This window comes from Numida meleagris, chromosome 2, assembly GCF_002078875.1.
Source record: "Numida meleagris isolate 19003 breed g44 Domestic line chromosome 2, NumMel1.0, whole genome shotgun sequence".
Classification (NCBI taxonomy): Eukaryota; Metazoa; Chordata; class Aves; order Galliformes; family Numididae; genus Numida; species Numida meleagris.
The window spans coordinates 11981062-12257298 of record NC_034410.1 but is presented as its reverse complement, the minus strand read 5'-3'; the positions used below and the strand labels follow the sequence as shown (position 1 = coordinate 12257298).

General features: G+C 38.4%; 1 protein-coding gene and 1 long non-coding RNA gene across 3 annotated transcripts in view; one reads left to right on the top strand and one right to left on the bottom strand.

The window, feature by feature from the left end:
- Positions 1-1931, bottom strand: part of FZD8 (frizzled class receptor 8) — a 3629-nt gene extending 1698 nt beyond the window's left edge. Inside the window, exon 1 of the mRNA XM_021389202.1 lies at positions 4-1931. Coding sequence (XP_021244877.1) covers positions 4-963 — 960 coding nt within the window. The 5' untranslated portion in view covers positions 964-1931. The remainder of the gene's footprint in view (positions 1-3) is intronic.
- On the top strand, positions 39430-199734 carry LOC110393427. 2 transcript variants are annotated; one of them, XR_002435008.1, is made up of 9 exons: positions 39430-42890; positions 44158-44215; positions 45799-46022; positions 84479-84714; positions 106437-106530; positions 170475-170656; positions 182533-182692; positions 185547-185646; positions 199116-199734. It is a non-coding gene; the product is annotated as an uncharacterized LOC110393427 (long non-coding RNA). The 2 variants fall into 2 exon arrangements; XR_002435009.1 differs by lacking the exons at positions 39430-42890; positions 44158-44215; positions 45799-46022 and adding an exon at positions 62988-73183.

The following is a 276237-nucleotide window of genomic DNA, read 5'->3' as shown; positions in this document are numbered from 1 at the left end:
CACCTTCTCGTGGCCGGCCACCAGGCGCACCAGGTAGCCCAGCGAGACGAAGAGGTAGCAGGCGGCCAGGAAGATGATGGGCCGCTCGGGGTACTTGAAGCGCTCCATGTCGATGAGGAAGGTGGAGACGGTGGCGAAGGTGGAGAGGAAGCAGAGCACGGACCAGAGGCCGATCCAGAAGGCGGTGAAGGCGCGCTCGTCGGGGCTGAAGTAGGGGTTGTGGCAGGGCAGCGCGCAGTTGGCGATCTGCCCCGTCTTCACGCGGTTGTACAGCGGGTGCCGCTCGCTGGACACCGACACCATGGGCGCGCGGCACTGGCAGCCCGGCTCGCAGGGCGGCGGCGGGCGCGGGGCCTCGGCCGGGGGCGCGGCGGCGGCGGGGGGGGGCGCCCTGGCGGGGCCGCCGGGCCGGGCGCCGCGCAGGGGGGGCTTGGCGGGCGGCGGCGCGGCCGTGGTGAGGTCCGTGCGGTTGTAGTCCATGCAGAGCGTGTCGGGGCTGCCCTGCTCCGGCAGCCGGTCGCAGCGCATCCTATCGGGCCAGGCGAAGCCGTACTGGCGCATGAGCGGCGCGCAGCCCGCCTTGGCCCGCTCGCAGACGCTGCGGCAGGGCGGCAGCGGCTTCTTGTAGTCCTCCAGGCAGATGGGGGTGTACATGCTGCAGAGGAAGAAGCGCAGGTCGCTGGAGCACTGGATCTCCACCAGCGGCCAGAACTGGTGCACCTCCAAGCCGGCCTCGTCCTGCGTGTCGTGGTTGAACTGGTTGGGCATGTAGGTGTAGTTGTAGCCGATGCCCTTGCAGAGCGGCACGGTGATCTCCTGGCACGACAGCTCCTTGGCCGACGACGACGACGAGGACGACGACGAGGCGGCGGCGGCGGCCGAGGCGGCGGCACAGCCGGCGCGCTGCAGCAGGGCCAGGGCGGCGAGCAGCGGGGTGACGGCCAACAGGTAGCTCCACTCCATGCTGGGCGGCGGGCGGCGGCGGCGAGCCCGGCCGCCTCCCCTCCTCCCGTCCCGCTCCGCGGCCCCGGCAGGTGAGGGGGCGGCCCCGCGGGCGCTGTGCCCGGCGGAGGGGGCTCCGCTCAGGGGAGGCCGCTCAGCCGGCCTCGCATGTCTCCGGGCTGCGGGAGGGCTCTTGCGACTGCCGAGAGAAGTTTTCGCTCTCGGCCCCCGCGCGGCGCGGTCAATATGGCCGAGGCGGCCCCGGGACGAGGCGCTGCCCCGCTCCCACCGCCCCGAGCAGGGCAACGGCGGAGACGGACCAGCGGCGGCGGCCGGAGCGACTCGTCCCGCCGCCCGCACGAGCGCCGCGCTCCGCGGACGGCCTCCAGCCGGGCCGGGCCGCTGCTCGCTCCGCTCCGGCCGCGGGCTCACCGGCCGCGATCGCCACCTGAGCCGCGGGCTGAGCGCGGCAGCGCCTCCGCGCAACTTCTCACTTCTCGGCCCCGGCAGCGCCAGTCCGGGTGCCGTGCTCTCATGAATATTTATAGCGAGCGCCGCCGGGCCCCGCCTCCATCGCCCCGGCCGCCAATCGCGCCAGTCTGGGCGGCGAGCGCGGAGCCGACCCCGGCCCTCCTTAAGGTGGAGCGGCCGGTGGGCTCCGGTGCGGCGTGCGCTGCTCGGCCCTTCTGCTGCGGGAACGTTGTGCTTTTTGCGGGGTATCTCCTCTGAGTGGCAAACCGCGGTTCTGCTCCGTGAGGTGGTTCCTGCTCGCTGCGGGCACTTTGCTTCGCGGGAGTTCCCGGAGTAGCCGGGGATCGGCAGCGCGGGGCTCTGAGGCGGCGGCCGCTCTCGGACCTCCGCGCTCTGCACGTGCCCCGGGCCGGGCTCATCGCCCGCGAGTTTCCTGTGCGTGGCTCGGCGGAAGGGCAGCGTGGCTGCTGCCGGGGTGTGAGGGAAAAGTACACAGCAGTGACACGGAGGTGGCGGAGTTTGAAATGCAAGTGCGCTGCCACCTCTTCACTGAAATGCCACAGAGGCGCGTGCCCTGGATCCCCTCCCGCAGAAGTGCCTGCCACGCGGGCGCACCGTCGCGTCCCAGCAGGTGAACCACCGCTGGGAGCCCGCCCCGCGGCTGCCACAGCGCTCCCGCACGGCGCGAGCAGCCCCCGGCTCAGCCGCTCCCCGCCGCTGGGGCTCAGGGGGCTGAGGCGCCGCGCGGGGCCAGCAGTCGCTCCAGTTCCGCCGCGTCCGGGCTGAGGGGGCGGCCCCGAGAGACGAAGCCGTCTCCTTTCCCTCTTCTTCCCCCCCCCCCCCCCCTCCCCTCACTCCGTCGCGTCGCGTCGCTCCCAGCCAGACCACCTTAAGGGCCGGTGCGCGGCGGGGCCGTCCCGGGGGGTTGCCGTCCGCCCAGGCCGGGGCGTTTGTTTGTTAATTGCGGCGCTGTTGCGCTTCGCGCTCGCGTGGAGCTCCCGCTGCGGCCGCAATGACTGCGAGCGCGGGAACGCGCGGCGCTGGGGCCGGAGGCGTGGGGCGGGGTGGAAAGCGCAGCCCGAAGTTCGCTGCCTCTGCTGACAGCATCCTCCACGGCCCCATTCTCCTCCCCATGTAAACGGACGCACAGATCTCCCGGCGAGGAGGAAATGGGCAATAACGAAGCGATAAGCGCGTTCGCTGTGTAATCAATGCGGTAATTTGCAGAACTCTTCTCTTCGCCCCCGGCCCACCTGAGGGGAGCGATTTTGCTCAGTCGTGACACAGAAGTGCTGAGGACGTGGCAGCGCGCCGCTGCGTTTTGCAGTTCCAGGCTATGAAATCAATCGTATACGCATATTTGGTCAGAACTTACCCCAAGGCAGGGCACGGTTCTCTTAGTGCTCATTTAGAGCGGTCAGTTCCCTGCTGTAAGGTGTTAGGAGACCGAACAGCGCCCGGCGAATGGAAAACGTGTCTTCCGCTTGGGACACGGAGAGCCGCGGGCGGGACAGTGTTCTGAGCCGTGCTTCAGTTCAAAATCTCTGCAGAACGGAACGGTGAGCGAGTCTGGTGAGGAGAGCCGGGCGAGCCTGTAAATTACCTCTGTCAGGCTCCTATTGCCTGTTACAAAGTACCTTTTTACGCTGAACTTAAGCTCTGCACTGGAGACAGCAGATGTGAGGTGATGCTTTCCAAGAGCAACACAGATGCTGTGCAATTTCCATCGCAATATTTCAGCAAGGAAGCTCAGGAGACATGCCGAATGCTGCAGTTTAGAATTACACTGTAACTCTCCCAGAAATAAGAGAATACCAAGTTTCTCAATAGTGCACTTGGCTTCAGTTTTGCTGTCGTTCATATATGCTCTTGTTTTCTTACAGTGGGAGAAGAGATGCGGCACGAAGATGCTGAGTGTCTTGAAACTGTTCAGTAACAAAATTGGAACTGTGGAACTTCATAGCAGTTTAATAATGATGACATATCCAAATTTCCTTGCAAGACCGTGACAATTTCTCAAATTGTCTTTCAGATATATAAAACAGCGCAGCCGTGGGGAGGGTGCTCTGCTTTATTTGACTGAAAAGCAGCCTGGATAGCTTACAGCTGAGGAATCACAGCCATTGTGTGTTCCTGCAGTACTGAGTCTTCACTGAAGTCACTGGAAGTGCTGAGATGGAGGAACCAAGGGTCAAGTCTTAAAAGCGGGTTGTGTGTTTTTTCCAGAAAATACAGCAGCTGCCTTTTCTGAAGAACTATGCTTTGCTATAGCCATACAGATTACTTTAGAACACTTTGTAGCGGTTTCCAAACAAATGTCCAGTCATCAAATCATGCAGAAATAGAAAACCAGCTGATGAATGCAAAAATGTTACAGATGCTGCAACTCTTTGCAAACCTGTAGATTTGACAACAAGCAGTTAATGTTTGGGCAAGTCTTTATTGCCACAGATGTTCAGACCACTTTGGTTCCAGCATTTCGGCTTCTTAAGCCTAATTTTTGTCTGCATCTTGCTTGTTTGATTGTATGGATCACATCAAACCAGGTAATGGCAACTACAGAGCTTTTTAGTTTGAAGGGTTGGTAAATTGGCTCATTTTTTTTTACACGAAGGTAAAAGACCACATAAAATGTTTTAAATGGCACTTTATTAAGAAATACAGATCTTTAGTTCATAATGGAAAAAAATGCTTTTTAATTTCCACCTGGTGTTCCCCAGTAAGTTGTGGCGGGTCACTGTCTGTGTTGGATAGGTCAGTGAATGGTGCTTTTATAAAAAAATATTTGAAGGGGACATTTTGCTCAATGGAAATTGTTCAAGTAATCTTGTTAGCATGAAGCCTTTTCTGAAGGCAGACCTGCCCATGCAGGGGATTGGAACTGGATGATCTCTAAGGTTCCTCCCAGCCCCAGCTATTCTATGATTCTATGATTCTAAAGCAACTTTCATGGGTTAAATCCAGAAAGGACTGTCTAGGCTGATCTCCTTCCTATCACAGGCCAGAGAGCATTGTCCAGAGACTGTTTCTGCAAACAGTGGTTACCTACAAGACACAGGATTTTGCATGGGCAGCATGTTGAACGACACCATGAAATGAGAAAGTGGAATTTTGTGAGAGCAGAGTACAGGGCAAGTAGAGGAAAGAGTATCTTTGCAGGTAGGTACAGTAGTGTAAGATGGAGTTGTGGCATCATGCTATGTTCAGTTTTTCCCTAAAATGTACCACCCAAGTGTGAGATAAACTTCTTTTTTCCAGTTCAAACTTTTCTTCCACGTGCTTTGTGTGGTCCTGAACTGGGCAGTGTGATGAACAGTCCAAGTATGGGAAGGAATGCATTGATATGCACTTCTGGAAGCTGGCAAAGCAGAAATTATGAGTAAAAATCCAGCTCTATAAACTTGCAAAAAACAGGAATTGGAGAGTACAAGTATACACATATATTCTATATTTTTATAGGTATTTTTCCTTTCACAGAGGAGTTAAATAACACTGAAACAGCTTCTGAGGCAGCCTATATTTTATTGTGATTCTTGAGAACTCCATGTAGACAAGAAGAATGTTTTGTTTATAACTTTTCAGGGTTGTCAAATATGATTGTGAATGGGCCCACTACTGTGATGGTCATACAGGAGAGAGAGGGAAAAAGAAAATACACTGTGCACTATCTACTGTGTTCACTACTTCTAGGTGCAGTGAGCAGGTGACAGAGGAGGAGGAGAAACTGCTGGAAGATTGCTTTGCTATCCCTTTACCGTAAAGGAGGATGACAAAGTGATTGATCAGTGCTGTGTTCTGAGGATTGCTCCAACAGTGCAGCAGTGAAGCTGCAGGTTGTGGCTGGAGGATTTTCTGCAGAACAGAAGAGTAGACCTTGATTAGACTCCTTCCTGAGGCTGCTTTGGATGTGTTGGCTTAGCGAGAAGCAGCATGAGCCGCAGAATCAGCATAGGAGGTTAGTGGCTGCAGCGGTTTAGCATGAGGACAACATAAGGTCAAGGTGTATCAAAAGGTTTACCTTTATTCCCTCACACCATGTAGTCAGGGATTGGGCTGCAATGTCAGTGTAAACATATAATGCCTCATTTCCCTTTGGTGAAACAACGGAGGAGGAAGGAATGCACGAAAACATTTTGTGAGGATTTTTGTGAGGTTTGTGAGGATTATGAATGAAAATAAATGTTCTGAGGGCAATCTCTTTTTTTTTTTTTGTTTTCCATAATGTTATTTTTCAGTTTTGCCCATTATTTAGCAAGCTTTACTTATATTTTGCCTGTGCTACAGGTTGTAATACCTCATGGTGTGATGTTTCGCACATTATAAGTTATGTGACTTTTAAAGACAAGCTTTTAATTTTCCTGCATTAAACAGTCCATTTTTTTTTCATTTTTACCATACATGAAGAATAATACAAATATCATGCAGTTCAGTATGTACACGTGAGGTACGTGTGGATGTAGTGAGAAATGGTGTCTTTCTCTGATTGCCTAGGTAATCAGTCACTTACTTTCAAGCAACGGCTAGATTATTATTAGTGTGTAAGTGTACTCTTTAACTGAGGTAAGGTTATGTGGATCCAGGCTGGCAAGAAGTTTGGTCTCTGGTGATAGTATGAGAGTATACATACTCAGCATTCACTCTTAAAAGTCAAAGCTTGTCCCAGTGTGAGTACTGAAGGTCTCCAGCATGCCAGTGACATTGGTGGTGATGTGATTCTCTCCTTCGTCAAAATGTTGTTAATGCTCAAACATGCTCAAATGGCACATGCACCATCGTTACTCCCAGCATGGGCTGTGAAGCCCATTTGATGAATCTTAATTTTTGGGAGTTTCAGTTTCAACAATTTGGGTATAAACCCCTGTAAATTTTCTCATAAATATTCATTGCCATCTGGCTTACCTGACTGAGCTGTAGCCACCTGAGGTGAATGGCATACAAATAAGAATTACCATCTTAAGATGGTATGGCATGCATTTATCTGGTTTTCAGTGTCAGAATCTACTGGAGGAATGAAGAAGGGCTCTGTTTTTTTAACTTGATTTCTGTTCACTTCAAGGTATCTATGTTTGGGTTACATGGTAACAGACTGATAACACAAGTTACTCTTATTTCTGAGTACTGAATTTGACAGGTTATATGGAAGAACCACAATGGAGAAGCTGGGGAATGCAGAGTTCTTTCTCATATGCTATAAATCAATTTTGGAATGGCTCAGTTGCTACATTGTGAGCAAGCATGTGACTCCTGCCAAGAAATTTAGCCCAGCCCATGGACTACAGTATACTAGCTGATCCAGCCTGGTGGAAGAAGACTTGAAAATCAGGCTTTGAGCTAAGGATGCCCCATCTGCCAGCAGGTTAGTCTGGGCAATCTGAGTTGCTGCAGAGACAAGATTAGGCAGTGCAGTCCAATTTGACTCACCAGCTTTTGCATTGTATAATTATATGGGGACATTAGCTTATGTGTATGCCCTCCCTCATTCTGTTAATTAAATGAAAAATTAATGGAGACATGCACTTATGAGGAAGAAGTGAACTGAACAAAAGACACTTGGTGTTGGAATGCAGGGATAAAAAATCCAGATGTAATGAAAACCGAAACTTTATGTAGCTGATTTGAAGAGGAACTTGTTTTGTGAAATCCTGGAACAATACAGGATTGTTCAGAAATTCTGACACGACCTTTTGCAACTTACAAGTGTATAATAGCATAACTTAAAGGAATAACATTTCTCATGCATATTTGAAATGGAGATTTTTTAAGTTTCACAGTTTCTAGTCTGCCTTCTGATGGAGGATGCACAACAGTCATTTTTAAAATGCTGAATGATAAAAGTCACACTTAGAAATTCTTGCAGAAATTATTAATTGCCCTGGAGTTAAAATGGAAATAACAAACATATCTCTCATCACTCATTATGAATATTTATTCTTTGTGTTTCACTTACTCTAAACAAAATTTTTATCTCTCGGGTTAGATCCTGAATAATCCTTCACCGTACTAATTTTGCTGGGACAATACATAAGTGGCTGGTGATTCCAAATATGAATAAAGACAGCAGGCTTGGGCTTGTGTTAATTTTGATGAATAAATTGGCCTCAAGAATGACAAGTTGTGTTAGCACTTTTCACTTTATAACATTACACAGCCAAAGATGTTAACTCTGTGCAGTGAATTAGCAATAAGCAGTGCTTGGAACTGCTTGTATGGAACACTCAGGTGCCGTCTCAGAAGAAACTCACTCTTAAAAACCTTTCTCTATTTTTATTTTAGTGGAAGAATGGTGTGATTGAAAAGCAAAGCGTTGAGGGGAATTTCACTGTAATAGCAAAATGTCCTTCCTTTCATTTTACCCATTGAGTTTTTAATATGGATATTTCTTTGCCAGTTCCTTTGAGTTGTCTTGGTTCTTAGTTGGTGCTAATGATGGCAATAATAGTCCAGTGTGTGTGTGTGGTGGGGAAAAAGAAAATAGTACTGTATTGGTAGGAGATTTTTTGCAGTTGTCTTTTGTGGGCTCACAGCTGTGTTACAAAAGATGCAGTCTTGATTGATTTGTTTTATTTCTTTTATATGTTCATTTGTTGTACATTTGGGGCAGGGTCACAGTGGGGGAGTTGTGTAATGTGAAACAACCACAAGGAAGGAGATGGATAACAGGCATTTAAGCCTAACATTCAAGTATAAATTTTGTCCCTTGTGGCATTAGTTGGGTGCTTCTCTGTCTGGTTGGGGTGCTTTCTGCATGAGATGTTGTCAGTTATTCTAATGGATGTTGGGGTCCCAAGAAAAAGAGTGATAACATCCAGAATTGGATAACTCACTCTTTATTGTACTCACCTTGTCAAATTAATTCCTTCTGGTTAAATCACTGAATTGGAGACCCTTGAAAGGGACTGATAAGCGGAATATTTTATTTTCTTGCTACTTTGCCAATTCTGGTATTTATTTATTTTTTTTTTTTTGTATTACAGATTTATTATCTAGTAAGCATGGACATTTTTGGAAGCTTTCTTTATTCTTTACTGATCTGAGCTGTTAGGCTGGTTAGTCTTTTGTAACTTTGGACTCGTACACTAAGTTATCCCACCTAAGAGGGCAGTGAGGCACTGGCACGGGTTGCGCAGAGAAGCTGTGGAAGCCCCATCCCTGGAGGCATTCAAATACAGTTGGGCGGGGCCCTGGGCAGTCTGATCTGGATGACTTAGTGAGGGAATCCTGCTGGCAGCAGGAGGGTTGAAACTAGATGATCTTTTAGGTCCTTTCCAAGGTAAGCCATTATATGAACCTATGAATCTATGTTTCTACGACTTGCACACTAAGTTATCCCATCCAAGGAAGCCTTACTGTTTTTATTTGGTTTTATCTACTTAGCCTTTGAACAATCCCACTAACCTGTTATGGAATACCTGAAACATTGTACCTCTGTTTAAAGCGTTTCTGATTCTTGTATTGACAAATCCAGATGTTAGTCTGGAATCTGCAGGTTAACAAATAAGACCTTACTTGACCTACGAAACTCCTGCATGAACATCTGATAAAAAATAAAAAGCTTTTTTGAATGTTTGTCTTTATTTTCCACGAAAAATATGACATGCTCTGACAGAATTCAGAGGACTAGAAAACTTTGTCTGAGAACCAAAACTTCTTGATTTGAAAAATGTTACTGTTCTTCTCGTTTAACATTATAATCTGGTAGCCTGGTGGTCTTATTCTGGAAGGTTGAGGGTGCCTACCATCTGTGACACTGCACCATGATCTTTGCTCTTTGAAGGAAGTAGGGAATCCTTCAAAGTGACCGGTTATTGGAGTTGACTTTTAAATGGTGAGTCCAGTTGATAGAGGAGATCTGCTACATAGAGCAGGTAAGACAGAGATTAATACAGTTTTCAGTCAAAATATTTTGGTTCTAAGTATGGCTTTTTGGAAAAGTATATTTGCAGAAGCACATACTTCAGGCATGCAAAAAAAAAAAAAAAAAAATCCAACCCAAAAGTGTTTAGCTGAAAGCCCCATTTCCCATCAAAAATAGATACAGTGGAAAATTTTCTAACAGCCCTATATTTAACTTCCTTGGATCAAAATTCACTTGTTGGACTGAGGGAAGCTGATGGATGTTTTTTGCTGCTTTTGTTAAGGTGTCTGTTTTTTCACTCATGACATCTGCCTGATTTTCCAGCTATATTCAACCTTGTTGCAGTTCTTGCTAATGCAGCATTTTTCGGTGTTTAGAATGCTAGTTCCCACTGGACTCAGCTGCCTGGTGATATTTGCAAACTCAAAGTTTCAAGGGGTGTGTTAATCTTGCTAGTTTTGTTTTGGTGGGCTTCTAATAAGCAAACGTGAATAGCTATATCCATTGAATAGTGAATAGCCACAAAACACAGCATCACTGCAGTATGGTTCTCAGTTCTGCGCCCAAGGTGGATTTACTTTGGGATGTTGTGGATGCGAGCAGAATATGTGGATTTGAGGGAGAATGGGCTAAGTGCTTGAAAGGTAAGACCCACTGGGAGAAGCTGAATGGATGTCATATCAGGCTGAGGAATTCCCATGAGTGAAAGGCAGTTGAAGGCTGGGGGTTATTTGGAGAAAATATTCTATTTTATTTCTGTGATTATACTCTATGCTCTTGGCTCTGACTTGTGGCCACTTTTGGAACCAGAGTAATGAGCTAAACAGACCTTTGATCTGAATTGGTGTAGCCATCCTTGTGTAAGGAGAAGTACACTTATGAATCACTAAATCTGGCCCTTGGTAACCTGGAATGCAGCAAAATTTATCAGAAATGAAACTTATTGTCCAGAAAAGGTGTAAGCCAGTCACAAATAATGCAAACATCAGGTTATTGAATTTCATGTGAATAGATTGTGATTTTGGGTATCTCAAGCTTTGTGCTGAATTTTTTTTTTTGCTTTTGCAGCTTCCATTTCATTCATTTCCTCTTGTAGCAGTAAGAATTTACTATAACTGTGCCTTAAATTGTGCCCTAAACTGTGACCCTTTCTGGGAGTTCTTCCAGAGGCAGTGGATAGAATGTTGGTGTAAGATTTCTGCAGTACTTGAAATAGATTATCTAGTTTTACTCCTGTGTACTTTGGTTTACTTGACAGTTATATTGACCAAAATAAATTTTATATCTTTTCCTTATAAGGTATACAAATTTTCCTTCAAATTTCTGTCAGCAGAATTTGATTATAGTACATTTTCAGGAGATGGCTAGTAATTTCCCTTTAGAAGTCTTATAAGTAAGTAATCTTAAGAAGAGATAATAGCCAGGCAAAGTTTGAAAGGAAGAAATGGTTTGAGTAATGGTTAGAAAGAAATTTGTCATTCTGCTACCAAAACTGTGGTGAGAGAGAGGATGGAGATAAGGTAGCACATTAGTGAAGGAGTAAGCTCCTATGGTACCATGTTCCATTTGTTTATGTGTGGAATCCAAATACTGTTTGAATTATAGTGCTATGTGGTTGATTATCTTTACCTGAAGTAATTGTTTTTTAAGGAAGAAATGAGAGTACATTAGAATTCATGCATTACAAGAATAATGAAAAAAGAAATCCTGTGTTTTCCTAAAAATGCAACAAATATACATACATTTATTTAAAAGTGACTTAGAAATCTGTGAAGTGAAAGAAGAGATTGTAATCCAGTCTCTAAATGTATGTCAAGAATAGTGAGAATAGTGCAAACTCTCTTACATCAGTAGTATGTCTTAAGCTGAATCTTAATTGTAGTGTCAAGAAGTGAGACACATGTAGAGTTGCCAAATTTGTCCACTCTTTTGAAACTGGAATTATTGTGGGAAGTAATTGGGTGTGAAACAACTGTGTTAACAAGTAGTTGGATGGAGACCATTAAATTTATTTCATTTAAGTAGTAGGTAATAACTACTGAAACTTCAAGGAAAAGACTACATCCCTCAAAAATTTCTCATGCAAAATAGTCTATACTAATGTCAGTAATCATGGCTATTTCAAAGAGTCTGTGTGCTTGAGAAAAGGTTTGTAAACCTGGGTCTTTAAGTGAGAAAGTGGATGAGGAAACATTTTATAGTGGCAGTTAACTTTTAGGGATGTGGGGCAAAAGATGGACATTAAACATCAATATTTCTTCAGTGTTCAATACTGCCAGAGCTGTCTTACAGATAACTCTTTGTTGGCAGAAAAATTGTGGAAGAGACAATGAAGGAAAATGGGATGGTAAAATGCATGTGGAACCTCATGCCAAAACTAAGAGAGTTAAGTAATGCATCTTCTGAAGACTTAGGAAATGATGAAGGCGAATTGAAAAGGCCTGTCTGTGCTTAAAAAAACACTGCCAATATATGTGTCAATCTCTTGTCTGTTAAATACAGCTGTTTGTGCTGTCTCACTAGTGGTTTTGAAACGCTCGGTATTTTTCCAAGCACCACTGGTTGGACTGGGATGTTAGAAATACCTTATACTTTTTTGGGTAATAAAGTTGAAAAGAATCATTTTCACTTTTAAATATGCTGCTTTGTTCTCTGTAAAACAAAATAAATTAAACATACTTAAATTTGTAATTAACTAATGTAGAGTTCATCAAAACTATCTTCCCTGTTATGTAGCATGCAGATTAGCGTAGACTGTGTTACAGAATAATGTGATTATAATTACTTCCTTAAGAGAGTACAAAAGCAGGATCTATGTTTTAACTGACATTTATTGACACATGGCATCAGTTGGGAGCCCCATCAAGCTTCCCATTCTTTTCTGTTTACCACCTCCTGCTTTTATTTACAGTCAGCATATCTGTTAATTAGCTTCAGGTAGAGCCAGTTCTTCTAAGATCTCTTGTCTTCCTGGTGATGGCCCCTGAGGTGACCATGTACACACAGTCTGTGAGTAAATTCATCTTTAATTTATTAATTTTAGTGCCTGATTCTGAAATGTTTATCTGCTGGCTTGGTTTCCTACCCAGCAGTTCGTATTTGGACAGTTGTAGGTTTTGACTCACGTTGCCTTCAGTGTCATAAACACATCTCAGTGAGCTCTCAGCATCTTGTAGTTACCTCACTGGAAGTCATATTTTCTTGACATTTTCTGGTCTGTTATGACTGGACCAGAATGCCTATGGTATGTTGGTGGCTTCTAGGTAAGCGCTCTATGTAACTGAAATTATTTTCCTAGTTTTCTTCGCACTTTGTAGAATAAAAATATCTGAATGTTTGCAAACAGTGTCTTATGAAGCAATGCAAATCCTGGCACAGTTGTATACCAATTTCTAATTTTTGTGGAAAGGTTGATCTGGGTAAAGTAACCTAGTTTTACAGGAATTAGAAAGACTAATTCCTTTGAATTAAATTCCTAAGACTTCCAGGTGTCCAGGTTGCTGTTAAAACAGAGACAAAAGTCAAAAAAAGAGATGAGTACTTGTTACTGATGGCTAATAGGTTAGCGATGATGATGCTTTGTGACAAAGAATCAATGAAAAAGTATCAGTGAAAGTTTTTTGCCATCTTTAATTGTAAGAAACCCATGCTGACCAGTCTGTTAAAGTTTCATGGGGAAAAGGTGGGTGATGTCTTCAAACCATATTAACTATTTCTGTGTGTTTTGTGGTTGGACAGGGAGATAAAAGTTGCTGGAAATGTTTTCTATAATTCAGTGGCACTTCATCAGTATAATAAAGTGCCATTAGGCCATCTTTGTTAAGGAGAAGGTCCTTTACTTCTCATATGCTCTCATCTTTCAAATCTCATTAAGGCAGCGCTGGCAGTTTTTGCACAGATTTCCTTTCACATACAGCGTCCGTAAGTGTGGAGGTTACAAATTTAATATCATTTCTCTCTGTTTTTTTTTTTTTTTCATTGTCCAAGTTCATTGATTTGCAACTTTTATTTTTTTCTTCATGTTGAAAGACAGATATGCAAATTTTCTAAACAGTGTGCATGGTTAAATTTAGCTATAAATTCTAGTCAGGGATTTCTGCTTTGTTTATTGTCCAAGTCAATATGTCTATGGAGAAAACCTCCCGCTGTGCAAGAATACATAGTCAGCTACTTGGAGAAGTAGAAAGTTTAATTAAGAGAGTGTATTCTGGAGAAAGAAAAAGTAAAGCGAGCTCTGATTTTTGTTGTTGTTTATTTTTTTGTTATTATCATTTCAATTAACAGAAGTACAATATAGATAGCTTATCTTGACATTAACTTGTGTAAGACAAACCGTTTCATTTTTCTTTAATCCCTTCGTCTATGTTACTGAAGAAGTCAGAGAAACAGTAGAGTTCATGAGTAAATAGTACATTTCTTAAACTTGCAGGGGAGGTTGTGAGGTAAATGAAATAAAATCCAAGTCTGAAGGAAAAAAAAGGTGTAAACATATATTGCTGAGAATGTCTTCATTAAAATACAATAAACATTATATACATACTAGTATCAGGTTGCACAGAAGACATAAATTTGCACTGTTGCTTCCTCATAGTGATTTTTGTGTATGTTATGGAATTAAAGTATCTTTAAGTTTCTGAGTAAATTACTGAGAGGAAATAAACTATATACGGATATATTCTCATGCTTAGGACAGAAAGTTCTTCAAGATTATAGTTGCTAGAACATTTCTAATTTCCTTGCTTTTCATGTGTTGTTTACGTAGAATAAATTCTATTTAGTTATGTATATATATATTAAAAAAGAACTATGCGAAGAAGGTGTCTCCTTTGCCTAACTGAAGTAATGTAATTATGTAATGCTGTAACAATCTCCTTGGGTTTCATTGCATATTTCTCCTTTGTAAGTTCATTTGACTAATATAAATAATATGCTTATGATACTTCTACAATGGACAATCATTATGAGATTTATTCTAAGCCAATACAATTTTTAAAAATTGTCTTATGACTAGTAGTTACGTGGGATGACTTTCATCTGTGTGCAGGCATATATTTTTTTTTCTTTAATCTGTGTAGGATTGATCCATGACCTGAGCTTGTGGGTTCTACAGTAGTACAAATAAAACACGATAACTGTGTGTGAAGAAAGGCTGGCAGCTGTACAGAGGAAATAAGAAAGGATTCTTATTTCTGAACGTTTAGGTAGGTTCAGGGTAAACTATTACCTGTAACTTCCCTTTCCCCATACTTTGCATTTCTGCAGTGCAGCTTGTCTTCTAATGCTAATACTTATTCTCATTAAATGGTCCTATGTGTAGGACATTGAATGTATGTATGGCAGAGTGACAATTTTTATTTGAAGTCACTGATGCATCAGGAGTTTTTTCATCATATTCTTCTAGTTGCTTAATAGAGATGGGCACCACAGAGGCATATACACTGATGCTTTATCACAGTGATCCTCGAGTCTGGATCCCATGAGATGTTCAGGTGACTAATTTCCTGCAGATCTGAATGGGAGTTTAAATTCCTAAGTAGGATTTAGGAGCCCAAATATCTTTCCTGCTCTTGGACTTCTCTAAGAATGAGGCTTACTTCTCCAATATAGCCCCTTAATTCTCCACACATCCCTGCCTTCTTCCGTGCATGTTCCTCATTTACTATTTACTGTTAATTGACTATTTGGATGCTTAATTATGCTACTCTTATGGGATATGCTTCTTTCTAGTCTTATTCTGTATTTCTTTGGACTGTCCTTTCAGCTCTTTCCAATGTTACACTTTTGTACCTAACAAAGGCACTAGCACACTTAACTTTTACTGCCTAGCTTATCTTTCTCATTGGGATTTATGAAGTATAAGATTTCATATTAACAGAGCTATGTAACTTGTAAAGATACCATAAAAAGAATCAGTTAGGCTCCAAACTGGCAGAGTTTTTTGACTATTTTGTCCACTCAATCCAATCTATTTTTTGATCAATGTACACCCAATATGGAAGTTGCTTACCAGTAAAATTGTACTTGACTGACAGTAAGGGTGGAGCTGGAGTACATGCCACAAGTAATTAAATACTGAAAAACATAATACTTCTGTCACTGAAATGACTACCGGTTGCTCTTCTGAAGCTAGTAATAGTAATTCAGGGCATAAATCAGTCTTCCTTTGGCTGTGCATGAACTGACTACACCAATTTCTAGTTCATTCCCTATATCATCTGAAACTGAAGTACCTTATGCTTTCTTCCCATTCTAGGCTTATAATTCCTGTAATACATTTTTTTTTCTAAAAATGTAGCAAAAGTGGAAAGGAATGAAAACAGATATAAATAAGGATGGCAGTGTAACAGAATGCTGCTTTAAAATCTACCAGCTTTCAATTGCAGTGTATCTTTTTTTATGTGATCATGAAGCAAATTTTCCTCCTCTGGCACTCTGACTGCCCGTCCTTGTGCTTTGGTTGTGTGCAGGAACACAGCAGTCTTGGGCAAGAAGAATTCCCTGCCTGTCTCGTTAGTTGGATGTGACTGGGAAAAAACAAATAACTTACCTATGCTGACTTCTCCTGCTGCCCAAGTGATGAGCTAGATAAGCATCAGTAGGTGCTGCAGTGGGAATGGTGAGGAAAAGAAGAAGCTTCCAGGCCTCACAAGAGTGAGGGAAGGGTGAATGAGCAAGGTGGTAGGGTTCTGATTCTGTCAGTGCAATTATTTTTTTTTAACCCACTCCTTTTTAAAAAATGAGTAAAGTTATACCAGGGAAGGGAGTCTTGTTGTCTTGTTTGTGTAGCTTATGGACTTTGACACTGAAAGCCTGAGTAAATAGTGCTGAGTGTACACAGACAATGATCCACACAGAAAAGAGGAAATTGCCCTGGCAGGAACTGGTGTCTAACATTATAGGATTTTTGGATGGTGCAACTAAAGGAATGGAAGAATGAGTGCCGGCAGGGCAAAGAATGTGGAAAGAACAGGAGGGGTCATGTGCTTTTTGCTGTGGTTGCCTCTCAGCAAAAATGTTTCCCTCTACAGTTGTTTGGAAGAATAAAGCTGATTTATGAAGGTAAATTGGTTTCTGGAGTAATAGCAGTGTTTTTCTCTGTTAGTGCCACAGCTTTATCTCTGAGTAGTTTTAGTGGATTGTCAAGGATGCTGAAATGGTTAAAAAAAAATTACGAATAGGATACAGATTGCAGTAGTGATTTAGGTTAGTAAATCTCATAGGCTGCTGGTGAAGCTTGTCTCCTCTCTGTGTAGTCACAAAAGGAACGTTTATTAAAGAAGTAAATATGTCTGTTTCTTGTAGCTCACAGATTTATGCTGGTTGCTATCTCCAATACTAAGTACATACAGACTAATCAATGGCCCTGAGTTTTGCATTTGCAGGTAGTTAGTAATAATTTATTTTGTTCATGCTGATTCTCATCACAGAGCATTATCTCTTGTTCTGAGGGGCACCCCAGGTAGACCCTTGCACTACACCTCTGTGAGGGGTGCTTTCAAAGGGCCTTATCTCTTGCTATATCAGTACAAGACTTAAACATATTCCATAAATTATCTCATGGGTTCAGGGGGCAACAGAATGGGAGATGAAAAGAAAAGTAATATGGTAAACTAGGTTAGGAACAGGTACAATCCTGGTGAGCCTTGGGGGATGCTCTGTAATGCTGCCTGCATTGTTATGGTTTCTTCTAATCTGTTTAGCTGTGGGATTGTTGCTGGGTGCCATTTGGTAGTTCTAGGAATGTAATTATGGACCTTGTATTTAAAAGCTATCTAGATTCTCTTAAACCACTATTGTTAACTCTCTACCTAATGGTGTTGATAAAAATGAAAGCATTCGTACCTAGTGATCTTGTTTCATGATCAGATGCATCTGTGAACTCAGTCTACAAAATCTCTTCTTGGAATTATCTGAATCTTTCTGAATGCCAAGTGCAACCGGCTGAAATGTCTAAAGATGAATAGATTTAAAATAATTTTTGGCCTAATCTTAGCATCAAAGCACCTTTTTACATAGAAGTGTTAGTGCTTTCCATTTGCTGCTTTTTGTGGCTTCAGTGTGGCCACACTGTAATAACTGGTGTAAATAAACAGTTTTTAGATGGAAATGCTGAATAAAACTGACTTGTCAACTGATACGGTATTTTTACCTACTCTACATGTGTTTGTACATTATCATATTGGTATCTTGTTAATCAATGCTGGTGGAAAACATGATCATGAGGTTTGACCTCCTTAGAAAATAGGGCTTTTCTGGGTCATGAAAGGTGACATATCCAGCTCATGACTAGCGTAGAACTCTTTTCTCTGTCAGAACTGAAGTACTAACACCTGGTTTGCACTTAAAACTATTGTCAGGAAGGTCTGTCAGGGATGGATATGAATTTTTGCTGACATTACTCTGCCAGAAAAACTCACAGCACAGAAGCTGTGTAAGAAGTTATTTTACCTGTACATTTTACTTCTCTTCATGGATAAGTTGCTTGGAAAGAGTGCTCTTAATATAATTTCAATATTAACCTTTCTAGTGTAAATCAGCTGTAGGCCTCAACCAGCAGGGACTCATATGCAAGTTTATCACTACACACATAGATTATATGTCATAGCCTGTGCCTGCGTCACTCTGAAGAATGACCTCTAGAGCAATTATAAGAATAGTACGTGATCTCTATCTCCTGTTCATTTTCTGTCTGCAGGGTTGTCTTACAGCTGCAAGTTACATGAGTAATGCTTGGCAATGCATGAAATGAACGTTCACATTTAGCTCCTGTACTCTTCGTGATTCTAGTCTTAAAGATAGTTTTGCAACAGTGCTTAGGAGACAGTATGGGCATAGCCATTGGATTAACTGAACTACTTGCAGGAAGAAAGTAGACTCGATACAGGAAGGAGGGGCAGGAAGTGAAGTTTGTGATGTGCAGCACTCAAACTGAAGAATGAGAAGTACAAAAGTGAGAAGCTTCCTTGGTTGAATCCATTCCAGAAGAAAAAATAAGCTCTTGGAAACCCTTGATAGATGAAGATTGTCATTTGCTGATCCTACGTGCAGCACCATAAATCACAGGTAGTTCTAAGGAAGCTGGTAATGGAATAGGACAGTAGAAATTGTGTAAGTGAACTTGGTTTATGTCTTGAAACCTTCCCAGTACCTGCATGCCTCTTTATTTTTCATCAACATGTTCTAACTTAGTTGGAAGTGATGATCAAAAGTGGGCTTTTAGTGCCAGTCCAACTCCCTTTTCTGCTATGTAGAGAGAGACCCAAACTGGAACCTACATCTAGCCTCAAGTGCATGCATATTTGCTGTTTATTCAAGTTATTTCATAACATCAGAAATGAAGGTTGGACTAGATACCAGAAGACATTATTTGCACTAGCAGAAATAATTTTGCATCATACTCTGTGGGAATATGAACTTGTTCTATTTTTGAGTCTGGGAGAGGAATAGCTTGAATGAGCTCAGTAATGTTTTGTTTGAGACAAAGCTTTCCTTTTTCCTCAAAGGATTTTTTTAAGAGATGCTGGAGGCCCATTTCAAATAATGCTACCAGAACCAAAGCTGCATATGTAAGCTCTGCAGTTCTGCAAAGAAGTTGAATCAGCTAAGGTTAATAGAAATTGTTATTTTCACTTCGGGTCCTAGAGACTTACCTTGGAAATGCATAAATTTGTAGGCTTGCAGTCTCTGTCTTAGGTGAATCTAGTCTGGAGGGTGGCAAGTGGAGATATAACTATGGTATTGGATGCAATCATAATCATAAAAGAGATATTTTGAGATACAGCAATTGCAAAATAATCCCTGCTGTTACCAGTCCAGCCACAGGGGCCATTTAACAAAAGATCCCCCAGTTAATGATTGCTGTTCTATGGCAGGGATATAGGACATATTATACAATGAACACAGAGGTCTCTGATCCATATTCGTGCCTTGTTTCCTACTTGGGATTTAGCACCATGTGGTGGGAACAGTCTGCTTCATACAGGAAAGCATTCTGCTGTGATATCAGTGAGCGATAGCATCAGAAGAACATCCATTTTCCATGAATTTGAACTGTTACTGCAGTTAGGTGCAATTATTGAGAATCCCTGTAGAGTCATACAAAAAATGTTGTCGCTGTCCAAAGATGTTGATTCTGGAATGTAGCAGTGCCAGTCTATGACATTCTTAGTCTGGGGTCTCAGTGACTGCTATAAATTGTACCCTGGAAAATGGTTGCTGGGATTATGAAGTATAGTGCTGCAATTCACGCTCTATTTTAAGTACCAGTGGATTTGTCAAACTGTACATATAAATTAAGTTAAATTTATATGGTGAAAATATATTGAAGATGAACCAGTGGAAGAATACAACTTCATGACAAAGAATATTGACTTTGTATATTAACTTCATTAACTTAATGCTGTCTCTTGTGTATTGGAAAATTGTTCAAGTGAGAATAATAGCTTTTGAACTACTTACAAGCTAATAGGTAGAGATTGTAGTCACTAAGACTTTGAATAGCTGTGGCTGTTGATTACACAGATTAAATGTGAGTGCAGTTTTCAATATAGCTGATTTTCCAAAACCTCAGTGTTTTCTGTCTTTTCTTTTGACTTTCATGGCTAATGACACTGACTTCTAATACATTTTAAATTCCAGCAATGGGAAATTAAATCCCTCTTTCTTCATCCCATAATAGAGATATGAGTGTAGAAGCATGCCACATGCTTATTTAAAATTGTTCAAAATTGAAGCTATATTAGTCATATATAAGATTGCAGTAATGGTAATTCCCATACAGCAGGGCTTGCACTGTTTAAACAGCTGATTGGGTTGAGATGTTTGTATTATTCATACACTAATTTTTCATGCACTTCATTCCTTATGGTTTTTCTCCTCATATCTGAACTGTCTCTGCATCTCTTTGCATCCACCACTGTGATTTCTCAGTGAATACTGGTTCCCAAGTTCTTTTTCTTTTCTCTCCTTTTTTTTTTTTTCCTCCAGGGCCTAATTATGAAACAGCTTCAAATAAATACAATTTTTTAACAAAAAACATTCTGCTTCCTGTGAACAATGGGCTGAATTTTTCTCTTTATTCTTGGGGAGTTCTTATTCAGTTGGAGTGCTTTGCAGTTGGCTAGTCCTGAGATTTCTGGGAGCTGTAATTGTGTCTCATTAATTCTTACAGTAATGTAGGGTAACTATAAGGAGCATGCAATTAGTGGTCTGGTCAATGAATAGAGCAGTTAATCAGCAGACAAAGGATGGGGCTCAGGACCTATTAGGCTGAAAGGAAGTGTTACTATTGTCACAGGCAGTAGGAATGCATGCAGACATGCCGTGAAGTTGAACTGTTTAAGGGAACCGAGTATGTCTTTTTGCTAAACCAGTTTTCCTACCCATTCCACTGCTTGAGATATTCATTTAAGGTTGCTTTTTGCAAGTCGGAGACCATATCTGATGTTTCAATAGGCTAAACAGGTTGCTTAGTATAGTCTCTCACCTTAACAGTGGCAGCCCAAGGGTTTATCAAAATAAAAGTGGTCAAAGAGATGTAAGACATCCTTAGCTGCTCCTCCACCGTCAGAAAAATGGCCACTGAATGGAAGAAACCGATAAAGTTTAGATCAGCCATTGTGTTCATTGTCACTCAGTCATACTCTGCATATTTGTCTTCATAATGAACCTTGTTTGTTCTGAATGGCTGTGCTTTCAGTGCATGTAAATGTATGCAAATAGTTTAAAAATGGTAGCTCTTATGGTAACAAATGACCTTTCCTGTTTTTAAGAAGCCCCACACCTACAGTTTAAAATGCAAAAATTACTTCAACTCTAGACAGTTTTTTTTTCTTAGCTCCAGATCAGAAATTCCAATTGTTTCTTCCTTTGAAAAAGTACGAACTTTGTGAATCCTGTGAAATGTTATGACATATGATTATAAAGGAAAAAGCTTTATCAATAAAACACTGCCCTTGAGTAACTCTTATTTCTAGTAGGCGTTGCTTCAAATAGAAAGTAATTTCTTCCCTTAGTAAAACAGACATTTGGCATAAAAAAGCATTAATTAAAGTAAGGGTTTTTTGCGGGGAGAGAAAAAAAAAAAGAGAATTGAACTTTAATTATTAACTGTATCCAGAGCCTAGTGTTTTTCTCAAAACTAAAAGTAATTTTTACTGTCTTCTTTGTATTAGCAGGCCTGTGGATTTATCTCTTCTGATGGTGTTCACATCAGCAATAAGTAACGTTGGAAGAATAAAGTATTTCAGGCTTTATATTAAGGATTCAATTATTCTATATAATTAGCCCTGATTTGTTAAATATTTGAAACATTTTCTACACTTAGGTATGGAATAGCATAGCAGAGTGATCAGAACCACAAATGACTTGTACCTTTACTCAGAAAATGCTTCTTATCAAATAATAAGGAAGATTAAGCCTAAGTCTCTCTTTCTTCTGTTTGGATTTTATTGCCACAAGAAATATCAGTTTTGTACACAATATCTCATGTATTTCTATTTCCTTGAAATACAAAGAGGCAATGGATTCTGGTATAAATTAAGCAGATTTAATGAAATACATGAATGGTAACTTATGCCTTGAATATAAAATAATGGAGTGAAGCATAAGACATTTTGCTGATGCCATCATTGTCACCCTTCTGGTTTTTCATTCTTCTGTGTCTTTTTTTATCTCCTAATGAAACAGTTAGGGGCCGTGGAGTCTTGGGAGTAAGAGTTTTTGTATGCCACATACAGCAAATCTTTCTGAGATTGCATTTTCCTATACTGTATCATCTTTTAAGGAAGCAGGACAGAGTTACCCTGCAAAATGCGGAAATGGTACTTCTGCACTCAGAAACTGGCTCTTCCCTCATATACATTACATGTTTTCCACCAGATTTCTCATCTGGTGTCTGACAGCATCAGAAAAGATGCCTCTCAGTATCACTGGTAAGCACTGTAGGCTATTGATGTGGAAGGTGTCCTGAATAATTCTGAAGTCAGTGAAATATTATTTGGGGAGGTAATGCATTAATTGTGGTCTTGCATAAAAGCATGATGTTACAGCTGGAAAGCATGCTATGATAGAAATGATAAACACTCCTTAATATATAAAGACAGATTGAAGATGTTTAACCTTCTTACAAATGAACAGAATATCCATCTCTGCATCTCTCTTTACATACACATAAGTTTCCACCAAGCAGTAAAAAGTGGTGTTGCTGTCAGATGGCAGATTACACTAATCTAACAACTCTTGCTGCTTTAAGGACTCCTCTTTTTCAGTGTAGTTGCACAAGTCTTGTTTCTGCAAGAATCCCAGAGCAGAAAAGTTTGTAGATGCCAACTAAAGGTGTAATAACACTGCTCTTTAAAGTGCATTAGTTTTAAGGAAATCCTGCTACAGATATCGTGCTACCTAGATGACTAATTAAGAAAATACAGAATTTTAAAAGATGGCTGAAATACTATCTTTTAAGGAATTCCTCAGTCAGTTGAGGAGTTAATTTCTAGAGTGTACTGTACTGCTGAGAGAAATGGACCACTAAAGTTGTCCATTGTCACTCCCTCCTGCCCTCCCACTCCATTTTTTTTGCCTGAATATAAACCTTAAATGAGATTTTAGGCTATTTAAGTAGAAAACAGTGACCGTAAGAGTGTCTCTGCTGCAGTTTGGCCCTGGAGGAACCTAAGCTCCACAAGCAACTTTACTGTTCCACGGTGCCTAGTGTGCTGCTGCAGCTGGGGCTCCAAACAGCTCTGTTTTGGCAGATCTCATTGCCCCTGCTCCTTAGGCTTGGCTGGGACTCAAAAATCAGATTACTGGGATCAGTTACCTGAGAGAGCTGGTCTGGGAACTGTTCTCAGGCATACAATATCCATGGACAGCTTTATCTCCCCATAAAATGCAGTGACAGCTGCTACTGCTGGGAGAAGGATGGTGCAGGTCCCTTTTATATAACGTTTAGTGGCTAGATAGCCATCTAAGAAACATCTGAGTGGGTTTGTATCCATGTTGCTTGGTAAGACTACCTAGCTCCTAGAGCAGAAGCTAGCCTGAACTAGTGAAAGAAAATAGTGCTAGTCCTTTACTCTTTTTGCATATGAAATGTGCTTGTCCGGAATTCGAACCAGAATCAATTCAGTGACCCAGAAGAGAACATGGAGTATTGGTGTGCAGTGTGCTATGTGCAATTTGTCATAGCAAACAAGCTGCTGGACAGATACTTGCTGCAAGTGCTGTGTAACATTCTGAGTGTACGGTTTCTTCAGCAAGCCTGCCTGACTGTAACAAAAGAATGAATTAAAATGGCTAGGAGCAAGAAAAGTAATCTTTCTGATGGCAGTGCTGAAATGACATTTCTTGTGACTATTGCTCCTCAGTTCACTGTAGTCTATACAGGAAACAGGAAATAAAACCCTTCCTAACCCATTATTCCAGCTGTGTTTGGTCTGTGGTGATTTGGTGCATCTCTGTACAACCTAGAAATTGTGGTTGAATTCATGACATTCTTATTATATTGCAAAATGTTTCTGCATATCTGCTTTTGCTATCCAAACCCCTGCTGGAGGGATAATGGATGCTGTATGTAGTGAATATGTTTTGACTTGTGTATAAAAAGGAGTAGTGTCAGTGGGAAGATTTGTTTTCTTCCGAAGACCTGGAAAATGAAGAGCAGAAAATGTCCACATTGACAATAGCATGACAGTTATTAGTTCTCAGAAAGAGAGGAAAGTTGTTTTTTTTTTTTTTTAAATAATGAAATATTTAGCTGAGGGACAAGAGGAGGTTAGAAAAGGTGCCTTATATCCTAAAGCCAAGTCCTGAAATGTATGAGAAGAATTTTGGCCAGCACGAACTTCTCTCAGGAGTAAAGTCCATAGTGACAGGAATTTGCCCAGAGCTGACACACCTCCTTTTGAATCCCCTCACTGTCTGCTATGCCTGCATCACCTTCAAGTTTCACGTGATCCCCCTGAGTTGCACATAACTTTCTTTCTGTCCACATTTATGTCTTACTATCACAAAGTAAGAACAGTCATACAGGATCAGACTAAACATCTGTCTAGCCGGGTATCCTGTTTCTGACAGCAGCCTGGGGGAGAGTATAAGAAAATGTCAAGCATGTACTCATTCTTTCTTGGTATACTCTCCTACCTTCTACTGAATCATGGCTTTGGGACTTCCCGAGCCAGAGATAATACTAACATTTTTCATCCTTCCTCTCAATTCCATTAATAGTGCAAGCCTAGGAAACTTATTTTCTATTTTATTCAAAACCATTTTCTTGTTTTCCTACATACAGCATCTTATGCAAGAACTTTTTCTTGAGTTGAACCATAAAGCTCCTACATTTTTTTCTCCGATTAAATTCCTCTTTGGAACTCATTTCTTCCTTGACATCCACCTGGATAAGTTAGTAGCTAATTTATTTCTTTTACGTACCCTGTTAGTTCGCCACTCATTTATGTGAGGGGAAGGGCGTGGGGGTCTCTAGGGAAGCTGTGGGCTGTACAGGCTCCAGGAGGATGGCTCCATCTGAGCTCTGTGCTAGAGAACAGGGAGGAGTTAAGGCACTCAGTCCAAGACAAAATACTTGAAGGTTAACAGCTCCAGGAGCCTTTCAGCTCCAGAAATCCAGTGTTTCTGCGCAAGACAAACATGCAGACCAGGTCCAGATATGACAAGAAACAATGCACTTGCCACTGACACTGTTTTGGAATGATGTAGATAATCAAATAATAAAATCATTTTTTTGGCTCCTGGTACCCTGCAAGTTGTGGCTGGTTCTCTTCTAAATCAAACTTTGTCTGAAAAAGATAAATGGTGTTAAACTACACACTGCATCCCTCCCCCTTCTTTGCAGCAGGAAGTAAATGCCTCTGTGAAAGTACTGTGGTGTGAGCAAACACAATATTGAGCCAGGAAATGTGTATTCAGGAGCATGTGAAAACCTGAAGGGAAATGTAGACCTAAAAAAAGCCCATACTCAATAACCGTTTCCCCCTTCCTGCCAAGTATAAAGGAAATTAAAATTACTTGCTACTTTAGTGCACATTGATTTTCAGAAAATACATTCTAGTAGTACTGTGATTGTGAATTAGGCCAGTTATTTCCAACTTCAGTACTGACATCTTTGTTTGGAGAACCTGATAAGCTGATGCTGGTATTTTAGGAAGAGTGGATCCACAATCTTTGCAGCTGTAATGTGTAAGTCTCTAGGCTCCTACAGTTGAACTGTTGCCCTTATCACTGAACTGTTATAATTCTGACTACTCAAATTCTTATCTTAATATTAGACAGGAAGAATTAAGGAAGGAGGAGGTGATCTCTAAAAAATTCATACATAGGAAGGAAGCAAGAGACATTACTGAGTCATTCTTTGTCACGTGGTGGCCATCTCCAGCTGTGACAGGGTTTATCATTTTTTCTCTTGCTATTTTTACATGCTGATAGTTTCAACTTAAGTGATTAAGTCACTGGAACACAAGATGAAGTCTGTGTGTCAGCTAATCCAGTGCTGACCCATTCTTTCTTGTCTCTGTGGGAAGGTTCCCTTCTGCTATAGCATCTTCTCAGCTAATTTGGATGATCTTAAACTTAATCATATTTTGTGGTATAAGACAGGTCAAAAATATGTCCTCATCATTCACTCCAGGCAAATTAGAAGATGTTGAAATGGTTTGCCTTCTAGGCAAACCCATGATTGTATTACTCAAATGTTTTACTATGAAAGCAATGTCTTGTTTCTCCTTTCAGTGTCATAGGAAAAATAGCCTGAAATCACCTGCTTTTCCATCTTCCCCTTCACTTCCAGCTCTCAATGATTTTGATGACATGCAGCTGTCTTTATGCATCTCAGTTTTTCAGACCGGTCCTCCTCCTACATCAGTTTCAAATATAGAATCCTCCTGTTCTTGTTGCCACGTTTTCTCTGTTGCTAGCCATTTCTCAAGTCAGTCAAATATTGCTGTACTTGCTAGTGAGAAACAGACACAAGAATCAGGTAAAAAACGTGGCTGCAATAAATGGGGGAGAAAAAGTATCTCTGTCATAAGCAAGTTATGTCCCGCTTTTGCATTCTGTTAGTAAACTTGTATTTGTTGAGATCAATTTTCAAGAGATTGATGATTGGTTAATTTTACATTTTCTGTACCTGAACTACTTTTTTGCAGAACAGGTTGGAGGCCTCTTGTTAGAGACCTAGCAGCAATGCCTATTACTCTGCTCTGTTTTCAGGTTTTCAGTTGTACAGGACTATATACTTGCCAAAAGAAGAGTGCTATTCTAAATTTCAGGGTTGGGATTTTTTGCTAAGTCAAAATAAATATTTCCATGCTTTGGAACAGTAAAACTGGTAGTGGACTAGAAAGAATCATAGAAGCATAGAATTGCTCAGGTTGGAAAGGACCTTCAAGATCATCAAGTCCAACCACAAGGATTGGGAGATGAGAATTTTTCATATGTAAAACTTTTTTTTTATTATTATCCTTTGGAATGGGACTAACGTCACACCAACAAAATAAAGTAGCTGCTGTGCTTGTGTCAGGGTCAGAGCTTTAGTCATAGTTTTATCAGTGTTACTATTTTGGGGAAATAAAGCTAGTCACCTTCTAACTTTTTTGTGCATATCTCTGATTTAAAAATAAACAAAAAGCTACTGCACTCAAGTACAGCACAGTACTATCACAGTACTATTCCTTGTCATCCATTTGTTTTTTTTTTTTTTTTTAATTGGAATGGTGGTGGGTGTTGATCTAGAGGAGACAAACAGACAGTTCATGTGCCAAAACCTCAGTTAAGACTACAGACTGAAAATAATAATAAGTAACTGCATGCAGCTGTGGCTGTTGCCAGTTGGCATGTTTTCTTTGCTGGTCTGCCATGCACATCTGTAAATATTTTATTTTATTAATGATAAAAGTAGCACTGGCCTCCTAGTATTGAATCTTTCCCTGCATTTCTGGTTTGGAAAACTTGCACTGTGCTTCCTCTTCCTCCTATTACAACTACTATTGTTATTATTATTAATTATAGCATAGACATGTTTAAGACAAGAACTATGACCTGCAATGCTAACTGCTACAAAAATATACCAAAGAGATGGTTCTTGCTTCTGGCAAACTTACCCTCTGACACGAGAAAAGACAAGATGCACGGATGGAAAATGCAGTGAAATCGTATTCAGCACAGTGTATGGAAGCTGAACGTGTCATTATCTTTACTACTGCTGAGGTTTTTGAAGGACTAAAGTGAAAGGAGAGGATGAAGATAGGTTTGAATGAGGATAATGAAGTTGCTTTGCTGTTGTTATTGAGGATGTCCTGCCTCTTATGGAGAGCATTGCAGAGAGCATCAGCAGGTACTCAAAAAGAGAAGCAAGTATGCATGGGAGGTATCCTGGGTGAGTTAGGGACTTGAATTAGTCTCTAAATATACAAAGTAGATATGAGTCTCTGAGGAATGGACTATAAATGCAAGTAAAGATGAAAAGAAGTGTCTTATGTTTGAATGTGTGATAAATGATACCCTGATAATAGTGAAGGAATGTCCAGTGAGATGACTAGTCTCCAAAGTGCTAACGGTCTGGGGCTGTGCCTTGCGGACATCCAGATTCTGAATCCACTCTTTCTCTCCTGCTTTATCTTCATCAGGTGGGGTGGCTGTTGGAATCAACTTTGTGTGGATGCTAATTATTACCCGATTCACTATGAAACTTTTTCTGGCCTTTCAGTAGCCCTATCTGAGCTGAGCTGGTCTGGCCCAGCCCAGGACTGTTGTCAAGAATGCACAGTTTGTACACACCCATGGATTTAGCTGTTGCTTGGTACAATGCAGTGTTGTTACTACTTCTACAGTTGTAGTTTTAAGTTCACATTCTGGAGTTGAACTGTGATGTTCATGAGCCCATTAATGGATGCTGCTTATACTCTGGATTATCAATGTATTGATGTTCTGCTGTGCCAGACAGAAATTGAGTAGGCCTGGAGTGCCTATAGGCAGGATGGACAGTGGATACAGAGGCAAGCTGTTGGGAAAGCCTCATGCAGGAATGGCTGAAACTTACCTAACTTACCTCACCAAGATTTAAGAGCACTAGAAACATTTTTAATAGTCGATTTATCTGTTGATGTGCTGCGAATTCACCATACCCTCTGCATTCATTCCTCTGCCAGATTCAGTGTGCTCTAACTCCTTCGCTGACCACATTCCCTACTCTCCAAACCACATCTTTGGTCCTGTGCTCCTACTCTTCCTCACTCTTCTGCAAGGCACTTCACTGCCCGTGACATGCATAGTGAAGGCTTGGAGACAGCTGTCATTTGTGTTGGTTTAGAATGGTGGTAATGAAGGACTGATAATACAACCACTTTTTTTTTTTTTAATTTTTAACTTCAGTAATTATGAATTTTAATATGAATTTTAATTTACATTTATTCACTGAAATTATGTCTCTTGTACTGACTGTGTAGTTTACCATAGGGTTTATTTGATATATTTTTAAAACTCACTGCCTGCTCTCTTATCAATTGTTTTATAGATGCGTTAAGATCTCTGAAAGCAGTTATATAGGGTAAATTAGCAGTACATGGTATATTTTATTAGGCTTAAGAGCTTGTAAATTAATAGAGTAGGTCTGAGAGCTTCAGGATATACCTGCCTGAAAAAATAGCAGTGGTGACTTGATGTGAGATTTGTCTTTGCTTTTAGTTTGCAGAATGCATCTGAGAGACAAGATTCCTGCTAGCCAATTTATTTTTCAGATAACAAGGACTGTCTAGAAGTACATTCAGAAGGAAAACACAGTAATTAATTTGTCACTGAAACCTGAGGGGTCCTCTTCCTCATATAGGTGATAATGAAGGTTTTGCATGTAATTAGCAGGAATAATTAGCACATTTCTGGTAACAAATAGACGGAGCGGTTCTCTGCAAATAAATTAATTGTTGTGCTAACACAGGCAATTGTCTCTTTATTGTCTGACGATGCTCCTTGTTTGCACTAAAGCTTATTTCAGTCCTTAGCAGCTTTACACAAATAGGAAAGAGAATCTATAAAATTGTGCCTCATCCATCTGCTTCTGAGAAACTTCAAGACCACCAAGGGACTTGTTTGTCAAGGCTTGTTAAACAATTTGTAATCTTGAACATGTGTTTCAGTATATTAACAAATGAATTGTTCAAATTAACTTAGTGGGCAAGCCAGCAAAACCACAGTCATCAATCAAATCCTGAGACTGGGCATCTAGGAACAGAAATCTCTGAAAAATAATACCGCAGAAAAATGATAGCAAAGCTGGATGGGAGCTGAACGAATCCCGGAACATTACATATAATCACACAGCAAAGCGGGACTGTTATGTAGTAGACGTTCCTCATAATGCAAAATCACACTGTGATGTATGTGCCCTTTGTGTCACTGCGGTGAGAAGCCCAGGCCCCGCAGCCTCGGGTCAGACAGCCCGTACTGCCTGCGCCTGTTCCTTTGGGAAGGGCTGAAAGGCTGCTGTTGAGCTAAGTCTTCCCTCTCTTTCCCCTCTTTTTCTTGGGTTCCCTCTTCTCAGAGGTAACTGTTATCTCAGCAGTAATCTCATATTAACTTCTGGGTCTTTATCAGTTTGAGAGCTGTTTGCTGCGTTGGAGCCTGCTGCTAAATTTAGTCCCATCTAATGTATCTATGGAAAGAAGAGGGAGAGAAAAGGGGGAAAATGCAGTTTGAAGATGGGATACTGCATGCGTCCTATTGGTCAGGGTGAAATCATACTTTTGTTTTGTGGGAAATATTGGCTCTTGTATTTTTTGCTCTTGCGGCAATAATCCTCCAGCATTTCTCTGGAATGAAACAATGAGGATATAATTGTTGGGTATCATTTTTTTTTTTTGAGGGTAGGGTTACCATATTTTTCCAAAATAATGATTTGTAATTTCATTTTCAAATGAGTATTTATACTGATGTGTGCTTTCATTTTTTCTTCATTGTTTCCTAACTTGTCCCTAGTCACTGTGGCACTGTGCAATGCTTTTGTGAATTGATGTTAAAGTAATAACAGTACAAAAACTCAAAGAAATCCCCAAACATAATGCTGGCCATTTATGGAATGCACTTCTAAGCTAGCCGTTCATTTTTTAAAGACAAATCTTGTTTAATAAATATAACTTATTGAAAAGAAAAAAGAAAATTAGTTTCCTAAACTGATTTTTTCTGCATGAAGTGAAAATGTAACCACTGGATGTACACATCCCCTTTTCTTGCCTTATTGGAGAAATGTTACTCGTTGTACTATATCTGTATTTTTTGTTGTAATTGACTAATATTATGTATGGGAATATTAAACAAAGCATATGACCAAAGAGTGCTTTTGCAAGTGTCTATGCAATTGTGAAATCTGAGGCTCGTCTATACTTGTAGCTGGTTGACTTCAATGCCTTTATACTAGTGTAGTGCATGTCAGCCAGCTAACTTTAGAGTAGGGAAGGTGCCTACGGATGGCCTACCTGAATGCTCAGGTCACCTTTAGGACCTCTGAATTGCTTGGAAGATGTGAGGGCTTCTGGGAGATGTGAAGGCTTCTGTCATTCAGCTTTGCCTGCTATTTCTTCCTCCCGGGTTTTTAGGCTGGCTGCCACCATTTTTCTTGCATTGTCTGGTGCAAATTTTCTCATTTTTCTTTATTCTAAATAAGCTAGGGCATGACCAGCACTTACTCTTTGTGCCAGGTGTCTCTACCTGTACACTCTCTCTCTGTTTGCATGCTCTCAGAACACTCAACTGACCAAGGAGTTAAATAATAGCAACTCCAAAGGAAAACCAGTTTTATGGTAGCTGTAGAGGCAGAAGAGCATTAGAATTATTTTTCTGGCTCACAGGTTCATTGCTGCCACCAGCTTTGAGCCAACATGAGGTATGGTGAGCTAATCTGGCTAAGTTATACTACACAAGACATCTGAAAGTAGAAACATATTTACAGGGATTTAAATATTATTGTTCTTTTTGATCCCTGCAAAATTCTGTTTATGTTGTGCTGTGCTGATTGTTGACAGCTAGGGAAGAGAATTTAAGCCAAAGGATTACTGATATCATGCAGAGGTGGCAATGGTGGTCCTGATACAGGCTGCCTGACTGGTCAACACAGTCTGTGATCCACTCATTACTCCATTTACTCTCCTGTGGGCTCCTCAGCAGTGCAGGGTGCCAATGTACCTATCGCCTGTTCTGAGTGCCTGAACCCCTTCCTTGCTACACTCCTTAATGCTGCTCTGTTAGTGCAGGGCACGTGCAGTAAATCCCAAGGTGACTTTCATATGCCCAGCTATGTAAGAGGAATATATTCAGTCATGTGATGAGATTTACTCTTCTACATAGTTGGTCACTTGTAGGCAGTACGCATGGTTCTAAGAGGGGCAAAGGCTGTGGTGGGTGTCTCCATGTGTGGTGCAGCCTAGACATGCTATTTGTGTTTGAATTGCTGACTACTGCATTGCATACACAGAATTTGGTGGGATGAACTAAGGGTAATTCCTCAGCTTTTGAATAAAGCATTCAAGATTTTTTACTTCTATTGCTTTGGAGACTCCTGTGTCTGATGACAGCATAGTAGTGGTGTCTTCTCTTCACCTGCATTCTTTTTGTAACAAGCTAAATTCTTTATTTTATTTTATTTTTTAAATTTCTGTATGAAATCATTCACAAATCTGTTATTCCAGTACAAATTAAAGTATCAGTTTCTGTTCCTGCATAATCTCAGTACTTTATCTCCACTGAGGTTCCAAGTGGTTAACTCACAAGGTTGAAATACATCAGAATGCGACAGACATATGTTAGCAGCTTTCTGCAGTGATTCTACAAAAAGTTATTAATGCCAGAACCTCTTGGAATCACACACAATATTGCTGTATTTAATAATGAGTAATGAAGACACAAGAATTTGTAGTGTTTGACCCAATCATGTTCTGCAAATTTCTCTAATATGGTCCAAAATCCACTGTAGAGGGGGACTACCTCAGCAAAGGGGTAGATTTTGTGCTAATTTTCTCTGAATGCTCAGCAGTACTGATGACCTTCAAAAACTGTATGGAATTTGCTTTTATCCATTGCTGGTAGCCAAATTTTAGGTGGTAGAATTAACAGAAGGCACTTAGACAAGCTAGAAAAGGTTTTCTTTGGCTGTTGTTTAGATTTTTTTCCTATTGATTTAGTTTTAATCTAATCTCTTCTGGGCACCAAACAGAGCTGAAAAGTGAGTGATTTTTTATCTAAATGGAAGTGATAGCAGTTGATCAGGTTTTCATCATCTGTCTTTGCTGTCTTTGGAGCTTCCTCTGTGATCTGCAGTTGACTGAGGGAAATGAAAACTTACTTGAATTCCTTCGATAGATGTCTGTTTACAGATAGGTATGTTGAAACACAGTGGTATAGGGCACAGTTCTGTTCCTTCCAATGAACAGAACACCTTTATTGATTTGAGAGCAAGAACATATTTGATGTATGTAAAAACACAGGATGAAACATAGCTTTGCACCATCACTTGGGATCTAGTCATTAGACATTGAAACTACTAGTCAGTAGTTCTACTAACAGTGTAAGAGAGAATTGGGTCATCCTAGTAAGGTTTCAGGTAATGCTTATCTCCCACCTTTTCCTTTTGTTACTCAGAAAAAGATTGAGAAGGCCTTAAAAATATATTTTGCAAAAATAAATTGATAAATATCTTATTTCTGCCTTCGTAAGTATTCTAGCATTCTGTTGTTATTTCTGCTTCTCTTTCCCTTATATGCAATTGACACTAATCAACATCTTATTATGCAAGTCTTGCACCATTAGTACACCACCACTGTACATTAAGTAGACAAACAGCAAAGATAAATTCAGCCTTATCAAACGAAAACGAATTTCTTAAGTGCTTGTAGGTAAAAAAACAGGCATGCAAAAAGCATATGAGCAATGATTTATTTTTCTCCACTGCCAGGAGTAACAGTTTAAACTGGAAGACTGGAGACTTCACTTGTGATGTGTTGCCTGTTCACTACAACAGTGTTCTCTGAGGCTTCATTCCAGGTAGATATATTGTCAGTACCAAGTCTTCTAGGCTCTGTACATTCTACTAACACACCGGGAATTCTTTCAGTTCAAGTTATGTATTAATGTAGCTTTCTGCTTGCAAACTGTGCTGATTTTTAACTTTGACAGTAAGACCCTTGACCAAGGATTTGATCATATGGGGGACAACTTCCCCCATCCCCCCCAGTCAATGAAACAATGCTTTGAGCTTTGATTCTCTTTAGAATGGAGTAGGGCATAATTTCAACTTTTTTTTTTTCTTTGAATAATTGTATTTCCAAACGTTTTGGCATTGAAATACATTCAGGATTTGGGGGGTATGTATGATATCTATTGTGATAAATGCCTTTAAATTTTTTTTGCTAATTTACCGTATATTCCAGACTTGCTCTAAGCATTAGAATAAACACTGACAGCTCAGATTATTATGAAACACAAGAGGAAGACCTAAGAACAAGTAAAGGTTGTTGTTTACCATGAACGTAAAAGCTTTTCTGTTTTTGTTTGTTTATTTTTCCTCCCATATTGTGTAGGTGGCTTTTCCCCTGTATTCGAGGGCAGAAAAAATGTTGGCTCAGAGCAAGTCTTTTTTTGTTTGGATCTCTACCCGTTGCTCATTCTTACTGATGCTGACTGAAGCATCAACAAAACACTCTGAAACATTTATTCACTGTCATTGTCTATAAATTACAAGTAGCAACTGAGACATCGTTGGGCCTTTTTAATATTCCAGAGGGGTAAAAAAAAGTCAGCGAGCACTGGAATTTAACATTCCTATTACTAATCAACAGCTTCCAGCAGTCATGTAAACAACTCTTATTGAAGCTTTAGGTAAAACTGCAATATGTTTCATTGTGGCAAGACAGGTTTTAGGGAGCAGTAGCTTCTTCAGACCCTTAGAGTGTTACTAATTCCAACCACTCATCACTGTCATTTAATCTGAATGAGTGTGTGTGGTGTGAAAGTTGCTGTTGATGGCACTGTCCTTTTCTAGTCTTCTGGAGGAGTGTTTATTGCTGTGATAGTAGAAAATGAAATCATGTGCACCAGGCTAATGAAATGCTATAGATGCTGTCACTGTATGCTGAAATCTAAAGATATGTAATGAAATAAACCTGATTGTGTCTGTGAGCATTCAGAGGATATCTGTGGATTACTGTTATTAATTATTTCAGCTGCTTAATGAGAAAACAAGAATGAATAGCCATAAACTTCAGCTGGAAGGAGAAAACTCATTTGAAGAATCAATCAGAAAGCCTTGCAGTCTGCTGGTGAGAAATATCAATAGACAAATTTCTCCTTCCTAGTTTTGAATTCATTGTCAGGTTAAGGATTCAATCACTGAAACTGCTTTTTGTGTGGAGGGCATACAAAGGGAGGACTGGAGTTGAAAAGAGCAAAAAAATGGTCTGCTTTCAGAAAGAAAGGTATTTGGGGAACTGCATAGAGCACAGTAAAAATCTTCCAGATATTCATAATACTAAGTATCAATCTAAGGAAGCTTAATGTTTTCATGTCTGGTGAGTTTCAGTTTTAAGAAAGATGGATCCCAAATTCAGATTAATTTTTTTGACTTTATAAAAAAGGAGGTTGAGTTATTTGCCAAGTTTCAAACTCTACGAAGTCAACTTAGGTCCTTTTTAGGAGCAATTATGCAATAGCAAAGGCTGCCAAAGGCTGTTTTGTAACCAGTATCACTGGAATATGCAAGACTCAACAAGATAGTTATCTGTCAGGGGTGATGTAGGATTAGTGAAATTATGCTGCAGGAAGCTTGGACTCAGATAGCCTTTGAAATCCTACAGACTGAAATTTTTCCTAACGTACATGATTCTAGGAACACATTCTAAGAGCTGTTACATAATGGGATCAGCATTAAAAGGAAAATGTACGTAGATCGCTCCAAAAGTAATGCATATTTATTTCCATGGAAACTACAGCAGATACAAAGAGCACAATAAAACTATTTAATAGAGTGTATTCTCAGCTACAAAATAGTATTTTTCAGCATAGTCACAGTCATTAGCAAAGTCATCACCATTAAAAGGGACCTTTGGCAGTCGCCTAGTCCAAGCACCTGTTCAAGCATTGTGAACATCATAGTTAGACTGTAGTTCATAGAGAGGAACAATTTGACTAGTCCAGAATTTCCACCAAGTCCCAGAAAGGTGAACATACCTTTAAGGATGCAAAATAGATGGATACTCCTCAAATTTACTGAACACCACTTATGTACAATTGTGTTTACATGCAACAGAGACAATTTTACCACTTCTTCCTGGAAACTTGTTATTCTTCTGTCGACAATGCTGTTTTATTCTTCCTCTTCCAATTTCTTTTAAGCCATTTTAATATGATTTTCTTCATTTGTAATCTGTGACAACAATTCTATTCCTATCTTCTTTTTCAGAGGTTGCTGTAGGTTTTGGAAGGGTCAAGGAATCTTTTCCCATGTTCTTTCTCTTTGAGTGAGCCAGCTGAGTGGCTTGTCAGTGCTAGTTTTGGGGTGGACTGTCAAGCACACGTTGAACATCTGCTTTTTCTATTGAAGTGAGAAAATCCTGTGAGCAATAAATTATCTTTGAGATTGCCTCAAATATATAAAAATATTGTCATTATTTGTTCTTTTCCCAATTGCTCCAGAGTTCTGTGGGACTGGTATGACCACAATTTATTTTATATAACTTCATATATTTTGCTGAAGCATAAAAGATCAGAATTAAGTAACTCCTAATGATAGATGAGCACCTCCAGTGGGCAAATCAGCTGACTAAGGCTGATAGTCTGCACTACAGGATTTTTCGGTTGACAACCATGCCCATCTTCCCTTACGGCTCCCTGACCTAGCAAATCATCATAGCTGAAGGCTTGACTACATATTCAGCTAGTCAAGTAGCCACTCCAGGATTATGTGTGCCAGTGCATTTGTTCCAACTAGATCTCCTCACACACTCAATAATTCCTAGTTTTTCCTCAGAGCCTCTTAAAATTCACTTGCTCTTTTAACCCTAGCTGAAGCATTAACAGACTATAAGAGAGTCAGCAATGCTAACAATATTTTCCTGAAGTTACAGTGCTTTCTAATAGGTGTTTTTTGCCAAATGCTATTGCTTGGATTTATCACGCCTAACTCTAACACTAGACTGGGATGTCTCTGCTAAGAATATTGTATTTTATCCTTTCTCTGCAGTTAGATGCCTATGGAGCAGACTTCCTCAGAAAGCCTAACAGCACATCTAATGTAGGAATTGTTTCTGGAGATATTTGTGTTTTTCTCTGTGATAGCAGAAGGATCCTGAGAAAAGAGGGTACTTACTTAAGCACCTCAGTTAACTGCTAGTATTCTGTGGGATGAATCCGGACTGAGGTCACTACGATCTCCATCTGCACAGAAGAAGGTGTTCAGACTTTTGTTCGGATTGATATATTCTTTTCTGCTTTCTGTCTATAAACTAATTATTTAATCTACTGATTTGCCTTATCTGGTCTCAAAATTTTCCTGACAGCTTAAATTTAATATTGTTTGTGCAAATCTATCAAATAAAAAATTCTCAAAGGCTTTCCAAGAGTTTAGATATCTGTTGCTGCTAAGGGTCATGTAAATGGCTATTTCCCTTACAATCTTGAAGTTAATAGGACTACTTTGACATAATTTAGTTCATAAATCAACTGCAAACTAGTTTTATACATCTTTATGCAATTAATGCATCTTTTATGTATTTAACTCCTTTATTAGTGACTTTTTTGTCATTTCAAGGGATGCTGAGACTAAAGTACAGCCCCTGAAGTGGAAAAATTCACCTATTTGAATCTCAATGACTTCTGGAGAACATTATTTTTTTTCCAAAATTTAAATTTACGGCACAGTTATGTAGTAGATTCCATGCAGCAGTATGCTTCCTAACATGTTAGCTGAGATGACAGTTCTTTCCATTTTCCTTCCTTTTTCCTTCCCTTTTCCTTCCTTGCTAGCTATACATCATTTTTTTCATCATTAACCTGATAGATACTCGCAGAGTCTATTAATAGGTATTTTAACGTATAAAAAAGCATGATCTACACAGAGACAAATTGGGAAAAATGTCACTGAAAGCAGTGACTGTTTAAAGCTGGAGAGCAATTGGAATGTGAACCAAGAGAACACACCAAGACACTGTAAGAACCTTAGGAGTGCTAGGTCTAGTAGATACAGTCGCCAAATTAGAAGTGAAGCTAAAAGTGAGGGTATCTGTGCTGTTGTTGTGTTTATATGAGTCCTTTTTCTTTTCTAGGAATGTTAGGTGTGTAAGTTGAGTGCTTTTTAAAAAAAAAATTTTTTTTTTTTGGTAAGTTTTCTATAATCCAGCCGTTCAACAGCCTCGAGAGTCAAGACATCTGCTTTGGAGATGTACTCATGCTTTGACAAGCCTTAAAGCATTGTGATTTTTTGACATAATGCTGAAATGAAATCTTTGATGCCTGACAGCTGCTGGCTGCTTGGAATGCTTTTGTTATTTTCTTTTTTTATTGCATTTTCAGTGTGATGTTTACTACACATAATATGAATGTGCGTCATTTTAAAGAACGGCTTTAATTCCCTTTATCCAACAAGCTTTCTGTAGAAGTGATAAATTCCTAAAAGTTAACATTCTTTTGGTGGAGAATGCTGGCACAGCTCCGTGTATGTGTGCAAGAGTGCAGACTGGGGATAAAAGGCCGCGTGAAGTTCTGTATGTGGTAGCAAAAAGATGCTACCGGATGTAGTGCTGCAACTCACATGATCATTTTGGCACCACTGACCAGTGCTTACTGCACCTGACAGGGGAGCTGCAGCTGGGCAGATGTCAGGCTTCATAAAATGAAAGCACAGTCCCCTGGATGCACAGTTATGGTGCTGCTTATGGAAGCTGTAAAACCAGATGGTGAACTGCTGACTCATATAGGTGAGTGATGCAGGAGCAGGCCCATTGTCACAGAATGACGGTGGCCATGAAGACTTGAAAGAGGTATGATTGTGCAGCATAGGAGCAGACAACTCCTGTTGGCAGTAATGGCTGCTACCTCTAATCTGTGAAGTGATCACAGACCCAGTTACGATGGATGGTTTACACTGATGCTGTGACAGCCCTTAGGGCAGTTTCTGTGCAGCATTTTATTTTCTGTTTATTAAAGGTGGCATCTACCCAGCTGTTCTTCACCAGCAATAATCACTTTTCGTTTAGGCTAAAGGGGAAGAACAGTGACCTCTGTTTATGCAGTAATGGCAGAAATAACATGAGGCCAGTGTCCAAGGCCATGGAAAAGCCAAACAGGAACTTGGGCCTCTGGGATAAGAAGTTTCCGAGGGAATGGTTGCAGGCTCAGCTGATGTGCAGCTGTCTGCGCATGAGGGACAGCAGTGAAGAGAAAGTTAAATGAATAGAGGAGCAGAAATGGCAACTGGGAATGTAAAGATGTTTGCAGAGCTTAAATATACAGTACTTACTGGAAGGGCAGACTTAGATTTCAAAATAATTATATTCATCGTTGGTATTGCTTTTTTTCCCTTTTCTGTTCAGTAAAGCTGGACCTGATGTACATTCTTCCCTTCTCAAATAGGCACAAGTGAGCAGGGCCCCAACTACTGGAAGACTCTCAGTCAAGTGGGAAACAAACTTTCCTTAATTTGATCAAGCTTCAGTACCCATGGCAGATTTGTGACACGTACCAAGGCCTCCCCACTACTTTTGGGGCCGCTCCTGTGAGAAGTTAAAAATTCTGGCCCCAAGCCAGCAGCATGATAGAAGACATGAGGGATTTTGAATGTGCACTTGGCTCCATGACTTCAGTGGGACTACTTATATGCTTAAAGTAAACATGCGCTTAGGTGCTGCACTGCTGCAGAGCCAGAATGCCCAATGGCTTGCAGGATCCAGTCCTTGGAAATCAAACTAATGCATTTTGGTCCTCTGTAAATACGTCCATTAGTTAGGTGTCTACATGTTGATGCTGAGTTTTTCTGAAAATCAAACCTTTAAATATCAATTTAATTGTAATTAAATTAATTTTAACTAATTGTCATTTTAGCAGAAATGTGCAGTAGGTATTTTTATTTAACTCCTAAATGCTTTCTACACATCTCAAGGTGTTTTTTTTTTTTTTTAATATAAACTAAATAACACATGGGCTACCATAGTTTTAGTATATTTTGTGGTTTTAGACACACAGAGGTCTGTTCCAAACAATGTAAGATCAACTAAAAATGAAGTTATGTCTGATTTTTAAAGTCAGTTTTTTCCGGAATGTCATAAAATCAATTTGCAGTAGTAGTTACTGCAGCACAGATTATATCAAGCTTGTTTCATGCACACAAGGCCTCGGATCTGGTAAACTGGTACTATGGTAAACTGGTACTAGCCTGTGTTCTACTGACATTTAGGAGGCCCAATACTGTGCTGTTTTATGGAAGTGACTGAGGCTGTATTTGTCTGTGCAAGGTTTGTTGTTTGCATTATGCTTACAAATTTATATAATTAGGACAGCAAATTCCATAACTATGGCTGCAAATGTGAGCCATTTTACCAGAACTTATTTTGGCTGTTGCATTCATGAAAGAAAAATTTTTTTTTTTTTTTTTTTGGTGATACAGCTTCAGTTATGCCAGGATTTTTATTGGTCTATCATATTCCTTCATCCTTTTAGCAAAACTATGGCAGTAAAAGCTTTAATTATAGGCAACCCTTATGTTTTGTTTAGTTTTGTTGAGATTCTAGTTGCTACCTTGTAAAAAAACTAGCCAATGTCATGGAAGCTGAGTGTGAAGCTGGATTTAACTGGATCTTCCTTACAAACATACTCAAGATATAAGCACAATGAAGTAATCGTTATGGCTATTTTATATTAAAAAAATGAAGAAATTCTAGAATTATGCAGCAAAATCACAATTAAAAGCAATTAGTTCAATTTATAGAAAGAACAATATTGTCCATCATATGAAAGATATTTATGAACTTTATTCATCAGCAATCTTTAATTCATAGTTTGTGATATATTATACTCATGGAGGTTGTCTCTCTGGCTTAGGAATGTCTGTAGTGCATCAGAAGAAGATCAAACTTGCAATTTTTCCATTAAGAAATAGCATATTTAGTATCTTGTAGCAAGTTTTCCTGTTAGCGAGGAGTCAAAAATCCAGGAAAGGGGAAGTGATGTTTGAATAAATCCTTAACATGGCATGCAGTGTATTTCAGGATGTTACTATTTGTCTGGCTGGAGGAAACAGAATAAATTCAAAGTCTGCATCCTCTGGAACGCAAAAAGGAACCACTGTGGTAATATTTGACTTCAAAAAGGGAAGACACATTAACTACTCGACAGGATAGGGTATTTTAGCCTGGTGAAGAGACAGCTTGGATGTCCGCAAGAGAACAACTGATATGAAAACAGCGTATAAACATTGCAGTTGTGGATAAAACATTAAAATATTTGTTGTTTCTTCCAGTGCAGGAATAAGGACCATAACATCAGTCTGGTGGCATCCTGGTTCAGAGCAGTCAAAACAACAAGTGAAACTGAAATGACTGGATGTTTTCTTCATGCATCTTGTAGTTCCAAGAATAGATTCTGATTTCTTCCTGTGTATGAGGGACATTTTTTTTTTTAAATTTTTAAATGATTCCTGTCATTTAAAGACATTCCTACTTATATATTTTCCCAAACAAATAATGATAAAAATGACAATTAGAAACATTTAGATTCAATCATTTAGAACATTAGATTCAGTCCAGCAAACTGTATCTCAGATACTGCAGGCACATGCACTATTGATTCTCCTTTTAAAAACTGCCCATTTGAGTTTAAAGGCCCTGCAGTGTTGCTGAATAAACATCTAACAGTAACAGTATGTTCAGTACATGAGTGCTGCTGCTAACTTAATTCCACTTCAGGATAGCATGAATCACAGACACCTTCTTCCCAGTTAATTGCTGTGTTTAGTTTGTTTGCTCAAGTAACACAATAGTTTGGATTATAATGGAGACCAAAAGGTCTCAAACTCTTCATTCCCAGAACAAGTCAAGAAATGCAGAAGAGGCCCAAACATATTGAATATCCACCATAAAAAGCAGCTACTATTTTTTCGCCATTTTTGATAACAATTTGCTGACATGAAAATTGACTATTATGTAGTGCTTTTGAAAGCCTCGTGTAATGTGAATTCTTTCGTTTGCATGAGGGAAATATCTAATGGTAGCAGACTGCTTATTTTGGACATCTTAAAATGACCTGCTGGAAGCATCTTAAATGAAATGCTGGCTGAATAATCGCAAGCTCAATTATAATTCTGAATTATTTTCTACTGTGTCTGCCACTTCGTTGCTAGCAGCCAGAGCAGACATGATGCCTCATTGGTGACTGGTCTTGTGGCACATGCATGTACATCCTCTGAATATTAGCAAAGTAAACACTCAGTGCGGGAACTCATCAGTAATTTTACCAGGCAAATTCTGATAAGTGTGACTCCTCTGAATAGGATTGCAAAATCCTAGGGTACTGGAACTATTGGAATTGGACATCTATGTAGCTCAATGTCAGCAAGTGCTGGGCTTTTTCCTTTCTGCTTCCATCTGTCCAGGCCAAAACTGATCATATATATCAGCTGTCATGTGCTTTTGCTTCCTAACTGGAAAAATGTATCACTTCATAAGAAAAATATGACTTAAAATTTGTCTTTCAGGTATCCTTCAATATCAGTTACTAATCCTTTAAGGAGATTCTCCTTTAAGAAATCAAAACATAGTTGCCCCAGATGACCAGATTCAAGGAAATAGGTATAACGAAACTACAAGTTCTACAACATATTTTTCCTTGCTGATTGTATTTCTTTGCAATTCTTTGATATCTGCTTTCAAGAATTCTGTTATATCTGGAATAAGCAGTGGATATGATACATAAGGCAATCCTCCATCAGCTCCAGAGAGAAGCCATAATGGCACAGATAATCCTCTTGGTAAGGACTGTGTGTGGTGTATGTAACCAACGGGACCGCACACAGTTTACAGAAGTTACATGGTTTTTTTCTTACAGATGTTGAATGTTTCTACTTTCTGTTCTTTTGGAACAAGCACTAAAATCTCCCTTTTCCCTGGGTTTCATACATGGAATAGATTCATACCTAAATTCTGTTGGTATGAATACCTAAAGAACTCTTTGAAAATGCTTCATTCTCTTTGGTCCTGAAGGTTCCTCTGGAATTCATCATGTTGACTGACTACATGCATTGCCCAGTCACTTGTAAAAATTTAGCTCTCTGTCGTCTCTTCAATTCTGCAACTGAGAATGATACCACACAACTTTGGGAAGTGGCAGCATTAAATTAGAGAGGCAAGCTGCAGACTGCAATATTAAAAATGTGTTCTCCTACTGTGGCCTAATTTGCCTTTTTCTTTTTATGCTGATAATGTATCTGAACCCATGCTGTGAGCAGTGTGTAATAAGTTTCTAGGCTTTTGGCATCTGTTATGGACAAACTGTGGATTCTTTGCAACTTCAAACAGCAAACGAAATGAGAAGATCGATGGTATTCGTGTCTAGATGTGTGACATGGAAATCTGCCTAAACAAATGTAAGTCTGCAGCAGGAGCACTTAAATTGTGTTGAGGCTAAAAAAGCATATCTTGCTTATCACATGAATTAATTAACTGTGAAACATTTCTTTCTCCTGTTTTTACACAAAGTAAAGGGCTGGGAATTTGAATCCAGCATTACAAAACTCTGAGCCTCTGGCTCAGAGGAAGCCCTGAAACCACAGAATGTTGGAAGCATAACTGAGGGGAGGATCACTGTGTGCTTGCCTTGCTGATACTTTTCCTGAGGCATCTGCTACTGGCCACTGTCAGAGGCAGGATATCCAGCTAGATGGACCTTTGGTCTGACTCAGTATGGCCACTCTTATGTAAGAATACATGTGAGCCTGGGTGGTTTTGATCTCCAGCCCCTTCCAGGGCTGGGTCATGACGAAGGATGAATGAAGCTGTGACTAGAGTTAATTTTAAAACTGTTACTCAAGTTTGGAGAAATTTCAAGGAATGTTGTGCTGTCCAAAAATATGAAAATCCAGTGTATATACACTGCTTCTCAGAAGAAGTAAGTTATGTACGTTCAAACATTCAAAAAGGATTTGGAGTAACAAAGAGAAATTGTGACTGTGATTTAGCAATGTAAGATACATTGATGGGTGTAGCAGAAATGCTAAGTCACGGTTTCAAATGGTGATTAAGCACTTGGTGGGAAGACAGGGCCAATCCAGGGGAGCTCAGCTGCATGGAATGCACCTGAGTGACTGGAAGTGGTGGAGCCAGGATCCACCCCTTCCCAGACCTTATTTAAGGGTTGCCAGTGGAGGCAAGGGTATCTTGCTGGAGATCCCTGCTTACTTGAAGCCTTTTAAGTGTAAGCACTTTTTTTTTTCCTTTGTTTCTGTGCCCATGACTGCTGCATTTGGGCTCATCCTCGCTTGCTGCAGTGTAGGGCTTTGCTACCCTGCAATTATTGCTGTGCTTTCCATTGTGTTATAGCGTAACAATGGGTGTTTTGCTTACACCTTTCTAGTGTAGTCTGGTATCAGTTTTACGTTACTAGTCTGGAAACAAATATATAATTATTGTATTCCTTATCTCTGTGTGGTTTTTTTTTTTTAGTAGAGTATTCTTTGTATCAATATTCTGTAGCATTCTTCACCTAAGTACCTAATGAGTCCTCTGTTTGTTTGGCGTCTCCAGATGTTGCAGCTTCACAATATTTTAAGCTGATATGATAGCAGCCGTTTTTTTTTTTTTTTTGTGTGTGTGAGAAATTCTATAATCTTCCTGAGATGCACTTTCCCTTTCCAGATCACAGACACTTACTGAAAGCTGCATTTCAATGACTGGTGATGTTACTTTTAAAAGTGTAAGTTAGAGTTCTGCCAGTAATGGAATAAATAATTAATTCCTTTGTTTAAATGATACACCCTCTTTCCCAAATCTCTGCTGTTAGGAAAGGAGATGTGGCCCTGGATTATTGCCCCTTTTGTGACTATAGAAGATGAGCGGTCTGAGTGTAATGCTGTCAGGTCACCTTCCTCAAGCCCACAGTCAGAGAAAGCCACAAGAGAGTAGGCAAGTGAATTCAATTCAGATTTCACTTCAAGGGAGTTTAGTCAAGTGCTACTTTAACTGCAGCTGTTCAAATTGTAGTGAGTAGAATGTGCAAAAGAGGGTTCATACCGTTGTACTTGAACCAATAGCTAAACTGTTTTCCATCTCTGGTTTTATACTGGCTAGTGTTTGGACAGAAGCAAGATGCATTCAGCAGTTGATGTCAAGTAAGGGAATTTTTTCACTATCAGAATTTATTGATATTTATGTTTCAGATGTCTAAAACAATGTAACAACACAGTAGCTTCTCATGCAGATGACAGAACTGTTCTCTGATTATTGCATGAGAAATACCTACTGTAATTAAAAATGTGAAGAGTCAGCCAGCCTAGTTTACTTGCTGTGGGAAAAGATTCTTACTCCATGCAGATTGATACTACTAGCCTGAACTGATTTGGTGTAGTTCTCCTTCAAATGCCCTTTGGATGATTAGCATGATCTAAAGGTGGAAAATGAATACGGAGCTAAATCTATTCATCAGTACTCAGACAAAAAAAAGAGAGAATGTTGCAAAGGAAGCAGGAAGTCTGAGAAAGTCTTGATCTAATTTCCATAAATGTTTGTTCTAAACATACAGCAAATACCAATATGAAAAAGCTATTAAAATAATCCAGTTTCTCTCCTTTTTCTGCAATTTTGCTGATTACAACTCCTTCTGTAACAGTTTTTTCCTTTGAGCGTTGTTATTCTGCACAGTTGTATGAGTCTGTATTTAAAAGTAATGCAAAGGGAAAAAGAAAATCCTGCAATCTCAGCAGCACATATCTGGAGGGGCCACAGTTTCTGTTGAAATAAAGTTGTTAATGGAATTAGATTCGCAGTGACATACTGCGAAAGATTTCTCTTTATTGCACCCCTAAGATTTATGAAGGAAATGGTCCAGACTCTAACAAATTCTTGTGGAGAGTGAGGAATATACATTTTAGTGTGCCAGATTAGAGCAAATGAAATTTTAGTGTATATTTCAGCTGGGATGGCCTTCTGGAAAAGTTCACTGTCTTCACAGAATCGTAGGGGTTGGAAGGGATCTCTGGAGATCACTGAGTCCAACCCTCCGCTAAAGCAGGTTCCCAACAGTTGATTACACAAGCAAGCACTGAATATCTCCAGAGAAAGAGACTCTGCGGCCTCTCTGGACAGCCTGTTCCAGTGCTCTGTTACTCTCAATGTAAAGAAAATTTTCCTCATGATCATATGGAACTTCCTGTGTTCTAGTTTGTGCCCATTGCTCCTTGTCCCGTTGCTGAGCACTGTTGAAAAGAATGTGTCAGCCCCTCTTCCCAGCTTTGTATCATCACCAAACTTGCTGAGAGTGGACTCTATCCCTTCATCCAGGTCACTGATGAAGATGTTGAACAGGACCGGATCCAGCACTGACTCCTGGGGAACACCGCTAAATACAGGCCTCCAACCAGACTCTGTGCCGCTGATCACTGAGCTCTGCCAGTCAGCCAGTTCTGAACCCACCTCATGGGATAGCTGTCTGCTCATCTATCCCATGCTTTCTAAGCTTCATTACAAGGATGTTGTGGAAGGCCGTGTCAAAAGCCTCACTCAAGGTACACAATTCCTTTTTCCTGAGATGTGCTATCTGAAACAGCCACCAGACTAATATCATAGGATGGCCTGGGTTGAAAGGACCTCAACGATCATCTAGTCTCAACCCTCCTTCCGTGGGCAGGGTTGCCAACCACTAGACCAGGCTAAGATTTGTGCTTAGAAGGAGAGAAAAAAAAAAGGCTTTGGTGGAATTTACTCATGATATTTTAAAAACAGTTAGAAGGGCTTGTATGAGTAGTAGTAAATGATGTGGCTGTGGAGGGAAAGAAAAAGACTGAAGGGAAAAGAAAGAAAGGAAGCTTCAGAGATTAGATAAGCAGCCATAATTTTCAGTACATACTTGCTCCAAACCTCAGAAGACATTATGGTTCATATATCACTGAATTTTGACCTGTGTTGGAAATTCTTTTTAGCAGAACTACTATAATAAATTGGCATAAAGCGTATACATTTTCTTTGAAACCTTCTGTATTTCTGCCAATGTAAGCAAGAGAAATGCTTTTACCATAAGACTTTAGCTTTCTTATAACCCATGGTCTTCGTTTCACTTTTAATACATTTAAGCAGTGGCTTATGTTTTTTTTCTTGCATTGATTTTTTTTTTTGTATTTTCTGCAGTTTTAGTGGGGGTTTGTTGTAATGTGTCATGGAATATTCCACTGGCCAATTTTTTTCTGTACATCTTTGTCTCTCATATTCAATTGTCATAGCATATCAATAGACAACATTGAACATTGAAATGTATGAAGTTAAATTAGACTCTTCTGCCTCACAAATAGTTCCATAGGCAGAATCCTTCCTGAAAGAAGTGCCATTTAGAAAGCAACTAGCAAATAATGTATATTTTAGGCTGAAAATATAGAGGCATTAAAAGTTTGAATTGTAATCATAAATGAGTGGGTATCAAAAACAGTGGTGGAATGAAGCCAAGAATTTATCAGTTTTTCAAAACACCATTTACAAGAAGCATTCTTGATTTTTCTTTAGTTACACATCCATAGATATTATGCAGGCTGCATATTGAATCGCGACAGAAGGATCTTTTGTGTATGAGGTGGTGGGTTTTGCTTCTTAAGTTTTTCCTTTGCTGCTGTTTAATCTGGAATTGGTCCCTATTCCCATTCATTTTAATTGTCTGCTATAAATTTAGAGGTTTTATGTTGGTATACTTGGCATACTTCCATTTTATCCTTCCTTGCCACGCTGGAAATGGGCTCCAGATCAGACACTGCAAAGGATATGCATTTAGAATCATTCTTTTGAAAACAGGCCTATCCCCAGAAGCACACATCTGCTCCTTGATGCTGCTTCACAACTACAAATGTTTGTCATAGGTGCAATCTTTCAGTGTCTAATAATAGTGGGTGAACCAATACAGTGAGAATCTCTCTCTCTTGCTTCTCTTTCACTGATGTTTTCAGGCTATTTATGAAGGCCAAAGGGTTGAAAACTTTGAATCTGGAGCAAGCTGATTCTTTGCCTGACTACCTCTAACCATCAGCAGAAGTATTTGAATATTGCAGATGAAAGAGGGGCTTTTGTCTCCTGAAGTTCTTATTGGTGACCTTTGTGATCAATTAAGCGTCAGTGTCTGCTTTCTTTGCTTCTTGGCTAACATCATTTTTTCTTCACAAATCCCATACAACGTGCCTGGAGACTCACAGTGCTAGGCATGCTGCTGTGAGCTGCTGTTGCACTGGATCGATGATGAGGTTACTTCAGTTCTTCAGTCACACTGAGTTTGGTTGATCCTACTGGCACAGAGAAATACCATGTTTTGTGACATAGGGCTGAGGTTTTCCATGATGGTTCTGAAGATGCATGGCTGTTTTAGTACGATATATTACAGCTGGTGCATTTTGCTACTCTGGGGCTGTAGCTACATAACATGGCCTTCTCCATTTTGTGTTTTTAACATCCTGACAACAATGATATTTTCTCAAGGATGGTTTAATGCTTAGAATAGAGTGTCAGGCACGATCCCTTGCTTCTACATGGACATTCTTTCTTAGGCTGAACAAGTCTTTTAATCTCACTGTTCCTAGTTTTACCTCAAGATAATGGAATTCAGGTATATTAATTGTTCAGAGAGGTGTTCTGAGATGAACCTGAATGAATTGCTTGCAAAGTTTTTGTGTTAAAGATATTGTTTAATGCTAAGGGTCTTTCCAAATTTTTGTGGAGAAGACTGATATGCAGGCTCTGTATTGTAAGCTTGGAACAGAAAACAATGGAAGGGAGGATTCAGGAGTGATAATGCACGTAGTGCATGATCTACTACTATGTGCTGGCCTCTTACACATTTAAGAAATAATCACCAGCTTCAAAAACAAGTCAAACTATTTTTCTGCCACTTTGGTATGACTCTTAGGTATGACCTGATTTTCCTAATGCATGTCTTCCTAAATCCCACTGCACTTTTCTGCCCAAAAAGTGGGCCTCAAAGAGACAGAAAATACATCTGTAAAGTCTCTCTTTTTTTTTTTTTTCCTGCCATGTGAGCACATAAATGGAAGATAATTTGGCTTGTTGAGAGTTTTCCTTGTAATGGTATAGAGTTTATTTTGTTTAAAGTAAACAGAAATTTTCTGCTTGAGTAAATTTCATTTTGCTGATGAAGTCTGTGGTGCTTAAAGTGAAATCCTCTTTGGTAACTGAACAAAGCCACCAGGTATGTTATCTGACTTGACAGTCTGGTGTTTGATTAATCAAACCGTTAATTTGATTTTAAATGACTGACGCTCTTTTAGTATGTCTGACTTAAGTGCCTGTTTATAATTACGGTACTGAATCAAAGGCTTTTCCCAACCATTGTACAGATTAGTTTGGAAAGATGTGTTTTGATTTTAGTAGTCGTAAAAAAATAGCATTGGTGTTTACTTTAAAGCACAAATATGTTCAAAGAAACACATAGTTAAAGTGATAAAGCAGTGCCCTCACACTTTTTATCTGAAAAAGGAATGCAAGGGTGCAATCTTTAATAAGTTGTATAAACAGCACACTTCATCTTCTAAAGAGATAACTGGTTTGGAGGCATTCATAGCAGTTTGATTGGTGGGCACTTAGCTTCGTGTAGTGAACATATATCATGCAAAACTTTTCTAACTGCTGGAGGTAGAGGACTTCATCTTGCATGCAGCTGCTTGTGTCTTGCAATTTGCTGGGAATTTGTAAATTCCCAGTGAACTTGGAAGCTAAGTAATGGTATCCTGTTGTAGATCATAACCTTGTGTGTTGTGGTATTTTCACATGGGTTGTAGTAAATGTTCAGGTGTTAGGATATCTGAATGTTTGACTGCCAGTGAAGATCACACATCATGGGTAAGGTCCTAATATTACAAGGACAATTAAGCACCTACTTCATTGTAGTCACCTGTCTAGTCCCTTTTGCCCCAATCAGCACAAGAACTATTAAAACAAATGCAGATGAGATCTGTTAATTTCCATGGGCTTTTATATATGATTTCTATAACAGCAGGAGAGTGTCTTCATTTGAAGAAAACTCCACTAATTGCTACGAAAACACTCTTACATTTAATTTTTGGCCATTGAAAATCACTAATATGGTAAATTCACTGTCTAGTAAATGTAAAAAAATAGTTCAGAAGTATCAGTCCTGGCATAGCAAAGAAAAATGTCTGGAGGCATTATTTTTGCCTATTTTTAAACTCTACACGTGTCAGATAATGCATTCTCTTCCCTAGTTTTCCTCACGAGCTGCTTGAATATCTCAGGGGAATACTGCAATACTGTAACTGTATAGCAGATAATCTGATCCCTTAACAATTTCATTATTATTTCCAAGTGTGTTTTGGGGCATTGTAGTTAAGTAGGTGTTTAAAAAAGTAATCTAAATATATAAAAAAAAAGTTTTCCATGCCTCCATTATTGGTTTCCCAACTACATAAAGTTTTAAGAAGCCTGATTTTCAGAGGAAGAATACTCATCACTTTTTGGAAATGAATTCCCAAAAAGGTGACTTAGGCATCCTAACAGCCAAAACCATTAGTCATTCTTGAAAATCTTGGCTGAAGGACACTGGACAACACAATCTCCTTCTGTAGGGTTTTCAGTTTTCTGTTCCTTTGTTCTCACATCATAATTTCATAATTTTTTCAGTCACTGCAGCTTTGCAGACTACACAGACCTGAATTTTGACTGTAAAACCAAGCTAAACCATTTTCTTGATTTTTTTTTTCTTTTGTTTTTCCTATATTGTAGAGAGCAGTACGAAAGGATGAGAAATCATTTTATTTCCTAAACAAATCAGCTCTAGGGAAAAAAGATTATTCTGTCAATGAAAAAAGAGTGGGGAGATGCATTTTTTTTTTCTCTCTCCCCACCCGTATCCAAACCCTAGGAAGCTTAAAATTCTAATTTAGCATCCTGAAATGACCCTTACATTGTTGGCATATCATTGCTAACACAGGTATTATTCTACTTAGTTTACTGAAAAACTACTGGACTTGTCTGAGTTCATGAAGGTTGTGCAAGGCTGTGTCCCTTGCTTGTGTTGAAGTACATCCTGAGAAGAAGGTATATCGATACTTGCATCTGATACTTTTTTCTGTTTCTTGGCTTCGTGTTCCTGTTGAATTCACAAGTAGATTACTTCAGGTGTAGAATACATTTGTGAGAGTTGTGCATCCTGGATGTCCTCAGGGCTCCAGCGTAGACTGATTCTGGGTCATGGATACGGAGAGTCATTCTGGGCTCTGATTTACTCTACCCGTCTGTGCTCAAAGCATTGTAGATTTGGGGTGCAGAGCCATGTCAATGTGATCGGTTCATTTTTTTTTCCACTTTAGATTATTGAAACTCCTTCTGGAGGGTTGCAGTGACTTAGAAAAGGAGTAAATTTGAAATTCAAGAAAGCTAGCTAGAAAAGTCTACCAGGAATATTGAACACAGTGTAAGGCAGCAGCAATGGTTATTGCTGTGAAGCCAATAAGAATGATATTTTTCATAGGTTGCCAGCAGCCTGCAGGGCCAAGTGGAAGGTAGGAGCCGCCATCCTATGCATGTCTTGGATTTGTGAGTAGAAATGGTTTTTGAGAATGAAGAAAGAGAAGGAAAATTCTTTTACTGAAAGAACCCTAGGGAGCTGGGCCAGAATGAAATTCAACTAATTGTAATACCCAGCTGAGATTAGAAGTCCTGTTCTGTAGCCCACGAGAAGAGGCAATTTTAGACAGCAGCAACGCTGAATTATCCTTTCAAGTTGCCTGTCTCTTGGCATTGGCTTACATAGGGACCCTTTGTTGATGGGGCTCTTAATTAGGCACCCTAGAGAAATTCCTGAAGTCAGTGAGGTGAATTTGGGTCTCAGTGAGATAACCTTTTCAGTTTGCCCTCCTGTACATAGTAAAAGAAATATACAGAAGAATATAGGAACATTTAAATTCAACAGAAAGTTGTATTTTTAGTCTTGAGAATGGATCACTAAAACTAACTCTGCTAAGCATCTTATCTTGTGAAGCTAAGTGGATGAGTCAAAGCATAGAACTTAAGTATTTTTTCCAGTTGATTTTCATTTGTGCTACTTTTATTACTTTTGAACAAATTTTTATGGTCAGAAGTTAAACTTTTCCATTTATATATCATAGTTGATGAGTGTATCATATTTGATGATGCTGTGCAGAAATATTGTTTGATTTGGATGGCTGTCTTAAAGAGAAACAGAGGTGACAGTACTACTTACCTGTACTGGCAGCTGTAGAGACCTGAAATAAAAGAGGGATATTCATTAAATAATAATAATACATATGAATAAAGATTCTTTTATAAGAAGAAGAATGGATATTTTCTTTTTTCAGCAGCCCAAAGTTTCACTTTAAGTTTGGGATGTACTTCAGTCATTCTCAATCTTGTTCTGTCTAAACTCAAAATCTGGATTGTAATGAGCTTAATTTTTTAATTTTTCCTTTTAATTCACATGTTTTACATGGATCCCCTGATAGATCCTCAGAATGGCAAGAGCTGGATTATTTTCAGAACAGGTAAAATATTACAATGTGGCAGGAAAGTTCTCTATAAGAGATGTGATATTAAAAAAAAAACGTAACTACATTCATTTAAAAACATCTTTGCAAGCTTTCCAGATTAGTTCTTGGAGCATGGAATATGCATCTCCTTGCAGACAGCAATTTCTTTTCTCCTCTTTAGCAGTGACCTCCCAAAGAAATTCCATCATGGAGGAGACATTTCTGTGGGGAAAAGAAGGAATGTGAACTGGTGTATCCTGATAGGTTGCTGCTACAAAATTATTATTAGCGTGATGTCTGAGCCTCTGTGCTGGCAGTTCATGGTCTTGTTCTCCTTCAGAACATCTTTGGCTTAAAGAATAATAATTTTTGACCATGGCAGGAAGGCTAAAAGTGAAGGGAACTGGTGTTTATAATTAAAAAAAAAATCTTGCTAAAAATCTCTCTTGTTTGAGTGTCCTGACTTCATCATAGATAAATGACTGTGTGGTGGTTGTGTTACTATAGCTGTCCTCAGCTCATTATTTTTTTTTCTTTTGCAAAGTGGAAGCTGAGTTTTATAGGTATAATTAGGAAATTGATCCTCTACTGCCTATGGTTTGAAATTAAGGCTGTTAACCTCAAGTATTTAGAGCTTTAAATACAGGGACGCAGAGTATTTAAAGTGAAAAAGAACAGCTATATGGGTTTATTGGTGTGTCTGGAGCAGAGTTACTGGAGCTATCTGAATTTCTTTGGATATCTCTACCCAGCATTTAATTGTGTGGTTAAGGGGATGTCAGCTGCTGGGTGGGTTCCTAAGCACAGTTTTACCCACTCACCAGTTTTGGCTGGGAGCTCGTACTCATTTTAGTACTATGCATTACTGGCTGGGATTTGCCATATCCTGAGTGCCAAAGTGCTGATGTTCAGCTCTGGGCTGGTCGGAGCAAGGGCCGAAAGAATTATTTACAGTGGTATGGAAGGGTAAGCAGCAAGTTCTTTGTCCTTGCCAAACAGATTATGGGAGACCTGGGACAGCATGCACAGTATGGATGGGGAGCCTAGGTAACTAATATGACAAAGGACTTCAGAGAGATTACTCTTAATGGTTTTGTTTGCACCACTGGTCATTCTATTAAAGATCTTCATTTAGAAGAAACAGATGGAGGGGCAACACTGGCCAATTAGTCCCAAAAGTTTCTATGAAACACTTTTTTTCCTAATCCTACCCCACACTGTATTGCTCCCTTACGGCAGAATTGTCTTACAGACTGACTTGCTCCTATCTGCTTGTGCTTCACTTTTTGCTTTCTGTGCAGATAGCTGGTTTCTGCTAATGCTCCTTTGATGTTAATGTACTAACTCAGCTTGAAAAATCTGCAAACTACTCAGGACAGAGTTCTTGCTGTCACTAGTGTACTGGGTAATGTTTTCACGGTTTTCTCCATGGGAATGAACTATAGAGGAGTGAGTGTTGAGGTATCTAAGGTAGTTGTAACTGAGCTAATTTCAGTATAAGTGTTAGTGCAGTCTGGAGCTTTGTGGAGGTTATTGTTTACATTGCCCAGATTAGCTTGCAAGGAGTTCTGTGCTCTGGAATCAGACTGTTCTTGGTATTCACACTGGTCTTAATGCTGCTTTGTTTATTTTCAGTCTGCATGTATGATAGACATACATTTGTCATCCTCCTGTTTCTTCTGTGTGTAGGAGCCCAAAGATGTTCTCTCACTTCTTGCCTAACTTCTAACAATCAGAAGGCATCTCATTTTCCCCATACAAAGTATATCCCTGAGCATACTCATCTATGGATTCCTCCCTTGTGCTCAGATGCCTCACCACAGTGCTACGATTTAGGGCACAAGTCGTTTTCTGTCCTGCACTAATGAAGACTTTGGAAGGTGTACTGATGTCCTGGTGATTCTCGGAGCACAAGGGCAGTAGGGAGGCAAGAAGAAAATGATGTGTATGTTCCACACAGACCCTTATATATTCTCCTCACAGAGAATTCCAGTTTAGTTCTTTTTCCAGGTTTCTATGTTTCCCATGCAAAAAAAAAAAATCAGTTGTCAAGTCTCCAGGCCCCTAGCCTGAATATGATCAGAGCAAAAATGTACGGCTATTATGTTCAGGTATCAGCACTTTGTAATGTTCACCCCCTGCCTTCCAGTAGGTCTTGATTATGTAATTATCTCAATTATACCATGTCTTCTTAAAAAAAAAAATGAAAAACAAAAACTTGTTTTAACCTATGGCTTATACACAAGTTATTTTATCTGGTTTCTTGCTCTTAATTACTTCAGAACAAACACTATTATTCCATCTCCTTCACAAAATAACACTCCTCCATTGATTAGAGAAATTAAGTCAAAGACCACTTAAAATGGCTGTGCAGGAATATTCAGCATTTGTGAAGTGTTTTTGGTAAGTATTCATCAGACTTGGTCTTGCCAAACAGATTATGGGACTTGCTTGCAGCTGAAAGCATGTGAATGATGATAAAAGAGCTGCAGTCCAGCTAGAATGGACCCATTTTGTTGGTAAACAGCCACAGTACTGCTGTGGTATTGTCACATACCTCAACGAAGGATGAGGTGTGCTGAATGTACCGGTATCCTGCAGAGCCAATTTCATCATGCTGTGATCGCATTGTACCGAGATTCTTCATATCTCTGAGGTACATTTGACTTGCTGTGGTGCTAAAAGAATCTTTTCGTTTGCACACACCACTAAGCAAACTGCATTGTTAATTGTAGTTAGAAAGAAGACAATAAGTATTTAAGTGGTGAGTGATCACCACTCTACATTGTTAGATCACTCATAGTGAGTGGTCACTCTTCACTGAGTGCAAGGCTTGTCTGGGTTAACCATAATCTTTTCATTATCTGCTATGTAATGTGGGATTGGATCCTCAAGGAAGGTCTTATGAATGCCAAAACCTAGCGTTTTAAAGCTTTTTTTACCATCTGATAGAAGTTTTTAAACTGTGGCAAGGTGGGAGGGAGAATATTCTATTGTGAGCGCAGTTATGCTGAATATATTTTCTTGACAGATTTGTAGATTAATACAAAGGACTATTATAATTTTCTGATCTGGCCTTATTGAGATGACAAAATTTCACTCAGTAATCTTTTTGGGAAGCCTATTACTTTTCATTCTGCAGTAGTTTACAGTAGAGGATATATTGTAAAGATATGTATATATACACATGTATATATACAAACAGCTTAAACTTAATTTATGATGAGAATTAATTGTGGTTGAATAGAAGATGTGAATTTTGAGAGCGTTTACAATTGCTAAAGGGTAACCCTACCTTGATAATACTTCTATTGCAAAGTTATGAAACAGAACTGGCGTGTTGTTCTCTTTATTGCTTGTTAAAAACCCCTCCTTTTTTGCTTTCGTTCTCCCATGTTGTGCTTACAGCTCCTATTTGATGAGGAATTAAACAATCACATTTGTCTTCCTGAGTCTTTTCTTAAGCTTGTGGACAAAATGAAAGGAAAACAAGGACTGCCTGGAAATTCTGAGGTGATTTCATTTTTTAAATCCTTTCAGGAGATCCTGTGTTTATGAAGTGAACTACATGGGGTTAATTTACTAAAGTGTTCAGAAGGAATTAGCCAGATGAGAAAAGGAGACTTACCTAGAGCTGCTGCTCTTGGCCAGGAACAAAAGTAAAACAAATCAGTGGCAGGATGAGTGGATCCGGTTAAATAATAATGTCTCTGCAGCAGGAAGTCTGTCTGTCAACTGAAAGGTGAGACAGCGACATAATGACAATGCCCTGTGGATCAACTTTGAGGGTATAAAAACCAACAACAACACAGCCCAAGCCCCTTGCTGAAAGAAAATATACAATGACAGTATTCACACCAGCATTTTTTAGTTTTTAAGCTCAGGTATCTGAAAACAAATTTCTGGAGGTTATTCACGTGCAGATTCCTTGTTGCTGGTGGAATACTCAAGGGTAACCAAGAGCAGTTTGGCCCTTTCTGTTTGAGCAGTGATGCTGAGTGCTACTTTCTCAGTGAAGTACCTGTGTAAAGCTGAACAGCTGTGATATGCAAGAGTAGTTTTGGCATTTCCTTTTATTTTTTTTTCCTGGAATAAGAGGTGAGTCCTGCAAATGCTGAAGATTTTTGCATGAAAATGAACTGTGGGAAGGTAAATGTCAGGCACAGGTTGTGACCTGAGAACTGGGGGGGTATGTAGCTGGCTTTGTGTCAGCAATGACAGGAATAAGGCTTGACTGACTATGTATAAAATTATGAAAACACCCACAAAAGCTTTTCAGTCTCTGATGCTCTGTTATTTGTATTTCAGTTCCAGAGGAGTGGAATGCTGCTAGGGCTTGTGCCAATTCCATCAAACTGGGGAATGTTTGTAAATGATCATCCTCTCTGAGAGAGGCTCTGGTTATCTAATGCTCTTAAGGATGGATTTTACAGCTGACAGAAGTTTGAAAACTTTGGTCTCCATTTCTAAGACTGTCAGCATGTTATTTATCAAAATCAGTGTTTTTTAATATTTGTGAAATCTTCTCACACTGCCATCAAGAGATCCCAAATTGACATTTTTTTGTGCTTAAAACATCTAAAGGAAGCAAATGTGTTCAATTGTTTTGAAATGATCAATTCTGTTCTCATTTCCATTTGGTAACTGCAGTGAAAGATTTACCTGCTGTACAGTGGAAACGCCTTTGTTTCTGGACACGGCTGCTTAGCAACAGGCCAGATATTTACTGTCAAACAAATAAAACAAAAGCCTCATCTGCTGCTTGGAGGCCCAACTTCATTGTTACTGAGCTGCTCAACTGGGTCATCTATCTGAGAATCAGCTACAGTGCTGAACTCAGCTCTCCTCTACGTTATAATTTAACTGTAGGAATCTGTTCACTCCTCATGCTACCTAGCGAGATTAAAACTATGTGGGAGTATTCCAATATCACCTGTATTATTCATTTTCAATTATTTTTCTCATCAGAGGGGAAAAGGAAAACCTGCCTCATGAAGTAGTCTGACTTTTTCAAAAGTAGCCTTCTTGGTTACCCTGGGACAATTAGGGATTTTTTTTTAGTAAGTTCCTGCTACGCTTAGAGTTTAGACTTTCTCTTCTATTACTTCCCTTGCTTTGCCCCAAACAAGTATCAGAATAGATTTCTTGGAACCAATCTGAATTTAAAAAAAAAAAAAAAAAACAAACAGAAAGCCCAAGTCCCAGAAGGAGCAGTCAGGCAGAAATGTTCCTGTCAAAGGGAAATTACCATGGAGGCAAGTAGATAATCAATAGTAATCAAGCTGGTGACTAAAATACAGCAGTTTCCCTCAAGACTTGTGTTGTATTCATCTGTAGTGGGTCAGAGGCCAAGGCAGACTGATTGCAATTTAGGAAAGCTTTTCTGAAAGGTCCGGGAATGTGACAAATTTGCAGTTTATTAATAGCTGGAACTTGTCACTAAGGCTGTGGTTGCTTATTGCAGTCTGCACTCAAAGCAAATGCAAGCAGGTGGGTTGCTCCTCCCTGTTTCACTGCATCTGCATTCCTGTTCTTGTCAGCTCAGGAAGCACAAATGACATCTGCCAATTGTATATCTACATACAAGTTATATGGGGAAGGCAGTAAAAAGAATTCTGAAAAGAACTGAAGTATAAACTAAACTGAAGTGTAGGGAATAATTTCAGTGGTTCTGAAGCCCATTGCTAAAGTAGGCATCTAATATCTGTAGCTCCCATGCACTGTGCATATCATTGTACAACAGAGATGTGCAAATATTTACACGTAAGCCATAAATGAATTTTGGCTTTTCCAGGTGGGCACTAGAAGCAATTGCTCCTGGCATTGTGAAAGAAATAGTCAAGGAAACTGTGGCACCAAAATACAGAAATACTCCAGAATTGCTTCTTGCAGTTGCAAGCTTCAGCACTGGAGTGGGAAATAACAAGCAAGGCCTGTAGAATAAAATGCATTAACTGACTTATAGATTTTGAAGTAGTCAGTATCCGTACAAAGTCTGTAGTGTATGGTCTGGAATATTAATTTTCCAGGCTAATCCATCTGGCCATCTGCTCATCTGAAATTCAAACAGGGCTATGTATTACACGTTAATGCCCTATAGCAACCGATAGCTGTAAATGATCAGCAGAATATGTCATTCTGTCTTGCTCTTCCATCAGTGAATGAGAGTGACATGTCATTTATTACATCAGCTACTGATTATTCCTGATGGGAGGGAGGGTGATAAAGCAAATGATTGAGCCAGTAGTGATGTTTGGCATGCGTCTCGTGGATCCATTTTTTTTTTGTTGCTCTCTCCTATGGTCCAATTACTATGGGTTGTGCCAAAGGCTAGAGGAAAGATTGTGTTTAGATCTTCAGATTGGAAGTAACGTGACAAATAATTTCCTCTGAGAATTACTTTCCTGGGGAAAGAATTGGTCTTGACTACTTAGTCAAGACCAATATTTCAAGCTCATGACTAGCCTCTGGAAACCATGAATATATGCAGGTTTTTTCAGACCTAGTGAAAATTTGATTTGACATGGTTGCAACAACCAAACCGATGTTTTCTGTGCAGAATTAAGAAATAGAGTATTTTAATTTGCACCTTACTTTATTAAACATTCATAAAATAGCCAATACTCTGAATTAACATCTGTAAATCACTGGTATTTGTCTATTTTTTTAAAATTTTAACCCGGGTTTATCAGATCCAATAGTTGTCCTTGTCTTTTCTTCTACAACTGAACCATAAATTCTAGTTACCTTGTTTAACAAATGATGCCTTTGAAAAGTATGTAATTTGAGTGCCTGCTCAAGTCTTTGTCACGTCAATGGCACACTTGAAATGTTTAAGGTTTTGGGGGTATTATAATTGTATTCATTTATCTACCTTCTTATGGTATTTGATATGTAAAAGCATGTAATATTCCACTCTAAGCAATAGTTATTCTTTATATTCTTGCTGTGTAACACAGCAAGAGGAGGATTTACAGAAATAAGATGCAAGAAGGAATTTTGCTCCTATGTTCTCCATAACAATCATGTGACCTCTTTTTTTTGTTTTTGGAGGTATTCAACTCTGTAAGATACTTAGAGTCAAAGATTTTTTTTAAAAGATAAACTGGCTTTCTGCTTTTTTGTTGAGTGAAGTTGCTTAAAGTCTGTTTTGTTATTTCCCATTCTACAGAATGCATACAGTGAAAACTGTTTCACAGAATTGGAGAAAAATTGTTGAATCGGGACCTATTTTTTCTCAAACCTAAATACGATTTGCTCTTGGAACTGTTCCTTATATTTTCCCAATCTGTGTGGAGAATGGTGGAAGAATCTGAATCATAATGTTTGGAAGGAACTTTAAAGACCTAGGAAAACTATAAAATATTATTAAGTGTGTAATTATTTGCTTAAATTCTTAGTCTTCCTAATGAGTTTACTTTTTAGTTGTACTAAAAAGAGAAGTTACAGTGCTCTAGGAAACACATTTTTGTAAACTTTGAAACCGCAGCAATTTACATAACCATAATTTAAGCTAAAATGTGTTATGAGTTGTTCCATTACAAAAATTCCATGTAAAACCACTTCATACCATAAGAGGTAAACGCCTTTTATGTAGGTGAATAATAATGATGAGAAATCAAAGGGAGACTAGGAAGAATTCTTTTTTTAGAGAAGAAGTTAAGCTGTATGTAAATCATCACATGAGGTAGATGCTGTTTTTCTTGTCTTCACTGTTAGTAATAGTGAGAGAAAAAAACAACTTGCTTTTCTTTATTGGGTGTGAAGGAGGGGATAGAAAAAAGTCTATTCTCTAAGAGCTCTGAGTTTTGTTTGGCATCGTTTGGTCACCCTAGACCAGAATAACAAAGAAAACTTTCAGTTTCCCTTACTGTTGAGGTTGACTGAGAGCAGAGAGTGAGACTTAAGTAAAAGGTTAGGTAGCGCCTTGGGAGACAATTAAATAATTTATAGTTTTGTTTCCTTTTCAATGGAAGACAACAGAATCTAGAAAAGACACAGGCAAAAATATTGTGCATCTCCCAAGCAAGCGGGTCTCCACTGTTTCCTACTCCATCATGACCTGAAAGGAAGAAGCAAATTGTGATACATTTAAAACCAGTACCAAGATGCTAAGTGCAAATATGAACTTAATTTTGATGAAGCAAATATAATAATTTGAGGAAATAATAATAATAATTATTGGGGTTGTAAAAAATCCCCGACAACTTTAGCCTTTTCTGAAACTATTTTTACAAATGAATGACTTGAAGATGTCTCTGTATATTAGTAAGACGTTTGCTAATCTGATCAACTGATTTCCTGAAGACACATTATTTTCTTTTCTAAATTTACCTGATTTAGCATCTCTTTCTGTGACTTATTTCTTGAGACTTTTCTACATTTTAATGTTTTAATTTAATAATAATTTTCAAATTCAATGTTAGATTCTGGGGTTGAAGTCTTGGCTTAAGTTTGGTCCAAACAAAAAATTAATGTTATTTGGAATGCATTGAAAGTGGATGCGTCATTATGTCTGTGTCCGAAGGAAAAATACAGGAATTCTGCTTGTTACTAACTTATTTTCTATTTTTCTGTTGTTGCTCTGTTTAATGCCTGTTCTGACAACTCAGAATATTGAACAAACAAAGTAAATAAGCACTATGGAAACCATAGATCATAAAATATTCATATCTTTAGAAAAAATACACATTTAAGTTTCTTTTGGTCTCTTCAGGATGACTTCTGTTTCACTGTTTCAGTTTCAATAAAAGAGACAGCATGCACTAAACAGATAAAATTTCCATTTATGGTTGAGGATATGGAGCCAAGTTTTGCTATCAGCTCTACTACTGTAAATGTGTTGTAACTTCCTTGGAGTTTCTGTGGTATTATCTTGTCGGAAGTAGTGATTAGTGAAGAAAACTGTATATTCTAGGAAATCGTCAATAGTGATATCTAACCACAAGGCAGACTTCTCCCTTCACCCTCAAATATAAAACTAACATCAGGTGCATTCTGTAGATGTTCATATATTGCTCTGTGATGTAATGCAAAGCTGTACTAGAGGATTTTGAGTAAGCCTTAATTTTGTGGTTAGGGCACTTTCTTTGAAAACAGGAAATGAACATGTTTTGTCTCAAGAGAACATATTAGCCAAGTCTCCCAAGATCTGATTATATGGTTTAGTTGCTCCACTGTTATTTAAAGGAAGGACACTGGCAATTTTTCCATCAGCATTAAAAGTATGCAATATGTCTGCTTACAGGAGAGACATAGATAACCTACCTCACTGCCCATGTGATGGGAGGACCCTCCACTGGGGAGCAGTGGCCATTTGTCCAGGATTTTGGTGCAGCACAGTGGGGAGCTGTGAAATATTTATACATGACTGATGTTGTCTTCGTCCCTAAACTCTCCCTTGCCAAAAACAGCAGTAGCAGTGGCACAAACTAGCAATTTTTTGATAAAAATATGTATCCCTTCTACAGGTTCTAGGATGGTGGAGGATGTCCTCTTTGTGGGATACATATTAGACATATGGCACAGAACATCAGTGAATTTGGCTGCCAAAGATTGTATTTTTATCAGAATCATTTACCAGTAATTCTGTTTGTGCTGGACATGTGTATGCAGATACTGTAGGTAACAGAGAAACAAAAGACTGAAAAAATGCAGTGATTTTTCAAGGTGCAATTGTACTGGCATTCCCTCCACCAAGAAGAAGGGGGCAAAAGCAGTGTAGAAAGTGAGATGTTGGAAATAAACCTCACTGTATTCCAGCCCTATAGTAAAGAGTTTTTTTTTAATCTGCAGTGCAGTCAGTACTGAGATGTGAAGAATTCTGTCAGAGGAGCTTGCACTGCTGAAACATCATCACATGTTCTACAAAAGCATTTACAGTGTAAAATGTAACAATCCTAGAACTTCAGGTTTTGGGATAACTAATCAAAATAAGCTGATTAAATGTCAAAGCTGCAAACTGAAATGAACCATCAAGATAAACTAAATCAGGGAAGAAGTGTGGAGGGAGGAGGAGGAGGAGGTCAGTAACGTGGCAGCTTCTATTCAGACAGGCGAGCTGCATTTGCAAGTGATGAGGTGGTGTGAATGTGACAAGAGAAATCCAGCCAATAAATTTGATTGATATCTTTCCTCCTTCTCTGCTGCTCCACTGCATGTTAGGAAAGAAAGTATTTTTTAAACTTGAAATGGCACCTTTAGCCACACAGAAATATCCCTCAGCAGAAGGGAATGAATGAAGATTTCTTAAAACATAAATTTAATTAGTCTGTTCTTTCTGTCCAGAGTTGCCATTTCTAAGTTAATTTCATTGTTTTGTTGGGATGGTTCAACATGTTTTCCAAGTGTTATGCCTGTTTACAGAGCTTAGGGAATCTAGTCAGAGAACAGAACTTGTACTGTCTGACTAGATTTTCCAGTCACATGGCTGGAAAAATGACTTCCAAATATTAAGTCCACAACTGAATAGTTATAAAGAACAGTTCATGTGTGTCTGCGTGTATTTACTTTGCTTATAGGCAGTGAATACTAAATGACTGTGAATGATTCACAAAAATTACGTCTTACTTGCAAGCAGCCTAAATGTGCAAATAGAGACAGTTCCTTCTGACTGGACTTGAACTAAATCTAAGAAACAGATGTCCCCTATTTCTATCTATAATTAAATGCATTTTTTTAAGTATACTTTGCTATTGTTCACTAGCAGCCAGGAAATCCTGAGTAAACACTGATGATTGACTGTCTCCACTGTCTTATGCCTTATAAAAAGTCTTCATTTTGCAAAACAAGTGTAAAATGCTACCACATCAATGCATCTGTAAATGACAGTTTGAGAGAGATAGGAACAGAGAATGTATCCCAACACAGTTCTGGTTATAGTAGCAATGTTAGCTCTTAGATAAGCTTCACTATTAGAACTGTGACATACAACCTAAGTTGCTCAGTTACTTGTGAGACTTCTGTTTTAGTTTACACAATAGTTGTAATGAGGTAATGAAATATCAAGACTATCTTCACTAAATCAAATGTTAAACCTTGTTTCTTCTTGAAGAGCTGGAACAAGAAAGTCTGTAGTAGGATGTACAGAAGTTTCTTGGGTGAGAGCTGGGCACAAGAGTTGGAATCTGGCAGTGATCACAAAGCCACATGTAAAAGGATGTACACGTTTGTAGTTGCCAGGCTGGTTTTACAATGTTTGAGAGATGTCTCCAACAGTGTATATTTTGTGTGTGTACGTGAAGAGAGTAAATTTCACTTTGAGTGAATAAGCCTCTGGGCTTATTTTTTCCCAACACTTTTGTGTAATCACTAGAGCGTGCCACCTCCTTTAGCTAATATTTGTAGTAACTTTATATGTTAAAACAAGGCTGTGTAGTAGCTGTTGGTAGTTTAACCATGTGGCTGCAAAATTAACCTTTGACCTTTCTGAGTCTAATCAGGAAATTGACTTTGAGTTATTCCTTAACGTGGGATATGTGGTTAAAGTTAAACATCACTAATAGGAAATCTAGTAACAGGAAATGTGTGAATGCTAATCCATACAAACATAAACAAACCTTTGGCTTACATACAGTTTTATTGGAATTTTCCTCTTGACTCACTTTCCTTCAGTAAGCCAGAAAAAAAAAATTACAAGAGCTTGTTAAAGTCTTTGAAAGACTTCAACTTTTTTTGTGGCTACGAATTTATTAGATTTCTACTTAAGAAACCTTTAAAATGGGGGTAGGATTTTGTCAAGAATCAACTATGGTCAGTTCACCTTCACTACAGTTCTAATTAATGAAGTTATTCACCAGAAATGTCTACTTCCTAAGGCTCAAAACAAGAATGCTCCGCATTAGAGTGCTTTATTTATGTGCGACTCAAAATTGGATAATTTTGAGAAAAAGAATTAATAGAAATGCCTACTTCTGTAAGATTGTTTTGAAGCCTCTTTAGAAACAAGTTTGTCAGAAAAAGCCTGTAATGAATACAATTCCAGTTCAGAAAATTATCCATGAGAATTTGAAAGATTTTGATAGTTCTCATTGGATCCTTTTTACATCTCAGTAGGAAGGTAGGCTAGTGTGACCTGAAGCTATGCATTAATCAGCTAATCACTATAGGTACAAGTACAGACTTCAGCTTGGAAAACCTTTGAATTTTACTGTGGTTTTCATACTAAATCCACAAAATCTTCACATTACTATTGAGCTCCACAGTTCAATGGGATATTGTGTATGTCCACTGACACAGATCAGCTTCCAGGATTAGGGCCAAGGTAATTTTAGTGGGAAGAGCTTCCTTGAAGTCAGGAGAAAAATCCTAGGGGAGCAGAACAATAGTCAGGTCTGAAAAGATTGTTTCTCAAAACAGAAAAGAACAAGATAACTCTAAAACACTATCTTACAGTTTATGTAGTTCCTCTCTTAACCTCTCCTGAATAAATAAATCAGTGCTATTCACCAAAGAAACAGGCCAAGTATTTACTACGCATATTAAAGCAAGGAGCATGTAAGCCATCAGAATAATTTCATAATGACGTGTCTTCTCTTCATGTGTATTTACAACACTATCTAACCCACAAAAGACACAACTCATGGCATTTCTTTGCAGATAATTTTGTTCCTAAGGGAACATTGTCAACAAAGTTCTTAAGATGTGCAAATTATGTTAGCTTCAGTAAAAATGTTATTGGATGTAAAATGAGTATCAGATGATTATCTAAAATGTGTTTAATGATTAAGAACTGCGAAGTAAATTGTATGAGTATTACATCAGTCCAGTCTTGTTAAAAAAAATTTGGGATAAATTCTGTTTACCTTGATATAGTGTCTCCTACAGACCTCATAAAACCTTCTCCTTAGGGCACAGTAAAGTTCCACTCCCCTTTGAGTATTCAGCCTTCTTTCTATTTTCAGACTGCTATTTGCAGACAGCAGCATTGTAGTCATTCACACTACTGTTGTCCAAAAACTTCTCGCCTACAGTACCCAGGCAAACATGAAAAATTGGTTTATATCACAGCCTCATTAAACAAATATTTTACAAAGTGGCAGTGATGATGACTGAGGAATACGCAGCCTGCAGGATCCCTTCCACTAAAATGTAGTCATGTTTTTTAAAAAGTTACTATCTAAAGGTGTGAGTATTTATACAGGCAAATGTTAGGGTCTGGTTCTTTCATTGCTCTCCTGGAGTCATTCCTGAAGTCAATAAATTTAAAAATACTTCAGGATTTCATTTTTAGTTAATGGAATTTAATGAAAAAAAACCAACAAACCTGTAAAGAAGAGGTGGAGTGAGCCTCAGAATAGTATTACGCCACTTTTTGCTAGCTAGAATAAAGACTTTCTTTTCTTCTCTTTTCTTTTTCCCTTCCCTGTTACTGTTTGGCAAGGAACTTCGTTGGTTCCCTTGAACAACAATCTTTTATGGTGAATTTCAGTCATGCAATAAATTTAGTATTTTTGAATACTCGAACCTTGCGATGCTAATCTTTTTCCACAGGAAAAAACTCCTCGCTTTTTCTATGAGTCTACTTTTTTCCTCTTCAAATATTGTTTCTTGTTTTCTTCTAAAAACTGCTGGAGCATTTGGGAAAGAAGTCTGTTCTTATGAGACTTGTTTTGATAGAATAGAAATCACTGTTAACCAGATAGTGCAAATCATAATCCTTCTTTACTTCAGTGCCTTAAGGCTGGCATTCTAATGAGAATTGTAATTTACCTAGTTAAAAGCTTATCTGTGAAATGAAGCTGTCCCTTGTGTTGGGGTGAAAACAGAACTGAGTGGATGTACCTAGTGAGAGTGTATATCACATACATCTCCCAGGAAAGTGAGATCTTGTAAGTTACCCTGAAGACCAGACCTGAGGCCTTGTAGCTGTAAGTTCTGGAACAAATAATGAGGAAACCATCTCAGGTTTCATACTTCACACTCATGTTTATCTTCTGATACACCAGAGGATTGTACTCCCATCCAGTGAGAGCTGAACAAGCTGGAGAAGTTGACGGAAACCTTGTAAAATTCAGCAGAAAGAAGTGCAGAGTCCTGCACCTGGGAAGGAACAAGCCCATGCACCAGTATAAACTGGGAGCTAATCAACTGGAAAGCAGGTTTGCAGAAAGGGACCTCTGGATCCTGGTGTAACCAAGTTGAACATGAGCCAGCAGTGTGTTCTTGTGGCAAAGAAGAATATAAGTATTCTTGTACTGTAAACTTACATCTCATTTAGCCCCAGATGCCATCCTTTCTGGTGTTCTCAGACTAAGATCTAGTATTAAAAAATCTAGAATCATGTTTACCTGTCCTCCATCTTCAATCGCCATTGGAAGAAGCAGGCGCATTTCTTATGTTTTAGTTTGTATATGGGATGTTGCCATCTAGAGTCATCAGTCTGGACCAATACTTTCATAGACAAAAGCAATCCATAATCTTGTTTAGTTGTTCAATTCTTCAAGAGATTTTTATACATCATAAATAACAAAACTGAAGCCTTGCCTCCTACATAGGCAAACCAACACTTTTCAATTTTTGTTGTTAAACTGTGTATCTAAATAAGCAATGGGTTCTAATCAAGCTTTTTCATACCATGAATGTTCCATATCCAGAACTGGTGGCTCAGTCTTCTTTCTATATTGCATGCACACCTGCTTCCTCATCTATAAGGGTTGTTTCTCATTCACAAGTCTCACAGTTATATTCATTCAGAGTTAATGGCAGATAAGGTCCATTAATTTCAAACTGTTATTACGACCATGCAGGCTACACAGTGCATATTTTAAAGTAGTTTGAGTAAATGCTTATACAAAGGATGTGAATGGTGATTGCAGATTTACACATGCTGAAAGAACAGCAGCAGTACGCTGTGTTGTCTTTTATACGGCTAACAAGCTTTATAAAGGAATATTTCTATCACAGTATTATGGTGATAGCCAGCAGTAAATCTGTGTGAAAGCCTTTTTAGCAAAACCAGTGCAACTCAAAGAACTGTCTGTTGGTTCTGGTGCCCTAATGAACTCAGAACTGCTCAGATCTTGTTTAAATCTTGACAAAAAGATGGAAGATGACCTCCTACGGAAAAACAAAAAAAATCCAAAAAAATGGTGAGGGAGGGGAAACCAACCAACTAAACCCCACCTGCATTGTCTGTCTAAGAAAAGAAGAGCGATGGCAAATTCTGTTCAACATGATCCTACAACCCAAATCAATTTGGAGCTCCTTACCTATTCTCGCATTATGGGAGAGACCTATTAAAATCTAGGACTATTTCAGGAACTCTTTAATGAATGGTGTCTACACCTTAGTGAACCTTCCATTTTATCAACCACTCTCTCATGGCTGAGGGTCTGCAGCACATCTTTGGCAGCTCTTTTATAAAATACTTCAAAATCAAAACAATTTAAAGTCAGAAACTGGGAGTGGAAGCTGAAAGTCCCTGCTGATTTTCATTCTGCATCACTCTTAGGAATTTGTTTTTTTTTTAAGAATGGCTGGAAACTTCAATTTTGAAACATGCTATTTAGTCAACCCAAAATATTTTGCTACAGTTCCCTCCACTGAAAAGCCTCCTTGACTTAACTCAAAATGTCTGTGTTTAGCATGTAAGTTTTTTTGTGGTTTCATGCATTTCCTTCTCTTCCTGATACAGCAAAGGCATCTCTGTGTCGAGCTGTCACATCCAAAAGAGGCTGACAGCATATGAAGGCAGAGCAGTATGCTTTGATGAGAAAATGCAAATCCCAAACAAAACATTTGCAGAACTACTAATCACTATATCAGTAAAACTGAACAATTATATTTTTTTTATAGAATGAGGTAAGGCTGACTCCTTATAAGAAATCCAACAAATAACTTCATATACACACATCCCATTTATTTCTGCACCAGAGGCTAATTTTTACCTGATTGAGATTAATGTCAAACTCCCCCTGTGTATTGTGCAACCGAGGTTTGATCTTTTTTGGTCTAAGCACTGCTTTATTAGTAGTTCGAGAACTTGTATGGCGTAGCAGGAAGCTACCAGAGGCAAAATATGCACTTAATGTTAAGACAAAGATCGAAATCAGGTGAGGTTGACTTCTTTTTTTCTTACTTGGTTCTTTACAAAATTAATGCATCATTTTATTCAAACTACTCTGGCAAATACAGGCAAAAGGAGTTTCTAAATCTGGAAGAGGGTTTGGCATTCTGAATCGGGTTTAGAAATTTTGGGCAACACAAGCTGCCATTAGTTTTCATGGTAATGAATGCTGCACTTTGAAATGAGAGGACTGGCTCTTCATAGCCGGTGATGCAAAAGCAAAAGTAGACAAACTCACAGACAATTGGAAAAGTATTGGGCTTATTTTTAATTTTAGTTCTTTGACTTTACTATAATTGTAGCTAATTCATTAATTGCTGTTTGCAATGCTATTGTATTAAGAAAAATGTGTATCTACCAGTCTGTTTGCATGATTTGTATTTTGATATATTTCCCTTATTTAGTTCAACTTTTACCATACCACCTACCGGGAAAAATAATTTAATTTAGCAAAAGCTATTTTCATTCTGAGCAAACCTTGATTTAAAGCTATGGGGATTGTAATTACATTTAATTATAATGAGTTTGGGTTTTGAAAAAACCTCAATAGTCTAGTTTGGGTTTTAAATTCCCACATCAGTTCATGGTGGGCCTAAAGACTGGCAGTTCACTGCATTATGTTTCATACTTTTTTCCACCAGTAGAGCTTGGCTAGGAAATTGAACTTACTCCAAGGTTTAAAATTTTCCAATTTTCTATGTTTAATAGAAACTGGGACTTTGGGTTAAATTTCTAAGTGCACGCTTGCAGGTAAGCAGTACCTGGACTTACATGTTGGCATAGACCTACCCAAGAACATAGTTCACTGGAAAGAAACATTACCTCCCTCTGGACTTTTTTCCCTTCTGACCATCACTAGCCAAAGGGCAAACTTTCTCAAAGGCTTTGAAGCCAGTAAAAGCAAAATGTGTTTATTAGAGACTAAGCTCAAGAAAAGAACTACATGGGGCATGGAGCTGTCCTAAGTTCAAACATTTCTGGTGAAGGATGTTTAACCTGAGAAGCTTTGGTTGTAGTGTTAGAGTGTAGGAAGGGAAGTGACTTTGAAAGGGTGTTACTTTGGATGAGAGGCAGAAGGGGTATCCCCTAGTAGTCGCTTCTGGTAAAGAACTGTTCCTTCAATTACCATGCCAATTATAAGGAGCTCTTTAGGTAGGACAAGTGGCTCTGCATTATTATCCCCAAAGTGGATGTATTTGAAAATAAAGCCAAATGCTAAGAAAATTAACAAACTTAAGGAGTACACATTTTATAAGGAACAGAAAAAAGTTTGTATGAGTCTCTCAATATACCAAAAGGATTATTCTGACTTGTATCTTTGCAGTTTTCTGTTATGCTGATTCATTCCTTTTGACTTTGAATAATCTTTTTACTTCTTACCTTGAATTCTAGCCCAGTTTTTTTTTTAACATAAATCTGTTATCTTACACTATCTCAGAGAAAATAAGCCAAAGTTGTCGTATCTTTTTTCTAGCTTCTTCCTCTTCGTAACTTTATTTTCAGAATTTAACTCAAGATTCCCTAATAATTGACTATGAGTTTGATTTCTGGATCAAAAAACTTTTTAGGCACATTCCGCAGTTTCCTAAGCTTATTGTTGCCTTGACAATATATTATGTAAGGAATTAAGCTGTTTCTTGATATCATCATTGATAACTCCATTGAGTTAGACCTACTAACCTCAGTGTGGCTAGTATTTATCTTTAAAAAGAGTTTTCCATTCATGACCATTTAAACAGTCCCTGAAGCTATGAATGTTCTTTTAATTTTATTCCAGCATTGCTATTAAGTTACTGCAGCATTTCTAGTGAGCTGCTCCTTCAGAAGATCTTGCACAGTAGATGGATCTTTCTTCTTAGCTCTACTGTAATCAAGCTATTTCTTACATTTCCTGTAGATTTGTATCAAAAACATGTAGTTGGTTCCCCTTCTGGTTCTCCTCAAGTGTCTGTTGTCATATATTGGTTGGACTTTAGTAACTTCTGATGTAGATATGTTTGGTTTTGTGATTTGTTTATCAGAAAGCACTGCTTCTCTCTCTCTAAGATTCTGCTGAAGCTCTGCAGAGTTCCCCATCCACGCTTTGATGTTAAGGTACTGCACAACAGGAACAGCTTGTTCTCCAGGCATTTGGGGATTTCTCTCTTTAACTCCCCAAGGTATGGTTCTAATAATCTTATTCTCCGAATCCTTCCCAACGGGTGCTCTTCTGTGTTTCTTATTGACTCCACAGCATGGATCCATTTTGCTTTCCTGTCAAACATTGAGCTGTTCCAGTAGTGCCTCATTCAGTTCTCTGGTTCTTCCTATTAATCTTCTTTTTTTTTTTCAGTCTGCAGGTGGGGAAGAGGTATTACAGTTATTTATACTGATACTTATAAATCTTACTCCTCTCCTGTTTTAATTTGGAGTCTAACTCAAGCAGGAAAAGCATTTTGAACAGGGATGAAATTAAAAGGTTACTCATAGTTTGAAGCTTTCTAAGAAGAACTAGATTTTTTTAAAATTCCTTCAGTGATGGAAGTGTTCATTTTATGGTAAGTACTAATATACTTCAAAGGTAGAGGGAACAGGTGAAAGTCAAACCAGTGCTTCTGCTAAAAATTGAAAGCCAGCCTATCAATGCTCTTTACTTTCAGAGTAAAACTGACAAGTTTCCTGAAATATCTAGTTCAAACGTGTTGTTTGCCAGCAGCTAACAGGCGTTTGTTTCCAAAGCTGGTGGAAGCAGTTTTCATTCTTCCTGCCTCAGTGATTGATTTGTTTCTTTCTTTTTTTTTTTTTCCTTTCAGGGAACTTAATTGCATTATGTTTTTTTCATAAATAAACACATCAAATGTCACGATATTAGCATAATCATAAAAACGTCGAGTATTCGCTGCATTTGCAATATGTCACAGCTTACCATAGAATGTATTTTTTCTTCCAATTAACACAAGTCTCTGGAGCGTGACTCTGAATGGGCAGCTCTTAAAAAGGTGGCAATTGGTTCCAACAGTTTATTCCCCTTAGGGAAAAGAATCGTTTGTCCCTAAAGCAGGATAATGTTGGTCCTCAAAACCAGTAAATCCTGAAGGAATACACAAATATATATGGCCACTTAAGAAGGGGAAATGTTACTGACCCTGTGGTTGCATTCTGTGCAAGCTCATGCTGTGTCTGGCTGACCCCACTGATCTCCTTGCACAAGAACATAGATTACAAATTTCTGTGCCTGTCATAATCCTCATACTATCATTTGTGCCACGGGTAGTATTATTTATTCTTTAATACAGGTGGTTGACTGATGCTATATATTTAAGATGACTAAATAAGTTAAAAAGAAGCATGTACATATTAATACATATTTTTTTGTCATGTATCTAAACTTGTATAGACTGTCGCACTGCCTGCACTAACTGCAATAGCATTGTTTTAGTCAGTAATTTCCTGAAAGAATTTGGGAGCGTGAATTTCAATGGCAAGGATGTAAGTCTGTGAAAGTGGAAGTTTCACATACAGTCAGATTTTTTTGATGGTTAATTTATGATGTAAAGCAAATATTATAAACTTATGTCCAAAGTTTCTTCTTCTTTCTTGGCTGTTATAGAGGGAAATAGCCACAGAATTCAATCCACTTATATACTTTAAAATTTGGAGATGGGAATCCAATTTATTATCCATGCAGTAATTTGCTTCCCAGCTTTGTTTTTGATCATGCCCAGAGCTCTTCCACTTGATTTGTGATTGCTATCTTCATTAAGCTCATGAATGCAAAGGTAAGAGAGACTGCTGCCTTAAAAGGTTCCTTGGCACTGGTTTTTCCATGCATGGAAGGACATCTGGTATGACCATTGGAGAGGAAAGCAAGTGTGCTGTGGGCTGGGTGGCCTCATCCCTACTGCCTTTGAACTGCTTGCTACAGGTTTTGCTGGTGAGTACACTGCTGCATGGCAGCACAGCTCTGTGTTTCTGTCCTTGTTTGGACGGGCAGGAAATTCCCATTTGCACTTGTGGGAAATACAGTGGGCTACAAATAAGGCACACAGCAAAAAGTGCCAAGAAACAGGTAACCTCCTCTCTCTGGATATATTTATGGAAGGTGAGAGCCCCTCCATGTATGCCGAGCAGTCATTATGGACAGCCTCTCCTTTTGGCCTTCCTAATGTGTCTTAGTCCTCATCCTTTAAGAGACAGAAATCACAGCTCTCTTCTGGGTTCTCTGTTCTGTTTTATGGGACAGGCAAAACAGTGCCAGCTGATGGTGATATGCCACTGGTGGATGCCCACTGGACAGGGGCTGCATCAGATGGCTTACTTGATGTGGTGATAAGTGCTGCTGATAGTGCTGGTTAAGAGTTTAAAACAGCTGGATCTGTGTCCTGTGACCACTCTTCTGACCCACTCTGTCCATACAGATTACTTTTGAGACGACTTTTCCTTATTTTTGTACAACTCACTCCTTGAGCACGTCTAGTGTTCGCTGACAGAGACCACATGCAGTTGCTCGTGCCTCCCCATGAGCTGAAGGGAACTGATGATGACTTGGGGTCTGAGAGCTGAAGTGAATGCAGGGAGATGTGCACACACCCACTTATTGCAGCGGGTGGGAAGGACAGATCTGCTCATTCATCCTCCTTCACCTCTCTTTACATTCTTCTCTGGCCTCTGAAATTTGATGACTTCTGTAATTTTCAAACACCTCCACCTTTTTCCTTGTCTGCTAGGTATCGCTTTGTATTCCCTGAAGTGATGATGGGATTATGTCAGAGATATCAAAGGAGATGGCTTTGGCAGCAGTCAGCAGTGATCGTAAAATAGTCGCAAGTCAGATTTTGTAATCCATCTGCTGCACATCCAGGCCCCAAGGATGGATTCAAATATACGTGTGAATGTTTCAGAAAATATTCCACATAACTTTGCCATAGGAATAACATCTTTCAAAATCCAAGCACCAAAGTGTTTGCATTTGCCTAATATATATTTTTCTGATTGTTAAATTTGACTCTGTGCTCTGTTGTTTCAGCAAGTAGGAGCAGGTCCTGCCCTGATCTCGAGGACGTGAGGAGCTAGAAGCAGGGCAGTGTGCCTCTATGGAGCAGTGAGGCCAATGGAAATAAGCAGGAGTCAGGTACTGAAAAGTTTACACAGAAAAGTATTTGTATGCAAGTGAGGAAAAAGAAAGGTGGCTTTCTCGATTATTTGCAGTTTTTTTTTTTAATTCCATTTGTACAGATGAAAACAATGGTATATTCTACCAAAGTCTCTCTTTAAAGTGAAGACAGTTTCCAGATAATGTGTGCTTTTCATACAGCAAGTCACCTCCCACCATGTCAGCATCTCTCCTGCTCCTGGTAAAGACAACTTCAGATTTGACATTGACATCGCAGAGAGAAGAGCAACATATTTTGGCTGTGGTATCCACTGGGGGGGCACTCCGAGGGACTCATGGCTGTCCCAGGCTGCCACAACCTGACTGGGAGATTCCTACCTGTGGGAGACTGCCAGATTTTGTTCCTTATTCATCTCACCCTGTCTACCCTCAGAAAGCATAAATACTTTTGCATTTTGGCCTCGTATGAAGTCAGTCACTTTTGCATGTCAAGTATCAAAAGGAAACGTATAAACAAAATGGGAAGCACGGTAAGATGTCAGGGAAAGGAAAACAAAGGAGTGTCATCCAGAATGTTGCATCTCTTTGGGGGTAATTTCACTGAGATACAGATTGAAGGATTACTACTGCTCCTCAGAACCGAAACATTAAACATGGCTTTGCTGGAGGCCAGTTCTCCCTGTCTGCATCCACATGCAGATGATTTGTTTCAGCGCACAGGGACATAGACTACAATGTTGAAGTTGATGGGAATTTTGCTGCTGAACATAGGAAAAAACTTTGCACTTCTATCTCTGGTAATTGATGTCACCAAGAGCTTGGAGCAGTTCTGCTCTTTTCTTACAGAAATCTCATTTTGTGTTATTCTTGGTGCCTAATGCCTCCACTGTGAGTGGCATTTTGCTGTGCTGATGCCCAGGGTGCCGTCCCTTGTGAATTTAGGGAATAGGCGATGCACTGGAAAGGCATATGATACCAGAACCCATGGGCAAATAAGTCATTAAGACAGGAGGACACATGGAGAAGAAAAAAATTAACAAAGTAGGTGTCTGCGAACAAGAAATAGGATCTGGGAAGGGGGTTTAGGTGAACTCACGGCCCAGAACAGCCACGGCTGGACGGGATCCCGGAGGTGTTGCTCTCTCAGCTGCTCCTTCCTCTCTGGCACCTTTCCAGGGCAGATGGTGCAGTTGAGGCTGCATGGCCTCAGGCAGAGTGCTGCAGCAGCATGCTCTTAGCTAGCCTAGCAAAAAGCATTTTTTCTCATCTTTTTTTTTTTTTTTTTTAAATTATTTTCCTGGCCTTTCAGTATCAGCTGTGCTCTAGCTCCGTTCTCCATGGGTTGAACACAGAGAGGATTCAGACTATAATGCAAACAGAACGCGCCTTTCCTAGTTTCTGGATGTTGGTCTGACAGCAGGTCGACGTTAGTGGTGTTCCAGGAGCAGTAAACATTACCTGCCTCTCATATTTTCTTTTCCTGTTTTTTGCCCCTCCCCAAAATGAACTAACCAGATAGCCTGAACAGAGAAATGGCAGAACAACTTCTTCTGTCTTAAAGCAGTCAGGATTTCTTGCGTTAGGTAACTTGCTGGAGCCTGTGCAAACCTGGACCCTGTTGATCATGTGGAGTAGTCTAGGTTATGCACAGCTGCACTCTTCTGGCATTGTCAGCATTTTCTTTTTTCCCAACATCTGAACCCAAGCAGGCTGACACTATGTTTCTGTGAGGCCATTGTTTCCCCAGTAGTATTTCTGTGCACCAGAAGTTGGTGTGGAATGATCTGAGGACCACTCGCAGGAGCTCTCATTTGGTGGTGGTGGCTGCAAATCCCTGAAGTGGGAAAGAACGTTCCGGGTCTCCTGTCCCAGAGTTGGGCTTTTCTCCTACTTTTAATTTTTTTACATTTATGTGTCACTCTGAGACCTTCACATCTTCTCTTAAGTTGTTTTTACTTAGGTCTTGGGTAAAGAGTCTATTTTAGATATGCAATCACACTCTTTTCTCTTAAGAAACTACTAAACAGAAAATAAATACCTCTGGGGTATTCTTTTAATTTGGATTCCTCCTCTTTTCTCCAGAATAACTTTAGGAGTGTTAACATGATGTCACTGAGTTTGAACAGCAGCAAAGCTGAGACCCAAAGACAGAAATATGCAGTCTGTCTCAGGACGTGCTGAGACATCCCCCTGCAGCTGTGTGGGCTATCCGTACATCTCCGCCCTTTCACCAGAGACAACCTCTGAGAAGTAACTTTGCCTGCAGACTTCAGTCCTATATCATCTGCTCTCAGCTAGTGTCAGAAGGCCCAGAGCTCTCTGCCTGTCTTCTGGGAGCATCGATCCGCTCAGCACTGCTAAGCACAACATATGAAGCTTTTCCTTCCCTTGCACGTGTGTTCTCTCTCTTAAAAAAAAAAAAAAAAAAAAAAGCTGTCAGTATTTCAGAAGCTATGAGCAGCAGATCTTTGTGTACTTTAATCCATAAATAAACATTTCTTCTTTTGAACTTCATTAAAATTGGATGTGTTTTCACTGTAAAACATTCCAGCATCCCTATCATTTAGACATATATAGTGATGCATACTGCAATTAATTTTAGTCTGTAGGAATACTTGTGGTCTAGAAACACTGAATTTATACAAAAAAAAAAAAAGTAAATAAGAGAATAAGAGCTAGACAACAAAATCTGCTGCTTATAACTGCAATTTCAGAGCATGACATAAAACTCTGCTCCTGCTGTTTGGGCCAAATACATTTGTACTTTGATGATCCATCTTGCAGGGAAGCTGAGGAGCGGTGCACTTGGTTTGCTTGCTACAAGATTGTATCTGACTTTCTTTGGTAATACTTGTTGATTGCATCGCATTCACATCTCCAGCTTCTGCTTTTATGCCTTTGACCTGAAGAAAGGAATTCCTGCTTTTAAATGCTCATCAATCAGTGCTGTGTAGTTAAGCTGATATTAGAGCTAAGGCTAAGCCAGTGTTAATTTAGCCAACTGTAACATTACTGACAACATTCGTCAGCAAATGATTTTAATTAAAGCAGCATAATGAGATCAGTAGATTAAGACTTAAGCAAATGACTAAAACTAAAGAGTGATTCTGATGACAAACAAGTCCTGATGAGAATAAGGATGAAATTTTTGCCACTGGTGTTTGAATAGCATGTGGGAAAGGAGAGACGGTTCTAATCTTGTGAGAAATCACTTAAAAATAACACCTTTGCACCAGTGTGCTGTGTTGACCCACCTGATGTCAGGAAGGCTTTGCTGAAGGTGAGCAAGTGCTGCGTGACCTTCCTGCATAGCCCTGCAGGACAGTCACACCACTCCCTTGGCACTGGTGGAGGCTGGTTGTGCGCTTTCCTGATGTGCCATACATGTGGAGTCCTCAGTACAGGAGAGACATGGACCTGTTGGAGCATGTCCAGAGAAGGGCCAAAAAATGATCCAAAGGATGGAACACCTTCCCTATGAGGGCAGGCTGAGGGAGCTGGGGCTGTGCAGCCTGGAGAAAGGAAAGCTCCATGAGACCTGAGAGCAGCCTTTCAGTATCTGCAGAGGAGCTGCAAGAAAGAAGGGGACAGACTGTAGCAGGGTCTGCTGTGACAGGACAAGAGGAAATGGTTTCAAACTAAAATAGAAGAAATTTAGATTGGATATGAGGAAGAATTTTTTTTACAATATATGTGGTGAGGCACTGGCACAGGTTGCCTAGAGAGGTGGTGGATGCCCCATCCCTGAAGACACTCAAGGTCAGGCTGGATGACACTCTGAGCACCTATCTGGTGTAGGTGTCTCTGTTCATTGCAGGGGGATTGGACCAGATGGCCTTTAAGGGTCTCTTCCAACTCAAATGATTCTATGGTTCTGTGAAACCTGAGCTAGGAAGAGCTGCAAAAGGTGGGACCAAAAGGGCAGGGAAGGGGGATGTGGAAGGGCAAGTGGAATAGGAGTTCATAAAGGTTGTGGTTATTATTAGAAACAGGGAGACAAAATACTGAGAGGAGGAGAAAGGGAAATCTGCAGTATTTTAAGAAAGAAATAAGAATAGAAAAGCAAAAAGAAAAGGAACATTAGGTATTTTACAGTGGAAAGGTTTGGGCTGAATATCCCTTTCTCCCTGTACATAGCTGCTTTGTTCTGATTCCTGATGAAGTATTCTGGCCCTGTTTTATTTCCCCGCTCATGGTCTCCCTGAGGCCTGCTGGCAGAAGCAGGTTTTCACAGCCTGCAGTGCTAATTCTGAGAAGCACGAAGGAGGCTGAGCCGCGCTGGGCGGTGTGACTCACCTTGGAGACGTCGGTGCTTTCCAGCTGAGTGAAAGTGGAAAGTTTAAGCCTTGCTTGTCCAGATGTTTTAATGGACATTGCTGCTGCAGGGAAACCCTCATCTGTACATCCTCCTCAGCAAAGAATGGGAAAGCAGCGTTACATGCTATCATAATTGTTTAATGATTTGTTATTAAAAAAAAATCAGATGGTGAGCCAAGTATTGGGTTAATTGATGATGGAGTCCTAAATTCCCCAAAACTGAGCATTCCAGCCAAACGTGGCTGAAATATCAACTGTCATATGATGAATATTTTAAAGAAAATTCTATTATACACCTAGGGGTTCATTCGCTTCTGTAATGAGGACAGTTACCTCTGGGGAAAGGAAGCGATATTATGCTTGCCACTTAACCAGGGCCTGGTTTGACAGGCATCAGCTCAGAACGTATGTGTATATATAGGGAATCACAGTTGCTTGTCTCTAGCTCACTGAGTGGGAAATGTTGTGCTATGCAGTACTTTGGATTTCTGTCTATGGATTTGTGCATGGGACTGAGTGGGATTCAGACTATTTTTATTCCTGAGTCTGATTGTTGAGGTGCAATCTATCACCTACTAAATATTAAATCAGCAGTTTTTTTTAAAGAGCAACACTGTCTCTGCTGACTTGAACATCCTTATGTGGCCCAGAGGAAAAGAGAAACAAAGGCAAGATGAGAAAACTATCATCCTTTGCATTCTTCTTAATATTAATGATTTCTCTAAAGTTTTCAAACTGCTGAAGACAAAAAGTGAGATAGAACTTTCACATGGTTGGGAAATGACCCAGGTGAAAAAAAGTAATAAAGCATTTATTATAAAAACAGCAGTGAAACTTCTGGAGTTGAATTATGAGTTGGAAGAGATGGAAAGAATGAACAGATTTTTTTTAAACTAAGTTTTGTTTAATTGCTTCCAAACAAACATTTCTGGGAATTATTAAGAATGTGTCCATTCAAAATTATTTGGAGAGTTTCATGCAAATTTAATTTCTGACAGATTGTGCATTGAGTATTGCTTCTGAAACTGAACATTTGCAAATGCTGAAGTTTTGAGATATCTGCCCAACTTGCATGGTGCTGTCTCTCTTGCCAGCCAGACGGGAGGTTGACACAGTAGGCAATACTTGAAGGTAGCAACCTGTGAGGTTTAAGAACAAGCGTTTCTAATATACCTGTAGGTTACTATATGAATACTCATCATGCACCACTGCACAAATAAAGACCCAACTCTGTCATGCTTAAAGTGTCTGCAGAAAAAAAATCACTTTTATGATAATGAGCAATGACAATGGCATGATAAATTTTGGAACCTTTTCTGTTTTTACATTCTGCAAATATGAATATCACCCCTTCAGTTCCAGAAACCAAAATGAATAATTGTTATGACAATCTTCTAGATGCAGTAAAGATTCTTATAAATTTCCTGGTTGCTGACTGTTGAGATGGAAGCCAACTGTTACGATGGCAGACCCTATCCCATTCTGTGGTAGAAGAATTCCAATGCTTTGACTAATTTCAAATATTTCTCCTTGTATAGCCAGATGAATTATTTAGGTTTCAGTGTACAAGTGATGTATTCTGATGTCTTTTGTTAGATAAACTGACCCTTAATGAAATAAAGGGACAAAATGAAAATTCTCATTAAGTCAATGCTTTTGCATAATTCACACGCATTTTTTAAGATCATATTACATGTTTATCAGTTTGTATTAGTCACAGAGTTGCTGCTGTGAGTGCTGTGTAAATATGTGAATATCTCAACTGCTTTGTGGAGGCGAGGGGAGGTGAGGAAAAAGGAAAAAAAAAAAGTATGAGAAAGGAGATGGAGTAAGTGAGAGTAGAAATTAGGGAGGAGTCTGAGCATTGGAGTTCCCAGTCTCTGTATGTGAATAATTAGAGCTTACAGAGTTTCCTTCCTAGTATAACTCTTGCTGTATATTGGGAGTTTAGATCTTTTTTGATGCTATTAAAAGGCTTCACATAGGGGTTAAATAATCTTAAATTGGTCAGGGATCATGAAGCTATTTCTAATCCTATCTGAAATCCACTCCTTACATTGTTTCTAATTGTGGATGAAAAATAAAAATGCTTTGTCTTCTGATGAAATTTTTTATTTCTGGATTTTGTTTTAGATTTGTGTCCCACCTCATGCGATGCCTCATATGTTAGGGACGTAAGACTCTAACATAAAGCTATATGAAGATTTGGAAAGTTTTGAGAGAGTTAAATGACTTTCTTTTCCCACTTTGAATAAACCATTGGCTTATTTCTTCAGACTGTGATAAAAAATAGGCGAATATTTCCAGTATCATGTAGATTTTTTCACATCTTGGTAATAGTGAATTGGGAGAAGAGGCGTTTGGAGTAGCAGGCAAATGTCTGCACAAAGCACGTAACTTCATCCCACAAGTCTATAGAAATTATGTTGCATGATGCTTAGTTTAAACAAAGGCTGAGTCCATGGGGTTGGAAAGCCAGTGGTATCTCTAGAAATCCCAGGCCAAAGAAATATCATCTCCTTTTTTTTTTGATATTCCATACTGACCTGTTCTACCAGATTCCTTGGCCCTCTGGCACATCTTAGATTTGGTTTGCTAAGAAGATGTGAGGGAATAATTGTTAGTTGGCATACAGCAGTCAGATACAGGATCTTCCAGGAGGCCTGAAGGTCATCTGCTGCCTGTAGGCAGAGCTCAGCAATGTTACAGCTCTGGTGGTCAAAATAGAAACGTGGAGCTTCTACCAACCCTGTCTATTACGCCATTTTACATATTGTATTGTACCAAGAGCCCTCATATGTGTATTTTATATAGGCACACCTAGGCACGCTAGTAGTTAGCAATCAGTTTAACGCTCAGACTGAGTGATTCTTGCAGTGCAATGGGCAAGAATGAGTGACTCTTGATAATCTTATCTCATCTTTACAAGATCCTGCGGGGGGAAACAAGCAAGTGGTTTGAACATGCTGCTACTAGTCATAATGAAGATTTCTTGAAACAATGAGAGATTTTGGGAGCTGAGCTATTGACATGGCAGTCTATGCTTGAGTGAGCTCTGAAGGTTGAAAGGAAGGTTACTGGGCATAAACTTGTAAGTTGTTCTCCTCCAAAGACCTCAGCATGAACCTTGCACTGCCAGGGTCTTGTGCAGGGGCCGTATGACTGATGTGCTCTCTGCCTGAGATCTCAAGGCTTATTTAATTGCCATGTGCACCTAGCCCCTGTTCTGCTGCTAACTGTCTGCTCATTTTTCTTCCCAACCACTGGGAAGAACAGGAAACTGGTTTTCTGTTACTACTGCTGATTTTAGCCAGGAGCAGTTGGAGTGACAGAAATCTATAAAAGGGGCTCATGGTTGGAACTAGAGCGCTACATGCTGAGTGTTGCCTGCCAGTGTTTTACTGGGATTTCAGCTGAGGGGGGAGGAAAGTAAGAGTCCTCATCTTTGTTTTTAATTAATGCAGACACCATTTTCATTCTGAAGTGTCACACGCTGGAAATCAAAGGAGCCTTGTATAAATAATAAGAAAAAAAGAAAGGTTCTCTTGATTAGTAATGGAAAACATTTTCAAAGATCTACAGAATTACGATAGGGCTGGCACTTCCTCAAGGTGAAAGTCTCTCAAAATCACAACATAAATTATTGATTTGTCCAAGTCTCTTCTCCATAGGAGATTTACAATCTCATTTTCATAGTTGTCTTAAGGAGGGAGGGGGAAGAAATGCTTATCTAGGTCAGAATGAAAGCATCTTATTTCTGCAGAATTATAATAATAAAAATGTACTTAGCTAAAGTGAGCTGCTGTGCTATGCAATTATGGAGCTGACTGGTGTGTCATTTATATAATGTCAGAAATAACTCAATTTAAACAAATTGTGCTAGTGTAATCCGAGTCACAATTGCATCACACCTTAGATTCAAAGAAAAATTATTGTGAGTGGTAAGCAAGATACGTAAAGAAGATGTCTGGCTTTCCATGATTATTTTTGTTCATCAAAATTGGCTTGACCAAAACAGAACTTTAGTAACAAAGAGCCGAAGGTGGAAAATATGAGGATAGTGGCAAATTAGAAGGGAATATGATACAAATCTGTCCCTTTCTTCCTACTGCCTTGGTTCAAAACACAGCAGTGAATAGATCTAGCAAATCAAGAACAAGGAAATTAAGTGTGGCATATCAGAGATTTATAGCTCTTGGAGAGCTTACTATGACAGCGCTTCTCCAGATCCATGAAGAAGGGATCTGGCTGTTGAGGAATCAAAGACTGTGAAAACTAAGCTGAAATTAGTCAGCTCTAATCACCACAGGAAGGAGAAAGGGTACCAGCATACAAAGCAGGAGAGAGTGATGAGCAGAAATGCAGTGAACAAGCAGGTAGGGGTGTTTGTGTGATATTGTCCCATCTTTTCTGATGCAGATCAGCAACAGAATTCAGATGTTTTCCATCTCTGTGTTACATGATGATGGAGAGGGTTAAAATTTAATGTTACAACCAATGAATAGCCAGTTAAGGAAAAAAAAAAGCAAGGCTTGTATGTAAAAGCAAAAGAAGCTGGTAATATCTTGAAACGACTGACAAGTCAAATCTAGTGATTTTAGATGTTTATTGGATGAGGTCTTATCAGGAAACACAATGAAGAATTTGGTTGTCATTTACTGTCCTAGTAACAAAAGACCAGAGTACAGTCCCTACTGAGTACTTTTTTTATAAGAGTTTTTTTTTAATAAAGGAAAATAAAATGAGATATCATAAAAGAACATTTTACTGCTGCACTTAGATATATATGTGTTAAGTGAGTGGAAATATGTGCACTGTGTCATGCACTTCTGAATATTCTTCAGTTGTAAAAAGTGCTACTAATCAGCCAATGTAGAAAAGAACAGTGGGATTTAAGAAAACTCTATTAGATCCTTCAAAACTCATTTCTACTATTTAAAAACAGACTGTGTCTTAAAAAAAGCACTAGAAAATCTCCATGTTGTAGAAAAGAGAACAAAAGTCATGATCTAACTTCATAAACAGAACAGCATTTTCTAATGAAGATGATGATACTGATGAACACAAAGTAGTTTCTTAAAGTTTTAGGAAATTAATGAGAGATGCAAAAATCAGAAAATGAAAAATCAATGATTAGTACTGTTAAGGACTACAAGAAAGTTGGTCATTTTTAAAACAAGAAGAATCCTAAAGAATGCTACTGGCCTGTTAATGCAGGAGATGGTACAGTTATCAATGACAAAAAAGTGGTGCAGGAGAAAAAATTGTTTGTCCATATTGGTGAAAAAGTGGGCTAATGAATTTGTGTCAAGTGGCAGCTAAATCTACTTGCCATTTCCTTAGTAGTTTACCAAACAATTTTTGCTCCAGGACTGGGAGAACACCAACTAAGGAAAATAAATTAGACAGCTCTCAAAATGCTAGAAATTCGCAACATTGTTTGGGAAGAATAGAAAGAGAAAAAAAAAGAAAAAGAAAGAGAAAAAGAATAGAAATCTAATGTACTGGAGGAGAGATTGTCCCAGGAGCAGTCACTTTGGAGACATCTAAGGGAGATTCTGGCTGATAGTACGCTGATACCAACTTCTGAGGTGAGTCCTTGGCAAAGAGGACTAACATGGTCTTCATGTAAGAGAACAGACCCTTTATTAGGCATTTGTATGTTCATTTCAGGGATATTATATTCAGTTGTATTCACAGTTCAGGGAGGATAATGACAAATTGGAAAAGCTTTAAGGAAAGGAAAGAAACAAACAAGTAAACCCAAACTTGCTTTATACCCAAGGGGAATAATGTGGACTTCCCCTTTTCAGATATGCTCCTCAGTTTTCAGACCCTTCGTTTACTGATTATTCCATCTCTGTTTCAGGGTATTTTAGGTGAGCAGCTAATGCACCACACCTAGAATTGTTACATAAGAAAACCCAAAAATGGAGAGGAAAAAGGATTTTCTTTTAAATTAGAGAAAATAACGTAATGGCAAGTAGGGAATCTTATCCTGGTCGTAGTCTGATGGCTCAGTCTCTGCAGTGACACTCCCAGGTTGTTCCTCCCAGCTTTCAGAGGAATCCAAGCCAATGTTGCAGTTGCAATAGGCAGAATTAGGAAATACTTTTCTCTGCCACGTACAGATATTGAGGGAACTACTGTACTGCAGAAGGTGGTATTGTATCCTCTTTAGGATACAACATTTTGTCAGGCATCTGAAATATAGCCTCACCTTGTGCACAGTCTTTGGAGAAGAGTAACTAACCTGTAATAAGTATACTTAAACAGATCTTTGCTGATTAGTATTTGGCTTCACCCCAGATTTCTGATCTGCATTTTGGTTTTGGGTATGTTTGTAGTGTGCACTGAAATCTCAGCCCCAAAACAGAGGTCTGGAGTTCTGGAGCATGAGGCAGATTAGCTGCACGGGGACTCCATTTCTCTCTAGGCGATGCTGTGATGTGAAGCAAGTAGTTACTACAGGTGATATTAAATGAACACTCACATGAAATCAGTGAATTAAATGCCAAGACAGCAGCCATGTCAAAAAACAGGAGTACCTTCAGGAAGCAGCTAGGTCTCTGTGGGCTTTAAGCCTCCTTGCAGTCATTCCCCATTTGGACTTACTGTTCTACACAGCTCCTCAACAGCTTCTCTCCTGCATGGCACTGAGTATTCTTTGAAGCCATCCTAGAAGAAGACAGACATACACAGAACGACCTTTCCATTTGACACATACAGACTGAATTTTTATTCAAGAGCTGCAAGTGCACCTCAGAGTCCAGTCATGTTCCTCACACTTGGGTGTGCTGTGATTCCACTGCAAGTTCTGCAGCTCCTGGGTAGCTTGCAAATGGAGTTTCACCAACAGCATTGCCGGGGATGTAAAAAAAGATTCACCTTATGCTTCAGATTGGGCTCAAAAGAACAATCAGCTTGCAGCTAGCTAATAAAAATCCCTCTCTTGTTGGTAAAATATTGTTAAATGTTGGTAAAATGTTGTTTCAGGCATACAGGAAGTGAATCTGATCAATGAGGAAGGAACAATTGTTTTTACGAGATCACTTTCCTGAGCATGACTGCATACCAATCCCTTTCCAAAGACTGAATTCATATATCCACTGCGGAAAAGAAATGTTCGTATTCATGAGTATGAGGATTCATACTTACCATGCTGCAGTTTTGCCAGAGGACTGGTGATTGTCATACAGCAAGCAGTTCAAACCAGGAATCCCCCTGGGCTGGTGAGTTTGTCTAGCGTGGAGTTCTTTCCTTTTCTTCCCATTCTAAGCATACCCTTAGGGCTCCTGCATGGCTTTGATTCTGGTCTTGTTTATGTTGGTGTAAATCAGGAGTAACTCAGCTCCCATAAGTGCAGTTCAGGTAGATGAGATCACACTCCAGCATATGGTATTCAACCCCTCTAATTCTGTTAAAGGAGCTTCATCTCACTAAGATTTGCATATATCCTCTGTTTTGTGGTTTTACCTATGCAACATTTAATCAGGTGTTCTTCATAATAACTATTTTTTACTTAAAATGAAACAGCTTTCATTTAAGATTCTGAAATGCTTTTTACAAACTTTGGTTAAGTTTCATGACATTCCTATAACAGTGAGCTTCAATTAATCACTTTCATTGCACAACTGCTGCATCCCATCAAATATAATTCCTAGGCCAGAATTAAAAAACCCAAACCAAAAAGCATGCAAAGACAAGATTAAATATGCAGTATTAATTTAAAATACCTTTAGAATTCAAAGCAAGATGTCTTATTTGGTTTATGGGCAACTTTTGAGAGAAAAGAAAAACAGATATATTTCCTCGATATGGAACATACAGAAGAAATTTCAGATAGGAAACAGTCTTTGTGGACAGATTGGAGTGAAACTGAAAACTCAGTCTGTTTAGTTACAGTCCTGTTGTGGAGTTACTGCATTTTACAGTTGTCCCTGAGGCATTTTCTAAGATATTTAGGCAGCTACCGGGAAATCATGGAGCAAAATTTCCTCATTAGCATTGGAAATCTATGTTTAAAGTATACAATAATTCAGTTGAAAGTTGTGTAACATCTCATGATTTTCCTGCTTTCCCCTCTGCAACCTTTCCTCCTGATGAGCAGTGACTCTTGGCATGGTTTGTGCTCTGTGATGACCTGTGGGCTTCTGTGAAGGGTTTGTTCTTTGTAGAAGTACCTGTGTCTTCCAGAAGACATTTCCCATTTTTGGGCAGAGATGCTCTGCCTTGCGGTGTGGGAGTCTCTAGGCACAGGAGATAGTGCAGATAAATCTGCGTAGAGATTCTGGCTCAGCGAAGCAAGTGAGACCACGACATGACCACAAGACAGTAACCAAGCATGTAGAAATTTAGAAATTGAAATAATCCAATTTTCAGTTACAAAAATTGAGCTTTCATACAAGTAGTAGTATTGATGAAATCCTATCGATATATTCCTTTTTTTTTTTTTTGAGGAAAATATTTTCAGGAATCCTGAGTTGCAAGTAAGCATATACCATTAATATGATCTCTACTGCAGCAATAAAGAGAACTTGGGACCAAGCTTTTAATTTTTGATTCCTGCTAGCTCAGCTGGTGGTCCTTGGACCTTATTAAACGCTCCTTAGTTCATATTCATGCTCCTATTCCCTTGAGCTATAGCTTAACTGTGTAACTTCTTTCACTACACATTGATTCTTAATAAAATTTGTTGAACGATAAAGTTCAAGGTTGGTGCATCCCTATGATTAAGTCTTTTTAGCTTTCAGTGCAGTCAGTCATGTTGTGCTTAGCTTGGTTTGCATTGCTTAGGGCTTTGTGAACAATCGGTTTGCACGGTGCTGTTGTAACCTCAGTTCAATCCATGTGATGACCTCTCTCCAGCCCTGATTATTTATGTGTATCCTGCAGTTCACTGGGGAAGTGTGTGTTGGCTTCCAAACAAAGATTGCTGCCTATTATATATAACCTAAAAATACAACAGTGAACATGTGTAGGAGCAAGAAGAATGATTTTTTTTTTCCTGGATTTTATGAACATCCTGTTGTATTTATTTCAAAACCTAATAGTTAGATTTTTTTAGAAGTTTATTGTTCAAAAGATGCTGTAATTACAACTGCTGACAGACCAATAGGTGCAAAATACGATCAATTTCACTCATGGGCTGTGTAAAACAGGTTAAATTATTGCATTTATGTATTGCCATCTTTATCAGAAACCTGGAGTCTTGATGAGAAATGTCTGAGATTTGTTAGTGACCTACATATGCACAGTGGTTGAGAAAATGAGTAGAGATATGAGTGTTGGAAATGCCCTGTTACCCAAAAGCAAGTAGAGTGATGTGTCCCAAACCTATTCATTCAAAAAGCAAACAACCCCCACCCACCCCTTTTGATTACTAAATACAACTTTCTGTTCCAACTTTTTGCTTTCATTTATTTAGCTAGATTTCCCAAGAAGATGATACTTAAGTATTCATCCTCTGTGTGCCTGTGTGTATACACCACATGTGTTCATATCTGGGTGTTTTCCTTCTGTAGCACCTGACGAGGAAAGCTGATTTCACCCAAATTTGACCAGAGAATAAAATTGTCAAAACCAAATATTTTTCTACAATTTTTATTAAACTAAGAGGATAGAGAGAGGAAAGAGACAGCTCGCACTAGTGCCTTGGCACATTGGAAAGTAACCTCACCCCTCGTGGAACACGCGGAAAATAAAAAATAAGAACATTTCTGATTGTCTCCATTGTGCAGAGCTTCAGCTGGAGCTCACACCTACCCCAACACACAATGTCAATCACAGCTGTGATGTTCTAATCTGCCAGACTGCATTAACTGAGGGCTCACAGAACTGCCAGTATTATCTTTTGGCCAATAAAGAGGCAAGTCCACAGATTTAATGTGAGTATTCAGCTACAGTTTCTTTGTTTTTCTTTAAAAAACAGTAACAAAACCCTCAAATAAAAGACTGTAGCACTTCATTGTGTGTTACTGGAACCCACAATATGAGAAAGATGAAGAAACTCTCATGTGCAAGTGCCTTCATTTTGCAGAAGGGCAAGATCCTTCATTCCCCTGCAAGCTAACACATACCACTGCTATTTGGTGCTGCCATACAACAGCAGAGGGACAGCAGAAGGCCAGCTCAGAAAAGATGGTTGATTTGGAAATACAAATAAATCTCACTGCTTTTACTCCATGGACTCTTGCCTGGCCCTGTGAATTCCAGCAGTTTGCACTCACCAAACCCCCTAGATATTCACAGTGCTGTTACAAAGTTCCTGTTACCATATGCTATAATTTTTTTTCACCTCACCCATTCCCATGAGTATCTCAGCACCTGGCTGGATCCAACATCCAAACAGACGAAACAAAACAATGCAGAATGTGGTAGCGGGAATGATAAGTGTGACAGTGGATGTGTGAATCCATAAAAATGCCAGTGCTGGGAGGGAGTGGATGAAGCAGTAGCAGGGTGGAAAAGTGAACTGAAATTAGAGTCCAAGGCCAATTGCACAGGAAGGATGGAGAGAGGTGAGGGGGAGTTCAGAGGGCAGTCAGGCAATGTGAAGGAAAGAACAACTTCCAGATGTAGAAAATTGCAGGGAGGAGACCAAAAGGAAACAATTGTCGCAGACAGTAAAAGGCTATGCTATTATAGTAATTCAAATTAATAAATATTTATATTATGAAGCTGCCCGAAGGACTTGGTCCTCACTGGGCTGCACTCTGAGTAAATATGAATCCATTTCCATTCTGGCTTCCCAGTGAGATTCAGAGTTTGTTGAAAAGCTTCTGACAGCAGAGAAGGCTCCAAGAACACAGGTCTTTTGGACAAACTGCTTTCCTGTCTTCTTTTGTGCCCGTGGTAGACTCTCCTGTGCCCTACACAAACTCCAACAATGTTCAGTGCTATTCAAACACTGCAGAAGAGAGTGGATGTGTGGAAGTGTACTAGCACAGCTGATTCTCCACTTTTTCTGCATGCATCTACTATGCTTTGTGAAGGTGACTGGCTCTTGTGCTTTCAGTTGACGTAAGGATCACAGTAAATCCCTGTACTTTTTAGATGTCTGTACTTACAGGGTTGAGGTTGGGTTAAAGAGACCTAGCAATTCATGGAATCAAAGAATCATTAACATTGGAAGAGATCTCCAGAAGTCATCTAGTCCGACTCAAAAAAAAGCAAAACTTCAGATTTAAATCAGGTTGCTTAGGACTTAGTCCAATCAAGTTTCAAAAATCTTCCAAGATTCCACCACACCCTGGACAACCTCTTCCAGTACTTAATCACTCGCAGTTTGAATATTTTTCCTATTATGCCCAATTAGAGCTTGTCTTGCTGCAACTTGTTTTGACTGTTGTCTCTTGCTGAGCACCTCAGAGAAGAGTTTGGTTCCACCCTCATGATTACTGCTTTTTCTGTACCAGTAGACTGCAATTAGGTTCTCTCCTGCCCTTCTTCTCCTGCCTGAACAAACATGTTTCACTAGCCTTTCCTTGAATGTTGTCTGCTCCAGCCCCCAAATAAGTGGCTTTTCTCAGGACTCTTTTTTGTTTGCTCCAAACTGGATGCACATGCAGCCTCTCAAGTGCTGAATTAAAGCAGTCATTCCCCTTGTCTTTTTGGCTATGCTTTTTTTTTGCTATTGCAGCATAATCTGCAATTATCCTGCACCCTTTGCCCAAGCCCTGTTTGCAGAGTTGTTAGCTAGGCAGTCATTCCCCAGCCTGTGCTGCTGCAAGGAACATTTCCATTCCCAGGGCAGAGCAGAAACTCTTCCCCTCAGCTGGTGTCAGCAATGACCTTTCCTATTCCTTCAACCCTGTTCATTGATGATGAAATTAGTGTAAAGCCATTCATTGCTCCTTCGGGATCACAACCTGTAACTAGAACGCACTTAGAGTTTGAGCTGTGGACCACTACCCTTAGAATGTAGTAGTTCAGCCAAATTTTCATCTGCTGTGCTGTAGGTCACCACCTTGTTAGAGTGTCACGTCAATCCGTTGGGAACCTCTATACCCAGCTGAGAAAAAAAGAGAGGACTGAAAGTAAAAATATTTTAGACATGGATTTCTTCCATCTTTGTGGAAAATTCTCATACAATTGATTGTTGATCACATTAAGGATATGTCACCAAAATTACTCTAGTATCTTGGAATAAAAATAATAAAAAAGGTTAGAATGAAAAGGTGTCGTAAAACAAAGTCTTGAATGAACAGGAATCCTTTGCATGTATCTATTTCTTTCAATCTGTAGGATGCTTCAAAACAACTGAAAGACAGAATGTAGTTAAGAAGAAATTTCCTGCTCTTTATCATAAGTAGTAGCTTCTTTATGTATATATATGTATGTTTCTAAATTGAGGTAAATTAACAAAACACACAGTATGGTTTCATTGATTTTGCCCCTTCACCCCCCTGAAATCTCAAGCAGCCAAAAGCCTGTTGCCTTTCTGCAGTCTCTGGGGTGCAGAGGGCATCAAACTGTTCACACTCTGAAAGTCTTCCAAAGTCACTTCATTTGAAATTCAGCACAGTGTTTTCCCAGTAGGGCAAAAGGAGTAGTTGAACGCTGTGGTCAATTTGTAATTTAGTTCCTTTCTACCTGTGTGAAATGAATGTTTCATAGCCTCAACAGGGGCTGAGGGCTTGAAGGGCCCTTGTCTAAGTGCAGCTCAGAAGAGGGAAGTGCATCCTGGTTCTGTCTGCTGTGAAATATATCTCAGACTTCCATTTCCAGCATTTGTCTCTCTTGTACATTCAAAAATAAATTAGATAAGAGTGATGCTTATTTATGGAGATGCAAACCCTCTGCTTCTGTTGCTGGAGGAATGCTGAGTTTATTAAAAAAAAAAAAGACATGCTAGATTTTCTTAAGAAAATTTGGCAAAATTTTTTTCTTTTTTTTTTTAAAAAAATTTTATTAGAACAACCACATGACAAAATTGTAACCAAAAAGTTTTGCAAGAGCTCAGGGAAAATCAACTTACCTAACCAGCTAGTGGTTTGAGGAATGGGCTGTTGGCATGCAGTGTAGAAATGGTTAGCAGTAACAGCCTCGCCGATCAGTCAGTCTTACATCACAGCTGACACATTCTTATGGCCTTGCAAACCCTCTCACACAAATAGTTTTGTGAATATGAAGATTTCTGCTAACTTTCAGGAGAATGTGAGAGACAGCAGACTACACATGCTTGGATAGTTAGCAGTGAGTAAAGCAGAGCTGTACTTGTTATGTTAAATCAAGTTCTGTTTTCAAATATACTTTGCAGGCTGATGAAGGAAATGACATTCTCATCTTGTTATTGTTCATTAACCCAAGGATGTGAAACTGTGCTGCATATCTGGTCTCTCTTCTCTCCCCAGACATCACCCCCATTCTTGTGTAAATAGTTCATCCATCAGTGGTAATCAGAAGACTGTCAGGATCTACTGACTGCAAAATTTGGGAGTTCTTAGAATTTCATTTGAAATACAGAAAGCTGTATTTGAGAAACTGCTGGAAAGGGAAAAGGAAAAAGATGTATTTCCCAGAGTAACTGTTCTTGTTTTGCACTTGATTTTCCATTAATTTTTCTTAATAATGTGGACTGTTTCTCTTCCGTGCTGTTGTTCACACTTGGCCTGCTGTTAGTGAAGCTTATAAGCAAGGCAATTGCTGTAAATGAAGTCTGGAATACATATACAAATGCATACGTAAAGAAAAAATAATCCTGATGTTATTAATCTCATGAAAATTAATGTAACAGAAGTGGGCCTGGAGTCATAGTGCATTTGAATGTGGGGAATTTATTTAAACTCGTTTCCAAGGCAGTTTTGATAGTTTTAAAAAATAAACATTTTGTTTAAGACAAATCTCTAGAAAGCCTTCTGTCCATTCCAGTGCATGTTAACATTCCTGTGCTCGGGACCTCCCTGAACTCTCTTATTCTGTGATTTTCAGGCTGTTGACTTTGCCTTTTTTGCTGGTAGTGTCAGGCTTGCTTGTCCACTCTCAGCTGTGTGGCTGAGGCACTCATCATTATCCATTGTTTGAACAAAGTCTTGTTGTGTGCTCTGATTGATTACTTATTCTCAATAAACAAAGACTTGCACTCAAGGTCCTTGCAACATTTCTTGCTCATCTAGTCCACTTATATACACAGAAGGCCAACTGTCCCTCTCTGCTATTTGTGTATTCAAATAGATAACTTTTTTTCACAATCAGAATAATTATCTTGGAAAAAAAGAGAGCATTCAGATGGAAGTATTATTTCTCTAGGCCTGTTCGACCTTTCCATTTAACCTACAGTGTTTTTCAGGGTAATTCTTTCATGTAAAGTCACAGTACCAGCTATTACATTCATGAACTCCATTTATTCTGAAGCAGGATGAAGTGAAATCCCAGAGATACTGGAGAAGCACCTTGAAAACCATTGTTTCCCTGTGAAAAAGAAGAGAAGCCCCCAGTTCAGTGGTGGATATCAGTAAGGGGTAATACTCAGCTCACAGCTTCAGCTGGGAACAATATCAGCTGTGATTATAAACTTTTTGCAGGTGATTTCAATAATGGCCTTTGCATATTCTTCCTCCATCACTGACATAACCAATTAACATAAGCAGTTTTAAAATATGACAGTACGACAGGTTCAGACCAACAGTTCAGTGTGCTCTGCAGTCATTAAAAAATTTATATTGCATTAAATTGTTTTCCCATCATCCTTATCACTTAATATCTTGAAAGATAATAGCTAAATAAAACTTTCAATGTCTAGTCCAATGAAAAGATGCAATCTAGTGGTGCAAATCTGTTTTAATTTTACTAGAGAGGGGAAAGAGAAAGCTCACTCAGGCTGCTGATGTTTTGCAAAGGGGTAGTGACTCCACTATGCTGTGCAAACAGAAGACAGCCCAGCAACCTTTTCCTATATGCATTGCTCACTTCTAGAGCATTTCTACGCAAGGAGGAAAATGCTCTTAGAAAGGTAAGATCAGCCAAATTCCTTGTAATAAAATTCATGATGTCACTCTAAAGGAGGACTTTATATATGTTAAATATATGAAACTGACAAGCTTTATGGCAATTCTGTAGTAAGAACCAACAGTATTAAAAACCAATATGTATCCTGATCTATTTGAGTAAGGTCCTCTCTCTGTCCCCTCTTACTCTCTTTATTGGGATTGGATTGGGGTGAGGGGGGAGGAATGATACTTTATTGGCCTTTTTAAAAAAAATTCATGAGAAAATTTTGTTATTTACAGAAATGCACACTTGTAATTCTATATGCATAAAAATACATGTGCAAGTTCCCTCATTTTCCTGCATTTACTGCATAATGGCAAAAAGCCAATTTATCCTTGTGATTATGTTTGTTAAATCATTTATTCTTTTGAATTATGGCATTACGAACATCGTGTAGTCATTTTTGGGGGGAGATTCTGTGTATCATCACTATTTGGAGGAAAATCGTATCTTGAAAAATTAATTGAAGCAGCAAATTGGAGACTTTTCCCACATGTACAGTTAGGTCACACATTGATGCAGTGAGACACTGGACTTACATCAAATCAAAGGCTGTGTAAATAAGAGAGAAGAGTCAAGATCCATCTTTCCTGTCTGAAAATAGTGACTAATACACAAGAGACTAATTTAGTAGGAACATTTAGTCATGTCTTCCTGTAACTGAGCCACTGCGTGAAACATAATTACAGACCAGTAGCTGTAGATAACAATCATGAGGACAATCTAGTAGAAATGGAGCCCCAAACTTTGTAATTTTTAGAAGTGAGCAGTAATTATGCAATCACTTTTCATTTTAAAGGGTAGTTGTTCACTGTTATGTCATCCATCTTCTCCTTCTCCTCCAATATTAAACCTTATTTGATGAATACAAAGGGTTTCTGACTGGTCAGTGATGTTCCATTCCTACTGCAAGTAGCTCTGCAAATGGCAGTTACCTCTTCATCCTTGTCAGAATGTTTCTGAGTTTTCTACATGGGGCTGTTTTTCTTTCTGCATTCTTATACCCTGTCCATTCCCAGTAGATTTTCACCTCAGTAATTCTCAGCATCTGGTAAATAGGTAATTCCAGTTGCTGTGACTGGTACCTTAGGCTCTATCTGCTTCCATGCTGCTTGTTTATTAATATTTGAACAATGCACAGTCTCCCTATGACCCTCATTCCATCTTTTTTTTTCCCCCTTGTCAGAGACTCTGCTCTTTTTGAATAATCATTTTGACTGAATAATCACTTTGCCTCTAGAGACAGACTCTGCTAATCTCATTTCCATTTAGTTTTTGCATCCTGTGCATTCTTATTGCACACAGCATCCTGCCTTCCAGATCCACATTAACCACTATAACTAACATCTTCTGCATCTGGATTCAGGGTTTTTGTTTTTTGTTTTTGTTTTCCTAAAGTGGGATAAGCATGTGCAATACAGAGTTTTGAAATTCTTATTGTGGGAGTGTATGAGCATCCTGGCAACATATGTACAGATATATTGCTAGTTATCTGTGAGAAGACAAGGTAGCAGGAAATAGGATTGTGAGAGTTTTATCTTACAGTCCTGCATTAACTCTCAAAATTTTCCTCTAGACTGGAAATCCCAAGATGTTTGGTGAGTGATAATTTTGGTCATAATCTTAATCCAGAAGTTCTTAACTGGCAAAGAAATGGGTCAATCTGTATCAAATTTTAGTGAGTTGAAATGAAAGGGTTGGAAAAACAACTTTCCAACTGAATTCTTCCTAGTTTTATGATGCCAGTTACAAACAATGAAGTTACTGAAGAGAGATATGATTCCTCCGGATTTTTAACTTAAAATCCTTAAAGGGTTAATGAGTCTGAATAGACCTGATTGGTTAAATAGCATACCAGTACATTTATTACATTCAGTCTTTTCTTGAGAGATAAGAGAACAGCTTCCCCAAGAGAAGGGTTTGAAAATATGGTCTTTTTCAGTATAATTTATTCTTTTCAAAATTAACATTTCTTGGATGATTATCTGATACAGAGGCTAGTTTTGCCAGATGATTGAGTATCCATATATCAGGTGACTAAACTGAGCATCCTCCACTCTTTATAGTGTCAGAGAAGGTTAAGAACTAGTCTTTTTGGCCTAGGGTAAACACTAATTGGCATCATATTTTACTGGAAGGGCTTGGCCTTAGTCACAATGGAAAGATGCATCTTTGTAATCAGTAGTTGCGGCTGTCCTTACTTGGTAAGTCACAGCATTCTCCAGGCAATCTTCTTTCCATCCTGTAAGGCTGTTTTTTTTACTCAGGAGATATTAAAACAGGCTGTCAGTAACTAGAAGATGTGCATTTCCTCAGCTTGTGGAAAAAGATATGCCCCTAAGCTTGAGTAATGAGAATGGATTCAAACCCAACATGGAATTGTTCAGTTGTTCAGAACTGGGGAACTGGCGTGATCAAGGAGAAAAAGGGATATGAATTCAGGTGAATAAGTAGGTAACATGAGAAATAACGTAATAGAAAAAAAAGACTTGTAAATTGCAGAAAACAATTCATGTAATTATGAGTTTTCTATGTGAATATCTTTACATTTTCTGGGAAAAGGGAAATGTGATATAGAAATCAATATTTTTCTCAAATTGAAAAGAATTTTGTTTACACTGACAAGGCTTTCAAAGCTCAGCTGAATGGTCTCTCTCTGACCTCATGAAGCCCTTGATACGTGCACGCAAGTAACATTGGCAGTTGGTGCCAGTGACCAGGCCTGGGCCAAGTGAGTGCATAGTTTTGCAAGTAAGCACACAGAGTTACAATCATATCTCGAATCTTAACTGCTTCATAGAAAATAAACAGTTCTATAAGCTTCCCCATTGTCAGGATAATACAAATCAAGAAGATCTGTGATAAGACCCCACTTTTAACGAAATAAGATTGTTTTTCTCCTTAAGTCCCTCTGAGTCTTTGACTTGATTTGAGGGATAAAGGCAGCTAAATTATATTGCTTGAGAAATAAGAAAATTAAAAGGTCTCCTAGGACCACTGTTAGGGTCAGAGGTTGAGCAGCTTTGAGAGTAAGATGCAAAAATCTTTGCTACAAGGGTAGGCTTGGGCTACTTGGTGATGCCCATACTCTGAGAGATGCTGGGCACCCGCTGACACTCTGAATTTTGGGAATTGTTGCTGAGGTTTAGCCTCCCACAGAGTTCCACCTGGGGAAGCCACACTTGAGCACTGAAAGGTGATGGAGTCACCATCCCTGGAGATGTTCAAGAAACATGCTGATGTACTGCTTAGGGACGTGGTTTAATGGGCAATATTGGTAGTAAGTGGATGGTTAGACTAGGTGATCTTAGAGGTCTTGTCCAACCTTAATGATTCTATGATTCTGCGATTCTTCTGCTATTGGGACATTACAATATGTGACACTATATACGTTTCTGCATTATTAATCTAAAAAAGTACTTACTGTTATCCCAGATAGTTAAGACATGGGAAAGGTTGCATTACAGATGTGGTACAAAGAAGAAAGCCATATCCATGCCTAAGTATTGTGAAAGCTCTTCTCATTCATCTAGACCAAATAACCAACACTTCGTCTTGTGTTATCCACTTCATATCAGTAACTATTTGCAAGCATTCAGAACTGGTTAGACCTATTTTCCACCTCTCTGAAAGACAAAGAGATTGTCTTAAAAATCTAAAGGCTTGAAATAAACAGATTGCTTTTGGGATGACCATTTGCCTTCAAAAAGCAGTGAGGGGAAAGTCTCCAGCTCCAAACCTGAGCATCACCTTTTGATGTGCGAAGCCCAGCTCGCTTAGGGCTCCAATCCCCAGTGCTGTGGTGCCAAGAGGCTCTCAGTCTTATTGCATTCAACCACATGTTGTGAGATCCTTCTGTCCATGGCTCCATGGCTGTGCTGCCTGGTCAGGTAGGAGGGGAATATTGAAGGTGACCGGTCCTGTGAGAGGCGATGCGGGGAGCAGGGGGTGGAGAGAGAAGGGTGGGGAGCTCCCAGGCAAAGACATGTCCTCATTTAGTACACAAAAGTGAAATGCAGAGAAAGATTAAGAACAAAAGGAACAAAACAGTGTGCACTTTGCCTGCATACCTTCTTGTGAAGGTTAATGACATAGTGGCTGAGAGTTTTTATCAGATCTCTGGTAAGCAGGATATTGTAGAAATTACCTTTCTAAATCCACATTTGTTAATAGGTAACACTATGGGCTTGTTATGGCTGTGGCCTTTCAAAGAACTTACAATGTGGCTGCAGTTCAAATAAGGGCATTAATGTAAAATTGTTAAATGATGGTTAACACTGTGCAAAGGGCCTGAGTTTCAAATGCAGAAGCAGGTAGCTACTGCTGCTGTGACTGCAAAAATGAATATTGGGATGTGCTATCCTGCAGGTACTACCTTGCTTTGAGAGTTCCTTTCAAAGATTAACTTCTCGTTATAACCAGAGATCAGTTTGCATCTTCACAGTCATTGAATGCACATATCCAGGCACAGGGGTATTCAAGCCTGACTTCAAAAGATGACATAACTTTAAAAATAGAATCTGAAGTCCAACATATTTAGAATATAGAAAAAAAGAAGATAAAAAAAGACCTTACCAGCTAGAGATGCTATAGCAGACTAAATCCTTCATATAAATAGCATGTGTATACCTGTACAGTCATACACATATTTCAGTGTGTGCTTTCTAGTAATTTCCCTGTGCCTTTTAGTTTGTTATTTGGAAATGCTGTGAAATTCTGTGAATCTTCTTATGGGGTGATGTTACTTTCCCTGTAGGCACCTGTGAGATGTACACTAATTCCAGCTACTGCCTTTCAGTGTCTGTCAGCAGGCAGCTGGCCACAGAACCTATCTTTAGCAAATGTGAATAACTGGAGAAATGTTGTTTGAAAGGCTGACAGACCTGCCTCATTTGCTGAGAACAATAACAGTGTTTCTCCCCTGCTCAGTCCATGTAGCCCAGAGCAACCTCACATTAATAAATGACGAGATCAACCTCTCTCACCTTCCTATCTTTTTCCAACTGCAGGTATAAAGTGGAATGCGATTACTCATTAATAATTATATAAATAAATTAATAAACGGCATTAATTACATTAATAAATGACAAGATCGACCTCTCTCGCCTTCCTATCTTCTTCCAACTACAGATATAAAGTTTGAAAAGTGAGGCATGAGTAATACTTGCTGTAATTTGCTTTAAGGGTTAGAGGAGAGCAGAGAAGGGAAACTGTCTTCCTGTTAATGTGTGTAAAAGCTAAGAGTAAAATGTAGCAAAATACTCATTAGCCAAATATTATTACATTAAGCTTTTTTTTCTGAAAGTACCAGAAATCCAGCTGTCCATTTGCATTTAAGATGTTTGGAAGATAAAGCTGTAATGAAATATTTAATTTGAGAACAACATTGAGGAGAATTTTTTTTCTGCATGAGAATGGAAATTGGGAGCAAATGTGTCTGAAAAGATCTTGTTTCCAAAATGAGTGAAGTCAATTTTATTTCAGCAAATTTACTGACGGTTTGTGATGCTCTGGGAGCAAAAATAGGATCCTAGCTGGTGCTGTGCTCAGGCAAGCCCAGACTAACACCTGCTTTAGGAGGTCTTTATCTTGAGTCTAGGAAATGGTGGGAAAAGACCAAATGAATCCTTGTAGAGTTTGTTTATAATGATTTTACTGTTTTGTTATTCATTTGGAAATTATCAGTTTCTTGCTAGTTCACTGCTGAGTCTTACTTGACTCCTTCTGTATTTGCTGTGGTTAGGTGCACAGTCTCTCCGTAAGGCAAAGCTATAACCAACATCTGTGGGTATAAAGCTTAAAGGACATGAAAACTCCATGTCTATTTTGTGTGCGTCTTCCTCCTACAATCTCTCTAGTATTCAAGTGAATGAAAGGATATGAAGCTTGTATTTTTTTTCTTTTTTAAATAGTGAGTTTAACTCTGATTTTAATAAACATGTACTGCTGGTGTGAAAATGAACATCCTTGTAGAATGCCCATTGGCTCAAAACATTTGCAGTATCTAAAGTATCTTCTGAAAAATGTCAAATTTGACAGAATCACAGGATCATAAGGTTTGGAAAAGACCTCTGGAAATCAAGTCCAGTGCTCCTGCTACAGCAGGGTCCCTTTGTTGGTCATGAAGAAACTCTACACCAGGTGTAGAGAATATGGTTCACTGCAAGTTTGGAGCTGAACCCGAGGATCTTGGGCTTTGGGCTAATGCTTTAACAACAGGGTGTTAAATCTTTTGTTTTGAATACGTGTATTGTTAATAAAATCTTTGCTCTTTATGATATATACTATCATCATGGCGATGTATATAGGGGACTTTAAATCATCTTGAAACAACTGAAATGGAGTAGGAAGGCTTTCTGTTTACTATACCTGGTGGGGGTCCAGCTTTATAGAAATAAATGAATATGAATAATACATCTATACAAGCTGAAGTTTCAAAACTCTATTTCAGTTGTGTTTTTAAGCTGCTTTTAGAAAAGCAAACATTTCATTTCTATGTTGATTTTTACTCTGATACTTCTGTTTCAAACAATGCTCTCTTATTTACAAATATAAACATTATTTTTCTCTAGTGAGTTAATTTGTCACATCCTAGTTATAAGCATTCAAAATCAGGCTTGCTAGCATTTTCACTTCATATGAAGAGGGTTAATTATGAACTACACTATGGATCTCAAATACATCAGCAAGCTAAGTAGCTGGTGACTGCTGCAATCAGTTAACTGCAAGGAAATGAAACAGGACTTATTTACATTTAGAGTGATGCCTGAGTTCTTAATCACCTCAAAGCATTTAAAAATTAACTTTACTACCAACAGCTCAAGAGGCATAATGAACCCCAGGAGGGAGTTTTCTTCTCTTTCATTTTCATTGAAGCCGTCTATTCATTTACATCAGACTACACTCACTTCAGTCTGTTTGCCTGCTAAAGCCTCAAAAGTTTCCTTATTTCATTTTCTTAAATAACTTGTGGTTCATTTGTTATGCTTCATCATAAATTAGTATTAAAACTGTGCAAGAACTCTTGGTAACTACTGAAGTTCAAGCAGTCACAAATTCTGTAAGGGCAAATAAAAGCAAACATCTCAGTATTTCATTGTTATGTTGTAGATGCATATTATCTATGTATAAAAAAAAAAAGGCAACAAAATACCTTTAATTATCATCATCTTGCTTTCCTGTGCTTTTCCACCCACAGAAGCACATTTTATGATTTTATACATGGACACACTGACACTCAAGAAAGAGGGCTACAGTATAATCAAATAAGCAGCTAACAGCCTGACCAGTAATGATATTTGACAATTGGCAATTTAGAAGATGGAAGCAAGTTTCAGTATAGAAACTAGTACAAATTCTCCAGGCTTTCCACCATGGCTTTGTTTTATCTTGACTTTTATTTGCCCTGAATCCTCTAATAGGAGCAATCCTTTCATAAAATACTCAGCCAACCCATTATTTCTATATACTTTTTTTTTTGCATTGCTACAAACATGAAGCATTAACACCTCCAAAAGTGGTCTGTTCCCTTGGGAAAGGTCTCAGCCATGAGGGGAAAAAAATCTTGCCGTTGGAAGTTTCCCGTTAAGGTTTGAACTGTTTTCCTGGGTTATTTACAGCTGAAGTGAAGGTGATATTTTGAGAGACAACAGTAATGAACAGTAACTCAGCAATGCAGCAAAACTTAATAGGGGTGAAACCTAATAGCACAAGCTTTTTTTTCTTTCTAGCAACTATTTAGTGGGCAAATTGAATTTAGGTGTTTATACATCTATTAAGATAAGCAGAAGTGTTAGTAGTACAGATTATTCCATTTTTTAATATGTATAGGAGACAGCATGAGAATTATAGTAAATAGTAGATATCTGGTTACAGTATATATATATTTGTTTATTTAATAAAGCTACATTCATGGCTCTTTTAACATGCTTCCCATTCTCTGCTCCTTCAATGAAATAATAGTTATAGGTTTAATAAACTTATAAATAACTCTGTTGTGACAGCTTTTGTCACAGGTATTTTTACAAAGGAATTAGAGTGTGCCACCATAAATCTCAGTTCTCTAAGTATTTATTTAGGCCTCTTATGGAATAGTGTCATCAAACTGAAATCATAGAGTCATTAAGGTGGAGAAAGACCACTAAGATCATCTAGTCCAACCACCAACCCATTTTCCACCATGCCACTAACCCATGGCCCTCAGTGCTTCATTTACCCTTTTCTTGAACACCGCCGGGGACGGTGACCCCCCCCCCCCCCCCTCCCCCCTGGCAGCCTGTGGCAGTGCGTTACCACTTTCAGAGAAGAAATTTTTCCTAATATCCAACCTGAATCTACCTGTTGCAACTTGAGGCCATTCCCTCTCATCCTATCACTGATACCTGGGAGAAGAGGCCAACACCTGCCTTGCTACAGCCTCCATTCAGAGCTGTAGAGGGTGATAAGGTCTCCCTTGAGCCTTCTGTTTAGCACTTGCACAGCCTGAGCTGGGCACAAGAGCAAATGAAGGATAAGAGAAGATAGGGTCCATTTTTTTTCTAATGACCATGTCACCTTAATACCTATCAGACTGTGGTTACAGTAGAGGAAAAAAGGTATAGCTGCATTTAGGATGAAACACATATTTTCTTTTAGGTAATATAGACATTAGCATTACAATTGTAAGGAAAGACTATTTTTAAGAAACAGCTAACATTCGGGCTTGCAAGACTTTTTTTTATCAGTGGTGTAAGGATAAAAATTCCTCCAACAAAATTTCTTAATCGTTTTACTGAGGTGATAAATACTGTGATGGAGAGATGGATGGGTATTTCCTTGTGCTGTCCTGGGGAAAGAGAGGAATGCTGGGAGCTGTCACCCATGGGAGGCTGGTACAATATCTGCCCAACTTTCTGGTGATGCTTGAGGGAGTGTTTCCTTTTCTTAGCCTGAAGTTGCATAGATAATATTATTCTTTATCTGGGTAGAAAATTAAATGTGACGTGATGAGACTGTGGTCTAACATTGCTTCAGCTCTCTGTTTTGTAAAAGAGCACCGAAGTTCCTTATAATGGCTTAAAACTAATGGGTATTATTGTGCGTATGGCCACTTTAACTTTTACAATCTGCAAAATGATTCTCATGCAACTTCCTCAGGATGGACCATGTTGTCTATTGTATTTGGTGTTCTCCTTCCAAATTAATAGGTCATTTCCTCTTTACATGTTGAATTGTCCTAAACTCCAGGGTTTCTGTAAATAATTTATTTAGAGTACAAAGAGACGCAGTTTGTCATATAAAAAAATAAATTAACGTATGATTGAGAGAAAATGTTAGCCATTTTCTTTCTCATCCATTTTCTTATCCTATTTCTAACCTACCTCTTTTAATTCCAATTTATTTATTTATTTTTATAGCACCATATATATAATATTTCCCATATTATGGACCCTGAGAACTTGTAGAAAAGTCTAAGAATATGCACTTTTTTTTTTTTTTTTAATCCCACAGTTTCAATGCATTTTGCTGGAGATGGCTGTGCAGCAAATCTGACAGGGCTGACGGAGTGAGCAGGCTCCCATCTCGCATTCACTGCTGTGTGGGCAGCTCACTTCCACCTACCCTCCCAGTGAGCACCACACACCTCTGCTAATGGTTGCTGGATTTAAGCTCTGTGGAGACAGATTCTCAATTTTTGTATTCCTCAACTGTTTGTTTTTATCACTTCTTCTCTTCAAAGTTAAATATTTTTTTTCCTTAATGGAAACCATAGCTGTCTCTGGAGTTTACATCAATTCTACTCTATAAGACCATTTATATTTTCTTCCCATGTTTATTTGCTGAGTGAGAGAAACAGGAGATCTGTCTGTCAGTTCAGCCCAACTCCAAACATTTGCCCTGTGAGTGGTTTTGATGCAAACTAATATATTTGAAAAGATTTTACTGGTGTAATAATTTCACGGAGGTTAGTTTTTCTGGCCGGTATCACTTGTAACCCACAGAGCCCGAATCCCTTCTGATTTAGTTTCAAATGACTCCTGATATAAATATCTTCAGGATTCTTGCCAAGCAGTATACAACTACTTTATTGTCCTTTATTTCAGCCAAAAACTTGTAATGTAGCTTGATTGTTTTGACGGGTTGTGATATTGCTTTTGAAGGATTTGTAATATGCAGTATAACATGATACTCATTCAAAACACAAACTTATTCAGTAGACATTTATTTCTAAATATATCCTTTCATTTATATATAGATATAATTTTGCTCTGACTAGTAATGGAAACTGTGTGACCATGTTAGCAAAAATGTCCCTTTCCACATGTTTTACTTATCTAAGGATCCTGCTTTGGACAGAGTTTGGTGTGGTGTATGATATCAGGCCTTCTCACTGAACTCACTAGCAGTTGATCAGAGACTATGCAACAGTTAAAATCCGCAACTTTCATTAACTTTTTGTTTTTTATCTGTTCTCAAAAAATGGGACAGAATGTAAGGTATATTTCCAGTTGGGAGAGTTAGTATCTCCATTGTCTAATACAAAAGCAGCTAGGCTTACTCTTGGAGGATCCAGCAGGAGTTTGGAATGAGGAAGTACTGAAAACATTCAGAACTAGGGAAATTTCTCTCAGTTGTTCATTTCCTATTAGCCCCTGACCTTCCCCAAAATGATTTTATTTGGAACGTGTTCAAATGTCATGGTTTTGTATAAAATTAATGTCAGATAACAAATTGCTAGGAATGAATTATCACCGTGCTAATGGAATTGTTCAGATCCAGGTACTCCTCAGGCGCTGTCAGCAAAAACTGAGCTGAAACTCTAATTTTGAGTGTTCTCCACTATTGCAGATTTAGTGTCCTGCTTTACATTGTTTGTACTGAAGAAGATAGAAGAAGGCTGCTTGGCAGCTGACTCCTTTGGGAATCCCTGCTAAAATGAAATGTATATTTCATAAGGCCATCCCAGGGAGCAAAATTTTACGTAAACATACATTTTAAACGAGTAAGCAATTGTCTACTGGGAAACTGTGTATGGAGCTTTATTTTTGGATATATACGTTCTTCTCTGAGCGTGGGGAATTACACACACAGTCTGCACATGGAGACTAGAACAGGGTGGTTAATCATTAACATTCCTCTAAACACGGGCTTGCAAGCTTAATTAGTAAACCCTATAGAAGGGATATGCTTTGCATAAGGCAATGTCAAAGCTTTGCCACTACCAGAGACTGTTTTATTGAAATGTAAAAAAGGCAATAAATCTGTTTGGGTTTTTCCGGAGAGCACATTTTAACAGGAGTTACCTACAGTTACCTGAAAGCAAGAGTATATTTGGAATATTTCGGTACATTGATGTGTATTTGTGGGACATAGTTCCTATAGACATCATTCAACTGGTGGAGGTTAGTTTGTTTAAGGTTTCTCAGAGATAGGAAAAATGAATTTGTTTAATCTCTTGTGACATTAAATATCTATGGGATAGGGGATAGGTGTGTCTACACCTGAGCTACTTATTCTGGGCTCCCTTTATAGTCAGCAGGAGAAGCAGGCACTCTGGGAATGTATTTGAATGGTTTATTTTAGTTCTTTGCTTAGAGAGAACTCTGATGAGACGTTTCAGTCCCTGGACTCTGTGGTCTACTTTGACTGTGCACAAAGTGTAGAGTAGCTGGTTCAGACCTAGATGTCTGTCTCCAGATGCAGTGATGAAAATCCTAACAATACTGACTAGCAAGATATTTGTTTTCTCTTTGTAATAACACTCTGCAGTTGTATCTTTAATATTAATAATTTGATAGATTAAGTTTAGTTTGATTTGTTTAAGTGGGAGGATTGGACTTGAGTGACAAAGGAAGAAATTGTGATGAATTATTCAATGCTTTTCTCCTTATTCACTTCTATAGTTCAATAGAGCAATAAATAAAGGCATTTATATATGTGTGTATATGTGTATTTGGAAAAAAGTCTTTGGGACAAGGTGAACGGGGTGATTTTTTTGTTGCTCTTTTACACTCCAACTCAAGTTTGCTGCATGATACCTTTTCTGAACTGACTGCATCAGTAAAAAAGAATAGGTTGCAAAATACACCAAAGAGCAGAAATAAAATGAAAAGATTACCTTCAGATCCGGACCCTTCATCCTTTTAAATCCTCCTGTATTTTCAGGGAAACTCAGATCTTACCTGCTCTCTACAAAAAATAGCCACATTAAAATTAGCAGCACTAGAAGACAAAGTAGAGGATGACTGTACACATTTTAACGTACACTGCAGAGCACATCCTGTACTCCCGAGTACATTTAAAATTGATCAGCAAGTCACAGCGTGGGGCAGTTTGATTCTTTGTTAAAAAGAATAAGCAATTGTACCTCTTCTGTACTTGTAAGTGGACTCTATTATTAACAATGAGTCCTCCTTAAAGGCACATAGAGTTTCGGATGTATTAATTCTCTTGGCCTTGCACTGCTCTGGAGTAGAAAAACAGATTACTTGAGAATTCAAAGCTATCAAGAGAGAGCTCGGAAGGGGCAGGGATTAGTCCAGCTTTCATATGGGAAAAGCTGTGAGGAGAGGTTCCTCGTGTGCCAGGTGCTTGTTAACGTGCTGCACTACTGCCTTCTCTGTGAGGCTGTGGTGCAGCAGATCCTCATGCAGATTGGTGGAGGACTGGAAACAAAGGGGGGAATCGGAGGAAGAAGTTGTGGAAAAGGAAAAGGTTTTGCAATACCTCTTACTGGTTTTTCTTACCTCTGTGTCCTGTACTTTTTACATTGCTTCTGTCAATATATGAAATAACATCACTGTCCAGGAAAGAATTAATCCGAAGTGCAACAAATCAGTACAAAACTAGAATATTCAGTGGAAAACTAGGCATCACCTTTATTTTAGGGAGTAAGTATTCACAGTGCATGTAAATGCAAAAAATGTCAGTGCATGCAGTATTTCTAGAATTCAGCCTCCCTGTTCAGTGTGAGGCTGAACAGGCCATTCTACTTTGAGCATGCATGCTTGTCATAGAAACTGCAGTGCAAGAAGATGACAGATGATTCTGGACTGGGCATGAGGAGCAAAATAAACTTTTTTCTTGAGTGGTTTCTATTTTCCTGACACTTCATTTCTTTTTCATTTGCCCTTCTCACCTCCTCATTTTTACTTTGTAATATCACAACTGCCTCTTAGGTGGACAAGGGATGAAGATTAAAAAAAAAATCATTCTTGGTTATACCCTACAATCTGATTTTACAACTCTTTCTTATATTTGTGGTTGTTGTGGTCGATGCACTTGTATAACAGTTTAATAGAGAGATGTGAGGGGTAGTTGTAGGTAAGCATTGATATAGTAATTCTGACTACTACATGTAGTGCAAAATTCATATTGGACTTGATGTATACAATGCATTTTCAGTATTTTCAGTATCTATTTCATTTTTCCCTCATATGGGAACTAAATAAATTTAGCATTTTTTACAGTAAGAAACCCATATAGGTCATCAGATGATAGATCTCCTTCCTTCCCTTGTAACGTCTTTTATTTCTTAGCAACATGGCAATAACATGAGACCATGACAGCCTTTCTAAAGTGTGCACTGTAGTGAACAAAAAAAGAGAGTATGAAATTTCTGATCAGTGCTCTGAGGGACTGTTTTTTACATTGATGGTGTATTACAAATGATAGACTGCATTGTAACCTAACAAAGGCATGTCTGCTCACTTCCAGCTGATGGTGCCAAACAAAACTCAGTGGTAGCATTTTGAATTGTTAATTGTGCTGCTCTGTGCTGAAATCCTTGACCTAAATATTTATGAGGGAGTCGATTCTACAGTGCACTACATTGGTGCGCTGCAATCTGGCCATGTAACAAAGTGTAAACGTGATTATTCACATGCTCCCAGAGACAATGGCAGTGCCCGGGAGTGGGAAGTATCAGCCCCTGCATCCTGGGGCTTGTCTCACTCATTTTCTGTGTTTCATTCACTCTCTGCAGATCAAACATTCCCTAAAGTGTGGTAGAAGGCAGGAAGAATGACACTTGCTAATTTGAATTTCAGAACACACCTAAACCGCATTCTGATCTCCAGGTAAGTGTCTGTGAGCCACTTGGCTTTGACACTTGTTAAATCTTAATCACATATCTTTTTGGTGCCAAGCTCCTGTATGCAGACCAAAGAGCGGCATACACTTGTGCATGTGTTTGTGGGGGAGGGAATACTTTGTACAGAAGATGTGAAGTGAAAACAACATCACTCTGGAAAATATGAGATCAGCTTATGAAAAAGGAGGGAAGATTGACTGACCACTGAAAGCCTTAAACTACAGGTGTCCTGATGCAGTTTCTCTACGTGGGCACTCAAGAAGGAAACATCTGGGAACATATGATTTACTAATTTAGATCAGGCATTATTTTTATGTATTCATTTTCATCCTCCTCCCCCCTGACTGCTTTTAAAAAATACCCTCAGGCATGTCATTGGCTCTATCAAAGTCCTTTCTTAAGCAGTAACTGTCAACTGTAAAGGGGAAGGAAAACAAATAGCATATTCCAAATGTCAGTAGTAACTAAACAAGTTGTCTCTGTGAAGATCTGGGTATCTCTGAACTGATTTGGAATGTATTATCCACGCGGTGAAACATGGTATTGACCACATAATGGGTGTCTATTCTGGCAAGTGGCTCTTCTGCTTTAGATGCCTCGTCATAATTATGGGCATGAAAACTATAAAATATTTCCCATGCTATCACCGACACTTAAAAACAAGTTCATTTAAATTAGGACTTGGAGGTATTTGAGCCAATGATGTTTGTCAACCTGAGCACATCTGGAAGGTTTGTTGTATGTGGTCTTGCTTAAATACTGTATGTGCCAAAAGGGATACAGTGAGCTAACCACCTATGTTGGAGCTGATGTTAGATTATCTCACTGTCTGTTTTAGAGATCAGAGCGCGACACAATCTGGTACAACAAAATTTAGGAGCCTGAGTTCCTCAAAGAGTCAGTGGAAAGGTCTGAGCACCTCTGAAGAGTGGCTTGTGTGAACTGTCACCTGGGACGGTGTGAATGTGCCCCATTGTGTTTGCCTGCAGCCTAAATATATCCAACAAACAGCAGCACTTCTATCAGCATCATGGTGTGCTTACTAATAGCAGTGTCAGTTGGCATGTTTTATGTTCATGTGAATATGGGTTAATGCATGAAATGGAAAGAATTCCCAGGCTTGCTGGCACAGATACTGTGCAGGAGCTGAGGCAGATTTACAGTTAGCGCTGTGCATACAATTAATGAAGGTGGAAGCTGAACAGAGTAGAGGTCTGTGATCCCTTAAACACATCTTCTATTGAATAATTAAATGCACCAGTCCTTCTGCATCCCAATAACCCTCTGGAACAGGATGATCTTGGATGATCTTAGGGATGTGGTTTAGTGGGTATGTGACAGTGGGTTCACAGTTGGACTTTATGATCTTAACGTCTTTTCCAGCCTTAATGATTGTATGATTGTATGATTGTATGAGCTCTTAATAGTCTTGAACTGTGTGAAAACTGTTAGTGGGTATAGCAACCTTGTCTAGCTTCAAAAATAAACCAACAAGTGCACAAAAGAGGATAATTTGTTATTCATATACTTGGTGAGCAGTACAGCAAAACGTGGTATCAGAAGAGCCTTACAAGGAGCACTAGAGGTGTTTGCATGTGGAGGCTGTGAAGCTGCTGTACCTGATAATCTCTAGCATGGAGAACCATGTCTGTGGGACATGCTATGTGGGGCTGAGTTGGAGTGGTGGCTGCTTGCAGAGGGAGGTGGTGGCAGCAGCTGAGAGAGGAGATGGAGTGTGCATCTGAACCACACCAAGGAGGTGGTTTGCTAAAAAGTGCAGTTTGGGCTGTTTTTCTGTAAGGTCAGCACCAAGACTTCTTGGTTTTCTGTGTTACTGGTCTCTGGCTTCCCTGACACAGTGTTGCTTTACCAGCAGGGAGGAGCAGGGGCAGCACTGTCAGCAGGGCAATGCAGGAGTTGTGCTCGCTGCCAATTACTCTGACAGCCTTCAGGAAGGGCTTGTTTACCAGAAGAGTTTTCTTCAGCAATTTCCCACTTCAGAACAGAGCGTGATGCTTTTCACATGTGTGCTGTGCGCTATTTATAGCTGAACAGCAAGAAACAGGCTCCTAGCAGAACTGGCACAGTTATTTGATGCAATATAGGATTTCTCCCCAAACCTAGACTTAATAAACACAATCTATGATATACATTTTTAACATGGTTAATCATGATGATTAATTCACACGAACTCTTAGCACGTTAAGAAAGTGCAGAAATGTTGCTTGACAGGTATAATAATGGAGTGGGGAAGTGCATTCCTGAATCACTGTTTTACATACTGCAGACACTTTCTTTTGCCTCTTTGTGTTCAGTGATGGTCCCAGAGATTACCCTGTCTTCATAAGAGCACTGGATAGAGATTAAGGTCAGGAGGTTCTGGAAATGAGAACGTCACCTGCAGCATGCAACATTAGATACTAGAGCGTGCATAATTAGATACTATTTTCATAATAGTATCTAATGTGCATTCTTCGTGTTTTTGAAGAGGCAATTTGTCAGCTATTTTTCAATCTGTGAATGCATACATAGCATTTTATGGCATTCCTAAAAGTTAGTTTTTGTCTCAGTGCAAAAACTGGGTCTTAAGAAACTTTTGGTGTAAAAGTTGCTTGTTGCCGGAGAAATGCTGTGCTTGTGAAATGCCAGTTGGCAGTGGACGGTGTGGAGCTACTTGAACGGAACTTGGAAAAGGTGTAATACCTTCCCTGCAGCCTTCTGGAAGTGTGTTCTGTGTCCAGAAAAGGGGGAATACCAAATTGTCCTTAGGTCCATGGAGCATCAGTCACATAATATTGTAATCCACACATCAAAACAGAGGCTTGGATGGTAGGAAGCCAGGTTAGACCTTCCCCTTCCTCCTTCCCACTTACCTTTCTTTCTCCCCTTTGGTACGCAGTGTCTGTATCTCCAGTGGGGCAGAAATGGTCATTTTGAGAAGTACTACGCAAGGAAATGGGCAGATAGAAACATAGTGCCTTGCTTGAAGCATGCCATGCAGCTTCAAGCTGCAGATTTACCCTGAAGAATGTTATTGTTGGTGATAAGTGCTTATTTATGCAGGGTGCTGTAACGTTGGGTTACAAATGGGATGACTGAGACAGATGGCAAGATGGCTGAACCTCAAACCCCAGTGCATTTACAGCGCTGTCAAGGACCTGCTCCCAGGTCTTGCAGCACCCTCTGAAACGCTCTGGAAACCCCCTGCACAGGGAAATTATGTTCCTGAGTGCATTTCCCAAGCTTGCCCTGCAGCCCAAAGGGCTGTGTCACTCTGCTCTGCGGACCCTCCTGATGTGCCTGGGCTTGCACTCACTGTCAAGTTTGCAGGTGCTTGATGGAGGGCCTGGTACTGGTGCCATTTCCACAGTTTATCCAGCAAGCAGTCCTCATGCCAAAGAACATCTCCCTACTAACTCATTCTTCCTCCACGTGAAAGATATTTGCATGTTCAATGTTAGCACCTGGAAACAGTGAGGAGGGCTGATAACCACAGGGCCTGCATCTGGCCATGACCCTAATCTCTTCCCCTCCTCCACACCCTTTTACTACAAGACATGGTGTGTTATGAAGGTTTGCATGGTAGGCTCACTACACGTTCATGGTATGGATAAAGAAGAGTAGGCTGAAGTTGCTGCTTGTGCACACTCCCAGGAGGTACAGCCTGGCTATGCTGAGAGTGACCTAAAAGCCTTCAGCATGGAGGCACGCAGGATATTCTGGAAACTCCCAGGAGCTTTCTGTCTGAGCAGTGGAGGTAATCCCTCTCCCACACCCACATCACAATTCTGTTTTTATTTCAATGGCAGAATACAGAATTCAAACTGAACCCAGCTCTGGATGTTCTTTTTCCATCTTTAAAATACATCAGACTAAACTTTCCAGGGCTGAACAAGGCACGTGGAATCTGAAACCAAGACTGAGTTTTCCACATGGAGTCAGGATCTAGTTAGAAAAAAGAACGTATTATGTATAGTAGGAAATGGGTACTTGACAAAAGAGGTGTGGTGTGTATTTGCAGAGGCTTCAGACTGAAAGCTGAGCAGGTTGGTTTTGTGGTCAAGCCAGGGTGCGTTTCAATAGAAAGGCTCCAGGTGCACATTTCTGAGGCAGAGAGCACATATTTCTTAAATCCATTTTCCTACTTGAAATAAACCTGCACTTACAGCTTGAAGGTCTGCCATACACACCTTGCATATAGCAGGATGTATGTGGGATTTGAATGGGATATTATCAATGAATGCACAAAGCAGAGACAAGTTATAAGAGGCTACGTTGAAGGGAAAGGAAATGGCACTCAGGAGGGTAAGGAAGGCAGGGCAGCACAGGAGCATCCTAACAAAGTCACAGAGCAAGAGGCAGCTCCAAAACTTCAACACAATTATTCTTGGACCCTGTCATCATAGCTGCATTGGCATGTGGTCCAGTAACCGGTAACTGGGAATAAAGATCAAAGCAGCAGTAGGTTGTGGTTTTGTACCGCTCACCACAAGGTTTCTCTTTCCTGTCACAAAGTACGTGTATTTGTTTTTAAAAATAACTTTATAACCTCTCTCAAATACTATTTTTGGTGACACTGATTTTGGAGAAAGCTTGTCAATGAAGTGAAGCAACTTTTTAAAATATTCTTTTCTCATTGTGCTAGATGTTATGAAGAGAAAATGAGTCCCTAATAGATCACTTAGAAGAGATGTATATTTATAGATTTGTTCATAGGCAAGTACAGGAATCCATACTGACAAGTGTAATGTTGTGACATCTTTTTCTAGCATAAATTTACCAATGTAAGTGAGATTGGGTTGAATGACTTGTGAGAATTTGAGCACACAGGAACAGGTAAAATATCAGCTGCTTTTAACAACAGGTATGCCTTGTTACTCCCCATTGTTTGCAAGAATAGGAAAAGTTTTTTTAAGAAAGCAGAGGACTTTCAGTCAAAGCTCTTGGTAAACTCAGCACCTTGCCTTCCAACTGTTCATGGATTTCATGGATTTCAGCCTCCTGACAGCTGTGTATGCAGAATTTCTATTGGCCTTGATAATACTTCTCCACAAGATGGAGAAGTCTAACAGCACACTTGTGTCATTAAGATACTATTAAGACCTGGCAACGAAGGACATCACAGACTTAATTAAGCATCTCTATGTTGTTCTTATAAACATTAGAGTAAGAAGTTATAAACCCTTGGATGCTATAACAAAGCAGGGAACGTATGTTGTTAGTTAGGTTAGTGACCTAACTAACCAGGTCCCTAACCAGGGACCACTTTGCCTCTTAATGGCTCAAGATCTCATTTTCATTCAGCTCTCTAAAAACCTTAGAGATGTATTGTGTCCAGTTTGCTTAGAGGATTTACCTTCATATGGTAGGCTGATACGTATATTAAGGCTATAGGTTTGCCCATAACAATGCTGGCATGATGTAAATGTCATCAACAGCGTTATATAAATAATGACCTGAAAAATTCGGAGTGGGAATGAAAGTGAAAATAATTGATGCTTGTGAAATAATGGATGTGCCAGACCTAAGAGCTGCAAGATAGAGAAATGTATTTTATTTTATTTTATTTTTTAATGCGAAGGAACAGAAAACTGTTGAGCATGCAGTAACCTGAGAAGCCAATGCAATATAGACTACTCACAAAGGCACTCACATTTTGTGGGTGTAATTAATAATTAAACTCTGATCTTTTATTTTGGAGCAATGAAATATCTGGACAGAAAGTAGAAGTCTAGAGATCTGTGAAAAGAGTATATATCTTCAGTTTCCATTCCTCTGATGTATTCAGTAACACACTGCCTAGCTAAAGGAATTTTGAATTCTTGCTTATGGCAATCATTTTACTTTCAATTTTCATGTTCGATTTACATTATAATGACCTTAATGGAGGTACATGTTTATCAGCACAGTCTAGGCAATTGAGCAAGCATAAAAAGTTGCATACTGGTTGATAATAATACTTTCTGTGCAATATTTATGAGATCCACTAATTCAAAAGTGTGTCCTAAAGCAGGATCAGTACAGAAAACATATCCAGTTGTTTAGCTAACCCCTTAAACTTTCTCACAAGAAGAAAAATCTCCGTAGGTCTGTTACTCACTGTCTAGTCAGCCTTACACTCAAAAATATTTCTCTCACCTCTAACCTAATTCTTCCTTATTGCACTCTTTTCCCCTTTTCAGGGTTGTGGGAAGCAATTAATTACCTTCTTTCGCAAAGAATATTTCTAGGTTTTGAAAACTCCTGGTTTTCTCCCTCCTGGATTAAGCAAGCTCAGGTCTCATGCTAGATCATCTTTTTTGGAAGTTCCGTCTCATTTCTGTTCTTGGAACTTTCTCTAGATATTTGATATGTTCCTTGACATGCTATAACTCGCAGAAGTCATGTGGCTCAGGGTGAGGGATTACCAGCTCTGAATAGAGTTGAAGGAGTGTTCTGTGTATTTAGCATGCAACATGCTCGTTTTCTCTAATCTAGCATTATTGCTCCTTATGCAATAATACAATTTTATTGTTTGCTTGTTATCCATTCCAACTCTAGATTCTTTTCTGCACTGTGCTTGTCTTGACAGACATTCTCTAACTTCTATTTGTACAGATATTTTTTTATTGTGCATGAGCATGTGAATTCATTTGCTTATTTTAGTTCAGATTTCTCCCGTTCACCAAGGTCATTTCAGATGTGTAGTCTATGCTCCAACGAGTTTGTAGCTTTTTTTTTCAGCTGAATGTCATTTTCAAAAGCAAAAAGCATTTTAATTTATCTACCAGTTCATTAATAAATGTCATGCAGACAAATTCTTGCAGAACCTGGCCTGATGCATCTTGCTCATTGAAATTTGAAAATGAGCAAGATATTAAAACTATACTTTGATTGAGGTTTCCAGTTTGAAGTAACCATCCAAGTACCTGAAATTTGCTTGTCTATTGGAATGTCCTGTGAGACGTCAAAAGCCAAAATCCACATGCATGACAGTATTTATTGTCCTCTATCCTTACATCTTGTTATCTGCCATGGAGAGAAATAAGTTTGTCCTGATGAAATTTATTTATGTAAAATTTATTTTGGCCCTTACTCACATCCTGGTTATAGTCCCGATTCTTTCAAATAAATCTTTTCATTAGTTATTGTGATATTTTCTAGTGATTTGAAATTAGGTTCTTGTGGTTTTCTTTCTTTTTTTTTTTTAACATTTAAAAAATAAGTACATGTTTTCTCTTTGAAGACTTCTGGAATCTGTATTTCTCAAGTTGCTAAACATAACTGTTGATGTCTCTGATACTTTTCTGTGCTTCAGTGCTGAATTACATCAGGCCTAGCCAATATGAATACTAGTATAGAATCTCTGTAGATTCTACTGTTATTCCTTCTATTTCTATTCTGATTTTCACCCTTCTATTTATGATTTTATTGTGATTGTCTATGACATTAAACTTGATCTTTTAAACAAAATTTGAAGGAAAAAAATCATTGAACGTTTTCAAAATACAGGGGTAATACTGTAGCCATGATACCCTTAGTGTGTGAGCAAGGAGAGGCTGTGGGACAAAGCAGTCTCTTTTATTTGTGCAATGGATATAGCTAGGAAATAAAGGCAGGAGCTGGGCTTCTGATCTTGAAGGCTTATCTATTTTTTCCACTATTAAATAAGTCAGTCTTATAAAAGGTGTCTCTTTTCTCCACAAATACTGCCTCAAATTGAACTTTAACTTGCTTTCAATTTGCTATATTTTCTTGTAAGTTATTACCTTCTTCATTTTTTCTCTTGTTAATGATGCACATGAAAATGATTTCTCATGATGCTTTATTTACTTTTCAGATTGTATCATTTTTATGTGCCTGAGCTGACAGGAGTTTTTATTTTTCTCCTGTTTGTCCTATCTTTTTTATATTTGCCTTTAGTAATTTGGGTTTATTTACATAGATCATTTGCTTTTTTATGAGTCCTTCTTGAATATTAGGTCATTGAGGATTGCATGACAGGCCAGACTATTCTCCCCAAACACTTGGTATCTTTCCTTCAGCTGGAGGTATCTGGTGTGGTGCAGATGCTCGTGGCAGGATGAGCTCCTCATCTGAAGCTGAGGGTGAAGTTTTCAAGAAGTACATGTGGTTAAAAAAAAGAACTTGAAGGAAAGCAAATGAGACATGAGGACTGATATTCTGGAAGGAGAAGGAATGATCCCGATTAATTTTATTTTAACATATTTATCTCTGGTTCCCTGTAAAATAATACTAAAATAATAAAATATTGTTAATTACCAGAATTGCCCTTGGGCAACTTATTGATTCACTGTTTTTCTTTTTCCTATGTAAAAGTTGAAGTACTTAAATAATAAAAAAAACCAAAACAAACAAATAAAAAAAAAACATGCTAATATAGTGGACTTCAAGGCATATGTCCAGATGAACCTGATTGCTCCTTTGCCTGTTTGTCTATAGTTATGAATTTAATGATCTTGTAAAAAAAAAAAAAAAAAAAAAGTGTCTTATAGCAATGGACATGAAATTCTCTGTGTAGAAATTAACACGGGTTTGGCTAAAAGCTCTCCGTAAGTATAGAATTACTGAGGATATCATAACTGAATGAGGAGAAATACATGAAGAGTCACAGTATGTCTTGAGCATGCTTCTTTGCTGAAGTGGCTGTGTCTAAGAGCTGTATTTTAAAGATGTCACTTTATTACACACTTGTTTTCCCAAGGGTAACTGGACATGTAAGTACATTGGGCTAGTTTCAAACACCCCTTTTCAATTTTATCAGGGCTAATTGCCGTGGTATTCTGAATACTTATGCATACTACTGGAGCCTCAATAACCCCACAAGTAGTTTGAGAAACTGTGTATTTGTACATATGAATGGAATTTTAAGTATATACACAAACATGTAACCTCTAAAATTTCTCTTAGAAGTAGCAAAATATATCACAAATAGCAATCAAAATGCAAAATATGTATCAAGGGTTATGATTATGAATCCTTGGAAACTTGCTACTAGTGATCATTGTGTTAGATCTCTCCTGCTCCCCTTCCACCTTTTCTTACCTTTAGAGGTGGAAGAGGAAAAAGGATTGTACATCCATTGGTTTGCATATCTAGCTCCGCTCTTCTTTTCCCCTTTCTCTTTGCAAATTTTACCTCCAATTCTTTTCTTGTGGTCATTCAGTGATGATTTCTTTGTGAAGCACTGGGGATCAAGATCACACACGATGCAGATAGGGGATTATAAGAAGTATGATATATTGCAGAATTTATTGTAACATACTAGAGTACGTATTCCTTGAGCTGGGGTTCAGAGCAGAATCATCTGTAACAAACAGGTTGGAAAATGCTCACTGGGCTTTAGAAAGTAAAGCCTGAAGAGATTGGCTCTGAAGAAGCACCGTACTTTGCTCATAACTTAAAGTTGTTGATCCTTGACTTCACACTTGATAAACAAAGTATAAAATATATATTAGAAACAAGAGCATGTCTCAATTCACTGCAAGTATAGATCACTAGAGAGAATAAATCATAACCCAGCCAACTATGTTTTTCTCCTCCTGCTTCCTCTCCAAGCTCAATTAAGACTCCACATGTTTTTTCTTCTCCCCAATTCCCTTTTATCTCCTCTCCTCCTCATGTTTCTGTGCCCTTCCCCCCATCCTCCTTGTGTTTCCATGTCCTTCCCCCCATCCTCCTTTTATCTGATGAGGATAGTGCTGTAGGATAGTGAGATAATTCCTGGTAGTGCTGGAATTCCCAGACACCTGGATGATATGTATATTTTTTAACCCCAGACAGGGTCAGATAAGACCTGATTATGCCTCTGTATTTCAGAGGTATACATTCAGGTTAAGTTAGTCCTTCTGGGACCCAATATGGTTCCTGTGTACTGCAAAATATGTAAATGCTCATCTTTAGGTACAGCAGTTTTGGTCTGGAAATTCAGATCTAGATGAATAGCTAGGAAACAGCTTAGATGTGTAATGAACAGAAGTGTTTTAAGTTTGTCTTCCATCCCATCCAACACTTTACAGATGTCTAACCGCCGGCTTTCTTTCCTGGCATGGATCCAGTTCTGATTTGGCACTGACTCACTCTCCATATGCAGTGAGTGCTCCCAATCTAGTGAATTTTTAAATACAACTACTTTGCATACACTGTGTAAATAAAATATTACCCCCTCAACTCAGACCCTCCCCCAACAAAGTTCTGCACAAAATGCCATTCCCAAAGCTGTTTCAGTGAGTCTAATCTAAATTAGGTCTCTAACAAAATAGTTTCTGTTTTTTTTTTTTTTTAAATTTTGTGTAGCCATTAGAATTGCATTATTATTTCTTAAAACATTGGATTAATTTAGATTCAATAAAGCAATTATATCCAGCAAAGGGATTAACAATTTAACAGACCTCCAAAAAGGCTAATTACAGGGCCTGTAATTTAGCTGACTGTGATGATTCAACTCAGATTCCTATTTCTTAAGCTTTTGTAGACTCACTCTTTTCCCTGGTGCTTTAATAGCAAGCCTGCATGCAAATACTTGCTTCCATGTGACTGAGGACTATGCTGCTTTGGGCCAAAATTGATTGCTGAAGTTACATGACTGAAATGCCTCAGGTTAAAAAAAAAATCACTAAAAAGAAAAATATCCAGTAGACTGCTATGTAAAGTGTGCTGCCTGACTGTCACTAATGCTCCCAGGATGGAAGAGGTTCTGCGAATAAGGTCAATGGAATTAACACTCAATTACCCCTTAAATATCAAAGAGAGTGCCAGGCATAGTTCTGAGAACATTTGAGGATCATCATAATTGCAAGCCACCTGCTACGTGAGCTTATGTAGTTATACGCGTTTTCTTCCTGCTCATCAGTTCATATGAGCTCACTCAGTCATATTTTGTACTATTTAAGAGCAGAGATGGCCATATACTGTGTAAAATCCCTTGTTCTTTTTGTTTCGGGTCTCCCTGCTGATATCAACTGTCATTGCTCTACTGGAGCTGATGGAGTCCTGAGGATTTACAGCAACCGAGGTCACACTTGTTTATGCAGTCAATCAATAAACATAGAGAGAATGTAAATTCATTTGTATGCTGATTAAATAAGTAGTTTAAACATGCTTAATGCATATTGAGATAGATACTGCCATTCTCATTTCTGTAAAACACAGTGTTTTAGGTTCTGATATAAATCCTGTTGAAATCAATGTTCCCAATTAACCTCAGGGAGTTTTAGCTCAGAATGACAGTCCAATCTTTGTGAAATACACAGTTTATTTCTAGCCTTTCTTAAAACCTGTTGTAATAATATTTTCCCTTATTTAGACCCCAAATGTGTTTCATATCCCACATTTTCTCTTTGAAGAAAAAAAATCAAACAAGAGTAAGCAGGAGAGTGAAGTGTCTCTGAAGAAGATGCCACACAGTCACTCAGTCATCCATTTACTAGCTCAGCAGTACAAAAACTGTTTCCCTTTTTCAATTTTCATTGTCCTCTCTACACCCACAGCCCTTGCTATCAGACCCAGTAAGTAACTCATATTAAAGACCTCATTTTGCCTTTCAACAGAGGAAGAAAAATTAGGGTGGATTTTTTTCTCCTTTTTTTGTTGTATGATTGTCCCAGTTAAGTCCCTAAGTCTCAATAGGGTTGTGCAATCTGAAATCTGACCTTTTCAAATCGGGTTTGAAGAACGAAATCACAGCAGAAAACCCTTTCTTCACATTTTTGTTCATATGCTTTGTGGCTTGCAATTCTACAGTATATGAGAGTTCAATTAGGCAGCATGTAATTGACAGGTTCCTGAGTTAAAGAGCTGGGGTGGGATCGTATACTTAAAATAGCTTTAAAAGAAAATCTGTAGACAGGCAATCAGTCAGACAATCTTTTCAGGCAGTTGGAAAGCCCCTATTTTCCTAAGCACTTGCCCTGTAAATGATCTGGGAAGTCTTGCACGTAAAGTAGTTTAATATAAAAGATTGCTTGGAGGCAGTTAACATGCAAACATACCCCTTGATTTAATATCTAGGAAGCATTTTTTGAAGGGTTTTTTTTTTTTTTCAGAAGTATCATTGTTCCTCATTATGAGTGTGACATCACTTCCCCTGACCTACCGATACGTGTACTCCCCGCATGCTGATTTTTACCTTCTCTAAGATCAAAGACTCATTTCTTCTGAATTCAGGCCCACCTTTCCTTTTGCTTGGTTAACTTCCAACATCTAGAGGAAAAAATTTACCAACAAAGCAAAGGAAAAAGAAAGGCTAAAAAATTTCCTGTCTTTCACTGTGGGTAGACTCTGCAATTTGTCAGGTTGGATACAAATCCCCTCTTTTATTGCTGTGAGCTATACAGTGGTAGAAGCCCATGCATGCCATAAAAATCAGGAAGGAATGTCTTGCAACTCTTTACTTGAAAGCGTCATTGGGTAAATGTACAATTGTCCATTTTTTATACTGTATTTACAAAAATTAGGATTTTGAACTGAGAATTTCAGGAGTGAAGAATAACTGTAGAGTATCTCAGCATTAGAACTTAAGATGCCTTATGGAGCACTCATTATTAAAAATAGCCTAGGCTGGGGCTATAGAAATGGAGAAACTGTTTTTGCTTTTGGCTTCCTCTGTCTTTTAAGAAAGCTAGACAGTTTGAACACTCCTTTTCCTTCATACAGCACCCCACCTCTTGGAGCATTTGACCAGCTTGCAGAAAACTGTTCTTCAGTTCTATAAATTTAAATCTGCCTTTCTCGCCTTTGAAGACAGTGCCCTATTACTGCCCTTGTTTGAAAAGAAGACTACTCCTTCTTTTGGAGTTCCTCTGCTTACAAGAAGCCCTTCAAAACTTGCTGAGCCAGAGGCGAGTTGGGTGCTTCCTCTGCCCATCAAGGCATCACCTGGGAGGAGAACCACCTGTAAGTAGTCATCTTCATGAGAGATCCTCTAGAGTCAAGAAGGATGGCTTTAAATCATCACCAGCAGAAAGGGGTAGGTAGAACCAGAGCTCTCCCAGGTCTACTGACTGTGCTGCCTACAAAGTGATACATGCAGTCAGAGGCTGTGGATTGTCTTATGGTTTGTGGTTTGAGTTCCTTAAGAGAAGGTTTTGTATTTTTTATTTATGATCTGGAGATTTTAAAGCCCCAGAGTGGGATGGGATTTAGTGGTGACATCTTGTTCTGAGTACTTCCCATCAGCCAGTCCTGAGCAGATCCTACTGAGTGTGCTGCTTTTGATGATTTCCTACTGTCTTTCTGTAAATCAGTGCTAGACCCACATCTTTAAAACTACCAATAGATTGGGTATCCCCTCTGCAGCATATAAAACTCAAAGTGTTAAGGAGGCCAAAAACATAAGCAGATCTTATATAGATATGGATGTGTTCATATACATTCATATATTCGTAGCTATTATTCATGATTTTCCTGATTCAATCTTCAGCAAAAGAAATTTCTAAACTTCTAGTTGCCAAAAGCTGAGATGACGTATCAAAGGATTACTCCTCTACTTGATCTGTTTCCTATATTCTTCCCCTAAGCTGTTCATTTCCTCTTAGAAGTTCTCCATTCTCCCCTATGTGCTGGGAAGCAATCCGAGTTAGAGAGTAGCAGGTTCCAGATTTGGCGGATTGGGACAGCAGGAGAGGCAGCTAGCTAGCACAGCCTGCACCTACCAGTATTGTGAACAACTGTCTTAGAAAAAACACTGCAAGTCCACAAATTCAGTGGGAACTAAGGAGAACTGAGTTTATAGGGACTGAGGCTGAGCTGAACAGCACTTCTGTTAAGGCACAACAGCTGAAATGAAACTCTTTTAGCAAAGAAACCACAGGAGGCTTTTTTTTCAGGGGAAAAGACTAGGTTTCCAGCCATCTGTGGTAACTGATATAATATAAAAGCCATGGAGGATTCCTATGGAGTGTTACTCTGGAGTATTCTGAAAGGACTTCAGAAATTGAGATCCTTTCAGAGATGCATTTCTGTTTAGAAGCTGACCATTATAAAGCATCGAAGGAACTGGTATACCAATGAAACATTTTTCTCTAACAAGTGGTTGGATAAAGAGCTGATTAGGTGTAAGTCTAATTTATTTAATCAACAGAGCAAAGCACATCATGCTTCAGTCTTTTTTTCTGAAATTAACATTTTTGGAAAAAAAACAAGAGGAAGAGAAACACGGGGTGAGTATCTACAGTATCACTTCATATTTCTCTCTGTAACCTAAGGACTAGCTTAATCTTAGTGAGAAATTATTCCATGTTCTGCAGAGGATTACTTACATGATGTTACAGAGTTCTCAGTTAGCATGAAATACCCAGTTGTCCAACACCAGGACTTGAAAAGTTTCAGGAACGGTTAAGAAAAAGAGCTGAGTAGACCATTATTGATTGGCTTTAATTTGATTTTTTACTTGTTCTGATTAGATGAGGAAATGATAGTATTACAGAAAAATAAGAAGCCTATAAAGATTCTGAGTAGTTTGTTTTCCGTAATTGGCAAGCATTAAGCTATGTCCTAAAATATTTTCCATTTTCTCTTCATGTGTTCCTCAGTGCACTCTTCACTTACTGTTGGTGTTCTTCAGCACAGAGTGATATTTCCTCCAGAGGTCTGTGCCTAAACCACTTAGGCGATTAAAATAACTGTCACAATCAAAAGGCAGCAGAGGAATTAAACTCGAGATTTTTAGGTCTTTTAGAGTCAAGTTTCTGCCATGTCTTTTCTACTTTTGATCCATTAATGTATAATTTCATTGGGGAAATCAAGTCAGTGTAGTGCCCCCAAAGCCAAAAGAGGACAAAACCCCTACTCGCAAAAATTCAACCCCTGAAAAGTAAGATTTTACTTATGTCAGCCTAAAATAAGCAATTACAATTTGTTGAATGAATTATATCCTGAAATGCCCACTTCGTTACAGCTTATTACTAAGAATACCTTTTGGCATCCATCCTCTCTTCTACTTTGCAGACATCTAACTGCAAACGTTGCATCTAGAGTTCATAGACAATGTGAAGTCATAAGTGGGAATCCTGATGAAAGGAAGAGATTATCTTGTTCCATACTGGGGATGCTGATAGAGCCACTTGATTTGTTTGTTCCAGTTTGCTATGCACATCCTATGTACTGTGATAGTAAAAAGAAAAGCTTCTTCGCTATGCTGCCTGCAGCTAGAGGATTTGGGAAGAAAATAAAAATAAAAATTATCCTTTCCTTAATGGGAAGGAAAGAGGTGAAATGTAAATACAGGCTGGGAGACTTCTCAAAGGTGCAGTGGTCTGACCTGAAGCAAAGAGAAAGCAGTAAAACCAATGAATGGGATGACAGAAAAATAGTCTAGGGACCAAATGTTATAGAGACAGTGTAATGCAGAAATCCACTGAAAGCTGCTGGATTGCAAATTGGGAATGCTTCCAAAAAACCCAAAGGAAAACAAACACTTCACAAAAACATCCCTTTCCCCCAGCTAGGAGGGAGCTTATGTGGAAAGTTTTTGTTTTACCTATCACCTGCAGCAAATATGAATAGTCTTCATTTAAGTAATATTTTATTGTTGTGGGACTGAATCTAGCTAAGGGTTACAGGCTGGAGACCAGCTGTTATCTTCCAGCATGTTCTTTTCCAAGGCATAGGGGGAACAGTCCCACAACTGGTCCAACACCTACAATAATATCTAGGTTTCTCTGTCTACAGGACTGTAAAGACTGCACCTGCCACTTTTCTTTTTTTTTTTTTCCATTGCCATTTACCAGATTTTCACATTTCCCTACCATGAGGCAATGTTCTAGTTATTTATTGCTCTTCTATATGCTGGAGATTAAATACATTTCATCTGTATATTCTGCAGATAGGGCGTGATGGTTTTTGGCATGACATGTTATGTACTGGTACTACGTACAATAGGTTGTGAAATTTCTTTCTGTGTTTGAAAGCTTAAATGAATTTTGTAAAACACAAGGTCATTTCTGAACTCCTGAGAAATCTGAGTAGTGCTAGAGCAAGAGACAGCTGTAGACCAGGTGCTCTGCAATGGCAGAGACCTCTGAATGAGAAGTGCCATCACAGTTAGCAGTTAGGGAGGAAGGAGAGAAGCTCCTGCGGAGCAGCTCGAAGGACTGGTCACAAAGAGGAGTGAGATTACTGCATGACTCAGTGCAAAACTCTTGTTCAGATCCATGCTTAGACTCGCCTTCATTTCAGTTATCTTCCTTCAACAAGTCAGTGGCTTTTTAAACTCAGGAGCATGTCTATCTCCTGAGAAATACTATTGCAGAAACAGCTCAGAATCTGTGTAACTGGCTTTTACTCATGCTTTTCTCATTAGAGCTATTGGGTCCCCACCAGCCTGTATGAAACAGGAACAGGAATAGAAGGAAAGGATATTTTATGGTGAACACTATTGCTCAGTAGACCATACAGCTGCACTTTCATACTTTCACGTAAGTCTATTCCTGATTTTACAAAGGTTTCCCCAGGTTCCTCTCATAAATGCTGTGAAGTCAAGTTTCAAGAGAAGAAAAGACCATTTAACTGAAGACTTTGCAGAGGCAATTTAGTCTCTTCTCTCTTGGGACTGAGTGATTAAAGCCTCATTTTGTGCTCTCCTTTGGCTGCTGACCACATCAGTGATGGACTGCTGCTGCTCCAGTGCAAAACTCTCATCTGCATTTAGTGGCATTCAGCACAAATGAAGATCTGATATGTATATCTGCCATGGAAANCATTTAGTGGCATTCAGCACAAATGAAGATCTGATATGTATATCTGCCATGGAAAGAAGTGATTTTATCTTTATTCTTTTTTTTTTTTTTTTTTTGTAGAGAGAGAGAGAGAGAGAAATATCACTGCCAAGCTCCTACCATTGTACACGCTAGAGCACAGAGCAACTGTCAGCCCCTTGAAGTCTGAGCCATTAGAAGGGATACATACGATAGGAAAATACAAGCCCAGCAATCCTTGTTTCTAGATGGGAGGCTCTTCTAGCTGCACAGACCTTTTGAATTAATTTAACTTTCAGACATCAAAAGGTAGACAAAAAATATATAAACAGATGAAATATATGAAGAAAGTAATTGAATTATAAGAATGCATCATATTACAGTATTTCAGTCACATTCCTGCCACGCAGGGAGTCAGTCAGAAAATTCCCCATGTTTTATAACCCATTATGCACTTTACACATCTCACAGTTCAAACTATTCTATGGAACAATCAATATCCTGAAAAACATTCTGAAAATGAGCTGAGGAAGTGAGGTTATGTAGTAGGCTTGTAGCTCTGCAGTGGGAAGTGTGATTGCTCTGCCTCAGGTCAAAGTTATGGAAGAGGTAGAAATAACTTCTAGAGTTGGTCCGGTGTGATTTGTCTATGCCTTTTACGTGATTTCTTTTAATCTATCTCTACAGTATAACTCCCTTTCTCTTTCTTCCTACAATATCACTGCACACATCCCAGCTCCCTGTCCATTTTACCTGCTGCTGTTTTTTAGCTCCACTGGACCTGGTTGGGTTCTTATACCGTATCTCTGTATCTGTCATCCCTTAGATCTTAGCTACTGTGGCATGCAAACTCCTGGCTTGCCACTGTTATACATGCAGTATGAATGAGCTGGTATCACACCTTTTTCCCAAACATCAAGTTGTGTTTTAGGAACAGCTCTATTTTTAAATTCCTCTACACTGTTTAGCCAGTCCTAGTATGTCACTACCATACTGTAATTCCTTCCTGTCAATTAAATACACATATTTTTAAGTTTAGTATGAATATCTGTTGCCTTCTATCTCCTGTTATCTAAAAAGAAAAATATTTCCAGCTCATTGTCACACCTCGAACCTTGTTTTCTATCTGTAATATTGTCTTTGCTATCACTCAATTAAATAACGGCACTGTTCAAGTTGGTACATCATTTGGAATTACGTTGTGCATATAAAGCACAAATCAGAATTCATTTATAAAGTCCAATATGGTATTCTTTTCTTGAGGTTGGATGCTTTCAGAAACAGTAACACGCACCAAAGTGGCTTATGTTATCTTGTTTCTATGGAAACAGTGATGCAGTACTGTTATGGGTGGAGATCTGTGACATTTAAAAGCACAATGTAAAACTGATATACTTCATAGCTCACACTTTTATTCATCCTTAGTTCTGTATAATAGCATAACATCATGGCTGTGATAGTTATTGTGATCACGTGTAAAGGTAAGTAATATGTGGAAGAAGCATGAAAAAAAAAGAAAAGTTAGAAAGACTGAATAAGGGATCAGACCTTCTGCCACTGATTTATTGTATGTCAGGAAATCAGTTTGTGTCTCAGTTCCCCATCTATAACGTATCCTATTTTTCATTCTCTTTATTTTCTTTATTTAGGTGGCAAACCTTTAAATGCAAGAATGATTCTCACTGTGGTTTTAGAGTGCATGGCACAATTTTGGATAAGGTTTCATTAGGCAATAGCAGTGCAGAAATAACATAGTAAGCCCACTGTAACAGAGCTGATAAAGAGACTATTGTGCTCTTAGAAGCAAACTATATTCCATTAATGACATTTTTTACATAGAAGGTGGCATTTATTTCAGGGAGGTGGAATAGTAAATGGGATTAATATTTATGCTCTGGAAGTAATCAAGAGCTCAAGATGATAACGCAGTATGACTTGTAACCGCAAAGAATAACACTGTATTCTGAAGAAGTTGAGGAAAGCTTTGTGCTTTCTTTCTAATTAGAAAAAATAATCTAATGGGAGAATGTCATTTCCCACTCCACAGCTCGCAGTACTTGTATCTGTAGGCCATCCTAGCTTTATCACCACAGTTCCCACTACTGCTTGTGTTTGTTAACATGGAATGAATTTTCTAATTTCATGTGTTGCAAGTATGGATTTGCCAGGTGAAACTTCCTGTGGAGTTGGTTGTTCATTGTTCTTTTTACTTAGGTGATCACAGAAGAATTTGGTGATTTAATCTTCCCTTGTACATTTTTATTTTTATTTTTATTGAAGTTTATAGTCTTAGATGTAGAAAATTTTCCTGAGAGAAAGATCTATTCCATAAGAAGATATTTGCGGAAAGATTACCCCTTTAATGAATGATAGATTTACTATTTATTCATTTTCATTGTGATGGCTAGGAGGTGTAATCACAGGCCAAGCTCTCATTTTGCCATGTGCCAGACAAACACTACTCTAAGGCGAGACCAACTTCTGTGCTCAAATTGTTCAAACATAGGAACTGTAATATCAAAGCAGGGTAGAATGGCATGAAGAAAGTCATTTGAACTTCAGCCTCTCACTTTTCTTTGCTACTGTTAGTTTACACTAGGTCTTTGCCAGATTTCTGTTTTCCATGCTGATAATGCAAATCCTTCATCTTCAATTTCTGGCAGCAATTCTGAAACGACACTCTTTGAAATACTTCACTTGCTTTTTACTGTGGTAGCTAATAATGAATGATGACTGATTGTTAAAACGATTGCCAGGTCCCTAAATAAGGGTTTTTTGTTACCTTGGATTCAGGGGAGACCTTACTATCTATGCTAATCTTTTAATGCAGGCTAATTGTTAGTTTTCATGGAATGTTCCACAAGTAGTAGATCCTTGACCATAACAAAACTCTTCATCTCTAGAATACAACCTTTTTTTCAAAATTCATCTTGTAAAGAAATGTTCTGAAGCGTAGCATGAAAAATGTTCAGCTCTGCTGTTTTAAGTTGTTGTCCCACCTGTTTGATTACTGTGATTGTATCTTTCAATGGCAGCCTCCAAAAAGCTTAGAGAAAGTCCAGCTCTGCCTTTTTAGTATTGAAAGATTATAGATTTCTGATTTAACATCCAGAAATAAGCACTAACCAAAATAAGAGATACTGAGAATGTGTTGCAAAGATACAATATGCAAAAATGATCTTGATAAAGAAGAATTATCATCCTTTGGGGTTGGGATCAATCTATTTCTGAAAGCCTTTTGCTGTCTTCAGTAGCTACAAATTGCCCTTTTTGCTATGCTTAGACATGATAGACCCCAACTTCTAAATTTCATGCACTTGCTTATCTGTTCCAAGAGGAATCAGCACCCTGGAGTTTAATACATGACCTCAAACTAATTACTTCATGAAATGTACAACATGATTTATCCCCCTGTTCCAATTATAATTTGTCTCCTGTGACCAGAGAACTTCATCCTCCATGAAGTACTGACAGAATTGTATCTTCTCTGATCTCTGTAGCAGAAATGGCTTCATACAAATGGTGTTGGTAGTCCCACATGGGCCCAAATTCTTTGCTGCCTTGTTCTGCTCCGAGGTGTTATCATATTATTCATCTTACCTAATTTCAGCCATCTTAATATCAGACATATAGACTAAGACATTTCATATTCATTACCCCGATCACAGACACCTACTATACAATCACAGAATTGTAGAATGGTTTCGGTTGGAATGGTCCTTAAGGATCTTCTAGTGGCTAGCATATGCAGGGAGAAAATCAGAAAGGCTAAACCCCATCATGAGCTCAACCTGGCCACTGTGGTAAAGGACAACAAAAATGTTTTTACAGATATATTAACAGTAAGAGGAGGGCCAATGAGAATCTCCACCCTTTACTGGGCGTGGCTCTGAACATGATCACCAAGGACAAGGAAAATGCTGAGGTTCTCAATGCCATCTTTACTTTTGTCTTTAATAATCAGATCAGTTATCCTCGGTACTCAGCCTCCTGACCTGGAAGTCTGGGGTTGGGAGCAGAATAAACCCCCCACAATTCAGGTGGAAAAATTTAGAGACCTACTAGTCCACCTGAATTGTCACAAGTCCATGTGGCCAGATGGGATCCACACAAGGGTGCTGAGGGAGCTGGTGAACATGATTGCCAAGCTGCTTTCTACCATCTATCAGCATTCCTGGTCAACTGGAGTGGTTCCAGAGGACTGCAGTCTTTCCAGTGTGACTCTGATCTACAAGAAGGATTGTAAGGAGAATCTGGGGAACTACAGGTCTGTCAGCCTGATCTCAATGCCAGGAAAGGTAATGGAACAGATCGTCTTGAGGGTGATCACACTGCATGTGTGGGACAACCAGGGGATCGGGCCCACTCAGAATAGGTTCATGAAAGGCAGGTCCTGCCTTATGTCCTTCTATAACCAGGGGACCCATCTGGTGGATGAGGGAAAGGCTGTTGACGTAGTCTACCTAGACTTCAGCAAAGACTTTGACACTGTCTCCCACACCATTCTCCTGGAGAAGCTGTCTACTCATGGCCTGGACAGGTACACCCTTTTCTGGGTAAAGAACTGGCTGATTGTCCATGCCCAGAGAGTGGTGGTGAATGGAGTTATATCCAGCTGGTGACCAGTCACAAGTGGTGCTCCCCCAGCGGTCAGTATTGGGGCTCCTCCTGTTTAATATACGTATTATTTTGAACAGGGAATTGAGTGTACCCTCACTAAGTTGGGGAGAAGTGTAGATCTGCCTGAGGGTAGGAAGGCCCTACAAAGGGACAGGTTGGATCATTGGGCTGAGGCCTGTGGGGTGAAGCTTAACAAGACCAAGTGTCAGGTCCTACACTTTGGTCACAAAAACCGCATGCAGTGCTACAGGCTTGGGGCAGAGTGGCTGAAAAGCTGCACAGAGGAAAAAGGACCTGTGAGTGTTGTTGACATTTGGCAGAACATGAGCCAGCAGTGTGCCCAGGTGCCCAAGACAGCTAATGGCATCTTGGCTTGCATCACAAATAATGTAGTCAGCAAGAGCAGGGAGGTGATCGTCTCTTCATACTCTGCTCTAGTGAGGCCACACCTTGAGTAATATGTTCAGTTTTTGGCGCCTCACTAAAAGAAAGACACCGAGGCCCTGAAGGATGTCCGGAGAAGGGCAACAAAGTTGTGAAGGGTCTGAAACACAATTATTATGAGGAGCATCTGAGGGAACTGGGATTAATTAGTCTGGAGAAGAGGACTCTCAGGGGACACCTTATTGCTCTCTAGAACGACCTGAAAGAAGGTTGTGGTGAGGTGGGTGTTGGCTGCTTCTCCCAGCTAACTAGTGATAGGACAAGAGGGAATGGCCTCAAGTTCCTTCAGTTAGGAAAAACTGAGGAACATAGATTGCCTTTGTGTGCATTTTTGAGCAATATGTGTTTAGCACCTGGTATACTTGGGTGATGCTTTAGCAGGAAACCTCACCATACGGTCTTCTTTTTCTCCTTTATTGCTAAGAGATGAGTTTCCAATAAAATGTCAGCAATACATTTTGCTGTTGAGCTCCTAAGGTCTGTGTGTGGACGATACTGTGTACTGCATCTGTTTTCAGCTGCAGCAATTGCAACAGAAAATTAGAGGGAGTTCAGTGAACTCAAAGCGGCATTTTCATGTGGCAATGGCTACTCTGCAAGGATCCAAGCTTTGCCTTTGTCTCAGAGAATCCATTCTGCAAGAATTGAGCTGATGTATTTGGTGGTGAATGGTTTCTGGTGCTTAATCCATCTCCATGAATAGGAGCTTGGACCAACATGTATGTTGGTCAACAACATACATGTGGAGCAGTTGCTGCATGTTGTGGAGCAGTTGCTGTCCCTCCCTCTCTGAAGAGCTGTGGAGCTTAAGTGGAGATCTCAGCATGGCAATGAGAGACAGATTGCTGTAACAGGCTCAGAGACTCAGTGTCAGAGGAGGTGTATGCTGAATTCTTCTGCAGCATGTTTCAGTGGAGCTCAGGAAATGCCATATTTATGCATTTATAGTGCTTTCTCCATCCTCTTGAATAGCTTAAAGCCAAAGACATCTGTTCATCCAATCACCTGGAGATGCTGTCATCATTACAGAACTGTTATCAGTGGTCAATGCAAAAATATTTTTAGATAAGACAGAATGTAATTAATTTACCCTCTTGTATAATAGCATAAGCATCACAGCAATTCCTTGCATACATGATAAAATTTACAAAAGGTTTGGAAAAAGGAAGGGTGAAAATAGGCTCATGACTAATTTATACTTAAATCTAAGTATCTGTGAGCACTAAATGGATCAGACTGATGCCAGTTTGTGAACTGTTTGTTTCACCAAATCTGTGCATTTCTCCAAAGACAAGATCCATGCAGCTCAGATGCAAAATTAATCTTTCAAACACAACTGTATAGACAACTATTTGGACTAGGCCAAATGTGAACCAATAGCGTTTTGGGATTTTCTAACATTGCTAGAAAAAGCATCAGAGGAAGACTGGCCTCTGACAGCACCGCTGTGCTAATTTTCCTGTGCTGAGCACTCACCTCATTTTTCTTTCAGGTAATAGATGTAGTGCCTTTTGAGCTTTTGCAAATCCATAGCACTTCATTACCAGAGCAGGGCTTTGGAGATTAATTTGTTGCAGCAATGAGGTGCTGCCTGAAAAAGGGCTTCTGAGGAACAAAACAGCACAAGTGAACAGCATTTGGCTGTGGAAGTTTTCTTTTGTCTTTACAGTATTCTGTTCCTATAGCTGATCTGGCAGGAAATTAAGGAAAATCCAGTGTTAGACATGAAAGATACGAAAAGACTTTTCAAGAGTAAGAGACTTATAAACAAATAATGGCTGCTCTTTATAGCACCTAGAATACTTTTGGATTTGTGTTTATATGGACAAAATCATTCTTAGTACTTGAAATTCCAGCACACTGAGCTGGAAAACAATGGTTTTATATAAATGTGCTCAAAGATCATTAATTTATCTGATAGTATTATATTCAAGATTCTTATTTAAAAAAAAAAGCTATGGCAATTCTGAGACCCTTCTATTCACAGGAAAACTTTGCAAAATACTGAGATTGGTGATTAGTCCGATCAGGCACGGTTGCTGTAGCCCAGCAAAACATAAAGAAAATGAAAAACCGAAGTAGTTCCTGGGCATCAACTGAATTGCGCAAAATGATTTTGTTACGCTTCTCTGTTGAAGTAGGAAACAATGTGGAACAATGTTAAACAAATTGTACTGACCTTACACAGGAACAGCCTTTGAAGGGCAGACTTTGTTCTTTACCCTGCCTGCACTAACCTCTTGAAGAAGTCATTAAATATTCATTCCAATAGTTATTCTGTCTCCAGTTTGGACTGTTTTGCCTTTTTGCTGGTGAGAATTTCTAGTGCAAGGAGTAAACATTTTGTCGTTTTTGTGTATGGTGCTTCCACTGAATAGTAATGAATGCAGAGCACACTGAGTAGCAAGCAACATTTTTTTTTTCCTTGGACCATAGGTTCCTGGGCCTTCATTTATTCTTTGCTGTAATCATGTCCTGTAGTCTTTTTCTGGTTTAACTTTTGTGATATGTGTCATCAGTGTGGCGCGATTTAGTGACTCAAGTTTCTACTACCAGGAAAAAAGACAAGCACAGAATAAATAGAAAAAAAAAAAAAGAAGTGCTGCAGATTTAAAATACAGATTTTACATATGTGACTGCATGCTTGGGCTTCCGCTGTATCTGGAGAAAGAGTTACTGAGATAGAGTGAAAAAAATCTGGCATAAACTAGAAGCAAATGGAAATAAGATGAAAGCATCTTATGAGGTTCTCAGTCTTTTAAACTCAAGATAAAGTATATATAACTTAAATGCTTTCCTGGACCAAACTTTGATGATTGTTTCTTAATTACTGTTGATGGATCACCTGGCAAACTGGACCAAAGCTCTCATCTGTACATCACCTTGCGTATTTACTGATTATGACCTGTGTCAGGTAGTCAGCACAAATTTTATCCCTGTGATGATGGTAAATGGACTTTGGAAAGTATTTTACATTATAAAAGAAAAGCATTCAGTATTCATTATATCACTCCTCAGTAAATTTATCCTGAGAAATAGAGTCTGTACTGCGACACAATCACAGACTGTTCTCCAGAAAGAGACTGAGCAATGGTGGCTTTATGTTTCTGTTTTAAACTTATAGAACAAAGGAATGATGGCGAAGAGTCACATCTCCATAAGAGACAGTCCAGATTTTGTGTTATTTAAACCAGTCCCTACTTCTGTTGACAGCTTCTGCAAATGGCAAAACCAGGGCAGACATGCTCAGTCTTTGTGACAGAGACCTGCAGGAGATGACCCCAGTCCTGAAGGAGTGAGTTGGTTTTATACTTCTGAAGAAAAATGTGTCATAACCTCTTTTGGACACTGGTGGAAGTCAAAGAAGTCTTGTGCTTCAGTGTGCATAAGAGTGAATGTGAAAGCAAAGCTGTCACTGTCCTTCTGATATTGTTTTTGTCAAAGAAAGGTGATGGGGGAATGCCATAAATACTTTAAAGTGACATCTCCAAATCATATATTGAAGATGTGAACTTCATTAATATACCTTAAAACCGGGGCAGTCTTGTGCTTTATACTTAATACTGAATGTTTTAGAACTCTTTCGCAATGTGAGTTGCGGGTTGCATCTCAATACAGACCATGTCCCCCTCCCATCTATGGTCATACAGCCTGATTCCTGCACTCCTGGAGATCAAATAGCAGCTGTAAGGCAAGCTCAGCAATTCTTAGCATGGAAAAGCACTATGTAATAAATAATTAATAAATTAATATTTAATTAAAGCTTCTTTTAATGAAAGTTAGCACCTGAAAGGAGGTGGGGAGACAGACCTATGTGACCAGTTGTCTCTCTGCAGAACAGAAATGACCACTTTGCAGAGACTTACGTCAAAAGGATAAGTTTAAATTATAAAAAAGAAAGACCTCCTGCCTGCTGTTAACTGATCTATGTGGTCAGTGCAGGACTGACACTGCTTGGAATGTAATTATGTGGCCTGAAAGCCTCTTGTGATAGTGCATACTGCAGTCCTGCGGTCCACTGGCCAAAGGTGCCACTCAGAAATGACTGTTTGACTTCAGTCTTTTTCAGTACTACTGTGTAGCTTTTGTTAAATATGGGTCAGGAGGTCATTATGTGAATGACTGCCTGTTGGGACTTGCATTTTCTGTAGGCGGTTGGTTTCTGTCTATTTATGTTTCCATAACATGAAGGCAGTTATGGTAAGGTAAGGGCAGCTGCAAACTGTTCAGCTTTTTGTGACTACTCACTGGTTCATGAAAAGTTGCTGGAACAAAAGTCAGCTATGTAAAGGCTATATGTTCCTTGCTTATTATTATCCAGTTTTGCTCAGGTTCTTCAGTGGATGGAAACAGTATGTAGATTTTTTGGTAGGGGTTCAGGTGTCACAAGTGGTTCAATTAATGTAGGGTCTTCCTTTCTGCTGGTTTGACTTGCTCTGTGCAGGGAGAGGGGTTTAGCTGACTAGTAATGGCTATGCTTTTGAATAGCTATATATCTAAGAGACTGAAAGAACTATCACCTTTTCACATTCAGCTCGGCTCAGCCCATGTATTAATATTCCTTGCATTTTCTTGTGCATTTCCTTAGAGAGAAGATTAAAATTAAAATTCTGCCAAGGTTAGGTATCAGAAAGGATTAGTGAGCTGGGTCTTCACCTCTGGAGAGAAAGGTGACATGCAAATGATTGGACTGGACACATCCTTATTCTGCCAACTATTTGTATGGATAAAAAATCTCCATGCGACTGCCAGTTTGTGCTGAAGAGATATCCAGGACCAAAACAGCAAAGAGGCTGAAGGTCAGGATTGAAGTACAGTACATTGAGAGGGTTATACAGACTTTGCCTGTTTATCTGAAGCTATTAGCATTTCATTTTCAAGATCAGCTCTTTACTGAAAAAAAAACTTTAAAAATTATGGTGCCCAGTCCTCCCCCACAGACATTCCTTCAAAAGCTCTGAACCAGATGAAAAAAATAAATAAAAAAAAAAAACAAAATTGAAAAATGAAATAAAAAAGCCCTGTCTCATAACTACTTTGTAATTTAAAGGCCAAATATAATATCTCATTTTTGTGGAAAAACTTCAATGAGATTTTCTCTTGGATGAGCAGAGAACTATTTGAGCAACAAAAAATGAGCACTGCACTGCTCAATTTCATGCCTGTGTCGGGTTTAGGAATTGAACATTTGGCCTAAATCGTAAGGATGAAGATAACTATTGTAAGGACAGAAAGGGGACCAGTAAATGTAATTGAAGGAATGTCCTTGCCTGCATAATTCACCTTGCAGTTCTTTTACAAAAATGGCAAGAAAATGAGCTTTCAGAACTTGCCCTTGCTTTTTATCACCACACTGTTTAGTGTGTGGTAAAACTAGTATATATATACATAGTATATGCATAATCCATAGAATGTGTGGTTATATAAATATAAAGAAATTATACACAAACATTCCCACAGACCAACATCACCCTTAAACATAAAATCTCCACTGTTTGATTGTTATTAGCAGGAAAACCCCACCAACAGCGCAGTCATCTGTGCTTCTGAAAAATGTAAATGTCAATTTTTGGTCTTTAAAAATTATTAAGCCTAGTAAAAGATGGCAATTTCCAGTGTTTGCTTGGTTGGTAAGATGCAGGAGAGTGAGCATTACTCCTGAGAGCTGCCATTGGTTAGCTGGAGGGAAAATGGATATCAATTATACATAATCTAAGAAGCCTCTGCATAATAATCAGGCCCAGTAGGGGCTTTGGGGCAGCTTCGTTATTCTCTTGTAAACACAAGAGCCTAGATAGACATGTCAGTCAGGAGTAGCGGCTGCAATTCTTCCTTTTTAACACCTTCACATTCTATTGCTTCAATATGCAAACAAGGCTGTTTAGCTGAGGGTTGAGGCTGTGCTAATGAGCTCCCTGCACTAACCCTGAAGTAAAAAGGTTCTGTTTCACAGCTGCTCAGAGACTAGCTCCTCTGGGCATGCTCAGGTATTGGAAAATAATTCCTTTTAAACAGAGAAACGCCAATCAGGATTTCTTGCATACTCTCCTCTCTATTCTCAGTGTGCTAATGCAATTACCTCACAACTTGTGAACTTTTTACAGTGGTGGAAAAATGTTTTGTCTTTGAATTATGTATTTTTTGTCATCAAAAAGAAAAGAGTACTTGGAAAATTCAACAGATGTATAAAATCATAACCTCCCTTAATTCCTGGAGGACCCTAACTCAAGGCTAATTTCCACATTTCCTTCTTAAAGGTGGACAGTTTTTTCATCCTTCCTCTCCATTCATTTCTCCTGATAGCATCATTTCCATTTTCTTATAGTTGGTCAGTGTCACAAGTGTCAGAGGAGGCTCTGAGTGCACTGCTGCCAGTTTCATTCCTGCTTGACTCCAAAGAGGCTAACTTCTGTTGGTCAAGGACCTTGACTTTGACCTAGAGCTAGGTTTCAGGGCATTGCTGAACTCAACCAGCTGCATAATTGCCTTGGTAAAAACACACAGACCCCATGATAATCCTTTACGGATGAGCTGACACTTACAACTCACGATATGAAACATGACGATCTCTCCAATATCCAATTATTCATATGAATAAAGTAGTTTTCTGCTGAAACAGTCAGAAATCCCCGCTGGGTTAATTTAGTGTCTGATAGAAATCATTTGGGTTTTCTGTTTAAAATAGGGCAGTGTATGATTTCTTACACCATGGGATGCTCCCTGTCTTCATTCATTCATTCATTCTTCCCCAGGACCATGCCTTCTAGCAACACAGCACAGGAGAGCAGACCCATAGACAGAGCCACATAAATGTCTGTCAAGTACAAGTTACAACTATCTCAAACCATAACACATTCCTATGAAAAGAGACAGCATATTTTTAACTATTTAGCAGTCAAATATTGTGATCTACTCTTTCGTTTTGTTATCTGTTGGATTTCTAAATGCTGTCTCCATGCATGACAACACATATTACTGAGTCAGTGGGAAAGTCTGAGCTTTGTAATATTTCAGCACTTAAATTATTTATTATGTTAGCTTTATGGCATATTAAAACCCTGCCTAGGCAGGTAGAGCTAACTCCCTTCTGCCTTGCTGAAGCTCATTAAATGGCCATCATAACTGGACAGACTTAATTGTGTTACATCCAAATAATTCTGTCATTTGGATTCAAATCCAAGGCAAATGGCCTACCCAGAATTCCCATTTTTTTTTTGACTCTGATTAGTAAATGATTAAATGACTAAAATATCCTGTAAGCAGTTTACTTATGGCATGTTGGTGTGAATTTACAAGTAAAATTAAGATGCTGAAGTAAGATGTGACTTCATTTGTTTCATATTGTTTTTAAATTATACCACTCCATTTCAGTAGTAGTATCCCCAGCTGGCAGAAAGCTCATTTATTCATCTTTTTTTTTTAAGATATCTTGAAGATAATAGTTGCCAATGGTTACATTTATCTGTAGTTCGGAATTCAATTTCTTTTTTCCAGCTCAGAAAATAAGTGACTGAAAAAATATTTGCTTCCTATTCAGGTCAGCTTTCTATATGTCAGTTTACAATTCTTCAGTTCACTTTGCATGGTCCAAGTTATGAGCTTTTAAGCACTGTTATTATGGAATTATTCTGTTGCCTAATAGCTGTCAGAAAGTAGGAATGCTGAGGAAATTAAAACAAAACATCTTTCTGAAACTCGGAGGGCTTCTTCTTATTGTGTAAAATGTCCCTGTCATTTTAGCGTCTGTGTGATTTTAGACAAGTCAACTTTACATTAATGTTTTACAAAACACCTTTACAAACATCTTTATGAATTTAGGTACTTTTGAAAAAAACTTAGTAGTTGCTTTCTTGTTATGCAATCGTTATGCCTCCTGCTGGTCTCCAAACTGGATGAGTGCTCAGGCTAAGGCAGGGGCCAACTCCAGTGTATGTGGAAAGTTCTGACAATGATGAGCTTCTAAGGAAGGATTTCAGAAGTCAGTCAGCAGAGTGGAAGCCAAGAGTATAGACTTGAAGGGTTAAGTTAAACGGAGTGAGGAGCTTAGGCAGGTAAAGAGCCGACTGAAGCAAATGGATGATGTTCTGGAAAAAAAAGTCATTTGATTCACTTGGGTTTGTCACCTGGAAACAAGCATCCTAACAGGCTCAGCTGTGTGTGTATTCCTCATAGTAGCTGGATCTGGCTTTGTCCCCCAGTCACCTTTGTACTTCTCTTCACATTCTGCATTTCCACACACACCTCTATCTTTTATGGTGTATTTTCCAAATCCTTCCTGCTATTTTCCTAAATGGTCTTCTTGTGGTAATAGTAGACTGGAAAAGGTAGATAGATACCCACATTACACCCATAAGACAGTGGCGGTAAAGGGGATTTACTTTTCCTTCCAGCAGTGAATCCCACTTGAGGGCTCCAGCTGTACAGAACTGACTGGTTCCTGCAGTGTGTGACAGCATGAGAGGAAAGACCTTAACACTTAGAGGCTTGCAAAGGTATGAGTATGTGCTGAGAATGGCTTTGAAAGTGTAAATGAACCCTAACAGAAAGGTCATAGATGCCCAAAGAGGCATCTAAGGATTTGGTCCTCCGTCCTATGGTACATTCAGTTCCTACTGGAAAAAAGAAATAAACGGTTTTAATTCCTTCATTGCTTTGTCTATTCAGGCAACTGGGAACTTTTTTTTTCTTTTTTTCTTTTTTTTTTTTCTTTTTCTTCCTGTCATTTGAATATCTTTTATGAGTAAAAATTCTATTTGGACTATTCATTCTCTACCAGCCATCCAATGGGTAGGGGCTTTTATGCACACTCAGTGATACCTAATATAGGTGAGATTAATCTCTTGTAAGTATGAAGAAAAAACTGTGAAATCCTTTCACTACATTTCATATGCAATTTTTATTGACATTTCAGTTCCTACAAGAGGTGAGAACGTGGCTAAACATGACACTAAACTTGAGAAAATTACCTTAGAAATAGTAAGTGAACTGTACTATATGATTGGAGAAACTGTGTAGTGATCTTATATTTGCTTTTGATATTGAAAAGAAAAAAAAGATTAAACTATGCAAAGAAAGATGGATCTGTACTACTACTCTTTTTACCAACTCTCACAAAAATACCAATATTTATCACTTCATTCCATTTAAAAATACCTTGCATAGTAATTCAAGGGAGTAATGATCAATCAGTCAAATTATAGAATCCTTCCAAACAGTCAACTTTTATAGTCTCACAGAATAATTTTCTAATTCTGTAGGATTTTGCTGAAGTCTTGAAAGATCATGCAAGCTACTTGTTTGAAAGACTAAACATAAAAAATGAAGGACAATAGAATACATTTAATCACTCTTGGGATGCTTTTTCCTTCTTTTTAATCACATATAAAAACATTTTCTACATGTTTATTCGATTTTATGCACGTAGCTGTTAACACACCATGGGCAATCATGACTAGCTGGATACGGATTTTTGATGCTTAATGCATCACTGTATGTATAAAACAATAAAAAAGGTTCTTACACAGATATTATTATAGAAGATACCCTACTTCCCTGAAATGTGAGTATTGGAGGCAAAAAATTTCAAGCAGACGTACCTGCAGCCTGCTAGAAAGTGACAATGTCTGTTGTATATTTTGGGCTGTGATATAGATACTAGATTTGAGACAACTTTGATTTAGAGGGTACAGATTTTTGTAACTCAGAGCTAATAGGCTGTAGGGGAAATGCTAAGTCATGGCTTGAACCAGTGATTGAGCACCTGGTGGGAAGGCAGGGCCAACCTAGGGGAGCTCAGGCGCATGCAATGACTGGAAGGGGTGGAGCCAGGATCCACCCCTTCCCAGCCTTCATTTAAGGGTTAGCAGTAGAAGCAAAGGCATCTTGCTGGAGATCTGTGTGTACCTGAGGCCTTCTGAAGGTAAGCATTTTTTTTTTTTTTTTTTTTTTTTTTTTTTTTTTTTTGTGCCCGTGGCTATTGCATTTGAGGAAGTCCTCACTTGCTGCTGCCTGGGATCTTGTTACTCTGCTGTCATTGCTGTGCTTTCTGTCACATTGCATAGGCTATGGACTGATTTGGGAGGTGAGTATTTATGATATAAGGATTCTGCTCTCTTCTCTTGAATGTGCCTGAAATAGTTGCTCCTGTTCAGCTCTGCTTCAGAGCTGCGCAAGGCTTGTCCACTCTTGATTCAGAAATAATGTGGATCTGTGTTATGCAATTAAAAACAAACTGTTCCGAAAAAGGAAAAATTGATGATCCTCAAGGAAAGAAGAAGAACCCCCACCGGTAAGGCAGTAGCTGGTGATACAGAGTAGTGAAATGGTCTTTAGAGCAAACACAATGGCTGTCCTCAGTTGGAGTGGGATGGAGACGGATTTGGCCTCTGCATGTGCCAGTGTAACTCACCCATTTCATTAGTGAGAGGCAGACAATGTCCTGCTTTAGCTTCTCTGTGGTCTCTCTGAGTCTAATACTGGCTTTGTTATATTACGTACTTTAAGTTTACTTATTAATTTTGTTTTCCTTCCATTGAAGGGAAAGCAATTTGGTTCCTAGTTAGTTCCATTAAATGTCTTCAGTGTATAAATGTTTTCAGATTAAACAGTGATTCCATAAAACTATCCCAGGTACTGTTTTAGCTTCAGGTCATTAATTCTATTTTTTTAGTGCATTAATACATATGGAGGAACTTTGTTCTTTGTCTCTGTCTACCAAAGTGTCTGAAGTAAACTTTGTCCGCTCCTGCTAAATGACTAATTAGTTCTGTGTACCTCAGAGATGAGAGCCTTTGAGATGGATAAAGCTTGTGTTTTCTTCAAAAGTTGAACAGTAGTTGTTGCTCTGGCTGATAGACTTAAGGAGGAAATGAGATATATATATTATATATTCTTTTCTTGAATATTGATGAGCAAAGCAGTTGATTAAAGCAGACACAATGACCCAAAACTGTGCAATATTCTAATTTTACAACTTGAATAGAAACTCTACACCCCATAGAAAAACATTATATATTTTCTCACGGGAGGGTGTTATTGACATACACAGTTTCAGAGTCTGCTGGGAAGTCTTAAGTTTGGGCTGGATGTGTTGTAGCTGTTGGTGCCAAACCCGTGACAGTTTAAGTTGTGTAGGAAAGGTACTCTCCTACTGCCTTGGCTCCTTCCCCACACAGAGAGGAGCAACCAGAAAGCTAGGGCTGAGGCAGTTGCCTCAGAATCCTCATAGTGTTCTTGAAGTTCAGTCTCTCTTTCCTCGGGTAGATTTGCTGAGGGATTAAAGCAATAACTGACAGTGCATGTCTTAAAAGTAGAAATGCTTATTTATGCATTTGGGAAGGGGAAGGTGGAAAAATCATATCTGTACACAACTTGGAGACTGAGCTGATATCCTTGGTGTTAGAATATGTAGTGTCTTTAAGAGAGCAGACTTAAGTGCTGGCTAACATATAGAAGCTACTGTGTTTTCAACTGTGGAAAAGGAGGGAGAGAGACAATTAGGGACAGCATATTCCTGAATATTTAGTAACAAAGTAAACAGTGACCCCAAAAACACATGACCAGAACAGCCAAACTTATCAGTCTTTCAAGTATAAATGTACACAAAATCTTTTTAATTACATGCTTTTGTTTGGACTGAAAGAGATATGAGATATCTCATAACTTTACAATAGAAGTGCAACTTGTACCTGAAACTGGGAATATCAAACAGCTTTTGCAGCACAACAATAAACAAGCAAATTTTTTATAGAGATGAATACTATGATATGTTTTGCTTTTTTTTTTTTTTTCTCAGCAACAATTTTCTTAATGGACAGTAATTCCCAACAGAGTCAGAAAAAAACCTTCAAAAATTCAGGGTGTAAACTACTGGTGATAATGATGACTAAATGGTTAGAGACATTAATGTGTGGAGAATAAGAAACACAAAACCAGCAAAGAATGTATATTGTTACTGTCATGTCACATTTCAGGAGCTCTAACAAAGCAATTAAGTGAATTGTTTAATGTTATATGTTGAGTCGCTGTATATATTGAAGAAGGGCTGAAAGCTAAGGAAGGAAATTCTGACCATGTTGAATATCAGAGATCTGTAAGTTTTTACCTGGAGAAGGCTTTTCCTAGGCTGTACTTCTATATGGTCTGTCTTCTCTTTTAAATCTTGTTTAGTTTAGCTTTGTCAGTAATTTCCTTTGTGCACTAGTGGAATTGGGAAGAATACTAAGAAAACTATTTACTTCATGAGCACAGAATGTATTTCAGATACTGAAACTTCATCCTTTAATATAGTCACTATTGTTTTGAACACCCTGTGGAAGGAAACAATAGTTGTGTTAGAGTGTGTTTTGAGCCCACTGCGAATCAGAATTTTCACACATAGAACAATAACATACATTCCTTAATGGCCATATTCACTTCAGCAGATCATTTAGGAAAGAAAATTTCTCTTCATTTTATTCAACTCTTACCACTCCCTCCTTCCTTATTTTGCTGGAAGATGGTGGTTTCTCAAGCTGTCTCACAATTTTTGGTCCACACTAGAGTCATTTTTTTTGATTTTTCTTTCTATATACTGTCAGATCATTGAAAAGTTAATGCTATAGAAGCAGTGAGCTGAGAAAGGGAAGAGAGGAAAGCTATGGCTGCTTCTTCCTGAGACCCTTCAAACTGCAGGAGTCCCTCCCACATGCACATTCCCATCTACATCATAAAATCCCACTTAAATTCAGAGACTTCTTCCAGAGATCTCAACGTATCTCTGAGGTCATCCTCAGAAGAATTCATTTTACTTATAGTGAAAAATCGTATTTGTGTACAAGGCTTGAGTGCTTTGGTCTAGGTTTAAGTCATAGTAACAGTTACCTCTGAGCACAGGTATGATCGAAGACAGATATCTCTTCAACTGCTATCTCTATTAATGCCATGAGCCATCTGTGACTGCCAATTCTCCAATAAAGTGTGTTGTTTTAAAAAAAAAAAAATGTAGGTTTTAATTTCTTACTAATTTATCCAAGTACAATACTGCTGTTAAATATTCAAGTTAGCTCTAACTCTCTAGTTGTCATTTTACATCTCAAAATTATACACTGTTGAGATGTATCTTTCTACATAAGCTGTCTTACATAGGTTGCTCTGAAAGTAATGCCTCCTGTTTATTTCCGTGGAAAATACAACAGATACAAAAAGCACAATAACATTATTTGATAGAGAAAATTCTCAGCTACAGAACATTATTTTTCAACATAGTCACCACCATTAGCTATGCATTTTTACCAGTGATGAGCAAGGACCTGCATGACATGCTTGTAAAATAAAAATTAAAAAAAAAAAATCTGCATCGGGGGGGTGACGCACTATTTCACAGGTGCTATGATGGTGTTGTTGCTAGGAAAATGTTGCCCATGTGGTTCATCTTTCATTCGTCTGAACAGATGGAAGTCAGAAGGCACCTCATCCAGATTATATGTTAGGACTGTCTACCCAAGATTGGCAGTGCTCTCTTTTAAAACTGGTATGGGGCCTGGTATTATTGTATTGCGAGAGAAAGGTTGTCATCTTCTCTGCTTGACTCTGGAAGTTCAAGCCTTTGGGTCAGTCAGCATCATGATATAATGGTCAGGGTTGATGGTTATTTAGGGTTCCAGGAAATCCAGAAGGATCACTCCATTCCTATTCCCAAAGTCAGTGCACATCACTTTACCCACTGAGGGCTGCATCTGGAATGTTTTCTTCAATGGGGAATTCACATGTCACAACTCCATAGGCTGCTGTTGTGACTCCATTTCATAGTGGTGACACCACATCTCATCACCAGTGATGATGTGATCTAGGATACTCACCTTCAGCCTTGTATTGGTTCAATAGAACACTGTTTGCAAATTTTTTTCTATTCCTGTGTGAACATTTGCGGGACCCACGTGGTGCAAAGTTTGTGATATTCCAACATTGTCACCATTGTTCCCAGTTCGGTCTTCCGAAACATTCAGCAAGCATGAATGAATGTCAGTGGGTGCTGTTGTTTCCACATGGAAGAATTCAATTCTGCACCTCTGCTTCATATGTGCTTCCATGTCAGACACCATTGTGTCAGGATGCCCCTCCACTGCCGTCTGTCACATGGCAACAAAATGTAACAGATTATTGGTGCGGAGTTTCAGCCCATACTGCCATACCACCACCCACCTCTGACACTGTGGGCCAACATCCTAAATTAGAAAGGATTAGTATCACAGCAGCCTTCGCAGTGGTAAGAGAGTTGACTCATTTAATTCAGCCTGTATTCAGAAGAATGTACATCAGACCACCTGGCAGATAGTGGAGCATGAGGGATCTGTAGTTTTTTGCCTCTGAGACATTTGTTATGCTCACTGGAATGATGCTTTCTACCTGTATGAGCTTTGCTTGGAGCTCTGTCTTTCCTTAGGTTCTGTATACTGAGTTCCTGGGAAGAAGAAGGAAGTTGGGTGATTTGAAGAGTAGTCAAATAGAGTGAAGTCATGCAGGAATTAAAATAATCTATGCTCTAAACTGTCTTTATGATGTATGTCTATGCTTGACAGTTTGTTTAATCTCACTGGCATGTCACAATCTAGATCTTAGTGCTGGGACGTGATTCCCAGTAGGGTGATGTTAGTACAGCCACTCATTGCTTTCTCTCTCATTAAATAGTGACACTCAGCCAGTGCCAGAACAAGTTCAGGGCTTTGCACCATCTGGGGCAATGCCCATGACTCTCTGGAATTATGAGCTGTAGGGACATAAATTGTTCTGTACACTCTGTGGGCTGTTTCTTTCACTAGCGTTCTTCTCATGTTTTTCGTTTGGCTCACTTGAGTATTGTTTTTATCTCTTGATGTTGATGTGAGGTTCCTTGATTGGGTGTGGATTTGCTATCATGGTGTGTGGTTGTGTGTGTTTCATTCTGCTTGGAGAAACTAAAAAATCATCTGAATATGGTCTTGGCCAACCTGCTCTTGGTGTCCCTGCTGGAGTAGGAGGGTTGGATGAGATGATCTCCAGAGGTCTCTTCCAGCCTCATTCTGTGAATCTGTGTTATAGCCACACAGTTGAGAACCACTGAGATTGACACCTAAATCTGGTAACACTTTGGAAAGACTTTTCATCAGTAATTGAGCATTACCGCATTTGTAAAAGGAAATGCTTATAGGCTGAAGGCTTTATTTGCTTTAAGTGTTCTGTGTGTGAAGCCTGCAAGTCAATCCCTTAATGATAAGTGACAAGGAGGCATTCCCAAAGACCTCCAAATGCAACAGGTTGAAGGATCATTAATTGCTGCAATCCTTGACCTAAATGCCAGGTGTTCTAAACTCAGATAATCTTGAGTAAGTCAGCCATACACTTTATACCAACCAAAAATATTTTGTAAAACAGCTATGTGCTTGGAAAGCATGACATCTATCTTACATCACAAGAAAAAACAGGTAAGTGAAGCAGAAAGGTGAGACAAACCTGCTTGTGACTCAGTTGATTTGATAATTAAAATCAATTAATGAGTTATATTGTTTCTTATATTGCTAAGGTAGACATAATCAGACACTTTGGAAGCACTGTTTGTCTTCTCTTTCAGTGTTACAGAAAGAGTTTAGGTATTTTGTGTAAAGAATTATCATTTTAATAAATCCTTTCCATAAGCTTGCATAACTCCCACACCTGCAGCTCATTTCTGTAGCCATCAAACAAAACTGTTTCCTAAAAATGAGGGAATAATGCTGGAAGGGTGAAGGTAGCTTTGTTATTACTGATATTTTTTTTCTATAGCCAGATTGAGTCAAGAAGGGCTCTTTCCCTCCCCATCTCTCTTTGTATTTCCTATACAAAGGTCATGTGCAATTACCTTACCAAAATGAAAAGGTTTAGGAGACTCAAAAGACTGAGAAGAAGTCATCAGTGGTGACTAGGGTACTGAATCTAGATGGAAGAGACCTGTGTTAGGCAAATAGTGGGTCTGCACCAAATAATTTTTCCTTCAAATGGATGACTTTGCTCTTGTGGGTCAGAGCTCCAGCAACTACAGAAGAAGTTGCAGTGTGCTCAAATGACCCCTGAAACAGAATGGGTAGATGATATGCTCCAGTGCAGTGATGAGAATGTTGACCTCAGTTTAAGTACTCTGAGAAGTAGCCCATAGTACTCTATAGCGCTCCGGTGAGGGCATGCTCCAGTGATTGCAGTAGTGGCTAGGCGAACGCTGGCTGAGATGCAACAGATTTGTAAACCTTGTCCTTCATGTCCTTGTTTTTTCCTGACAAGTGCTTTTAGTGGATTCATTTTAACTTCTAGAGGGTATTTTGTACAAATAGGAACTTTATGTTTTCATTTTATTTGATTTGGTGTGGAAAATAAAAGTAGTTTCAATTCAGCTATTTTTTTGTTTTGTTGTTGTTTCTCTGTGGATTAGGGTGGAAAGGGGAAAGAATGGATTCAGCAGTCAAATGAAGGATTTAACTGTGTACGGAGCCCTAGTCTCAATTCACATATGCCCTTTTGAAATACCATGCTTTGTCCTCACTAAAAGGAAAAGCTGTTCCTTCATGTGTTCGTTAACAAAGGTTAAGTAAAGCATATTACAATCTGAATTATACAGGGCTGCTGCAGCTTGCTTAAGTGTTAGCAGGTCAAAGAGAACACTGCATCCTTGATAATGTTGTAGTTTGACCTACTAACAAATGTTAATACGTCTGTCTTGTTCAATGCATTTTTGTATGTGAATGTGCATGTATTTAAGGACTAGAAAGGAAATACTATACGCCAGATGAAGGTCCTTCCGAATGCAGCAAATGTCATTTAAATGAACAGCAATAAATCACAGAGTACACCTTGCAAGCCCTGCACAGGACACAGTGTTATGGAAATAAAGACTTCAGCTATGATATTTCTTCATATATTGTTCCAGTTTTTAAAGCATTTTCATACACAAATGCTTTCAAAGCCAGGCAATGCTGTACATTAACAACTGTCTAAATTCAAAATGTTCACAACGAACAGTAATTTTTGATTAAGAGGAACATTAACAAATAAACAACAGCATTATCACTTCTTTAATATCTATTATCAAATATTGAAGATGAATCTTATTATCCTAAGTAACTTTTGTTAATTTTACAGAAGATGACAGGCAATTAGCACTGTATTTATTAGTTTCTTGTGAGCAAATATTAATCTGTTATTTCTTGGCTATATGTTACTATTGCACTTGTGTTGGTCTCTGACCCACTTCTAATATATAATCTGTAAACATTTGGAAGGAAATTCTTCACTGAACAGCAAGACATACATAACAGGTAGGTTCATTGAAACTAAAGGAAGCACAAATAAATGAGTCAATGCAGAGCTTCCATGTGTAGCAGTGATCTCAGGGCACCGGCTGCCTAGCCACTGCCAGGGACTTTAAACGTGAAAATCCTTGTTTGTGAATTTAAGATGTGGGCAACATTTTGCTAGTGCACGAGAGCCAGTAGGAGCGCACTCTTGAAGGCAAAGGTGAGGAGTTCATGGCTGATGAGATAAAAAGTGGGAGTGCTGGAGGTACACAAATAAAGGAGCAAGGTGTTAGAAGGAAATAGTCCAGGAAATGGTTGTAAAGCTGGGTGCATATGAAATATCTCAAGCAGTAATAATGAGATGAGATTAATGAGCATTCTAATCAATATTGTGACTTTGCTCTGTGATGTCTTTCCCATGCCAAATTCATCACCTTTCAGTGCCCTTTCCTCCACAGGGATCATCTTTACAATGCTGAAGATAACAAAGGTCCTCTGAAAGAGGGAACTGCATTGCTCTAGCCACTATAGAATCGCTGCATACTCCCAGAAAATATAGCAAAATGTAGGTGGAAAGAGGAAATTAAAGGTTCAGAGCTATAAACAAAAACAACTCTTTTTTGCAGATTCTTTTCCCTCATACTTTGCCCTGCTTATTTTACAGATTACAAATCTTTTCAACCTGTTATTAGCAGGCAGGGTATCTTACAGTTGTCTGTTACTTGCATAGATTTGTATGTTTAAAAAAAAGTCTGTGTTTGTTAAAGCATGTGGTATTCTCTACTTAACTAAGTAGATGAAAAGTCACAACTGTGCTATGATGTTTTATTAAAATAAAAAATAGCAAGCTATCAGCACAAGCCAATTAAATAATACTTCCCATCTCTGCACAGATTTACCCTACATACACACTTTCATTTGTGATTATGTTTTATTTAGGAAAAAAAGTCATCCTTTACACAATATAATTAGGCTTGAAATTCCAGGAAGATTAGCCATCCACTGTTTCTTGAAGCTCGGTAAAGATTGTAAAGAGAAACAAAGAAGTAACATACATGACATATTTTATAAACCTGCAACACATTAACACAACATGTCAATCTATATGTACTGAATAAGAATTCATGGTTTGGTAAGTCTTTACATTTTCAGTTTTATACCATTAGTTCTGTATTACCAGAGAATGATCTTAAAGCCTGGAGAAAAAGACACAAAAATCATCTTTTCCAAAGACAAAAATTACACTGAATAATATAGCATAATTTGTTGATAGCTCGCATCATCTCATGGATTAATACCTCTGTTTAATTTATGGAGTATGTTAAAATGTTTTATTTTGGTAGTTAATCAACTTTAGCCCCTAGTAGTGAAATACTTTGAAATGTATATTAACAAATTATGTTGAGAACTATATATCTTAAGTAATACCCCATGGTTCAGAACACTTATGCACACAGAAATACATTTAAAAAAAAATCCAGTTCTTAAAAAATTAAGGGCTTTCATTTTTGTTTTGATATCTTTACGTTATAATGTATTTTACAAGCTACTAAAGGTAAATAATAAAAAAAAAACTTAATGTCGTTATGGAGTTGGTACAATTTGATGTTACTGAAACACGTTTGCTTGGATAACTTGCTGAACAAAATTCGACCAGAATTAATATTTCTGAAGGAAGTCTGGATTTAAACAGCAGTGTTTTCTGAAAATATAAATTTTCTCAGGAATCTTTTATGTAAGTTAACTTACTAATTGTGTGCTTATTTAAAAGACCATAAAACTGCTTTCAGTTTTAAAGAGACCTAAATGTTTTGGTAGTAAAGTGAAACCAGTAAGAATGATACATGCAGTAGAAAGGATGCAAGTCAGCGTTTTTGATCAATATGTCTTCACCAGAAGAGAGTACTTTTGCATTTTTCCTACATAATTTCATCTTGATTCACAAACTGGAGAAGTTATTCTGGAAGACTAACACCCTGATTCCTAGCAGCAGTAAATCAATATGGTCCAACTAACTTCTGTGAAATTATATCACTGCAAGCCATCTATGAATCTGGTTCATTTCTTCCATTAAAATTAATGCAAGAAAGATGTGTCCAAATGACCTAGAATACTTCTAATTCATATTTTCTTGAATTGTGTCAAAACAATGCTTTTAATAACATATATCTTTTTGTATGTTGTCTGTGTGTATTAAATGTGCTGAATAGCCTAAATGTAAACTATGATTAATTATTCCCATATGAGCCTAGTCTACTCCTAGTCCATTGGTTAACATATGCTGAAAGGTTATTTTCATCAAGGATTTGGCATTGTCTTGAAAACTGGATTTGGATAATGCAACAAGAGTGAACAGAGTAGAAATAAGGAAGTTAATCAACTTAAGCCAAAAAGTTTGCTATCACTTTTTTTACTGTTTAGTAATTTTGGAGTTCAGAAAGTGAAAATAAAATGATTTAACTTAATAAAGGTAGAACCTACAATCTGTTCTTGTGTTGACTCGTCCCTTACTACATGCACAGCCTGTAAGTAAGGCTGTTAGATCTGATCTAGGCATTTCTGGGGAATTTTCTATTTAATCCTTTTCAGAGAAACCAGAAGTTATCATGATATATTTCTACTCACATGAAATTTCAAAAGGCTGATCTAAAGATTAAATTATTCTTCTTCCAGATTCTATTCAGGGGCTAGACCAAATTAAGAGTATGGCTTACCTAGGTATTAAATAACATCTGGAGTGAAGTCACTCTCTATTATGGGACAATACAGCAGATGTTGAACGAGGTGAGACTATTTTTAGCCATTTTGTTGCAGATAATATTGGCTCTCGTGACAAAAAAAAAATAAGGGAACTGAGATATACCAAATAGCTAGTGGCTCTTGCTTTTCAGAACCTTTCTTTTTAAATGCAGTCTGAACCCTTGCTTGCATCTTTTCTTCCTGTCCATAGTTGTCAGCCTTCTGGCACAATATATTGTGGATTATGTTTGTATAGATATTCCTCTTTTCTCTCAAAAATGCTTTTTGTGTATTGTTTTGGATGGCTTTTAAAGTAAGTTAATTTCCTTTGCTTTTGTTACGTTCATAAGATTTATTGCTCCTCTCTGGATGTGAAACTCCTTTCTGGTGGAGATGGATGGCAACTGTAAAAAGGTTGGGCCCTCTGGAGAGTTATCTTCTAACCTAAATATTGATTTTTTTTTTATTTTTTATTTTTTTCCCCCTCAGACTTTATCACCCCCACATTTTCAGATGTCCATAGTTATAAACCTCCATTAATTTCACTGGAAGCTAGACAGAAGGTCAGAGTTTATCCCATGTGGAGCAGTTTCTGGACTGATGCCTTCTGTGGAATCCATAGCCCTTTCTGTGCAAAGTTCATGAACTGAAAAGTGTGAGTTTGTTCTGAAAGATGGCTCTGATTAGCCTGCAAAAACAAAACAAACAAACAAAAAAACCCCACACTTCAATGCAAAAAATACTGCTGAATACATATGTATTTTCCTTATTTTGTGTTTGGTTTTTTAGATTCACACTTCAAAGAGCATCTTTCTTGACTGTGGAGTACTCACATATGTATGCAAAATTTCACTGCTGAAATATTTTGAGTCTGTCCACCTTATACAATCTGAGAATGATCTCTTACGGCATTTATTGCTGCTCTACGTAATACATTATGCATTACAATTTCTATGATTAGCTTTAGGTTTGCAGTACTTGCTAATCCTGTAGACTTCAGGAAGGCTGATTGTGTAGACTTTATGAAGGCTATGTGTTGCTGAGGTTTGGACCCATGTAGAATATAGCAATACATATGGGTTTTGTATCCACTTGCATGGAGGTTGGTGAGAGAAGCATTATCTGCAGAAGGGTTTGAAGGCATCATCAAGACATCATCCTGTGAGTACACAATGAATTTACAACTTACCTGTACTTTAATCTCTTAATGGAAAAAAAGTCCTGCATGTTTAGAAGTGGGATGTTCACAACAGTTATTTAGCCTTGGGGTTTTTTCTTCCTAAACTCTCACTGTGTTCAGTAGAAAGAGCAGCTCCAGCAGGGGGTATTTCAAAGCAGTAGCCAGGAGACGTTGGAGAAGGAGGTTAGCCCCTGAGGCCAAAGATGGCCTTTGTAAATACCCTCCACTACAGCTTTCATATTTATTACTCAAACCTGTGGTACATGAAACAGCATTCATTTGCTCTGGGAGCTGACTAGACACGTCGCACAAGCCAGAAGTGTGTACCCAATTAACATGTTTGTTTCTGACAGATGGTGTATTATAGTGAAAGACTAAGAGATTGCCATGTATCTCATAATTAAAGAACCAAAAAATAAGCAAATGAAAAGCCAGTCTAGAAGAGTGTCATAATATTTGAATGCTGTTATTTTAAAAATTAAAAATGCAGAAAAATGTTAGGTCTCTTTATTTCTCAGAAAGCATATCTAATTCAAAAGACGACAATTTGGAGGACTAAATAAGTCAACTGTCATCTCAGTAACTGTGCATATTCTTTCTGCTTTGACTGTAGTTTTAGCTGAAAAAGTTGAGAAGTTGAAGCATTCTCTGACATAGATATCTCTGAATCTGTCAGGAATGGCCTGACACTTTTTGCTTCGCAATATCTCCAGGCAATTTAGAGTTTTCCCATTTGCAATGTATGTGTAGTATAAGCTATTATATCCCAGTACTTTAAGGGAATTTCCAGAACCCTACATGCCTGCATTGCATTGAGGCCTGCATGCAGTGGGTATTTACTGAGCTCAGCCACTGGTGAGGTCACTTCCTTGGGAAGGAGGAAATCCTGTCTTCTGCTCCCTGTTCCTAACACTGTGGATTACTTGGTCTTTTGCTTCTTGGCTAGGAAACAATCTTCACTGATCACTGCAAGATACATAAGAGGGACAGTTGTGCAGGGGCAATTGGACAGTTGTGACCTTATGAACTAGGAGGACTTCGTCCTAGCTCTCGTTCGTTGCAGAAGAAGCAGCAGAAGACTTCTGGTAACAGAGGGGCCTCTTGAGTATGGCGTTCCGGGGGCATCTTTAATGAACAGATAGTGTACCACGTAGTCCTACCAAGAAAGACAAAATAAAAGGTAAAGTTGTTTTTATATATCAGGTGATTCTGAAGCTTGATATAACAGATAACTTGACATATATCAGGTGATTTTAAAACTCTGTAAGTAACAATGTTATTAGCTATTTTTAATGGATGAGCAAGGGCTTCTTCTTAAATCTTACCAAGTTCCTTTGATTAATCACAGAATCGTAGAATCATTAAGATAAGAAAAAACCTTTAAGGTCATCAAGACCAACTATCACCTAACACTATGAAGTCCACCACTAAACCACGACCCTAAGTGCCACATTCATATGGTTCTTAATTACCTCCAGCGATAAGGGTTTCACCGCCTCCCTGGCTAGCACGTTCCAGTACCTAACTACCTTTCTGTGAACAAATTCGTCCTGATATCCAGTCTAAACCTCCCTGGTGCAACTTGACTGTTGCCTCTCATCCTATCACTAAACATCGGAAAAAAGAACCAACACCCACTTCACTAGAACCTCCTTTCAGGTATTTGAGAGCAATGAGGTCTCCCCTCTGCTTCCTTTCCTCCGGACTAAACAATCCCAGTTCCCTCAACCACTCCTCATGAGACTTGTGCTCAAGACCCTTCACCATTTTAGTTGCGGTTCTCTGCACACTTTCTGTACACTCAGTGTCCTTCTTGCAGTGAGGGGCCTGAAGCTGAACACAGCATTTGAGGTGTAGTCTCACGAGTTTCCAGTACAGGGGTACAGTCACTTCCCTAGTTCTGCTGGCCACGCTGTTTTATAGTACACATTTGTTTATCTTGAGTACAGTTTCTAAATTGTACATAAATGAATTCTGGCCTTAATCTGGAATATATGTGCTCTTTTCCATTTGCTTGTATTGTCATTTTGGAGCAGTCTGGCTCCGTGTTCTTCCTCACGTTCATTAGATTAGAGATCCCTACATTAAAAGTAGAAATCAGGAGCATTCTTTAGATTTGCTGCAGCAGCTTGGATCTGCCGAGCAACAGAATCTTTGTTCCTGATTTTTTTCCTCAATTATAGAACATACATGAAATCTCCAGTGAAATCAATCCTATTTCACTGATATCATGTTGGATGGAGTTTTCAACCAGTTATTTTCATGCAAATCAGTTTAACCAACTTACAACGCTTGATAGCCTTGTAAATGGTCTTCAGATCTATTTAGTCTGTCGCTGGCAATTCTAGAGGCAAGAAAATCTCTCAGAGTACAAACTATGTGAAATCTGACATCACTAAAACTTCATACCTTTAGAATGTTTAAGGTGGTATTTTTCACACTTATTTTACAGAATTTTTAATTGTGTGTAAATTAGGATAGAAATGATTATGAAAAGGAAAGCAGAGCATCTGTAACTAGATCTATTGTACATACATGTCAAAGAAGGATGACAAATGCATATTTTGGCTATCCCAGTTAGATCCCCGATAACATTATTCTGATATCAAATTTTTGCCATATTTCAGAAAGCAGTTGTATGGCATATGTTTAAAGACCTGTGAAACCACCTTCATTTTAAATACTCATATTTCATAATGTTGCAGTACAACTTAGTACATCTGTGAGTATGCATCCAAGGAACTATGCAGTCTGTAAATGTAATAGGTATATTTGGTATTTTAGAGAAGTGAATCTACACTAAGAAGTTCACATGTATATGAAAGAAATATGTGGAAGTATATTAGATATTTTCTTCAGAAGATACATAAAGTAATATTTTGAAACACTTTGTGTTTCAAAACACTTTTGAATCACTTTATGATTTAGAATTTCAGAATCTTAGAATCATATAATCCTTAAAGTTGGAAGGGACCTTTAATGGTCATCTAGTCCAACTCTTCTGCAATGAATAGGGACACATATACTAGATCAGGTTGCCCAGAGCCTGGTCCAGCCTGGCCTTGAATATCTCCAGTGACGGGACATCCACCACCTCTCTGGGCAACCTGTGCCAGTGCCTCATCACGTATTCAAAGAATTAAAAAATGCAGCTGGTGCCCACCCCAAGCTTGGCTTGTTCCATTGTTCTCACAGAAGGAAATAAAGGAGCTGGAACTTAAATGAAGTTGTTCTATATCAAATATACCAATATGTGAATATTCCATGGACGTTTAGGTAACTTGTGAAAGGTTACACAGAAATCTATAGGAGAAAGAGGAAATTAGCCTAACTTCTGAGCTCTTAAATACTTCACTAATCTCATGGACTACTTGGTCTTGATTTCAGGTTTCTCATGCAAAAATTCTATACCCAGGATGAAATTAGCTCAATTTCATGATGTTAACTTGTCCCTGTAGAATCTCCTACTAGTCTCAAGCGTAAATTAAGTAACACAAACATTAATAAATCAAACTGCATACAAATGCTTCATGTGTTTTATGTCAGTGAGTTGTGGGAATGCAAAATAGCTTAAATGGAGTTATAGATGAGAGGACCATGGCCCATTAACTTTTGGAATTTCCTGGTTTGAGGGCTTGATTGAGCAACATAAATGCTGCATTTGAGGTTAGACTCTTTATTTTACTCTGCTTACAGCTTATACATTTTCACATATCCTACATGAAAAATACGATATGCTTTACTCACACATTGTATCCTGCATGGTGCATCTTCATATTTGACATAGTTTGAAGATATGATTTGTTCAGCAGATGAAAGTTCATAGAGTACAGGTAGAGCGTGCATGCAGTTTGCCAAAATATATTCAACGCTGAAATTCTCAGCAAGGATTTACTTCTGGGATTCCTTACACATGTAAGGCATGTCTGGTTTTCCACTATATAAATGAAACAAAATATCTTGGTCAGTGATGACTTAAAAAAAATTTAGCTCTGATGCCATTGGATGTGTGTGGGTAACCTCCCAGGTAAATGTGGTTGTAGACAAAATCAATGGAGCATTTGTAGCCCATGCTGAGTGTGTGTTAGATATTTCCCACTGAACACACAGAGTGTATGAGTTGACTATGATACATAACTGCATAGACAGATGTATGTCAGAAGTTCTCATGGTCTCAGGTGAAATTTGAGGTAGAGAGCCATCATATATGTAAGTGCACAGGCTCATTCTCTGTGTTGGGCTGGGATCGGGACTTTGAAATTATGTGTTGGGGTAGAATTATGTACAAGTAATCCTAAGAAAGTTAACAGCTTACAGAATATGCTGAAATGTTACAAGCACATCCTCTTCTGAGCTGTGTGAGACTTCAGCGCCCAAGCAGAAATCGCAGGTCAGCTTTTACCCCTGCTTTGGTGGTTCCATCCTCCTGTGCCAGCACTGATTGGTTTTGTGACAGCTGGGAATTATTGTTGGCTGTGGAGCCTCAGGCCTTAACTCTTTCAGCTACACTTCCTTTATGTTTATTCATCTGATGAAATACATTAATATGCTATTTTTCAGTAACTTGGGAAAACAATCATTATTATTACTTTTTAAATGTAGCAGCTTTATGATCTTGGCTATGCTGAGGAGAACTGTTTTAAAGCTTTATTTACCTCTCCTGTATTAATTTATTTCTCTTTATTGTTGTCTGTGTGCTGAGAAGGACTGAATAGAACAGCATCTGGTTTACTGTAGCAGATTAAGTCACTGATTTACCAAGTCTTTTATCCAGACTCTCAAACAACTTTTACAGAGGAAGATGCCACTTTTCCCTCTGTGCTCTTTCTGCATCTGGAAAGTGTGTTATAAACAGCAAAATATTGGTGAGCAGTATAACTCACAAGCAGGAGATCAGATTGCTTTTCATTTATTTCATCCAAAAAAGCAGAAAAAAACCAACAAAAAAAAGTGCATACTTTTCAGCTTATCAGGTTAGGAAGCAATAAAAAAAACCTCATTGTCATGGAATGTAAGGGCTATAGAGGAAGAATCTAGCTACTGAACGTGCACGATTTTGCCAACTTCATGCAAAAATAAATCAGCAGCTGTGTATTGTTGATTCTGCATCCAATTGTGATGGAACAAAAAGGAAAAAAGAGTTTTTAAAGAATGCTGAGAACATGGCCCATAAATTAAGACATTCCTTAGCAGCTTTAAGCATCTCAGCCCAAGGCCTGGTAGCACTTTGGTCATTGTAGCTAAGAGAGCTCTCTTTGGGCTAATTCTTGAATATTTACTTTATATCTTAGGGCTTCCATTTCATAGGCTTTAGTTACCCACGCTGAACTCTGTGCTTCTTGGCCAAATGAACTAATTAGCTTTAAGATACCTGCACGACTTGTGGTATGGACGTCCCTCAGTAACATGCAGGAGGGGCTTTTCTCATGTCATACACATAGAGACTGGAAAAAACATCTGCTCCCTATTTTGTATAATGAGTGGCATATCACCAGCCTGCATCAGGATGTGCTCCAGTTGCGATGAATTAACAGTTGTGAGATGATGGAGCTAGTTTCAGTGTTGTAAAGAAAACCATAATAATTTGGGCAATGCAATGCTTGTAAATATATTTTACTTGAGAAAGATGGTTTGAGGATTTTTGTATCTCACCAAAATGAAGATTTGTTCCCTGATTTGCAGTTCAAAAAGAAGAATCTTCTGATATCATCAGGTGAATGTCCCTGAGCAACTTGGCGAGCACGTGCTTCAGCAGGCAGGGGAGAAGTGGTGAAGGGAACCTTTAGGGAAGAGTTCAGAACTGTTACTTTGCCACTGCCTGTCTCTGATTTCTATGGATGCTGGAATAATTAGATGACTAGGAGAGGGTAGTTCATTTAATGTACTCCACAAAACTGCCTTTAATGAGGAAAAAAAAAAAAAGTTCTAGCAGTTTTTTTTGCAAAGAAAATTCTTCAAGGAAGAACTATACTCTACCCTGGGAAAATTACTTAGGGATAGATGCAGGAAAAATATGTTTAGCTCACAGCAAAATTTGTAAACCTGGAGTGGATGAGAATAACATATTTCTATGCTGTTTGAAATTGGCAAAAATCCAGATTTTTCTGTCCCACTTTATTTTAATCTTTTTTTGCAGCTGTATAAAATACTGCTATATTTATCTTAGGAGAGATACAGCATTGGCATGAAGTTTCATGAAACTGTGCAAGACAGCAGAATGAAGAACAAAATGGACGTGATTTTTCTTGCACTAATTTATTTATTTGAGCAAAGTTAAATTCCACGTATTTACTCCAGGCTCAGTGAACAGAGATTAAAGCAGGAGGCTTTAGCATGGCTGGAATGTGATGTCATGAGAGACTTTTTGAGTTTATTAATTACTTTAAAAGTGCTAGAAATTGTAGTTCTGTAAGGATTCCAAACAAAGGCAAAATAAGAAGTTACATATAACCTTGCCTGAAGTTCTTTTTCAGGAAAGAAAATTCTCAAATGAAATTAATTAGGAAACTGCCATATCTTAAAAATCAAACTTAGATTCTTTAGTAGAAGAATTAAGGAATTAATGCAATTAATTTCTCCTTGCCAACATTAAAGAAAGAATGAAAATTAAGATTGGAAGTGTTCCATGGAAAATGTGGCTGTAATGTATGAATGCTTATGTTTTTTTTCTCCAGTGTTCTGAAAAAAGATAATGTAAATAACTCTCTAGTGTTTATTTTGAAACAGTTAAGCTTAAAGGAAGTCAGTGTATCGAATATGCATTAACACATATTGTAGCTGTTCTGAATTTGCTGCATAACTGTGTTTCAGCAACTTGGACTTCATAGGAGAAGTGGAGTTGAGTGGTATGTTTTCTACCACTGGGGCTCCAATGTGATTTTAAAGAACTCTACAGTTGCTCAGTGCCTCCTGTTTGGGCTATCAGGTAATCCAATGGCAGTGCATTTCATATCAAAGAGATACAAAATATAAAGCCTGATAATATTGCTCTTAAAAGTTTGACATACTGAGCTAGTATCTACATTTCAGCTAGCTTCTACCTAGAGGTCAGGCTAGTGGGCTAAAGCAGTTTTGGTGGGCTGGAAGGGAGCTGAACTGCCACCATGCCACACAGTGAAGGATCTTGGGGAAGGATGATGGGTGCCCGTGCAGTATTGCATGGTGAGGTTTGTCACAAGGACTGTGGCTATGATGTGTGTTCAGTACACACCTTGTGTACTCCTTACAACATGGCTGAAGCGTGTGGGATATATTGCATGGGCTGACTGCTCATTTACAGCTCACTGTTTTTTGTTACTGAATCCTTCTCTCAAATAGTACTAAGTCTAACTCTGATAGCTGTGATCTGAGATTGAGGATCTGGGTCAGAGGCATTAGCTGGGAAAACTCAGGCCTGAGTTGCAAACTGTGTGTGCTCATAGCTTTATGTTGCAAGGACTGATGGAACTTCCTGCATGCCTACTGGCTGAAAGTGCTGAGGTACTGGATCATTTGTGCTGCTGACACTATAGCAGATAAGGGCTTGATTCCTATTTGGAACACTTAGACTTTATAAATTCAATAGTTACTTATTTTAATACAAATATCAGGCTAATGTATTTTGTCACAGATGTCAGATGTGGCACAAGTGTGAAAGGGGAGGTCTTACTCTTCTAAGTTTAAAACCGGTCAGGACTGCTCCTATTTCTGCCAGAAAGCTTCATTTGATTTCAGTTGCCAAGATCACATGCTCCTTAAATCAAGAGTTTCAGCTGCTTCGTATCTCTCTTGACTTTCTGAAACATCCAGACAATTTTTGCATACAAACGTGATTTCCAATACAAGAATGTATAACAAGCAGAAAATATTAAATGACGGTTCCAAGTGATTCATTTTCTTCTGCTGGCTGCAATCATCCATGTGTATGAATTCAGTTTTGAAAAGCTATCACACAAAAGTGAAGATTAAGCATCAGTTGTAATGCTACCTGTGGTTTTTGGACTAGAAATGAAAGAACCACTGAGGATGGTAGGTTGTATCTCTCGTCTGTATTCTGAATAAAAATTTCCTTTGCTTATTACACTGAAGTTTTGTGTCCCCTGATGAAAGAAATTCTTTTATTTAGCAGATGCCACATTATGAGTGTCCAGAGGCTGTATCAGTGAAAAAGAAAGAATTTATTGTACTTAAAAGGCTGATCAGGCAGCTGAATTACATAGGACAGCTATGCTCAACCCAGAGAGGCTTTCACCCTCCAGCTGCTTTTGAACACAAAACATTTGTACAGGTATTTCTTGAATCAAATGGCTGGAGTCATTCTGTAAAGTGAAAATGGTATAAATAGCAGCTGCAATTTTATGAATGTTATTTGTAGTTTAGAGAACTAACACCTCTGGTTTTGATCCCCCCTAATTAGGTAGAATTAGAAAAAGTTGTATGTAATTTGTAGTTGAGTTAAAAATCAGAGTGTGTATTTCAGAACAACATTAAAAAGGTTTAAATTCCCCTCAGAGCTTTTTGCTCCTAAATTAATCCCTGGTGACAACTTTGGAAGTAAGATAGATCATAAAAGTTCACAGGACAAAACCTAGTGACTGCTTTGCTCTGATTAGGTAAACCTTCAGGAAGGAGAAGTGTGTGTACTCTGCTCCTGCTCACTGTGGGCCAGATGAGAGCAGGAGACTGATGACATGCCAGGGAGAAAGCCATTGCCTATGGGAAAATACAGGATCATTCATTATTCTTCGCAGGAGCAGACTGAGGCTGGGTGTATGATAATAGTCATACAGTATTTAAAAACAAAATGGAAGAAAATAATCTTTTTTCCATATCTTTGGTGGCTAAGCAAGAAGAAAAGTTCATCAGGAAAGTTTCAAGTTAGATATGGAGTATTTTTTACTACTGATAAAAGAGGAATGTTGGCTATGTAGACTTTCTGGAAGAAAGCTTGGCTCTCCATAGCTGGAGAGCTTCAAGAGAAGATTAGAAAAATAGGAACATCCTAGGGCAGAAAGAATGACTTGACTAGGAATCAGACTAGAAATTCACCTTTCTCTAGTTTTAGTGATTCTTAAGGTATTAATTAATATAGGGGAGCTTTTGGGTTTGAACCAGGAAGAAACCTGATGGAATAGGTCAAGAAGGTTGTTAATCAAGTGTAAAGTGACTAAAACTGTATTCTTAAGCAAAAATATTTAACTGATGTTGGAAAAATTAGACTTGGAAGGAACGAAGAGCAGGATAGACCTATTGGAGAGTAATTCAATACTGCTTCTTGTCAGAAAACGTTGAATCAATCAAATTTAATAATCTATCAACAAGGGATGCAGAGTTCTTGTGCTCTGGAGTCCTAACCTGAATTAAGAACCATATACTTATGGTACTCTTATATTAACTGTCAGTAGTATGGGGAGAGATAATGCCTTATTTAGTGTTGCAGAGGCTTGGGAATTCCCTTCAAGAAATTATTGTAAAGTGCAAACTGCAGTGCTATTGTAATGTACTAAAACTTAGCAAATTAACAGTAATGAAAAAGCAGGAAAAAACCCCAAAATACTGCTGTATAGTTTCAGAAGGATTACTGCATAAAATGATGGCGGTTCATTAAAAGGGACAGCCACAAAGATAAAAAGTTTGGCTACAACAAGGGGAGCGTTACATATTTAGGGTAAGTGTAGTCCATCTATAAAAAACAATCTTGAAAAGAAACAAAAGCACTATAAATCTGGCTCAGTTTTATAGCAGAAGAAAAACCAGTAGAAATCCAAGTGAGGAAAATTCTTTGAGTTAGTGTTGATTACTGGACAAGGTAAGGAGAATCTTTTACATAAATGGCTCTTTTGTGTTTGCTTACTTGGACGAATCTGTGAAAATTATGAATTAACAGATGAAGTCTCACTATGGAACAATACAGAGTATAGCAGCAAATTGTTGCACTTGTTCACCCACAATCTCTAAAGTAACTCAGAAGAGGAATGCAAACATGACAATGAAATCTGTAATGGATTCCAGCGAGTTATGAATCAGTGTTTTCCTCGCTAGGAAGATTGGTGTAAATAGTAATAAATAACAGAGTGGATACACAGATTCAGTGGGAGAGAGTCATTGTAGCTTTTGAAAAGTAAAGTGTCTCCTCACAAATGCATTGGAGTTCCTTGGAGGAGTAAAGAATCATGCAGATAGGATTGCCCCAGTTGATTGTTCTACATAGATTAAAAAAAATGTTTTATTGGGATTCCTTACTCAAGATTCTTAAATAAATAAGGCTGTCATAGGATGAAATAAATGCATTACAAAAATTGAAAGTTAAGCATAAGCATAAATGATAATTTTTTACGATGGCCTGAGGTTACTGGTTAAGTTCACAAGGACTTGTTCCAGAACATGTGCCTTCTAAGATATTCCTAAGTAATGTGGAAAAAGGGCTGAAGTGGGACTTGACAAAGACTGGCAATGGTACAAAGTTGTTCAGTGGGATAAAAAAAAATTGAAAGGAATTCAAAAAGAAATGGGCAACAATCCTGTGTTACTGAATGCCTGAGCAGACAAAATCTGTGTTGCTAAATGCAAAGTAATGCACGTGGGAGATATACCATCTAATTATACACAGAACGGTGGCTCTGGAAGTCTCTAAATTGCTGACTGCCAGAATCTGGGAGGTTTACAGGGGCACGGCATGCATGCCCTATATTTTACATGTTCTCTCCAGACATCTGCTCCCAGCCTCTGTCAGAAAGACAGGAAGCTGAGCTAGATGGACCTTTAGTCTGACTCGCTGCAGCTGTTCTTATATTCAGGGGAATGCAAGAGAGAGCAAAAATGTAATTTTTTTATTTTATTAGCAGTTGGGATTAGCTAAAAGTGTATGGAATTTCATTAGACAAAGTGGAAAGCACCCCTTTAGACCAAGAGTTATCTCTGTTGAATTTCAAAGGTCTATGGCAAAAGATTCCACTGCGAAAATACTCCGGAAAAGGTCATAATCTTTCATTATCGAAAAGCAACATAAACATTAGGATTGCTTCTATTATTTAATGCTGTTGATCATACCTCAGACAGTGCTTCTCATAATAGCTAAGATTGATTTTTTTTTTTCCTAAGAAAGGTAAATCTGTATTGACTGACCAGATGAAACAATCTGTTGTAAGAGCTGGATTGGTCTGCACTGCAATTTTGGTGCATAGCAGTAGGGAACCACAGCTCTGCTCTGAGGTGAGGAACAATTATTAGTGCTGTTAAGGGACACACAGTTACGAAAGACAAACTAAATAATTGAAAATCACAACCTGATTTTGTAGGTTCTGTAAAGGAATAGAAATGCTTCAAAGGTCAAAGCCTGCAACACTATCTATGACACAGAAGACTCTAAGTTTTGGGGATGCTAATGGTGCCAGTACTGCCCAGAAACCTTCTGGGCTCCTTCTCTGTGCACTGTGAACTTAGAATATTTCATCTTGATTGTAAGGGCAGTGCCTGTTGGCTTCTCTGTATTTCTAGGCACTTGGTAGTAGGCTGCTCTATGTGGCATGGTGGGTGAAGGCTGGTTAATGCATAGTCTGCCAGTGCAATCCAGTAAAAATATGCAACTGTTGTGGTATTGTTCTTTATATTTGCAACGTGATCCAAAAGGTTGAGGCAGTAATTCTGTCAGTTATACAAAGACTATTTTTCCCCTCTCCTAGAATTTTATTGTTTTGCAAGAAAACTCAATTAGCTGAGTAAGTATAATTGTGGGCAAGGCATGTATTTCTTCCTTGATGGGTCTCACTGATGGCACCATCAGATAAGAGGATTAACAGGAACTGTGCTATAGCAATGCAGATCTCGTTTACCTGGAGAAAGCCTTCTGCTGTCTTGACAGCTGTGTAAGATTGTCAGCCGGGGGGGAGAATCCTCGCTTGCACTTAATTTGGTTGAAACTTGAACTCATGGGAGAGTGCGGCTATTACCTCTAGCCAAATAGAAATGAGTCAACGTGTTGATTGTTTGAATGAATAAGCAACTTCTAAAGAAAGAGAAGTAACGTAAGACTCAAATTACCATTCCCACTGTTGCCTGTTACAAACCCCTACTCCCCTTCTCACAGGAGTGTTGTCTTCTCTGAGTCTGTGCGGATTGCTCAAGAGCTGTGTGTGCTTGCAAGGGAGCTATAAAGGAGCTGTATAACTTCCATACCCTCTTATATTCTGAAATCCTTTAATAATCTATGCAACGTGAACAGCAAATACAAAGGCAGGCTCGCATGCTGTCTCATCAGCAGGCTGGGAATGAGACGTTGGCTGTCTGTGCATACATTCAGCCCCACATTTCTCTGCTTGACTGCCATTTTAAAAGCCCACTGCATTGGTTTCTGTGACAATTGTCACCTACTTACTGGGAAAGAGCCAATGACGCCGTTCATGCAGTGTTTGTAACTTGGGCTGTATCTGAATCAGCTGTCATAAGAAAATGGAGTTAAGCTGCATAAATGTACGTTTGCGTGCATAGGGGGAAGGGATTCTTTATCTGCTGTAAGAAAATCATAAAAATTTAAAAGAATCTTTGGAGGTATCTTGACTGCACTGGAGGCACATGCTCAGCATATGAAATACCGGACACTTACGCCGTGCATGTTCCTAATTACAATCTCCTTATCATAAACAATTACCATTAAATGCAGTGCATGGTGGAAGGGGGAGGAGGAAGAAACCCAGGTAGGATTGTTTGGAGCTGCATGAGGCTGTGTTTGCCTCAGGCTTAGTTAGCTGTCAAGAAAAACCCTGGAGCACCCAGAATTCACAGGCTTTACAGACGATATTAATCAATAAAGGCAACAAGCCTAAGCCAGAAAGTGGGCAAACGTGTTGTCCTCTTGACCATTGCAGGCTAAAACTGTGTGCTGCTGAGTAATTGTGAAGAGATATGGGGGTCAGAAACATGTGACGGCTTTAGACATCTGTAAGAGGTGAATGTAGCTCTGATCAAAGTGAGGTACTCACTGTGTGAGGTTGATGTCTGCTCTTCCATAAGCAATGAGTATGTTTTGTTATTTGTGTTCTTTGGGGTCCTGTGATTCTTATGGGTGGGGGTGTGAGCATGGGATGCTCCCTGAAGGAGGGAGAAGGCACAAAAGGTCACGCTGCTGCATGATGAATATCAGCTCGCAGTGTGGATTGGCAGTGCTCTCAGAAGCTCCCAGTGAGGGAGAGCACTGCAGAAAGAGCCATGGCTAATGGTCATGAGTACAAAACCTGCAGCAAATCCAGGTCTGTTTTTAAGATAGCTTTGGAACAGACTTAAAAGTGATTCTGTATTTGGTCAATTTGTGAGCTAAATTCTGCTACACTTTGCTGTCTGTTATATCATGTTCTATGCATTGCCTTAATGAGGCCTGGGGAATATTCACAAAAAGAAATACCTGATTACCATTGTTTAATGTGTCAGAGCAAGGCCTTTATAAGTATGGTATTAAATATTATAAAGGAACACAACCTTCATGATGTGATCCTGACCTGAGGATTTAAGATTCTTGATGAAGTTCATGTGATTTAACAAAGTCTAATGCATCAGTGGAGCCTAAAAATTCTGTATAGTCAAAACCTCCAGCATATATTATGTGATTTGCTTTAACATAACATGGTATGTTACCTATGGTAAACTTCATTATTTCTTTTGTTTTAACAACACTCATCTGGCCAGTCACCATGGAGCAGGTGTTATAACTTGGCCACAGATCCAGGATCTGCATGTTAGAACCACTGAATTAACACGTTCCTTGATACTAATGTCCTCTGTGGTCTTGAATACCTCATGTCTGAACATATGTGCTATTGACAGAGAATTATAAGGAGCCAGCAGTGTTGCAGGTTAGGTTTCAAGAGCAGAAGTGAGAACAACCCCTCCTCACCTCTCCCAGCCACGTGCTGATAACTGATGCTTTGCAGTGCCAGAGGGAGGGTGGATCAGTCCTTGGTGCTGTGGATCTCTGACGGTCATTGGAAGCAGTGTTTAAGATAGCTCCTTCTGTACGTATGAAAAGGTATTGGACACCTTAGGAGAGTAAATCTTTGGATGTCTTGGCAGGTAATCACAATAGCTCTGGTTTTAATAAATGACTTGTCCCTGTGGCTATGAGATTAAAATACACCATGAAACTTTACACTTTTGTATTCTTATGCAGACCAAACATGCTCTGGTGTTCTATATTAATCTGTTTTTAGGGGATTGACATTTAAATATATCTAAACAAGCACAGGATTCTGACACCAACTGAACAAATCCCGCAAACTCAAGTGTCTGCATACTTGCCTGGCTGAGCTTATCTTTATGTCAGATATTCCTGTTCATCACACTGCAAGGCGTGTGTTTGCTTACCATTTCTGCCTCTCACCACCCGGGGAGGTGGGCTTACAGCCAGCTCATTATCTGCCCTCCTGTCACAGTGTCCATCCTCAGAAAGACCAGAGGTATTAAAACCTTTTTACTGTGTAAAGTATGCTTAAAACCAGTTCCTTAGAAGAGATAAGCATGCAAAAATATGAGCTTAGGTGAGGTTTCATTTTTGTACAAGAATGAAAAGGGTAGCATTGGAAATTGTGAGGAAGGGGAAGGAAAGGCTGGTAAAATATGGAGAGGATGCTTGCCAGCTTTAACACTTGATCTTTCCTGATTTAACTGAATAGCAATTTACTGAGTCAGTTTTTTTGGTTTCCTGAGGAGAGAACTTGCAAAAAATCAGTGTTGCAGAATTTGATCCTATGTAGGTAATGTTCATAGACATATATGTGGTTTTCAACATTCAGTATTCCTCATAAGGATAACGGACAACATTTGTCCGGGTTGTCAGATATTTACTCCTGCTTGCAGAAAATAGTCAGCCTTTTTTTCTGGGAGAGATTTGGGAAGGAAAAATGCTCTCCTGAAATCATTATGACCTATTGTATTACATTGGAATGGTGGTCACCAGCCTTGCAGTTGTTCCTGCGGATTCCCTATGGTTTGGGACCCACAGAGACATCAATTACTTCCTTAACTTGTGACAAATACCTTGTTATCAAAAGTGTTTACTATGGAGTTCAGATCTGTTGCCTGGGATGTGATATACTTTCTTTACTTTTTCTCATGATAAAGATGTATTTTTAATACGAGAAGACCATGTGAATAGTTGAAAGTAAAGCCTTTGATAAAACTTGTGTGGATAGTTTATTCAGGATTTATAGGAACAAAATGGCTGCTTTTTGGTAAACGTACTGGAAGAGCAGGGGAGAATAAAAAATCCAACCTGAATATGTGGACAAAACAACTCTATTTTATGAAATTTTTCAAAGTCTAAGATTTTGGTTTTGTTCATTGTGAGGTGAAACAAGCACTTGCAAATTTGTCTCATACAACTGTGTATTAGTATCAGTCCCATCTCCCAGCAATGCAGTGACCAAGGTGCTCCTTCATCAGGGTCACCCAGGTTGAAGCCTTTGGTGTCATATAAAGCACTATTGTTGGAATCTAGTATGAGCTCCTCTGAACTTGCTTCTACTTTATACTGACGTCCTAGTGAAAGACTTCATAGCCTTTTACTCAAAGAACTTGATTTAAATTGCAACAAAATACAAACTTTGGGCTAAATTTTTTGTCTTCATTTATTCAGGGCATTTTTGTCAGCATGATCCATCTTATTTCCCTTTATTTTGCCTCAGTGTTGCCATCTTACTCAGATCCTCAGATGGAATTAAGAGTAATGCAAGCTGTAGGAAATAATTTGCTGTCCATTTTTAAGTTCTTAGTAGTTATCAGAGGACCGCACAGCCTTAACCTTAGTTCACAAGTAATCACACAGAGTCAGGGAGTCTGAGATAGCGCTGTATTTTGATTCAAAACTAAGTAAAATAAACCACTGCATGTTGTTGCAGCCCATGCCAGTTAGCTGCAGTTAGAGGCTGCTATAGGAATGGTTCCCCAAAAAGAATACATGACACTGCAGCTTTTCAGTTTTTTTTTGCAGGGGCTGTATTTGTTTTTTGCTTGTGTCCTGTTGAGGTATAATGATGTAATAAAGAGTAAATATTTCAGTGAAATCCTTTGCATAAACTTTTAAAATATTCCTGCAGAATAGACAAAAACTCTGACTTCAATTTTATAATTAAAAATAAATCCATAATTTTATCTACATGTTAACTCTCTTGAAAAGGCAGAACTAAGTTAATTAAAATACAATTAATTTCACTTGGATATCTTCTGAATTTTTTTACATATGTCCTGGTAGAAATGTGCTATAAAGACTGTTGGCTAACTATAAATGAACATAAAATTTGCCAGTTCCATGACTGTTTTCTCTTCTAGATATAAATATGCGGAGGATTTCTTCATTTAGAGACCAGGATCACCACCAGAAAATTTAAACTTCCTGACATGCAAAACCCATTTTCTAGCTGGAATTTTCCCTAATTGAAGACTTTTCAAAATGTACATTTTTACAATAGTTCTGGAACAGTAAAACCAGCTGGGGTTGTTTGGAATGAATAGCTACTTCAGAAGTTAGCCAAATTCAAGGGTATTCTTATCTGGTTTAGTGTTAGAGCCACAGTTTCACATAGTTCTGTTACTTCATAAAGTTGACATCTCAAGACACTTTTCTGACCACTGTAAGGCAGCTTTTCAAATTCATCCATGAAAACCCCTTAAGTGCAATACATACTTAAGAATACGTAGGTTGCTCCAAAAGTAATGCTTCCTATTTATTTCCATGGAAATATAACAGATACAAAGAATACAGTAACACTGTGTGATAGAGCACATTCTCAGCTACCAAATACTATTTTTTTCAACACAGTCATCACCATGAGCTAAGCATTTTCACCAGCAATGAACAAGAGCCTGCATGCCATGCTCATAAAAATCTACATAAGTGGAGGTGACCCACTGTCAGTGTTGCCACTGCTGAAATGCACCACCCAGCACTTCTCCATGCTCAGATCCACTGTTTGCTCTCCATCAACATTCAGCAAACATCAGTGAATGTCAGTGGGTGCCACACCTTTGCTTCATGTGCAGTTCCAGATGCCATTCTGTCAGACTGCCCCTCTGCTGCCATCTGTCACACGGCAACAAAATAGAATGAAATACTGGTGGAAAGGTTCAACCTCTACTGCCATACCACCAACATCCGCCTCTCACATCATGGGCCAAATGTCATAAAATAGGAGACATTACTTTTGGAGCAGAACTCGTAGTTTTCAGCTGATTTAGTTTTAGTGTGGATGGAATGCAGACTTTCCACCACAGTGGGTTTTACCTTCTTAGCAATTTTACTTTTCTTCTGGGACCTATTCAGGCCTCTTTTCTCAGGCAAAACTCCTACAAGGAGTAGAACTAAGGATTTCCTTAAGTAAGGAGCACTAAATTAAGCAAATATGAGATGAAAGAATTACCACAACTTGTCCAGTAGAGTCATGAATTAGCCATTGCAGAACATGACAGCTCATCCTGCAAGGCATCTGTCTTTTGCTAGTAAAATTTGGAGATGTAACTCTGGCAGGGATGTTAGTATTAGTATCTACAGACTACTTTAAAAATTGTAGAATACTGAGGTAGCTGATGGAAGGAAACTTCACAGAGAGCCCCAATATGTTGCACAACACAGATGGTTTTCCTTCTCCATAAATGAACCTTGGTTTCTTGAAGTTGGCAGAATCAGTGTTAGAAAAATGTCAAAGCTCAGTAGCTGCATTTCTATGTACAGATGTGGCTTGTTTCTGTCAAAGCTTGTATCAAAGCCATGGAGGCAGCTCAAAAGTTACATCAACAGCACAGGACATAAATACTTGGCTACTAATACCCTGGACTTCATAGCTTTTGGCCCACTTTTATGCTGAAGGTAGCATACAGGGCACTGTAATTCTTTCACATGAATCTGTCAACACACTCCATGCGTTATTATTTGTCATTTTATTACTATGGGTGTCAGTCAGGCAAGTTCCTTTCTGGTTTTTCCTCCTCCTATAACCTCTTCATTACTTGTTGCATTGAAATACATCAAGAAAACAGGGGTCTGTGATTGCAGTACTGGGGATTTCAAACTCATTTTAATGAAAGAAGATCTCTTGTTCCAAGCAGCTAGGCTGTTGTCTTTTTCCTTTCTTTGGATACCCAGCCCATGATCTGAGAAATCTAAGCACTTGTACACAGCTTTAATGGATTGTAACCTACAAGTTTGTTTTCCATGTTATGACTTCCTGAAGTTAAGCAATAAATTACTTTGTTAGGCAGTAAAAAAATGGTGCAAGGAGGCTATTAATGTTATCGCATTAATGCTAGCCAAAATGTCTCCACCTGAAGCTGTATATAGAAATGAAAATCAAAGGCTCAGTGAAATATAGCAGACATCACTGAATGATAGATTTACAATGACTGTCTTGGATAGCTTTCTCTGAGATTTAAAGCCAATGAATATATATTATCTGATTGTAACTTTTCCAGGAAAATAAAAGCTATGCATACAGTGTATACTCCTTCAGACTTTACAGAATCAACTGTTTTTGGCATAATTACTAACACAAATGAGTTCTTTTCTCCTACCTGATGAATACCATAGTAATTTCTGTGACCAGAACACTAGGCATTTTGATTATCAGCTAACAGTTATTTCCTGCTACTGAAAGATGCTTGCCAAATAAGTTTTTACAAAGTACATACAGAACTCCTTGTTTTGGAGTTCTCGTGATTGTGCTGAAAGCCTCCAGGAACTGAAGAGGAAGAGATGTTCTAAATCAGTGGGAGGGATCAACATAGCTGTAGTAAAAGGATATTTAAATCGATGGGGGAAGATTTGAATCTAGTGACAATAGTAACTACCTGTTCTTATCCTTAGTTCTTGTTCTTATCTGAAATTTATGAACCAGTGAACTTAAAATGTTTTACCTGAATTTCTGGTCACCAAGTCTTATGTCTCAATAAAAATAATGGCCACAGAGGTTGTATAGTACTTTGTGGTTTTCTTACTAGGGGACGAGATAATACATCTGGAATGTCACTTAAATGCAGCACCTGCAACTTCACTGTGCTCACATCCACTGCTTGGTCTCCATAAATGGTTAGTGAGCGTGCAAAAAAGTCAATGGATGCAATTTTTTTTCTGCATGGAGAAATTCAGTGACACACCTTTGCTTCATATGCACTTTTGTGTCAGACTGCATTTTGTCAGATTGCCCCTTTGCTGCCATTTGTCAGACAGCAATGAAACGTAATGGAATATTGGTGGGAAGGTTCAACCTCTACTGCCATACCACCACCATCTACCTCTGACACTGTGGGCCAGCATTTTAAAATAGGAGGCATTATTATTGGAGCAGCCCTCATATGTTGAAGTGCATATGTACATCGATGCATGAGAACACTGCATTCACTTACACAAAGCCCAAAACACAGTGCAGATCATTTGCAACATTGGCTGTAGGATTTACTCCAGTGTCATCTGGTGTGTCTTTTTTGGAGAAGGAAGATGCTTGGGAGTAGTATTCTTTCAACAGAACTACTACTTTGCATAGTGGATGAATTGTTTTTGTTTCTATATTTTTTTTTTCCCACTGATACTGTAATAAGATTTTGTATTTTTGAAAATCAGTAAGTCTGGGACAGGTTCTCTTTTAGTATCTGAATCAGAGAGAGCTGTCTTGAACTGCTAACCCCTTAGAATGACACAGACATGAAAGGGATGCGTGTATCCTTTCACTGCGCTGAGATACCGGGATAATTATCCAACATACAGTTCCCTCTCAGTGCCTTTCAGTGCATTTTGAATGAAGAGACTGTGAGGACAGCTGATTTTAATCTGAGAATCCACTTTAAAGGGGCTCAGGAGATTCAGTGCTAATAGAGGAGCTAAGTGATACAGAAGTATTACTTACTCCTCAAATGGAAAGATGAAAATGAGAATCTTTAGATAAAACAGGGTGGAAATAGATACCTGCTGATCTTCCCCTAGGCTCAAAAAATGCCTCAGTGATGAGTATGGAAAGAAGCCGATGCCATCCAGGGCCCTCCTTTATCAACTTTTCTTATTCATTTCAGTGGATCAGAACTCCATATGCTAACTCAGGGAATATTTATGGACCAGAAAATATGATACAGGGAAGAGGGGGGCTTTCTGTTGAAACAATTAATGTAATGGACTGGATAATAGACTGGAGAGCTAGTAATGATACATGCATAGACATAATTCATATCTCTCTGACATTCTATGACTTTCTACACCTGTATGTTTTATCACCCAGTTCTAGCCCCTTTTTTTGGGACTTGTGGTTTCACGTGTCTCCATATTGCACCCAAGAGATGGGCCAGATTCATCCTGAGACTCTCAGAGTTTGGCGTAATATAAACAGGAACAATGAGTACTTATCAAAAAGAATAATGCAATCAGAATAGCTTAGCTTTACTACTCTTAACTGTTGTGTTTGTGCAGCAGGTCTACAGTGTTGTTTCTTGTGGTTCAACTCACCTTATGGGTAGGTACTGTGCCAATGGTAGTAGGAAGTACCCAGCACAGTTTAGAAGTGCTCAGCAATCTCTGCGTAGAATGAGATTAATGCAACTGATGTTGCTTTAGAAGCTGAAAAAACATCTCCTGAAGGAAAAAAATAAAAACATTATCTGCTCTCTCATAAACTGCTCTCACATGAATGTGAAGCATTGGATTCAGTCCTGTTTGTTATTTGCAGCATCATCTCCCCAAGAACAGAACCATCTCTTCGCATTAACTTTTATCAGATTACCTTTTGAGAAGCAGGGTCATTGGCAGCAACATTTACACATCCAGTAGAACAACACATCTGGATCACATAGCATAAAATATGTTTTTGCTATGAATCAGACCAGTTGTATTTTAGATCATGATGAGGTGTCTTCTCTGCCATGTCCTTCCTTCTTCCCTCTGAAGAAAAAGAATATTTCCTGCCACAAAGTATGTAGCAGTCATTTCCTTTTTCATATTTGGTGTTCTTTTTTCTCCTTTCTTTTCTCCTTTTAGTTCGTAGTCACTGGTCTCAATGGTGACCAGAAGATTGTGAGGTGGAAGCAGGTTAGATTGATGGAAAAGCTGATACCTCTTGTGGAATGGTCAGAAATGAACATGAAAATGATGAATAGCTATCTCCCTCAGATGTCCTTCCTTCACTGAAGACAGAAAATGGAGATCCAGATTTCCCCAGAGTGAGTATTTTTGTGTGCCAGAGTTGGCTGGGTCCAAGGTTTGACCTAAGCAGTTTAAACTAGAAGGATGGTTTCAAACAGAAAGTTGATATGGTCAGGTAGACAATGATATTTGAGAGAATTTTGTCACAGTGCTTTGGCATAAGCTGTAAGTCAAACACAGGTTTGATGGGAAAATTTGCAGAACGTCAACCATTAGTGTGAATTTATGCTGATTCATACTCACTCAGCCTTTTCCTCTCAATTACCACCTTTTTCTAAGAGAAATTTCAAATCAGGAACTATCTTGTCAAAGACTTTTCCATTCCTTAGACTGGACTGAGTGGACACTATGGCTCCTTCCATCTCACATTTGAAAAGCTGTGATCTGTAGTAGGCGGCGACAGTGATCTTTATTGGAATTTTCATTTGGCACAGATGGATGGATTTGCAAGCATTCCCATGACATTTTAGGCATGTACAGGTATGACTGCCTTCATCAGTCCAGTAGTGCTTTCACAGGCTTGAAGGGGTTGTGCCTCTCCAACAGCTACTGCTGAACACTTGTAAAACATAGGAAATAGTGGAATAAAACAGCTGTGAGACTTCTTTTGTCTGTGTTGTTACAGGAGGTGAAGGAAAAGACAGAATGGTATGGTTTTGTTTCTTTAGAACAGAAAACTGAAGGTAGCTCTGAACATCTAGAAGTAGCTCCTCAGTTGGAAGAAAGGGGCACATTTTTTGTTCCCATCATGAATTCTAACATTTCCCAGATTTTTCCATCAACTGTCTCCTTCCATCTCAAGTCATGAATGAACAGCACCTGCATGCTAATATTCTGCTGTACTGCATATAGTATGGTTCTTATGTTCATTTAACATGTATCTCTGCTTTGCGAAACATGCAATGCAAAAAATACCTATACTCTTTTCTTCAGACAGGAATAGAACTGTTCTAACTAGTACGCATAGATAATAAAATGCGAGTAAGGACCTTCAGCTACCTAATAATGAAAGAATGAGAGAAGTTTTATAAGAACAGAGGGAACCAAAAACCTTTTTTAAAGAAAACATTAAAAACCTTAATGACTGAATCCAAAATAATTTTTTCAGGAAGAGCAATATCAAAGAGACTACTGGAATCAAATGTTCTTTTGCATTTCTTAGTCTATTTTAGTACAAGAATTACTCTAATTTGCTGCCTCAGCTCCCATGTAGTATCAGTGGATCAGATTTTTTAGACTCAGCAGGTCAGGAATCTGACAGTAGCAGTGATCATTAACAGCTTTGTTTTCCCTAAATTACATTTCTGGAGCTGTTTTCCCCTATGGAGCGGGAGTTCTGAGCTAGTGTATTTATTTCCTGTCCTCCTGTGAAGTAGGGAATAAAATGTTTCTTTGAATGTTTGTTCTTTGTTGAGTGCAGCGTGGAGGCGTTTGAGAATCAACAGTCCCTTGTGTTTACAGAAGCAGTCACTTCCCCACTGCATGCTGTCCAGGAATTACCACGCTAGTCAATTTAGGGTAAATTTGCAAAGTGGTGCACAGGGAGTCACACAGTTAAATCCCATTGATGTTAATGGGAGTCGTGCAGCTAAATCCCTGCACATTGCTTTGTAATTTACCCCTTTGTGTTTCTCAAACCTGCTGGAGCGTGACTAATTTGTGTCTCTAATAGAAAAGCTCTAACATGTTTTCGTCATATATGGAATGGCACAGTCTACGTATTATTCACACTATATCTGCCATGTAAAACTGAATTCTGAAGTGAAGACATTCTGTCTGGCAATTGTTGTCTCCATATATTTATATGGTTTTCTTTTAAGTTATAGAATAGTGATAATTAAAGCTAGCATTAGTCACCACAGTCCTCAGAACATCAACTTTTTTTAACTACAATTTTTGAAAGTAAATTTCATTTACAATAAGAGAAAAAGAAAAGATTTGTTTCAGTGAGAGCATAATGTCCTGAAAATTTGCTTGATCATCTCTGACAATGCTTTTAACTTATTTGCTGGTCTCCAGAAAGTTTGAGGTAGACATTCTAAATCCATTCTAGTTTTCTGAAGGGGTTTTCTGTCCATGTGTAGGAATGAGAAGTTGCAAAGTTAGCCAGTCTTTCTAAAAAACAGGTTAAAAGAATGGGGAGGTGGGAGATACCTTTCAAGCCTTTGCCGTTGTGCCTATCTCACCTGGTGTTATGTTGATGACTGTCATTGGGCATATTTACACCACGAGAGTCTGGTGCAAAGCTCCTCCAGCTAGCCATGAGATGGCAAAAATATCCACCATGCACAGCCACGCAAGTATCAAATATACAAAAAGTGATGTTGATACAATACTGCACCCATACTAATTAGCTCTGGCTCCAAGAAAGTTAATTACCTCAGTTGCAGCACCCTGCTGATGTGGCAACAAAGCTTCTGGTTCAAGAGCTGGCTCAGGTAGCATTCTCCGAAGAGTCCTTACACCGCCCTTCATTGTGTGGTGTAGGCATGCCCATAGAAAAGCTGGTAAGATAATGAGTGACTTTATCTTCAGTGAAAAGTTTGGATAGTTCTCCCTCAATGGGGCTTAGAACTGCACTATGACTGTTGAGAAGGGAAAGAAAATATTGCCTCACTTATATTTCTGATTCATTCACGGAATGAAAAACAAGTTATGAAATCATATCATTCAAGACTGTGTCATCAGACATATACGCAGATCAGATAATTGAGGTGGAATAGGCAGCCTGAAATAGAAATTCCATAACTGCTCTGCTGGTCACTGGAAAGTCTGAGACGTACATGTTGGCAACAAAAATCAAACTGATACACCTACTATCATCATCAGGTCTTCTCAGAGTCTGTTATCATTTGGACCCGTACTCAGATGAGTTTGCATGTGATCACTTACCAAAAGTAATATTTTGATTTAGTCTTGGGTTTAATTAAAATCGTTGCAGGCAGCAACATATAGCAATTGTCTTTTTTGAGTAAATCTTCAGTCATTACTCACCACCCTTATGTCTTCTCCTTTCACTCCATTGCTGCCTAATTAACAACAATCCTTCATCTTCATGGTCTTGTTCCCTAGGCTTCTTTGTGTGTACAGAGGATGAAGAGCAGGAGCCTAGGGAAAGACTACTTCCCTACAAAGGCTTGCATCAGCAACAGCAGTTTGAATATCATTTGCAGAAACATCCCTGCTTTTACCTGAAGTCCTAAACTATCTGCCACAGAACTATCTGCCACAGATGACACAGAAAATACATTAGATACTTATACTTTTTTTTTTCTAATGATTTAAAAAAACATTACTGAGTGAGTGACTATTGAATTTTTAGAGAGACTTAGTGTATTCTTACAGGAATGGCTGATTTGTATGCTTGACATTTTGGTCCCTCCACATCTTGCAAAATTTCAGATACTAATTCAAAGCACAAAAGCACAAAAATTTGTCAAAGAATTGCTAGAATGAGAGTTCTGACCTGATAAAAAGTACTTGTTTTTCTCTTACTCTTATTCAAGGAAATTGATATGTAGCTGTGGCTGACTTCTTCCCTTTTCCCTCCTTCCTCCCTTTTTACTCTCTCTCCATTCCACATGCATCAGAATGAATAGTCCTAGTATGGAAAATACTGACTGGTGTGATGAAGTTCAGGAAAGTCATAAGCAGCAAAAGAGAAGAGAAACTGAGACATTTTTAAGCAATATTAGTATCAATACTCATTCAGACATTTTTCTAATCAAATAAAACAGCAAAATAATTACAAAGAAGCTTAGTAAACAAAGTAGTCATAGTAGTTGAGGAAGCACTGCTGGGAGTTTGTATGTGAAACCTAAACAACTCCTGATCTAATACTTCAGAAGGACTTTTTTTTTGTTAAGGAGTGGTTCACCTTTTTGAGGACAGAATGAGGCAAAATACAGACTTTTCTAACAGGACCGAGAAATTACCTCTAGCTCTTTGCTATTTAGAATGGTACAACACTAGTCACTTGCAAACACTAAAACAGATTGCTTGTACAGTGGTTCACAGTTCACACCAATATTGTGATGTAGATGGGAAAATAGTATGTGTGTGTCAAGAACCTCTATTAATAGATCAAATGCTCCGTAATGACCTCCTCCTCTCCATAGTCATGTGCCTGGTAGAACTGATCCAGCCTTGAAGGAGGTTGGATCTGAAGGCAAAAAGGCCTCTAGGAAAGCTGTGGAATGGAAGGGAACCACCTAGAGAAGAAATAGAATGTCAGCTGTATGGCTTTGTTTAGATACATGAGTTATTCAGGGGGTAACAAAGAATATGGCAGAGGAAAGATAGAAGCAAATTGGATAAGAGTTGTGGAAAGCGGAAAAAACAGGGTAAGGTTTGTTTCTGATAATGCTGAATGTGTTTGTCTGTAAATAGATGTGTCTTTCTAAGCAATTGACTCTAAAGTCTGACTTTGTGTACTCATTGGAGTCAAATACGATCTTTGATTTACTTCCATTTTAGGATAAAGAAAATCAACACACTAAAGGTGTCTGTCTCCATTGACTGAAGAAAGTGTGAGCTGTTCACCTCATGGATGTAGAATAATCCTGCACATTTTTCAATTCTTAGGAGATTTTAAATTTCAAAATTCAAGGTGGTTAAAAAATAATACATGTTCATTTTCTCAGCTTTGGAATATGCAAGTCAGACTCGTTTATAGTCCTACACAGAAGAAAGAATGGCAAACTCATTTCTACTTGGATTAGAAAGTGTGCTATAAATCTTGGTACTCTTAGCATTTTCTGGCTTTAGAAAGGCTGCAGGCATATGGAACTAGCTTTTCTCATAGTGTTTTGATTTTTGTGCTTGACAATGTGATATGCTGAGATGTCGAGGATTCTGACATATCTAGATCCCTCCAAACATCTGGACAGAGTAGGCAGAGTTCACTGAAACCTGGCTTCAAGGTGTTATATCCTTCTACTTGGTTCTTGGGATGGCATCATGGGGGTCTGGATTTGTTAATCTCCGCAGGCTTCAAATCTATTCATAACAAGTGGTTTTGATTGACATCTGAGCAGCTGTGATAAACTGAAAAGGAAAAAAACTGTAATGCAGACTATTGACTGGCTGTGATTCTCAGCATTGCAGCAGCTTGTTATGACAGCAAAATCTGCTATAAAAAAAAGCAATAGGAGATTTACAGACTTTTGGCTCAGTGTTCACAGGGGCAAACTTAACCACAAAAGATTTAAGTCAAAAGGGTAACAGAGACTCCAGGCAGTTTGAGTCTCACACAAAATTGCAAAGGAGTGGAGTTATAAGACTTCTCTGTCATTTCTGTGTTTTGGTTGTTCTGCATTATTCTGCTGTCTCATCTGTATTTACGAAGGAGTCCTCAGATTATTACTTCTGTATCCATACAATAAGATGTTCAGATTTAACAGCTCAAAATATTTTAGTTTTAAGGACAAGTTAAGAAAAAAGGTTTAAGCTGATATTAATTGTTGATAAATATCACCTGAAAGACAGACAGCTAATCAGGGAAGCTCAAGTTATCAATGAAAAACTCTGACCACAAGGGTTAAATTCAGTAAAGAATTTCTTAAATGTATATGGAACAAACAGCAGTTCAACAATTGTACCATTTTGACACGAGATAAGGGTAGTAATCACAACACAGAAAAGGAAGCGTTCAACAAATTTTTTTTTGATCTATTCCTGTAGAAAAGCAGGATGGTGTATTCGTACGATAAAGCATTAAGGAAATACTTTCTACTGAGCCAGCAGATAGGGAGGATCATAAATATAAACAGTGGAAGTTAAATATTTTTCTGAAATCAGCAGGACTGGCACCCTTCAGTGCTGAATGGTGGTTTCAATTCTGAACAATTTATTTCAGTGATTTGCAGATCGTGCAACTCTTGGGAGCTTCAAGATTCTTGCAAAAATCTTTAACACATGCTAGTATTGAGAGAGAAGTCACTACAGTCTTTGTTGAAACAGTGATCTGGAAAATAATAAATGCAAGGTTAAATAATGGTAATAAAAATAGTGCAATTAGCAAGATTTTATGAAAAATAGGACATATAAAACTTGAAATCCATTTCATCAGATTGCAGTGTTACCTGATAAAAATAATTGTCTTGTCTAATGTAGGTGTCTCATTTGCACATATGTTTTAGTGAAGTGCTTGTTGAAGACCATGAGTACCTATGTACATTCTCTATGTAATAGCGGACGGGATGGAATTCTTTATAAGACTCTAGCAAGAACTGGCATCCATCAAAGTTTAAGCACCTACATCTGTATTCATCTCTCAACTTTTATAAAAAATTTTGTGTTTAAAACAAGGTAGTCATCTAAGTTTCTACAGAGAGGCATTGATGACTTCAGAAAGCAACTAATCTTGACTGAAATCCAAATTAGGGCATTTAAAATGATCTGAAGGTGTGCATCAATCCTTGCCTAGGGAGCCTGGGTGGCTCTTTTAGTCTTATGTCCAGTTTCAAGACAGAAATCTAGCTCCTGCTTTGGACAGGGTCTCCTTTCCTTCATAGGTACTGTCACTACAATTACTATGAAAACTTTAGAAGCAGTGGTTACTAGACACAAACAGATCTTCTGTTAAGTCGATTGAATATGCCTTATGTTGATAGATATTTCACAACTCTGTCAGGGCTTTCTGATCTATTTTAAATCAGTAAGTTTTGAGAAACTGTTCAAATACATGTTAGATTCTCCAATTCCTCACCCCTTTAAGAAAATAACAAGGTGCGTTGTGTCTTAAAATATTCAGCTACACCACACTCAATTTTCAGACTCATGGCTTTCAAACAGAAGTTATTTATAGGTTTATTCAGCCATGAAAGAAGGTGAAAGTGATGTAGACAGTACACAGAGCTATGGGAACTGTCAGGAAGAAAAGAATGAATAATATAATATAGTACTCTATAAATGAAATAAAAAAATGGCTTGCTGAAAGATCTCCAAGTGTTATATATGGGAATCCTAGGCCAAATATTATTTAACACTTTTGTCAGTGATATGAAAGAAAGCATAAACTAAATACAGGTAAGACAAATGCATCACAAAGACTAGTAGAGAAGATATTAACAGTACGAATAAATAATGCTGATCAGTGTGAATTATTTGGCTAAGAAATACTGAAAATACTTCTTTTGATACTGCTGGATTAAAAGTCACACATCTGGGAATTAAATGCACTGTCTAGATTTACAGTATGGCAGACAATGCTCTGAAAGTAAGAGAGGTCTTCCAGACTTGGTAAAGACCTGTCTGAACGTGAGATTTTGCCGTGATGCAACATGGAAAGAATTATCCTTGGATAAGTCTAAGGAAAGTTAGGCAAGGACAAGGACTGGTTTTCATAGAATCACAGAATCATAGAGTAGCCTGGGTTGAAAAGGACCATAATGATCATTGAGTTTCAACCTCCCTGCTGTGTGCACGGCTGCCAGAGCCACATCCAGCCTTGCCTTGAATGCCTCCAGGGATGGGGTATCCACAACCTGTTCCAGTGCGTCACCACCCTCTGAGTGAAAAACTTCCTCCTAATATCTAATCTAAACCTCTCCTGTCTTAGTTTAAAACCATTCCCCCTTGTCCTATCACTATCCACCCGTGTAAACAGTTGTTCCCCCTCCTGTTTATATGCTCCCTTCAAGTATTGTAATGGCACAATGAGGTCTCCCCAGAGCCTTCTCTTCTCCAAGCTAAACAAGCCCAGTTCCCTCAACCTTTCTTCATAGGAGAGGTGCTCCAGCCCTCTGATCATCTTGGTGGCCCTCCTCTGGACCCATTACAAGAGCTCCACATCTTTCTTGTGCTGGGGAACCCAGGCCTGGATTTGTGTTCTGCAAATGTAATATGTATTATCCCTGTTGTACCACTAAGTCACACTACTGTATCCATGCAAAAGGAGGTTAGCAAGTTGAATAAAATCGGATGAGCTATAATAATGAACCTCTGCCTGATAAGACTTGTGACCCTCATCTCTTTTGCATGAGCAAAGAGATGATTTGTTTGCATCAATCAGTATCTTCATGAGAAAGTTGAAACTGAATTGCAAAAAATGGCCTGACCACATCCCAATTGTGGGATGCTAACAGTTGTGGGATGCTAACAGAAGATTTTGTACAATTTAAAGGCTGATGAAAGAACTAGGAGTGAACTGCAACTGTTTGCAGTGGAACTAAGTAAACATTAGCTAATATTGTGTGAGTTGCAACAGATTATCTATCACTAGGGATGTTTTAAAACTAAGAGTATATGTTTTTTTAATAAATGCTTTAATACAGACAGATAGCATGGAGTTGCTGCAGGACTCACTGGATGAAGATCTGTTCCCTTGATATGCAACTGTTAGATCGGGTAATCACAACTGTTCTTCTAGGCTTCCAATCTAAGAATATTTACAAGCATTTTATGAAGGTAACTCAATTCATATTGAGTTACCTTCTCATTAACCACTCTCTGAGTTCTTTGATTCTCAACCAGTACGGTTCTTTGACGAAGTAAAGTCACCATCTCTATTTTTAGATGAAAAATGTATGTTTTCTTTATATTTGTTATTGCAAGACTTTCATTGTTCATGTCCATTTCTGTGCACTTTGTTCTTCCTAGTGTAATAAAGAACACTGACTTTCTGGAGACCTATTAATGTAGTAATAAAAACTTCTCCAACATAAGTCCCATAATGAATTTCATAATGTTATTTGGGACTAAATTTAAGCACCTCATGCATCCTTTTGCCATTAATTGAACATCAGTTTAGCAAAAAATCAGTCTTACACAGGAAAAGGAAGTATCCAGTGGGCTCTAATATAATTTTTTGTATAATAAATTTAGAGTAGGGAATTTTAAAGAAGCATTTATGTAGCTGCAGAAGAAGGTGCGAGTGACATAAAAAATAAACAGGAGCACAGAGGCTGCTAATCAGAAAAGAAAAAATTAAAAAGTGTCAAAAAGTTGTTTCTGCTCTGAGATACTAAATTAATGAAACTGCACAAGTTAGTCTCCCGAGACTAAGTTGAAATAGCTTCTTTGATGTCTGTCCCCAAAATGAAAACAATGTGAAAATATGATTAAATAAAGTATTCCTTAGTAAGTAAACTATAAAAGTAATAGTAAATACTCCAGCAAAAAAACTTAAGAGTGATAACTCAGATCATTGGATCCGAGGTGGTTGATAAAATTGCTATAATTTTGACAAAGCTGGGCAGGACTTCTTTTTCAAGCATGTAGTGTCTTGTTAGATTCAACAGAGCACTGTCTGTCTCATCTTGATGTTACTGTCAGCCAGCTTTGGAATGAGAGTAAAATATTAGTCCTTACATTAGGCCAAGAAAAGAGTTTCTGTCAAGATTAGTATCATCAGCACAGAAGGATGCTCAGATCATCAGCTCTGTCTTCCGCTCTGCTTTCTTTACATCTTTTGCATCTCCAGGGTTAAGTGCTGATAAATACTGCAGTTGATCACCTTTTGCACAGACAGATTACGGGACGGCAAAGATGAAGAAAATTCCTATCAAAAATGGCGGGCTATGTACTTAATTTGTTTGTAAACTAAAGTAGAAAAGTGGTAATTGAGTTCAACTAGTCTGGCTATCTCTGAAGCTCCATGCATTAATGCCACATGGTATTGTGCATAATTTGTCCCATGAGACAGGCTCTGCTGATGTGTACTCCACTTTGCAGCACAGACTGGGAAAGGGATTGTCACTTCAGGTCTCATCTGCAGCTTTTAAATGATAAAATTTGGCAATTACCATCAAAGATCCTTACTTTGATAGTTTGTGCAGAGGCTAAAAGAGCCACTGAAACAGAGCTGGCTGCATGACTCTTTGCTAGCCCTTAGATTATCAACTCTCTGGATGAGGAGTGTGGAAAGTGTTTCCACATTACCTAGCACAAATGGATGCTCTTCCAGGATTGTGACTTCTAAGTACCACTGCCCCTTATGTGTGGCATGTCCTGGGAGAACCAAGCTAACTCCCAGTAAAGAACTGAATAACATTTTGAAAAGATAGTAAAATATGATAATAATGTTTTTTACTTACTTGTGTATTTATTTTAAGATACAGAAAAGTAATTCATCCTTCTCACAAAATATGATTTTTCCCCCATTTTATTATACATCTGTTTCTCTGGGTTGCAGCCAAGACTGAAAGCAGAAAATACAAGAATATTTACAAGAAAGTCTTACTTGTGATGATTTCCTATTTAAGTGTGCACCCACAACAACAGGAGTCAATTCAGCTCACCCCAGCAGCTCGGAGAGCACTGGTACTGAGCCTCTACATGTTATGAAGGATGTAAACTACCAGGGACACATGGAGATAGGAGGAAAAAATGTGCAGGGTACAAGTTGGAACAGCAACTCAAAGCAGATGAAAAAGAAGACAGCAGTGACTGTGTTTTCTCTATCCTTTTTCTTTGCCTAGACAAAACACCTGTATTCTTAACTAGGCTTGAGGAAGTGGAATTGGACTCAAAAGAAGGAATCATGAGACAAGATTAGACTTGGGAGTCTACCCCAGACTCTGTTAGGAGAAACTCTAAATCTTCTCTGTCACACAGGTACTCTGCAGTACATTTGCATTGCTCAGAGTGGTAAGTAACCACTGGTCAGCAGGGATGTGTGATAGAGGAGCACTGCCATACTGGTGACCTGGAAGTGTTAGGAGTTTCTGTGCCAGCTGACAGAGATACTAAACAAGCTGATTACACTGATCTCATGGACTGGCAAGGACCTGTGTATGGGTGAGTATTGGTAACCAGGCAAAATGAAGTAGGAGAATTAGTATTATAAAAACAGAGCTGGGAGCCATGGCTGTGAAAGGGAAGATGAGTTTCAGTGGCAGTGATCAAGAGAAATAAACTAAAACTTGGGCACCTGTCCCCTGCATCGTTGAAAAATTCTCAGCAGCTGTGTGTTGTTTGAATGGCAGTGTAAGCACCTGGGGATGGTGAACTCTACCTTGCCATGGATAGAGCTGTGAGTGATGTGCAGGCACTGCAAAACACCTGAGTTTTGCCTTTATTCAATTGTCTGTGTGAAGTGGGAAGACACAGTCAGCTCCTGTTCGCCTTCAGGGAGAAACATATTTCTGCAGGCAGTGTTTGAAAAAATGGAGTTCCTTTAGGTAGGGTATGGGTGGGGAGAAGATGAGGAAGAGGGGTAAGGGAGGTGAACAGATTTCAGGGAAACGCACAAAGGAAAATCCAGCTGTGAAGACCCTTTATTTTTAATGCTAAAAGGAACTGTGATCCAAAGCATTCAGCTGCAGTAAAGAATTTGATGTTTTAGGAGAAGAAGAGCAGACAAATTGGATATTCAGTCACACCTAAGTGGAAATATATTTTTGTGCGCCATAGTGTTTGCTCATTTCAGTCTTCCTTAGTGACTTCCCTCTCACAGTACCACTCCATTACCTATGGAAATACATGAATTCTTTCTTGCAGACACAGAGAGAATTGAAGGGCATGTGTCCAGAGAAATGAAACCTATTTCTAATATTTCTGGAGGTATATGTGCCCTTATGAAAAGGAAATTGAAGACAAAAGAGAACTGAACAAATATTTTCTTGAGCATTTAAGAGTACTGAGCACTGAACATTCAAGATTAGAGCTTCATTTTGGGAAAGGGATTGAAAATTAGAAAGTTGTATCCATTCTGAATGGAAAAAACATCTATTTTGAACCTAGAATTTACTGTAAAATGTTTCTACTTGAAAAAAATCACTTTAATGCCACTATATGGTCTGAACGAGATCAGATAACTGCTGTTGCGTAAAGCCCATTTTTCTCAATTTCCTATGGAGTTTGGGATGTCTGTGACTTTGCTGATTCAGATACTTATACTTACGTGCTTGTGTGTTGACCTGTAAACTGAGATTATAAACTTCTGTTACAGGGAATGGAGTTTTAATCTGAAGTGTATGGAGGTTTGGGCCTTGTTTGTATCACCTGCCCCAAGGCATATGCCTATGCCTTGGCAACTGAACTACCCTTGTGTCTTCGCTGTCTGCATGGACTTGAGCTGAGATTCAGACTCCAGGGACTGGCATCTCATGGTATGAAAAGTGGAAAATTGGTTGTTTTCTAGGTGCTTTGCCAAAATGCCATTTGCCCTCAAATCTGCTATTTGTTTATGGAGATGAGTAATCTATGCTTTCTCAAACAGTATTAGGTGTTTATCTTTCAGTATCAAAGCCCTCCTGAAAGCACCCACCACACCCCAGAACGTCATGATGGCTTAGATATGCAGCTCATATAATCTGAAACTGATCTTAATAATAATCTTACTAAACACAAGCTTTGATAGCTGTTTCAGATGCCTTAGAGTATCAGCCATGCAAGTGAGGCTGTTGATATTGCAAAGCGTTTCTGGAAGAACTATACTCTTCTGGGCTGATTGTGTCAAGCTGAGTGGGGCACTCTGCATGCAACACGCATACGCCGAGATATTGTAAGTCAGGAGCCGTAAGTCTCACCCACACAAAATCTTGTAATAGAACAATTAAGTGAATGTGCCATGTTTTTAAAATTGTTGTTGACAGAAATATTCTGAGGAAACCAGCTGTCTTTCAAGCTAAAGAGATATTATGTCTTGATACTGTTTGAGTAAGTAGCTTAATAGAATAGAATGGGTTTATTTTCCTTGTATTTTTAATTCTTCTGAACATTTGTTTACATATTCTGTAAGAGTGGAACCTGGGATTATGGCTAGGGACCAGAAGCTTGCAGGTAGAATGTTAAACAATAGTTCCACTGATTCATCTGGGGGAAAATCTTTGTCTATACAAGTGAAAGAACCAAATTATTTTAATCTAAGGAAAAATAATATGAAGGCCTGAATTCTGTAGCTTTGTGCAGTATTTTTAGCTGTCTTTCTTCAGCTTTCAGGCATCCCTGTGTACACAGCTGCATTCCCTTTCCTCCTTGCACTTTTGGCCAAATGCTTGGTGGTGTAGTTCGGTATAATTCCATTGATGTAACTTTGCCGAGTTACCCTGGCTGAAGGTTTCCCTCAGCCTGCCCAGTTTAATCTCATTTCTATGATTATTATTGAATTATAGCTTTCAACAAACTTTTCAATGTCATAATTTGGAAACACCGAAAAACAACTCTTTAATTCTTGAATAATAATATTCAGCAGCTTTTTTTTTCTGGTTTAAGAACTGGCCCGTAAGTATTCCATTGACAAGAATCTATTGCAAGTGTTTTCATTGTTTTCTCTTTGCTTTGTGGTGAGCTAAGTGTTTCTGAATTTCCTGGGCGGATTCTTCAGACCGTGACATGCTGAATCTGGTTTAAGCTATTCTAAATGCAGCTTGAAGTATGTAGATATATCATTATTATTATAATAATAATTATTACAGCTATTAAGATTGCTGTCACTTTTTTTATTGCTGTTATTATCAGCATTTGGAAACTATTGAATGTTCATTCTGTACTGAGCATAGCTTAGCATAGCTCTGACCAGTGCAGCCAGGAGGAGCCTTGGTTTGGGTTTGGCTCTGGTTTGTAGGGCTGGTGGTGACATGAACAATGCAGGATTCCAGCTGTTGCAATGCTTGGAGTGTAAGTGCTTTTTGTCCAGCCATGGGACAGAGATTTTAGTAACAGGACACATTTCTTTGTTAGTTGAACAAAACACTGAGAGACTTTCACAACACCTACATGTTCTTTCTTGCTTCAGAAGCTCCTATGAGCCAGAAATATTTGTTGCAAAGTGAAATGTTCTGTGAGATAATGATAGCTTTGCAGAAATCTGGAAATATGTAGTGGAGCAGGAGCTTTCCTTTTCATGATCTTACATTTACAGATGTGTTTGGCTTTAGTCAATAAAGTATATGACAGACTTTATGGTGGAGGGTCTTACACCCTCCCTTAACAGCCCCTTTGGTTAACAAAAGGGAGAGGAAAAGCTTCAAGTGCAAAAAGCACTAATTAAAGGAGCAAATCTTGGGTTTGTCCTGCTGAAGATTTAAAGGATGGTTTGGTGAGCACTGTCCTTGTGGTTAGCATCACCTCATGTCGTTGCCCAAAGCAGAGGCACCACTGCTCTTCTGCTTCAGGCAGCTGAGGGCAGAAGACAGCACCGAACAAGAGGCTCCATAGTCATGTTTGCACAGAGCTCTACCTGTTCCTGCTGTTGTATTGAGAGGATGTACAGGTTCACTTGAACACGTCTGTGTGGCGGAACTGTGTTTGGATCAAAGTGGGTTTGCACAGCTCCAGCGTGAGCTGCTGCAAGTGGTAAATTTAACAAGGTTGTATGAGATATGAGTGATTTTCTACTGTGTAATGCCTGGCAAACTTGGCCATACAGCTCTAGAACAGGTCTAGGCACACAATCCGGCCCTGCTGTTCCTGCCATTTACTGTCAAACTCAGTACTTTCAGATACATTCCTCAACATTCACTAACAGCCTAATAGAGTAGAAGGAGTTGCAGAATACACAAAGAAGCGTGTGTTTACATTTATTTAGTTGAGGAAAAAGATCAACTTATGTTAAAGATCAATTCCTGAGTGTCATAAATGACACTTTTTCCACGCTCTTCTTCCATAGCTGCAAAAGGTGTTGGGCAAGCCTCTCAGTCTCTCAGTACCTATAGGCCTAACTGTTCAGCTTTCAGAGCTATTAGGAAGGCCAACATATTATTACTTCACAATCCTAAACTATAAAATACTGTGTAAACATGTGCTATTAACTACACCTATTTGTTATGCAAGGCAGGACTGGGAATTGTTCCAGAACCAAATCAGATGCACTCCACAGTTTTGATTCTGTGATATGTAGCTATTGGTTTCAGGATTACCTTGGGGCTTTCAAAATGGCCTTGGTCAACTGTTTACATCAACTCCATTAATCTTTCTGTCTGCCTTTATTATTAATTGAAAAACAATTTCCCTATGTTGCAGCCTATGCTTGTCCCCAGCAGTTTACTTACTTGGATGGACAGAACGCTCATCAAAATCAGCAAAAGTTATTTCCATTATCTTCTCTGTATCACTGGCCAAGGTGAGAGCACTCAGCAATTTTAAAAGTGTTATCTCAGCTGCAGTCTTTGTAGTCAGATTAGTGCATGAGCAGTGATTCAATATCTCTTCAAGATCCCTGCAGATGTTCTTGCATTCATTCTTTTTGTGTGTAACACAAAGATGGGAGACTAAAAATAGGGTTGTAATCATCCACTGGACCAAGAATTTCCAGCTTGTGAACAAGTCTTACTGTTGCCCTCCTCAAAGCAGAGACGACAATGTGAGGCTAAAATGCCAAATTTTTACAACAGTAATATAAACAGAAAGAAAGGCCAAAGTTATATCAAGAAGTCTGCTGCTTTTTTTAAAGATTCTAATGTTGAGGTCACCATTGGCCGTGTGCTTAGTGTTGATCATTTAGATCATACAGTCAAGGGATTTGTGTGCTGCAACGCTATGAACAAACTCCGACTTGAGGTGAAACTGTACATTCTCGTCTGCTTTCCACACAGGGAGAAAAAGGAGCCCCCTTTTCATTCATTATGCGATAACTCATTTGGCCACATAAGATTATGGAAGAGTGTTCTATCTCATCTAAATTTAGAATGTTCAACCTGGGGCATTATTATGGCACCCGTGTACTCACCACTGAAGAGCTTTGGGAATGCTCTTAGTCCCATGTGAGAGCCTATTCAGTTTGCCCATGCACAGTCAGCAACTCTGAATCTACAGCACATACCAGGCAGCACTACTCCAATTGATCTCAGCATAAATAATTCCTATAAAGCTCAGTACTGGGTAGAAGATTAGAATCTGAACTGGAACAGAATTCCCTTTACCATTAGTAGTTTGTTGGGCCCTGTTTATGACTTGCTGCAGAAACAAATCTTATCACTCCTTGGGTCCTATGAGCCTTATTTTGAATTCATATTTGATGCAATTTTCCATATATTACTGTGCTCATATCTAACATGTTAGACAGTTAAATAAATACATATTTAACTCTGCCTGAATTCTTCTTCTGACTGAACTCCTGAGATTAGACTGAATCTCAGAACTGCTTCCACTGAAAAATTGACTTAGCCTCTCCTGGTCATATTTGGTTGTGTTACAAGTTGATTGCTGGCTGATTCAGTAACTGAGTACAGAAATTTCGTAATTACTTAATCAGAAAAGTCAACATTCAAAATGAAAGATAAGATTACAAGGGAGATGACTTCTAAAAGTTGTTTATAACCAGTAGTAATTGACATATGCTCTGCTGTGAACTTGGCAAGCTGTGATACACATGCTGACAATCATAAAGATAATAAGGTCAATTCATTTCAGTCAAAATGACAAGAACAGACTTGATTCAGATGATATAAGATTTAGCTATAAAACTTTGAGTATGTGAGAATGATTCCATAAAAATGATAGTTCTGAACTTGGTGTTCCTTTTTGTGGAGACATCAATTCTGTTCACTTGCAGAACAACTTTCTATAGGTGGTGTTGCCAATTCATTTGATTTTCCTTGCCAGTTTCTGAATATCTGGCATTTTTTTATAATACTCTGTGGCAGATGCTGAATTGCAGATCTTGTTAGCAAAACCAGTTTCTAGCTATTCTCTTCTGGAGAAATTTTGAAACACTTATCCAAATTCATGCCAAAAACTAAGAAAACAGAACAGAAATAAAATGTGCTTGCCATTAAACTACCCCAAAACACACATTGTTAATCATGTGCTTTGGAAAGTTCTTGATCTTAGTCTTTTATTCCATAAGCATTTCACTGAGTCTCTTATGAGTTCTCAAGTCTGACTTTGTCTCCTCTTTAAGATGTTTCTTCTGGATGTCGTTATTTACAAATCTTTCTAGAAAGCCTGCATGTTTTATGTCTGTTGGTGTACCTTTCTATCTAAAGCATTGACATAAAAACATTTGTGAAGGAACATGATGTAAGAAAGGACCAAAAAGAAAAAAACTTTAATTCTCCAGCTGTCCCCCTTTATCGTAAATCATTTGTCTTCCCATATAAAAGACATAGGCCTCATAGAAGTATGATGTCATTGCTAACAAAATGACTCTCACAGTAGTACAGCGTTCTGTTAAGTAACCAAATAATTCTAGACATTAGAATATAACTTAAGAGACATTTCAGAGGATGTATCACTGACCTCCTAAGGGAGATTTAAAAATGCCATTATGCTGACAAAGAACAACAGTTTTCAATTCAATATAATAAGCTCTCTATAAGGTATATTATACATATAGGTAAACATTACCACCTGTTCAGATATCTGCGATGCTTTCTGCTCCTTTTTTGACAGATATAACTCATGACTTACCATACCTGAAGTTTTGTGTGATTGACCTCTGACTGAAAACAAGAATGGAGAGAAAATGGTGCTGAAGTGTTAGGAAAGTCTATCTGCTTTCCTGACTATATTTTTGTAAATTACATTCCAGCATTTTGAGAGAGGAAGATGGATTACCTTTCAGTTCACAGAAATTAATAATGAAACTCTCACTCCAAAGTCCTTGTTTGTGGGGACACCAGAACGGAGGAACCAAACACTGCAGTTGCTTCTCTTGAGGCAGTGCGGTTATGATGCACTCAGTGCAGGTCAACAAATGTCCATGTTGTTACCTCAGATGTTCTTGTGAATTAAAAGACTTAACCAAACAAAAATAAAATGAAAATGACTATCACAGAGAATCGGTCTAATCTGCATGGCAGTGGAATTTATTACTTCAAAAGTGAAATAATCTGATCAAAAGACAACGTATCAAAAGACAAGCAAAAAATTACTCATATAGATTGCTGAATTATAAGTAGATATACTGAATTATAAGGACATGAAGGGAAAACAATTCTGCCATTATAGTAGGCAGCACAGAGCCTGTCAAAAAGATAAGACCAAAGAAGCTAAATATTGTTTCTTTAAGACTCAAGAACAGGGCTTATTGCATTTTAATATCTGTGATTAATGAGGTAGAAAGCAGATGCTCTATCAGTTAAGTAGAGATAATATCATCAACGTTCAGTGTTAAGGAATAGTTTATTATTTCACAAAAGCTTCGTGCCCTTCTGGCCTTGCTTAGGAACTTGGCCAGATATGAAATGAAGATGAATGATAGTTTAAACAGAGTTCACCCTTCCTCACAAAACCTTATTAGTAAAATAAGATGAAACAGTCTTGCAATATTAGTAACATGTGCAGCACCTCCTGTAATATATATTGTTTTTTTTTTTTAAATAATTGATTAATTAACAAGCAGGACAGATCTCATTATCAAGATCCATTGATTTTTTTCTGTTCATGGCCTGTTGCTAAATCATTTTCCAATTATGTAGTAATGTTGTAAGCATAGAGGGCAGATCTGAACTGAAATCTTAATCATTCAGTAAGCGCAGCTTTTGTTTCTATGTGTAAGAAGACAAGGAAGTAATGTAGAACCAACATAGGATGGCTGATCTAAGTAAGAGTTTGAACTCTCATCATTTAAATAAAGAATTATAGAAATTTTTATGTTTTAAAGTGGAGTACCAAGAGTCTATTTTTTGTTGTTGGTGCTGCACAGGGATGCTCCAACTGAGACCTGAAATACTATTTTCTATTTGTGACAAGATAGTGTTACTGCCCGAATTCCTGAAGCTGTAGGAGAAAAACAACTTATCATTAAAAACAAACAAAAAAAATAATAAAGAGAATAGCTTAATCTACAATTCCAGCCTAGAAATCCATCCATTGATACTAACTTTGTGTATAAATGTCCTCGAGCATCACTGACACTTCTGCTGCATTTTAGCAATGCTATTTAGCCCAGAAACTCTAAACATACGGAGAAAATGAAGGGATTTTGGTACTTAAATCTCAAGATTATTTTCATGTTGTTGAAGGCAAGCATTACACAGAAAGAGACACAATTAATTTCTTAAGTTTGCTTTCCAAAAGTTCACAATTTATTACCCAGACTCCTCTGTGAGGCAATTTAGATAATCTCTTTTGGATCCTGTACTTCAGATGGGTGAATGTCAGTCCTGAGATGCTTATATTGGTATTGAGGGATCCTACTGAATAATTTTAGACTGAATGCTGAACTTTCAAATGCCTGAGAAAGGGTGAAGCCAGGAGGACTACCCTTCTATTTTAATCCTACTTCATTTTTATCTCATACTTCTTAGACTATGTGTGTTAGAAAGAATTTGGATATTAAAGAAGCAGTGTATCCAAAGTTGTAGCTTGCAATAATCATGGAAAAACATTGAAAAAAAACCCGATATGGGAAAATTTATTCATAATAACTTCTAGGAGTGCATTAAAGTAGATCAATAAAGACAGGTCAGAATTTTTAGCAGTAGTTTTGACTGTGGATTAAGTAACAAACTTTTGAAATTTCTGTGCTTTACTCTTTAAGTTAAAAATATCAATGCTCACTTGTATTCAGTAAATTCCAGTTCCACATCTATTTACGATCATTAGTAACTGTTTGTTTGTGTTTTTTTTTTTTTTTTTTTTCTGCTAGGATAACAGATCTAGCTCAGATAACAGATTTAGCTGTTCTCCATACAATGACATAATATCAAACTGGTGAAGAGTGTTTTGGATTAAATGAAACATTGACAATTTTTCCCAATCCTTTTTTAACCATGTTAAAAATACAGCCTAATTATGAAATGAAAAATCATCTCAGATACTGAACTGATTAATTTTAATTTTGAAAATACTGGAAGTTTTTACTCTGAAAGTGCAGAGTAAAACAACAGTGGAAAAGAGAGGAATAGGTCTATAGCTTTCGAACTGTCAGACCCTTTTGCTCTCTGACTACACAGCATCTAGACTCTTGTCATGGGTGGCTGTTCTAGTAGCGCAGCATCGTGACAACCAGCTATTTCCAGTTGAAGACTACTTGGAGCAGCAAATTTTAGATCTGACAGGATTCCTGACTGCTTTGAGATTCCAGAGGTTCCCCTTTATATTTTCGCTCAAAATCCTCAAACTAGTCAAAGTACACAAAGTAAAGTGACTTTTGGAAGATGGTTTGAAGTAACAGCCTGAATAGATGATACAAGAATGTGTTAGACAGGCGCTGCTGCATATTTAGATGAAGGACAGTCACATTCCTCTTACACCATCCACCATCTCCTCAGCATTCATCAGACCTTCAAATTCTGTTCTGAGCATGTTCACAGGAAAAAATGTGGCTTTATGCTGTGAAGAACAAGCAGGCCTGTAGCCCTCAGACCTAGACAAAATCTAGTTGTAAAACACATGCACAAATAACTAATGGCAGTGCTATCTACCATTTGGGAAAACACTTCTAACTGAGAAATTATATTTCTGCTCTGAAAGAAATGTGATTTTCAAATGACTCAACTTTAACTCCATAGCAGAGAGTGAAAAATAAAAAGAGCGCAACCTTCTCCACCTCAAAAGATAGAGGGTAGATTATTATTTGGCCTATGTTATTATTGTTTTTTTAAAGGCTTCACCTTTTCTTCTCATATCCCTTTGCTGTCTTTAAGATGACACTGTACCTTGCTGCTAGTACATTTGAGCTTATTGTCGAGTGATCTGCGAGGTGGAATTTCTGGCAAATACATTTAATTTCAGCTTTTAAAACTTCAAGATACACTAGTCCACTAGGGTCATGATTAGACCAGTGCTATTTATGATGATATATTTTTTGATCATTTTGCTGTTTGTAATATTCTTTTTCCTGGGGAGTATTTTGGGGAATAGAAAATGCCTCACTTTTTTTCTGTTTTACAGCGAGCTTCTAAACTGTGTACCATATTGGATCTGTTTCTTTTGTAGTGATCAGCTCACTTGGATACTTGAAGCAGATGTAGTGATCTAGGGCTTAGGACAGGCAAATAGCTCACAATAGTTTCCAGGTTCTTAGGCAGCTTTTACTACCCTGGTGAACATTGTTTGCCACAATTAATTTTGTCTCGAGGCAAAAGATAACTTAAATATCTGCACAAGTATTTAGTTATTCGGCATGCATTATGGCATTATGGCATCCTAAATGGCGTAACACAGAAATTGCAACTTAGTCTGTAGGAAGACGAAGTGACAAAGTCCCTGCTGTGTCTGCGAAACAGGTTTTGAAAAAGTGAAAACACATTGTAAACAGAACAGGAGGCAGAATGTGTAGGAGTTAGCATTTGTATCACATGATCATTGAAACAAGGATGCTCTAGCCTCTGTGGTTATAGACCTTAAGCTAGTGGCAAGCATACTTTCAAATCTGTGCAATCATACCATCACTACAATCACAGAATCACAGCAGTCGGGAGGGACGTCTGGAGGTCACCTAGTCCAACACTCCTGCTAAATGGGTTCTCTATAGCAGGTCACACAGAAAAGCATCCAGGTGGGTTTTAAATATCTCCAGAGGAGGAGACTCCTCGACCTCTCTTGGCAGCCTGTTCCAGTGCTCTGTCACTCTTAAAGTAAAGAACTTCTTTCTCATGTTAAGATGGAACTTCCTGTGTTCCAGTTTGTACCTGTTACCCCTTGTCCTGTCTCTGGGTATCAACAAAAAAAGCCTGGCCCCAACCACTTGACACCCACACTTCTGATATCTATAAGCATTGATAACATTCACTGCCCTCAGCCTTTTCCAAGCTGAACAGTCCCAGATCTCTCAGCCTTTCCTTATAAGGAAGATGCTTCAGGTCCCTAATAATCTCTGTAGCCATTCACTGGAGTCTCTCCAGTAATACTTAAGAACTTAAAACTGTCTAAAATCTGCCTGGTTGTACAGCCATCACATCTCCAGTACTGGAGAACTGTCTAAATAATGATTAATTAAATATCTGACTAGGGGATGGAAACACTTTTGTGTCTCCTCTGTTCTACATGTTTAGTCTTATCCAAAGTGTTTCCTTCTCAAATGAATTATGAAGACCAGGATTCTGTGACTGGGAGTGAGATTGTAGGAGAAAAAAGTAACGTTGTAATGGGAAGCTAAAGAGCACAAATTGGTCCTTCAGATGGGAAAGGGATTCAGGTAGAGGTTTTTTGTGTGGAAAATTGGACATGTAAGTATTACAGTAGGTAAGAGAGATAGTTGCCTAAAATTGTAGGTATGAGATTATCAGTGTGTGAAGGCAAGGGTACTGTGGTTAGGAGTATGTTAATGTAAGTAGGGCACCTGCCTGCCTTTGAGCTTGGAAACCTTCTTCCAACATCTTGTGGTGTCTCTAGTACTAGTCTGCATGCCTCACATTGTAACAATAGTGAGGAAATACTAAACAAAACATATCTTAAAACAAAGTGGCTCTTTGAAATAGTGAATTTTATTTTACTAGGTTTTCATTTGTTCGAGGTCTAACAGAGGAGAAGAGATAAAAATAAAGGACTGCATAGGCCACATGATGACCACAGTACTTGTACTGACACTTGTGAATGGATATAAATACACAAAGAATATTTATATACTCATAGCTCTATTCATATTATGATGGCATCTGATCTCTTAAAGTGAATAAATAGTATATACCTGAATAGGACAAGCCAAATGGTATGTGTGATCCTGGTCTTTTTTGAAACAGAAATGTATTTCATGAAATAAATTACTATATTTCATTTTCCTTCAACAAATAATTAGCATTTCAGCAACACAGATTAGTTACTTAAAATAACTGTAAGGAATGTTTACTGACATTTACATATTGTTCATCTCTCTTTCTCTTACTTTACAGGTAGTAGATTTACTGCCATAAATACACACGAACAAGAATCTTCTAATACAGAATTAAGCATGTATATAATAACAGAGAGAGGGAGATAGAGAGTATGATCTTAGAGGATTTCACTTTTTTTGCTTGTTTGTTTTACAAAGCTTTCACAAGAAAATACTTTTCTTTGTCACATTTTAATCAACCACTGTCATGAAGCTCATGCCTCTTCCTACCCAAAAACCAATTTACAAGCAATGATAGTTTGGGTTTTAGGCTGAAGAAAGAGCTGTGTTGTCTTTCTTTTATTATTAGTGATTCTGTTTTTATTGATAATATCAGTTATCCAAATATAAATTGTTCTGGCTTGCCTTAACCAAGACATTTTTTTCCTAAGATATATGTTCTAAAAAGTTCAGTAATGGGACTCATAGTACTAGAATTATTAGCTCCTATGACCCTCCATCAGGATTGATGCTATGTGAGTCTTAATGTTTCAAAAATACAAAGCAACCTTAAACTTACGATTTCTGTGGTAAGTAGCACACCACACCAGTGTGCTACTTAGTGAAGATAGCCTGTCTTCTCCTTTAATATTAACATTACGTTATCATACGTGATAGTGGAAATTGCTTTGTGTACATCATTTGGATGCTCAACAGTGCTATTGCTCTAGATTCATTGATTTCAATATTACAGTATACAAAGACTGTCAAAGAGCATGATTTTGTCTCCAATGCGGTATGTTGACTATTTACACCAGGGTCCCAAGTGAACAATAGGAGACCTGAGGGAGGGTGCAGCACCTTAAAAAATAAATATGCATTTAGTAATTCTGTTTTATTTAGTCATTTCAGTGTACAGCTGCTGGACAGGCTGACACATGTATAAGAGTTAGGGGGGAAAGAACTTAATGCAAAGGTTTTAAGGAAAATTCTGATTCTCTAAGGATAAAAAGGCAAGACTTTCATTAACATTTATTTATTTTTAAATATACATATATATTAGGAGCTTTGTGATGATGAAACACTTTAGGATCAGAAAAAGGTTGAAACTTCTTATCAAGGTATAGGTATAGGAATATTTTGATGAAGCAGAGGGCAGGGGAAGCTGAATGTCTGTGGTAATCCTCTGTTCCCATTTTCCCCCTTTCCCTGCACCTTTCCCCCAAGACAGCCTATTTCAGAGGGTCCAGGAATCCTATGTATTTTCTCTAGCATTGCAGAAGTCTCTAAGTGAAGAAAAGCCTGGTTAATCCATAATAATGGCAGGCCTGTTTATTGATCTCATAAATTGCACTTTACTTGACCTGTCAAAAAGGCAGCATTCTCGGCATGTACTTTCCTGCTCCTCTCATAGTCTCTCTTCACCTCGGGCAGATTGCTCCCCCCAGCCTCTCCCCATCTGCTGGCAGCTGTTGTAAGCCCTGATCTAAATTCATTAGCCTTCCTCCAAACAATCTATTTGAGTTCATCCTTAAGGAAGTGGAGAAGGAACAATAAATGCTCAATACTGATTTTTCTCTCCTACCCTTCTTAACATACCCATGCCCAAGCTGCATTCGCATGCTTCTTCTGAAAGAAGGAAAATTATAATGAAAATCAATAGGCACTGAAATCAGCCAACAGACTAGGATTTTCTAATTAGCAATGCTGTGATTCTTAGTTGCTGCTAACACATCTAATACCAAGCAAGTTATGGCTGCCTTGCGGATGCTGTAGGTGGATCTCCAGAGTCTGCTGTGAAGAAGGGAAGCTCTATTTTGCCTGAAATGGATAAAACTGCAGACAACTACATAGCTCAGATGTTGGTGTTTTCACATAAGGTTATGGGTTTCAGAGAGCTTTTGCCTTCTGAAAGTGTATTGCTTGATATCTTATAAAATTGCCTTTCATAAGGATACATTTTTTCTTCAAAAGAGTTGTCTTAGCAGTCTGATACAACAATGGGAAAACTACAGTAAACAGAAAGCACTGAAATTTTAAAAGGAAACTCTGGCATTTAAATGGCTGACTCCTTTTACCAGTAAATAGAGCTAAGTCCGAGCTTATGTTTACCTTTATAGGGATTATAAATCATAGATGTCTTGTGATCCACTGGAAATCTCCTCTGATTGTGTTGTCAGTCTCTGGAAGAATACAAAATCTGGAATTGAACTATAGGTTTGAGGTGGAGTGGCTGCATCTTTTCACTGAAAACAAAGTGAGAGGAGATGTCTAGCTTAGGTGAAGCATCCTATTTTTGAGTGAGTATAGATTGGTGTGATAAATCTCAGCTAAAACATATTTAGGCGGCTGAACTGGAACTTTTAAAAGAGTGGTTTTTCAAGATTTTTTGCAAGTTCTGCTCTCACTTTTACTAGCTTTAATTAGCCAAATATTGCCTTAAATTAACAAGAAGAATAAGGTATTGCTGACAAATTCTCAAAAGGAAGTTCAAGTAGACAGCAATGTTAAATATGGCTGTAAGTCGGATGTGCTCTGAAATTTATGTAGGGTTGAAGGACCATCCTAATTGGCTGGAGTGTATTGTAATTTTTGCAAAAAAAAAAAAGAGAAAAGAGGATCGAGCTAGTTACTATTTTCTGTATATCTAACATTTACAAAATAATCCAAAAGGACATTTTTCATTTCAGGTCTTAAAGACTGTATTGAGCTTGACGTTTGCCTAGGTCGTTAAAATATTTTAGCAGACTGGTGAGCAGAGGCATCGGAAAACAGAAAGCACAATAAAACTGATGATTATGTGTTTTTTTCCACAGCTTTAGTAATGTTGTTATTAATATGTTAACATTAGTATCAAAAATTTTCCTGTCCCTGGATCTGAGAAAGCACTTTTGGACACAATGGCTCAAAAGCTGTGAAACCATAAATGCATGCAATTCGGATGAATGCTACCCTTATATTTTTCTCTGTGTAGAAGATGGTAGTGAGTTACAGCATTTTGCTATAGTAAATCGTAAGAGAGAGAGTGGTTTTGAAATAGTTCAACTTGTACTTTTAAAAGAACAGAAAAATTATTTCAGTGGGAGCTGGACCAGATCAATTGACTCTAGCTTGCCCTCTTCTCCCCATTCATATATATCTTCATCTTCAGATGTCCCTGGGACCAGTGGACAGTTTTGTGGACTGGTTGCAGCAGAGTGTGTGGGGATATAGAAACATAGCTCACTCCGTTTTCAGTTCCTGGCTGCTCTGCCCTGTCTTTATCTCCAAGGGACTTTTTTTTAAGGCAGTCCAGTCTCCTATCTTGTAGACATAGATTCACTTTTTCTACTGCCAAAGGGTGGAAGTGCTGGAACATTAAAAGCTCAGTGAAGAAAAGCTGTTCAATGTCTGCCATTTCTCAGGAGAAGCCATGAGTACACTAAAGAAGTTGTAAGAGGCAGTGAGGTTGCTGGAGGACACAGACTTACCTTTCCAAAAAGCAGTCTTGGGCAAAGTCAGTTGATGAGTTGTCTGAGTTTGCTAGAGAAGGGGGAGTTCTTGGAATACAAGTCTAAGGATTGATTGAATTGACTCTACTTCAGAATTATTCAGAATTTTTTTTGTGCTTACTGGAGCTGTGACTGTAAAATTCCCGTATTTCCAATAAATTACTGTATAAGGGCTGATATAATGGACAACTTATGTAAGGAACATTACTTCAGTTAAAACCAACATATTGATTTCCAGTGATAAATAAGTAAGCCCCCACTTCTTTCTTAGCTTATCTACGTTATTTTGTGAACAGTACCTGATTGATAGGAAAGTAATGATAAAGCAACTCCTCCATTTAATGAGCCAGAGAGTACATCCAGCTAAAACAGTGTGTGCTTCTGACTCCCAGAGAACGGGCTGGAATGACTGCCAGAATTTACTGAGCTGAAGAGAATTTTAAAGGAATGAACTGGGCATGAGTCACGTCTTTCCGCAGAGCAACTGTGGGCATTGGCTGCGAAAGTACTTGAGAAATCAACAAGGGCCCCTTTCGAGGGAGCTGGGGGGAGAATTTCATAACTGACTTGGAGCTGGAGTTCTGCTATGCATCTTGGATAATAATACAGTACAACTACAAAGATTATTTAAAGACAAGCAGCTTTGGTTTGTAAATAACTCAAATACCAGCAAACTTGGGTGGTGAAGGGTGGCAGAGTGCTAACTGCTCTGGAAGCAGTATGAATGCTTACTGCATTTATCTCATTTACAAATGTTCACTGCTGATATGTTATCAGTAATTTATGATGTGCCATGACAAATGCTTACATTTCTGATGAAAATAACAATTAGTTAGAGGAGTAAGGATTCTCCTTGAACATTTTCAGCAATTCATAGGGGAAATTTCTTTCATTCCACACATGAACTGCTAGTAAAAATCATTCAGATTTGGCATTTTTCTTTGTTGCCTGAATCAGGTCCAGATTTTTAGCTGTTCTAAAGACCTTATACGTGCTTATATAAAATTATTAGTATGAATCATCTGCATATCCAGTGCATGAATTAGCATGCAATCACGGTGATAAGTACAAAAGAAACTCATGCAGTTTCTTAATTCTAGATGCAGACATTGTTGCTTATTTGATTTTGTTTTCTTCTTCACAGACATGGTAATTGTTACCAAAGGATGTGTTCTGAAGAAAAAGTAAAATATCTATCAAAATTATCAAGTATGATCTCAATCTGAGCTTCACACCTCTGTCAAGGGAGTGCTCTTTTGCCCCAAAACTTTAAGCAGGGCCTACTAACTCCAAGATGCCTCTCAGACACATCAAAATGAATGAAGCCCAACTTGTTACTGTTAAGTGCACTGTTCACTTTCATCCCTAGGGTAAGGGGCTCACAGACTGCAAGTAAGAAAAGGGAAATGCTTTGTGAAAATGGTGACAACTATGAATTCTGAAGACCTCTCTGATTGGAATGGCTTGATGGCTGGAATCAAAATACCATGCTATTTAGGCATTTTGATTTTCCTGCCGGCATCAACTGTCTATTGCATAGGTGGAGTGGTTTCAGCACTATGTCTTTAACAGCATTTTACTTGTGTTATCATTGAACTCCTGTAGTGCTTTGAAAATTAATTGATTCTTGATTTAGAAGATTATGAATTCAGAGAGAACTGGAAAACAATGATGTAAAATTATAGTTCATTCAAAGTCCACCGAAAGACAGCATTGTTTAAGATTCAAGTCAGAAGCTATTCACTTCTATAAGTTTTCTCTTATTAAGAGAGCTGGAAAATACAGTAATCAATTTTTTAAACTGCCACCTCCACATATGATAGAAGACAACTGAAAGGCACTACTTAAGATAAGGAGTCCTGGGTAAAACATGGAATTGTTGATTTTAGTTATAGATTTAGTTATATATTTATTTATTCTCATTGTCATCCTTCTAGAACAACTTGTATCATAATTCACCTTTTTTACAAATCACCTGGCATTTCAATTCTCAGCTGTGGACTGAATCTGAGCACCAACTGACAAAGCACAAGCAGCCTCCAAGCTTACCTCACTTTCCAGGGGGAATCCAGGTCACTGTGGTTTTGACAGAGTCACTGGCACAAATAGAGTAAAAACAATTTATGAGATAATAAAGGATGTACAGAGAACGATGTCAGAAAACTAATGTAGAATCTATCTAGAAAATGTAGGGGCTCAGTGAGGATCAAAAGCATCTCCATTTAAGCCCTTTATTGAAATTCCTTACTCCTAAACTGAATAAAAATGCACTCACTGTTACAGTCTTTCCATTAGACACAGAAGAATACAGCAAAAATGCATGTAGAACAAATCAGGAATAATTGCTGATTTTTTTGTCCTTCTCATTCCAAAAACTGAAGCTGTTTTTTTTGTTCTTAGAGAGTGACTGGCTTGTTTCAGGGGTGAAGAAGATATTGCAGGAATGCTGTGTAACAACTGGGCCTGCGGCTTCTGGAATAATGATTGACTCGGAGAGAATTTTGCCTTTTTTTTTTTTTTTTTTTTGGTGAAACTGCTGTTGTCTCCCAGCACCTGTCTTCAGACACTGAGCTGTAATGTCTATGTCAGTGAATAAAAATGATCCACAGTGAAGAGACAGGAGAATAAACTTCAATCTGAGGAAATGCAACTGACTGTCAAAAAAAACCCACCACACTAAATTTTGTAATTTTTCAGATAAAATCATTAGGAAATTTTTTTTACTTCTGGAAAAATAAAAGATTCTCCTCCAGATCCTCTCTTTCTAAGGCTTTGTGTGCAGGAACACAGGGTATGCTAGAGGAGGTGGCCCATTCTTTTGGACCACTTCAGAACAGTAAATTCCAGTTGCCAAACCTGCTTGTGTGTGGAAACTCTAAGCACACAGAAAAGTGTTACATGGTTCATGGACCTGAGCTGTCTGCTGGAAGAACAGTGAGGAATGATAACAATGATAATAAATTTGCTTTTACTGCTAATCTCTGTTGTAATAAATTTATCCTGTATACTTACACAAAAATGTGTGTGGACCCTCTTTATAAACCTCTAGGGAGAAATTTGTGTGCAAAAGTAACATTCTCTTTTTCTTCACATGTGTTTGTGGTGTCATTTTATAATTTGTGGAAGATGTCCAACAGGTTGAAAAAACGCATTGAAAACCTAATCCAGACATGTCAATACAACACTGGTGTTAGTTTAAACAAAAACCAAGCAAGTTTTCCCCTTTGCAAAGTAGTGTCTCCAAAAATACTTCCCTGATTTAGGGTACATTTTTGTTCTGGCTTAACTCCTTCTACACTGAAATCTACACTGCAAAATTTGAACCGCATTGCATGAACAAAATGTAGTGGCAATGAAAAAGTTCTGTAGATTTTTCCAGAAATTATTATATTGGAGTGTGAGTGATATATAGGCCTCAGAACTTCTTGCTCTTCTAGAATTTGTTGATAACTTGACATGAGTTGGAATATTTTTTTTTAATGAATGCAAAAATCCCTCGTGATTAGTTAAGAATGGAACTGGCTAAAGTAATAAAATTCATACCATACTGAGATTTTTGGAAAGTTTAGACTCTGTGTTTGATTTCATTAAATGGAAGGTAAAATATGTCACTCGTAGAAAACTCTGGATTTGGATTAAGAAAAATATTCACTAGACATTTTTTTCTTAAAAAAGAATGTTCATGTGCATACAGTATTACATTGTCTAGTTTTGGTTGTGTGGTCCAACATGGATATTGAGTTTGCAGACAACACCAAGTTGGGAGTGTTGATCTGCTGGAGGGTAGAAAGGCTTTACAGAGGGACCTGGATAGACTGGATTGATGAGCTGAGGCAAACTGTATGAGTTTCAATAGGGCCAAGTGTCAGGTCCTGCATTTTGGTCACAACAACCCCAGGCATGCCTACAGGCTTGGGGAGGAGTGGCTGGAAAGCTGCCTGATGGAAAGGGACCTTGGTGTGCTGATGGACAGTTGGCTGTATATGAGCCAGCAGTGTGCCCAGGTGGCCAAGAAGGCCAATGGCATCCTGGCTTGGATCAGGAATGGTGTGGTGAGCAGGACTAGGGAAGTCATCCTGCCCCTGTACTCGGCATTGGTGAGGCCTCACCTCGAGTACTGTGTTCAGTTTTGGGCACCTCAATACAGAAAGGACACTGAGGTGCGGGAGCAGGTCCAAAGAAGGGCAACAAGGCTTGTGAAGGGCTTGGAGAACATGCCCTCTGAGGAGAGACTAAAGGAACTGGGGCTGTTTAGTCTGGGGAAGAGGAGGCTGAGGGGTAACCTTATTGCTCTCTTCAAATACCTGAAAGGTGATTGCAGTGGGAGTGGGGCTGGTCTCTTCTCACTGGTGACAGGTGACAGGACAAGGGGAAATGGCCTCAAGTTGCGCCAGGGGAGGTTTAGGTTGGATATCAGGAAAAACTTCTTTACAGAAAGGGTTGTTAAGCACTGCAGTAGGCTCCCCATGGAGGTGGTTGAGTCACCATCCCCGATTGTGTTTAAAAACCGTTTGGATGTGGTGCTCAGGGACAGGATTTAGTGGTGGGTTGTTAGGGTAGTATGGTTAGGTTGTGGTTGGACTTGATGATCTTGAAGGTCTTTTCCAACTTGAGCAATTCTATGATTCTATGGATGTATATGATGAATATGTATTGAAAGACTTTAACTGACTCATTGAGAATTGATTTAATGTTGGAGAAGAGGGGGTTGTACCTACCCCCAAACTCTGCCAGCTACACCATTGTCTGTGTCATACAATGAACCTTGTTTGAAGTTAAAAATGTGTATGTGAATTTTAACTAATGGGTCCTCTTGGGAAGGGATTCATGTCATCAAACATTGGGAAGAAGCTCCTGCTGGAGGCAAACTGAAAAAGTGCCCTGTGTGCCCTCAGCTCCATCAGACACTTTTTTCCAAACCTAAACCTGCACAGTCCTTCACTTGGCCAGCAAGTACTTCTGCTATGTAGCTCTTCAGGGGAAGCACTCAGTGCCAGCTCCTTGTCTTCTTGGGAGCTAAGGAGCCTCAATCTGTTGCCATGAGTGTTTTAACTCACCACTGAGGAACTGCAGCCTGCTGGTTACAGTGCAACTGAAACTGAAGTGAGAAAGGGTTTTGATCCATACTTTGTGTTCCAAGAGCAAGTTCTCCTTAAATATTGTCTCATCATGGGAGTCATGGAGTTAATGAGCATGGAGACTGAGCTGATCTGCTCTATCTAGAGGCAATCCTCTAAGGGCAGTGTTGCAAAACACTGTGGGGAAGTGTACTATCCCACGTAACTTCCAAATGGTAAGCAGAGAGCTTCCTCCTCTAGGTCATTCCTTGTGGCCTCTACCACAACACTCAATTGTAAAGATGAGAAAATGTATCTTTAAAAAACAGCTGTGTTTCTGGCATTATTACAGTCACAAGGTCAGTCAGCTTAGTCATTAAAGTATATTGTTTTGTTTTGTGATACTCTTCCAGCCAGCAAGAAATGCTTTTTGCTTACATGCACACCCATTCATATGATAAGGAAAAGTCCAAAGGTAGACATTCAATGGAAAATGTGAGTAAGCAAAATATTTGTAATGAAGTGGTTTTAGTATTCCTGCCAAGACAAATCACAGAAGGGAAGAAACACACGTCTTGGAAGTACTTCCTCTCATGACAAAGATGTGACTATGTAAGTGTATGATTTGAGACAGGAACAGCATATCTGAACCTTCAGTCATGCTGAGAGTTCAGGAGATACCAGTACAGCAAGATTTCTGCTGTATTTGCTTCCAAAATCTGCTCAGATACAACCATGGATTACCTGCTCCATTTCATTCCTCTTTTTTAATTCTTCCTGAACTGAAGTTGCTGTTCTTTAAAGTTTGTGAAGCAAGACATTGTGAGCATCTTTACCTGGACATGTCTAAGTGTGGAAAATGAAGGTTCAAGCTCCAGATGTGGTGAGTATGAAATGAGTACTGCTTTAAGCCATCAGGCAGGATCTGAGCCTGGATGAGTGAAATCAATGCTTACTTGCCTTTAATGATCTATTAAGGTTTTTTCTCTTTTACATCCAGGAAATATTCAATATTCAGTGTTACTGCAGAATAAGCCTGTTCTGATGAATCATCATTCTCTGAAAAAAAAAAAACCCACAATTTTCCCTGAAATACACCCAGTCAGCAGTACTACCACTACCACAAATTACATTGTTTTAGGGTCCAGTCTGGTTCTTGTAGAAACAACGAGCATTGGTCTGAATTAGGCAGCTTCTGCTGTAACATAGCTGTTAGGATTGTTCTTCTGAAACTAACATTTGTAGTAGTTTGCCCCCCAAAGATGCTAACAGAAACGAACCCCATCCTTTTCTTAGAATCATGGCTGACAAATTCAAGATTTTTTGTCTCATAAAATCAGTCCCAGGCCAAGATATCTACAAGTTTTTTTTTTTTTTGTCTTCTTATCTGCAAACTCAGATTTTATCTTTCTTTTCCCTGTCTGTACCTGATTCAAGCCTCTGTGCCAAGTCACTGTGACTCCAGTACTGCTGGCTCTGTCCCAGATTGCTTCCTTTAAGGTGGCTGAGTATTTTCAAAGTATGACAGGGATGTTATGGGGAACTCTTTTCTTTGATACTCAGCTCTTACTCAGCTCTTTTGCTGTTTTTTTTTCATGCGGAAAAGAACAAGTTTTCCAGTGTTGCCTTATTTATCTATGTCTTTTTGTTTCTTTCCTTTTGCCTCTGTTTCCTACCCTCTAGTTCTTTTGCCACAGTTTAAAGAGCATCTTATGAAATCTTAGTTTTCCTTTCTGATGTCCAACTATTCTTTTCCTATCTGTCCCTTCCACATTTTTCTTCATCTCACATCTAATTGTTTACTTGACACATTATGACTACTCTTTTTTAACTAATTTTCCTATAGACAAGAACAAAAGTGTGCATGAACAGTTCAAGCTAGTATGTAATGCAGAGATCTTGGAGTCTCTGAGTTATAGCACTGTGCTACAGTCAGTGTTTAGTATAATCTGATGTTAGCTACTGCTCTAATCCAGCAGGTAGAATCACTGTTAAGGAGAAATGAAGCAAGCACAGGTGGGCTACTTGGTGTAGAACAGAGAAGGTAGAAAGTGGCAGGAACAAGTGATGTAAAGGTGAAGAGCTGAGAGGAAGAGAGGACAGCGGACTTGGACTGAAAGTGACAGGGGAGGAATAAGGAGATCAAGGGCAAAGTGAAGAGGAGTGGTGAATAAAGCACCAAACCAAAGAGAAGTTATGGTGAGGGCAGGACGTTAAGCCTGAAGGGAATGGAGGAGGAGAGCAGCTTCCATCTTGGCAGTGCTTCATGGAGATTTAAGAACAAAGATCAAAGACAGTAGATACTGCAAAATTCAGGATGGGGTGCATAACTGAGAATTAAAATGGTGCTCACTTCAAATCACTCAAGACACAACGTGCTGTCTGAATTTTTACTTTATGTTAAAAGCCATGAAGTCCACATATTAAGTCTACTGAAACTCTAACGCTTATTTTCTTTTTCCCTCTTTCTTTCTTTCTTTCTTTTATATTTTTCCTGACAAGAAATAACTTTTTTCTCATGTTACACCATGATTCCTTTTTATGTAACTCAGGAAGAAGATTTAAGGCAGAATTATTTCTCCTTCATTTGGAGAATCTGTACAATGCAGGGTGCAAACAAGTTTCACAATGAGTATATCTTGGGTGAGGAAGAGCATTGAGATCCCTGCTGTCTTTCAGCTGAGCAAAGTGAAAGGACATCCTAGCATTACAGGAAATGAATTGAAGATCTCTTTTCCATCTGCAAAGAGGCTCATCCCACTGGCTTTGTAGTGCTCTTTGACTGAGGGGCTACCTGGTCAGTACACAGGCTCTTATCTGAGGGTAATCCTGTCTCTTAACTGACATACTACACCCACTTATTTATTCCTCTTCACCTTCAGCCTGATGTCTAAGCAAAGCCCCATCTGGTTTTTGAACAGAAGATTATCCCAGTGGTCACTGGTAACTTAAATTTTGCATCACTGGTCATTCACTGAGCCACCAGAAGACCTTTTTCATTATCCTAAGTGAGATGGAAGTTGGTGATTTAAAAAAGGAGAGATGTACAGACTATTTTGAAGTCCTTTTAGCTGTCCAGTCCTTCATGATAAACTTTTCCTCCAGATGGTTATACAGGATAGCGTGTTAAATAATTAGATATAGTGAGCTGAATTTCAGAAGAGAAAAGGGAGAGGGGCTGAGCAGACAGCTGACTGCGGACAGGTGAGCGTTAAACAGCAGAGGACAGAAAGAGTTCCTCTCTGTGGTGAGTAAGGCTCCTGCATAATATGAGGGTTGCTCCGAAAGTAACGCCTCCTATTTTATTATGTTGGCCCACAACCTCAGAGGCAGATGTTGGTGATGTTGCAGTAGAGGCTGAACCTTCCTGCCAATACTCCATTGCATTTTGTTGCCATGAAGCAGATGGCAGCAGAGGGGCAGTCTGACACAATAACATCTGACATAGATGTGTGTATGAAGCAAAGGTGTGGAATTGAATTCCTCTGTGCAAAAAAAATTGCACCCGCTCACATTCATTGATGCTTGTTGAATGTTTATGGAGACCAAACAGTGGATGGGAGCACAGTGAGGTGATGGGTGGTGTGTTTCAGCAGTGATGACAACAACAGTAGGTCACCTCTGCTGGTGCACATCTTTATGATTACAGAATGCGGGCTCTTCTTCATCACTGGTGAAAATGCATATCTAATAGTGGTGAATATACTGAAAAATAGTAATAGTGTTATTGTGGTCTTTGAATCTGTTGAAGTTTCCATGGAAATAAATAGGAGGCATTACTTTCAGAGTAACATTGGGAAAGAGTAAGAACAACTTATGTTCTTAAAGCTAGAGAAAGCATTTCTATTGATCTTCCTGAAAGAACAGAAATCTCCCAGTTTTAGTCACTTATCTGTTGTCCTTTGAACCTATGGGGATTACTCCTATTGTAGGCAGAAACTGAAAAAATGACAACTTCCCTGCTCCTATTGTAACACTATCTCTTAATACTCTCTTATAAATATATGAATTATTGACATTTATTCCACACATTCTGGGACAGTAGCCCAATCTTATTGCCTGCAGGGTGTTCTTACATGGGAGTGTTTTGGAGAGCTCAGGTTATTTCTGAGCAGTCACCTGGGTAAAATGCCTGGCTTTCAGCATCTACATCTGCAAACCAGGAATCTTTCCCACATAATCCTGAACACTGGCTTGTGATATGTGTGTAGTCAAAGCAGAGTGAGGGAACCCGACCGCAAGTCTGTAGAGCTGAATCAGCCTGTGCAGGGAGGGTGTTTCTAAATCCCAGCAGTTGTCTCATGTCTGTCAGTGGGGGCTGCAGCACCAGCTGCAATGCCTCTTGCTCCGCACTCTGCTCATTCCTGCAAAACAAACAGTAATTTGTTAGAGCCTGATGACAAATTCACACGTTGGCTACAAGTGTGCATGTAAGAGGCAGAAAAAGCAACTTCCAGCTGGACAATCTCACTGCAACTTCTATTGGCTTGAGTTGGCAAAGGCTGCCTTATATCTCATCTCACAGAGCTTTTTCCTAAGACTCTTCGTGTATTTGTTTTGTCCTGATACGGAGAAACAACAAAATGCCATCATCTGGGTGAAGAAATCAATTGCACGGGTGATGTCTACTTCGTATCTTCATCTAACAGCCAATCTGATGGCCTCACAGCACACAAGTAGCTTTGTGTAGGCTCCGTCTATGGGTGTAAGTGCAATAAATCCCACAAACAGAGCTAGTTTTAATAAAGAGCTTCTTGGAGGCAAAAAGAAAATAAACTCTTCTCTCATTCAGTGTATTTGAAGATTGACCTGTAAAGCCTTTCCAGGTGGTATATAGCTTGGTGAGTCCATGTTTTCTCTCTTTGGGAGCAAAGTCAGATTATTCTCACTGTGAAGAGCTTTTACTGCTTTCCCAGATCAGATCTGGAGAGTGTCTGCTTCTGTAATGGTAGATGTGTGTCCCAAAGGGACAAGTAACAGTCTTTTGGAGTTGAATTTCAGCCAACTATTTTCAGTCTTTAGCAGAACTGTTCTGGAAACACTCATCCTGCCCATTTTATATTTCAGTGAAATTCAAATACACTACAAATCCCATGTATTTTGCTAAAATTTCAGCATTATGTTAGGGAAAAATTTCTGACATTGCTGAAGTAGGATGCTTCACCCTTCTACCAAATTTTATTTCAGTGTATCTAGGAAACATAGCCTTATGGTATCAGTAATTCCTACAGATGTTTTATTTTGAATTTTCTTTTCAACTGAATTTCTTCTCTAAGTCAAGAAGGTATTACTAACCAGCATAGAGAGACAGTAAGACATTTTGTGTTACAACAACATGGACAAAATAATCCATAGCACCTTCTCATGTGACTTATGTCACCTTTTTGGAGAATCTGGATAGATTCTCTTGCTTACCAGGGGTTGAGCAGGAACTTTCTGGGAAAGTGACTATCTGAAAAAGAACTCTTTTTTCAAAATAATTTTTTTCATTCTCGCACAGGAAAACAAGTGTCAAAATTCTCTAACTTTCCATATGAACAGGCTCTGCCATTTTCACTTGCAATGGAAAACTTCTATTAACCTGGATGTAGACACACATTTTTATTTATGTCTTTTTTTTGCAAGAAATTCCTTTTTCAAAAATATTTTCATTTTTAATTCTGCTGTTAATTGGATTTGTATTTTTTTTCAGGATGTGAAGGTTTGTGTAGGAAAGAACCTTTCTGAGACAGCTATATCTCTAATTGTGCTAAGCTTAGGAGAAAGAATGATTAATATTAATATGAGCATCACCTACAATCTCTAATGATGCTGTAGTTATCCATACCAATGGATTTTCCAAACATCATTGTAAAATTTGCTTACTACCTGAAAGCTGGTACAAAAAATGTGAAAGGAGTTGTTTCCAACTGCCAGCTGAAAGGAGCAAGTCACGCTAATTCACCGATAAGTTCCCTATCAGCACCTGGGCGATTGCCATTGATTTGTGAATTTGTGTATCATTTGGATCCTTCTGAGTTAAGAGACTGCTTCTCTTTTTCATTCCTTCTTGACAGTAGAGGTCTGTTGACTTGACATTATTTCATTTGAGTGACTGATTCTATTAATGACTGTGATGAGGAGTTTCTAGGAGAGGATCTGAATTTTGTTTTGAAGCAGGTCTGAGAGTTCTCCTCATCAAGAAATCTCTATTTTCAAGAATTTTTCTCAGAAAATGCACTTATTTAATTTGAAGAGGGTATATTGTTAACTGATACATTGGTTTCTGAATGATAAAAAGTATTTTGGATATTGTAGAAGTGTAGAGGGAACTTGTAATTTATAAATGTTATAAAATTAGTAAACTCAATCATATTGCAGAGTTAAACACGAAATATGCATCAGGTGGAACAATGTTTTTGAAAAAAACAAACATTTAGTATTTCCTAAATAAAATTTTCACTGCTGTGACTATGTGGAGAGCTATGTCCTACTCATGCTGGAATCATGCTTTTATCCCAGATAGTTTCATTCAGGAAGGAAAAGGAAGAAAAATGATCTTTTTTTGAGTGGAGTTTTGATTTTTTTTTAAATAACCTTTTGACTTCACAAAATCCCTTTGGTGACAGCACTACTGGTTTTGCATAAGAAATACAGTGAAGTCAGAAGTCCCCTCAAAAACAAGAAAAAGCACGTACATGGAGTAGACAGAGCTGTGAAAGTCAATATCAGTGTACTATACAGTTTTTCTTATGCACAGGAAAAGATATCAATAAAGTCCCTATTAGTAGTCAGTAGTCTTATGGTCTGATTTTGAAGCCATAAGCATGGTAAATCTCTAAAGGGTTATTACATCTAAAGTATAAATCTGCTGAATATCTATCCACACTGCCCCAAAATAACTTAGCAGCTCTGTGAGTGAGTGGTACCATTTAAGCAAGCTATCGCATTATATGAAATACATTTTGGTTTGATTTGCTGAAAACAGATTAACAGTGCTCTTTCATCCATTGTGCTGGATGCACTAGAGACCAACTTCCTCAGGTATTCATTTAACAGGTCTCCACTGCATAGGTTTTTGTCTGATGGAAGGAAAATCAGTTGCTTTAAGTGGGCTGGTTGATTTCTTTAACAGCTGTTCAGTTTGCTGGTCTCTAGCATCTAGAGTTAAAGTAGTAGTAGAGTTAAAGATGAAGTTCCATCTTCAATAGGACTGGGTAGAAAAGGGTAAGAAAAAGGGAGGAAAAAAACTCGCATCACTTAATTAGAACAGCTGGATTTTGCATTTCACTGTGAATCAGCTTCAGGCCAGAGATGACAAAAAACTATGGTTCAGGGCAAACTTCAGTATTTGGAAATTTTCTTCCACATTTATTTGGAAAGCAGTTGAAAAAAAGAATAGTTATGAAGCAGACGCTTTCAATAATAACGACAACAGCATCATTTGAAGTTGGCTCCTTAAACTGCAACTGATTATAGCAATTATTGGATGAAATCTTGCCCTTCTTATTTTTCCTTTAAACAAAACTAGAAATTGGGTGTGATGGAGAATCAGCTGGCTGAGGAATGCGAATGCTCTGCCTTGTATTTGAAAGAGATTGCTTGAAAACTGTAACCTGCAAGTCTCAGCTGAGCCCCAGGAAGCTTCAAGCCTTCCAGAAGAAATGTGTTTGGAGTCAGGCTGAATTTCATCCATGGAAAGGTCTGTCTGTGACACATTTGTGTCAGACAGTCATCATTTCCCTATGAAATTCCTTTAGAGTACAGAAAATTCCTTTTCCTCTTGTTCAACCTCTAAAAATAACATTTGGGAGTTTGATAGAGATGTGGGGAAGGTGGTGAGAGGCAAACAAGAAACTTAGAAAAATGTAATTTTAGCTCCTCTGCATCCATTGGTTGGGGTGAACAGCTTTTTTTTTCCCTTCTTTTTTTTCCTGGTTGACACTTTTTATTTGTATGTTCTTCAAAATGGAATCACAGAATCATAGAAATATTGCTAGAAATTCTCATTACTCAAGTGTTTTAGTCTTTATAATTGTTCAGGCAGTGAGGCAGAAACTTAGTCTTAATAAGGATCTAAATTTTGAGCTGTTTATCTGAAGCAAACTGGGTGCCTATCACTGGCTGCTAAGCATGTAAGTGTCAGGTCTGTTCTCTACCTTTGCCTCATTGCTGCTTCTGATGATTAACTCAGCAGCAGCTGGGCATTAGCTGGATGAAGGCAGAGCTTCAAATCAACATGCTTATTGAGGAACATAGGGTGAAATAAAGAAATAAATTCTGTGGCTAAAAGGAATTGGAGTTTTCCTGCTGTGATGGATAGTTTCTATGGTATCTATTCTATATCAACACTTTAGGTACTGAGGTTCTTCTAGGTGGTCATTATTTGGGTCTCTGGGTAAAGAAACCAAGTACATTTAGATAGACATTGTTGGACTGGATCAAACCAGGCACAGCAGGTTGGTTAAACCATGTAAACTAGGTTCTGCTTCTCTCTCTGCCTTGGAAGAAATGCAAAATTCTCCCAAAGGAGGAGGATTCCTATTTAGATTGCACTTCGTACATAGTTTTTTCCGTACAAACACTAGCAGATTTCATTTCTGCTGATGTGCTTTTAAAGGTCCTCCAAGGGAAGGACTCAGCCATGCACGACTGCTGTAAAAGCAAGGCATTTTGAGACATGAAAAGGAAAAAGGTGGGTTGAAAAAAGGGTGGAACAGGGCAGCAATGAATTCAGCAGTCTGTTTGACCAGAGGCAAGAGCTACAAGCAAATCTGATGTGAGCAAGGTTTGTACAAGGAAGGAAGACTGGTATGTATGAAGAATGTGAAGATAATAAGGAAGAAAAAGTAATTTTTTTTTAATGAAGTTTCGGGCTAGCTGGGACTCTGTTTCGTAGACTTCATTTGTTTGGTGTGGCACTGATACAACCATTTGTTTCAGTGAGGCTTATTGCAGAAACTATTGTGTTGTTTTTTGTGCAAGTAGAGGTAAAAGACCTCAGGCTTCATTATGAGCTAATGAACATTCTGTCAACATCTTCTAATGAATAAAAATGCTATATCTAAAAATCAAAAAGTTCATACAATGCTTAGTCCATTGTCTGATAGCTAAGGTATAACTCATATCTGAAGGTTAATGGAGAGCCCAACAAGTAGTGGAATGGAGAAAGAAAAGACTGCTTTTCAGAGAAAGAAAAATAAATGAATCAATTAGCACATATGGATTGTCTTAGTTTCAGCTGAGACAGAATTGTTTTCTTTAGAGTGTCTGGTATGATGCTTTGTTTTGGTTGTAGGAGAAAAACAATATTGATAACACGCTGATGTTCATAGTTGCTGCTAAGCAGTGTTGTACAGAGCCAAGACCATTCCAGTTTCTCAGTGCACAAGCTGGGTATGGATGGAATCAGTACAGCTGACTTAAATTAGCCAAAGGGATATTCCATACCATATGACATCATGAGGGAGGAGTTTTGAAGAGGGTGGGAGCTCAGCTGTCTCTCTTCAGTTAACTGGGCGTCTGTCAGTGGGTGGTGAGCTATTGCTTGTGCATTACTTTTTATATACATTCATATATGAATATATTTGTCATGATCATTACCTTTTTCCTTTTCTGTATCTTAGTAAATAGTTTTATCTCAATCCGGGAGTTCTACTTTTTTTTTTTTTTTTCCTTTAGATTCTTGTCCCCATCCCTCTGGGAATGGGGAAGTGAGTGAACAACTGTGTGGTGCTGAGCAACCTGCGGGGTTAAGTAGAAAAGGAGAGCAATATAAGATTAAGATAAAAATAGAAGTATATCTACATGTCATATGCTGTGGCAAATAAAGGATTTCTTCTGTCTTTCTGCAAATGGCTCCAAAACTAAACAAGAAGCCAGAAACTTGTAGGTAAGTGCAACCCTAACAGGGCTTGAAAACTCAGCAGAAACTCTGGAAACTTGAATCATTCTCCTTAATATACTAAATTATTGAGCTTCTGGTATAGTGTTCTCAGGAGATAGTGGAATATTGTCCTCAAACTTAATGCAAAAATACAGTGATATTTAACTTAAAATAACAACTGAAGTTGTTTGTACGGTAGGCTTCCTTTCAGGAGAAAAAAATAGAATAATTTTATAAGAAAAACAGTTATTGCAACTCATATCATTTTAGGTGGTTTTCATTTTTACTAATTGGCAGATTATTTTCATTTGTGGGGAATGCATGCTACATAGCACCTATATAGTAAATATATAGTATAGTATATGGTAACTCAGGGTTTGCTCCCATTTGAAATCACAAGCAATATTCCCATTGATTTGACTCTGAGAGGCAAGCATCAGTGCCTGGAGGCTGAGTCAAATAATGGTACTTACGAACCTCATTTGAGCAAATGACTAACATAAAGAAGAAATTATTTCTGAGTAAGCAGCAAGCAAGCAGGAGATCAAGCTATCCTGACCCTAGTTTAATCTTTCTGACCTTCATTACAGTCATCTTTTACTTAATGATTTGGCTTGTGTGGTGAGACTGGTATGTGTTTCCCCACATTTATCCCAGCTGCAGCAGAAATGAGGATTCCTTTCTGACCTCCAGAGATGGTGAGTGCCTGAGGACCAGGCGGGAGAAGCTGCTGCATTACACATTTTTCAGGACACTCATTTTCCTCATTGCCACTAAATGTTTCTTTTACACAGTACAACTGAAAAATGAAGGACCTAAATATGCCCTTTTTCATGTAATGCTTCTGCTGGGCTCATAGGTGGTCTTTGACCTTGACTGAACAACTGTTTAATAATGAATGGAGTTTTAGCCTGACTAACTAGGGAATTATTGCCTTCTATTTTCAGTTCTCTGAGAGAAAACAATCTGTATTAAAGTTGGTAAAAGATAAGACTACTTAGAGAAGAGTTTGCAGATTTGGTGTATGATGACACTTCATATACTAAAGGGCAAGCAATAAAATTTTCTCCAAGGTTTGTTGAATCCATTCTCTAAACTCTAGTGACATGGGACATCAAGCCCTGTGGAACAAGCCTTCAGTGCCAGACCGTATTTAAGACTGTGAATAAAGAAATTTTTATTTGGACTAAGTAATCCAAACAGCAGAAAATTATTGCAAACTTTCTTTGAATTATTCCTCATGGATCTTATTTGTATATTCAACTTGCTCATATGGAAGATTTGTTTCTCTTTCATTATTTTGTTAAGAGAACAGCAGATTAACAATTGTTGATATTATTTGTATTCCGCTCAACTTGCAGTCTTCTGCCAGTTGTACACAGGTGTAGTGGCTCATGGTCAGACTGTGGCTGTAGTGGGGTCTGAGAGGTTTGCTCACAGTGAGTAGGAACATCCAGAATTATGTTCTTCATTTGGATTTATGTGCATGGAAGTCACACTGTCACCAAACAGAAGCTTTCCGTTCAGACAGACTGAAGAAATTACCAACCAAAATGGCACATGTACACAGACAAGGCAAGACTTTTGTCTACTTGCATTAACAGATCAGCCCACATTCCCCGGTGCTTGATGTGGTGTGGTATACTGAGGCAAATTATGGCCTGGGTGGAGCTGAGGGTACATGAAGGTTATAAGAGCAGCAGTGAGTCAGTGGCAAAGGAAGCTGTTGGCTGAGCAATTAGAATAACGCTTTTTAATTCACAATCTAATAAAGTAAAGTAAGCTGAGGTGTGCACACTGTTGCTGTCTGGTAGGCTGGCAGTGAAGCAGTGCCTCACACACATCGTGAGATCTTTAACAGCTGCTTGTGAGAGATAATATTTCATAGGAACTTTTGGAAGCATTTTTTGTTAGCGTCTGGCCCTGACGGCTGCCGTTGCTCGTGATTCTCTCCTGTTTTGGATCTAAAACACTTGTATAAGCTGCTGCTCCAGCCTGGTAGTAGAAGGAGGGAAAAATCCTAAAAATGGCTGCAGTGCAGATGAGTTACATTCTCTGGATTGCACAGAGGCAAGCCTCTGTGGCACAGGTGGCACAGGTACTCTCCTTTGCTGGCGGTGCTCAGCTCATTATATATATGTCACAGGTTGTTCCCACTGAGCATGCTGCACACCAACCCACACTCTTTGGAAATATCTCCCCATTCATTGCTGAGGAAAAGCTGATGTTCTGGCTCAAAATCACATCTGGCAGCAGTTATTTGACTATAGAATTTTCCTCTGTATAATACAAGGTTTGGGACCAGTCATTACTTTGTACTAAAGTTGATTTTGTGTGATTCTGTGTGATTTTTTTTCCAGCAGTAAAATTAAAAGGGTGAACATTTAAAAATTGTTGCTATTTTAATCCCAAACAATAATAAAAAGGAGCAGTGTTCCTGGTTGTAGTCCTTCTGAAAAAGTAGTCTTTTTGTCTAATTTCAGATGAACATAAAAGCCTGAACCTTTGGAATTTTTTAGGAGCAGTACAGTCCCTCTGCTTCAGCACTTGTCCCCCTTCTCAGGAGGAGCAGTGCTAACCTACCAGAATTCCCATACCATAAAGTAAAGGTCTTTTCATAACAATTACTAGAGTTTGATATGTGTGAAGAATGAAAGTGCCAGTTATCCAAATATCGTGGAGAAAAAGAGACAGGGCCATACAATTTTGGAAAGGAAACCCATTTACCATGATTAGATTTAATAATATGTTCAGCAATATTCCATAATATTGTATTTCTCCAGTAACATTCCTTATTATGAAAGTTAATAAATTGAGAGCCATGTAAAATATCACTGCTCAGTCAACTTAAGAAAATAAAGAATAATTTGAAAAACTCATTGCCTATTCCAAGGTTCTTGACTTATATGATTCTTGGCATCACAGAAGAAAGCCTCCAGCCCTGGAGTTTGAACTTGAAAATGTGACACTGTTATTTCATTTGCGGTGTTTATGTGGAATAATAGGGGTGGCGGGTAACCCAGAGAAACTTCCCTCTCTCCAAAGAAAGTGCTTTTCTTTGGGAATAGGTAGGCACAGGCAATGATCTTGCAAACACTCACGCTTGTGTTTAATGTAACCACTGTGAGGAGTCCTAGTGATTTCAGTGGGACCACACACAGTAGAAAAATTAGCATGGTTAAAAAAACACTTGCCGATTCAGAACAAAGAATCTAGACTATCTGGACAGATCCCATAAAATTAGATAGTTGACTTCAACTAGCGGACTAAATTTCATAAAGTACGAGGAAAGCTAACATTCCATTCTATAAAATATTTCAAGCTGTCAAAAAACTTGGCATTGTTCCAAATGGGGTCAAACTCTCAAAAAAAAAAAAAAGCTCTCAGAAAAAATCTGTTCAACGTTGGCATTTTTTATTATTTCTTAAAAAAATTAGCCATTAAAATTAAAAATTATAAATTGTATCATTTTGTTTGAAGTAAAATATTGCAGCACTGAAAATTTTCCCCATTTTCACAAGAGAATTGCTTATTACTCCAAATTTCCTACAGTAGTTACTCAGACTTGCTGTGTGTACTGCACCAAATAACCATACAGAACTGATAGGAAAGATGGGTGTAAAGACCTGAAGAAAGACTGAAGCTCAAATTTTCAGTGAGAATGAACACATCATACAATGGAACATAAGCAGTAGGTGTCTGAAGGCTGGATTTTCAATACAGGCATAAAAGATAGTATTTAAATAAAACAGAAAGCAGAATTTGAATTGTCTTGGCTCAGGTTGGGACATCCACTGAATCTGATGTTCCTGGTACTGAAGACCCTTGGACCCACCTAGCACGGCTGTAGACTTTGCGGTCTGGCATACACTGGGATATCTGTGGACAGAACTCCCCTGCATGGTGAAGGTAAGTTCAGAAGCATCAGTGTCTCACTTCCAAAATAATTTGGGTATTTGGAGGCTCCTTTTCTAAAGGGGCCCTATCTAAGCACTTTAATTACAAGTACAGATCCTTGTCAGCAGCCTGTTTCTTTTAAAATGAAAAACTAAGAACCATTTCTGCTGTTGGCACATCACTATCAAAATCCTCTCTATTTTCACTTCTGGTGTATAGAATCATTTAAAACTTTGAAGTAGTACTTTGGTCCATGCAACACATCCTCAATATTTCTTATTTTGCTTGATGGGTAGACACACCCAGACTGTTTCTAACTTCTTACATGTTATCTAGCATCTCTCATCTGCAGGAGAATGGCCTTGTTAGAGAACACAGCCTTGGAGAGTGGTTTGCGTCCAACTTTGTTTCAGCTTCAGGTGTCCTAATTCTCAGGAACGTGTTCTGTTTGGAAAGCTAGGGTGTGTTTTTTTCCTTCAACTTTTTCCTTCACTTAATTTCTTACTTTCCTTTCTTTACTCTAAAGTGAAGACTACTTAATTTACAGAAAGGGAAAGGTCTGAGGAATTGAGAAACATTGTCCCTAGATACTAAAAAGCAGATGCCTAGAGAAGCTTGGGCTCAGATTCAGTTATGTAAGGAGGGCTATGCATGTGGATCTTTGAAATGAATGTCCTAATCACAATAATCTAAGGATATTATTGCTGCTACCTTTCCCTTTCTTCATTTCTTTTTTCCGTGGCTGGCTTAGCTTCCTAGCTTGGCAAAGTCCACGGCTTGTGAATTAAAGCTAAAGCCACAAAATGTCCTCTGACTCCGCCTTGTGGAACATTTCTCTTCTGCGTGGTTGCTAATTCACTAGGGATGTGTTTCTGTTCTGCACTAATCTACAAATTGTTCAAAGGAATTGCACAAGTCAAGTATTCATTCTAGGTCTGTAAAGGTCAAGAAGTCTGAACGTACAATGCTAGGTAAAACTTCCAGTATTGACAAATCTGCAACTGAAAATGATTGCAGCAAGCAGTGGAATGCACCATCATATTCCTGCTCAGGTCTTCTGTTACTCTTGTGCAGGCAGTAATGGCCTCCAGGTCTCCTGTGGCCTCCAGGGCCACCAACAGCTGGGAGAGAGCAGTGGGAACTCTGACTCTCGGAATAGAAATTCTCCAAAACAACTTGTGAATCTTGTCCCAGGAGTCCAAAGCTCTCTGAAAATCAGTCGCGTTGGCTCCTAAATCTCTCAGAGGCTTTTGAAAATATTCTTAAATCACAAGATGTGAGATTCTGTAAGGATTTGACTGTTGACATCTGCTGTACAGTAAAGGCTAAAGCAGATGTGGGAAGTGGGAGGGTAATGAATAAGGCAGTTTTGAAAGGGTTTAAAAACATGTGAAGAAGTTTGCAGTTTTGAATGCCTAATGTTTGTATTCTACTGCTGAGACACCTTCCCAAGTAAATTTGTTTTATCCAATTCCAGTGGTAATCATTTCTTCAAATATGGTCTGTCCAGCATTTGCTTTTCTCAATACTTTTACTGTTTTTTACCTTTGAGGTAAAAAAAAAAACAAAACACAATTCAACACTTTAATAATTGGAATTTCATAGCTGTGGAAAAGCAATTCACAGTAGCTATTTTCTCATGTGAAACAAAAATTCCTTAAAAAAAAGGAAAGGATGGATCTTTTCTTTTACAATTGCTCCTTTAATAAACTGTTTAAACCACATTTTTTGTCCTCCTCAGGCTCATTGCTTATTTGAAGCAGGATGACAGGGCTCTTCCACTGTTTGGAAAGGCAGTGAAGTTGGTGCTCCAGAACAGAGCCACCCATTCTTCTTCTGTGGGCTAATTGATTAGCTTCAGCTACAGACTTGTACTGAGGGTCTCAAATGCGAGGACTTCGTTTTTCATTTTGAATGACTTATTTCCTGGGGCTGTCTGTATTAGACAAATGTCCAGGTGGTCTCAAATTATTTACAACTGCAGGAACCTCTGTGGTCACAGGATTATCTGCATGGGGAAATGCATTTGAAAGTCAGTATTTCCCTTCTCAGAAAACAGGACAACCTTTGTTAGGGCATGTTCTCATTTGGAAAACTTTAATAGTAAGCTAAGAGAACCTACACATATAGGTCTCACTTTCCAATCTCTTGTGAGTACTGATTTCCTTTAAAAAAAGATCATAAAAACGTAAAAAATAGAAATAAAAAAGAGAGAAGGTTCTTGGATGTATTCCATACTTTTATTAATTTTCTGATTATGTGCATCTACCCAGTAAGGGGAATTGAATACTCTATCTTCTGATCAGCCTACTCCTTAAAGGTCATCTCAAGGGTCAGTTCAAGTGTTGGACTTCATTTGTACAAATGTGAGCTGTGTATTTATAAATACACGATAAGGACATTCCAGCAACACTCTCCTCTTCTAATCCCCTGCTGAGGAGAAGCACAACCTTTTAAAGAACACTTACTGCCTAAGAGCATCCATCCTCCAGCAAAGTCGCTCACATCCAGGTCCCAGCCTTCCTGCTGTTCCTGTTTTTTTGACGTTGCCTTCATTTTCACAACAAAATTGGAGTTTTAGCCCATAGCAGTCAATATAATTGACTTTTTCAGTTTTAGCAATTATTTCTTTTCGGAGTGTCTTTGGGGTTATTCTTAGGTCTACGAAAAGGTAGGCTACTGGCAGCTGTTCAGCCTGGCAGTCAGATGAATGTTTTAAGAGGAAATCTGACAGTCTGAATATATCTCCTGTAGCACTAGTGCCAGGAGAGTCACTATTTTAAATACCTATAGAAATGTGTATAAACACATTTATAAAATATGGTAGCCAGGTTATAGACTCGCTTTAGCTTTTAATTTTGCAGTTTGTTTTTGTTGAATCACAGAGTAATATAAATTAGGGATGGAAAAGTTGTATTAGGTCATTTACTCTATCTCACTGCCAAAGTGGGATCGTTCTCTGCAGTATATTTTCCAATGTTTTATCCAGTACTTTTCCATTCTCGGGGCTGGGTTTACAGTTCAGTTTTTAATTCGATTAGGCTTAAATTTTGACGCATTAAGGATTTTTCTTTGGAATTGACTGAATTCTGTTACCACCACGTGGTGATGATAACAGTGATTTTTTTGTTACTGCTTTTCAGTTGTTTGAGAAGGTTATTGAAGTTATTAACCTATGGATTTGTTAGGGAAGAATCCTTCTCTCATCTGACCATGAGAGACATTGTATATTTATCCTTCAGTGGGTGGAGTTGGAGTTTATATTTTTGAATTGCTAAAAGCGCACATGTTGTTTGTTTGCTAGTTGCTTCTCTCTAGCACAAGTTTCTTCTTGGCTATAAGTAACACATGAAGTATATTTCCTTGGGTCTCTCTTTAACTGATTAATGTTTCTTAGTCACTCACCTCCTAAATGGCACTTCAGTAATATCAATCAATAATCTTTGAAGAACAGGCGAAGTTTTTCTATTTCCACTTATACCAAATATTAAACTTTTTTTTTTTTTTTTGTGACGATGATAAATGTGAAACATTTTCAAGAGAGGTCCCAGGCTGCAAACAAAGAATTTCATTTTCAGGAATTACTAAGACAGAAATCATTGTTACAAGCCAGATCCACGCATGGCTCCCCTGGAAGCAAACTCAGGCTGTATTGGTGCTGTGCTGTCTGTGTCCTGTGCACCAATTTCCATGGCATTTATCCCTGCTGGTGCTTGAGACTCTGGAGCAGGATGGAGCAGGGTCCACAAGATACTGAACATTGCAGTGTATCACCACATACATTGCAAGCAGGACTGCTGTTTCTTGGATCCAGCACCCATAACATCTCTGTCATAAGACAGTCAGATGATCTGATGTACATGCATGCTCCTTCCAGTTTCATCACATAGCATGTAAGAGCTCATGCATAGATCTGCAGAAAAAGTCTGCAGAATCATGTAAATTTAGATCAAAATGAGAGTGTAGTAGTGTTGGTTAGCAGTTCTTTAGCCTTTCTGACAGAGATTTTTGAATATAACTTTCCTGGACACTGATTTCCTGCACAAATAATTATTAAAAATCTTTATATATCAACCTTATAGCAACCAGGCTCCCTGCTAATGAGATGTTAACCCTCATTGCTTTTAAAATGTGGTGGTTTCTGAACAGAGAGGCTCTGTGGGATTTAATTAGAATGATTTAACCTTTTCCCACTGAAATGGTGGCCCTACATGCTTTTCATTTTGAGCTTGCTCATTGCATCTCCCTCTCAAACAAACCTGACTGGTGCATTAGTTAATGTTTGAAAAATGCTGTGAGGATGTAAGGGACTAGGAAGCAGAGCATTGTCATTAGTACACAGAACTGCTAGTCAGGAGACCCAGGTTCCCTCCCAGCTGTATTGCTGATTTCCTGTAGCTGTGTGCGAAGATGTTGTCATGCCAATAAAGTCTGACTGAACTGTGCATGACCTGGCCATGTCAGCTACAGCCAGCCAAAGTATTCACTACTGCTTGCTAAAGTTTTAGGCACCTCAGTTTAGCAAAACAGTTTGAAAACTTTGTCTGAATTTCCTATTACACTGTTTCTGATAATTTTTTTCCTAATAATTTATAGCACCAGAATTGGCACCAACAAGGAGTTTCTATTTCCCTCTGTTTCTTGATCCGTGAAATGAGAGTGATGAATGTTTTTGTGTCTTAACAGGATTAAAAAACAGTTTGTCTTCATTCTTTAGTGCATTTGAAACAACAAATGCTGGGAAAGTGCAAAGCTGACTGTAAAATGCTGTGTTTGTCCCATCTCCTATGCATCCTGTACGTTCATGAAGACACAGGACACCGTGGCTCTGCTTGTTTAACACATTTCCTGTCTTAGGTTCGAAAAATGACTTGTAAATAGGGTTACCCTTCACCTACCGAAATTTCTTTGGCAGGTGATAACATACGAGATCATTTTACACAGCTCTAATCACCACTAAATCCTTCACCAATACCAGTCTAGTGAGTCAAGACAGAGCCTATTTGACCCAGTGCAAAGGAAACCACTAGTAAACCTACTGGCCATCTCAGATAACATTCCCCTCCCCAAATCGTTCTGTGCCAGGATATTTACAGAAAAGATCAATTTTAATTTCTTTCTCTTTTTTTTTTATTTTTCCTGAGCCCAAAACATATAGTTCCACCTGAAGAGATTTATCATTTCTCTTCATATTTTCTGGGGTAAAAGCTAGGGAGCCTGAAGGGTATATGTCAGCCCCAACATGATTTGACTGAACTGTCTTAATCTGTGGACCAATTTGCTCTACAGCCCCCTAAGGAAGGAACTTGTTGATTTTGGCAGTGTTTACCTTTGCTACAAACAAATACATCGTTTTCCAGCCCGGCTGGCTCTTAAAAATCACTTGAGAGCTGAGGAAAAAAAAATCTGCCCCAGGCTGCATTGGTATTCTTTTTCCTGTGTTCTAGGGAAAGCTTTTGTGTTCTGCACAGCTGCTTGAGGATAATCCGCTGCGTCAAGATTATTCACAGAGTCAATAGAAATGCCTGTAAAATTCTGTGAGTATAGTTTCCTTCAGTGGGGGGAGTGAAAGAATTGGTTACAAAAAAAAGGATAAGTGAAGATTCTTAACTAATTTAACTGTGTTCTCAACTACAAGGTGAAGAGAAGAAATAAAAGAAATGGTTTGAACGTGCTTGCCTTTCACTTTTTGGGAACTACGTGTTACATTCCAATTTTTCTCAATTTATATATATTTAACACCAAGAATTTTTACTGTGACTGATAAGTATTTGCTTTTAGATATTATATATCAGAAATCAAATCTCTGTTTCCAACCCAAACACAGCAGCTTCGAGTTTTTAATTATTCACACATATATCATATAAAGTGATGAGAGCCATGTAATATATTGCAGAGACGTATCATTCACCTCTGCCTGCCTGAATTGCACTTTCTCACTAGTTTGTCTCCACCAGAACCAATTACTTAGCAGTCAGATTTCTCGCTGCTTCTAACAGACACTATCATTAAAAAATATTCCTCACTTTCTAAGAAAAACTGTTCCATCTTCTTCCACTGCCTTGTGGTTCAGGCATTCTCCCAGCATGTATGTGCTCTAATCATTTACTCTAAAGAAATTGACCCTTTACCTCTTACATGGAGATAGAAATCACTAAACTTTAAAATAGTTTTAAAATAGTTTTAAAATAGTTTTTTTTTTTTTCTGTTTCCAGTAGAAGTTAAAAAAGAAAAAAGTATTCTCACACTGTTCTTTTAAAGGAAAAAACGTTAGGTTTAGAAGAGGATCATAGGCTTTGCATCTCATGAGGACAGAAACCCACCCCTCACTTCCTCCTGGAGAGAACAGCTCTTTTGCTCCCCACTGGGCTGGCTGTCTTGGGTCTCTGTCTGGGGAACTCTGGCGCTTAATCTGCAGATTCCGTACTGGAAAGCTAACACTTCTGGGACCCTAACTCTATCATTGGATGTAGTCCAAAGTCATTACATAAAAACTATCAAGCCATGTTTATAGGTTCCAGAGTTTATTAGCTAAAGCTTTATTACCTCTTCAGTGTTAATATAGTTAGACTCAATGAACCTAAGTACCAAGTTTTACATTCTTTAATGTACACGTTGCATTTTCCTATGGTTTTTTTTTTTTTCTTATAATATCTCTTATCAACGAGCCTGAAGCTGATGGGAGCAGATGGGAAACATGAATTTTCTGTATAAAACCTCAAAGAGGTGAAAACTAAGATGGATAGTTAGGTCTTCCCCCTTTCACAGCATGCTATGAAGAGAAAGGTTTTGTGGGAATGATGGTTATCATGAATTTGCTTGCACCTGGATGTCAGCCATACATTTTCTAGTGAGTCCTGTCCATACATTACATGCTGCAACAAGCAAACTTGCACCTCTGACACTCCAGTGTCCAGTGCATAGTCTTTGCAGGTAACATGCTAGGCTGAAGGATGGCTCTCCTTTGCCACAGGACATCTTCCAGGTGATGTGGAAGGTAGATTGAGGTGTGTGTGTGGACAGTTGGACTGAATAATGTTTTAAACCACCCCAACACAGCACATCAGCTGCATTTGCTAGCACTGGAAGAGACCTGGTACTGGTTTTCCTTTCTGCGGCTTTACTCTCTCATGTATTTATAGACAGGAATCTGTCCTGGTTTCAGCTGGAATGGAGTTGATTTTTCCTTCATCGTGTCTGGTATGATGCTGTTTTGGCTTTAGGAAATAAACAGTGTCGATAACACACCTATGTTTTAATTGTTGCTTCAGTTTCTCAGCTTCCATACTGACCTGCCAGTGAGAGGGGCTGAGGGGGAACAAGGAGTCAGGAGGGGGCAGGGCCAGGACAGCTTACCTAAACTGGCCAGGGGGATATTCCATACCATATGACATCATGTGAATAAAACTTGAAAAACAGTGGGGAGTGGGCCAGATGTGCAGCTACTGCTTGAGGCTGGCTGGGCATCACTTGGTTTGTGCATATATATATTCACATATATGTATATATTATTGTCATTACTATTATCCTTTTCTCCTCTTTTCTGTCTTGGTAAATAGTTTTTATCTCAATCCACAAATTCTTTTTTTTTTTAATATTTTTTAGTAATATTCTTTTTTTCTTTCTGATTTCCTCCCCCATCCACTGGAAAGGGATGGGAACAAACAACTGTGAGGTGCTGACCTACCTACTGGGTTAAACAACAGCATAACCATATTTTCACTCAGCAGTGATTTTTGTTGATTTAATTGTACTCTTAAGTTTGCAGTTACTTGCTACTGTTCTTTCACTTGTTTTGTAACGACAATGGAAGTAACACATTTGGACAGCAGCTGAGTGTTTGCTTGTATGCTTGTTTGATATAAGTTCTTTTTTCTTCGAAGTCTTGAAATATATTTAGATAAAAGAAAATAGGGAGATCTCAACTAAGTAAGGTGTGAAAGGGTAAATAGGAGACTCTAGTTCAAAATCTGCTTCATGATCTGCAATGGCAAAATTTCCCTCTTACATCCACAGAATACTTGCTGTAGAAGGAAGGTAACTAGTGGATTGCTGCTATATGCCCAGACCAGTGTCTTACATTGATGGCTGACAACATGGTCTGACTCTAGAATGGCCATATCTAAAAAAGTCAGAGGCGCAATAGGGAGAAGTAATGCAAGGAAGAATATCACCCTTGCTCTCTCAAAAAGTGTTAATATTTTGAATTCCGTAATGGATTGTATCATATATCACACATAATTTGAGTGGCTTTCCACTGCCTCTGCTTGTCTGACAGCCATCATGCTGGAGCATGTACACTGTTTTTTACTCATTTATGGAACTTCATCAGCTGCCCAGGTTTTTGATCCTCTTCTGCCTGCCCAATCCATTGCTAGTATCTGTTGCTTGTTGTTAAAGTATTCTCAAAAAAAAAAAAAAAAACACCACCACCACCACCACCACCAACAAAAACAACAACAACAAAAAAAAACAAAAAAAAAAAAACTTGTAAAAGCCAGGTCTTTGTTTAGCTTATTCAGGAAAATAGTTTCAAAACTTGGTGGAATCACTTGCAGTCAGTATTAGGAGGATCTTTTGGATGTTCTCCACATTACTGTGGCTGATCACTTGTGTATGAGTGCATATGGATCCTCAGGAACTTCAGACCCTGCAGTCCTGTTCATGTGCATCCTCTGCCAGGACTAAGATCCCATTTCTGCTAGTGCTCTGTAATGACTGCTTAGATAGGATTATGGGAAGGATGACATACTTAGTGTGACCCTTCCTTTTTCTCATTCCTCTGGATGGTCTGTCAGGATTTCTGGAGTACTCTTTTCCCTCTGCAAATGCTTTCCCTTCCAGAAGCACACAATTATGAAAGCATTTATGTTTCAAATCAATATGGTTCTGCTTTGAACAGTGCCATGAAGAACTCTGTCTTTGGGCAATCTGATGTAGCCATCTGGCTGTAGTTCTGGCCAGTACTGGGCAGCCACACCTCTCTAAGGAGGCATAGCAGGATATATGCCAATTGATGCTATTTGTGCTTACCCATGCTACTATGCTGTGCCATTTGTACCAAATAATAACATTACTGCCCTCATCTTATTATTTCTGCAGTAAGTTAACTTTTTCCAAATTAGAGCTATTCTGAAACAGTTTCAGGCAAAATGAGTCCAGTCAGCAAAGATTTATTTAAGCTGGTTTTATTCATTTTGGCTGAGGTAGGTCATGGCATGACCAGAGAGTCGTTTCAGCCAGCAGTTCTGTAGGGCTGACAAGTAGATGTGGGGTGAAGCTGGAGATGGTAACCCCTGAGTCAGCGCACTATAAACTAGAGGATGGCAGACCTGTTTGACAGCTCTTTCCCCAGAGCTTCTACTTCTGTCAGTCTGCTGTGTTTTTTCCCTTCTCTGACTTCCCTCTGTCAGCTGAGACCATACTCTTCTATGAATTAAAAGGTTTGACCACATTACTTTTTTTTTCATATTTTTCTTTTTTTTCTTCTGTTTACTGCACTCCTGGCATGGTATTATCCTGTATGTTTTAACCTGTCCTCCAAATGCTGCTTTCCTTCCATATTTGTGGGATTAATGGTATTTGGCATATGCTAAACATCAGGCTGATTCACCACCACCACTCACCACAAACAAACAGGTATTACCACACACCAGCCAGCCCTAATCAGCGCCAGTTCCATATAACCACAATTAAATTGCCCAGCAATTCCCCAGGAGGAATCACAGGTCATTAGGATTATTTTGAAATTGAGTGGTTTTATATATTTCCATAACGAGGTGCAGCTATTTATCAGTGTGGCTGCAGACCTTTCCAGCTGTAGCCCAGCATGCTGTTCCAACTACAGCTCAGCTGCTTTCAGGCATTGAAGTCTCCATGCTTCTAAAGCTTCCCTGTTTCCTTAGGTGGGTATACTGTCCCTCTGGTTCTGCCAGCATGTCTGTGCTCTAAGCAGGTTCTCTAAATAGTACTGCTACTTTTAAACGTGGTTAGCCTGAGCAAAACCATTTAGGCAGGTTAGGAAGTGGCTGTGCAGGGAGGTTTGGCAGAAAACAGTAACTTTGCCCAATGGCAGAGTGCAGCTCCATCAGCACACTGCTGTGCACCAGCCACCCATCAGTTAACCATCCTGGTGGCCACGAGGCCCATGACTACACATGACGTGGGCTTGAGGCATAGCTGTACCTGTGGTTATCTTCGAGCTGTGAGAGGATGGGAAAACAGCTACAACTGTGTGTGTCTGCTTTCTCAAACCAGTGCTAGACTGCTTACTGTAAAGGCTAGCCCTCATCAGATGTGTCTACAGAGACACTCTGGCAGATATCGGATAGGGTTTCTATTCAGACGACTATTAGCAGCTGACCAGAGAATATTTTTCAAGTCAGGTATTAGATAATTCTGTCAAAGAGCAATAGAGAGGAAAAATGTACTATTTGAATATATCCAAAAAGTTGGCAAATGAAGTTTAAACTAATTCCAGAGTATGTACAGTCAAAGGCACAGACCATTAGCACGGTCCGTGCACAGCCTGTCAAAACTTGTTTCCACCTCTATATTGTTTTTGCTTTTCCTGTGGGAAAAACTGCCTTCAAGACCCAGAATGTCTAAAATTTTCCACTGTTCAGTAGTCTAGAATTTCAAATAATCACACGTGTTTTAATAAGTTTGGAATTAGTTTTCTAGAGGTGATGACAGAAAATAGCCTTGAGATGTTTATTAAATAAGTAAAGCTTAATTTGAAAAAGGAAAAGGTTATATCAGAGTTGTTTCCCAAATTATTAAATTAAATGTCTACCATGAAATAAGATTTATTCTAATATTTAGATATAAAGTTTTCCACGATACTTTTAATTCTGTATCAGAAACCAACTTGTTAAGCAAATACAAACACAAATCACTAATAATAAGATATCTGTTTTATAAAAAAATAGTTTTTCATTTAATGAAATGAAAAATTTGAAAAGTCTACCAATAAAACACCTGTATCAACCCAAACAAATAAATTGATCGGGGTCACACAAGTGTTGCGAGAACATTCATGAACACAAGGCCTGTATTTTTAGGTTTACGTTTAAAATCCGTCATAGATTTAAATTGAGAAAGGGACTAGAATCTAAGGACTGAACGCGGATTTCTGAGAAACATTCTTAAAGTGTTTCAAGAGTTCAGAGAAATGGAGACAACCTCTTCTCTTCTGAAATCTTGGTTTATAATCTCTAGTGAGAGATCCAGGCATCTGCATCTCAGCTCTTTCAAAAAAGTCCAAGTGATAGTGCTGGGGCTCTGCAATACATGGACAGAACCACGTGCCTAAAACAGAGCTATGAACATAAGCACTTAATTTAGTAACAAATAAACAGTAATCAGTGAAGTGTTTTACATAGCAGTTCTTCCTCTTGCCAGGTTTTAGGACTTTTGCTGAGAACAATGTAGCAGTGTCCTCTCTCATGTGAAGAATTCATGGCTAGGAAGCTTTTACTACAGGTCAGCATGTGTAATTTTTCTTTTATAAAGCAGCTGAGATCCTGTTTTTCTTTTTAATAGTAGAATAAAGGAGGTGGGAGTCAATGTGCTGTTAGTCTCCTAAAGTTAAACTGCAAGAGGCTCAGGCTCTGCATATCTCAGCTCACTGAGAGTAAGTAAATGGAGACCACCCTTCGTCCAGGGAAACAGGTCAGATGGTAGAAATAGTGATGTAGTGATTGTAGTGATTAATGGTTGACTACAGTCACTGAGAAAGGGAGTATCAATTCTTCACGCAGAGACAAATGAACTTCAGAGGGGGAAGTGTGCTGTTCAGTCCCTGTATTTTATCCCATGACACATACACAAAGAGCCTTCAGAAAAGACCAGGAGTTTTGGTTCCCTGTTGCAAACTGAGTGTTGTAACCACAGGCTCAGAGTCATCTTATGTTTCTTAATTGTCTTCCTTCTCTAAGAGAACTTTAAAACTTTTATGGAAAACAGAAGATCTTCAGTGGGAGGGCTTTGGGTGTGCTCTTCTTTGCTTGTATAGCTTTAAAGAAAGGATAGCCTCTTGGGAAGAGAATATGTGGAGCTGAGTATCCTCAGGTAAACTGAAGCTGATTTTCAGTGACAACTGTTCTTACCCTCAAAGCAGCGAATAGAGGAGGTGTGTGTATGCTCTTACTGTGGTCAAATTTTAAAAAATAGAAGGACATCTGTTCTAGCATTGTTTTCAGAATGTGCTCCAGTGTCTTCAAGCCATAAGTAGAATTTCTAGTTTGCGGGTTTAAAGCTTTGTCACGACTCCAACATTGGCTTCTTTGGCTGTGAGGGCATAGGCAGTTGTATGCACATAGAGATTCAGACCTTAAGGCATCTGGGACATTTTTAAGCTGAAAGGCTGCATGTCTTCTGATTTAAGTACAGCAAATTTCTAGCAGTTGTGACAATTCAACTGTTGGATATAGCATCTTGGATTTCATGGAAGTGCTGCTCTAATACCGTATTTGGATCTCATCCATAGAGTATGCTGGATCTCAAGCTGTATATGGTCAGCAGGAGGCAGAAAACAAGAAAGATGAAAGAAGCAAAAAAAGTGAGCAAATTAGTCATGGAACAGGGGAAGGTGGCTGGAGATAATGCTAAACTACATAGCCATGTAGTTGTACACCGATGGACATGTGATGCCTTTTCTGTATTTTCAGTGAGTAAAATAGCTACACAGACACGTAAATAAGGCACTGAGCCTTGGTTCTTTTGCTCTTCTCAGCTAGACTTACTATCTTGAGTGTAATATTGCAATAGCTGTTTGTTTTGCAGCTGGTTTGTGTTTGGATATTTGGTTGTGAAGACTTATAAGCCTGTTTGCAAAAGTTCATTTGCACACTGCCTGTACTCACAAAAGACTGAACAGAGGATTATCAGTAGATAAAGCCAGATAGCAAACAGAGCTTAATCAAGACAGGCCACAGCTTATGTGCTGTAGTCATTCACTTTGGCTCCATCTTTTATACAGAATATGAAGGGATTATCTGCTCATGCCAGCATGTTTGGGCTGTACAAAAATCCCAGGGAGAGTCCCATCACTCAGCAACAATCAAAACATCGATGTGCTATTAACACTGTCTCAGCTGAAACTAGGACACTGGAGTAATGCGTTTTGGTGAAAATCACTGTGTTCACTTTTAAAAAATTCAATGACAGTGAGTCTCACAGTGACAGAGGAAAATTTGGAAATAAATAATAATAAAAAGAAAGTTAGAATGAAGCCTACTTTCATGATCTTTTTAAAGTTTTGCTCATGAGACCTGAGTGCCAAGAGCAGGCAATACTGCAGCTGAACAAGGCTTCTAAGTGGCCACTTTTTGTCACCTTTTAGTCCCTGAGAGAGACCTATTTTTATGGAGAATATGTGTATGTGAGGAAGCTTTCACAATGCTGCTGTAGGAGCCTCACCTGATGTCAATTTAAAGAGACAGGTGATTTCTTCAAGTCTCCAACTAATGTGCCGTTATTCCCCAAGGTATAAATTAATACAAAATATGTGTCTAATAATATAAGGTATAGACACAGAGAGCTCAGCCTAGCAGCAGAGCTGTAGTGTTGAGTTCTTCTGTAATCAAAATATGCAGGTACCTCGAGGGAATGTCTCAAGCTGGCTGATTACCCATTAAAATCTCAAACCTTTGATATAGGCCTGTAGAATGGTTCACCTCATATGAAGAACGAGTACTGTTTCGAATTTCCATTATATCTATGGGTTTTGGTTTGGCATGGGGTGGGAAGGGGAGGCCCCATGATGCCATCCTCATGCACAGAAGGTTCATTTGTCTTTCACTAGCAATGAATAAATCGGAAAGAGTCTTTTCTGAATTATTTTTATTTACTCAGAATCATTTTAATATTTTTACTGTCTTCCTTGTGATTCTCTTCAGTTCAATATACTGTTCATCCTTACAGCATGATTTCTCATACTGTTTGATTTCCACATAGCCAATTTTTGAGCATTTGGCCTTGCATCTTCCAAATGGGTTTCTGTTACTGTGGAACAAACTCTACCAGTGAGAGTCATGTGTTGTTTGATTTAGATGAAATAAACCCTTAAAAAGTAAACTAACTGTGCCACTGTACTTAAGTTCACTAGGACACTACCAGACTCTCTAGCTACTTATTTCTGGAAAACATATTTCTTTGAGATTGCTATCCCATGGTTGGCTAATGCGTTAAAAAGTCATTAAACAGACATTCATATGCAGGCAGTGCAATTATAGAAGTCTTTTTCCTCAGATCCCAGAATAAAATCACCTTCAATGAAGATAATACAAGAGATTAAAGGCCTGTTTGTTCAGGATAGATTTGTCTCTTAAATGGATTTTCCTGTTAGTGACTAAGAAACCTTAGAAGTGTGACAACCTCTAGTATGCAATATTACCTGTAAGATTTCTAGTAAAGAGGGATAAACTCCTCATCGCTTTCAACAGAGACTGTGTGTTTTTGTAAAAGATCAATTCCACTCTGAGTTACTGAGGAAAAGGCCAGAATTCATGAATGAAGTTCTATGGGCTGTGTTGTATTTGATTTCAGAAGGAATGAACACTTTTGAGCTTAAATCTATGGAAGTGATTTCATTAAGCAACACTGGGCACCTCAATCCAACCTTTTTTTTTTTTCCCAGTAGCCTTTTCTTATTTATTTTTAATTTTCTTCACTTTCAAGCTTAAGAACACATGCATTTTTCAGCAAACCTGCAGACAACTTTTAATTAGATTTTATCTGCATCCCAATACCTGCCTAATACCAAGATCACTGTTAGTATATACTCATTCATAGCCACAAAATCTGGAAACTAAACTTGATCCTGCTTGAAGTCAGAGACATATGACTACATTTGAAAACTAAGAATGTCTCGGTACTCTAATAATATTTTACACAATGAGTGAAAGAACATACAAGCTCTTTCTTAGTAATAAAATAATGTACATTGTAGAAGGCAGGAAAGTATTCCCATTAGTAAACACCAGCATGACATCTTCTGTGCTAATGAAAATCTATCCTGATAGATCTAAGCCTGGTGAAACAGCAGAGGTTCTCCATTTTGAATCACAATTTTAAAACAATTATAGAGTGTTATGTCTTGGCAAAATATACCTAACATTCTACCTCAAAGGAAAGACAGCTTTAATCTTATGGAATACAGTCAAGAACAGTATCTTTATTGGAAATTGAATTTATTTTAGCTGAAATTAGTTCTACCAAACGTATTATTTCTGAGAGTACACTGCACTCATATACATTCATGGCTTGATTACCTACTTTCAGTACCTTTATTAGTTGATCAGGTACAGAAACATGAAAAGACCTTTCTTTCTATAGGGAAAGCATACATCTGATCCATCTGAGGTATAGTTTACACTTTATAGTATTCCCACCTACAAGAAGATGACACAAAGATTAGATTTCCTCCTTTGTGTTTCTGGTCTAGAATAACAGGTTAAAGAGCCCATGTCAACGCTGAATGGCACATGATTGAAAAAGAGAAAGATTTCCTTAATAAGAAGCAAAAATGAAAATAAAATGTTCTAACAGGAATTGATTATCTAGCTCAATAAGAAGCATTTATTTTCAAGCACTTGAAAGAAAAACAAACTCCAGAATTCCAAGACAGAAGCAAATGCTCTTCTTCCCAGTGATCCAGGGTTCAGTAAGTGCTAGGATGGAGGATTCAGTGAGCCCCATTGAATCATAGAATGGCTTGGGTTGGAAGGGTCCTTAAAGATCACCTAGTTCCAACCCTCTGCTGTGGGCAGGGCTGTCACCCACCAGATCAGACCAGGACCCCATCCAGCAAGGCCTTGAACGCCTCCAGGAATGGGGCATCCACAGCTTCTCTGGGCAGCCTGTGTCAGTGCCTTACCACTCATTGAGTGAAGAATTTCCTCCTAGCACCTACCCTAAATCTCCCCTGTTTTAGTTTAAAGACATTCCCTCTTCTCCTATTACTATCAGACTGTGTAATAAGTCATTCCCCCTTTAGTTTATAAGCACTCCCCAGAGCCTTCTCTTCTCCAGGCTAAGCAAACCCAAATCCCTCAACCTTTCTTCATAGGAGAGGTTCTCCAGCCCTCTGAGCTTAGAATCATAGAATCACCGAGGCTGGAAAAGACCTCCAAGATCATCCAGTCCAACTCTCCACCTACCACCAATATTTCCCCACTAAACCATGTCCCCAATGTTTCTTGAACACCTCCAGGGTTGGTGACTCAACCACCTCCCTGGGCAGCCCATTCCAGTGCCTGACCATGCTTTTGGGGAAGAAATTTTTCTCGATTTGCTCCAACAACTCCATGGCTTTCTTGTGCTGGGGACCTGAGTCCTGTGCTGAAGGGTGTTTTAACTCATATCCCCTAGGAAAGTGTTATGACCTCTAGTGTCTTTGCTGCTAGACTAGTAAATTCTGTTCTGCTCCTGAGCAAGGAATCATACTTTTACTGAAGTTTAGAATATCATCACACAAACGACTATCTTGACTTAAAACTGAATCCTAAAATCTGATTTTAAGAGAGTGAAAGTGATTTTTAAAAAGTAAAAGTGATCTATTGTTTGAGAAGTTTATTGCAATGGTTCCACCTAGAAACATTGCAGAATATCTGCCTCAGAACAGCATAGACGGAGTGCCTAGGGAAGTAGAATCTTTCGTAAGTAAAATAGATCTGAGAAGGAGATACCACTGAAAAGAAGACCAGTGGCCAGAATTTACAGGGAATGGTTACAGTAGTGCCATGAATGGAAGAAGTTTTTGTTTAGATGGATACATATTGGACTTGTAGCTGGGCCTTCTACACTTCTAGACCTCCTTCTTTCACTGACATCAGGTCTTGAGAAGAAAATACTTATCTACTACAATTTTGTGTTTTAGAAAATGTGTTCGGAAAGTGTTTTTTTTTTTTTTTTTTTTTTTTAACTCCAATGTGGGAGACATAGAAATGTCTCAAATTTGGTTCAAGAGGAAGTGCCATACTTCTTTCACATCTTTTTTATAATGTCACTCCTTAATTTTTTTAGGAGCTATATTTCTAAATTACCATCATCATCATTTTTCCACAGGCATCTGAATCAAGAAAGGTAAAAGGAAGTGGAAAGAATACCACCTGGGAAACTTTAAGGGTTTAGAGACCACAGATTTCCCAGATGCATACATAACCTCAAGTTGTATTCACAGACTGTTGTAAGCATGGCCTGAGGGTCAGGAAAACATCAAACTAAGGTTTTATTCAAGTGGTTTTGAGGTTTGAGGTGCTTGTTGCACTGCTCTGGTAGCATCCTGAGGGGTGGAGTGTGGGTAAACCAAGTGGGATTTATTTGCTCTAAGTGCATTAGTCTGTTCCTGAACAGGGGAATGATTATAGGGTAACTTTACAGGAGGGATGAATGTTTTGCTATCTTATAAATGCATATATCAATGGAATATTTGTTGCTGTTGAGGCATAGTGAGTAATAAGAGAAGAAGGAAAAATACCATATTATTGGTTTTTATTTCCCAAGATCTGGTATAAATAAAATGTCATGAATTATTTACATAGCAAACAAAGACTTGTAAAGGCTTAGAGGGAAAGGCATTAATTCACTACTCACATAATTTAAACTGCATTATCTGGAGCTAATTTGAGACCACCCCTTTTCTAATTGTGGTTTAGAGAGATTAATAATCTTAAGAAATTGAGTTTAAACAACTCAATAATTATTCTGCTTTGGCTTTTTTTTTTTTTTTTATGAGAGGTATCACTGATAGCCTCCAACCTCTGCTTATGAGAATAATTTAGTTTTAAAAGCCATAGCAGCATAAGTGAATATCTGTAAGTAGTAGATCTATATGACTCTATTAAGATTCTTCCTATTGAAGACTTATCACAGAAGTGTATTACTTCTATATCTGTCTTAACTTTTTTTATAATTCATACAGTGTTCTAGTGAAATCAAAAGAAAAAGAATATATTTAGAGCAAGTAATTCTTGTATTCATTTAATTCATTTATTGGGTTTCCATAAAACCTCCATATTTACCCAGGAGCTACATAGAGGAGGTTGAAAATTTTCTAAAGAAAATTTTCCAAGTATAAAATGAGACTCAGATGCCAAAAAAAAAAAAAAAAAAAGTTTAGAAATTATTTTTATTGTTATTTTTTTAAAATACACTCAAATGAAAATTTCAGTATGGCATATTTTACCTATTCAGGTTCATGCAGGAATTCAGGAATTTCAAAAATTATGGAGTGACATTACTTCTCGAGAAACGTCTTGATTGATATATTCTATTATCAATATTTCTATTTTGCTCAGGATGAGAAGACTAGATTACCTTATTGCCTCATAGTGCTCTTGCAAGTGAGAAATGCTTCCAAGTCTCTTTTTCTACTTCTTATTTCTAGCTATGTAGCCAATTATTATTTTTTTATATAAAAATATGGTGAGATTTTCAAATGAATTTTTTATTTTATGTAAAAGACAAAAGATTATTTTTATCAAGACATTATTAGATTAAACAGAAGTTCTTTCCTTTTTGATAATCTCTTCCTTCCTTCCTGAATACAGTTATTTTGGCATCACAAATAGGCCTGGAGGTCACCATGTAAATAATCGAAGACTAGGACTTTGAACTGTTTTTTTTGAAAGCTAAGAAGCTGAGTAGGTTTTTAACACCTCCTTATTTTTCTACATGTCTTAGCACATCTTAGCTTTGGAGCTGTGCAGAAAAGAACCCTCGTAATGAACTTTGGAACTTATATCTAAGCAGTTCCTTTCTTTTTGTTCTCTTTCTTTTTCTTCTTTTTTTTTTTCTTCTTTTTTTTTCCTGGCAGAAATCTAATCTTATCATGCTAACGGCATAGGATGTTCTACAGTTTTTTACAGCACAGCTACAAATACAGTCAAATCTCAATACTCTTGTTCTCTGCACCAACAGCCTTTTCTTCTGCTCTTCCCCTCAACTTCACACCCTGCGCAGCCCCTGTCTCACTGTTGACGTCACTGGTGCTCTGATCACACCTGGGACCCTCTCACCGACCCCTTTCAAGATTTCTGGGGACAGATGAAAACACATTTGTCCTTTGAATGAAACAGGAAATTCAGCAAGTCAAAACATTGTCTCCACAGATCTGCTTGGGGTTATCCATTTGTCAGAAATGCATGTTTTTACCTGTATCGTTGCTAAGGCAGGCGGGAGGTCTGATGCATCCGACCACAGTGTTGTGATAAAGGAAGGGAAGCAGAACTTGCCAGCAGCATATCTCAGCCAGGAGATGAAAAGATGAGCTCCTGCCACACATAGAAGCAGGCATGCTAGCTAAGGTTGTGCAATATTTAACGCTTTCAGGGTAAAAGTAGAAAGATACATTTTCAATGGAAAGTAAATAATGGCAGGACTAAAGGAGAAAATGGTTGACTGTGTAGAGCGTTGCCTCTGAGTCCTCTGATGCTAATGTTGTCTATCAAAACTCTCATGGTTACTTTTCATTTCTTTCCGCTACATTTTTGTGCTGTTGACACCTACTGAAAAATACTGGAGCAAAGTGTGGTGCTATGAAAATTCACTTGTTTTAAGAGAGAAAGTATGTCCATGTATGTAGATTGCTTCAAAAGTAATACTTGCTATTTATTTCCATGGAAACTGCAGCAGATACAAAGAGCACAGTAACACTATTTCATAGAGAAAATTCTCAATAACGAACAGCATTTATTTTGCAGTAAATTTATTGTCATTAGCTGTGCATTTTTGCCAGTGATGAACAAGACCCTGCCTGCCATTCTCATAAAAATTTGCACCAGTGGAGGTGACCCACTGTCACTGTCACCACTGTTGAAACACACCACCCACTGTTCGGTCTCCATAAATGTACAGCAAGCATCAATGAATGTCAATGCATGCAATTTTTTTTCCACATGGAGGAATTGAGTTTCATGTCCTTTCTTCTCACATGCTTCCATGTCAGATGCCACTTTGTCAGGCTGTCCCTCTGCTTCCATCTGTCACACAGCAATAAAATGTAATGGAATATTGGTATGAAGGTTCAGCCTCTTCTGCCATACCACCGACATCCACCTGACATTGTATGCCAACATAATAAAACAGGAGGCATTACTTTCGGATCAGAACTTGTACAAAGTTAGCAAAGAAACCAAATATAAGCCTTACAGTCCATAGGGATATAACTTTGGGCTAGACTGAGTATTTTGACATAAGCAGTAAAAATCTTTTAAAAAGTAATATCTTGTGGCTTTTGCACTTCCATTATATTAAACTGATTTTCTTTACTCACAGTGGGATTTCAAATTAATTCATAATTATACACACAGTGAAGGGATGAGAAAGAAATGACCTAATTACAGACCAAAAAGATGCCCTACAGCTATCATCCAATTACTCCAGCCATCGGAGCTCTTAAGCAAAATGATAGGTTTAATCCTCTCTTGGTCACATGTAGTTGTAATTTGCCATTGAATACTATAATTTCACTTAAAATATTCATTCACATAATATAAAAATCTTAGAACAGAAACAGCTAATGAGAATGGGTCATGATCACAAATATCCTTCAAGATTTTGTTCTCTGACATGCATTTTCTGGCCACTGGGTGAAGGAGGAAATCATGAGTTCTCTGCTATGTCTCCTAAGTGGTACTAATTAGCTATAATTAGGCAGCTGGATAAAACGTTTTTAAAATAATGGAAAACCCCAGAATGCCCAGTAACTGGTGCAATCTATCTCCCAATTTCAACTTTAGCTTTCAGCAAGGGATGAAGAGTTCATAAAGAGACACTTGATAACCTCAGTAAATGTAAGTTAAAAAGCAGATTTCTAATGGGACAAATCTTCACCTCTGCTCTTTGTGCAATATTCTCATTTTATATTCATAGTGTTTTCACTAAAATATTGCATCAGAATGGAAAGAATAACTATGATGTGAAAAAGGGCACGGTATATAAGAGGTCAGTTTATAACTATCTGTTTTTTTCAGTTCATTGACAATTGGATAAACTATTTAGATAGTAACCCCCAAAATCTTTTTTTTCTCAGGTTTCTGCAAACTAAAAAGAAAAAAAAAAGAACAACCCCCAAACAAAACTGTAAATGAAATGAGGGAAGTGGAGGCAGCTTCAAGTTTCAGCTTAATGCAGTACACTGGGATTTGATCAGTTTAATATGTGATTCTGGGGGTATACTGACTGAAAAGACATGGCAACCTCTTGTGTTCTGAAAAAGTATATTATAAATGCCAAAATGGTCATCTGATAGCAGCTTCAGTTTTCAGTTTTGTTTTGTTTCATACACTTTTTAGTCAGAAATGCTTCACCTGAATTTTTTGCCCCACTTTATATGTATGCAAGCTATTGCTATAGGTTTTGATCATACAGTCATCCTTTACAGAACAACTGGCTTGCTAACAAGTGGAAAACAGAATTTGTTAAGTTGTCTTCAGACAGCTGTGCAGGTAGAGGTATTTGCTTGCTTGTTTGTTTGTTTGTTTATTTATTTACTGGGAGTGGCTTTTAACGATCACAATGACTCCCTTAACAGTGCTTCTGAATAATGTGTGTTTGCTTGCGGAGAAACATTGTTTTTACTTATCATTGTATTTCACAGACTGGAAACACACACTTTTCATATCTGAGTGGATGTGGGACATAGACTTTTGCTTGAGTATTTATTTGGCTTGCACGTACTGTGTTGGTAAGTCATTTTGCTCAGCGCAAAGGATTTAACCAGATTAAAACTGACCCATAGGCCAATGGACCCTATGTCCACATAATATCTTAGTAATCGTTTTTAGTTATTACTTGGTCCTTTGTTTTTTTGATTGATTTTGATAAAATTATCTGGTTAAAAGTTTGGAATCTTGAGTTATTCCTCTGGTGGAATGACTGATGGTGGAGTCATCCCTCTGTGAAGCAAACCTGCTTATTAGAAAGTTCGTTGCCCCATTTCTCAGAGTAGAAGTGAAATTGAGCAGCCAAGCCAGTTTCTTACCTCCTAGAATGCAGATACTTTCCAGACAGCACGTTTGCTGTCGCTCCATAGAGAGATGCATCCACTCAGCATGACTGTCCTGTTCCCAGATGAGACAAGGACCAGGTTTTCAGGCAACGTGAAAAGGCAAACATCCATGTGCATCTCCTGGCCTGTCTTCAGCTACAGCACTGAGCTTTTTAGGGAAGATAAGGAAGGAGAATGAAGTCCTGTTGCTACAGGATGTACTCCAGCCAGAATAATGTAAGTTTTTAGGCATGCAAGCTCTTCCTCAGCAACTTGTTCATCCTATAAACCTTATAGTCCATTGTGGCTTCAACCACATCCATTTTACACGTAGTCTCATGGCCAAAACAATACTTAGTGAAAAGAATTAAAATTACTGCTGGCTCTGGCTTTGTTTTGGCTGAAAATATGTCTGTGTTTTGAATTTTTTAGACTGAAGTTACTGAACTCCCTTGTAAATGTAGTTAAAAAATATGATGGATGGTTACCTTTAATGTAGAACAGGGGTTACTTATAGGAATTTAAGCTTGAATCCAGGCTATGAGAGTTCAGCACTTTTTGTTCAGAGCTAAAACTCCTGGATCTCATTAGATGAATCTCTGACTCTCACTGAAATAGCCATTGCTTCATAATTTGCTGAATTTAGCTATGCTCTGTTGTTTTTGTAATACATCACTCTTACCAGCATGCATTTCTGTGTTTGGTCTCGAAGAAAATTGCTTTCCTGCATAGAAGGTATTGCTAAAACATGCCAGAAAGACAAAGTGTTTCTCTCATTTAAACCCAGTCCTTGAGTTTTTAGAGAGGCTATGAGAGGAGTTGCATGGGGCCCTTCTTTGCACAGCTACCTCCTGCATGCTTTCTATTGCTTTTTCTTTAAATCCACTGAAACTTCTTTTTCACTGTAGTCCTCAAGTTGTCAGTCATGTGAGCAGCCCGTCTGACTTCAAAGCAACATTTTGCATAAGGAAAAAGTTATTTGAATGGTGAAGTGATGTAAATTAGTCTTGTGAAGAGTGATGCTGTTTCTTGTCCCTTTCTGTGAATTCTGAAGTGCATACACTTTAGCACTGAGGAATTTTTTTATCTGATACATGCTAAGATTGTCATCTGTACTATTTCATATACAGTGTCTGTTTACTTAGGTGTTTTTTCCTTCCTTTTGCATCAGGAAATATATACCTATATCTGTACAGCTCTAAGAGCTGACATTTCTTTCTGAACAGCTATGCGAAGAATTTGTTTAAATTTTCCAGCTTTTTTTATCTAAAAAAATGACCCTCCATAATCCCTATTCTATTCTGCAATGACAGTTTATTCTTATGCTTGTTTGAAAATTTTTGCTCTAATTTCATAATCTTTTGTAAAATCTTTCTCTATTTTGCTCTTCTTGTCTGTTTTTTAGTCTTCTGCTTTATCAGTTTTGTTTTCTTTCATCATTTAGGAGTCCTTTTTGATTGTTTTTCTACAATTTCCATTTGCATCACTGTTAACCATTTAGTATTCTTGAACACTTACAATTAGGTGTAATGTAGTCCTCAGTGCACTTTTTGCATCACTTTACTTTCTGTTTTTACTACATTGCTATGCTATAGCTTAGCTCCCGTTGTAAACTCTTAGCTATATCAAGGTGAGAACCATTTATTAATAAATTTTTTCTATCTCTTTTCAATCCTAAGTACAGATTCTATGATGATAAATAAGAACTCTTTAAAAGCTTTGTTTTATAGATAGATAGATAGATACCTCTTCTTGTAGAAAAGTAAAGAAAACAAATTCCTGAGCCTGAAGGTCAGTTTCTTCTCCTTATTAAATCTCTAGTTGAATACCACAGTTGGTATTTTAATGACTATACAAAGATTTCTCCACACTATGTTTGTTTATTATAATAATCACTGATCAGTGACCGAAATCTCTAACTCTGAGCCCTTTTTCATCTTATTTTCTCCCCCTCTTCCTTTGAGGAGGAGTCGTGAGAGAGTGGCATAGCAGTTTTGTTGCCCATCAGGGTGAAACCACCACAAGTGGTAGCAGAGATATTTCAAATTTGGTCACAGACCTCTCCTGTAAGATGTTATCAACACTGGTGAAGGATACAGCTCCTGCTGTGATACGAGAATGAAGAACAAACCTGCAAATGAAAGAAAGCAGAAGAGACATCAAGTGTCTTTAAAATATTTGAAACTGGAGACTTGCATTAAAACAGCATATATGGTAAAAAATTGTTCAGTTGTGAAAATGTGAGAGAAAGAATACTGCAAATCTAATTTACAGGAACAGATTAAATAAAACAATTGTAGTTATTTTTGATTTTCTGATGTAAAATGATAAAAGAGAAATTATTTAGGAGGTTAATTACAGTTTCTTTTTTTTTAAATCTGCTAAGCCTTGTTTTTATAGGAACTGCAGTGTTTTTGTCAAAATCTTTTAGTGTCTTGTGACTGAGTGCTATCACTTTTACTTTCTTGTCTCTCCATCTTTTTTTTTTTTTGTATATAGTCTTAAAATAGAAATGGAAAGCAAGCATAAGGTAATATTTCAAAATGTTTACTTGTTTTTCAAACATTTATGAAAGACCTTTTAAAACAATGAAAACAGTATATTCCATTACTGGTATTTTACGTTAGTTGAACTGTCTGACTTGCTATCACTTATTACATAAACAGCTTAACAGGTTAAAAAGGAAAAGAGAAAAAAAAAAGACAACATCTTATCAAGAAGACAGCGGGTTGTCTCTGCCATCAGAATAGTGGAGTAATTTTCAGTTCACTGAAATAATATAGAAAGTATAATACAGATAACCAAATGCCCGGTGTACAGTGAGCTGTGTTGCACTACATTTTATCACTTCTGGAAGTCATAGTCTTACACAGCTGAGGAAGAAAAGCTTTGTTTTTCATGTATGAAAATATTTTACCAGCAAAGTCAGTCCCACCACCCTTTGCTGGGCTGAATCCCTGCTGTTTACAGGAAAATTCACACATCTTTGCGAAGTTCACAGTGATATTTCAAAAGCTGTTCTGAGAAAGCATTATGTTGACTCCCAGCTCAACAGAGGTGATAGCACAGCTTCTCAAGTCTTGTGGTCATTCAGCAGCTTCTCCAGTCTCCCCATGTTTCTAAGAGTACAGCTCTGTGGAGAAGCAGATCTTCTGAACCACTGAAGTTGGAATGAGTTGGAAAGAAGCTCTGGTAACTGTGGATAAAGGAGATTCACTCATTGCGACACATCCGTAAGTGGTTTGTAGATCACTTCCAATTAAAATTCTTATGCTTGTTGGTTAGGAAAACATATGTTTGACAGGAGCTCCTAGATAGTAAACATTTCCCTAAGGAACAATATTTTGTCTTAAGAAGGAAAACCTACCTTAAGATTATTTGAGGGACTGATTAAACACAGCAGGGTTTTTTTTTTTTTTTTTTTTTTTTTTTTTTTTTTTTTGATCATGATGCTTTTGACAAGAAATTCAGCAGTTTACCAGCTCTTCTTTAGGAGTTAAGGGGATGAGCATTATAAATAAGAGCTTTTCTTAAGATCTTCAGTTTAACAAAACTATCTGATGTGGCAGGTTTAAAAATCTTTCTGCCAATTAAGAGACAGACTTTCCCAAAGGCAGTGTCTTAATTTTACCTTAATCTTCTAATTATATAATGTGCATGAGTCTTTGTGTAAATGTTGACTCTGATGCTAACTTCTTGAGTACTCAGTTCCTTGAGAGAATGATGCAATGCCTTGGGGGTCTTGATATTTAATTACTGAGAACTTTCCCATCTATGCATTGTCTAGGCTGCAGTTAGACACAAAGCTGCATCTTAGGCTGAAAATCCTGAAGGTCTCCTGATAAATACATCACCTTAACTATGCTGGTTTTTAAGAACTATTGTATACTATAGAATAATGGGCCTGCTTTGGTCCTCCAATGTTTTCAAGTCTTGTGATATGGAAGAGATCACGAGGGTGGGATTCATCTGTCCAGATGCAAAAGTCTGTATCTATAAACCCCTAATAATGTAGGTTCATGTGAGCTCAGGTTCTGAATGTCTTAAGCTCTCTTCATATCTGGCAAAGCCAATGCTGTGATTCATCATTCCACCCTGATTTAGTAATCTAAAACAGATCAATTAAGCTTTAGGCAGTGAGAAATGTTTTGAAAGGACAGTAGAATTTGAAAGACGGATAAATTATATCCCATCCTGAATTCTAGTGCAGTAAAGATGCTTTGTTACACTATGAAAATCCAACATTAATTGTGAAAGAAAAGGAGGAAGAGTTGTAATATTATATATATTACCTTAATTGGAATATGTTTGCTATATGCTGAAATTTATGGAAAAATGGGAAATATTCTTATTACTATTTTTTTTTCTATCAAGTTTTGTTGTATTATTTTTTTGCTTTGGCACTGTGAGCTTAACTAAAGTTAAAATGACGAACTTTTTAAAGCAATGGATCTGACAACCAAAATGAAAAAAGAAATAAAAGTTTTTGGAAAGAGTATAGAGAGGACTAACATGTATGATTAAGGGGGATAGAGAAACTGATTTATGAAGAAAGATTAAAGGAGTAAAATATGTGGTATGTACATTGAAGATTAACTAAGTGGCTCATAAGAAGCATGACTATCTTCAAGTATTTGATGCATGTAAACACCAAGATTCTGACATTAAAGTCTGATATTATTTCACTTCAGTGTTGCCAGGAAAGATCTATACACTGAAAGAGGACTACACCCCAAAGGGAAAAATTTATACACTGGAAGAAGCATGAACCCAAAAGAGTTTCAGAAATTACTCAAAAAATACTATAGATTTTAATACTGAATAAGAGTTGTGTAAACTTTTGAACCAGCCTATAAAACTCAATAGAACAATATGACAGTATTAAATTGATAATGGATTCAACTTTTTGTTAAAGTTTTTCTTTTCCCACAAGAAAATAAAATGTGCCATTTTGAAAGATCCTGGCAGATGGAGTGATCAACTGGTTGACCTACAACAACAAACTAGTTCCTTTCCATGCATGAATTGGATGCTCTGCAAACATACTAGTAAATGCTGGCCAGCCCTAGAAAAAGGTTCACTCAGACTGTTACATGCTTTGACAGATTATATAGCTGTTAATAATTAAGCAAAAGATAAAAAATATAAATATAAATATAAATATAAAAAAGATAAAAAATCTGCCATCGTATAGGAAATATATACGTTCCAGTGCTATATGTAGACTCCACTGATGTGGCTGTGAGCGATATTTTTGTTGACCAATAATGCTGCTGGCAAACAATCGGGTAATTATAAGTCTGAGGAAAAGGATCCTTGCAGAGGCCAAGTGGATGGAAAGTGAACTGAGAAAAAAGACCAGTTGTAGGCCCAAGTATGGATTTACCAGAGAAAAGACTGGTGTACGTGCTTCTGTTTGTGAGACACAGTGGTGGCTGTACTGCTGTGCTGAGCCCAGATCCTCTATTGTGTCATAGGATAAGCCTAGTTCAACCTATATTTAGGCAGAAATTTGTTTAAAAGAGTCAAATGAAGAATCCGTCTTCTTTAGTCATTTATATAGTTTGTCAGAACAGGATTCAAATATTGTCAGTCATCTTGAGTTATAACTAGTTTACAGCCTGTGCTCTGAACCCACCTATCCTTTTGATCTTTTTGCCTTAAGAATGCAGTTGCGTGAGAAATAACTTTAAAGTGAATGATCCATATCAGGAAGACTTTCTGGAAAAATAATAAATTCAGAAACATTCCATGTAAAAAAAATTGTACCTTTTTCGAACTGGGACAGATTTCGAGCTCTTGTTGCGCTCATTCAGTGCAGAATTTAAGTGTTATGTTTTACCTCTTCCTTAGCAGCGCAGAAGTAACATCAGATGTGGGAGACATCTGCACATTTTTACATCTCACAAATAATCAGCAGGTTAGAGTCAATAAAACTACTTACCTGAAATAGAATGCTGGAAGGTTTGAGGTGCCTATGTTGAAACTGTGACTTGAAAACCTTGTATTCAGTGTCTGCCTGACTGTGATGTCATTTAAACATAATCGTCTTCCATCTTTGCTCTGAATATTTTTGAGGGCACATGATATTCTGTTTCTGACCATTCTTAGAAGGGCTCAGGGTGAAGTGAGCATGTACCTTTGTCTGACTTAAACAGTCTGGGAATCCAGAAAATAAACGGTGTTGTTAGCTTGTTGCTGAGACCTGGGAAGTACACTCAGACACATGTAGTATATGCCAATAAAACTGGAAACCTTTCAGAAGTAGAAGACTTTTTACATCTGCTTTGATCTCAGGAATTTTAAACTCTAACTTCTGAGGAGGCACACCTTACCCACTGGGTCCCAGGCTAGTCTACATAGCTCTACAGATGTGCACTACACCTGCAAAATTGGCTAAGATTCGTGGAGATAGATAAGGAAAGAAATAATCTTCATGGAGCAAACTGGATTCTGGCCTTTGTCTTTGCCCCACACAACTTGTATGTCTATTTTTCATTAAATAGTGGAACTAAGAATAATCCTATGTAGCACCATTAACATCTCATCTTCATCAGTGGTTATGTTTTTTAAAAAATGGAGCCTTTGAAACAAGAGTTGAATTACCCCAATGGTATCTGGACACTAAGTCCACAGTCTTCCACTGTGACAGAGTGCCTAAACTACATAGGCTGGCATCATTTGACTTTCAAAATTATGAGTTGGATCCTAGATACCTCCACAATGTTTGTATTTTGTTAGTCTTCTCACATAATTGAACTATCATCTATATAACAGCTCTCTAATCTTGGCTTTGGATTCTGCTTTGTGGGCTAGATGGCTGAAACCATTGTGAGGGTATGTGAGCACCTCTACATCTTTCTGGAGCTTCCTGTGGGCAACAAGATTCCTAAGTGGAGCACTTAAGACATGCTCAGCACTTTTGCTTTAACTGCTTTTGCCATTTGTCTTTCTGGCATCTCTGGAGTTCATTGAAATTTTCCTTATAATTCCTGAAAGTTTAATTTGGACTTCAGTCTCCACAAGGAAATATTGCTAAAGATCAGAAATAGGCTTAAATCATAAAGTTTCCAGGAGAAGGAATATAGGAAATTCTGTCAGTTCCATCTGTAACACTGCAGTAGAAGCCAGCGACAGCAAGGCTTGTATTCCAGTTATCAGACTGAGAATGTGGTCTTGGCATGTTGAGCAATGTAATTTGTATATATATAAACGAGGAAAATATTGATAGTGAAATAATTATGAATATATAAATGTGAGACAGTAGGAAGCCATGTTTATAGGCATTTTTCAGTTTATAACCACACTTTTAAGAATTTCCTGTCTTTTGTTTTAGCCAGACACATGGGATTATTTTAGTGTACTTTTATTTGTGTGTTCTGCTTTCTTTACATTTTTTTTTTTTTTTTTGAGCAGAAGAGGATGGGGATAAAAATGCAGTCTTCAACAAAGTTTTACAAAGTTTATGATTCAAGGCTGTAGTAATTCCCCTATGTGCACTTAGGACAATAATAAAAATGCAAGCACCATATTTTGAAAAGTTGTAATGACTTATTATGTAAACAGATGATGATAAAACATTCTGAGTTATTATTCAAACACAATACATCATAACTGTTTCTTTGGAGACACTATACATTTCTGTCATGGGCTTTATTTACAGGATTCATTGTAAAACCTTCACAAAGGTAATTACTGTCTATTCCCATCATCACATTTCAAAAATAATGATCTCAGCCTCTGAACATGTAAACTCTGAAACAAAAGAAGATTCCTATTGTCTTCTTGTGTAAACAAGGCTTGTTTACAAGGTTGGGCCTTCCAACATTAAGCCTCACTTGTAATACTCATTATGATTAAACAGGTTTTCAGGCTATACCTGTGAACTCACAGTCAGTGCTGGTTTCAAGCCATTTAACCTTAACAAGCTAGTTTATTTGATGAAAAACTTAGGAACTGACTTTGTATTTTTAAATATTTATGGGAAATGGAGAATGAATATCTAAAGTTGATAACTTCCCTTTGCAAATTCTGATTGATACAGTGTTTAACAAATATAGGTAGTATCTTGTTCCACACTGAGTGGAAAAAAAAACAAATTTCACTTTTCTTTTGTTAATACAAAGTTCCTAATTAAATTATTATTGAAATACTCTCAGACTTTTCAGAAAAAAAACACACCAACAAACAAAAGTACTAGTTTGTGTGGTTTGTCATTGTGATGTACTTGATATCTACTTTCCTCTAACTTTGAATCAAAAGATTCAGAAATCTATCATAATGTGTTTCAAATAAAGATCAAAGACAATGAATAAAGTTGGTAGAATATGTTTGCTTTTACATGGGAATTACTGCAATAAAAGAATAAAATATGTATTGATATTTACTAGAACTATTTTCCATTGAAGCAAATGGGTAAATTCCTGGGCTTGATTTTATCCCATTGCAGGATCATGAAGGCCTTGATGATGAGTCTCAAAACTACATTCTTCTACATGATTATTTTAAATCATACTTCAGAATTTTAAATGTAGTATAAAAATGACTAAGTTGCTCTTTGAATTAATATATTAAAAATTAACATGTTATGTTTTTAATAATAACAACTGTTGTATGAATGATTAAGAATTACTACAATTTTATGTGTCCCAGAAAGAAGTAATGTGAACCTAAGTGTCTTTCAGTTTGTTCTTGTATTCTGCATGGGGAACGAGATCCTGGTTATCTTTTCTTGAGAATTTACTCCCTCCTCCTTTATATGACTGAACCCATCAGCGGTAAGGAAGGATCTTTGGGATGTGAAGGAACTCCATTGGGTAATGTCTGATATTCAGAGTCCATGACCCCTGAAGAGGATTCATTGCCACAGTTTGAATGGGATGCAATAGACAGTTACTTTCTTAAATCTCCTCTGTGTGCCTTACTGGTATGTTCTGATGGAAGTCTAGGTGCTGAAACAGGCCTTGGGAACACAAATTTGATTAGATTTGCAATTCTTATCTTACTTTCTGGGCACAAACTCTAAAGTCAGAGAAGACTATTGGCTTTTTCTAGATTACACCTCTTTGGCTATTGAGGGTCCAGAGAGAATGGGCCTCCTTGTTCTGGCACATGTGATAAAAGTATATCAAATAACTTGACTAGGAACAATGGTGAAGTAGTGAGCCACAGGGCATGTAGAAATGCCAGTATAATATTATCTACTGGATCTTCGTGGGCTTACTCTGGACTACCATACAGTAGAGAAATGAAAATTTATTTTGCAACAAATGCCTAAAGAGAAATTGTTTGTCTCACAAGTATTTGAGACTCACCTAATTGCTTTTCCAGTTTTTTTCCATTTCTCTATGTGGCTTTATAAATATCTTAAAAAAAATTGCACTAGAAACATCTCAGTGTGATTATCATGTCATAAAAGTTTTTGCTAGATTTATAAATAAAAAAGTGAAAAATGATGATGCCTGGCATTTTGTGTTCAGGACACTGCTAGGGTAGTGAAAAAAAAAAACAATTTTATTGAGTAAAGATTTCTCTTTTGAATACTGCATGCTGTTTCTAGTCACAATTTAATGGACACACTTTCTGGCAAAGAAGTAGGAAAACCATCACCTGAAAGTTCTTCCTGAATTCAGGCTAGAACGACTTGCCCTGTTGATTCTAAGAAGATATTTTCCATGCTGTTATGTAACCATAAGCATAACATTAACTTTTTTCATCATTTGCAGTGTTAGCAACAGGCTGAGGGAGCCCAATAAGCCTTTGCTGCAAGAACTGGCTCATTCAAATCAAGAAGAGAAAGTGATCTGTACAGCATTCATAGTAATGCTCCTAAGCTGAAGTAAGATACCTCGAATGATCACTGTCTTCATGTCACTCCATGTCTTCTTAGTTGCAATGATACAAATACAGGAAGTATATATAGACTGCATAAATGTTGATCACAAGGGTAGTTCTAGCATGAAAAGTATTGAATCAGTTTCTGTGAAGCTAATGGCTTTTTGGTAATGCAACTTAAAGTGGTGTGATCTCATGAAAATTGTCAAGTTTGTCAATACTTTTGCACTCCCAAAATAAAAATCAGGATTTTTTTCTAAATCAAAGAGGATGGTTCTTATTTATTTAGTTTGATGATCTGTAAAATGTCATCAAGAGTACTGTAAAGAGAGGGAATTGATAACATATCCTTACTAAGATACTGCAAAGTAAATACGAGGAAAGAATTCTGGTGTTTAGAAGGACAGATTTTTATTTACACACACACACATCTGTTTTGAGATTAATAGAGAACACCCAGCTATGTCTTCAACCTCAGTTATCAGGAGTTTCTATTACATTTTAACACAGGATGAGCGAGAAAATAAGTTTCATTTTTGTGTGTACACACACAAACATTCCAAAGGACATAAACCATTTCAGGAATGACAGTTTCCTCTCTGTCCAATTAGGCGAATTGAATGTGGTTATGTTGTTGTGGTTCTCAGGGCTCTAATTGCACGTAAAAACTTCCAAATCACAACACATGTGGTATTTCCATCCAAAACAAAGGGAGAATTATTAAAATGTGGGATTTCATGTAACATTGGCAGACAGTTTAGATGGCAATAATTTAACACTTGCACCATGAAATTAAAATTTACATTCACTCTGTGCAATTCTTCCGACCAACAGCAGACAGTTGTATTTTTTTTAATGGGAGCAGGGAGACTTAGTTACTTGAATTTAACTTGAAAAACCTTTCCATTGCTTGATGACAAAGGCAGAAATATTGGTACAGGTTTGCAGATGCTTTTTGTGCCTGCTTTCCATATTCTCATAGCTCTACTTTGTGGCATCCATGTTTATGAAGGCCATGAACGACCGTATAGATTATTCCACAGATTCCAAGCTATGCGTGTAAATTCCAGCTACCCATAAATCATTGTTTGAAAGGCAAATGTTATGACTGCTATAAGCATTTGAAGTAAGTTGCCAAAACCTTCACCACTGTGTCTTTCTGAACAGAATGTGTACAAATTATACTACTGTTTCTTCTCAAAAATGCTTCCTTTTTGCAACAATTCCTTCTGTATTGTGTTATTGTCAATATAATGAATGCTAAAGAAGTGAGCTGTAACTCACCAGGCACAAACTACAAAAATAATTTGTTTTTTATTGCTATGAGGTCTGGTAGAACAAAATTACCAAGTTTTTTATGCAGAAACATGTATTTTCCTGACAGTTTAGAGAAACTTGTAGCAAGAATGCTATCCTGAGGCTATATGTAAGTCTAAGTTGAGGTTCATATAAGTAAGATAAACATTTTCTATACTCAGTTAGACCAGGATGTAAAGAGAGGGATGAATGGCAGATGAGTGTTATTCTATGCAAGTTGTTGGGAGAGCAAGGGTAAGAACAACAAATGTGTACTGGAGATCAGGAAGACTAATTCTGTGGGAGAACTATAATTAGGGCAAAATCAGAAGAGATTATTATCATTTTTTAAAAAGATTTCTCAGTGAATTTGGGCATTTGTTTCCTTTGAGAAAGAGTAAGCTATAGTCGTGTCTGATTTCATTGCCTCAGCAGTATAGGGACACAGTACCACAGCCCAGGAATATATCATCCCTTTACCATCTGCATGACGCCTCTGAAGCAGTAATGGAAATTATCTGCATTCCTTTATGCTTTATAATCAACCACTGATCTGAATTTAAGGACTAAGCAAACAACTGTCAGGGGTAGGAGAGAATGGGGGAGAATGGGGGGAGAATATCCTCCTACAATCCACCTTTTAATATTTACGCTTGAAATGGAAAATACAGATGTTGCAGAAGTACACATCTGGGACATTGTTTCCATATTTTCGACAGAGAATAATTTTCACTGCTTTTCAGCTAAGTGGCTTAAAATCAACGTTTTTCCCCCGCCTGAAACTCTGAGAGTTCGAAATAAAATCACATGAATACTTTTGCTGATCTTGCAGTCTGTGCTGTTGTACTTATTTCCTTTCTCTTCTTCCCAGAAGCTTTGTAGGATTCTTGTCTGGGTTATAGGGTTTAGGCTGTTTTCTTCTTTCACCACTGTTCCAATGCTCCATTTGCAAAGTGTTTAGATTATAGCAGACGCGAACTTCCTCTGTCTCAGAGCCAGCCATGAATCAGGCTGAGAGCTGGGACCACTGGCTGTCAGAGGACCCTGAAAAGCTGCAGCTTTAAAATAACAAGTATTTGACAGCTCAGTTTACAAAGCTGCAGATTGTAGCTATATTGTGCTATGGGGCTATGTATGACATAATAACTGGGGACTTAAAGTTATTTAGTCTCTTTCCTCTCACCGTAATTTCCAGTAAATAAATCTCTCTGGGACAGGAGGTCTGTTGAGTTGTACAATGCTTGCATTTTCCTCACCACAGCTTGTTCTCTCTCTTTTCTATTTTATATGTTAAAAAACCTCAGTCTGGTAATCACACTTCTATAACACTTCCTGTTGAAAGAGACAGACTAATTTAAATACATACGGGGTGTATTTTTAAATTTTTATTAGTCAAGGTATTCATTGCAAGTCTTCCTATCAAATCTCTTCAGAAACTCCTTAACGGACAGAGCTTAATGCTGTGTAGTTTGAGTGGAACACAAGCAAACTTTTAAAATATTTTAAATGGTGCTTTAGAAAAAGAGCTGTGCACACAGGATTACTGTGAGTTATATTTTTCAAAATCAGTAGACAGAGGTTCCATCAATATAGATTCATCTGAACTGAAAAAAAACTGAAGTGACTAAAATGTGATGACTGGAATGTTTGCTTTTCTATAAAAATAAGATATGGTAAAATGAAGGAAACAATGTCTTTAACACATTTGCTCTAAAAGAACTCACTATTTTTGCTGCATTCCCTTTCCAGTAACAAAATGGTAAGAAACATCAACATTTTCTTGATTTAATTTTCCCTTTACTAATATTTAGGTTTTCAAAGAAGCCCAAGGGATACGGTTGCTCAATTTACACTAGACACTCATATCTCTTTGCTTTTGAAATCCCATTTCTAATTTCTACTTTTTTATTTTTTTCTTTTAAGACCTTAATTCTTCAGAGTTTCTTCACACTATTTTTACTGTAACCCCCAAAAAGGTTTATTAAAGTTTTGGGATATATTTTACAGGTAAGATTGCAGGAGACTTAATCTTTATCCCTGCAGTTTTTGTTGTTGTTGTTTGTTTGTTTCATTTTCTCCTTTGGAATATAGGACACTAGATACAGTGGATTACAATAGTCCATAAATGTTGTATAAATGTTGTATTGTATAGTACATGCACGGATTCCTTGTAACTTCAGCTTTCTTCAGTTGAGTTCATCATCTTAGGCTCCATCTGAAGTCTCTGAAGAGAAACAGACTTGATTAGGGTATGGTTTCTCTGACCTGTTTTAAGTGTGTACTTTAGGATGATATGAATCACAATCTGAACTACTGAGTAGATTTCCATTGACTGTCAAGACAACCCAGTGTTGACCTCTACACTAAATCAGATTATTTCTACTGTTAAAGCTGATCTACTCTTAAAGACTAGGAGAGTCTGTAGCCTTGAGTTGAGCAATTCAGCTTCTCATTGTCACCAATGTCAAAATGAACAGTGTCTTGATGTATTGATGCTTTTAGAAGGACCATGTTGAACCACAACATTTAGGCACCATTCCTGACATTTCTGGAGCTGATATCAGGCAGGAAAATGAGATTCCAGATTCTGAAGTTTATGTATAAAATGGATGGGTTCGTTGACTCTCTACAATGGATAGTGGTACAGATAGATCTTTCAGATTCAGTAAATGTGGAAGGTAATGATTATGTGGAGACAAGTGGTTTACTTGACTTGGGTTTTTGAATCCAATAAATGATTCAAACCTAAAAATCTTGTCTGAGAATGTGTGCCAAATTATATTTCAAGACTGGAACTGAAACGCCCTTTTTTTTGCTACTTTCAGCTTCAAGTAATTTGATTAAATTGATGGTTTCTTCACACCTATTTGAAAGTGCCCATTTGTATTGATATAATTGCATGTTTACTGAGTAAGTCTGAATAAGTAATAAGGACCTACTTTTTACAAGTTATCTTGACATTTAAGAAATTCAATACTTTCTATGCATTTTCATTTTACAGCCATATCCCTAAATGTGTTTTAGCAACCAACTTCAACTATAATTGTTGGTGGATTTAGTAGCCTGAATACTTTTGCAGCTCTGACTTTTGGGCTCCCCTTCTGCCAAAATTCATTGTGATTTTCATAGTTTGTAGATTTGAAAATGATTTTAAATGTTTTTGTGCTGGGTACAAAGTTATGTGACTAAACGTAAGTACTTGAAGTAGTGGGCATAATCTGCCTATACTTGAGATTCCTTACCTGTATAATGAGATAAATAATGTTTACCTTTATTTTTGAAGTCCAGTAATGGTTGATATACTCTGAAATGTTAGTACGTGATTATAGTTGACTAATCTGTATTGAATAAAATAAAAAACACACTGAAGGCAAAAGAAAACAAATCAGTTTCTAATAGGTCTTTTTTTTTTTTTTTTAATGTGTGTGTCTTGTTTAGAATCAGGTTATTTTCAGAATACTTAATCATTTATGTCTTTCTATGTCTGTCCAAAACCCATATTACTTTATTCACATTTTTTTAATAATGAAATATTGTCTTGTTTTGCTAGCTTTACATTTGGGAATGTGGTTTTAAAAATAATTCTTCCTATTCATTTGGAGAGAAATAATCTATAAATATACCTATGCACTCACAGGGTTTTAGCACTTGACAGTTTTATTAAAAACAACAAGTATACACAGTCTTAGCATTGTTTCTAAAATGTTGCTAATCCTTGACTGTGAAATAACAGAAAAGTAAAATGAGACATCAGGGTTTCAGTTTGCCAAATGTGAGAGGTTATTAAAACAACTTTTTTTCCTGCACAACATATTTATGAAAAAATGTACACAAAGAATAAGAAGTCAGAAAAAAATGACACATTTAGCAATAACTGCAATAGAAATTCATTTCTTATGAACTTGCAAGGTTGTTCTATTTCCTGTTTCTTTTCTCAACTGCTATTACAAGAAAAGGATTGTTACTTCTCACAAAATTATTTAGAAGATCTTTCATACTGAAAGATTTAACTTGGAAAGGAACAGCAATACAGTAATTGGAATTTATTTAGTTAGCTTATTTCTTGCCTAAAATTGTACATCTAAAAATAGGGCTTCTAGATCAAACTAGTCAGCTGGCTTTTCTTTCAATCAGTGTGAGAGACAGACACCTCGAGAACAGCACAGCTTCTTGGTCCTTGATACTTCCACGGAGATGTAATCACAAGTATTCTGAGTCACACAGTTTAGATCAGAAAACCCAACCATTCACTGACAAGCACTGGAAGTAACAATAATTCCTGGAAAACTAAAACCCCTCTAAATAGTAATTCTATTGATTTTTCTACTAAAGGATTAGGCACTGATCCTAACAGTCATTGGATGCTTTTCCTCCCCCTCAGAAGCTCACTCATAAGTGATTTAACTTTCCACAGTGGCTATCTTTCTGAACTGAATCTAAATGGCCTTTCTGATTTTTTTTTTCAGGAATTAGTTTGATCTATGTCTACTGTCATTATGTCTATTGCTTTTAATTTATGAAAAGAAGCAAACAATCCTGAAAACCGTGTATTAAGAAGAGGCAAGTAATCCTCCATCTGCCTCTTTTGTTAGTGAGAATAAATTACTGTTATTTTTTTTAAATGAAGTATAATAATATAACATACTTTCCTATTATGTGGTTCATAGGAGCAGCTGCACTTGAAAAGAAAAAAAAAGTCTTTGGGATGAGAAAAATCAGGAGAAAAATAATGCAAATATAAAAAAAATTGTTAACTTTTTCTTCAGTAAAACAGCTTTGAAAGCACAAAGAGAGATGAGTTAGATTTCTGCAGAATTCATTAACCTTGAGAACGTCCATAGAAGTCATAGGATAGGTTACCCAGGACATTGAACTAGGACTCAAATATTTCCCAGGGTAAAGCTTTTCCAGCATTTATAGCATGATGTCAATGCAAAGCTTTTCCCAAACTTCCTGGAAAGGTTACAGGCAAATCACTGGAGACACAAAAAATAACTGGGGCCTCAGCCAACGACATTCCTCTATGAGTACTGGTATCTCAATTTGCTCTTTATTTTTCTTAATTGGCATTATGCAATTTTGAAGATTTACAGCCAGCTAGACTATGAAAAATGGAACAGAAAAGCCAGAGCTGAAAGTGGCAGCAGTCTTTTTACCACATAGTGGACATAGTTTTCTACTGCAAACTCAACTAGTTTACAACAAAATCTCCCCTTTAATCTTCTGCAATGTTGCAAAAGTCATCAGCCTCTCAGATTATATCTTATCTGTGGCTCGTATAATGAATGTTTTAATCCACTGGAGCAACAGAATAAACCATAATTATATGTATTTTAGGCTGAGGGTATGTTTCCTTAAAAATGTATCCTATTTTTGCATTAAAATCTCAGCTTCTTAAAACAAACAATCCATAGACTATATGATCATTACTCTACATTTTATGTATGTTGTCAAACCTTCCAATAGCATTTTAAAGTACCTCAAAGTACTGCTGTTGCGAAACTTGTAGATAATCTATGTAATCATGGACATCTGACTCCAAAAAGGAAGGTTATAAAAGGCACAGAGGGCAGTTATGCATGTAATTGCCTTGAGAAATAATGAGAATTGGGCATGTAACTCTCATCTGTACCTCAAAAAATGTCCCCTACAAAGAACAGAGAGACTATGGTCATGGAGAATTCACCAAGAGAATGGAAGGACCTTCTTCAGAGAACTTTGACCTTGAAAACATCAACTTCTCAGCAAGTATCACAAAAACAAGGAGGGGAAAGGTGTTCAGACTTAGTCTCCATGACTACTTTCCTGCACTTACTGTCCCTGATATTATCAGTCGTAAGCAGTGGTCTCTGATAGTGCAGTCTGGGAACTTTCCTTCAGCACGAAAATATTAGTCATTCTGGGTGTAGTCAGTCCCATGCTCCAGCTGATAATTTGCTTCAGTTTTGTTTCAGAATATAATGTTTCCAATAGCTATGTCTATGGCTAGACCTGGGTCTGATCCCTTATCTGTCTTCTTCCAGCTTTTTTGTTGGCTGCACAGGAGAGTGACTGTACAGTTGGCTCTAGTGTGGCTGCACACTAGACTGTCTCTCGAAAGGAGCTGAGCTTCATTCCTATCCCTAGGAAAACTTCAGCTAAAGGTGAATTAGCAACAGTGAGTTCTTTCATTTTGCTTGGAAAATTTTTCAGGTTTTAGGTTCTCAGCAGAGGATGTCTTGAAAGCCTGAAGATTTTTTCTAACTAAATGCAGATAGTATAAATTTCAGGACTGTGCTACCATTTAGGAATATGTCCTTTCTTTCGTCTCAAAATTGCAATCTTTGCATAAACAGTAGTATCATTGTGAAGAAAGATACCAGACATAAGGATTTATAACATAACATTGGTTTTTTTTGTGCTACAAAACTGTCATGTACTCTGAGACAAGGAACAATAATCCACCATATGAGATAGTCTGTGTACACAAAACAAAAAGAGCAGTTCTTGATAAACTGAGCAGAGCTTACTAAAATCATAAATAAAGGAAAATGTCTTCTAGGGACAACTTCTGCCTTCATTTAGAAACAGTGAATTCACTGTGATTGGTTACCAAATTTGGCCTTAGAAGCAGGCCATGTATTTTGTCTGTATATGTCTGGCTTATGTATTTTAACTGTGTTTACTTGACCATAAAGGCAGAGAAGTCTCCCTCTTGAACACAGTGGAAGTATTGGCTCTGACCTCTTATAGAAGAGACCAAAAATGGTGATTGTTTTCTTTCTCGAACTGTTATTATTTCTAACTCAAGTTGTGATTCTTAACTACCCTAATTGGTCTAGGTACACATTTATTTTTTTGGAAGGAGAAAGCTTGCAAGGTCCTCAAATTAATTATACTACTATGAATGCTGAAGGAAATCTAGAGAAGTCAATACACTCTGCCACTTAATCTCTCCTTTTTTTTTGTCTCCAAACCTTCCCAGATGTATAACACAATGGAAAATTAGGATTTGAAATAAAAAAAAATATACAAGTGACAGGGAAAAAAAACCCAACAAAACATCTATGGCAAAAAGCAGAAATATAGGTAAAAACTAAAGAGAAAATATGAGCAAGACACTATGACTGAGAATGAGGGAAGGAGCTGCAATATATGAAGAATTATTCAGCTATTAGTTTTAAAACCAAGCATTTTTCATTATTTCCAAATCTGCATACTTAATGAAGAGAAACTCTAGACAGGGAACAAACTATGAAGACTGTTGATGAAAAAATTAGGGACAGTTGGGAGCGAGACCTGCTGTGTGATTGCTTCACTGCCCTCAGCCTGCAGCAGCTGGATGCAAACCCTTCTCTGCTCCAAGATAGCTGCTTACAGCTTGGGGGATGCTCTTCCCTCTTTCTCTCCTGCCATCAACAGAATAGTTAGTTTAAAATTTGTCAAATGTGGGTGAGAGAAAGAAAAAATTTCATGATTTCTAGGCTGACTTATAGATGACTGAACTGGGTGTCTGTTTTGTTTTTAGCAGAAAAACACAGCGACTGATAAACAGTATCTTGGAGTTAGAAGTTTTGATTTGAGTGCCTCCTCCAGTACAAAGCTTTGCAAAAGCACCAGAGTGTGAAGCAGCACATTAGAAATTTTGTGAAAGGGTAAAGTTCTGTGGAAAATAAGATAGAGAATGAATTGAACATTGCATATTTCAAACAAATATATGATGTGGTGGTGTTTCTGAAGACTGGGAGAAATGTAATCTGACAGTTCCTACAGCTGAGGCTTAGTAATGGCAAATATCCAGTCATGGAATGCAGAGGAGAGAATAAAAAATGTTATTGTGCTTTAACTTGCCACTTGTGATGACATGAATACCACACATTCTGACACCTGCTAGATGTGTCTAGATCTATGGGTGAGTAATTCATTTAAAAAATTTTAAAAAGCTCAGTTATTTTTCTCCTTTTTCTTTCAATGACTCATCCATATGCTTAACTCAATGTTCTGGTCAAGCGTTTACTTTTTCCCTTTTTTCAATGATCCCAAGCATTATTATTAAAATTACAGTTACTAGGAGAATATTACTAATTATACAGACACGTCTTCTGTGAATATTTTATGAAATTCAAACACAAGTTAAGTTTGGGCTTCTTACCACTGTTGTAATGTTCACTTGTTCTGAAGTCAGAAAGTAAACATGGTAAGATCTAGTCTTTCTGTTTGTACAACATTTCACATAAGTTCTTTCCCACTAATATTTCACCAAGATGACGTTTCCTGTGCAATTGCAGCATATGTTTTAGAAAGACTGCCTTAATGACAAGAAAAGTAGAAGAACAAAAGAATTGCAAGCACTAACTTGCCTTGGAAGGGCTTCACTCCAGATTTACAGTCTTGTGTTGGTAAGGCCAGAGACACCTCTTGCTTGGAAGGTTCAGGCTACAAAGTGACTCGAGTGGCAGGAAGGCTGTTTGGGAACAAACCTCCCAATGACATCTGTGATCTCAGGAATTATTTAAACTAAGAATCACACAGGACTAAAGCCAATGTAGAAAACCTCAAGCCAAAGAGGCCTGCACTTAAATCACTTTAAAAGTGAGTAATACTCTCTAGTGAGTAAGGCTCCAGAATAAGAACAGACAACAGACACTGGCCCAGCAGAGGGATTTGCAGGGTATACTTTCCCTTTAGGACATTCAGTACATCTTACACTGTTATCGTTATCACCTCCAAATTTTCTCTTTCCTTTTCTTGGTAGCACAGAACATTTCATATCTGTCCCCAAGAGAGCTCCTTTCCTTGTTGTTACTTAAACTTACAAATATGAAATGAATGTTGCCCAAGTCCTTGTAAGAGCTGCATTACATTGAACTTCCAGTGAATCTTGGTATGTGTGGGAGGAGATAATTCCATTGTTTGCAGGCGAAAGTATTTTGGTAGCATTGAGGAGTTAGAGTTGATTCTTCAGCATAATTTAAACTAGTGTCAGCTGCAGGTCAAGACACATATAAGATTTTCTTAAATCATACTAATTTTACACTGCTATTTTATCCCTTGTGCTGTGACCACAAGCTTAGAGTAGGTTTGAGACATCTGTAACATTGGCATACCTATGTCTTCCTTATACTGTGATGTTGTCTCTTGACTTAGGCCTGCATTCAAATTTCTATCTACCGTCAACTGTTCTCCTTCACATAAATATCAAAAGGCTATAGCAGCTTTCTTTGTAGGATTATACCTATCCTAAAAATAAAATAAAAAATATGTGGAAGTATTTCTTTGACTAAAGATCTCTGAATTAATCTCTTACTATCTTCTCTGTACATAGTCTGCCTTGATCGTCCTGTATAGATCTGCATGTGCACGCTCATTTTTGGAATGTAAACAGATGTTTGTCAAAATAACTTATCAACACTTTTTCTAAGACATTTAATATTTAACTTAAATGGAATTCTGAACTTATGTAAGCCATATCACATAAGAATATGTGCCGTAAAATACTTTAACACCTGAACCATGTCTTCTACATGCTCTTTCGGATGGAGATACTGGATGCTGTATTAGTTGATGTCATCTGTCTCTAACTCTTATCTCTCTCTTCTGCAGTTAACTTGGTTGGATGCCATGTCTGCTTCCTTTCATTTCAAAGTAGGAAAAGTCAGAATGAGAACACTAGTTCTTCACTTCAGTTCTGCTGTCATGAGGATCGAGTACCTGTAGAGCTCTATCATAGGGCTACAGGTAACACTCTTGTATAAACTGGAGCAAAAATGTTTGCCACAGTCCAGACCCTGAAATAAAATGGACATTTAGCAAAAGATGACCATTTTCAAGGTTACATCCGGAGTGGGAAGAAAACACCACAGATTTTGCATCTTTGTGGCGTATCTTGAAGTAAGTAACAAAGACTCATACTGTGTTCAATAGTTTTGTTGCATGAAATATTATGGGATCCAGGAGAAGTTGTTCACACTGTTGCTGCAAGAAGCTTTGTGGTTCAACCAAACATAAAGAACTCAGTCAGCTTGTCCTGAACTACAGTGAACAAACTTTTAATCAGAGAGTTTGTGCTGCCAGTTCCACAAAACACTAAGCATATGATAAATATAACAGAACAAGCAAATGACTGAGAATCACTGCAGTTTTCAATCCTGCTGCCTGTGTGCCTGTAATTTGGAAAATATTAAGATTTATATTTTATTTTTTAGGTAAATACTTATAGAAAGCTCTGAATTTCTACTTTGTCTCCTTCATCCTGACTTGCACTACCATGTTCTTTTGCACACAAAACTCTACATTTTCTGAGGGTATCTGTAACCTCAGGCTTACACTACAGACAAACCTTGACCTTTATTTTAGCTGAAAATGGCGTCTAAATTCATGATTCCTTATGTTTCTTCAGTATGTCTCACAGGTTTAAAATTATGCATATATGCATTAATAAGTGTATTTCCCCCACCTTTCCCACTGAGAGGATCAACTCAGACACTGAGACATATTTCCTTCCTGGCGAAATTTGTCTGTGGGCAAATTATTACTTAAATATCTATCTTAACACTTAGTCTATCTCATTTTTTGTATCAGTCTACAAGCATGCAAATTATAACTTAGCCTATTGCCATTACAGTCTAAGATGATGATAGTCCTGTCTTGAATCTAACTCAAGACCCACTGGCAGTTAGAAACGTATTTGTATTCAGACAAGTTAAAAATTAGCAGTGTGGAGATTACTCAAAGTGAGCAAATTCCTCAGCATATTAGGTATAAGAATAGGTAACTGGGGAAACCAGCTCATTATTATGTATGAGCAGCATATCTGCTTCAGTTTACCTGAAAGATGATGCGTTATACAATGGGAAAGCATTTACCTGAAAACAGTGATCTCATCAAGTAATAGTCCTCAATTGATTCAAGGAAAATTCTGTTGGAATTCTGTCCTGCAGCAGTGGTAAGAGACACAATTCATAAAAATTCAGACCCAGGAGTGAAGATCAGCACCAAAAAGAACTCTCTAGATATTCCTTCAGAAATGATTATCTGCAGTATTGCTTCATAGTTTTCAAGTTTTACCTTATTTACATTACTACTTGCAAAGGATTTTTTTTCTTTTTTTAGCATTACTTTTTGTTCAAACTCCTCCTTCATGGCCCCTTTTTTTCCCCTACATTTTACTTGATTTCATATGGCTCTTGCACAGCTGTAACAAAAGAGAGTTTATATTTAAATAGTTTTGGAAAGCATATCATTTTTCTATCCATCTGCTCCTTCCCAATGGGCCTGCTAAGCTGCCTTCCTGACTGAGAGGGACTAGTGTTATACCTCTGGAAGAATCAGCTTCCAACAGCATGGTTTCCTATGGAAACCTGACTTCCCAAAGGAATTGAGTACTGACGAGGTGGAGAAACTACCTTATTTTCTGCTGGAGTGGCTCAGAGTAATGAAAAGTCTTGTTGGTAAAGCACCTTGCAAGCTCTGAGCTGCCCTATTGTTGACTGTGCCTGACTGCATTCTATAGCTGGAAACCTATTCTGCTCTCCAAATGCATCTGCGAGCAGACTGCACTGGGAAAACACATAGAATCATAGAATCTTTAGAGCTGGAAGAGACCTTTAAAGGCCAGCTAGTCCTACTCCCCTGCAATGAACAGCTAGATCAAGTTGCTCAGAGCCTGGTCCAGCCTGATCTTGAATGTCTCCAGGAACAGGGCATCCACCACACCTCTGGGCAACCAGAGGTTGGTGCTTCACTATCCTTACTGCAAATAACTTATATTTATTCTATTTTTACATTTAAAAAACTTAAATTTGACTTATATCCAGTCTAAATCTTCTCTCAGTTTGAAACCATTTCTTCTTGTCCTGTCACAGCAGACCCTGCGAAAGAGTCTGTCCCCTTCTTGCTTACAGCCCCTCTGTCAATACTGAAAGGCCACTCTCACATTTCTCCAGAGTCCTCCAGGATGAACAGCCCCTACTCTCTCAGCATGTCCTTGTAGTTGAGGTGTTCCATCCTTTGGATCATTTCTGTGACCCTCCTCTGGATGTGCTCTAACAGGTCCAGAGCTGGCATATGTGTACCTGGTAACAATGCAGCAGCCTGCTTTTGGATGAATGTTGTGTACTTGCAGAGACAGCCAGAGCAGAGCTTTGGCGCTGATTCAGCCCCCGAAGTGACAAAATAGAATCCCTGCAGCAGATCCCTGCCTGCCACCTCATTCTCCCACCCAATTGGGACTGCTTATGGGTACTGAAAATTTTGTTTTCTGTTTCTGGATGCTGGTGTTTAATGACAATAAGTCTTTGCATCAGCTTCTTTAGCCTATTCTTTAACTTCTCTTAGGGAATGAAGTCAGATTTCCATAGGAGATTTGCTTTGCAGCCTCATTATCAGAAATTAGTCAGGGATCAAAGACCTTTAGAGCTGCATATGGGAACCTGGGGATACAATGAAAAAGGTTACTTCATTCTTTCCTTGTTGCCATTAGCATGAAAAATGCCAATGTCTTGTCATTATGGGTTACTTTGGTTAACTCTATTTTGTCTATCACTGTCTGTGAAGAAATGAGTAAGTTTTGGAGGGCTCATCACCTTTTATTCAGCCTAGAAGGCACTTTCTGACCAGCTAATAGAAGCATTTTTCATAAGGGTTATGCCCAGTTTCAAAGCATGGAGTGCTGTTATACTGCACAACAGTTTCCTAGGCTGAACACTACAGAAGACATGTCTACTTCTCGTTATGCCTGTATCATTGTAGCTGGAACAGCTAACCAGCAGCAGCCTGGAATTAATACAAATATAAGGATAAATTAAGGCTTTTATGCAGATTATCAGATTATGCAGATTGAAGGTAAGATTGTCTAGAGGTTTTCTATGAAGGCTATGTAATGTGGTGACGTGTCTCTCTGTTCAGAAGAGTAACACCTGCCCAAACTACCTATCTTTCAAGCAAGGAACATGGATGAAGTTGAAAAGATGTCCATGAAATACTTCTAACCATCTAGGAAAACGGATAGTAGTTTTGAGTGATGCATATCTGTCAGCTATGAATTCTACCATCAAACGAGCTGTCTGTTAATTATATATAAACCTCTAGACAACTATCAGGTGTTTGTAGATTTAAATAATTAATATTGAGTATGATAAAATTCAAGCAAATGGCCTTCCTATGAAAGGTTACAGAATTCATGCAAGCCCAGAGATTGGTTGTCCTATAGGATGACAGCTCTATTTGTTTATCTTTTCCACTTTTTATTGATGTGCAGAATTCCTGGAAGTCTCACACTCTTTTAGGCATTTTAGAAGAGCTGTAGTTTTCTAAAACTAAAGAACTGTTTCCATTTCAAAATCACAACTGTTCTCTCCAGCACTTTATTTCTTGTTTTGGTTTTTAAGAAACAGTTCTTACATTATCACCAAAGATAAGCCTAGCTGGAATGCATGATTAAGAAAAAAAAGAAAAAAAATTCTCCTTTTTTTAACTGATCATCTATTTCCTTGACAATTGAGAATGCAGTACTGCCTTTTGAAAGTTAAGGAAATATATTTTCCTTTCATATAAATCCTTATGCTAATTAAAGAAAACAGCTCTAGAAAGAAGCTCTTCCTCTACTGTAATATTCAAAAGCACTCTCTCCTTCAGAGCCCTTACTTTTGGAAATTAATTCTAGTTACAGGCCTAGGAAACTATTCAAAGTCTAACAGTTCTCCAGCCAACAAACTTGACAGTATCCATTTAAATATACAAACAAAATATGTTCCCGGTGAGACAAGAATTCATTTGCTGACTTTCATTCTGGAATACATCTTTCCACTTTGTTATAAACTTTCTGTTCAAAAATGAGGGATTGTAGTACTAATACCAACAAAAGCTGTAGTGATTCAGACATGTAGTCAAAATGCTCAGAGTGGGCTAAGCAAAGAATTACAACATTCACTCTCTAAGTACTCTAAAAATAAACTATGCTTTTTGAAGTTACCCATAAACAGCTTCCAATAGCGCTTCACTTAATATGAACTCACAAAATTTTAAGTTCCAGCTATGTGAAAATGAGTCCAAAATTGACTATGAATGATGAATTTTATGACTTAGATATGATTGGACTTGAAAGAAAACATATGTTATTGCTTTGTGTTGTTATTGCTACTTCCATCAGTAGCAAACACATCCAAATTTGGATATACAGAAATATTCTGTTTCAAAGAAATAAGGGAAGATAGAAAGGGTGAGCACTGAAAACTGTCCCCCTCAACCCAAAGTCCTAAATTGGAAAAACATGCTTTTTGAGAGTACAGTATACTGAGATCCACTTAAAATGAAAAGTATAGATCTGACTAGAAATAATTGTAGATGATGTAGTATGCTGTTTAAAACATGTTATTGCCCAGGTCTGTGGAAATATGATGAGATAAATTGTGCTTTCAGTGATGTGAGACTAGACCATTCTTATTCCAGCACTGCAGAATGCTGCCAGAAGCATGGCTGGATGTGTGCAATAATGGCATCAACGCTGACTGGCTTCACAGACCTTGCCAAAGCTGAGCTGTTCTTTTAAGATTTTTTTATCATGCAATGACTGGAATTCTCCATACACGCTAGCTAGAGATGCTTCTTTTGTACAGACAAAGCTCAATGTCTTTGGGCAGATGTACTACCAAAATCCTTAAATAAGAACAATGACAAGCTAAAATTAAAACACTCTTTTATGTGTTTTTTTCATTTTACTTCTTGTATCAAATACACTGTCCAAGAACAGCTATTAGCAGCATGTCTTATTGACAGCAGTGCTGTTGAGTGTTGCACTGAGATTGAGCAATATAACATTCTCATTTTGCTAATAGAATTAGTCTTGACTGAGAATAATAAAACTCAGTATCTATTATACAGGAAAAAAATAGTAAGGAAAACAAGCTACTGAATAATACTGTTAATCTACATAAATGTAATATGTCAAAATATGGACTTAAGAAGTTCTTTTTAGATAAAAAAGAGGTGTACCAATAAAAGATAGGATGGAGCAGACTGAAGGTTCAGCATGCAAACCTCCTTCTCTACCCTCCTTTACAGGATGTTCCAGCAAAGTCATCAGTTTGGACTGTGCCCAACAGATTTGTACAAGGGGAAAGAATAAGAGGTATGAAACCAAAAGTAAACCTGAGCTTGTTTTTGCAAACTGTAGTACTGTTCTTTTCCTGTCTTAGTTCATGCATAATTTATTGCTATAATTTGCATTGTAAAGCAAAAAGGTAAAACATGTTCTTGCAAATGGGACACTCTCTTCTACCTTTTCTTCCCTTCTCCTCTGTCTTCCACTCTCTCTCCAGTCAACGCTGGGATTCCGCATCGCATTTATTTGCTATATCTCTTGGCCAAATCAGGTAGGAGCTGTGGGGGATGAAAAAGAAACTAAAAACTTCAGCTCCCCAAGGGAATTTTCTTTGCTGAATAGCAAAATCCTGAAGCAAGAAATAGATGTGGGAGAGCTTTAAAAGAACAAGTCAGAGAAATTCTTTTAAATGGAAAGTTTGAGACATTGCTGTCATAACGCACTTAGAGAATAAAAAAAATCTAAAATTGTGCTTTCTGTCTGAAAGGATTGTCTAGAAATGGTATTGGAAAGAAAGAGTTATGAAAAACAAAACCTCAGGGGTTCAAAATCAAAGTGACAATTATGAACAAGTAATTTGGCTAGTTCTAGAGAGCAACTCTCAAGGAGTTTCTTCAACAGATTCATAGATTCATTTTGAGCTACTGGGTAATTTCTGTTCTGGCCATTAAGGTGAATGAGAGCTTGAACTTAGCAGGAACAGATTCAGTCCAAGCTGAGAACTTTTAAATGTCCATCTAACCCACCAGCTCTGAATACTACTGAATGCCACGTCAACAAAACTCTTAAGCTACCTGTAATCCTAATGGGAATTTCATATGTCAGCTAAAGTTCAGTGTATTTATTTGGGCAGTTCAATTTGCATTTGAGGAAAGAATTTCACAGCCATATTTCTAAAGATGTTATGTTGACTAAACAATGGCAGCCATTGTTGACATCAGGAAGCACTGTCAGCAGACATTTAGCAACCAAGCTATATATTATGTACGCTATGTAAACTTTTACTCTGATGCTAAATGGCACTTTAAAATGCCATCAGTGTTATACCATACATTTCTCACAGAAGCTCCATTGTATGCAGAAAGGCATTCAACAGCTTGTGCTGCCACTCCTGAAATGGTCCTGGACAAGACAATCTTTTAGAAGCACATTTTTTATCAGCAACCAGATCTGGAGAGCTTAATAGCAATAATTCAAGAGAGGCAAGAGTTAATGCAGATGTAAGGGCACATTTCCTGAAAGGCTTCTGCCTTCTGCTATGGGCTATTTCACTCAGACCTCCCACAGAGTCAGCCCTCTCCAGCTGTGGGTCTCTTTTATTCTTAATTTGGAACCCACAGAGTACTGAAAATCAGATAATGTAGCCTATCTAATTTTTTCCCTCCTTACTAACATTATGAGCCCATTCTGAATATGGTTTGTTCCTGCAAGCACCTTTAAAAGTCCACATAATATTAAGTGGGATTTTAGGACCTTATTCTTTTACCAGAACCAGCTGCTGCTATTAAAAAAACAATTAAAAGCTTCTTCCTATAGTCTTTTCTCCAATGACTGAAAACCAGGATGAGTGTTGAGAGCCTTAGTCCAGGGGAAATATGTGCCAGGAAAAGTTAGGTAGCAGAAGGAACAAAACCATTCTGTGGCTAATCAGAATTAAAACTCAGAGACAGGTTTGAATCATAAATTCTTTATTCATTCCTCAAACCTGAAGAGACAATGTAAATGAGCTTCTAGATAGGTAGCTAGAAATGTACATTTTCCCTCGTTTAAAGTATTCTTCAGTTAGTCAGTAGTGTGGTTCTCTATTCTTGACTAAGAACTGCATAAGGAATCACATACATTTACTCCTGGATGGAACAATACCTATACATGTTTCAAACAATTTTCTAGGAGTTAAACAATAAACAAACAAAACAACATTAAAATTTCAGCATCTGAACTTAGAAGACACTATGCATAGATCATGGATGTGCTTTTATAGAAATGCACATTTGCTCTCTTGGAGGACTGGAAATAGTACAATGGAGAGAATGAAGGGAGTTAATTTATAAGAAATAATACAAAGTAATTCCTATCATGTTTTGGTATAAAATCTTTTTTTTTTTTTTTTTGTATAAAATCACTAAGTGAAGTAAAATCCTTTGAATTCAATCACTCATCTTCTAGTCCATGTTCCTGCCCTGTAAGTCTTCCTCCCTGTATTTTCATTTCAAAGTAAAGCTTCATCTGTTGTGAAGCAAACAGGGGAAGACTAAACGAAGTTTCAAAAAGCTGTTCTGAGCAGGAACAAGTTACCACATGCTATTTGGTCTGTCTTGAATTGCTCTTCTTGAAGCTTGTCTGCAAGAATACAGAAGGTTAAAAGTAGGACTGTTTGGTTTAACTGACCTTTATTTGAAATGGGTTTGTTTCATCCCGTTTTCTCTCCAAAACACCAACTGATGTCAGACAAAACATTCATTCTTTACCATTTATAGGAACAAGAAGAATATGACTGGATAGCTAAAGGGACTTTAATTTCCTTAGGATAATTAGGCTATGTATTGTTATTTTTGTTGCATGTTATAGAGTGTGTCTGAGTTTATCTATTTCATTAAGAAAAGTAAGGGCCAGATTTCCCAGAGTGCTAGCAGAAATGTAGGATTTAATGGTGGTACTCATCAGAGTTTTACATTGACTTGTGTCAATATCTTCTCATGATAAAGCATGCAGGTTTCGTGAGTTGATCCACTGTGTTACTGAACTTAGGAAATAGAAAAGGAGAATAGAGGTGACTCCTGACAGAGATATTAAAAGCTAACAAGCTTTGTTTTATGTGCAAAATTAAAAGCACAGAGTAGATTAGAATGAACAATATTGAGGATGCTTGAAAAGGACTCAGATAAATGATGAACCCTTTGGAGTATCAAGAGAACTTGTAAAAACAGCTTAAAAGGTAGGCTGGAAAGAGGGAGGAATGTGTATTGAATCATAGGGGAATTATACAACCTCCTGGCAAGAATCTCTTTAGAAATCTTGGTTGGAAAATATCACAGAATTCAAAAAGAAGTAAAATAAACCCTTTAAAACCAAGATCTAATCGAACAACAACATCAACAAAATGCAAACTACTTTAATTATCACAGTGTTAGAGTGAGCAGTTTCAATCAAAGGAACTATAAAATCATATATTATAGATATATACAGAAAAATACTAAAAAAGACACAGTTTCAATAATTGGAAATATCCTTTCTATTCTTTCTAAGTAGTGCTACCAGATCTGTGCTGGGTGATGGTTTCTGGTTCCATACTGAGCAAAATCTCTACCATTAGGCTTACAGCCTAATGGGGAAAGAGACGTGACTCAGAAAAGAAACAAAGGAGATGACATGCTGGAGAAGTAAGAGTTAGTAAACCAAGTATAGAGCATAGGAGAAAACGAAGTGTGAAAATCAAGGTAATTAATTGTTTCATTTTGTCTTTAGGAAAGAAAATGAACTCCTTATTCTATCCCACTCCACCAAAATGCAATCACATCCATGGATTTTGTCAGAGGAATAAAATGGTTTTTGATAATTTTTCAACCAAAGTCTACACTGTGTTCTGTCTGAAACACTTTAAATATATTATCTGATTAATTTGAAAACCACTGAGTACTCTCAGGTACACTAACACACAGGTGTCTGAAGGTATATAAAGACCAGAAATGCATCAATATGGGGAGAAATTGAACTTCCAAGTTTAGAAATTAGCTGCCAGACTTTGTTCAAGTGGAAATATATATATATCTTAAAAATTAAATTAACCAGCAGGAAATTTATCAGAGGGACATATTTGTCATTGCTTCAAAAGAGGCAAGTGATAAGCCCTTCTAAAGCAATAAGACTGATGAATGTCAGTAACACATGAACTTGTGAGAACAGACAACCTTGTCAGAAACACCTGAGAAACCAGCCAGGATACACACTCTGCTTTGCTGACTTCCAGGCTAATATGGAGTTTTACTAAACAGAAATGATAGCATTTTGATACCTTTCACTTCTATATACAAAATCAGAAGTAGATGCCTCCTATGTATTTTTAAAGTGTGTTTGTCAGAGACTCTACAGTTAAAATTTCTCAAAATGTTTATATTTAGAATGTGACAAAGACTCACGTATGTATTCAGACAAAAGTCGTCCCATGTGAGGAGCTGGAGTGCTTAAATGCCTGACAAGCTGCTTGTGATTCGGCTCATACTGGCACTAGGAAACAGGAAAGCAAGGAAAAGTTTTATCTTAGGAGATGTAGCCTTACTGATAGCAGAACTGTGAACTTGGCAACAGCAGTTGATATGTCCACAGTGCTGTAACAGAGAGAAAACCAAGAGGATGGGCAGCAAGCAAGGAAGAAAAACTGCGCAGCTTCTGTAAGAGCATCTCTGCAAAGCTCAAAAAGGTGAATGCTAGAGATGAGACAAGAGCTCCACATTCTCCTCAGTAGTCTTTGGGATGATGTTTCTGGTTAGGCACCCAGCCATTTATCCAACTGCTTCCATGGGTGGGAATAGTAGGTATGTGCACTGATGCAGCTTGGAGAAGCAATAAAACAATTCCTGCAGAGTGCTGCTCTGCATCACCCTTGGCAGAAGAACGGGATTCCTCTCCCAGCACCCTTGGCTCCTACAGGCAGGACCCATTCCTTGTCACTAGGGAACCTGGCCTCAGATGTGGAGATGTTTTGGTTGGAGCTGGAAAATGTCTATGAGTTAGACTCTCCTGGGCTTTAGTCTTTTCATTCTGTTTTGCCATTTTAAAGAAGAAGCATCCTCCAATTAAAAATAAAGACTTTAACCTCTTTCTGATAACAGGATTTGAAACCTATAGTGCACACACTAACTGACTTTGCTAATTGATGCTAATGCAGTTCAAGGAATTTGTCTGGTCCATACATGTAGAGGACTTTGTATCTTCTCTCACGCTGAACTTTATTTGTCTGCAGATCACTCATCTAATCATTGTTCCTGGCAATGATTAGATATGGGGACTTTTGAGAGGTCACCCTATCAATGGCGTAAGTCAGTTGCTCTGGTGTCTATTTTTTTCCAGTGAGTGAGGATGACAGGTTTACACTTGACATTGAACTCTGGGATGGCCTGATGTGTTAGATGCTAGAAAAAAAGGAATTAAACTATAATCATTCGCAGCTGCAGACTAAATAATATATATCACTTATACACTGGAATGATCCAGGCATCTGTGATTTAGATTGTGATAGTAGCCAGGTTCCTTCTGAACACATTAATAGAACTTATTCCAGCTACTGAGATTTAGAAAAGGCTTGGCTTATAATAATACCGTTACTTTTTTGTTACCAGCAGAAAAGTCTCCTGTACTTCTTTCAGTGATTTAACTCATGTTGGTTAACATACTTCCCCTCTAGAAACTTCCTCTTAAAAATCCCAGAATCTCATATGGGAAGATTAAATTCTATTCTTCACAGGTCCATTTTCAGTGTTGGATTTTTAGGATGCTTTTGTAATTTCTGAGTTTTGTTTGGTTAGCACACTTTGCTTTGTACTCCATATTGCCTGCAATTAGCACTGCAGTGGTCATTTTTCTTTCTGTATACAGGTGTGTATATAGTTTCCCTGCAAAGAAAGAAAACTCATACTAAATTTTGTCAATCCCAAACTAGGTCTAGGCTTCAAAAATTAACACCAATATTTTATCATTTCACATCATCAGATTCATTTATAGGGGAGCTGGGGAGTCACTGCATTCAAACTGGATTTGTAAAACACATGAAAGAAGAAGGTACTCTACTAAACCATGGCCATTTGTTCATACATTTCTTGATAACTCCTCAAATTGCAATTACTATTAATATGACATGAAATAATCTTGTTTTAGAAAACTTAATAATTTTTGTTCTAAGCTGAGGAATATCTCAGCCATTGTGAAAGAATCCCCCACACTGATCTTACTTCATAAAATGCAAAGAAACATGTCCCCAGAATGATGCTGTCAGAGGTGCCTAACCATAGGACTCTGCATTGTCTGAAACAGTTATAACAAGACTTTTTGGATTAGTTTGATTAGTTGATGTTTGAATCCCAGAACATGCTAATTCATCAAAAAGTCCTAAGGTCTTTCAGAGAGCAACGTGCCCTTTTAGACATGAAAGCATATCTGTGAGCATAAACCCCAACTGCAAATAAAATGGCTAGGGGATGTGCTATTTGCTTTTTGGCCACTGGGAACTTATGTATGAAGCTTGGGTTCAGATGCATTTTCTAATTCTTCTAATTTGAAGAAGAGATTAGACTCTAGAACTCCTAAATCCTGCATTACTTAGAGGGATCTCAGGCTGTCCCATTTGCTTTCAATAACTGCTCACTATTTCAAAATTTTAGTTATAGGGTTCCTGTAAACCCATGTCTTTTCTCATTACATTGATGTGGTAGACATATTTATTTAAATTAAATATTTGCTCTGATTTCTCTACTGTTAGTATTGTCAGTACCGTCAATGCGTACCTATAATTCCATCTCTGTAACATCTCTCTATCCCTACTGTATCTCATCCCTATCTCTATATCATCAAAATCTAGATCTATATGTATCCAGTCAATCATTACTGGTAGTTTGTAGTCACCTGCTGGTCTGCAATGACTTGCGGGATCCCTGCAGTGCTGATTTGGCACCTCTCTAAGCAGCACTGCCTGTTACTCAGTAGGGATTTTCCACAGTACAAGAACCTATAGACTGGCTGAACCAAAGTATTACAAGCGAGTTTTAAATAGAGAACAGTCAGTGGGTGCCTGTGGCCTCATTTATTTTTGAAAGACTGTATTGATGTATCTCCTCCCCAGAATTCAAATGGAAATCTGGGAGAAGATCCCTTGAAAGACAAGCAGGAGAATGAAGGAGACCCTCTTTACCCCCTGCATTAACATTTCAACCTTGCCTCAAGTGCTTAGTACTGAGTTTGAGAACAAGGGAAATGATGTCCTGAGGCTTCAAGGCACTACTTTGCCTTTGTTCAGAGGTAGGCCATCCTGTCTACACAGATTACTGTGCTTTAGCGGGAAAGGCTCCCTTATGTCCTAAGAAGGTAATAACTTCACATCACCGCTATCTTGTCTCTGCAGTCATACTGCTAATTGACCTTTGGTATCTGTGACATCAGAAACCATCCTTAAAAAGCCATCCGTGCTTACCTTGAAGAGCCTACCTATTCATCAGACCCAACAACATGCTAATGAGTCCTCAAATCTGACCCGTATTGTCCAACAAATTAGGTTGTAGATTATGAGAACAAGGCCAATCATTCATGATTGTAATAGTTGACTGTTTTTTTTTTTAATTTTCTTTTGCAAGATTCTGTGCAGTACTTCACAAAACAACAGCTAGAAAAAGAATCAGTGATTTACATCATTCACAAAAGTGAAACTCAGAGGAAGTTGATGATGGATAAAATTTACAATCCAACTCTAAAGAATGATGTATAATTCAAGCCTGAAATACTTCAGAATCTGAATTTGAGTTTCTAGTTTTTCAGTGGGAGTTCTCACCCCAAGGCACACCTTGACGGACCTAAAACATAAAATACATTAAACACCTAGGCAGCTAGCTGCCTACACTGGAACTGAATGCGATGGTAGTTAGGACATATTTACAGATAAGACTTTAAGAAAGCCAGGGAAGGAAGGAAGACAAGTCACTCATGGATGTCTAAGCAACATGTGTGTCTCCCAGATTGCATGTAAGGGAGAAGCAAGAAACTCCAAATATACAAGGGCTGCCCCAAAAGTAATGTCTCCTGTGTTGTTGTGTCGGTCGGTCCAGGACATCAGAGGTGGATCTTGATGCTATGGTAGTAAAGATGGAACTGTCCCTTCAAAATGCTGTTACATTTTGCTTCTGTGTGACAGATGGTAGCAGAGGGACAGTCTGACACAATGACATCTGACATGGAAGGGTGTATGAAGCAAAGCTGTGGAACTGAATTCCTCCATGTGGAAAAAATGGCAGCCACTGACATTCATTGATACTTGCTGAACATTCATGGAGACCAAACAGTGGATGTGAGCACAGTGAGGCAGAAAGAGAGTCTTGTTTCAAATGAATCAAAAACCAAAACTTTACAACAAATAAGAAATCATCATAATCCCTGGGAAAAATAGCTGTCAGTTAACTTTTGTGTGTGTGTGTATGATGAAGAACTGAATTGATAACATACATAAGTACAACATATCACATTGTATGAATATTTAGTGTTTTATTTTGCAGATCTGTGACTGAATATTTTTTAAAGTAAAAACTTGACGAAGGACCACAGTAATTATTTGAAAGGTTTCCGGTGACTAGAGTTGCCTTCCTGAGAAACTAAGTCCACCTCTTGCAACCAAGATGATGTGTGTTATGTGTACAAGTGTGTAAGTTATTTGTTCTCTTTTTTTCCTTAACCTTATTAATGAATAGATCTTGTGTTGAAGGTGGGAGGTCAAAAGTTCACATCTTCCTGAAAAACCATCATGAAGAATGAGTGCATACAGAATGATGTGGTAAAACTCTTTATGTATGGCAGAGCCGTATTGGAAAGTAACCAGGTGAAAATCTTACGCCATTTACAGATTGTTTCCCTCATATTTAAAATAAACATAGAATATACAATGTATTACTTTACATACATAATTGAAAATACATTCTTCTTGTTCATATCTGTAAATCTTTTAGCTATACAAAAATATTTGTGTCCCCTCTGGTGGTGATGATAACTTTAAGGCAGTAAAAATGCAGGAAATATAGCTCCCAGTATAATTGCAGGTGTTGCTAGTAAAATGTTGTAAAAAAACACAGAAACAGGAGCATGAATTCTCACTCTTAAATACGCTTACTATTAGACTCGATATTGAGAAATCGTCTACAGACACTGCAACAGCAGGATATATGTAGTAGTAGTAATGTTCTAGAAATAAGTGAATGTAAAACAAAATATTTCTAACTTCTTGATCATTTGTGCATTACGTTAACAGTGAGGAACCTGCTCTGATAAAGTATGTTTTTTCACAGTGTTATTTATATTCCAGCTCTACCCAAAGTTCCTGGATGAACTGTCTTTGCTCTAGGTACTGCAAAGATATATAAGACACTACAGAGCCTTCTCAATGACAATTATTACTCTAACATTGCAGTAGTAGGGAGAAATAGAACACAGTACTTTTACTGAACATCTATGAAGCGAAAGCATGGAAAGATGAAGTGACTTCTTTGAATATATTAAAAAAAAAAAGAAAAAGTGAATTTCATTTTAGTCCTGGATATGTAAAAGCTTCTCACTGTTCTATTAATTAATTGCCATGGTATTCTTTTCATTGATTACTATGTAAAGCATCAGAGATGGGGTCTTGTTGCTGTTATCCCATTGTATCAAAAGTATAAGTAACCTCCTGGAAACTGGGTCTCTGGGAACAGATTCTCATTCAAAATATGATACCGCCCACATTAAAATCATCAATTTTTGCCATTTATTTTGGTAGATTTTACATCTATCCTGAACAACAGTTTGGGCTGATATATGAGGGTTGCTCCAAAAGTAATGCCTCCTGTTTTATTATGTTGGCCCAGGACATTTGAGATGGATGCTGGTGGTATGGCAGTAGAGATAGAATATTTCCACCAATATTCTGTTACATTTTGCTGCCATGTGACAGATGGCAACAGAGGGGCAGTCTGACAAGATGGCATCTGACATGGGAGTGTGTATGAAGCAAATGTGTGGAATTGAATTCCTCCATGCGGAAAAAATTTCACCCACTGACATTCACCGATGCTTGATCAGTGTTTATGGAAACCAAACAGTGGATGTGAGCACAGTGAGGCAGTGGGTAGTGTGTTTCAGCAGTAGTGACAGTGATAGTAGGCCACCTCCACTGGTGCAGATTTATAATAATAACAAATATAACAAATAATGTTATTTTGCTCTTTGTATGTATTGTAGTTTCCATGGAAATAAATATAAGGCATTACTTTTGGAGTGGCCTATGCATATGGAAGTTGGGGGAAGCTTGGCTGATGATGTGAAAGGTTTTTGATTTGAGGCAGGTACTTTTTACTTATGTGCTGTACAATATCTCCTGGCATCGCTCCACTGGCCTTGTTATTCATCCCTGTTTCTCATTAAACTCATGCATCTAGGGTTCTTACACACCTATGAGGGTGTCCTCATTAACAGCTGTGTGGTGAAAAGTGTTGGATTTATTTCTGTTGATTTAAGAAACTTCAGCGTATAAATGCACATCAAAACCAGTCACGTTAGTTCCACTTTTTGGTCAAAGAAGAGACTTGTTTAATAGGGTCTCTACTGAGAATTTTTTTTACCTTAGAGTGAATCTTGATGTTAGACTACCACTTTATTTCCATTTACTGTGAAAGGCAGATATAGTACCTGGCTCAGATGTAGATGTCTAAAACATAAGTGAATGAGATTGTTCCCACATAAGAACTAAGAAAGTTCTGAAAACAAAGTCTTCCTTATTAAAGACAACCTGTGCAGGCTTCTGCTCTGGAGTGAATTTCACACACTGAAAGTAATCATTAGTCTCTTTTCTCTAAGAAATACGCAATCTGTTCAATTTAAAAATTTTATTTTCTGTAGGGCAACCACTCTCTAAAGAGTGAATTTTGTGTCTACAATGGCTATGTTCATGTACCTACACAAAGGATGGAACAGGTCAGCCTGCTACTAAAACATATTGCCTGCTTGTTATTAATAGATGCTTCATCATGCCATGAGAAGCCTGAATCAGCAATTTGCTTATGGGCTTAAATACTTCACTTTTTAAATGCGCTCATAATATGGTATTTATTTTCCTCTAGCAGTTTTGATACTATTCTAGCTGTCCCCTCTTTTTGCTTGCAAAGTTAGAAAGAAATAATGTAGGAGTCTCTGAGTCAGGCCATCTAGTACATTTATGTTGCAGATGTCAACAATTTGCACAAAAGATGCAATGGGAATGGAGATTTATAACACCAGAAAAGTAATTGCTGCTCAGTTTTAAAAGAATAAATTGAAATGCAAGAGTTTCACAGTGTCCAAAGTTGAGGATTTTAAAACACCATTGATGAATTTTTCTTGCAATGAAAAAATGCCAGCTTTGCCAGTCAGACATCATTGTGAAGGGTGTACTTACTACATATTGCATTTCCAAAACAAATATGATAGCCTTGCAGAATAACTGTTCTATACACTATGGAGAATGCTGAATGCTGAAGAAAAACGCCGTAAGGGCATGAGAAGGATGCAGACTGGCTGTAGTCCAGCTCCCCATTTGTAGCTTATTGCTGTAAAATTTCCATATACTTCCCCTGGGTACAATGAAAACTGTGTAAAGTGATACTTCTGGCTTTGAATGAACTAACAGCACCAGGGAATTCTTACAATAAAAGGGAAGAGGGGCAGCTTATACAGTTCAATCACTTTTTCCTAGGAAAAATGGATGCATAAAAATATTGCAAGAGGTCTGCCTATAATGTTTTCATGGCGTGTTTAAACCTTGTTCCCAGACATTAGGCAACTTTGTGAAAAGTGGAGCTGGGCACTGGCAAGCTGGAGCATGCTTTTGATGTTACTGAAGCTTTTAAAAGGTGTGGAATGTAAGACGTCCTCTGCAGGGCTGCATTTTAAGCTAAGGATCTAGTTAATACTAATAATGATACTTGGCTTACATTCAGTCCTCTAAATTGAGAATCTGACCGGATGGCTCTGTTTGCTGAAGGCATAGTCCTCAAAAAGTGAACTGAGGTAAGCAGCTGATTAGAAAAGTAAATTAAAAAGTTGTATGGGAACTGCTGAGTCACGGCCTGAACCACTGATTGAGCTCCTGGGAGCACAGGTGAAGGCAATTCACCTGTGTGACTGGAAGGGGTGGAGCCAGGCTCCATCCCTTAGGCCTCATTTAAGGGCTGACTGCCCCTGAGAAAGGATCTTTTTTTAGACATCCCTCTTTGGTAGAAGCTTTTTCCTGCAAACCCAGAATCTTTTGAAACAGGTGAGCAATATTCTTCCCTTCCATTGTAGTACCTCGCTATTGTGCTGGTGTTTCCGTCTCTTTTGTAATGCCTTTTGTGTTGGTCCTTCTAATACTACAGAAGTGTTTTTCTATGAGCACCATATGGACATGCTCAAGGTCAATGTTTACCAGTGAATGGGAAAACTTAAGCTCCTCAAAAAGTGCTATAGGTTTTACTAAACAAATAACAAATCCAACGTGCAAAGGTTGGATATGCGAAGTTATTGAGATCTTGGTCCATTTAATGCTGGGTTAAGAGTTCAAATACCTACATGCATTGTCTCTGGGGGACACAGACGTGTCCTCTAGCATGGGTCGCTTAAGGTGCGGTTCAGAGTGTGTGTAAGGGTGCTCATACAGCCTGTCCACAGAGAGCAGGTCAGACATGTAAGGAGGATGATGACTGGATTACTGAAAAGCAGCTAAAAAGGCAAAGTGCTTACTTTAAAAATCATTGGTTGAGCCA